This window comes from Lipophrys pholis (assembly GCF_963383615.2).
Source record: "Lipophrys pholis genome assembly, chromosome: 13".
In the NCBI taxonomy this organism is placed as follows: Eukaryota; Metazoa; Chordata; class Actinopteri; order Blenniiformes; family Blenniidae; genus Lipophrys; species Lipophrys pholis.
In genome coordinates, this window is record NC_137632.1 from 1,908,262 (window position 1) to 2,196,619 (window position 288,358).

General features: G+C 42.2%; 6 protein-coding genes across 10 annotated transcripts; 3 read left to right on the forward strand and 3 right to left on the reverse strand.

Moving 5' to 3' along the window:
* Window positions 1-75,006: 75,006 nt before the first annotated feature.
* On the reverse strand, window positions 75,007-78,488 carry tsn (translin). The gene is made up of 6 exons (XM_080478137.1): window positions 78,314-78,488; window positions 77,468-77,561; window positions 77,302-77,398; window positions 76,537-76,652; window positions 76,366-76,445; window positions 75,007-76,282 (listed from the first exon to the last, which is right to left on the reverse strand). Exons 1-6 carry the CDS (start codon window positions 78,377-78,379, stop codon window positions 76,052-76,054), a joined length of 684 nt encoding a protein of 227 aa, XP_080334263.1. The 5' UTR covers window positions 78,380-78,488; the 3' UTR covers window positions 75,007-76,051.
* A 2,439-nt stretch (window positions 78,489-80,927) lies between these two features.
* On the forward strand, window positions 80,928-120,954 carry fam124a (family with sequence similarity 124 member A). The gene is made up of 4 exons (XM_080478908.1): window positions 80,928-81,108; window positions 86,367-86,398; window positions 113,739-114,505; window positions 119,446-120,954. Exons 1-4 carry the CDS (start codon window positions 81,053-81,055, stop codon window positions 120,253-120,255), a joined length of 1,665 nt encoding a protein of 554 aa, XP_080335034.1. The 5' UTR covers window positions 80,928-81,052; the 3' UTR covers window positions 120,256-120,954.
* Window positions 120,955-132,483: 11,529 nt separating this feature from the next.
* serpine3 (serpin peptidase inhibitor, clade E (nexin, plasminogen activator inhibitor type 1), member 3) lies at window positions 132,484-140,922 on the forward strand. Its single transcript, XM_080479146.1, has 9 exons — window positions 132,484-132,703; window positions 134,017-134,291; window positions 136,186-136,398; window positions 136,955-137,197; window positions 137,886-138,084; window positions 138,157-138,257; window positions 138,334-138,417; window positions 138,492-138,575; window positions 140,737-140,922. The coding sequence occupies exons 2-9, from the start codon at window positions 134,027-134,029 to the stop codon at window positions 140,787-140,789; spliced, it is 1,242 nt and encodes a 413-aa protein (XP_080335272.1). The 5' UTR covers window positions 132,484-132,703; window positions 134,017-134,026; the 3' UTR covers window positions 140,790-140,922.
* A 943-nt stretch (window positions 140,923-141,865) lies between these two features.
* On the reverse strand, window positions 141,866-177,824 carry ints6 (integrator complex subunit 6). 2 transcript variants are annotated; one of them, XM_080479144.1, is made up of 18 exons: window positions 177,374-177,824; window positions 177,173-177,250; window positions 175,754-175,903; window positions 169,168-169,257; window positions 166,309-166,492; window positions 156,728-156,853; window positions 155,304-155,455; window positions 154,039-154,191; window positions 152,266-152,398; window positions 151,079-151,173; window positions 150,878-150,988; window positions 149,082-149,297; window positions 148,242-148,368; window positions 147,373-147,515; window positions 147,097-147,283; window positions 144,440-144,787; window positions 143,318-143,411; window positions 141,866-143,106 (listed from the first exon to the last, which is right to left on the reverse strand). In XM_080479144.1, the coding sequence occupies exons 1-18, from the start codon at window positions 177,482-177,484 to the stop codon at window positions 143,013-143,015; spliced, it is 2,592 nt and encodes an 863-aa protein (XP_080335270.1). In that variant the 5' UTR covers window positions 177,485-177,824; the 3' UTR covers window positions 141,866-143,012. The 2 variants fall into 2 exon arrangements, with proteins under 2 accessions (XP_080335270.1, XP_080335271.1); XM_080479145.1 differs by lacking the exons at window positions 141,866-143,106; window positions 143,318-143,411; window positions 144,440-144,787; ... (8 more) ...; window positions 155,304-155,455; window positions 156,728-156,853 and adding an exon at window positions 162,890-163,426.
* Window positions 177,825-179,977: 2,153 nt separating this feature from the next.
* On the forward strand, window positions 179,978-201,886 carry wdfy2 (WD repeat and FYVE domain containing 2). 4 transcript variants are annotated; one of them, XM_080479256.1, is made up of 12 exons: window positions 180,012-180,298; window positions 182,448-182,515; window positions 185,203-185,276; window positions 186,105-186,159; window positions 188,475-188,625; window positions 190,608-190,720; window positions 193,802-193,928; window positions 194,510-194,615; window positions 195,572-195,673; window positions 197,667-197,797; window positions 197,892-198,000; window positions 199,031-201,886. In XM_080479256.1, the coding sequence occupies exons 1-12, from the start codon at window positions 180,162-180,164 to the stop codon at window positions 199,058-199,060; spliced, it is 1,203 nt and encodes a 400-aa protein (XP_080335382.1). In that variant the 5' UTR covers window positions 180,012-180,161; the 3' UTR covers window positions 199,061-201,886. The 4 variants fall into 4 exon arrangements, with proteins under 4 accessions (XP_080335385.1, XP_080335382.1, XP_080335384.1 ...); XM_080479259.1 differs by lacking the exon at window positions 182,448-182,515 and having other exon boundaries at window positions 179,978-180,298; XM_080479257.1 differs by lacking the exons at window positions 180,012-180,298; window positions 182,448-182,515 and adding an exon at window positions 182,922-183,033.
* A 634-nt stretch (window positions 201,887-202,520) lies between these two features.
* Window positions 202,521-214,216, reverse strand: dhrs12 (dehydrogenase/reductase (SDR family) member 12). Its single transcript, XM_080478445.1, has 10 exons — window positions 214,081-214,216; window positions 209,903-210,036; window positions 208,475-208,557; window positions 208,251-208,343; window positions 208,099-208,180; window positions 206,972-207,033; window positions 206,788-206,892; window positions 206,615-206,705; window positions 204,874-205,011; window positions 202,521-203,584 (listed from the first exon to the last, which is right to left on the reverse strand). Exons 1-10 carry the CDS (start codon window positions 214,134-214,136, stop codon window positions 203,472-203,474), a joined length of 957 nt encoding a protein of 318 aa, XP_080334571.1. The 5' UTR covers window positions 214,137-214,216; the 3' UTR covers window positions 202,521-203,471.
* Window positions 214,217-288,358: the final 74,142 nt, after the last annotated feature.

Genomic DNA, 288,358 nt, shown 5'->3' on the forward strand with positions numbered 1-288,358 from the left:
AATTGCCGAGTAAATCCAATGAGTAAGCAGTTTGAAACTGCTTGAACATGCTACTGCATATTGTTTGTGGTTGATCAGTGAAAGTACGAGTTACTTCTTGTGAAATATAAACTTTTTTCCAAAATCAAGCTCAGTTTCTCGTCTGGAGCACGTTTTTGGACAAAATGATGAAAATGACACTATTACTGTAAATCAAATGAATAAGCAGGTTGAAACTGCTTGAACATGCTACTGCATATTGTATGTGGTTGATCAGTGAAAGTACGAGTTAGTTCTTGTGAAATATAAACTGTTTTCCAAAGTCAAGCTCGGTTTCTCGTCTGGAGCACGTTTTCGGCCAAAATGATGGAAATGACAATATTACTGTAAATCCAATGAATAAACAAGTTGAAACTGCTTGAATATGCTGAATCAATATTGTATGTGATTGATCAGTGAAAGTACGAGTTTGTTCTTGGGAAATATAAACTTTTTTCCACAATCACCCACAGTATCTCGTCTGGAGCACGTGTTTGTCCACAAATGATGAAAATGAAAATTGCCGAGTAAATCCAATGAGTAAGCAGTTTGAAACTGCTTGAACATGCTACTCCATATTGTATGTTGTTGATTAGTGAAAGTAAGAGTTTGTCTTGTGAAATATAAACTTTTTTCAGAAATCATGCTCGGTTTCTCGCCTGGAGCACGTTTTTGGCCCCAAATGATGAAAATGACAATATTACTGTATATCCAATGAATAAAAAAGTTGAAACTGCTTAAATATGCTGAACTCATATTGTATGTGGTTGATCAGTGAAAGTACGAGTTTGTTCTTGGGAAATATAAACAGTTTTCCAAAATCAAACTCAGTATCTCGTCTGGAGCTCGTTTTTGGCCACAAATGATGAAAGTGACAATATTACTGTAAATCCAATGAATAAAAAAGTTGAAACTGCTTGAACATGCTACTGCATGTTGTTTGTGGTTGATTAGTGAAAGTACGAGTTAGTTCTTGTGAAATATAAACTTTTTTCCAAAATCAAGCTCGGTTTCTCGTCTGGAGCACGTGTGTGTCCACAAATGATGAAAATGACAATTGGCGAGTAAATCCAATGAGTAAGCAGTTTGAAACTGCTTGAACATGCTACTCCATATTGTATGTTGTTGATCAGTGAAAGTACGAGTTAGTTCTTGTGAAATATAAACTTTTTTCCAAAATCAAGCTCGGTTTCTCGTCTGGAGCACGTTTTTGGCCAAAATGATGAAAATGACAATATTACTGTAAATCAAATGAATAAGCAGGTTGAAACTGCTTGAACATGCTACTGCATGTTGTAATGCATGTTGTAATGTTGTTGATTAGCGAAAGTAAGAGTTTGTCTTGTGAAATATAAACTTTTTTCCAAAATCAAGCTCGGTTTCTCGTCTGGAGCACGTTTTTGGCCAAAATGATGAAAATGACACTATTACTGTAAATCAAACTAATAAGCAGGTTGAAACTGCTTGAACATGCTACTGCATATTGTATGTGGTTGATCAGTGAAAGTACGAGTTAGTTCTTGTAAAATATATACTTTTTTCCAAAATCAAGCTCAGTTTCTCGTCTGGAGCACGTTTTTGGCCAAAATGATGAAAATGACAATATTACTGTAAATCAAATGAATAAGCAGGTTGAAACTGCTTGAACATGCTACTGCATGTTGTAATGCATGTTGTAATGTGGTTGATTAGCGAAAGTAAGAGTTTGTCTTGTGAAATATAAACTTTTTTCAGAAATCAAGCTCGGTTTCTCGCCTGGAGCACGTTTTTGGCCAAAATGATGAAAATGACAATATTACTGTAAATCCAATGAATAAACAAGTTGAAACTGCTTAAATATGCTGAACTCATATTGTATGTGGTTGATCAGTGAAAGTACGAGTTTGTTCTTGGGAAATATAAACATTTTTCAGAAATCAAACTCACTATCTCGTCTGGAGCTCGTTTTTGGCCACAAATGATGAAAATGACAATATTACTGTAAATCCAATGAATAAAAAAGTTGAAACTGCTTGAACATGCTACTGCATGTTGTTTGTGGTTGATCAGTGAAAGTACGAGTTTGTTCTTGGGAAATATAAACTTTTTTCCAAAATCACCCTCAGTATCTCGTTTGGAGCACGTTTTTGTCCACAAATGATGAAAATGACAATTGCCAAGGAAATACAATGAGTAAGCAGTTTGAAACTGCTTGAACATGCTACTGCATATTGTATGTTGTTGATCAGTGAAAGTACGAGTTAGTTCTTGTGAAATATAAACTTTTTTCCAAAATCAAGCTCGGTTTCTCGTCTGGAGCACGTTTTTGGCCAAAATGATGAAAATGACAATATTACTGTAAATCAAATGAATAAGCAGGTTGAAACTGCTTGAACATGCTACTGCATGTTGTAATGCATGTTGTAATGTGGTTGATTAGCGAAAGTAAGAGTTTGTCTTGTGAAATATAAACTTTTTTCCAAAATCAAGCTCGGTTTCTCGTCTGGAGCACGTTTTTGGCCAAAATGATGAAAATGACACTATTACTGTAAATCAAATGAATAAGCAGGTTGAAACTGCTTGAACATGCTACTGCATGTTGTAATGCATGTTGTAATGTGGTTGATCAGTGAAAGTACGAGTTTGTTCTTGGGAAATATAAACTTTTTTCCAAAATCACCCTCAGTATCTCGTCTGGAGCACATTTTCGGCCAAAATGATGAAAATGACAATATTACTGTAAATCCAATGAATAAACAAGTTGAAACTGTTTGAATATGCTGAATCAATATTGTATGTGGTTGATCAGTGAAAGTACGAGTTTGTTCTTGGGAAATATAAACTTTTTTCCAAAATCACCCTCAGTATCTCGTCTGGAGCACGTTTTTGTCCACAAATGATGAAAATGACAATTGCCAAGGAAATACAATGAGTAAGCAGTTTGAAACTGCTTGAACATGCTACTGCATATTGTATGTGGTTGATCAGTGAAAGTACGAGTTAGTTCTTGTGAAATATAAACTTTTTTCCAAAATCAAGCTCGGTTTCTCGTCTGGAGCACGTTTTCGGCCAAAATGATGAAAATGACAATATTACTGTAAATCAAATGAATAAGCAGGTTGAAACTGCTTGAACATGCTACTGCATGTTGTAATGCATGTTGTAATGTGGTTGATTAGCGAAAGTAAGAGTTTGTCTTGTGAAATATAAACTTTTTTCCAAAATCAAGCTCGGTTTCTCGTCTGGAGCACGTTTTTGGCCAAAATGATGAAAATGACACTATTACTGTAAATCAAATGAATAAGCAGGTTGAAACTGCTTGAACATGCTACTGCATATTGTATGTGGTTGATCAGTGAAAGTACGAGTTAGTTCTTGTGAAATATAAACTTTTTTCCAAAATCAAGCTCAGTTTCTCGTCTGGAGCACGTTTTTGGCCAAAATGATGAAAATGACAATATTACTGTAAATCAAATGAATAAGCAGGTTGAAACTGCTTGAACATGCTACTGCATGTTGTAATGCATGTTGTAATGTGGTTGATTAGCGAAAGTAAGAGTTTGTCTTGTGAAATATAAACTTTTTTCAGAAATCAAGCTCGGTTTCTCGCCTGGAGCACGTTTTTGGCCAAAATGATGAAAATGACAATATTACTGTAAATCCAATGAATAAACAAGTTGAAACTGCTTAAATATGCTGAACTCATATTGTATGTGGTTGATCAGTGAAAGTACGAGTTTGTTCTTGGGAAATATAAACATTTTTCAGAAATCAAACTCACTATCTCGTCTGGAGCTCGTTTTTGGCCACAAATGATGAAAATGACAATATTACTGTAAATCCAATGAATAAAAAAGTTGAAACTGCTTGAACATGCTACTGCATGTTGTTTGTGGTTGATCAGTGAAAGTACGAGTTTGTTCTTGGGAAATATAAACTTTTTTCAAAAATCACCCTCAGTATCTCGTTTGGAGCACGTTTTTGTCCACAAATGATGAAAATGACAATTGCCAAGGAAATACAATGAGTAAGCAGTTTGAAACTGCTTGAACATGCTACTGCATATTGTATGTAGTTGATCAGTGAAAGTACGAGTTAGTTCTTGTGAAATATAAACTGTTTTCCAAAATCAAGCTCGGTTTCTCGTCTGTAGCACGTTTTTGGCCAAAATGATGAAAATGACAATATTACTGTAAATCCAATGAATAAACAAGTTGAAACTGCTTGAATATGCTGAATCAATATTGTATGTGGTTGATCAGTGAAAGTACGAGTTTGTTCTTGGGAAATATAAACTTTTTCCCAAAATCACCCTCAGTATCTCGTCTGGAGCTTTTATTGGCCACAAATGATGAAAATGACAATTGCCAAGGAAATACAATGAGTAAGCAGTTTGAAACTGCTTGAACATGCTACTGCATATTGTATGTGGTTGATCAGTGAAAGTACAAGTTAGTTCTTGTGAAATATAAACTTTTTTCCAAAATCAAGCTCGGTTTCTCGTCTGGAGCACGTTTTTGGCCAAAATGATGAAAATGACAATATTACTGTAAATCAAATGAATAAGCAGGTTGAAACTGCTTGAACATGCTACTGCATGTTGTAATGCATGTTGTAATGTGGTTGATTAGCGAAAGTAAGAGTTTGTCTTGTGAAATATAAACTTTTTTCAGAAATCAAGCTCGGTTTCTCGCCTGGAGCACGTTTTTGGCCAAAATGATGAAAATGACAATATTACTGTAAATCCAATGAATAAAAAAGTTGAAACTGCTTGAACATGCTACTGCATGTTGTTTGTGGTTGATCAGTGAAAGTACAAGTTAGTTCTTGTGAAATATAAACTTTTTTCCAAAATCAAGCTCGGTTTCTCGTCTGGAGCACGTTTTTGGCCAAAATGATGAAAATGACAATATTACTGTAAATCAAATGAATAAGTAGGTTGAAACTGCTTGAACATGCTACTGCATGTTGTAATGTGGTTCATTAGTGAAAGTAAGAGTTTGTCTTGTGAAATATAAACTTTTTTCAGAAATCAAGCTCGGTTTCTCGCCTGGAGCACGTTTTTGGCCAAAATGATGAAAATGACAATATTACTTTAATCCAATGAATAAACAAGTTGAAACTGCTTGAATATGATGAATCAATATTGTATGTGGTTGATCAGTGAAAGTACGAGTTTGTTCTTGGGAAATATAAACTTTTTTCCAAAATCACCCTCAGTATCTCGTCTGGAGCACGTTTTTGTTCACAAATGATGAAAGTGACAATTGCCAAGGAAATACAATGAGTAAGCAGTTTGAAACTGCTTGAACATGTACTGCATATTGTATGTGGTTGATCAGTGAAAGTACGACTTAGTTCTTGGGAAATATAAACTTTTTTCCAAAATCACCCTCAGTATCTCGTCTGGAGCACGTTTTTGGCCAAAATGATGAAAATGACAATATTACTGTAAATCCAATGAATAAAAAAGTTGAAACTGCTTGAACATGCTACAGCATGTTGTTTGTGGTTGATTAGTGAAAGTACGAGTTAGTTCTTGTGAAATATAAACTTTTTTCCAAAATCAAGCTCGGTTTCTCGTCTGGAGCACGTGTTTGTCCACAAATGATGAAAATGACAATTGCCGAGTAAATCCAATGAGTAAGCAGTTTGAAACTGCTTGAACATGCTACTCCATATTCTATGTTGTTGATCAGTGAAAGTACGAGTTAGTTCTTGTGAAATATAAACTTTTTTCCAAAATCAAGCTCGGTTTCTCGTCTGGAGAACGTGTTTGTCCACAAATGATGAAAATGACAATTGCCGAGTAAATCCAATGAGTAAGCAGTTTGAAACTGCTTGAACATGCTACGCCATATTTGTATGTTGTTGATCAGTGAAAGTACGAGTTAGTTCTTGTGAAATATAAACTTTTTTCCAAAATCAAGCTCGGTTTCTCGTCTGGAGCACGTGTTTGTCCACAAATGATGAAAATGACAATTGGCGAGTAAATCCAATGAATAAGCAGGTTGAAACTGCTTGAACATGCTACGCCATATTTGTATGTTGTTGATTAGCGAAAGTAAGAGTTTGTCTTGTGAAATATAAACTTTTTTCCAAAATCAAGCTCGGTTTCTCGTCTGGAGCACGTTTTTGGCCAAAATGATGAAAATGACAATATTACTGTAAATCAAATGACTAAGCAGGTTGAAACTGCTTGAACATGCTACTGCATGTTGTAATGCATGTTGTAATGTGGTTGATTAGCGAAAGTAAGAGTTTGTCTTGTGAAATATAAACTTTTTTCCAAAATCAAGCTCGGTTTCTCGTCTGGAGCACGTTTTTGGCCAAAATGATGAAAATGACAATATTACTGTAAATCAAATGAGTAAGCAGTTTGAAACTGCTTGAACATGCTACTGCATGTTGTAATGTGGTTGATTAGTGAAAGTAAGAGTTTGTCTTGTGAAATATAAACTTTTTTCAGAAATCAAGCTCGGTTTTTCGCCTGGAGCACGTTTTCGGCCAAAATGATGAAAATGACAATATTACTGTAAATCCAATGAATAAACAAGTTGAAACTGCTTGAATATGCTGAATCAATATTGTATGTGGTTGATCAGTGAAAGTACGAGTTAGTTCTTGGGAAATATAAACATTTTTCCAAAATCAAACTCACTATCTCGTCTGGAGCACGTTTTTGGCCAAAATGATGAAAATGACAATATTACTGTAAATCCAATGAATAAAAAAGTTGAAACTGTTTGAACATGCTACAGCATGTTGTTTGTGGTTGATTAGTGAAAGTACGAGTTAGTTCTTGTGAAATATAAACTTTTTTCCAAAATCAAGCTCGGTTTCTCGTCTGGAGCACGTGTTTGTCCACAAATGATGAAAATGACAATTGCCGAGTAAATCCAATGAGTAAGCAGTTTGAAACTGCTTGAACATGCTACTGCATGTTGTAATGTGGTTCATTAGTGAAAGTAAGAGTTAGGTCTTGTGAAATATAAACTTTTTTCAGAAATCAAGCTCGGTTTCTCGCCTGGAGCACGTTTTTGGCCAAAATGATGAAAATGACAATATTACTGTAAATCGAATGAATAAACAAGTTGAAACTGCTTAAATATGCTGAACTCATATTGTATGTGGTTGATCAGTGAAAGTACGAGTTTGTTCTTGGGAAATATAAACTTTTTTCAGAAATCAAGCTCGGTTTCTCGTCTGGAGCTCGTTTTTGGCCACAAATGATGAAAATGACAATATTACTGTAAATGCAATGAATAAAAAAGTTGAAACTGCTTGAACATGCTACTGCATGTTGTTTGTGGTTGATTAGTGAAAGTAAGAGTTTGTCTTGTGAAATATAAACTTTTTTCCAAAATCAAGTTCGGTTCATCGTCTGGAGCACGTTTTTGGCCAAAACGATGAAAATGACAATATTACTGTAAATCCAATGAATAAAAAAGTTGAAACTGCTTGAATATGATGAATCAATATTGTATGTGGTTGATCAGTGAAAGTACGAGTTTGTTCTTGGGAAATATAAACTTTTTTCCAAAATCACCCTCAGTATCTCGTCTGGAGCACGTTTTTGTTCACAAATGATGAAAGTGACAATTGCCAAGGAAATACAATGAGTAAGCAGTTTGAAACTGCTTGAACATGTACTGCATATTGTATGTGGTTGATCAGTGAAAGTACGAGTTAGTTCTTGTGAAATATAAACTGTTTTCCAAAATCAAGCTCGGTTTCTCGTCTGGAGCACGTTTTTGGCCAAAATGATGAAAATGACAATATTACTGTAAATCAAATGAATAAGCAGGTTGAAACTGCACGAACATGCTACTGCATGTTGTAATAAATGTTGTAATGTGGTTGATTAGCGAAAGTAAGAGTTTGTCTTGTGAAATATAAACAGTTTTCCAAAATCAAACTCACTTTCTCGTCTGGAGCTCGTTTTTGGCCACAAATGATGAAAATGACAATATTACTGTAAATCCAATGAATAAAAAAGTTGAAACTGCTTGAATATGATGAATCAATATTGTATGTGGTTGATCAGTGAAAGTACGAGTTTGTTCTTGGGAAATATAAACTTTTTTCCAAAATCACCCTCAGTATCTCGTCTGGAGCACGTTTTTGTCCACAAATGATGAAAATGACAATATTACTGTAAATCCAATGAATAAACAAGTTGAAACTGCTTGAATATGATAAATCAATATTGTATGTGGTTGATCAGTGAAAGTACGAGTTTGTTTTTGGGAAATATAAACTTTTTTCCAAAATCACCCTCAGTATCTCGTCTGGAGCACGTTTTTGTCCACAAATGATGAAAATGACAATTGCCAAGGAAATACAATGAGTAAGCAGTTTGAAACTGCTTGAACATGCTACTGCATATTGTATGTGGTTGATCAGTGAAAGTACGAGTTAGTTCTTGGGAAATATAAACATTTTTCCAAAATCAAACTCACTATCTCGTCTGGAGCTCGTTTTTGGCCACAAATGATGAAAATGACAATATTACTGTAAATCCAATGAATAAACAAGTTGAAACTGCTTGAATATGCTGAATCAATATTGTATGTGGTTGATCAGTGAAAGTACGAGTTAGTTCTTGGGAAATATAAACATTTTTCCAAAATCAAACTCACTATCTCGTCTGGAGCACGTTTTTGGCCAAAATGATGAAAATGACAATATTACTGTAAATCCAATGAATAAAAAAGTTGAAACTGCTTGAACATGCTACTGCATGTTGTTTGTGGTTGATTAGTGAAAGTACGAGTTAGTTCTTGTGAAATATAAACTTTTTTCCAAAATCAAGCTCGGTTTCTCGTCTGGAGCACGTGTTTGTCCACAAATGATGAAAATGACAATTGCCGAGTAAATCCAATGAGTAAGCAGTTTGAAACTGCTTGAACATGCTACTCCATATTGTATGTTGTTGATCAGTGAAAGTACGAGTTAGTTCTTGTGAAATATAAACTTTTTTCCAAAATCAAGCTCGGTTTCTCGTCTGGAGAACGTGTTTGTCCACAAATGATGAAAATGACAATTGCCGAGTAAATCCAATGAGTAAGCAGTTTGAAACTGCTTGAACATGCTACGCCATATTTGTATGTTGTTGATCAGTGAAAGTACGAGTTAGTTCTTGTGAAATATAAACTTTTTTCCAAAATCAAGCTCGGTTTCTCGTCTGGAGCACGTCTTTGTCCACAAATGATGAAAATGACAATTGGCGAGTAAATCCAATGAATAAGCAGGTTGAAACTGCTTGAACATGCTACGCCATATTTGTATGTTGTTGATTAGCGAAAGTAAGAGTTTGTCTTGTGAAATATAAACTTTTTTCCAAAATCAAGCTCGGTTTCTCGTCTGGAGCACGTTTTTGGCCAAAATGATGAAAATGACAATATTACTGTAAATCCAATGAATAAACAAGTTGAAACTGCTTGAACATGCTACTGCATGTTGTAATAAATGTTGTAATGTGGTTGATTAGCGAAAGTAAGAGTTTGTCTTGTGAAATATAAACTTTTTTCCAAAATCAAGCTCGGTTTCTCGTCTGGAGCACGTTTTTGGCCAAAATGATGAAAATGACACTATTACTGTAAATCAAATGAATAAGCAGGTTGAAACTGCTTGAACATGCTACTGCATGTTGTAATGCATGTTGTAATGTGGTTGATCAGTGAAAGTAAGAGTTTGTCTTGTGAAATATAAACTTTTTTCCAAAATCACCCTCAGTATCTCGTCTGGAGCACGTTTTTGTCCACAAATGATGAAAATGACAATTGCCAAGGAAATACAATGAGTAAGCAGTTTGAAACTGCTTGAACATGCTACTGCATGTTGTAATGTGGTTCATTAGTGAAAGTAAGAGTTTGTCTTGTGAAATATAAACTTTTTTCAGAAATCAAGCTCGGTTTCTCGCCTGGAGCACGTTTTTGGCCAAAATGATGAAAATGACAATATTACTGTAAATCCAATGAATAAAAAAGTTGAAACTGCTTGAATATGATGAATCAATATTGTATGTGGTTGATCAGTGAAAGTACGAGTTTGTTCTTGGGAAATATAAACTTTTTTCCAAAATCACCCTCAGTATCTCGTCTGGAGCACGTTTTTGTTCACAAATGATGAAAGTGACAATTGCCAAGGAAATACAATGAGTAAGCAGTTTGAAACTGCTTGAACATGTACTGCATATTGTATGTGGTTGATCAGTGAAAGTACGAGTTAGTTCTTGTGAAATATAAACTGTTTTCCAAAATCAAGCTCGGTTTCTCGTCTGGAGCACGTGTTTGTCCACAAATGATGAAAATGACAATTGCCGAGTAAATCCAATGAGTAAGCAGTTTGAAACTGCTTGAACATGCTACTGCATATTGTATGTGGTTGATCAGTGAAAGTACGAGTTTGTCTTGTAAAATATAAACTTTTTTCAGAAATCAAGCTCGGTTTTTCGCCTGGAGCACGTTTTTGGCCAAAATGATGAAAATGACAATATTACTGTAAATCCAATGAATAAACAAGTTGAAACTGCTTAAATATGCTGAATCAATATTGTATGTGGTTGATCAGTGAAAGTACGAGTTTGTTCTTGGGAAATATAAACTTTTTTCCAAAATCACCCTCAGTATCTCGTCTGGAGCACGTTTTTGTCCACAAATGATGAAAATGACAATATTACTGTAAATCCAATGAATAAACAAGTTGAAACTGCTTGAATATGATAAATCAATATTGTATGTGGTTGATCAGTGAAAGTACGAGTTTGTTTTTGGGAAATATAAACTTTTTTCCAAAATCACCCTCAGTATCTCGTCTGGAGCACGTTTTTGTCCACAAATGATGAAAATGACAATTGCCAAGGAAATACAATGAGTAAGCAGTTTGAAACTGCTTGAACATGCTACTGCATATTGTATGTGGTTGATCAGTGAAAGTACGAGTTAGTTCTTGGGAAATATAAACATTTTTCCAAAATCAAACTCACTATCTCGTCTGGAGCACGTTTTTGGCCAAAATGATGAAAATGACAATATTACTGTAAATCCAATGAATAAAAAAGTTGAAACTGCTTGAACATGCTACTGCATGTTGTTTGTGGTTGATTAGTGAAAGTACGAGTTAGTTCTTGTGAAATATAAACTTTTTTCCAAAATCAAGCTCGGTTTCTCGTCTGGAGCACGTGTTTGTCCACAAATGATGAAAATGACAATTGCCGAGTAAATCCAATGAGTAAGCAGTTTGAAACTGCTTGAACATGCTACTCCATATTGTATGTTGTTGATCAGTGAAAGTACGAGTTAGTTCTTGTGAAATATAAACTTTTTTCCAAAATCAAGCTCGGTTTCTCGTCTGGAGAACGTGTTTGTCCACAAATGATGAAAATGACAATTGCCGAGTAAATCCAATGAGTAAGCAGTTTGAAACTGCTTGAACATGCTACGCCATATTTGTATGTTGTTGATCAGTGAAAGTACGAGTTAGTTCTTGTGAAATATAAACTTTTTTCCAAAATCAAGCTCGGTTTCTCGTCTGGAGCACGTCTTTGTCCACAAATGATGAAAATGACAATTGGCGAGTAAATCCAATGAATAAGCAGGTTGAAACTGCTTGAACATGCTACGCCATATTTGTATGTTGTTGATTAGCGAAAGTAAGAGTTTGTCTTGTGAAATATAAACTTTTTTCCAAAATCAAGCTCGGTTTCTCGTCTGGAGCACGTTTTTGGCCAAAATGATGAAAATGACAATATTACTGTAAATCAAATGAATAAGCAGGTTGAAACTGCTTGAACATGCTACTGCATGTTGTAATGCATGTTGTAATGTGGATGATTAGTGAAAGTAAGAGTTTGTCTTGTGAAATATAAACTTTTTTCAGAAATCAAGCTCGGTTTCTCGCCTGGAGCACGTTTTCGGCCAAAATGATGAAAATGACAATATTACTGTAAATCCAATGAATAAACAAGTTGAAACTGCTTGAACATGCTACTGCATGTTGTAATAAATGTTGTAATGTGGTTGATTAGCGAAAGTAAGAGTTTGTCTTGTGAAATATAAACTTTTTTCCAAAATCAAGCTCGGTTTCTCGTCTGGAGCATGTGTTTGTCCACAAATGATGAAAATGACAATTGCCGAGTAAATCCAATGAGTAAGCAGTTTGAAACTGCTTGAACATGCTACTGCATGTTGTAATGTGGTTGATTAGTGAAAGTAAGAGTTTGTCTTGTGAAATATAAACTTTTTTCAGAAATCAAAATCGGTTTCTCGCCTGGAGCACGTTTTTGGCCAAAATGATGAAAATGACAATATTACTGTAAATCCAATGAATAAACAAGTTGAAACTGCTTGAACATGCTACTGCATGTTGTAATAAATGTTGTAATGTGGTTGATTAGCGAAAGTAAGAGTTTGTCTTGTGAAATATAAACTTTTTTCCAAAATCAAGCTCGGTTTCTCGTCTGGAGCACGTGTTTGTCCACAAATGATGAAAATGACAATTGCCGAGTAAATCCAATGAGTAAGCAGTTTGAAACTGCTTGAACATGCTACTGCATGTTGTAATGTGGTTGATTAGTGAAAGTAAGAGTTTGTCTTGTGAAATATAAACTTTTTTCAGAAATCAAGCTCGGTTTCTCGCCTGGAGCACGTTTTCGGCCAAAATGATAAAAATGACAATATTACTGTAAATCCAATGAATAAACAAGTTGAAACTGCTTGAATATGCTGAATCAATATTGTATGTGGTTGATCAGTGAAAGTACGAGTTAGTTCTTGTGAAATATAAACTGTTTTCCAAAATCAAGCTCGGTTTCTCGTCTGGAGCACGTTTTTGGCCAAAATGATGAAAATGACAATATTACTGTAAATCAAATGAATAAACAGGTTGAAACTGCTTGAACATGCTACTGCATGTTGTAATGTGGTTGATTAGTGAAAGTAAGAGTTTGTCTTGTGAAATATAAACTTTTTTCAGAAATCAAGCTCGGTTTCTCGCCTGGAGCACGTTTTCGGCCAAAATGATGAAAATGACAATATTACTGTAAATCCAGTGAATAAACAAGTTGAAACTGCTTGAATATGCTGAATCAATATTGTATGTGGTTGATCAGTGAAAGTACGAGTTTGTTCATTGGAAATATAAACTTTTTTCCAAAATCACCCTCAGTATCTCGTCTGGAGCACGTGTTTCTCCACAAATGATGAAAATGACAATTGGCGAGTAAATCCAATGAGTAAGCAGTTTGAAACTGCTTGAACATGCTACTCCATATTGTATGTTGTTGATCAGTGAAAGTACGAGTTAGTTCTTGTGAAATATAAACTTTTTTCCAAAATCAAGCTCGGTTTCTCGTCTGGAGCACGTTTTTGGCCAAAATGATGAAAATGACAATATTACTGTAAATCAAATGAATAAGCAGGTTGAAACTGCTACTGCATGTTGTAATGCATGTTGTAATGTGGTTGATTAGCGAAAGTAAGAGTTTGTCTTGTGAAATATAAACTTTTTTCCAAAATCAAGCTCAGTTTCTCGTCTGGAGCACGTTTTTGGACAAAATGATGAAAATGACACTATTACTGTAAATCAAATGAATAAGCAGGTTGAAACTGCTTGAACATGCTACTGCATATTGTATGTGGTTGATCAGTGAAAGTACGAGTTAGTTCTTGTGAAATATAAACTGTTTTCCAAAGTCAAGCTCGGTTTCTCGTCTGGAGCACATTTTCGGCCAAAATGATGAAAATGACAATATTACTGTAAATCCAATGAATAAACAAGTTGAAACTGTTTGAATATGCCGAATCAATATTGTATGTGGTTGATCAGTGAAAGTACGAGTTTGTTCTTGGGAAATATAAACTTTTTTCCAAAATCACCCTCAGTATCTCGTCTGGAGCACGTTTTTGTCCACAAATGATGAAAATGACAATTGCCAAGGAAATACAATGAGTAAGCAGTTTGAAACTGCTTGAACATGCTACTGCATATTGTATGTGGTTGATCAGTGAAAGTAAGAGTTTGTCTTGTGAAATATAAACTTTTTTCAGAAATCAAGCTCGGTTTCTCGCCTGGAGCACGTTTTCGGCCAAAATGATGAAAATGACAATATTACTGTAAATCCAGTGAATAAACAAGTTGAAACTGCTTGAATATGCTGAATCAATATTTTATGTGGTTGATCAGTGAAAGTACGAGTTTTTTCTTGGGAAATATAAACTTTTTTCCAAAATCACCCTCAGTATCTCGTCTGGAGCACGTGTTTGTCCACAAATGATGAAAATGACAATTGGCGAGTAAATCCAATGAGTAAGCAGTTTGAAACTGCTTGAACATGCTACTCCATATTGTATGTTGTTGATCAGTGAAAGTACGAGTTAGTTCTTGTGAAATATAAACTTTTTTCCAAAATCAAGCTCGGTTTCTCGTCTGGAGCACGTTTTTGGCCAAAATGATGAAAATGACAATATTACTGTAAATCAAATGAATAAACAAGTTGAAACTGCTTGAACATGCTACTGCATGTTGTAATGCATGTTGTAATGTGGTTGATTAGCGAAAGTAAGAGTTTGTCTTGTGAAATATAAACTTTTTTCCAAAATCAAGCTCGGTTTCTCGTCTGGAGCACGTGTTTGTCCACAAATGATGAAAATGACAATTGCCGAGTAAATCCAATGAGTAAGCAGTTTGAAACTGCTTGAACATGCTACTGCATATTGTTTGTGGTTGATCAGTGAAAGTACGAGTTACTTCTTGTGAAATATAAACTTTTTTCCAAAATCAAGCTCAGTTTCTCGTCTGGAGCACGTTTTTGGACAAAATGATGAAAATGACACTATTACTGTAAATCAAATGAATAAGCAGGTTGAAACTGCTTGAACATGCTACTGCATATTGTATGTGGTTGATCAGTGAAAGTACGAGTTAGTTCTTGTGAAATATAAACTGTTTTCCAAAGTCAAGCTCGGTTTCTCGTCTGGAGCACGTTTTCGGCCAAAATGATGGAAATGACAATATTACTGTAAATCCAATGAATAAACAAGTTGAAACTGCTTGAATATGCTGAATCAATATTGTATGTGATTGATCAGTGAAAGTACGAGTTTGTTCTTGGGAAATATAAACTTTTTTCCACAATCACCCTCAGTATCTCGTCTGGAGCACGTGTTTGTCCACAAATGATGAAAATGAAAATTGCCGAGTAAATCCAATGAGTAAGCAGTTTGAAACTGCTTGAACATGCTACTCCATATTGTATGTTGTTGATTAGTGAAAGTAAGAGTTTGTCTTGTGAAATATAAACTTTTTTCAGAAATCATGCTCGGTTTCTCGCCTGGAGCACGTTTTTGGCCACAAATGATGAAAATGACAATATTACTGTATATCCAATGAATAAAAAAGTTGAAACTGCTTAAATATGCTGAACTCATATTGTATGTGGTTGATCAGTGAAAGTACGAGTTTGTTCTTGGGAAATATAAACAGTTTTCCAAAATCAAACTCAGTATCTCGTCTGGAGCTCGTTTTTGGCCACAAATGATGAAAATGACAATATTACTGTAAATCCAATGAATAAAAAAGTTGAAACTGCTTGAACATGCTACTGCATGTTGTTTGTGGTTGATTAGTGAAAGTACGAGTTAGTTCTTGTGAAATATAAACTTTTTTCCAAAATCAAGCTCGGTTTCTCGTCTGGAGCACGTGTTTGTCCACAAATGATGAAAATGACAATTGGCGAGTAAATCCAATGAGTAAGCAGTTTGAAACTGCTTGAACATGCTACTCCATATTGTATGTTGTTGATCAGTGAAAGTACGAGTTAGTTCTTGTGAAATATAAACTTTTTTCCAAAATCAAGCTCAGTTTCTCGTCTGGAGCACGTTTTTGGCCAAAATGATGAAAATGACAATATTACTGTAAATCAAATGAATAAGCAGGTTGAAACTGCTACTGCATGTTGTAATGCATGTTGTAATGTGGTTGATTAGCGAAAGTAAGAGTTTGTCTTGTGAAATATAAACTTTTTTCCAAAATCAAGCTCGGTTTCTCGCCTGGATCACGTTTTTGGCCACAAATGATGAAAATGACAATATTACTGTATATCCAATGAATAAACAAGTTGAAACTGCTTAAATATGCTGAACTCATATTGTATGTGGTTGATCAGTGAAAGTACGAGTTTGTTCTTGGGAAATATAAACATTTTTCCAAAATCAAACTCACTATTTCGTCTGGAGCTCGTTTTTGGCCAAAAATTATGAAAATGACAATATTAATGTAAATCCAATGAATAAAAAAGTTGAAACTGCTTGAACATGCTACTGCATGTTGTTTGTGGTTGATTAGTGAAAGTAAGAGTTTGTCTTGTGAAATATAAACTTTTTTCCAAAATCAAGCTCGGTTTCTCGTCTGGAGCACGTTTTTGGCCAAAATGATGAAAATGACAATATTACTGTAAATCAAATGAATAAGCAGGTTGAAACTGCTTGAACATGCTGAATCAATATTGTATGTGGTTGATCAGTGAAAGTACGAGTTTGTTCTTGGGAAATATAAACGTTTTTCCAAAATCACCCTCAGTATCTCGTATGGAGCACGTGTTTATCCACAAATGATGAAAATGACAATTGGCGAGTAAATCCAATGAGTAAGCAGTTTGAAACTGCTTGAACATGCTACTCCATATTGTATGTAGTTGATCAGTGAAAGTACGAGTTAGTTCTTGTGAAATATAAACTGTTTTCCAAAGTCAAGCTCGGTTTCTCGTCTGGAGCACGTTTTTGGCCAAAATCATGAAAATGACAATATTACTGTAAATCCAATGAATAAGCAGGTTGAAACTGCTTGAACATGCTACTGCATATTGTATGTGGTTGATCAGTGAAAGTACGAGTTAGTTCTTGTGAAATATAAACTGTTTTCCAAAGTCAAGCTCGGTTTCTCGTCTGGAGCACGTTTTTGGCCACAAATGATGAAAATGACAATTGCCGAATAAATCCAATGAGTAAGCAGTTTGAAACTGCTTGAACATGCTACTCCATATTGTATGTTGTTGATTAGTGAAAGTAAGAGTTTGTCTTGTGAAATATAAACTTTTTACAGAAATCAAGCTCGGTTTCTCGCCTGGAGCACGTTTTCGGCCAAAACGATGAAAATGACAATATTACTGTAAATCCAATGAATAAACAAGTTGAAACTGTTTGAATATGCTGAACTCATATTGTATGTTGTTGATCAGTGAAAGTACGAGTTTGTTCTTTGGAAATATAAACATTTTTCCAAAATCAAACTCACTATCTCGTCTGGAGCTGTTTTTGGCCAAAAATGATTAAAATGACAATTGGCGAGTAAATCCAATGAGTAAGCAGTTTGAAACTGCTTGAACATGCTACTCCATATTGTATGTTGTTGATCAGTGAAAGTACGAGTTAGTTCTTGTGAAATATAAACTTTTTTCCAAAATCAAGCTCGGTTTCTCGTCTGGAGCACGTTTTTGGCCAAAATGATGAAAATGACAATATTACTGTAAATCAATTGAATAAACAAGTTGAAACTGCTTGAACATGCTACTGCATGTTGTAATGCATGTTGTAATGTGGTTGATTAGCGAAAGTAAGAGTTTGTCTTGTGAAATATAAACTTTTTTCCAAAATCAAGCTCGGTTTCTCGTCTGGAGCACGTGTTTGTCCACAAATGATGAAAATGACAATTGCCGAGTAAATCCAATGAGTAAGCAGTTTGAAACTGCTTGAACGTGCTACTGCATATTGTTTGTGGTTGATCAGTGAAAGTACGAGTTAGTTCTTGTGAAATATAAACTTTTTTCCAAAATCAAGCTCAGTTTCTCGTCTGGAGCACGTTTTTGGACAAAATGATGAAAATGACACTATTACTGTAAATCAAATGAATAAGCAGGTTGAAACTGCTTGAACATGCTACTGCATATTGTATGTGGTTGATCAGTGAAAGTACGAGTTAGTTCTTGTGAAATATAAACTGTTTTCCAAAGTCAAGCTCGGTTTCTCGTCTGGAGCACGTTTTCGGCCAAAATGATGGAAATGACAATATTACTGTAAATCCAATGAATAAACAAGTTGAAACTGCTTGAATATGCTGAATCAATATTGTATGTGATTGATCAGTGAAAGTACGAGTTTGTTCTTGGGAAATATAAACTTTTTTCCACAATCACCCTCAGTATCTCGTCTGGAGCACGTGTTTGTCCACAAATGATGAAAATGAAAATTGCCGAGTAAATCCAATGAGTAAGCAGTTTGAAACTGCTTGAACATGCTACTCCATATTGTATGTTGTTGATTAGTGAAAGTAAGAGTTTGTCTTGTGAAATATAAACTTTTTTCAGAAATCATGCTCGGTTTCTCGCCTGGAGCACGTTTTTGGCCACAAATGATGAAAATGACAATATTACTGTATATCCAATGAATAAAAAAGTTGAAACTGCTTAAATATGCTGAACTCATATTGTATGTGGTTGATCAGTGAAAGTACGAGTTTGTTCTTGGGAAATATAAACAGTTTTCCAAAATCAAACTCAGTATCTCGTCTGGAGCTCGTTTTTGGCCACAAATGATGAAAATGACAATATTACTGTAAATCCAATGAATAAAAAAGTTGAAACTGCTTGAACATGCTACTGCATGTTGTTTGTGGTTGATTAGTGAAAGTACGAGTTAGTTCTTGTGAAATATAAACTTTTTTCCAAAATCAAGCTCGGTTTCTCGTCTGGAGCACGTGTTTGTCCACAAATGATGAAAATGACAATTGGCGAGTAAATCCAATTAGTAAGCAGTTTGAAACTGCTTGAACATGCTACTCCATATTGTATGTTGTTGATCAGTGAAAGTACGAGTTAGTTCTTGTGAAATATAAACTTTTTTCCAAAATCAAGCTCAGTTTCTCGTCTGGAGCACGTTTTTGGCCAAAATGATGAAAATGACAATATTACTGTAAATCAAATGAATAAGCAGGTTGAAACTGCTTGAACATGCTACTGCATGTTGTAATGCATGTTGTAATGTGGTTGATTAGCGAAAGTAAGAGTTTGTCTTGTGAAATATAAACTTTTTTCCAAAATCAAGCTCGGTTTCTCGTCTGGAGCACGTTTTTGGCCAAAATGATGAAAATGACACTATTACTGTAAATCAAATGAATAAGCAGGTTGAAACTGCTTGAACATGCTACTGCATGTTGTAATGCATGTTGTAATGTGGTTGATCAGTGAAAGTACGAGTTTGTTCTTGGGAAATATAAACTTTTTTCCAAAATCACCCTCAGTATCTCGTCTGGAGCACGTTTTTGTCCACAAATGATGAAAATGACAATTGCCAAGGAAATACAATGAGTAAGCAGTTTGAAACTGCTTGAACATGCTACTGCATATTGTATGTAGTTGATCAGTGAAAGTACGAGTTAGTTCTTGTGAAATATAAACTGTTTTCCAAAATCAAGCTCGGTTTCTCGTCTGGAGCACGTTTTTGGCCAAAATGATGAAAATGACAATATTACTGTAAATCCAATGAATAAACAAGTTGAAACTGCTTGAATATGCTGAATCAATATTGTATGTGGTTGATCAGTGAAAGTACGAGTTTGTTCTTGGGAAATATAAACTTTTTCCCAAAATCACCCTCAGTATCTCGTCTGGAGCTTTTATTGGCCACAAATGATGAAAATGACAATTGCCAAGGAAATACAATGAGTAAGCAGTTTGAAACTGCTTGAACATGCTACTGCATATTGTATGTGGTTGATCAGTGAAAGTACAAGTTAGTTCTTGTGAAATATAAACTTTTTTCCAAAATCAAGCTCGGTTTCTCGTCTGGAGCACGTTTTTGGCCAAAATGATGAAAATGACAATATTACTGTAAATCAAATGAATAAGCAGGTTGAAACTGCTTGAACATGCTACTGCATGTTGTAATGTGGTTCATTAGTGAAAGTAAGAGTTAGGTCTTGTGAAATATAAACTTTTTTCAGAAATCAAGCTCGGTTTCTCGCCTGGAGCACGTTTTTGGCCAAAATGATGAAAATGACAATATTACTGTAAATCCAATGAATAAACAAGTTGAAACTGCTTAAATATGCTGAACTCATATTGTATGTGGTTGATCAGTGAAAGTACGAGTTTGTTCTTGGGAAATATAAACTTTTTTCAGAAATCAAGCTCGGTTTCTCGTCTGGAGCTCGTTTTTGGCCACAAATGATGAAAATGACAATATTACTGTAAATGCAATGAATAAAAAAGTTGAAACTGCTTGAACATGCTACTACATGTTGTTTGTGGTTGATTAGTGAAAGTAAGAGTTTGTCTTGTGAAATATAAACTTTTTTCCAAAATCAAGTTCGGTTCATCGTCTGGAGCACGTTTTTGGCCAAAACGATGAAAATGACAATATTACTGTAAATCAAATGAATAAGTAGGTTGAAACTGCTTGAACATGCTACTGCATGTTGTAATGTGGTTCATTAGTGAAAGTAAGAGTTTGTCTTGTGAAATATAAACTTTTTTCAGAAATCAAGCTCGGTTTCTCGCCTGGAGCACGTTTTTGGCCAAAATGATGAAAATGACAATATTACTGTAAATCCAATGAATAAAAAAGTTGAAACTGCTTGAATATGATGAATCAATATTGTATGTGGTTGATCAGTGAAAGTACGAGTTTGTTCTTGGGAAATATAAACTTTTTTCCAAAATCAAGCTCGGTTTCTCGTCTGGAGCACGTTTTTGGCCAAAATGATGAAAATGACAATATTACTGTAAATCAAATGAATAAGCAGGTTGAAACTGCACGAACATGCTACTGCATGTTGTAATAAATGTTGTAATGTGGTTGATTAGCGAAAGTAAGAGTTTGTCTTGTGAAATATAAACTTTTTTCCAAAATCAAGCTTGGTTTCTCGTCTGGAGCACGTGTTTGTCCACAAATGATGAAAATGACAATTGCCGAGTAAATCCAATGAGTAAGCAGTTTGAAACTGCTTGAACATGCTACTGCATATTGTATGTGGTTGATCAGTGAAAGTACGAGTTTGTCTTGTAAAATATAAACTTTTTTCAGAAATCAAGCTCGGTTTTTCGCCTGGAGCACGTTTTTGGCCAAAATGATGAAAATGACAATATTACTGTAAATCCAATGAATAAACAAGTTGAAACTGCTTAAATATGCTGAACTCATATTGTATGTGGTTGATCAGTGAAAGTACGAGTTTGTTCTTGGGAAATATAAACTTTTTTCCAAAATCACCCTCAGTATCTCGTCTGGAGCACGTTTTTGTCCACAAATGATGAAAATGACAATATTACTGTAAATCCAATGAATAAACAAGTTGAAACTGCTTGAATATGATAAATCAATATTGTATGTGGTTGATCAGTGAAAGTACGAGTTTGTTTTTGGGAAATATAAACTTTTTTCCAAAATCACCCTCAGTATCTCGTCTGGAGCACGTTTTTGTCCACAAATGATGAAAATGACAATATTACTGTAAATCCAATGAATAAACAAGTTGAAACTGCTTGAATATGATAAATCAATATTGTATGTGGTTGATCAGTGAAAGTACGAGTTTGTCTTGTGAAATATAAACTTTTTTCAGAAATCAAGCTCGGTTTCTCGCCTGGAGCACGTTTTTGGCCAAAATGATGAAAATGACAATATTACTGTAAATCCAATGAATAAACAAGTTGAAACTGCTTGAATATGCTGAATCAATATTGTATGTGGTTGATCAGTGAAAGTACGAGTTAGTTCTTGTGAAATATAAACTGTTTTCCAAAATCAAGCTCGGTTTCTCGTCTGGAGCACGTTTTTGGCCAAAATGATGAAAATGACAATATTACTGTAAATCAAATGAATAAACAGGTTGAAACTGCTTGAACATGCTACTGCATGTTGTAATGTGGTTGATTAGTGAAAGTAAGAGTTTGTCTTGTGAAATATAAACTTTTTTCAGAAATCAAGCTCGGTTTCTCGCCTGGAGCACGTTTTCGGCCAAAATGATGAAAATGACAATATTACTGTAAATCCAGTGAATAAACAAGTTGAAACTGCTTGAATATGCTGAATCAATATTGTATGTGGTTGATCAGTGAAAGTACGAGTTTGTTCTTTGGAAATATAAACTTTTTTCCAAAATCACCCTCAGTATCTCGTCTGGAGCACGTGTTTCTCCACAAATGATGAAAATGACAATTGGCGAGTAAATCCAATGAGTAAGCAGTTTGAAACTGCTTGAACATGCTACTCCATATTGTATGTTGTTGATCAGTGAAAGTACGAGTTAGTTCTTGTGAAATATAAACTTTTTTCCAAAATCAAGCTCGGTTTCTCGTCTGGAGCACGTTTTTGGCCAAAATGATGAAAATGACAATATTACTGTAAATCAAATGAATAAGCAGGTTGAAACTGCTACTGCATGTTGTAATGCATGTTGTAATGTGGTTGATTAGCGAAAGTAAGAGTTTGTCTTGTGAAATATAAACTTTTTTCCAAAATCAAGCTCAGTTTCTCGTCTGGAGCACGTTTTCGGCCAAAATGATAAAAATGACAATATTACTGTAAATCCAATGAATAAACAAGTTGAAACTGTTTGAATATGCTGAATCAATATTGTATGTGGTTGATCAGTGAAAGTACGAGTTAGTTCTTGTGAAATATAAACTGTTTTCCAAAATCAAGCTCGGTTTCTCGTCAGGAGCACGTTTTTGGCCACAAATGATGAAAATGACAATATTACTGTAAATCCAATGAATAAAAAAGTTGAAACTGCTTGAACATGCTACTGCATGTTGTTTGTGGTTGATTAGTGAAAGTACGATTTAGTTCTTGTGAAATATAAACTTTTTTCCAAAATCAAGCTCGGTTTCTCTTCTGGAGCACGTGTTTGTCCACAAATGATGAAAATGACAATTGCCGAGTAAATCCAATGAGTAAGCAGTTTGAAACTGCTTGAACATGCTACTCCATATTGTATGTTGTTGATCAGTGAAAGTACGAGTTAGTTCTTGTGAAATATAAACTTTTTTCCAAAATCAAGCTCGGTTTCTCGTCTGGAGCACGTGTTTGTCCACAAATGATGAAAATGACAATTGCCGAGTAAATCCAATGAGTAAGCAGTTTGAAACTGCTTGAACATGCTACTCCATATTGTATGTTGTTGATCAGTGAAAGTACGAGTTAGTTCTTGTGAAATATAAACTTATTTCCAAAATCAAGCTCGGTTTCTCGCCTGGAGCACGTTTTTGGCCAAAATGATGAAAATGACACTATTACTGTAAATCAAATGAATAAGCAGGTTGAAACTGCTTGAACATGCTACTGCATATTGTATGTGGTTGATCAGTGAAAGTACGAGTTAGTTCTTGTGAAATATAAACTTTTTTCCAAAATCAAGCTCAGTTTCTCGTCTGGAGCACGTTTTTGGCCAAAATGATGAAATTGACAATATTACTGTAAATCAAATGAATAAGCAGGTTGAAACTGCTTGAACATGCTACTGCATGTTTTAATGTGGTTGATTAGCGAAAGTAAGAGTTTGTCTTGTGAAATAAAAACTTTTTTCAGAACTCAAGCTCGGTTTCTCGCCTGGAGCACGTTTTTGGCCAAAATGATGAAAATGACAATATTAATATAAATCCAATGAATAAACAAGTTGAAACTGCTTAAATATGCTGAACTCATATTGTATGTGGTTGATCAGTGAAAGTACGAGTTTGTTCTTGGGAAATATAAACATTTTTCCAAAATCAAACTCACTATCTCGTCTGGAGCTCGTTTTTGGCCACAAATGATGAAAATGACAATATTACTGTAAATGCAATGAATAAAAAAGTTGAAACTGCTTGAACATGCTACTGCATGTTGTTTGTGGTTGATTAGTGAAAGTAAGAGTTTGTCTTGTGAAATATAAACTTTTTTCCAAAATCAAGCTCGGTTTCTCGTCTGGAGCACGTTTTTGGCCAAAATGATGAAAATGACAATATTACTGTAAATCAAATGAATAAGCAGGTTGAAACTGCTTGAACATGCTACTGCATGTTGTAATAAATGTTGTAATGTGGTTGATTAGCGAAAGTAAGAGTTTGTCTTGTGAAATATAAACTTTTTTCAGAAATCAAGCTCGGTTTCTCGCCTGGAGCACGTTTTTGGCCACAAATGATGAAAATGACAATATTACTGTATATCCAATGAATAAAAAAGTTGAAACTGCTTAAATATGCTGAACTCATATTGTATGTGGTTGATCAGTGAAAGTACGAGTTTGTTCTTGGGAAATATAAACAGTTTTCCAAAATCAAACTCAGTATCTCGTCTGGAGCTCGTTTTTGGCCACAAATGATGAAAATGACAATATTACTGTAAATCCAATGAATAAAAAAGTTGAAACTGCTTGAACATGCTACTGCATGTTGTTTGTGGTTGATTAGTGAAAGTACGAGTTAGTTCTTGTGAAATATAAACTTTTTTCCAAAATCAAGCTCGGTTTCTCGTCTGGAGCACGTGTTTGTCCACAAATGATGAAAATGACAATTGGCGAGTAAATCCAATGAGTAAGCAGTTTGAAACTGCTTGAACATGCTACTCCATATTGTATGTTGTTGATCAGTGAAAGTACGAGTTAGTTCTTGTGAAATATAAACTTTTTTCCAAAATCAAGCTCAGTTTCTCGTCTGGAGCACGTTTTTGGCCAAAATGATGAAAATGACAATATTACTGTAAATCAAATGAATAAGCAGGTTGAAACTGCTTGAACATGCTACTGCATGTTGTAATGCATGTTGTAATGTGGTTGATTAGCGAAAGTAAGAGTTTGTCTTGTGAAATAGAAACTTTTTTCCAAAATCAAGCTCGGTTTCTCGTCTGGAGCACGTTTTTGGCCAAAATGATGAAAATGACACTATTACTGTAAATCAAATGAATAAGCAGGTTGAAACTGCTTGAACATGCTACTGCATGTTGTAATGCATGTTGTAATGTGGTTGATCAGTGAAAGTACGAGTTTGTTCTTGGGAAATATAAACTTTTTTCCAAAATCACCCTCAGTATCTCGTCTGGAGCACGTTTTTGTCCACAAATGATGAAAATGACAATTGCCAAGGAAATACAATGAGTAAGCAGTTTGAAACTGCTTGAACATGCTACTGCATATTGTATGTAGTTGATCAGTGAAAGTACGAGTTAGTTCTTGTGAAATATAAACTGTTTTCCAAAATCAAGCTCGGTTTCTCGTCTGGAGCACGTTTTTGGCCAAAATGATGAAAATGACAATATTACTGTAAATCCAATGAATAAACAAGTTGAAACTGCTTGAATATGCTGAATCAATATTGTATGTGGTTGATCAGTGAAAGTACGAGTTTGTTCTTGGGAAATATAAACTTTTTCCCAAAATCACCCTCAGTATCTCGTCTGGAGCTTTTATTGGCCACAAATGATGAAAATGACAATTGCCAAGGAAATACAATGAGTAAGCAGTTTGAAACTGCTTGAACATGCTACTGCATATTGTATGTGGTTGATCAGTGAAAGTACAAGTTAGTTCTTGTGAAATATAAACTTTTTTCCAAAATCAAGCTCGGTTTCTCGTCTGGAGCACGTTTTTGGCCAAAATGATGAAAATGACAATATTACTGTAAATCAAATGAATAAGCAGGTTGAAACTGCTTGAACATGCTACTGCATGTTGTAATGTGGTTCATTAGTGAAAGTAAGAGTTAGGTCTTGTGAAATATAAACTTTTTTCAGAAATCAAGCTCGGTTTCTCGCCTGGAGCACGTTTTTGGCCAAAATGATGAAAATGACAATATTACTGTAAATCCAATGAATAAACAAGTTGAAACTGCTTAAATATGCTGAACTCATATTGTATGTGGTTGATCAGTGAAAGTACAAGTTTGTTCTTGGGAAATATAAACTTTTTTCAGAAATCAAGCTCGGTTTCTCGTCTGGAGCTCGTTTTTGGCCACAAATGATGAAAATGACAATATTACTGTAAATGCAATGAATAAAAAAGTTGAAACTGCTTGAACATGCTACTGCATGTTGTTTGTGGTTGATTAGTGAAAGTAAGAGTTTGTCTTGTGAAATATAAACTTTTTTCCAAAATCAAGTTCGGTTCATCGTCTGGAGCACGTTTTTGGCCAAAACGATGAAAATGACAATATTACTGTAAATCAAATGAATAAGTAGGTTGAAACTGCTTGAACATGCTACTGCATGTTGTAATGTGGTTCATTAGTGAAAGTAAGAGTTTGTCTTGTGAAATATAAACTTTTTTCAGAAATCAAGCTCGGTTTCTCGCCTGGAGCACGTTTTTGGCCAAAATGATGAAAATGACAATATTACTGTAAATCCAATGAATAAAAAAGTTGAAACTGCTTGAATATGATGAATCAATATTGTATGTGGTTGATCAGTGAAAGTACGAGTTTGTTCTTGGGAAATATAAACTTTTTTCCAAAATCACCCTCAGTATCTCGTCTGGAGCACGTTTTTGTTCACAAATGATGAAAGTGACAATTGCCAAGGAAATACAATGAGTAAGCAGTTTGAAACTGCTTGAACATGTACTGCATATTGTATGTGGTTGATCAGTGAAAGTACGAGTTAGTTCTTGTGAAATATAAACTGTTTTCCAAAATCAAGCTCCGTTTCTCGTCTGGAGCACGTTTTTGGCCAAAATGATGAAAATGACAATATTACTGTAAATCAAATGAATAAGCAGGTTGAAACTGCACGAACATGCTACTGCATGTTGTAATAAATGTTGTAATGTGGTTGATTAGCGAAAGTAAGAGTTTGTCTTGTGAAATATAAACTTTTTTCCAAAATCAAGCTCGGTTTCTCGTCTGGAGCACGTGTTTGTCCACAAATGATGAAAATGACAATTGCCGAGTAAATCCAATGAGTAAGCAGTTTGAAACTGCTTGAACATGCTACTGCATATTGTATGTGGTTGATCAGTGAAAGTACGAGTTTGTCTTGTAAAATATAAACTTTTTTCAGAAATCAAGCTCGGTTTTTCGCCTGGAGCACGTTTTTGGCCAAAATTATGAAAATGACAATATTACTGTAAATCCAATGAATAAACAAGTTGAAACTGCTTAAATATGCTGAACTCATATTGTATGTGGTTGATCAGTGAAAGTACGAGTTTGTTCTTGGGAAATATAAACAGTTTTCCAAAATCAAACTCACTTTCTCGTCTGGAGCTCGTTTTTGGCCACAAATGATGAAAATGACAATATTACTGTAAATCCAATGAATAAAAAAGTTGAAAATGCTTGAATATGATGAATCAATATTGTATGTGGTTGATCAGTGAAAGTACGAGTTTGTTCTTGGGAAATATAAACTTTTTTCCAAAATCACCCTCAGTATCTCGTCTGGAGCACGTTTTTGTCCACAAATGATGAAAATGACAATATTACTGTAAATCCAATGAATAAACAAGTTGAAACTGCTTGAATATGATAAATCAATATTGTATGTGGTTGATCAGTGAAAGTACGAGTTTGTTTTTGGGAAATATAAACTTTTTTCCAAAATCACCCTCAGTATCTCGTCTGGAGCACGTTTTTGTCCACAAATGATGAAAATGACAATTGCCAAGGAAATACAATGAGTAAGCAGTTTGAAACTGCTTGAACATGCTACTGCATATTGTATGTGGTTGATCAGTGAAAGTACGAGTTAGTTCTTGGGAAATATAAACATTTTTCCAAAATCAAACTCACTATCTCGTCTGGAGCTCGTTTTTGGCCACAAATGATGAAAATGACAATATTACTGTAAATCCAATGAATAAACAAGTTGAAACTGCTTGAACATTCTACTGCATGTTGTATGTAGTTGATCAGTGAAAGTACGAGTTAGTTCTTGTGAAATATAAACTGTTTTCCAAAATCAAGCTCGGTTTCTCGTCTGGAGCACGTTTTTGGCCAAAATGATGAAAATGACAATATTACTGTAAATCAAATGAATAAGCAGGTTGAAACTGCTTGAACATGCTACTGCATGTTGTAATGTGGTTCATTAGTGAAAGTAAGAGTTTGTCTTGTGAAATATAAACTTTTTTCAGAAATCAAGCTCGGTTTCTCGCCTGGAGCACGTTTTCGGCCAAAATGATGAAAATGACAATATTACTGTAAATCCAATGAATAAACAAGTTGAAACTGTTTGAATATGCTGAATCAATATTGTATGTGGTTGATCAGTGAAAGTACGAGTTTGTTCTTGGGAAATATAAACTTTTTTCCAAAATCACCCTCAGTATCTCGTCTGGAGCACGTTTTTGTCCACAAATGATGAAAATGACAATTGCCAAGGAAATACAATGAGTAAGCAGTTTGAAACTGCTTGAACATGCTACTGCATATTGTATGTGGTTGATCAGTGAAAGTACCAGTTAGTTCTTGTGAAATATAAACTGTTTTCCAAAGTCAAGCTCGGTTTCTCGCCTGGAGCACGTTTTTGGCCAAAATGATGAAAATGACAATATTACTGTAAATCCCATGAATAAACAAGTTGAAACTGCTTGAATATGCTGAATCAATATTGTATGTGGTTGATCAGTGAAAGTACGAGTTTGTTCTTGGGAAATATAAACTTTTTCCCAAAATCACCCTCAGTATCTCGTCTGGAGCTTTTATTGGCCACAAATGATGAAAATGACAATTGCCAAGGAAATACAATGAGTAAGCAGTTTGAAACTGCTTGAACATGCTACTCCATATTGTATGTTGTTGATTAGTGAAAGTAAGAGTTTGTCTTGTGAAATATAAACTTTTTTCAGAAATCATGCTCGGTTTCTCGCCTGGCGCACGTTTTTGGCCACAAATGATGAAAATGACAATATTACTGTAAATGCAATGAATAAAAAAGTTGAAACTGCTTGAACATTCTACTGCATGTTGTTTGTGGTTGATTAGTGAAAGTAAGAGTTTGTCTTGTGAAATATAAACTTTTTTCCAAAATCAAGTTCGGTTCATCGTCTGGAGCACGTTTTTGGCCAAAATGATGAAAATGACAATATTACTGTAAATCAAATGAATAAGTAGGTTGAAACTGCTTGAACATGCTACTGCATGTTGTAATGTGGTTCATTAGTGAAAGTAAGAGTTTGTCTTGTGAAATATAAACTTTTTTCAGAAATCAAGCTCGGTTTCTCGCCTGGAGCACGTTTTTGGCCAAAATGATGAAAATGACAATATTACTTTAATCCAATGAATAAACAAGTTGAAACTGCTTGAATATGATGAATCAATATTGTATGTGGTTGATCAGTGAAAGTACGAGTTTGTTCTTGGGAAATATAAACTTTTTTCCAAAATCACCCTCAGTATCTCGTCTGGAGCACGTTTTTGTTCACAAATGATGAAAGTGACAATTGCCAAGGAAATACAATGAGTAAGCAGTTTGAAACTGCTTGAACATGTACTGCATATTGTATGTGGTTGATCAGTGAAAGTACGAGTTAGTTCTTGTGAAATATAAACTGTTTTCCAAAATCAAGCTCGGTTTCTCGTCTGGAGCACGTTTTTGGCCAAAATGATGAAAATGACAATATTACTGTAAATCAAATGAATAAGCAGGTTGAAACTGCTTGAACATGCTACTGCATGTTGTAATGTGGTTCATTAGTGAAAGTAAGAGTTAGGTCTTGTGAAATATAAACTTTTTTCAGAAATCAAGCTCGGTTTCTCGCCTGGATCACGTTTTTGGCCAAAATGATGAAAATGACAATATTACTGTAAATCCAATGAATAAACAAGTTGAAACTGCTTAAATATGCTGAACTCATATTGTATGTGGTTGATCAGTGAAAGTACGAGTTTGTTCTTGGGAAATATAAACTTTTTTCAGAAATCAAGCTCGGTTTCTCGTCTGGAGCTCGTTTTTGGCCACAAATGATGAAAATGACAATATTACTGTAAATGCAATGAATAAAAAAGTTGAAACTGCTTGAACATGCTACTGCATGTTGTTTGTGGTTGATTAGTGAAAGTAAGAGTTTGTCTTGTGAAATATAAACTTTTTTCCAAAATCAAGTTCGGTTCATCGTCTGGAGCACGTTTTTGGCCAAAACGATGAAAATGACAATATTACTGTAAATCAAATGAATAAGTAGGTTGAAACTGCTTGAACATGCTACTGCATGTTGTAATGTGGTTCATTAGTGAAAGTAAGAGTTTGTCTTGTGAAATATAAACTTTTTTCAGAAATCAAGCTCGGTTTCTCGCCTGGAGCACGTTTTTGGCCAAAATGATGAAAATGACAATATTACTGTAAATCCAATGAATAAAAAAGTTGAAACTGCTTGAATATGATGAATCAATATTGTATGTGGTTGATCAGTGAAAGTACGAGTTTGTTCTTGGGAAATATAAACTTTTTTCCAAAATCAAGCTCGGTTTCTCGTCTGGAGCACGTTTTTGGCCAAAATGATGAAAATGACAATATTACTGTAAATCAAATGAATAAGCAGGTTGAAACTGCACGAACATGCTACTGCATGTTGTAATAAATGTTGTAATGTGGTTGATTAGCGAAAGTAAGAGTTTGTCTTGTGAAATATAAACTTTTTTCCAAAATCAAGCTCGGTTTCTCGTCTGGAGCACGTGTTTGTCCACAAATGATGAAAATGACAATTGCCGAGTAAATCCAATGAGTAAGCAGTTTGAAACTGCTTGAACATGCTACTGCATATTGTATGTGGTTGATCAGTGAAAGTACGAGTTTGTCTTGTAAAATATAAACTTTTTTCAGAAATCAAGCTCGGTTTTTCGCCTGGAGCACGTTTTTGGCCAAAATGATGAAAATGACAATATTACTGTAAATCCAATGAATAAACAAGTTGAAACTGCTTAAATATGCTGAACTCATATTGTATGTGGTTGATCAGTGAAAGTACGAGTTTGTTCTTGGGAAATATAAACTTTTTTCCAAAATCACCCTCAGTATCTCGTCTGGAGCACGTTTTTGTCCACAAATGATGAAAATGACAATATTACTGTAAATCCAATGAATAAATAAGTTGAAACTGCTTGAATATGATAAATCAATATTGTATGTGGTTGATCAGTGAAAGTACGAGTTTGTTTTTGGGAAATATAAACTTTTTTCCAAAATCACCCTCAGTATCTCGTCTGGAGCACGTTTTTGTCCACAAATGATGAAAATGACAATATTACTGTAAATCCAATGAATAAACAAGTTGAAACTGCTTGAATATGATAAATCAATATTGTATGTGGTTGATCAGTGAAAGTACGAGTTTGTCTTGTGAAATATAAACTTTTTTCAGAAATCAAGCTCGGTTTCTCGCCTGGAGCACGTTTTTGGCCAAAATGATGAAAATGACAATATTACTGTAAATCCAATGAATAAACAAGTTGAAACTGCTTGAATATGCTGAATCAATATTGTATGTGGTTGATCAGTGAAAGTACGAGTTAGTTCTTGGGAAATATAAACATTTTTCCAAAATCAAACTCACTATCTCGTCTGGAGCACGTTTTTGGCCAAAATGATGAAAATGACAATATTACTGTAAATCCAATGAATAAAAAAGTTGAAACTGCTTGAACATGCTACTGCATGTTGTTTGTGGTTGATTAGTGAAAGTACGAGTTAGTTCTTGTGAAATATAAACTTTTTTCCAAAATCAAGCTCGGTTTCTCGTCTGGAGCACGTGTTTGTCCACAAATGATGAAAATGACAATTGCCGAGTAAATCCAATGAGTAAGCAGTTTGAAACTGCTTGAACATGCTACTCCATATTGTATGTTGTTGATCAGTGAAAGTACGAGTTAGTTCTTGTGAAATATAAACTTTTTTCCAAAATCAAGCTCGGTTTCTCGTCTGGAGAACGTGTTTGTCCACAAATGATGAAAATGACAATTGCCGAGTAAATCCAATGAGTAAGCAGTTTGAAACTGCTTGAACATGCTACGCCATATTTGTATGTTGTTGATCAGTGAAAGTACGAGTTAGTTCTTGTGAAATATAAACTTTTTTCCAAAATCAAGCTCGGTTTCTCGTCTGGAGCACGTGTTTGTCCACAAATGATGAAAATGACAATTGGCGAGTAAATCCAATGAATAAGCAGGTTGAAACTGCTTGAACATGCTACGCCATATTTGTATGTTGTTGATTAGCGAAAGTAAGAGTTTGTCTTGTGAAATATAAACTTTTTTCCAAAATCAAGCTCGGTTTCTCGTCTGGAGCACGTTTTTGGCCAAAATGATGAAAATGACAATATTACTGTAAATCAAATGAATAAGCAGGTTGAAACTGCTTGAACATGCTACTGCATGTTGTAATGCATGTTGTAATGTGGTTGATTAGCGAAAGTAAGAGTTTGTCTTGTGAAATATAAACTTTTTTCCAAAATCAAGCTCGGTTTCTCGTCTGGAGCACGTTTTTGGCCAAAATGATGAAAATGACAATATTACTGTAAATCAAATGAATAAGCAGGTTGAAACTGCTTGAACATGCTACTGCATGTTGTAATGCATGTTGTAATGTGGTTGATTAGCGAAAGTAAGAGTTTGTCTTGTGAAATATAAACTTTTTTCCAAAATCAAGCTCGGTTTCTCGTCTGGAGCATGTGTTTGTCCACAAATGATGAAAATGACAATTGCCGAGTAAATCCAATGAGTAAGCAGTTTGAAACTGCTTGAACATGCTACTGCATGTTGTAATGTGGTTGATTAGTGAAAGTAAGAGTTTGTCTTGTGAAATATAAACTTTTTTCAGAAATCAAGCTCGGTTTCTCGCCTGGAGCACGTTTTCGGCCAAAATGATGAAAATGACAATATTACTGTAAATCAAATGAATAAGCAGGTTGAAACTGCTTGAACATGCTACTGCATGTTGTAATGCATGTTGTAATGTGGTTGATTAGCGAAAGTAAGAGTTTGTCTTGTGAAATATAAACTTTTTTCCAAAATCAAGCTCGGTTTCTCGTCTGGAGCATGTGTTTGTCCACAAATGATAAAAATGACAATTGCCGAGTAAATCCAATGAGTAAGCAGTTTGAAACTGCTTGAACATGCTACTGCATGTTGTAATGTGGTTGATTAGTGAAAGTAAGAGTTTGTCTTGTGAAATATAAACTTTTTTCAGAAATCAAGCTCGGTTTCTCGCCTGGAGCACGTTTTCGGCCAAAATGATAAAAATGACAATATTACTGTAAATCCAATGAATAAACAAGTTGAAACTGCTTGAATATGCTGAATCAATATTGTATGTGGTTGATCAGTGAAAGTACGAGTTAGTTCTTGTGAAATATAAACTGTTTTCCAAAATCAAGCTCGGTTTCTCGTCTGGAGCACGTTTTTGGCCAAAATGATGAAAATGACAATATTACTGTAAATCAAATGAATAAACAGGTTGAAACTGCTTGAACATGCTACTGCATGTTGTAATGTGGTTGATTAGTGAAAGTAAGAGTTTGTCTTGTGAAATATAAACTTTTTTCAGAAATCAAGCTCGGTTTCTCGCCTGGAGCACGTTTTCGGCCAAAATGATGAAAATGACAATATTACTGTAAATCCAGTGAATAAACAAGTTGAAACTGCTTGAATATGCTGAATCAATATTGTATGTGGTTGATCAGTGAAAGTACGAGTTTGTTCTTTGGAAATATAAACTTTTTTCCAAAATCACCCTCAGTATCTCGTCTGGAGCACGTGTTTCTCCACAAATGATGAAAATGACAATTGGCGAGTAAATCCAATGAGTAAGCAGTTTGAAACTGCTTGAACATGCTACTCCATATTGTATGTTGTTGATCAGTGAAAGTACGAGTTAGTTCTTGTGAAATATAAACTTTTTTCCAAAATCAAGCTCGGTTTCTCGTCTGGATCACGTTTTTGGCCAAAATGATGAAAATGACAATATTACTGTAAATCAAATGAATAAGCAGGTTGAAACTGCTACTGCATGTTGTAATGCATGTTGTAATGTGGTTGATTAGCGAAAGTAAGAGTTTGTCTTGTGAAATATAAACTTTTTTCCAAAATCAAGCTCAGTTTCTCGTCTGGAGCACGTTTTCGGCCAAAATGATAAAAATGACAATATTACTGTAAATCCAATGAATAAACAAGTTGAAACTGCTTGAATATGCTGAATCAATATTGTATGTGGTTGATCAGTGAAAGTACGAGTTAGTTCTTGTGAAATATAAACTGTTTTCCAAAATCAAGCTCGGTTTCTCGTCTGGAGCACGTTTTTGGCCACAAATGATGAAAATGACAATATTACTGTAAATCCAATGAATAAAAAAGTTGAAACTGCTTGAACATGCTACTGCATGTTGTTTGTGGTTGATTAGTGAAAGTACGAGTTAGTTCTTGTGAAATATAAACTTTTTTCCAAAATCAAGCTCGGTTTCTCGTCTGGAGCACGTGTTTGTCCACAAATGATGAAAATGACAATTGCCGAGTAAATCCAATGAGTAAGCAGTTTGAAACTGCTTGAACATGCTACTCCATATTGTATGTTGTTTATCAGTGAAAGTACGAGTTAGTTCTTGTGAAATATAAACTTTTTTCCAAAATCAAGCTCGGTTTCTCGTCTGGAGCACGTGTTTGTCCACAAATGATGAAAATGACAATTGCCGAGTAAATCCAATGAGTAAGCAGTTTGAAACTGCTTGAACATGCTACTCCATATTGTATGTTGTTGATCAGTGAAAGTACGAGTTAGTTCTTGTGAAATATAAACTTATTTCCAAAATCAAGCTCGGTTTCTCGCCTGGAGCACGTTTTTGGCCAAAATGATGAAATTGACAATATTACTGTAAATCAAATGAATAAGCAGGTTGAAACTGCTTGAACATGCTACTGCATGTTTTAATGTGGTTGATTAGCGAAAGTAAGAGTTTGTCTTGTGAAATAAAAACTTTTTTCAGAACTCAAGCTCGGTTTCTCGCCTGGAGCACGTTTTTGGCCAAAATGATGAAAATGACAATATTAATATAAATCCAATGAATAAACAAGTTGAAACTGCATAAATATGCTGAACTCATATTGTATGTGGTTGATCAGTGAAAGTACGAGTTTGTTCTTGGGAAATATAAACATTTTTCCAAAATCAAACTCACTATCTCGTCTGGAGCTCGTTTTTGGCCACAAATGATGAAAATGACAATATTACTGTAAATGCAATGAATAAAAAAGTTGAAACTGCTTGAACATGCTACTGCATGTTGTTTGTGGTTGATTAGTGAAAGTAAGAGTTTGTCTTGTGAAATATAAACTTTTTTCCAAAATCAAGCTCGGTTTCTCGTCTGGAGCACGTTTTTGGCCAAAATGATGAAAATGACAATATTACTGTAAATCAAATGAATAAGCAGGTTGAAACTGCTTGAACATGCTACTGCATGTTGTAATAAATGTTGTAATGTGGTTGATTAGCGAAAGTAAGAGTTTGTCTTGTGAAATATAAACTTTTTTCCAAAATCAAGCTCAGTTTCTCGTCTGGAGCACGTTTTTGGCCAAAATGATGAAATTGACAATATTACTGTAAATCAAATGAATAAGCAGGTTGAAACTGCTTGAACATGCTGAATCAATATTGTATGTGGTTGATCAGTGAAAGTACGAGTTTGTTCTTGGGAAATATAAACGTTTTTCCAAAATCACCCTCAGTATCTCGTATGGAGCACGTGTTTGTCCACAAATGATGAAAATGACAATTGGCGAGTAAATCCAATGAGTAAGCAGTTTGAAACTGCTTGAACATGCTACTCCATATTGTATGTAGTTGATCAGTGAAAGTACGAGTTAGTTCTTGTGAAATATAAACTTTTTTCCAAAATCAAGCTCGGTTTCTCGTCTGGAGCACGTTTTTGGCCAAAATGATGAAAATGACAATATTACTGTAAATCAAATGAATAAGCAGGTTGAAACTGCTTGAACATGCTACTGCATATTGTTTGTGGTTGATCAGTGAAAGTACGACTTAGTTCTTGTGAAATATAAACTGTTTTCCAAAGTCAAGCTCGGTTTCTCGTCTGGAGCACGTTTTTGGCCAAAATGATGAAAATGACAATATTACTGTAAATCCAATGAATAAGCAGGTTTAAACTGCTTGAACATGCTACTGCATATTGTATGTGGTTGATCAGTGAAAGTACAAGTTAGTTCTTGTGAAATATAAACTTTTTTCCAAAATCAAGCTCGGTTTCTCGTCTGGAGCACGTTTTTGGCCAAAATGATGAAAATGACAATATTACTGTAAATCAAATGAATAAGCAGGTTGAAACTGCTTGAACATGCTACTGCATGTTGTAATGTGGTTCATTAGTGAAAGTAAGAGTTAGGTCTTGTGAAATATAAACTTTTTTCAGAAATCAAGCTCGGTTTCTCGCCTGGAGCACGTTTTTGGCCACAAATGATGAAAATGACAATATTACTGTAAATCCAATGAATAAACAAGTTGAAACTGCTTCAATATGCTGAACTCATATTGTATGTGGTTGATCAGTGAAAGTACGAGTTAGTTCTTGTGAAATATAAACTGTTTTCCAAAGTCAAGCTCGGTTTCTCGTCTGGAGCACGTTTTTGGCCACAAATGATGAAAATGACAATTGCCGAATAAATCCAATGAGTAAGCAGTTTGAAACTGCTTGAACATGCTACTGCATGTTGTTTGTGGTTTATTAGTGAAAGTAAGAGTTTGTCTTGTGAAATATAAACTTTTTTCCAAAATCAAGTTCGGTTCATCGTCTGGAGCACGTTTTTGGCCAAAATGATGAAAATGACAATATTACTGTAAATCAAATGAATAAGTAGGTTGAAACTGCTTGAACATGCTACTGCATGTTGTAATGTGGTTCATTAGTGAAAGTAAGAGTTTGTCTTGTGAAATATAAACTTTTTTCAGAAATCAAGCTCGGTTTCTCGCCTGGAGCACGTTTTTGGCCAAAATGATGAAAATGACAATATTACTGTAAATCCAATGAATAAACAAGTTGAAACTGCTTGAATATGATGAATCAATATTGTATGTGGTTGATCAGTGAAAGTACGAGTTTGTTCTTGGGAAATATAAACTTTTTTTCCAAAATCACCCTCAGTATCTCGTCTGGAGCACGTTTTTGTTCACAAATGATGAAAGTGACAATTGCCAAGGAAATACAATGAGTAAGCAGTTTGAAACTGCTTGAACATGTACTGCATATTGTATGTGGTTGATCAGTGAAAGTACGAGTTAGTTCTTGTGAAATATAAACTGTTTTCCAAAATCAAGCTCGGTTTCTCGTCTGGAGCACGTTTTTGGCCAAAATGATGAAAATGACAATATTACTGTAAATCAAATGAATAAGCAGGTTGAAACTGCTTGAACATGCTACTGCATGTTGTAATGTGGTTCATTAGTGAAAGTAAGAGTTAGGTCTTGTGAAATATAAACTTTTTTCAGAAATCAAGCTCGGTTTCTCGCCTGGAGCACGTTTTTGGCCAAAATGATGAAAATGACAATATTACTGTAAATCCAATGAATAAACAAGTTGAAACTGCTTAAATATGCTGAACTCATATTGTATGTGGTTGATCAGTGAAAGTACGAGTTTGTTCTTGGGAAATATAAACTTTTTTCAGAAATCAAGCTCGGTTTCTCGTCTGGAGCTCGTTTTTGGCCACAAATGATGAAAATGACAATATTACTGTAAATGCAATGAATAAAAAAGTTGAAACTGCTTGAACATGCTACTGCATGTTGTTTGTGGTTGATTAGTGAAAGTAAGAGTTTGTCTTGTGAAATATAAACTTTTTTCCAAAATCAAGTTCGGTTCATCGTCTGGAGCACGTTTTTGGCCAAAACGATGAAAATGACAATATTACTGTAAATCAAATGAATAAGTAGGTTGAAACTGCTTGAACATGCTACTGCATGTTGTAATGTGGTTCATTAGTGAAAGTAAGAGTTTGTCTTGTGAAATATAAACTTTTTTCAGAAATCAAGCTCGGTTTCTCGCCTGGAGCACGTTTTTGGCCAAAATGATGAAAATGACAATATTACTGTAAATCCAATGAATAAACAAGTTGAAACTGCTTGAATATGATGAATCAATATTGTATGTGGTTGATCAGTGAAAGTACGAGTTTGTTCTTGGGAAATATAAACTTTTTTCCAAAATCACCCTAAGTATCTCGTCTGGAGCACGTTTTTGTTCACAAATGATGAAAGTGACAATTGCCAAGGAAATACAATGAGTAAGCAGTTTGAAACTGCTTGAACATGTACTGCATATTGTATGTGGTTGATCAGTGAAAGTACGAGTTAGTTCTTGTGAAATATAAACTGTTTTCCAAAATCAAGCTCGGTTTCTCGTCTGGAGCACGTTTTTGGCCAAAATGATGAAAATGACAATATTACTGTAAATCCAATGAATAAACAAGTTGAAACTGCTTGAATATGCTGAATCAATATTGTATGTGGTTGATCAGTGAAAGTACGAGTTAGTTCTTGGGAAATATAAACATTTTTCCAAAATCAAACTCACTATCTCGTCTGGAGCACGTTTTTGGCCAAAATGATGAAAATGACAATATTACTGTAAATCCAATGAATAAAAAAGTTGAAACTGCTTGAACATGCTACTGCATGTTGTTTGTGGTTGATTAGTGAAAGTACGAGTTAGTTCTTGTGAAATATAAACTTTTTTCCAAAATCAAGCTCGGTTTCTCGTCTGGAGCACGTTTTTGTCCACAAATGATGAAAATGACAATTGCCGAGTAAATCCAATGAGTAAGCAGTTTGAAACTGCTTGAACATGCTACTCCATATTGTATGTTGTTGATCAGTGAAAGTACGAGTTAGTTCTTGTGAAATATAAACTTTTTTCCAAAATCAAGCTCGGTTTCTCGTCTGGAGAACGTGTTTGTCCACAAATGATGAAAATGACAATTGCCGAGTAAATCCAATGAGTAAGCAGTTTGAAACTGCTTGAACATGCTACGCCATATTTGTATGTTGTTGATCAGTGAAAGTACGAGTTAGTTCTTGTGAAATATAAACTTTTTTCCAAAATCAAGCTCGGTTTCTCGTCTGGAGCACGTGTTTGTCCACAAATGATGAAAATGACAATTGGCGAGTAAATCCAATGAGTAAGCAGTTTGAAACTGCTTGAACATGCTACTCCATATTGTATGTTGTTGATCAGTGAAAGTACGAGTTAGTTCTTGTGAAATATAAACTTATTTCCAAAATCAAGCTCGGTTTCTCGTCTGGAGAACGTTTTTGGCCAAAATGATGAAAATGACAATATTACTGTAAATCAAATGAATAAGCAGGTTGAAACTGCTTGAACATGCTACTGCATGTTGTAATGCATGTTGTAATGTGGTTGATTAGCGAAAGTAAGAGTTTGTCTTGTGAAATATAAACTTTTTTCCAAAATCAAGCTCGGTTTCTCGTCTGGAGCACGTTTTTGGCCAAAATGATGAAAATGACAATATTACTGTAAATCAAATGAATAAGCAGGTTGAAACTGCTTGAACATGCTACTGCATGTTGTAATAAATGTTGTAATGTGGTTGATTAGCGAAAGTAAGAGTTTGTCTTGTGAAATATAAACTTTTTTCCAAAATCAAACTCGGTTTCTCGTCTGGAGCACGTGTTTGTCAACAAATGATGAAAATGACAATTGCCGAGTAAATCCAATGAGTAAGCAGTTTGAAACTGCTTGAACATGCTACTGCATGTTGTAATGTGGTTGATTAGTGAAAGTAAGAGTTTGTCTTGTGAAATATAAACTTTTTTCAGAAATCAAGCTCGGTTTCTCGCCTGGAGCACGTTTTCGGCCAAAATGATAAAAATGACAATATTACTGTAAATCCAATGAATAAACAAGTTGAAACTGCTTGAATATGCTGAATCAATATTGTATGTGGTTGATCAGTGAAAGTACGAGTTAGTTCTTGTGAAATATAAACTGTTTTCCAAAATCAAGCTCGGTTTCTCGTCTGGAGCACGTTTTTGGCCATTAGATGAAAATGACAATATTACTGTAAATCAAATGAATAAGCAGGTTGAAACTGCTTGAACATGCTACTGCATGTTGTAATGTGGTTGATTAGTGAAAGTAAGAGTTTGTCTTGTGAAATATAAACTTTTTTCAGAAATCAAGCTCGGTTTCTCGCCTGGAGCACGTTTTCGGCCAAAATGATGAAAATGACAATATTACTGTAAATCCAGTGAATAAACAAGTTGAAACTGCTTGAATATGCTGAATCAATATTGTATGTGGTTGATCAGTGAAAGTACGAGTTTGTTCTTTGGAAATATAAACTTTTTTCCAAAATCACCCTCAGTATCTCGTCTGGAGCACGTGTTTCTCCACAAATGATGAAAATGACAATTGGCGAGTAAATCCAATGAGTAAGCAGTTTGAAACTGCTTGAACATGCTACTCCATATTGTATGTTGTTGATCAGTGAAAGTACGAGTTAGTTCTTGTGAAATATAAACTTTTTTCCAAAATCAAGCTCGGTTTCTCGTCTGGAGCACGTTTTTGGCCAAAATGATGAAAATGACAATATTACTGTAAATCAAATGAATAAGCAGGTTGAAACTGCTACTGCATGTTGTAATGCATGTTGTAATGTGGTTGATTAGCGAAAGTAAGAGTTTGTCTTGTGAAATATAAACTGTTTTCCAAAGTCAAGCTCGGTTTCTCGTCTGGAGCACATTTTCGGCCAAAATGATGAAAATGACAATATTACTGTAAATCCAATGAATAAACAAGTTGAAACTGTTTGAATATGCTGAATCAATATTGTATGTGGTTGATCAGTGAAAGTACGAGTTTGTTCTTGGGAAATATAAACTTTTTTCCAAAATCACCCTCAGTATCTCGTCTGGAGCACGTTTTTGTCCACAAATGATGAAAATGACAATTGCCAAGGAAATACAATGAGTAAGCAGTTTGAAACTGCTTGAACATGCTACTGCATATTGTATGTGGTTGATCAGTGAAAGTAAGAGTTTGTCTTGTGAAATATAAACTTTTTTCAGAAATCAAGCTCGGTTTCTCGCCTGGAGCACGTTTTCGGCCAAAATGATGAAAATGACAATATTACTGTAAATCCAGTGAATAAACAAGTTGAAACTGCTTAAATATGCTACTGCATGTTGTAATGCATGTTGTAATGTGGTTGATTAGCGAAAGTAAGAGTTTGTCTTGTGAAATATAAACTTTTTTCCAAAATCAAGCTCAGTTTCTCGTCTGGAGCACGTTTTTGGACAAAATGATGAAAATGACACTATTACTGTAAATCAAATGAATAAGCAGGTTGAAACTGCTTGAACATGCTACTGCATATTGTATGTGGTTGATCAGTGAAAGTACGAGTTAGTTCTTGTGAAATATAAACTGTTTTCCAAAGTCAAGCTCGGTTTCTCGTCTGGAGCACGTTTTCGGCCAAAATGATGGAAATGACAATATTACTGTAAATCCAATGAATAAACAAGTTGAAACTGCTTGAATATGCTGAATCAATATTGTATGTGATTGATCAGTGAAAGTACGAGTTTGTTCTTGGGAAATATAAACTTTTTTCCACAATCACCCTCAGTATCTCGTCTGGAGCACGTGTTTGTCCACAAATGATGAAAATGAAAATTGCCGAGTAAATCCAATGAGTAAGCAGTTTGAAACTGCTTGAACATGCTACTCCATATTGTATGTTGTTGATTAGTGAAAGTAAGAGTTTGTCTTGTGAAATATAAACTTTTTTCAGAAATCATGCTCGGTTTCTCGCCTGGAGCACGTTTTTGGCCACAAATGATGAAAATGACAATATTACTGTATATCCAATGAATAAAAAAGTTGAAACTGCTTAAATATGCTGAACTCATATTGTATGTGGTTGATCAGTGAAAGTACGAGTTTGTTCTTGGGAAATATAAACAGTTTTCCAAAATCAAACTCAGTATCTCGTCTGGAGCTCGTTTTTGGCCACAAATGATGAAAATGACAATATTACTGTAAATCCAATGAATAAAAAAGTTGAAACTGCTTGAACATGCTACTGCATGTTGTTTGTGGTTGATTAGTGAAAGTACGAGTTAGTTCTTGTGAAATATAAACTTTTTTCCAAAATCAAGCTCGGTTTCTCGTCTGGAGCACGTGTTTGTCCACAAATGATGAAAATGACAATTGCCGAGTAAATCCAATGAGTAAGCAGTTTGAAACTGCTTGAACATGCTACTCCATATTGTATGTTGTTGATCAGTGAAAGTACGAGTTAGTTCTTGTGAAATATAAACTTTTTTCCAAAATCAAGCTCGGTTTCTCGTCTGGAGCACGTTTTTGGCCAAAATGATGAAAATGACAATATTACTGTAAATCAAATGAATAAGCAGGTTGAAACTGCTTGAACATGCTACTGCATGTTGTAATGCATGTTGTAATGTGGTTGATTAGCGAAAGTAAGAGTTTGTCTTGTGAAATATAAACTTTTTTCCAAAATCAAGCTCGGTTTCTCGTCTGGAGCACGTTTTTGGCCAAAATGATGAAAATGACAATATTACTGTAAATCAAATGAATAAGCAGGTTGAAACTGCTTGAACATGCTACTGCATGTTGTAATGCATGTTGTAATGTGGTTGATTAGCGAAAGTAAGAGTTTGTCTTTTGAAATATAAACTTTTTTCAGAAATCAAGCTCGGTTTCTCGTCTGGAGCACGTGTTTGTCCACAAATGATGAAAATGACAATTGCCGAGTAAATCCAATGAGTAAGCAGTTTGAAACTGCTTGAACATGCTACTGCATATTGTTTGTGGTTGATCAGTGAAAGTACGAGTTAGTTCTTGTGAAATATAAACTGTTTTCCAAAGTCAAGCTCGGTTTCTCGTCTGGAGCACGTTTTTGGCCAAAATGATGAAAATGACAATATTACTGTAAATCCAATGAATAAGCAGGTTGAAACTGCTTGAACATGCTACTGCATATTGTATGTGGTTGATCAGTGAAAGTACGAGTTAGTTCTTGTGAAATATAAACTGTTTTCCAAAGTCAAGCTCGGTTTCTCGTCTGGAGCTCGTTTTTGGCCAAAAATGATTAAAATGACAATTGCCGAGTAAATCCAATGAGTAAGCAGTTTGAAACTGCTTGAACATGCTACTCCATATTGTATGTTGTTGATTAGTGAAAGTAAGAGTTTGTCTTGTGAAATATAAACTTTTTTCAGAAATCAAGCTCGGTTTCTCGTCTGGAGCACGTTTTTGGCCAAAATGATGAAAATGACAATATTACTGTAAATCAAATGAATAAGCAGGTTGAAACTGCTTGAACATGCTACTGCATGTTGTAATGCATGTTGTAATGTGGTTGATTAGCGAAAGTAAGAGTTTGTCTTGTGAAATATAAACTTTTTTCCAAAATCAAGCTCGGTTTCTCGTCTGGAGCACGTGTTTGTCCACAAATGATGAAAATGAAAATTGCCGATTAAATCCAATGAGTAAGCAGTTTGAAACTGCTTGAACATGCTACTCCATATTGTATGTTTTTGATCAGTGAAAGTACGAGTTAGTTCTTGTGAAATATAAACTTTTTTCCAAAATCAAGCTCGGTTTCTCGTCTGGAGCACGTTTTTGGCCAAAATGATGAAAATGACAATATTACTGTAAATCAAATGAATAAGCAGGTTGAAACTGCTTGAACATGCTACTGCATGTTGTAATGCATGTTGTAATGTGGTTGATTAGCGAAAGTAAGAGTTTGTCTTGTGAAATATAAACTTTTTTCAGAAATCAAGCTCGGTTTCTCGCCTGGAGCACGTTTTTGGCCAAAATGATGAAAATGACAATATTACTGTAAATCCAATGAATAAACAAGTTGAAACTGCTTAAATATGCTGAACTCATATTGTATGTGGTTGATCAGTGAAAGTACGAGTTTGTTCTTGGGAAATATAAACATTTTTCAGAAATCAAACTCACTATCTCGTCTGGAGCTCGTTTTTGGCCACAAATGATGAAAATGACAATATTACTGTAAATCCAATGAATAAAAAAGTTGAAACTGCTTGAACATGCTACTGCATGTTGTTTGTGGTTGATCAGTGAAAGTACGAGTTTGTTCTTGGGAAATATAAACTTTTTTCCAAAATCACCCTCAGTATCTCGTCTGGAGCACGTTTTTGTCCACAAATGATGAAAATGACAATTGCCAAGGAAATACAATGAGTAAGCAGTTTGAAACTGCTTGAACATGCTACTGCATATTGTATGTAGTTGATCAGTGAAAGTACGAGTTAGTTCTTGTGAAATATAAACTGTTTTCCAAAATCAAGCTCGGTTTCTCGTCTGGAGCACGTTTTTGGCCAAAATGATGAAAATGACAATATTACTGTAAATCAAATGAATAAGCAGGTTGAAACTGCTTGAACATGCTACTGCATGTTGTAATGTGGTTCATTAGTGAAAGTAAGAGTTTGTCTTGTGAAATATAAACTTTTTTCAGAAATCAAGCTCGGTTTCTCGCCTGGAGCACGTTTTCGGCCAAAATGATGAAAATGACAATATTACTGTAAATCCAATGAATAAACAAGTTGAAACTGTTTGAATATGCTGAATCAATATTGTATGTGGTTGATCAGTGAAAGTACGAGTTTGTTCTTGGGAAATATAAACTTTTTTCCAAAATCACCCTCAGTATCTCGTCTGGAGCACGTTTTTGTCCACAAATGATGAAAATGACAATTGCCAAGGAAATACAATGAGTAAGCAGTTTGAAACTGCTTGAACATGCTACTGCATATTGTATGTGGTTGATCAGTGAAAGTACCAGTTAGTTCTTGTGAAATATAAACTGTTTTCCAAAGTCAAGCTCGGTTTCTCGCCTGGAGCACGTTTTTGGCCAAAATGATGAAAATGACAATATTACTGTAAATCCAATGAATAAACAAGTTGAAACTGCTTGAATATGCTGAATCAATATTGTATGTGGTTGATCAGTGAAAGTACGAGTTTGTTCTTGGGAAATATAAACTTTTTCCCAAAATCACCCTCAGTATCTCGTCTGGAGCTTTTATTGGCCACAAATGATGAAAATGACAATTGCCAAGGAAATACAATTAGTAAGCAGTTTGAAACTGCTTGAACATGCTACTGCATATTGTATGTGGTTGATCAGTGAAAGTACAAGTTAGTTCTTGTGAAATATAAACTTTTTTCCAAAATCAAGCTCGGTTTCTCGTCTGGAGCACGTTTTTGGCCAAAATGATGAAAATGACAATATTACTGTAAATCAAATGAATAAGCAGGTTGAAACTGCTTGAACATGCTACTGCATGTTGTAATGCATGTTGTAATGTGGTTGATTAGCGAAAGTAAGAGTTTGTCTTGTGAAATATAAACTTTTTTCCAAAATCAAGCTCGGTTTCTCGTCTGGAGCACGTTTTTGGCCAAAATGATGAAAATGACAATATTACTGTAAATCAAATGAATAAGCAGGTTGAAACTGCTTGAACATGCTACTGCATGTTGTAATGCATGTTGTAATGTGGTTGATTAGCGAAAGTAAGAGTTTGTCTTTTGAAATATAAACTTTTTTCAGAAATCAAGCTCGGTTTCTCGTCTGGAGCACGTGTTTGTCCACAAATGATGAAAATGACAATTGCCGAGTAAATCCAATGAGTAAGCAGTTTGAAACTGCTTGAACATGCTACTGCATATTGTTTGTGGTTGATCAGTGAAAGTACGAGTTAGTTCTTGTGAAATATAAACTGTTTTCCAAAGTCAAGCTCGGTTTCTCGTCTGGAGCACGTTTTTGGCCAAAATGATGAAAATGACAATATTACTGTAAATCCAATGAATAAGCAGGTTGAAACTGCTTGAACATGCTACTGCATATTGTATGTGGTTGATCAGTGAAAGTACGAGTTAGTTCTTGTGAAATATAAACTGTTTTCCAAAGTCAAGCTCGGTTTCTCGTCTGGAGCTCGTTTTTGGCCAAAAATGATTAAAATGACAATTGCCGAGTAAATCCAATGAGTAAGCAGTTTGAAACTGCTTGAACATGCTACTCCATATTGTATGTTGTTGATTAGTGAAAGTAAGAGTTTGTCTTGTGAAATATAAACTTTTTTCAGAAATCAAGCTCGGTTTCTCGTCTGGAGCACGTTTTTGGCCAAAATGATGAAAATGACAATATTACTGTAAATCAAATGAATAAGCAGGTTGAAACTGCTTGAACATGCTACTGCATGTTGTAATGCATGTTGTAATGTGGTTGATTAGCGAAAGTAAGAGTTTGTCTTGTGAAATATAAACTTTTTTCCAAAATCAAGCTCGGTTTCTCGTCTGGAGCACGTGTTTGTCCACAAATGATGAAAATGAAAATTGCCGATTAAATCCAATGAGTAAGCAGTTTGAAACTGCTTGAACATGCTACTCCATATTGTATGTTTTTGATCAGTGAAAGTACGAGTTAGTTCTTGTGAAATATAAACTTTTTTCCAAAATCAAGCTCGGTTTCTCGTCTGGAGCACGTTTTTGGCCAAAATGATGAAAATGACAATATTACTGTAAATCAAATGAATAAGCAGGTTGAAACTGCTTGAACATGCTACTGCATGTTGTAATGCATGTTGTAATGTGGTTGATTAGCGAAAGTAAGAGTTTGTCTTGTGAAATATAAACTTTTTTCAGAAATCAAGCTCGGTTTCTCGCCTGGAGCACGTTTTTGGCCAAAATGATGAAAATGACAATATTACTGTAAATCCAATGAATAAACAAGTTGAAACTGCTTAAATATGCTGAACTCATATTGTATGTGGTTGATCAGTGAAAGTACGAGTTTGTTCTTGGGAAATATAAACATTTTTCAGAAATCAAACTCACTATCTCGTCTGGAGCTCGTTTTTGGCCACAAATGATGAAAATGACAATATTACTGTAAATCCAATGAATAAAAAAGTTGAAACTGCTTGAACATGCTACTGCATGTTGTTTGTGGTTGATCAGTGAAAGTACGAGTTTGTTCTTGGGAAATATAAACTTTTTTCCAAAATCACCCTCAGTATCTCGTCTGGAGCACGTTTTTGTCCACAAATGATGAAAATGACAATTGCCAAGGAAATACAATGAGTAAGCAGTTTGAAACTGCTTGAACATGCTACTGCATATTGTATGTAGTTGATCAGTGAAAGTACGAGTTAGTTCTTGTGAAATATAAACTGTTTTCCAAAATCAAGCTCGGTTTCTCGTCTGGAGCACGTTTTTGGCCAAAATGATGAAAATGACAATATTACTGTAAATCAAATGAATAAGCAGGTTGAAACTGCTTGAACATGCTACTGCATGTTGTAATGTGGTTCATTAGTGAAAGTAAGAGTTTGTCTTGTGAAATATAAACTTTTTTCAGAAATCAAGCTCGGTTTCTCGCCTGGAGCACGTTTTCGGCCAAAATGATGAAAATGACAATATTACTGTAAATCCAATGAATAAACAAGTTGAAACTGTTTGAATATGCTGAATCAATATTGTATGTGGTTGATCAGTGAAAGTACGAGTTTGTTCTTGGGAAATATAAACTTTTTTCCAAAATCACCCTCAGTATCTCGTCTGGAGCACGTTTTTGTCCACAAATGATGAAAATGACAATTGCCAAGGAAATACAATGAGTAAGCAGTTTGAAACTGCTTGAACATGCTACTGCATATTGTATGTGGTTGATCAGTGAAAGTACCAGTTAGTTCTTGTGAAATATAAACTGTTTTCCAAAGTCAAGCTCGGTTTCTCGCCTGGAGCACGTTTTTGGCCAAAATGATGAAAATGACAATATTACTGTAAATCCAATGAATAAACAAGTTGAAACTGCTTGAATATGCTGAATCAATATTGTATGTGGTTGATCAGTGAAAGTACGAGTTTGTTCTTGGGAAATATAAACTTTTTCCCAAAATCACCCTCAGTATCTCGTCTGGAGCTTTTATTGGCCACAAATGATGAAAATGACAATTGCCAAGGAAATACAATTAGTAAGCAGTTTGAAACTGCTTGAACATGCTACTGCATATTGTATGTGGTTGATCAGTGAAAGTACAAGTTAGTTCTTGTGAAATATAAACTTTTTTCCAAGATCAAGCTCGGTTTCTCGTCTGGAGCACGTTTTTGGCCAAAATGATGAAAATGACAACATTACTGTAAATCCAATGAATAAACAAGTTGAAACTGCTTGAATATGTTGAATCAATATTGTATGTTGTTAATCAGTGAAAGTACGAGTGAGTTCTTGTGAAATAAACTTTTTTCCAAAATCAAGCTCGGTTTCTCGTCTGGAGCACGTTTTTTGCCACAAATGATGAAAATGACAATCGCAGAGTAAATCCAATGAGTAAGCAGTTTGAAACTGCTTGAACATGCTACTCCATATTGTATGTTGTTGATTAGTGAAAGTAAGAGTTTGTCTTGTGAAATATAAACTTTTTTCAGAAATCAAGCTCGGTTTCTCGTCTGGAGCACGTTTTTGGCCAAAATGATGAAAATGACAATATTACTGTAAATCAAATGAATAAGCAGGTTGAAACTGCTTGAACATGCTACTGCATGTTGTAATGCATGTTGTAATGTGGTTGATTAGCGAAAGTAAGAGTTTGTCTTGTGAAATATAAACTTTTTTCCAAAATCAAGCTCGGTTTCTCGTCTGGAGCACGTGTTTGTCCACAAATGATGAAAATGAAAATTGCCGATTAAATCCAATGAGTAAGCAGTTTGAAACTGCTTGAACATGCTACTCCATATTGTATGTTTTTGATCAGTGAAAGTACGAGTTAGTTCTTGTGAAATATAAACTTTTTTCCAAAATCAAGCTCGGTTTCTCGTCTGGAGCACGTTTTTGGCCAAAATGATGAAAATGACAATATTACTGTAAATCAAATGAATAAGCAGGTTGAAACTGCTTGAACATGCTACTGCATGTTGTAATGCATGTTGTAATGTGGTTGATTAGCGAAAGTAAGAGTTTGTCTTGTGAAATATAAACTTTTTTCAGAAATCAAGCTCGGTTTCTCGCCTGGAGCACGTTTTTGGCCAAAATGATGAAAATGACAATATTACTGTAAATCCAATGAATAAACAAGTTGAAACTGCTTAAATATGCTGAACTCATATTGTATGTGGTTGATCAGTGAAAGTACGAGTTTGTTCTTGGGAAATATAAACATTTTTCAGAAATCAAACTCACTATCTCGTCTGGAGCTCGTTTTTGGCCACAAATGATGAAAATGACAATATTACTGTAAATCCAATGAATAAAAAAGTTGAAACTGCTTGAACATGCTACTGCATGTTGTTTGTGGTTGATCAGTGAAAGTACGAGTTTGTTCTTGGGAAATATAAACTTTTTTCCAAAATCACCCTCAGTATCTCGTCTGGAGCACGTTTTTGTCCACAAATGATGAAAATGACAATTGCCAAGGAAATACAATGAGTAAGCAGTTTGAAACTGCTTGAACATGCTACTGCATATTGTATGTAGTTGATCAGTGAAAGTACGAGTTAGTTCTTGTGAAATATAAACTGTTTTCCAAAATCAAGCTCGGTTTCTCGTCTGGAGCACGTTTTTGGCCAAAATGATGAAAATGACAATATTACTGTAAATCAAATGAATAAGCAGGTTGAAACTGCTTGAACATGCTACTGCATGTTGTAATGTGGTTCATTAGTGAAAGTAAGAGTTTGTCTTGTGAAATATAAACTTTTTTCAGAAATCAAGCTCGGTTTCTCGCCTGGAGCACGTTTTCGGCCAAAATGATGAAAATGACAATATTACTGTAAATCCAATGAATAAACAAGTTGAAACTGTTTGAATATGCTGAATCAATATTGTATGTGGTTGATCAGTGAAAGTACGAGTTTGTTCTTGGGAAATATAAACTTTTTTCCAAAATCACCCTCAGTATCTCGTCTGGAGCACGTTTTTGTCCACAAATGATGAAAATGACAATTGCCAAGGAAATACAATGAGTAAGCAGTTTGAAACTGCTTGAACATGCTACTGCATATTGTATGTGGTTGATCAGTGAAAGTACCAGTTAGTTCTTGTGAAATATAAACTGTTTTCCAAAGTCAAGCTCGGTTTCTCGCCTGGAGCACGTTTTTGGCCAAAATGATGAAAATGACAATATTACTGTAAATCCAATGAATAAACAAGTTGAAACTGCTTGAATATGCTGAATCAATATTGTATGTGGTTGATCAGTGAAAGTACGAGTTTGTTCTTGGGAAATATAAACTTTTTCCCAAAATCACCCTCAGTATCTCGTCTGGAGCTTTTATTGGCCACAAATGATGAAAATGACAATTGCCAAGGAAATACAATTAGTAAGCAGTTTGAAACTGCTTGAACATGCTACTGCATATTGTATGTGGTTGATCAGTGAAAGTACAAGTTAGTTCTTGTGAAATATAAACTTTTTTCCAAGATCAAGCTCGGTTTCTCGTCTGGAGCACGTTTTTGGCCAAAATGATGAAAATGACAACATTACTGTAAATCCAATGAATAAACAAGTTGAAACTGCTTGAATATGTTGAATCAATATTGTATGTTGTTAATCAGTGAAAGTACGAGTGAGTTCTTGTGAAATAAACTTTTTTCCAAAATCAAGCTCGGTTTCTCGTCTGGAGCACGTTTTTTGCCACAAATGATGAAAATGACAATCGCAGAGTAAATCCAATGAATAAAGCAGGTTGAAACTGCTTGAACATGCTGCTGCATGTTGTATGTGGTTGATCAGGGAAAGTACGAGTTAGTTCTTGTGAAATATAAACTTTTTTCCAAAATCATCTCTTACTCCTCATACAAGACCAAAAGGGAAAAAATAAAGGAGAAAGAACTGGAAGATAAAATCAGAACCATGGAGACAGCTCATGCTGCCTGCAAAGACGACCGCCTATTGATAGAACTAAGTAAATTAAAAATAGAGTTGAATAAAATAAAAAACACAATTTCAACTACAGAGACTACGCTGGGAGAACTATGAACATGGTCATAAATCCAGCAAACCAATCAGTGAAAACGAAATAAAGAAAACTGTACAGTCCCCTCAGTCCAAACTCAAAATGGTAAAATCACTTTTAACCCTCAAGAAATAAACAATACCTTCAGAATTTTACAAAAAACTTTACTCTTCACAATTCGAAATAGACTTTCTGAGCACAGTTGACCTCCCAAAATTAAAAGAACAGCCTAGAAACTTCCATCTCAGTCGAAGAACTGCAGGAAGCTCTCCAGCACATGTCTGATGGTAAAGCTCCAGGACCTGATGGATACCCCACTGAATTGTACAAAGAATTATGGTCTTTACTCTCACCTATTTTGTTTAGAATAATTGAGGAAATTAAAGAATCGTCAACTCTCCCCCAACATATGAACTTTGCAAATATCAGTCTTCTTCTGAAACCGGATTAAGATCCCACACTCCCATCTAGCTATCGCCCAATATCACTAATCAATGTAAATCTTAAAATAATTAGTAAAACATTTTTAGCAAGCAGACTGGAAAAAATCACACCCCACATCACACACCCAGATCAAACTGGGTTCATTAAAGGATGACACTCCACTAACAATGGCTTGGTTGGTTGGAGGCTCTGCGGGCTCGGGGCGGTGCCGGCGTCTATGCTGGGGGGCTTGCGGCCTGCCCTGGGGAGTCCTGGGGGATGTGTGTGGGGGGGGCTCTTCTTTGGGCTGGGGGTGCGCCCGCTGGGGTCGGGGGGTGGGGGGGCTGGGCGTAGGGCCCCGGCTGGGGGAGGTCGGGGGTGGGGTGTCGGGGTCCTGGGGGTGCTGGGCCTCCCCCTTTCCGGTGGGGGTGCCCGCCCCGGCCCGGTTGAGTGCGGCTGGAATGCGGGGGGCGCGCTCCTTCGGGCGTGGCGCTCGTGGGGGGGGCTGGGGTGCGGTGCTCCTTCCCCATTCGCTGTTGGATTGGTGGAGGGTAGGATATCGCGGTGGCCCTGGGAGGGGTGAGAGGCATCACCAACCCCCCAAGTGTGTGAGTGTGTGAGTGTGTGAGCGTATGTCTGTGAATGTGTAAATATCTGTGTGAGTCTCTGTGAGTGTCTGTCTGTGTCTGAGTCTGTGTCTGTGTTTGTGTCGGGGTGGCGGTGGGTGTGGGGGTGGGTGACTGTGGGGGGGGTAGGTGGGGGTGTGGGTGTATCTCTCAAGATCGGGGGGAGAATCATGGGGTGGGAAAGTGGGGGGTAGAATATGAGGCTCCTGGGGGTGGAGAGTTGACTGTCCTTCGACCGGGGCCTGTTCTGGCCTTCGCTTTTCCTGGTCTGGGGGCGGGGCTGGTCCGGGGCGCGGCGACTGGGGCCATCTCTGCCTTGCCGGGTTGGAGGGCTCTCGGCCCGCTCGGCCCGGGAGCCCTGCTCCGGCCTTCTCTCGGCTTGGCGGCTTGGGTCGGGGCCTCGGGCCCTGTGCCCTTTATCCTTCTCCCATGGGCTCCTCTTGCCTGGGGGGGAATTCCTTAAACATCTACACAACCTAGACATTATTCTAACTTATGGTTTGAGTATAGAGCATCTGACTATCTCTCCTCACAGTCTGACAGATAAGCTAAAAACAAAGCTTGACGACATAGCGCCTCAAAAACTGAAAATGAAAAAACAGGAAAAGTCATCCCCATGGTTTAACTCATCAACCCGCCAGCTTAAACAACGCTCCCGTAGATTAGAAAGAACTTGGAGTTCAACAAAAACAGACCTAGATTATATAGCCTGGAAGGATAGCTTCAAAACTTATAAGAAAGCTCTGAGTAGAAGTAGAACTAATTACTACTCATCTTTAATAGAGGAAAACAAAAACAAGCCTCGCTTTCTTTTCAGTACTGTAGCCAAACTGACCAAGAACCAAAATAGCGTTGAGCCCACCATTCCTATCAATATATGTAGTGAGGACTTCATGAAGTTCTTTCAAAATAAATTTACAAGGCTTAGGGATAACATCCATCAAACCTTACCGTCCGTTAGCCCCATAACAGAGGAACTGGTTAAACCTAACAGTCATCTGGAATGCTTTCAGCAAATACAACTAGCCCAACTAAATTCCATTATTTCTTCTGCTAAACCAACCTGTTGGACCCAATTCCTACTAGAATTCTGAAAGAGGTACTGCCACTAATCAATAATTCTATACTCGCAATTATTAACCTTCCTCTTTGATAGAGCTTATCATTAGGAATAAAAAAGGAGCACTAAGTTGAGCTTCTCTAGGCCTAGACTGCTGAGGGGATTTTCTCTCTCCCGTTAAAGGGAATAACTCTACATTTGGAGCTTCTGTTTCTTGTCTTTCTTTCTTTCTCTCTGTGTAACAACATTACTGGAGCCACCAGATACTCCCGCCGTCTGTTTTTCTCCCTGACAGGAGGGTAGCAGGATCCAGGGGATCAGACCCAAGACTCCCAGAGTGGAGTTACCACGGTCCTACTACCCGACCCCACCACAGCACCGGGACCCCACCGCATCGGCACGGCCCTTAAACTCCAGACTGAAATTGGTTCATCATCAGACCAACGCTCATCATAGACGTTTCTTAGTGTAGCAGAATAGTCCTGTCTGGGACAGGACTATTTAAGGTGGTTTAAGTCTCTGGCTAAGAGGGAGGCGTAAACCAATCAGGGCAGTCCACCCTACTATAAAGCGGGGGGCTGGTCTCCTTGTGCGCCCTCTCTCTCCAAGGCTGAGGGCACGCCCCTGTCAGTCGCTCCGCTCCGCACTTCCGGAAACATCGTGACTCTCAGAGCTGGTTGAACCCGCATCACGTTGTGGATTGCTACTGGTAGGTTGCGCTTTTTGTCCAGTTATAGCCTCTCAAGGCACGGAGGTGACCCGTATATTAAAGCTCGCAAATGTTATAGGAAGCTACGGGTGGCTACAACGCTCAGACGTGCTTTCCCTCCCAGGTGTGGCACACCGCGTCCCTGAGGTATGTAGCCTAAATGGTGCCAGTCAGTAAATGAGGTGTTTGGCTCTCGATGTGAGCTTCCCCTGTGATCCCTGTTTACATTTAGTGGCTGCATTGAAGAGCTGCGGCTGCTACTGGGCCGGTGCACCTCGCCGCTGCTTTGCCTCCCGGCTAATTTGCCTACCAGCTGTTCTGCCTCACTACTGCCTCACCGGACTTCCAGCCCCGCTCCTAGCCGTGTAAACTCCAGCCTCATCTCGGCTGCCGGGCCGGCCACGGCTGGGCCGGGTTCTGCCCGTTCTGGTTTTAACCTTTCGTGTCAAGCCCAGGGCCAAGAGTAAGTGCCCCAGCATGAAAGGCCACGCCGAGGCCTTCAGACCTGGCAATTTCATATTTAGGGACCGAGCCTACCGGCAAGGTCCCTATTGTGTTTCGTATTTTTTTTTTTCCCGCTTTGGCCCATATTTGACCCCCTAAACACGCTCAAAAACTCACCAAATTTGGCAAGCTCATGGAAATTTCTTGTCTTCAGAAGTCAATGTAAAAAAACCCCCCCAAAAGTTCAAAAATGGCTCTCTAGCGCCACCTAGAAAACTGGAAACAGCCACCACGGCCCATAGGAATGTCATAGAGAGATCAAACGAAAACCCATTTGTTCGTCTCATCAAGACCTACAAGTCACGTGCTCTAACTTTTGAGCTAAATCCAAATTTCACGTCAAAAACTGCCGTGACAGAACAGTCTGAACTACTATCAAATGTGGCCAAACCGAGCACATCACAATCACCAGAAGAACCTTACGAACACGATGATGTAGAAATGTTGGGCAAAATTCCATAAGAAATTTTTTTTCACCCACGATTTAACATTAAGCCTGATGGAGGAAAATCCCGCGTTTGCGTCAAACGCCGACTCCTACAGTCTAAAGTTTACGCGGGACTGATTCCAAACCCACACAGACTGAAAGAGGACAAAAATTCCTCTCAAGAAATGATCTTTTTATCCACATAGCTGCCCGACAAGTATGGATTCGGAGGACTTCTTTCCAAAATATTTTGGGAAAATCATTCGCCTCTCACTCTGATCACATACACTGATTGCCTGCCGCACCTGGCCAGGCCTCGCTGTGTAATCTAACACCAAGGATGATGTCACAGCTTCCGGCATGTTCCGTCAGGGTCCCCCAGCATTGTCTATGAGCTGACCTGCTATCAATGGCTATATAATGGAGCGACCATTAGTGTACTAATGTGTGCTTTGTGGAGGAGCTATCATGCTAGTGTGCACTGTGACATAATGCTAATGCTTTCTAATGCTTTCTAATGCTAGTGCTAGGCCTGTTAGCTTAGCTGGTTAGCATTTCAGATTACACCTGATTTTGGGTGAAGAACACCTGGCGTGGTATCGTGTGTGCTTTTCAGGTACATCACAGGTCTAAGCATGCTACTTAGCATGCTAACAAAGTTTTGTTCGATTGAGCTGAAATTTGGGGGGTGTAACAATGGGGGCGCTACGATTACGGTACACTAGCTAATTAGCTGGATCCCGCCAACTTTTGACCACGCCTTAGGGTTAGCATCCTAACAAACTTTGTCCGACTGACCTGAAATTTTGTGTGTGGCCTTATGGGGGCGCTACGGTTACGGATCACTAGCTAATTAGCTGCTTTCCGCCAACTTTTGACCACGCCTTAGGGTTAGCATCCTAACAAAGTTTGTCCCATTCAGCTGATTTTTGGGGTTTGGCTTTATGTGGTCGCTAGGATCACCAATCACTAGCTTACGGGTCAGGAATGTCCGACGGGCCGGCGTCCGGCAACGGTCGAGGTCCCGACCAACGCTGCTTGCAGCTTTAATATTTAGGGACCGAGCCTACCGGCAAGGTCCCTATTGTGTTTCGAACGCAACCGAGAAACAAAGGCTGGGCCCCCTGTGGGGGCCCAGCCAAGCCCAGGGCCTAGAGTAAGTGCCCCAGCATGAAAGGCCTCGCCCCCTGCGGGGGCGAGGCCTTCAGACCTGGCGATTTCATATTGTTTTTGTAATGTTTCTTCTTCTTATTTTTTTGCAAAACAAATTCGTCGATCGGCTCAATTTTGACCCCCTAAACACGCTCAAAAACTCACCAAATTTGGCACGCTCGTCAAGACTGGCGAAAATGCGAAGTTGATGTTAAAAATAACCCAAAAAGTGCCAAAATGGCTCTCTAGCGCCACCTACAAAAATATAATTGGCCCGTAGGAATGTCGTACAGAGATCAAACAAAAAGGCCATTTGTTCGTCTCATCAAGACCTACGACTCACGCGCTCTAACTTTTGAGCTAAATCCAACAGGAAGTCCGCAATTTGCCTTTCAAAATAAGATTTTCGCCCAAAAAGCCCTTTACGCAAACGCTATCTCCTCCTAGGGCGAAAGTCGCATCGGCTTGAAAACAGTATCAAAAAAATGAGGAGATTGTCCTCTTCAAAAATTTAGAACAGATTGTTATTTAATGCTCCGGTTTTCTTTTTATGAGCCGTCAAAGTTTTCTCCGCAGAATCACGCCTCCTCCCTGCTCTCATCCAGATACATGGGAAAAACGACATTTCACGTCAAAAACTGCCGTGACAGAACAGTCCGAACAACTGTCAAATGTGGCTAAACCGTGCCTCGCAGACACAAACCGAGCACATCACAATCACCAGAAGAACCTTACGAACACGATGATGTAAGAATTGTGGGGAAAATTCCATAAGAAAGGGCCTTTTTGACGAGTAAGAACCATGCTGTCTGATTTTATTTTACCTAAGATTTTACATTGACTCTGATGGGGCGAAATCCCGCGTTTGCGTCAAACAGCGACTCCTACAGTCTAAGGTTTACGCGTGACTGATTCCAAACCCACACAGACTGAAAGAGGACAAAAATTCCTCTCAAGAAATGATATTTTTATCCACATAGCTGCCCGACAAGTATCAATTCAGAGGAGTTGTTTCCAAAAGATTTTCGGAAAATCATTCGGCTCTCACTCTGATCACATGCACTCATTTAGCTGCGGGCCACGCCCTGCGGTGTGAACACAGACCAAGATGATGTCACACCTTCCGGAATGTTCCGTCAGTCTCCCCAAGGATTGTCTATGAGCTGACCTGTATAATGGGGTTAGGAGCTAACATGCTAGTGTGCACTGTGACATAATGCTAATGCTTTCTAATGCTAATGCTAGGCCTGTTAGCTTAACTGGTTAGCATTTGAGATTACATCAGATTTCGGGTCAAGAACACCTGGCGGGGTATCGTGTGTGATTTTCAGGTACATCACAGGTCCAAGCATGCTAGTTAGCATGTTAACAAAGTTTTGTTCAAATGAGCTGAAATTTGGGGGGTGTAACAATGGGGGCGCTAGGAGTACGTATCACTAGCTAACTAGCTGGTTCCCGCCAACTTTTGACCACGCCATACAGGTCTTCATTAAATATGACCCCACACAATGCTGACTTTATAATGGAAACTGTTTAGCTAGGCTAAGGGTGAGCTGGTTTTCAAACTAAAAGCCACCAATTCCTTTCACAATAAAAGTTTCTCATGACATTGAAAATATTAAAAACTGATGTTAAAATGGAGCTTTCAGCAAACATTCTAGGGTGTGCTATATCCCAACATGCTAATGTGAGCCATGAGCTAATATGTGGTATGAGCTAACATGCTGTGTCCCATATATGCTAACATAACAGGTTCAGGTACATGTCAACATGCTGAGTCTCAACATAGTGTGAGGCGAGTTAAGGTGCACTATATAAGCAAACATGCCAATGTCAGCCATGAGCAAACATGCTAACAAGGTAAATGTGTGAACATATTTTATGAGCTAGTATGCCAACATGTGCTACGAGCTAACCTGCTAATGTGTGCTATATGAGGTCCTACTCAGTCCTCCATCCCAGCCTTCCTCCACCTACCATGACCACTCACCATGAAACAGGAAGTGAACCACAGCGATGAGTCTCCCTGCAGAAGTCACCTGACACACCTTGAAGCTTCATTTCCACTTTGACTGAATGAAGAAGCTGAAGGCTCGGCGACATCAACACACCAGGGTAGAAATACGTCAAAGTGTAGAGAAGAACCTCCCTGTTGATCAGTTCACATGTCTCCGTATGGCTGTTCATGTTGTTCAAACATTCTACAGTGAAGCTGGACCTCCATCAATACACTTATTTACACTAAAACATTCTACACTTTAGTTTCCACATGAATCTTTACTTTGACTTTAATAACGTCCATTCTATTCTAAACTCAGGAAAAACAGGAAGCTAAATGTTCAGAAACATTAACAGTTTATTTACAACTTGGAATGTGAAGAAAACAATAAATCCATTCAACTTAAAAGACAGAGGTGAGAGGACAGAGGAGAGAAAAGGAGGACAGTCGTGGCCGTGTCCTCTCCTCATCAGCATCACGGGGAGGTTCAGAGGCAGAGACGCTTTGAGACGCTGCAGCACCTTCACCTCCACCAGCTTCACCTCGGAGAGAACAAACACACACACCTGGAATAAACTGCAAACACAGGAACACACATAATCACATTACAGACACACACATAGAGACAGAGGGAGAGACAGAGACAGAGGGACAGAGAGAGAGAGGGAGAGACAGAGGGAGACAGACAGACAGGGGGAGAGAGAGATACAGAGACAGAGGGAGAGACAGACAGAGACAGAGGGAGAGAGAGACACAGAGAGATAGACAGAGACAGGGAGAAAGAGAGAGAGAGAGACAGAGCGAGACAACCTTCCTGTTCAGCAGCAAAGACCTGCTGAAGGAGAGTTTAAAAACAATAAAAGACACCTCAGTTTCACTTCTCCATCTCATCCAGACCTCAGAGGATCTCAGAGAATCAGTGAACATTATCATCATTGGTGCCTTTTGTTTTTAAACTGGGACGACCGGGGACGGAGGGGGAGAGAGAGGGGGAGAGAGAGAGGGAGAGAGAGAGGGGGGGGGGGGGAGAGAGAGGGAGGGGGAGAGAGAGAGAGAGAGAGAGAGAGAGAGAGGGAGGGGGGGAGGGGGGGGAGAGGGGGAGGGAGGGGGAGAGAGAGAGGGGGGGAGAGAGGGAGGGAGGGAGGGGGAGAGAGAGAGAGAGGGAGACACACACAGCAACAGAGTAACACACTAACACTGTAACACAGTAACACAGTAACACAGTAACACAGTAACAGAGTAACATTACCCACTAACAGCAGGTGAACATGATAACTTTATACATTGCAGGCCAGTCACAAAGTACTGTAAGTATTTACAGCTCAGTTGTTCAAGTCTTCCCACTGTGTTCATACATAACATGTTGGTGCTGAACATCAGCTGCTATTACAAGTTACTGCTTCCAAATTCTTTACCAACACACCTCTTAATGTTTGACATCAATAAATACCTAACAGCCACGTATGAACACATTAGGAAGAACTGAGGAAGCATGAAGAGAGGCTGGATCGGACAGCCTCTGCTGGGACACGTGATTACACTGTCCAAACCGTCCACACGACCCTACTGTCCTGTCCACACGACCCTACCGTCCACACGACCCAACCGTCCACACGACCCAACCGTTCACACTACCGTCCACACGACCCTACCGTTCAAACTACCCTACCGTCCACACTACTGTCCACACAACTCTACCATCCACATGACTCTACCGTCCACACGACCCTACCGTCCACACTACCCTACCGTCCACACTACTGTCCACATGACTCTACCGTCCACATGACCCTACCGTTCACACTACCGTCCACACGACCCTACCGTCCACACGACTGTACCGTTCACACTACCGTCCACACGACCCTACCGTTCACACTACCGTCCACACGACCCTACCGTCCACACGACTGTACCGTTCACACTACCGTCCACACGACCCTACCGTTCACACGACCCTACCGTCCACACTACCCTACCGTTCACACGACCCTACCGTCCACACTACCATCCACACGACCCGGGCGTCCACACGACCCGACCGTACACACCGTCCACACGATTACACTGACAATAAACCCTAAATCCTGCAGGTTGAACCTGGACACAATAAATAGCTACAAAATACTGAGATACACAATTCATATAAATAAGTAAAATTCTGTAAAAAATGGAATACATACAAGCCTCACAATAAATATTATAAAAAATTCTGATAGACACTCATAATTCATATAAATAAAAGCGGAGACATAAGATCTGCCTCCTTTGTCAAAGTCTCATGATTCAACAATAAATATCTTAAAACATACTGATAGACACTCATAATTCATATAAATAAAAGCGGAGACATAAGATCTGCCTCCTTTGTCAAAGTCTCATGATTCAACAATAAATATCTTAAAGCATACTGATAGACACTCATAATTCATATAAATAAAAGCGGAGACATAAGATCTGCCTCCTTTGTCAAAGTCTCATGATTCAACAATAAATATTTAAAACATACTGATAGACACTCATAATTCATAAATAAAAGCGGAGACATAAGATCTGCCTCCTTTGTCAAAGTCTCAAGATTCAACAATAATTAAAGCTGCAAGCAGCGTTGGTCGGGACCTCGACCCTTGCCGGACGCCGGCCCGTCGGACTTGCCCCTATTATGGCCTCTGTAACCCCGGTGCCCCCATAAGGCTACACACCAAATTTCAGTTCAATCGAACAAACTTTGTTAGGATGCTAACCCTAAGGCGTGGTCAAAAGTTGGTGGGAAACAGCTAATTAGCTAGTGATCCGTAACCGTAGCGCCCCCATTAGGCCACACGCCACATTTCAGGTCACTCGGACAAAGTTTGTTAGGATGCTAACCCTAAGGCGTGGTCAAAAGTTGGCGGGAACCAGCTAATTAGCTAGTGATACGTACTCGTAGCGCCCCCATTAGGCCACACACCAAATTTCAGCTCAATGGAACAAAACTTTGCTAGCATGCTAAGTAGCATGCTTAGACCTGTGATGTACCTGAAAATAACACACGATAACCCCCCAGGTGTTCTTGACCCGGAATCTGGTGTAATCTCACATGCTAACCAGTGAAGCTAACAGGCCTAGCATTAGCATTAGAAAGCATTAGAAAGCATTAGCATTATGTCACAATGCCCACTAGCATGTTAGCTCCTCCACAAAGCACACATTAGTACACTAATGGTAGCTCCATTATATAGCCATTGATAGCAGGTCAGCTCATAGACAATGCTGGGGGAGACTGACGGAACATGCCGGAAGCTGTGACATCATCCTTGGTGTTAGATTACACAGCGAGGCCTGGCCAGGTGCGGCAGGCAATCAGTGCATGTGATCAGAGTGAGAGCCGAATGATTTTCCGAAAATATTTTGGAAACAACTCCCCTGAATCCATACTTGTCGGGCAGCTATGTGGATAAAAAGATCATTTCTTGAGAGGAATTTTTGTCGTCTTTCAGTCTGTGTGGGTTTGGAATCAGTCACGCGTAAACTTTAGACTGTGGGAGTCCTAGTTTGACGCAAACGCGGGATTTTGCTCCATCAGACTCAATGTTAAATCGTGGGTGAAAAAAAATCAGACAGCATGTATCTTTCTCGTCAAAAAGCCCCTTTCTTATGGAATTATCCCCACAATTTCTACATCATCGTGTTCGTAAGGTTCTTCTGGTGATTGTGATGTGCTCGGTTTGTGTCTGCGAGCCACGGTTTGGCCACATTTGATAGTAGTTCGGACTGTTCTGTCAGGGCAGTTTTGGAGGTGAAATTTCCTTTTTCCCATGTATCTGGATGGGAGGAGGGAGGAGGCGTGATTCTGCGTAAAAAACTTTGAGCGCTCATAAAAACAAAACCGGAGCACTAATGAAAAATCTGTTCTAAAAATCTGTTTTGAAGAGGACAATCTCTTCTTTTTTTTGATACTGTTTTCAAGCCGATGCGACATTCGCCCTAGGAGGAGATAGCGTTTGCGTAAAGGCCTTTTTGGGCGAAAATCTTATTCCATCCATCCATTTTCTTCCGCTTATCCGGGGCCGGGTCGCGGGGGCAGCAGTCTAAGCAAGGAAGCCCAGACTTCCCTCGCCCCAGACACGTCCTCCAGCTCCTCCGGTGGGACCCCGAGGCGTTCCCAGGCCAGCCGAAAGACATAGTCTCTCCAGCGTGTCCTAGGTCTGCCCCGAGGCCTCCTACCGGAGGGACATGCCCGGAACACCTCCCGAGGGAGGCGTCCATGGGGCATCCGAAACAGATGCCCGAGCCACCTCAGCTGGCTCCTCTCGATGCGGAGGAGCAGCGGCTCTACTCCGAGCTCCTCCCTGGTGACTGAGCTCCTCACCCTATCTCTAAGGGTGCGCCCAGCCACTCTACGGAGGAAACTCATTTCAGCCGCTTGTATCCGGGATCTCGTTCTTTCGGTCATGACCCAAAGCTCATGACCATAGGTGAGGGTAGGAACGAAGATCGACTGGTAAATCGAGAGCCTCGCCTTTTGGCTTAGCTCCTTCTTCACCACGACGGACCGATACAGCGACCGCATAACTGCAGACGCTGCACCGATCCGCCTGTCGATCTCACGCTCCATCTTCCCCCCACTCGTGAACAAGACCCCGAGATACTTGAACTCCTCCACTTGGGACAAGGGCTCTCCACCGACCTGAAGGGGGCAAGCCACCTTTTTCCGGTCGAGAACCATGGCCTCGGATTTAGAGGTGCTGATCCTCATCCCAGTTGCGTCACACTCGGCTGCGAACCGCGCCAGTGCACGCTGAAGGTCCAGGTTTGATGAAGCCACCAGGACCACATCATCTGCAAAAAGCAGAGACGAGATCCTGTGGTCCCCAAACCAGACCCCCTCCGGTCCCTGGCTGTGCCTAGAAATTCTGTCCATAAAAGTTATGAACAGAACCGGTGACAAAGGACAGCCCTGCCGGAGGCCAACGTGCACTGGGAACAGGTCCGACTTACTGCCGGCAATGCGAACCAAACTCCTGCTCCGGGCGTACAGGGACCGGACAGCCCTTAGCAAAGGGTCCCGGACTCCATACTCCCGGAGCACCCCCCACAGGACGTCCCGAGGGACACAGTCGAACGCCTTCTCCAGGTCCACAAAACACATGTGGACTGATTGGGCGAACTCCCATGAACCCTCGAGTAGCCGGTGGAGGGTATAGAGCTGGTCCAGTGTTCCACGACCTGGACGAAAACCGCATTGTTCCTCTTGGATCCGAGGTTCGACTAACGGCCGGATCCTCCTCTCCAGTACCCTGGAATAAACTTTCCCAGGGAGGCTGAGGAGTGTGATCCCCCTGTAGTTGGAACACACCCTCCGATCCCCCTTCTTAAAAAGAGGGACCACCACCCCGGTCTGCCACTCCAGAGGCACTGTCCCCGACCGCCACGCAATGTTGCAGAGACGTGTCAGCCACGACAGTCCCTGCACATCCAGAGACTTAAGGAACTCAGGGCGAATCTCATCCACTCCCGGTGCCTTGCCACCGAGGAGCTTAGCCACTACCTCGGTGACTTCAGCCCGGGTAATGGACGAGTCTACCTCTGAGAACCCAGCCTCTGCTTCCTCAGCGGAAGACGTGATGGTGGGATTGAGGAGGTCCTCGAAGTATTCCTTCCACCGCCCGACGACATCTCCAGTTGAGGTCAACAGCTCCCCACCTCCACTGTAAACGGTGTTGGTGAAAAAGTGCTTCCCCCTCCTGAGGCGCCGGACGGTTTGCCAGAATTTCCTCGGGGCCGACCGATAGTCCTCCTCCATGGCCTCCCCGAACTCCTCCCAGGCCCGAGTTTTTGCCTCCACCACGGCCCGGGCTGCGGCCCGCCTGGCCTGCCGGTACCCGTCAGCTGCCTCAGGAGTCCTATGAGCTAACAGCGCCCGATAGGACTCCTTCTTCAGCTTGACGACATCCCTTACTTCCGGTGTCCACCACCGGGTTCGGGGGTTGCCGCCACGACAGGCACCAGAGACCCTGCGACCACAGCTCAAAGTAGCAGCTTCAACAATGGAGGTGGAGAACATAGTCCACTCGGACTCAATGTCTCCAACCTCCCCCGGAATCCGTGAGAAGCTCTCCCGGAGGCGGGAGTTGAAGACTGCGCGGACAGAGGGCGAAAATCTTATTTTGAAAGGCAAATTGCGGACTTCCTGTTGGATTTAGCTCAAAAGTTAGAGCGCGTGAGTCGTAGGTCTTGATGAGACGAACAAATGGCCTTTTTGTTTGATCTCTGTACGACATTCCTACGGGCCGTGGTGGCCAATTATATTTTTGTAGGTGGCGCTAGGGAGCCATTTTGGCACTTTTTGGGTTATTTTTAACATCTCCTTCGCATTTTCGCCAGTCTTGACGAGCGTGCCAAATTTGGTGAGTTTTTGAGCGTGTTTAGGGGGTCAAAATTGAGCCGATCGACGAATTTTTTTTGCAAAAAAATAATAATAAGAAACATTACAAAAACAATATGAAATCGCCAGGTCTGAAGGCCTCGCCCCCTGCGGGGGCGAGGCCTTTCATGCTGGGGCACTTACTGTAGGCCCTGGGCTTGGCTGGGCCCCCTGTGGGGGCCCAGCCTTTGTTTCTCGGTTGCGTTCGAAACACAATAGGGACCTTGCCGGTAGGCTCGGTCCCTAAATATTTAAAACACACTGATAGACACTCATAATTCATAAATAAAAGCGGAGACATAAGATCTGCCTCCTTTGTCAAAGTCTCAAGATTCAACAATAAATATTTAAAACATACTGATATACACTCATAATTCATATAAATAAAAGCGGAGACATAAGATCTGCCTCCTTTGTCAAAGTCTCATGATTCAACAATAAATCAAAACTCCTGATCAAACAAACCCTCCAGATCTAAGTCCAGCTCACTACCCACAGAGAGTCCGTCTACGTCCTCCACCTGCCCCTGATCATCTCGGTCACTGAAACTACACAGAATTCCTTCGTGGTCACTGAAGTACGTGGGCATCACTGCACATTCCACATCAAAGCGTCTCGTCTTCACATAAACGTGATCGATCAGAGTTCCCTTCTCTGTCGTCTCTTGTGTCACATGCTGCTCAAATCCTTTGCTTCCCATGAATTTGCTGATTGAAGACTTCTTTAAGATGTTTTCATTAAAATCTCCCATTATTACAATTGTGTTACTGATGGCGTGGAGCCAATCCAGTAACCCGCCCAGGTTTTGGAGCAATAAAGACTTTGGATAACATGGTGGACGATAAATGACGGCTATCAATATGTCCCATTTGTTACACAGGCACACCAAACACTCCAGATTCAAATCGGGTGCCTGCAGAATGTCCCAGTCCAGATGCTCTAGGGTGTACAAACCCACTCCACCATGTTCTAGACCCTGTAGCTCTAACAATTTGGGGTTGCTGCTGTTGTAACACAAGGCTCGAGGGCGGCTGTGGAAATCATAGCCATCAATCTGGACGGCGTCTGATGAGGACTGTGCAGTGAGCCACGATTCTGTGACAGCAATACAGGTAGGCTGTAAATGCTGTGTGCAAGACACCAAGTCTACCAGGTGGCGACTTAAATTATGAACGTTCATTAAATACACAGAGAAACTTTGTGTATCTAATGAAGGCTTTGGCTGCTCATTTAAAAATGGAGGCATGCTGTCCACAGCCTCCTTTATGGCGTCTTTACAATAAATGACCTTCTCTTTAAAATCTCTGATGATCAGTCCAGACAGAGCCCTGACACGACTAAGCGCTACATACGCCTGCCCGGGTGCAAAGACCTTCTTTAAACTCACCACAGCCTGGTCCACCGTCAGCCCCTGGACCTTGTGAACCGTACACGCCCAGGCTAACTTGAGAGGGAACTGACGACGCAGCCCTCCACGCTTGGTGGCCTTCTCCTCCTCCGGATCAATGGCAGTAGAATGTCTGCACTCTACTGATGCGTGTGCACGTTGTTTCCTCCTCCGTGAGCCAATTCTCTCGTCATCAAATCTGACATAAACTGTCTGAGGAAACGTTTCTCTCTCTCTAAACTCAATATGAGTGACCGTGCCACACGCTCCATTGACCAGGCCATCTTCCACGTCCACGTTCTTACATAGCATGACGCGCGCGTTCCTCGCCAAACACAAACTCTCAAGTAGGGACGTGTCCGACGCCCGGCTGTGGTGGCCTAATATCAGCTCTAACTTCCCCGTTGTCCTGCTGTTCATGAAGTCCTGGGCTTCAATGGTGATGTAATCAGGACAAGTGTCAAACAGCTGCTGGAGGTTGTGCTCACTTACTTGTGCGTTTGTCGGGAAAATATGCAAGGCAGAGCTCTCCTCGCCGGTCTCGTGCGCCTTTAACAGTCTAACGTCGCTCTCTAGCATTGGGGTGGCCTTGGAACGCACTGTTGAGTAACTGTTGAGTAACTCGGCGAACACGCTGTCCGTCTGCCTGACTACGGTCTGCAGCTCTACCACACTGAAGTTAATCCACAGGTCCACACCAGGCTGACTGCTATACAGAGGCTTCCCTTTAACGGGAGGCAACTGATAGAAGTCTCCTACAGCGATGACGCTAACGTTACCAAACGGGGAAAAGTCTCCAGTCTGCTTGAGCTGCCTCAAGCGCCCATGGACGTATGTCAACATATTGTGATCAACCATACTGATTTCGTCGAGGATTATAATTTGGAGGTGACTCAATTTAGCTCTCAGAGAGTTCACTCTCTCTTCACCCAAAGGGATGTAAGGTAAAGTAGAGTGTATGCCAATACTCAGAGTATGATGGATTGTGGCTGCATTTAAATTGTATGCAGCGATGCCCGTAGGGGCGGCTAACAAAACACAAACATCGTCTGGTTGAGGACAAAGTGTGGACAACAGTCTCCCTGCCTCGTACTGAATAGCTCTGATTAAGTGACTTTTCCCCGTCCCAGCGCCACCCGTCACAAATACCTGCAAAGGCTTTGGGTTCTGACCCATCACCTTCTGCAGACACCACTGCCTAACCTGGTAGAACACGGCCATCTGTGTCTCGTTCAAAGACCTAATCAGAGACAAACCCTCACTGCGAGACAACAAGATGCTCCGGTTCCTCTCCAACTGTGCGACCTGTTTCCCCCCCACGACCAAATCGGGAACGTTCTCCAACGCTTCCACTAGCTGCTCGTCCGCTACCTCCCCCGCCTGCTGCTGCCTTCCCTCCTCTAAACATTCTAGGCGTTCCACTTCCTGTTCAGGACAAAGCGCACCCCAAGCGTCCTCCTCAACCCCCTGGAGGTTCTCAGCTATCTCCTGTGCCTGCTGTAGATCCTCACAGTCAACCTCGAACCTGGCCCTATTCTCATCTACCACCGCCTTAACAGAATGAACGGAGCCGTCGCGAAACCTGACCTCGCCGTCGTTATAGAACTGTTGAAAGAGCTCAAACCCTTCAGGTCTGAGCTCTGACTCAGTTCTATAAGGAAGGAATAACTGCAGCAGACTCTGGAAATGAGCCTCCTCCCGCTTCTCCAGGTTGAAGCGAACATAGCGAACGACCGCAAACTGAGATCGTGTTCTCCTCAAGATGAAGCCCAAATTATTCCTCAACTGGATTCTCTTTTCAGATTTTTCGTTCTTGGAGAGAACACGATACTCCGACGCAAATGTGGCGATGCACATGTCTTGGAAAACGTCGCCACCAGGCCTGCTCCTATACCTGTCGACTATGCTGGTCATCCACATGTCGTCTGAGCTCAGATCATGTGACGACGCCCTCTGTTTTAACACGCTGAGGGGCAAACTCATCTTCACTATATTGGAACCGGTCGGGATAAAAACTACCTTCCTGGAACACTCCTTCAGATGCATGTTCGTTAGCCTATACACCGCCTCCTGGGCACAAACGTCCCTGTTGTGTAAATATACACTGCCCAGCTTCTTAAGAGCTTCTCTAGCAGAGAGATTTCCTTGTTTGGTTGATTCTTTTTGTGCGTTGCTCAATAAAAGGCCAATTTCTCTCTCTGCTTTCGTAATGTACGATATTATATAGATTATTACGGCGTAGGCGTCGGTGACAAAGCTAAGGTCCATGTTGGCGTTCCAGCACTTTAACAACTTCTTACTATATTGATTAACCCAGACCTCGTCCAGCCCTCTCCTATAGACGACCGTCGTCTTCTTCTCGAGCTTCCTGTAGGCCATTTCCATTATGTCTTGGTTTATCTCCAAAGTCTTGAAAAAGTCCTCAGTGCTAGCGTAATGCTCGTCCTCTTCTACTGCCTTCTTAAGGGCTTTCTTAACCTCCTCCATAACCCTCTGAGCTGTGTCTTTAGGCATGCTATTGCCATCCTCAAAACACCTGCAGACTGGCTTGTCTTTTGAATCAGGATCCTTCATGGCCTCCTTCTTCTCTTTGTCACACTTGCATTCCTTTTTCTTACAAAGGAATGTCCTCGCAGAAACAGGTTTGGGGAAATTGAAACGACACGTCGTGTTGTTCTTTTTGCAAGACTTTGAGTGTCGTTTGGAATGAGTTTGAACCGTTGACGCAATGTCCCATAATGTGTCATCGTCTGAGGGTAACTCACATGTGACGTATTGATCTATGAACCGAATTACCTCCTCGTCTGTGTTCTTATGAATTTGGGGAGCACCCTCGATCCAAAACAAACAGTGAATGTGAGGAGACCCGCGCTGCTGAAACTCCACGCGGTAGAAATAATCAATGATTTTGCCAATGGGTTGAGCAGGAGACATGAGAACCTCTTTCAAAAAACAATGCCATCTGTAATCGAACATCCTGGCGGCTGTGACCGGATTACGACGCAGCAACTCGCACCTCTCCGCCCACTCCAAATCCTCCGCCGTCTGCGATCTGCCCTCCTGTTTCAGGATGCTGAGCAGGAGGTTAGACCAGCGCATATCGGCAGGCGAAAAGGAACAAAACCACGACGGAATCCCACACTGACGAAGAGTCGCAAAGACATCTTTCTTAACAGACTGCCAAAACGCTGGCGTTCCTCTAATAGGACGCAGAAACCTATAACCCTCGTCGAATTCTAGGAGCTGCTTCAGAGACCCCTCGTCCTTCAGCATACTCTGAGTAATCTGACGTGACGCCTGACCTCCTTTCCCCTTACGCAACGCAACGGACACACTGGACACCACCTGCTCGAGCTCAGACATGTACTGACCAAAGAAAATGTACTCGATGTTACGGGCAAAACGACCGTCGGCGCTCATGATTCTGTTGTTTAAATAACGCGACAATGTTAACCGATACAAGCGATCGTCGTGGAAGGTCTTCGTACCTAAAGGGAACAACACGGGGAAACATTTAGCTTCGTTTGTCTGGTCAGAAAGCAACCTAACTGGACTGTTCCCCTCTGCAGGTGCAATATTAACTATGTCCTCAAAATACTGATCTAATGCTTCCTGACCAATATCAACAGGCATAAGACAAGTGTCCTGAAACATGCAGTGAGTCTGTCTGTCATGTAACATTTCATCTTGTAGTATGTCTGCTGATTCTTCCTCAACCTGATCATCTTCCTGATGGGTCAACTCTGCCTTGACATCAACCTGCTCTTCCTCACTGCCACACTCTGCCTCTTCCTCATCCTGCTGCCTACAAAACTCGTTGACCCATTCTTCATTGAACTCAATATCCTGATAATGGACATTAGTTCTCTTTAAATACGCTAGCGCCTGTCTTACACGTAGAGTATCAACATACTGATACTCGTAATGTCCCTTGTACGTTAACCTCCGCTTCAATTTAACTTGTAACAGAGACCCTTCCATACTGGACCTCGGCAACACGTTAGTGGTCTGAACGATGTTGGCTGGTACACAGGTGACCGGCCCGTGCACCCCGTTCTGACCCCCCTTAGGCAAAGCCAACAGTTTCATAAAGGGGATGTGTAACGCGACCAGGTGCTGCTCTATGCTGTTTAAACATCCCAGTTCAGGTGGAATGGGATCGACCCTAAGGTTATTGATCCAGCATTCCGCTGGCATCTCACCTTTACCAACCTTACCATGGCATGTGTAACAGATCCACAGCTGGCCTCTAGATGGAGCCAGCTGGCAGGGCACAGCACACTCCTCATTACAGGCGTGTAAATAGTCCTCGCTGATGCACCGCTCTGCTACACTAGCCGACGCCTCACGACTACTATAACCCTGCCTGTCACAAATCAGCACCTGGTACCTGAAAAACAGCCTATGGCAACAACAACACACAAAATCTGGTCCGTCTCTAACCTTCTCTAAAAACTGCTCCATCACAAAACTAAAGTCCTTTGACCGGTCCAGCTTCTCCTTCCTACTCAACCCCACACGACGCTTAACCCTCTGCCTATGGTCTACACTGTCATGATATTTTGTGCTGCTCCTGTCTTTAATCCTCTGCCTATGGTCTACACTGTCATGATATTTTGTTCTGCTCCTGTCTTTAATCCTCTGCCTATGGTCTACACTGTCATATTTTGTTCTGCTTCTGTCTTTAATCCTCTGCCTATGGTCTACACTGTCATGATATTTTGTTCTGCTCCTGTCTTTAATCCTCTGCCTATGGTCTACACTGTCATGATATTTTGTGCTGCTCCTGTCTTTAATCCTCTGCCTATGGTCTACACTGTCATGATATTTTGTTCTGCTCAGATCTTTAAGTCTCTGCTTGTACTCTAAACTACCATGATACTTCCGGTTACTTATTGCTCTCCATTTCTGTACATTATCTCTATGCTGCATGCTTTGTTTATATCTAGCTAAACTCCTCTCTTTAACCTTCTCTCTATGCTGTACATTTTCTTTATATCTAGCTAAACTCCTCTCTTTAATCTTCTCTCTATGCTGTACACTTTTATATCTAGCTGAACTTCTATCTTTAACCTTCTCTCTGTGCTGCACGTTCTCTTTATATTTAGCTAAACTGCTCTCTTTAACCTTCTGTCTGTACTGCACGTTTTCTTGGTATCTACTGTAACTCGTCTCAACACTACATTTTAAACCCTCATCACTAACCTCGACCCTTCTATCTGAAGCTACAGTCTCATCCTCACATCCCTCATCTGTCCCTCTGGACCTGAAGCTGTACCCTGTCACTTCACTAACTTTGCAGTAACCGTAACAACTCTGCAAACCAGGCTCACAAACACACACTACATTCTCAAAATGGCTTCCCTGGATGTTCTCTAAGTAAACGCACTGTCCTGACAAAGTGTGACTGGCGCAGCTGTACTTCAGCCACCCTCCATCTTTAAAAGTAAAAATACTAACGCCTAACCAGTCTGCCGCTACCTGAATCTCCACCTCTGTGGCCCAAGTGCCCACGGATCTCATCCTGGACTGCTGGACGTATTCAGGCACGGAGGAATACTGGGTCCTCAGAATGCCCTGGTACCTAGGAGCATTCCTCTCCAACTCCTTGCACACTGCCAGCCTAATGCTCCGATGGTGCTTCTGTGAGCCACTTACAGCCCATATTTGTTCATGATACTGCACATTTTCATATACTTTACGTTGTAGATCTGTGTCTAGCTGAAAAGTGAATCTGTTATTAATTTAAAATTTCTCCACTATCAATTTAGTAATCAATCTTTATTTGAATAGGCCAACGCAACAGGCCTTATCTCGGGACACTTTACATGAACATTAACAGGTCTAGGACCTGTTAAGATTAATAAAATATTTTTTTTTATGGAGAAACTAAACATCAAGACGAGATGAGAAGTCTTATCCCATCTTAACCCACCATGAGTACAGCACTTTGCAGCAGTTAACAAGTTCAGTGTTTTTGCTGGGCCTCTATCCTCATTGGGAGTTACTGAAGTGACATTAATATAACAGGTTGACTGATGAGCATTATCAGCTGACAGATGTGACCACAGAGCCAGTAACTTACAGTCAGGCATTTCTATCACAGGGTTTCTGAAAATAACTGTTGAAACGTACAAATAGGGTGCTGAGTGTGTGTTCATTTACAACTTGAATTTAATGAAAATGCTTGGCTCAAGATCCTTGTTTCATTATTTTGACATATTAGATTGAAATATCTTAGAAAGGAATTTTGTAGATACATTTGAAAAACACCATACATTAAAAGTTACAAAAGTCTTAAAAAAGTCATTCTGTTTAGATAAGGTTGTGAATTATATTTGAAAAGAAAAAATATATATGGTGTTGCTGTTTTTTATTCACTGGACAATAACTACAATATTTCCTTTCTACCAGGTGATTCACAGATCTTCACAAGTACACTGGATGGAGGTACGTTCAAACACTATATAGATTATAGTGGCAAAGTGGGCAATAGTTTGATTTAATCAGTTAGCTCATAAAGCAGACAACGTTTGAAATTATGATGATTATGTTTTTTTGCCTTGTGTCAATTCATTATGCATTATACATTAAAATCTTGAAATAGTTCATTTTTTTCTTTGTAATATTTACCAGTAACTTGATTTCTTCTCTTTCCCCTCCTAGACAGACTCAATATGTCTGCCAGACTTTGTGTCATGCTGAAAGAAGAGGTTCCCTGCCATCTGGAATCCTTGTGGAACCAGAGATCATCTTAACCATTGAGGATTCTCTGAGTGTTAAAGGAGTCCGAGCAGCTTTGGGAGCAGTTGTGTTGATTCATCAGAGGATGCAGGTTCATGTTCTGCATCCTCTGACATTATTCTGCGTTCTCCAGGAAGCACTGCTTCCCTTCATTCTCAGTTTTGTTTGATCTACTTAATAAAATCAAGTTGGATTTACTTAAAAATTTAATTTACTACATTGAAAAAATTTAGTAATTAATACAAAGTTTAGTTTTGCTTAATCTACTTGAAGAAATTATGTTCATTTTACTTGGATTTTATTTTTCATGTAAGAAAATAAGTAGTTTAAACAAAGAACAATCTTGCTTGATCAACATAAATAAATTCTGCAAAAAGTTGCCTTAATTTTTTTAAGTAGATTGAGCAGAATATTTTTATCAGTGCGGTGGGTTATTAATAATTACAGCACAACTTACCTCCTGTTCTGGAAGGAGCGCTCCTGCCCCCCCCCCCCCCCCCCCCTCACGCTGACTGAGTATCGACCGGAGCAGCGTGGGAGTATTTCAGTCCCCCGTCTCCCTTCACGGTGACTGAGTACCGACCAGAGCAGCGTGTAGTAAACCGGTCCGTCGTCCGCCAGACTGCTGTTTCACTCACCTGGAGACAATGTCTGCGTTTTTCAGAAACCAAAAACTCCTCTGTCTCCGCGTGTCCAGCCGAGCCGAAAGCTGTTGTAAACAAACGTCACGTCCGGACACGTTCGCTTTGGCATTACGCAACATCCTGTTACAGCACACGGCACTGCAGACGCCATCTTGGGAGGGTCAAACCTCAAGTCCGATACATGGAATTGTAATGTGGAAGGTGGATTCCGCCTGGAATAATCATTACTCCCTGACTTTTCAGACAAAAAACGCTCAAATGCTTTGTATTAAGTTATTTTTACAGAGACTTGATAAATCATATGGCAAATTAATAAATGTCTACATTTAGAGAGAGAGAGAGAGAGAGAGAGAGAGAAAAAAAGAGAGAGAGATTTTTTTTTTGATTTTTTAAAACACTTTTATTTACACCAGTTCATCAGAAAACAGTTTTACAATGTGTGTCAGTTCCTTATAAAATCTTTCATGTTAAAAAATGTGCAAATTGCAGTGTGGCTGTCTCATAGATTGCTTGTCTTTTTCTCAGATCTCTGGCTCCGTTCACATTTAAAATACCCAGTTTAAAAACATCTATGATAAAAGACAGGTTTAAAACTAGGATAAAAACAAATACATTAATTAAAACAAACTTGGCTGTCAGCATCATCGTCTAACAGTTGTTTGGCTTTCAGCACAAGTTTCCTTAGTCTGTTCCTCCTGTTCTGTGAGGACAGACTCCTGTTCTGTGAGGACAGACTCCTGTCTGCTGCTCAGATGGAGTCTGGCCCAAACAATAAAAAGACTGAGGTCTGGGAAGTGGTCCTCTACTTTTACCCTGTGTTGGTTTTTTGTTTGTTGTAAAAACATCTTAAATTTTTCTGCACTGTACGGTACTTTGGTTTTTTGAGAACTGTTAAAAGAAATGTCACTGTTATCTGATGCATATTCGTTTCCACTGTCTTCTGACAGTGGGGGACGGTCAGGGGTAAACGTAGCAGCAAAAAGTCTACCGGACACCCCCGCTACACCCCGCAGGCCTCCGTCAGTGTCTCCAATAAGTTTGCCCCACTCAGCAGCACGCTGTCTGAGAAGGACACGCTGGTTATTGGCTCCTCTATAGTGAGACACGTTAACCTAGGACAACCAGCGGCCACAGTTAGCTGCCTGCCTGGGGCCAGAGCAGGCGACATAGAGTCCAAGCTAAAGCTAATGACCAAGAGTAAACGGAGATTTAAATGGATTGTAATCCACTGCGGTGGAAATGACGTTCGCCTGAAGAAATCTGAGGTCCTCAAAGCTAACGTAGAGTCAGTGTGCACATACGCGCGGACCATTTCAGACGAAGTAGTTTTCTCTGACCCCCTCCCAAACCTCATCAGTGACCAGATGTTTAGCCGCACGTCATCTTTTAACCGCCGGCTGTCAGGGTGGTGTCCCAGTAACTCGGTAGGCTTCATTAATAAATGGAAGTCCTTCTGGGGCAAGCCTGGTCTCAGTAGGAGGGACGGCATCCATCCCACGTTGGATGGAGCGTACCTCTTATCTAGAAACATAGTTAAAAGCTTAGCTCCTCCATCCTGACGTAGCAGAGTGGGGACCAGGCAACAGAGTCCTACACGCCTCTCTGAGTTTCCCTCTCGGCAGTCAGGGTTAGGGTTAGAGGGTTAGGTATAAGGATGAAATGCAGTACGACTCTGGCTTCTATGACTCATTTGCATATGGGCAGCTCACAGTTGAGCCAGCAGAGGGAGCCATAGAGGCAGACCTGTTTGACAGATTGGAGCAATTCTGGAGCCGTCATTGCAAATAGATGATTAAAACATTTTGTGTGAGTGAGTGTCTTTTGTGAGTGTGTGTGTGTGTGTGTTTGAGTCTGTGAGTGTGAGTGTGAGTGTGAGTGTGTGTGTGCGGGGGGGGGGGGGGTAGGGTTACCAGGGAGCTTCAGATTATAAATGCTCTTCATAATAGATTTAATGAATGTAGTTTGATTTTAAGGCTGAAGAATAGAAAAGCACTCCGGGCCACATTCTGTCCAGGAGGGATCCAAATAAAACGTTAGAATGAAAAACAAGACGGAGATGAAGGTCAAATCTTTTTTGCTTTGAAAATACAGCTTCACTGCAACAATCACCAACTAATATCTGCTCAGCAAAAAACTAAATCTTCAAGACATGTCTTAAATGAATAAACATTAAACATGCAACACATCTACTTTTCTCTCCACCCAACAACCAAAACACAAAATGGCTCAGCAGACATGTGTTGGCACTTTCCTGTTTCGGTTCATCGCTGCTGGAAAACGAAGAATTCAGCTGGTCACTGGCGCTTTTCCTCTCGCTCCTCCAGCCTCATTTAGAAATGTGATCCAACTTTGTTGATTTTTAAAAAAGTTGATTCTGGATTTAATTGCCTGCCTTTTCTTCAAAATGAGGCTCTTGCAGAAGTTTGGATGCAACATTTACAAAAGTAACACCACCAGGCAGCGACGGGTCTGGTAAACAACACGACATTGTTTTTACATTTGTGAAAAAAAACAAACCACAGAAAGAAAACTATGCACAATCTGCCCTCGTGAACAAGTCAACAAATTACACACCAACAGAGGGGAAGGCCATTTTTAAAAAAACAGCGAAAGAAGCATTGAACATTTTGAAAACCGGCAAAGAAATCGAACCGTCGATCTTAAGGATCTGAGCGACACACACACACACACACACACACACACACACACACACACACACACACACACACACACACACACACACACACACACACACACACACACACACACACACACACACACACACACACACACACACACACACACACACACACACACACACACACACACACACACACACACAGAGCTGGGTCCTCAGGCTGATCCTGGGTCTTTCCTTCCAGGCATGGTTCAGGTCCCAGCTCAGAGCTCAGAGCTGCCAGCGCGATGATGATGATGATGATGCTCCTCCTCCTCCTCCTCCTCCTACTACTACTACTTGTCCCCTCCAGACTCCGGCTCCTTGGCCAGGCCGCGGATGGACAGGTCGTACACCACCTCCTCGATCTTCTTCACGTCGTACTTGAGGCCGTCGTAGCGCTTCCTCAGCGGGTCGTTCTTCAGGTTGAGCAGGCGGAAGCCCGAGTCCAGCTCGTTGATGAAGTTGGAGATGCGCAGCGGCCGGTTGTAGTCTCCCGCTGTGACGCTGTTCACCGCCAGCCGAGACTACAGGAAAAAAGTGCCCTTATTTCATCTGGATTCTACATACGACATATTGAGCTGCAGTGGTTCTATGTTCTGGGACTCACTAGTTCACTGGCCATGATCAGCACACCTGCCAGGTAGTCCTCCACATCCAGGTGGAAGCCTTTCTCTCGCATCACCTCAACTGCATCACAAACAAGCAGAGTTAGGAAGCTACTAAAATAAATTTTTTTTAAAAAAAGCGTTTAATAATCAAAATGTAAGCCGACACGTACTCCCGAGTATCTGAGCCACCTCCTCACGAGTCACCAGAGCTTCACTCTCCAGGTAAACCACGAAAGCTGCTAGAAAGGCCAGACGCTGCAGGACGAACCTCCAATGTTCATGAAACCTGAAGAGAAATCAGATAAAACACATTTAACCAAGAGAATTTACCTTTCATATTTTCTTTTTTTTTTTTTTAATATGTAAAGCAGGTGACGGACGATAGAAGATATTTACTATTCAGTATAAACCATCAACTCTGGCCTTCAAAGAAACTAAAATATGAACAAAAGTGATTATCGAATAACCAGATAAAGTGTCATTTAAGAAAGAAATCCCCAAAGGAGTAGAATCAGAGAGTTAATATGCTCTGTAATATCAGCTTATGTTGTTGTCAGTCCTAAACCTTTGAAACTGTCTGAAGCAGGGGTATCCCACCTCCGTCCTCCAGGTCCCCTGTCCTGCAGGTTCAGCTCCTCCCAGGTCCAACACACCTGATAGCAAAGAACGGCTCGCTATTGGGCTTTTTCACAACCTTGGTGATGACATCATCATTAGAGTCAGGTCTGCTGATGCAGGGAGGAGATAAAACCTGCAGGACAGGGGTCCTGCAGGACAGGGGTCCTCCAGGACCGGGGTCCTCCAGGACCGGGGTTGGGCACTCCTGGTCTAAACTGTCACTCAGTGAGGAAATCGTGTTTTGTAGATTCTTTCTTTGGCAAAACGATGCTTCTCGGCTATGAATGTGATACTGATGGAAAGCCTCACATTCTTACCTATAATACTGTTCCACTGGAAACTTGGTCTTGAGATCTGCAATTTGAGTCCTGACTGTGCAGAACAGCTCCCGCGCCTTCGCACATTTCCCAGGAACTGAAGCGAGAATGTTCAAGTTAAAATAGGAAACAAATCAGGACGGCTGGCGCTGTGTCAAACACTCACTTTCTTTGAATCCAGACGGCTGGTGCACGCTTTGAAGAACTGTCAGGATTTCCCTGGCTGTCTGCTCCAGGAGCTGAACCACCTTACGGATATCCTGCATGTCAACATGGAAACAAAACAGTGTTCAGGTTCAGCATTCAAGCGGATTGCTGGGAGTGAAGTTCAATAATGGAGTGTAACTGTCCTGGACCAGGATGAGCTTCAGATAATGAGAATACGCCAGTAAATAAATAGGTTGTAGTCATTTAAAAAGACTGGAAACAGCAGATTCCAGATTCTGTGATGTCAGATTTAATCTCAATGTTGGCCTTGATCCTTAAATCTTCCCATGATCGATGAAGTTCTTAAATATTTTACTTCTTAATGTTAAAGATGTGTCACAAAGCATGCTTTAGTACAGAAAGACACTAATTGTAATGCAATTAAGTACATTATCTAGTTTAAAAAATACATATTGTACAGATACAGATTTAGTTTTAACCAGCATCTTAAACCAAGTTTTATAGATTATCTCAAAGGGATAATACTTAAACAAGTATGTCGAGTTAGAATCTAAGAAACACTGAACAAGCTGAGCTTCGTTAGGAAATCAATAGTTTGAAATTGAGACAATTTTCCATTGAGTTTGGTAGAAACAGACTAGAAAACACGACTGAACTGCATTTCTATCGACTTGGGGGGAATAAGGCTCGTGGTAATCGCTGGATGTTGTCAGTTCAAATGGCTTTTGTAGAGAAATAATCTGCAGTTTGAGACAAAGCGGAGCGTTAGCTGCGATGCTAGCGGTCTGAGGGAGCTCGTGCTGCCCGGCGCGGGGCAGCCGCGGGGCGGACTCACGGCTCCTACCTCTCGGATGTCCTGGTCGGCGCTCAGGAAGCCCTGGATGTAGCTGAACATCTCGGTGACGGACATTTCTGAGGAAAAACAAACTAAAGTTTGCGACTAATTCACTCAAACGTCAACGTACACAGGAGCTCCGCTTCTTCCGCGAAGTGGAGGCGCACGTAGACTTCGTCGCTGTGACGTCATCACTCGGCCGCCGGCCTCAATAATCTTTTATAACTATTAAAACGTTCTGATTGAAATGATCATAACTGGGAACCAATTATTGTTGGTGACCAAGAATTCCCGAACAACGCTGCTCATCTGTAAAGTAGATCCTTTATAAAAATCCAAATGAATCTATAAAGTCATTCTTTTCTGAAAATAAATGCTCTCTTAAGCCTCAACTGCAAAATAATTAAATCCTCAAAGTAAATACTCTTCACATAGCCCCAAGTTAATCCTGAAACTTAAAATCTTAATTTCATTGTTGGTCAACACACATTAACTACATCTTTTTACACCAAAGATTTTTACTGATGAGAGTTCAGTGTGAACCCTATGATTTTAAAGATATACTTCTAAAAGTTGTGGTTAAAGCAGCTGAGCTATGCCATCCATCCATCTTCTAACCCGCTTATCCTGTCCAGGGTGGCGGGGCGCTGGAGCCGATGCCAGCTCACTATGGGCCAGGGCAGGACTCACCCTGGACTCTCCAGTCCATCACAGAGCCTGGGCTGTACCACAGTTTGGCATTTAGCAGGTTACACTGATCAGGTGTGGTTTAGGGCAATCCTATATGGTTTGCATGTTCTGTCTCTGCATGTTTTCTCCTCCAACAGTCCAACAACATGTGTTTATGGTTATGTATGTGACTAAATTGGTCAGGAGTGTGAATGTGAGTGTGTCTCTCTGTGTTTGCCTTGTCATGGACTGGCAGTGTGAACTGAGGTAATCCTGGCGTGTGCTGCTCTACAGGGTTTATTTGTATTGCCAAGTTTAGTGTGTAAGTAGTTGCACTGTTTTGGTCTGAGTAATTAGCTTTAATAAGGTCTACGGCTGCTTGACTGTGTATTCAGAAGGGTTTCTCTGTCTGTAGACAGCCACAAGGTTCATCTTACCACTCAATGTGAATCTAATAAAGGCCGATGAGTGGGGAGGCAGATTTAGTATTTTAGTTGGTTTGCAGTCTGATGCAGGAGGACAGAACTCTGACCCTCCCAACATAAAGCGGTTTGTTGCATTTCTTCATTCCCTCTGTTGATGGAGCCAAAGCAGCACTCTTGCATATGTTATGTTCAGGTACTGCTCGAACATAAGCAATATGCAAAGGAAAACAGTTTTAACTTCGTTAATACGAGTTCAAAAAGTATTATTAGAGATAACATTTTTGATGGTTACTTCCAGTTTGTCTGCTTGGCCCTCGAGTTTTTCAAAGCTTCTTCTGATCAGATCAGCCTTGCTTGTTTAAGTAGAAACAAACAAATAAAGAAACAAGTAAAATAGCTTATGAAGATTGTTGTAGTTCTAATGGATATATTCTGTGTAAAGTAAGTATATTGATGATGAAGCAGGAAATGGAAATACTGAGGTAATAAACTACTAAGTTGTATGTGACCTAATTATATACCTGGAGTAGAATAGAATATACTTAATTAATCCCTGGGGGAAAGTCTTGACTATGAGGTGGAAAACGGTACTGAAAATCTGTACTCAAAAACTACTGACGTATTAGCTATTTTTAAACCACATTCATAGTCAATGGCAGGTATTTTATTGAATTTGCCTGTATAAAATATCAACTTTCAAACCACATTTTTGTCAGAGAAAGTATAAATACACAGAAAGACATACAAGTGCAGATTTGCACCTGAATTTGTCTTTTTAAAGAAACAACTTGATGGCTACAAAAAGTTTTGAATATTAATGTGAAAGGTGGTTAAATGCAATAGCAACTTTTTAAAGTAGAGGAAGATTCAATTGTGTAAATATTACCAAACTATGAGTGAAATTATATGATAAAAATAAGTAAAATTTCAAGTAATATCCCAAAATAATACTTTAAAACTGTGATTGTTTTTGATTCTTTCCCCCACCCTTTCTGGATCATTTAATTGGTGATTGTGACGCCATAGTTGTTTCATTGCATCTGCACTTTTGTTATATTCCGGGATTTTTGTTGTATTTGTCTGCAGCCATTTCTGGGATGTGGGAATATCATCTGTGCATATAAATAAGTGCACTGATCACTTGAACGCTAATTGAATGCTTTGGGTTATTTGTTTAGGACTCTCTCACTTGTAGTGTTCAGATATCCTATAGTCCATGAAGGCAGCAGGCGAGTCTCTCTCTCTCTCTCTCTCTCTCTCTCTCTCTCTCTCTCTCTCTCTCTCTCTCTCTCTCTCTCTCTCTCTCTCTCTCCCTCTCTCTCTCTCCTCTCTCCCTCTCTCTCCCCCTCCCTCTTTCTCTCTCTCTCTTTCCCTCTCCCTCTCCCTCCCCCCCCTCTCTCTCTCCCTCTCTCTCTCTGTCTGTCTCTCCCTCCCTCTCTCTCCCTCTCTCTCTCTCTCCCTCTCCCTCCCTCTGTCTCTCCCCCCCCCCCCCTCTCTCTCCCTCTCCCTCTCCCTCTCTCTCCCACTCCCTCTCTCTCTCTCTCTCCTACATTCGAAGCACATTTCCTCGCGGTGCACCTGAACGCTGTTTGTATCCGGCTGAAGTGGGACTTTAACATAATGCCGCAGACTGTTGCGCAGCAGAGGCGCTGAGATGGAGAAAAGCTGTGCGGAAGATGACTGCGTGGATTCGGGAGCGGAGACTGGAGGGTGAGTGACAAACACACGCAAACATCCACGAGCTGGGATTTCTACTAGTCTGACTGGTCGCAGCGTCTCACCCGCAGTTACTGCGCGTAATTTGTCTCTGTGCAACTTTTGATCCGGGATTGAAGTTTGGACGTGTCTAAAAGTGAGGGACCGTTTTACCCGTACTTTAGCTTTATTTGATTACAATTGTGACATCAACACTGATTTCATGCATTTGAACACATAAATTCCTTCTTTTGCCCATTAATTTCCATGAAACATGGCACATTTAAAATTATTATTTCCCTCCGATGGATGAAGTGTAATCCTAGTAGTTGTGTAGAAAGTTAAGACTTAATCACCTCCTTCCCAGTTTTAATTACCTAATGCAGGAACAATGAGAGTCAGAGCGGGCAACAGGATTAGATGTACACAAACTTCTGTTTAAAAGGTTGAACACAAATTATTTGAGTAAAAGTTAAACTCAAGTACACAAATACAAGTTGTAAATGTCCTAAAATACATGATAAAAAGTAGTACTTGTTTGTCATCATGTTCAGATGAGAATGATCCATTTTGCAGCCAGTAAACAAAGATTGTTTAACTTGTTTGTCCTGTGGTATAGTAGGGAATGTTTAAATCCTTAAATTTTTTATGACCCACCAAAATCAGCACGTTATGCAATTTTCCACAGCTTGTTTGGTCTTGCAATACAAGTTTGCACCACAAGATGGTGTAATGAGTCTTAAAAAAATGAAATGCGAGAAGTTCTTGGCTGTACTTGTGAGTGTCGTCTACATAACAAACAAGTACATGTAAGTTATCCTCTGAAGAATTGCTTCTTCCAACCAAATTAAAGCCAGTGCTTTGAAAGCCTCCTCGTGTACAACATAGATAGATGGATAGATAGACGGTAGATACTTTATTAATCCCGGGGGAAATATGAGTTTTCAGCAGCCTGCAAACAATAACAAAAGAGCAAAAATAAAGGGACAGAAAAAACCCCAGCAGGTTAGCAGCCAGATTGACATTAAAAACAGGCTTTAAGGAAAGGAAAACTGTCTCCCAGACTGTAATAACATGGAAAAAAGACCACCTATATTGGTTGTTTATCCATGTCTTCACACCCGTATTGAGAGTGTGAAAACTGGGAAAGTGATCGGAGCTCACTCCATCAATGTCCTTGTTGTCTGAGGGAGCCGGGACGTGAAGTGGAACCAATCAGAATCTGTGTGAGAGAAAGCATCTTTTTCATCCTAGGAAAGTTCACCTACCCCCCATGAAAATTTGGACGTGAGAGAAAAAGCTGCTGGCTGCAGAGTCTTCGTCTCCACCAGATCTCAACCCAACGATTGGACTTTATCCCCCAACAGGACAATTCACGCCTGTTTTCAATGTTTTCAAGTGAAACTGCGAAACCTTTGGAGCATTTTGGGGGTCTCTTATACAACAACGGTGTTCGAAGCTTCTGTAAAGTGCTTCCAAGGTGGAACTTTTTGAAAAATGCTCTGTCTGTGTAAATGGTGGAATCACTACTACTGCCACGGCTGTAGTAACTAGTTCTTCTGCTCATGCTCAGTAGAGACTATCAGAACAGAGTTTCCTCCAGAGTGTCATGACTCCCAGTCCATATTCTCCTGGGAATTGGTACTTTTATAATGATAGTCATTGTAATAACAATCCAACTAGGTGGTTTATTTTGACAGTCATCGTAACAATCCAACTTGGTTTTATTTTGACAGTCACCATATTAACAATCCAACTTGGTGGTTTTATTTTGAAGGTCACCATAATAATAATCCAATTTGGTGGTTTTATTTTGACAGTCACCATAATAATAATCCAACTTGGTGGTCTGTCCACTAGAATGTCTGTATTCTTCCAGTGTTAATGTTTAGAGCTCCTTGTTCTCGCTGCATGTGTGTGTGTGTGTGTGTGTGTGTGTGGTTTCATTACAAAAACAAACAACAGCTACCACTAGTGGCCCGACATGCTTACTACATTGTTTCAGAGTTTTTGCCGTGTCTATCTAAACTGTTTTCAAACCGTTGCCTTGTAAACACAAAACTTTTCTAGAGTAAAAACGCTGTCGTAAACGGGGTCGAAGTCTCAAATTCTGAGACAGAAATTGACCTCAATGGCATGTTTTTGGAGAAAAGCCCAGATATACAGGAACAACTAGCAAACTTCACTCAGCAAGGCCCCCGATCAGACTCAAACTGGGAATATTGTTATTGCAAGGAGAGCGTGCCGATCACTACAGCTGTCAGTTTCTACTATAGCAAGAATGGAAAGCTACTACTCAAATGAACAACAATAATATTATTAGATTAGATATTCCACTATTCATCCCATGGCAGGACAATTACTGATGCTGCAGCAGGAAAGGATGGATAGAAGAGACAACAGAGTACTGAATGTGCACAGTAAAAGCTGTATTCATGCAGTAAAAGGTAATAAATGTAACAATAAGAACATTATTGGTGGTACTGGAAGGAAACGGATTACAAAGTGACTCCTGATTCCAGAGGTTTCCTGACTGAATGGGGACCTTCCTTGTTCCAGATGAATAAAAGTGTTGGAGTCTCATGGAAAATCAAGGAGCTTGAGTAGCAGGTTGTGATTTAAACATAGGAAATGGCAGTTGACTGTCTGTCATTAGTCAGCGCTGGCTTCTTTAAACCGTAGCGGTAAAGTTGACCCGAAGCCTGGCTGTGGAGGTGACGGGCCATATAGTGCTCCCATGAGTCACTGTTTGGAACAGTTGTAGGCGACTTCTAGCTCTTTGTTCTCCCCGCGAGCGCCACTGTCCAAATCAGACTGAACACCTCAGTTCCAACGCGTCTCGCAGACTCATCGCCGTGGGTCAATCAGCAGTCAGACTGCATGTGCATGACAGGGCTGTCTGTCTGTCTGTCTGTCTGTCTGTCTCTGTCTTCGCTTCATATTTATTGTCTTTGGACGGGGATGAAGCCAGGCGCTGCGGCCAGACTGGGAACGACAGGCGAGACGCTGAGCGGCACTGCTGACGGAGTCCTGCCAAATTCACACCCGGGGGAGTCGTTGCGGCGGAGCTCGCTGCTGCACCCCCCCCCCCCCCCCCAACCCCCTCCAGGAGATTTTCTCCTGCTTTGTTATTTCTGCTCTCCTCTGTGCAGCAGGACGAGTACATGACTCTCTGTGTCCTTTAGCTCCAGTGGTTAAAAATCTCCTGGTCTTCTCTGCTTCTGACTGCAGCATTGCCCCTTCAGCCCACCTCGCTCCACAGCTAATGCCCCTCAGTTAGATTAATACCCTCCTGCTGCAGGAAGCAGACGTGCTCCTGTGTCCTGCAGCTTCCAGGGGCCTTATTAGTTTAGAGACGGAGTCACGGGGAGTGAGTGTGTTCTCTGCTGGTCAGCTGACTCCACTGGGACTGGTACTGTCCGGTTGTGTCCTTCACTCAGGAGCTCGGGTTCCTCTGGGTTCCACGGAGGATTGTCGTCTCACTCAGCGTGTGGACGAACATGCATGTCCAGCATGTGAACATTTGTAATGTATGAATGGCAACAAGTTGTCACCAGTCCATGGAGATCCGATCGGAGGAAATCAAACTCTGCTTCTCTTCTCGATCAGAGATGAGGGTTTCAGATTGGCGGGGCAGGATCCTTCCTCTTCCTCTGTGAAGACGAGAAGAATGGAAACCTTTGTTTTGTCACAAACAGTGAAATGTGTTTAGTTCTTGTTCCAGGCCCAAACAATGTTGATAACAAAATTAAAAGAATAAAAATTCAAATACAACAATAAAGTTGATAGGAGGGAAGAAGCTCCTCCGTCCTCGCTGCGTTTCCCTCCACGCAGCAGTGGCGCCGCCCTGATGGTAGCAGAGAGAACTGTCTGCTCCCTGGCTCGCCAATGTGAATACCTTTAGTGGAAAAATTCAAAAAGCTGCATGCTGAGCGGGACCGAGCAGGACCGAGCAGGACTGAACAGGACTGAGGGAGCGTGAGTGCGGCTGCACACTGTGATGGAATGGTGGCAATGCCTCTGTCCTACGTCGCTGTCCTACGTCGCTGTCCTACGTCGCTGTCCTACGTCGCTGTGAGACCGGTTCTAGGACAGACCTCGTCATGGTCTTGCAACCAAAGACAACCTGTTGTTAAAATTCAGACGGAGCCACAAAGTCAGTCTGACGCTTACGCTGCTGTCGACTTACGTCAATTAACGAACCAATAGAAATGCAGTGTGAGATGATGACTGATCAGGGCAGCAGATGCATCAATGAAATGCTTGAGCTGTGAAGCGAAATGCTTCGGGGAGTTTTCTCCAAACACATAAACGCCACCAGGGCTCTGTTCACATTCCACTAGCTTCTTCTTATTTCTGACATTTTATTTCTGCGTGATGCCGCTGACTGGCGTACATCGAAGGCTGCGATTCAGCTTGTTTTCATCGTGAAATCTGCAGACGGCAAACCATGTCGTACTCGCTGTGATAAAATCACAGTTTGCAGTGGACATAGAGCACAAACGCCTTTCTTTAGCATCAGAGTGAAGTACTCTAAACCTTTTTAAACCCCCAGAGAAGAACAAACCTGACTGATGAATCATTTGGTTGATACTGTCAGAAATACACACAAAACACATTTGTTGTTACTGTAGTTTTGACTTTGATCCAGGAAAGTTGTAATAGTTTCATGGATATCCAGATTATAGGATTTGTCAGTGACACTGGTACACACACACACACACACACACACACACACACACACACACACACACACACACACACACACACACACACACACACACACACACACACACACACACACACACACACAAAGAGCAGGAGCCTTTAGAAAACAAGTATTGGACCGTTTCCGCGATCACTTGATGATTTATAGACAAATCTACAACTTCTGATGAGAAATCTCTTTAACATGCAGCGAGGTGAGATAGAACTGTGGCATCATAGAAATACTTCAGTGAAACTACCTCAGCGCTGTATTGTGGTGGTGATAGTAGTAGTAGTAGTGGTGGTAGTAATTGAGTAAATTTCCTTGTGCTTCATCCCTTCAGCTAGAAACGGCTGTGAAATGTCTTGGAGCGTTTTGTGGGGACGTTTCCAGCTGGACCTGTCCCTCTGTTCAGCCAGATGTCAGATCTTTATTTGAACTCGCAGTGTGTCGTCCTGTAAATCCTGCAGTTTGCACTTTCTGCTGTAAGGTAAACTCCTGTCTCCTCTTTCTCTCCACCACTTCATCTGACTGTTCCCGTCTCCTTCTCTGTCGTCCTCTGCAGGTCTGATTACAGTCCTCTGTCCTCAACCAGCAGTAAGTAAAACCAGCAATGGGCACACACACACACACACACACATACACACTTTATCGGACTAACTTGTGCCGCACGGTGGAGCAGTGGTTAGCTTCACAGCGAGAAAGTCTTGGGTTCAAATCCAGCCCTGGGACTTGGTGTGTGTGGGTTCTCCGGTTTCCTCCCATACTCCCAACAACCTGGGCCGGGCTCCCTGAGCTCCCCCCTCGGCCCCCCCAGCTCCCCCCGATGCTGCTCTGTGTGGCTGCTACCGATCGGTCAGGGGATTAATGAAGTATGATTCTTCTTCGATTCTAACACACAATTGGTGGCTGACTAAATACTGTTTTGCCCCACTGTAGTAAAATGTTGGAGATCAAACCAAAAAACGATGCATTTATTCTACAAAAAGCAAACACAATTTAGTTCATTTGAACATTGCCATAAGTTGCACTTGATCAAATTGTATATGGTAAAGTGTTGGCCATCAAACACAAAATGAACAACGTCATTAATCATGTATATCTCTAAAAACTGAACTTTCTACAGTTTTAAAGTTTTCTAACTGTGATTGGATAAAGACAATCTACAGTTGCTCCTTGTAGTTTGCGCACCATTTGTTGAGCTAAACAATTAAAATCAATACGCGACAGCGCCCAGTATGTTGAGTTTGGTTCAGAAGCTTAACAATGTTATTCAACATAAGAAATCATCGCAAACGTAAAAGTCAATCACAACCACTTGCCCGGGCTTCAGTAACTATATTTACACCACCGTAGTGATTGAGAACACACTGTGCACTATGACATATTTTAAAGACATTTGCTTGTATTTTTCCATGAAAAATTTATTAAATATTTAAAGAATGTCAAATAGAATATGAAAATGGAAATTAGCTTTACAGTCAATGTGCTTCCTTCTTTAAGAGGCAAGGTACAAATGTTACTCTCCTCGGTGCCTGCTCTTTAAAATCTTTATCACCCCGATTTTCGATGGTAACTAGTCCCACACCGGAACACCGACACAAAAAGCACTTGAGCAAAATTTGGGAATATTGTGCTTTGACCTTTGTCAAACCGTTTACGCAAAAAATTCAAAAAACTGAAAAGTTTTCCAGTCAAAACAGAAGTTTAGTGAGAATGAGAGCACGCACACAGAAAGCACCTCAAAACTGGAAAAATTCAGGAATAGTGTCTCTATCTTTTAAGGTTTCTGCAAAAAACTGAGATTAAGTGGCCAGTCCAAGCTGAAGGGATGTTGGTGAAAAACACAATTGAGGGGATACTAGTCAGCCGGCACACAACAGTTCATCTGGAACCTTCTAGTTTGGAATTATAATTACAGCTTCAGCTCAGAGAAATCAAGTTTTCATTTGATGTGTTTGAAATCATTTATCTGTTTTCAAAGGGAATCAACTCCAACAGAGCAAACCAGCCCCTTTTAGCCCAAACATGCTGGTTTCCTTCTCATAGACCTGCTGGTGTATCACTAAATATGAAATGACTTGCACACATGTACTACATTGGTCGACTCAACACACAATAGCAATCATAACCACACTGCTGAATATAGTTTGATGGCTGGTAATTCTGTCCTGTGTGCGACTGTGAAGATGTGCAGAGGTCATGACTCCCCTCAGGCCTGTTTGCCAGCTCTCCAGCCACAATAGGGGGATTATATCCAATATTAGCCCATTAATCTGATCTACAGGAAGCTGCGTTATCCCAGCCTCACCACACCCGCAGGCCAGGAAGCACAGCAACACACACACACACACACACACACACACACACACACACACACACACACACACACACACACACACACACACACACACACCCACCAAGTGTCTGGATGGGTTTTCCCTTCATGTTTCCTGTGTCATCGCTGTATCAGATGAGCTCCTGACCACTATTGTCAAAGCGGGAACAAACTGTGCAGTAATTCATTGTGAGCAGAGTCCAGAGCTTTAAAGGCACAGTGCAGGACACGGCTTCCAACCTGGAGGCTCCACCACGTGTTCAAAACACGTCAGGGAAAACCAGAGTGAGGCACTCTCTTCAACCTAAGGCCCTCGTTTACACCACGACGGTTCACCTGTTTTTCCATTTGTGTTTTTAGAAAAGTTTCGCTTTTCCACAGCAACGTTTTGAAAAGGATGTCCGTTCTGTGTGGAAAGGACAGAAATGCTCAAATCAGTGGAGTTGGCATGCTTCATGTCGTCTTCAATTAGGTTTCTAGTTCTACTGTTTTGTTTTGTATTTCTTTGCGTGTCAGTTTCAGGAATTGGATTTGGAGCAGAAGTTGTGGTTTGCCTCTTCAGGGAACAAAAAACGTCCACAAATACTTTAAAGTTAAACTCTTTGTTTTCATAAAGTGATACGAAGAACTTCTATCTATGTGATGCATTGGGTCTTAAAGGTGTGTGTGTGTGTGTGTGTGTGTGTGTGTGTGTGTGTGTGTGTGTGTGTGTGTGTGTGTGTGTGTGTGTGTGTGTGTGTGTGTGTGTGTGTGTGTGTGTGTGTGTGTGTGTGTGTGTGTGTGTGTGTGTGTGTGTGTGTGTGTGTGTGTGTGTGTGTGGCCCTGACCTCTGACCTGGACTCAGACCCGTCATAAACCCCCCACAGAGCGATGCGTATCCAGTTAAACCACCAACATCAATCTAATATAATAGGACCTGCAGGCTCCCTGCTGGTGTCTTAAGAAAGCTTTTAAAGGCACATTTAGATTTAAGGTTCATTGCAACGCCATGTTTTGTCATTAATTCAAAGCTTTTACACGCCTATAGAAACTCAAAGTACTGTATAATTTATTGGAAAATGTATGTGGCAACTCGGAATATGCCAGTGGGACCCACAAATAACTTCACACAAATTTAACACGGTATTATGGAGAGAATAATAGCTGCAGTTAAATGAAAAGCATATTTGATATATTTCCTCCTGCCAGTAAATCACATGAATAGCGGCCATGAAAGCCAAAAACAACATCATGTTGGTTAATCCCTCCAAACGTTTTGCCCTCTCTACTCTGTAGGTGGCTCAATTTCTTCAATTCATCATAAATTAGTTTAATTTGGTTTAAAAAAGTATTTAAGTTTCTGTGACATTTGAAATGAGTGCATATGATAAATATTATTTGAGAAAATAGAAAATTTGTTCAGAACCACGGAAGATTAACTCACATTTAGTGTTTAAGGGAAACTTTCAGAATGGTCAGATTGTGATGGATTGAGATTAAAGTGTGTGTGGTCGTATTCATGAAGGAATGTGTGATGGTGACGCACCGTCCTGGTTGTTTTTACCGTTTTGGGGCATCAGGTGGAGGTCTGTGGCTCACGCTAGAAAGAAGAGATGATGTCTGGATTCCCAGATTAGTCCTGGCTGAATCAAACACACTGAGCTGAAGATTAAATAACCGTATATCTTTTAATTTCAGTTTGGCGGAGCGTTGTTAAATCCCAAATCTGTTTCCATATTAAAGAGTGTGATGGGCAGCTGAGACAAACCTCTGTTATATTTATCTTTTATACCTGTTTGCACTGTAATAAATATGGTATCAGCTGCATAGCAACTGATGTGAATGACCTTGTTTAATTTCCACTAAGATGATTTAAACTGTTCATCAAACACGGGAAACAATTTAATTATGAACACGAGATATGGACGGGCAGCGTCGCACTGTACTGTGAACGTAAGGGTACAAACTCAGTCGACTTCCACAAACTGCCTCGGAGGCCCAACAGGTATTAACTAAAATACATGTAAATAAAATAAACTTGAGGTTACACTGATTTTGTGTAATTATAATAATAATGTACTCAACATTTTACACACTAACGACCCCGTTACATATGTTCAGTAGCAGCGTTCCAAAAAAGTACTTTTTTCCTCTGCTTCCACTTTCAATAAGTTGCACCTTGGCAGTGGTGTTTTCAGTGGCTCTGAGCATCGTGGTGTCGGCGAGACCTTCAGTCATCACCCGGCCCTGCTGGTGGAGTAACAAAGTCTTGGTCTGTGTGTTTTATTCTCTCATGGTGTTTGGTGGGATTGTGTTGGGCACTGAAACAAGTGACTATTCCCAAATATTACTGCAGTAATTTCACTACTTTGGCATTTGGAAAGTATCTAAAATCTCTGTGGAGTCTTGAAGTTAATTGGTTTCATGAATGCCGGGCTTGTCGGGGAAACCAGGAGTAGGAATGATGTGTGTGAAAGGAAAGTGGCGTCTTTTCTGCTCCTGCAGCTGCAACATCTTTGAACAATCAATTCAAAGTAAAGACTTTTTGATTCAAGAGGCTTCAAGTCCACAGTCCCTCCCTCAAACACTTAATCACACACCTTCACTCACTGTTGTTCGTGAGTGTCCGTCCAGCCTGAATGACCTCTGACCCCTGACCCCAACGGGTTTCTCCCACTTGTGAGACAAAGACGGGGGTGCTGTCAGAGGAATGGATGTTTTCAGTCAGAAACTGTAACAACAAAGACTCCAAGTAAACTCGCACATACCGACATACTACTGGAGGTGAAAACGGCGAGGAAGGAGTTCACCATTTCACTTTTAACACACTGACGATGTATTAATTATGAGCAGATGTTGAGTCATGAAAAGTACACCAAGGCTCTCGTCCAAAAAGGAGAAACTTTTGATCAACGATGAAAAGGAAACATGAGACGGAGTCATGATGTCCAACATTCACAGTTTCGAGCAAGCAAAGCAAACGGCGGTGGAAACACTTCTGGCTCTGAAAGAAATCAGGAATGAAACAAAGAGTCACGAAAAGAGGATCAGCATATTGAAGATACACTTTGATTGTATCATGGATTTTGGAATCTACCGTCTGCCTCGTGCTCAAAAGACGATCTTAAGACCAGAGTTTATGGTTTTCAGAGATCTCTCCTTCACCAGCAGATGTTAAATATCAAACATCACAATATGTAAACGTTGCAGACGAGAATAGAAGTCCATTATTCACAGAACAAATAACTCACTAGTAGTCAAGTTTCAGGCTGTTTTCATGTGTGGTTTCTGAAAAGTTTGTGTTCTTAATGGAAACATCAGTGCAAAAGTAGATAAAACATTTACTGGACAGCTGTTGTCATGATATTCCTACAGTATGGAGTGAACGTTTCACACAATGACGGAGCTCGGAGCCACTGGCAACGCAACTTTTTTAAAATGGCTTAAGGTCAGTGGCGTAGTCTACGTGATACGCAGGTATACGCTGTATACCCACGAGAAAAGGTCCAGAATTCCGTATACCCACTGAAAAATGTGCAAAGATACGTATCAGCATGGTTTTGTGACATGTCTTTCACTCTCCCATTCATAAATTTGCCTTTTCTGCATTACGAAGCGGCAATTTTGGACCATCGGGGCTTCCGTCAAGCGTGACGTCACCCGACGTAAGTGCTTAAAGGAGACATATCATGCTTTTAAATCCTTCCTTTTTACATATAAATCATACAGTTGTGGTCTATATAAAGCGGAACTGCAATGCTTGGGTCTGAATTCCTCATTATTAGAGCTCCACAGGCCCCTTTTCAACCCCTTTTCTGATGTGCTGCTGAGAGCAACTCGTTTTGGGGCGTTCTCTTAAAATGCAAATGAGACACTTCATACCCTGCCTCCTCTCCAGGTTGCAGAGGTGACACTCGGTTCAACTCCACCCTGTTCGGCCATCTTTGTAGTTTGATAGAACAGATACAATTATCTAGGGGCGCAGAAACTTTATATTCACACATTATTTACAAAATGTCAACAACGGAAGATTTGTCCATCCAGCCATACATGTTGGAGCCAGAGTCGGACCCGGCGGAGCGAGATGAAAATGACAATGATGCACCTGCAGAACAACGTCTTCATATGGATGTAACGCAATGGTGTGTTACTATATTTACACTAACTTCTCCATCCATGCCCACTACTACAATACTGCCTGTATTACAACGACTATTTAACACAGAAGTTACATTATAATCTAAAACGAGCACACAGCGCTAACATATGAAGACGGTGCAACTGCTAATGCTAAAAAAAAAATGACAGGGACGTCTTATCATCACACTTTTTAGCGTTATATACAGCTTACCGAAGTGCTCTGTTCGTCGTCTCCATAGATAGAAGGAACTGACCGCTCAATCAGACGAAGTCTTTCGGCAAATCCTTCTTTATACTGGCGGAGGTTGCTGAAGCAGTCATCCTTTAAGTGCTTCGCGCACACAAAAATGACCTTACCCACAGATGTGGGTACATTTCTGTGAAAAATAAAACTCAACCAGGCACTTCGAAAAGTTTCTGATGCTGGGAGACGGTGTAACGAAGCTTGTGGGTTACTACATCCAACAACCGAACATTTCGACTTATCCTCTCGTAACTTCGGTTGGACTACAAAATCGCAGCGAGAAACAAAAATGGCGGATTGCTCGAAGTGTCGATGTCCTAATTTGGCAGTTCCGCTGAGAATACTGTGACGTCATTGTTCAAAAAACGTAATAGAGAATAGAAAAATCGAAACCGATCACAAAATATGACCAAAACAGAATATAAAGATATCAACGGAGCACCTGAAGAGACTACTTTGAACTTTTCTGTACTTCTAAACACTCTAAATATACAACAAAATGCATTTAAGGGCTAAAAAAGTGGATTTAGCATGATATGCCCCCTTTAAATGGGCCGGTACGCAGTACCAGAACTTTTAAATTTGAGCCCTCAGCATACCGGGGCTTTTTTCTAGCGTACGGCGCATAGCAGAACTTTTCCTAATGTCCAGACTGTCAGCCGCCACTTTTTTCACACTTTGAACCCAGCAGTTTAAACAATGAGGCTGATTTATGGATTTTTACTGGTAAACCAGCTTCATGTCAACAATACATGGTGATGCGTTCAGGTGCATCACGTAACTCTGCCCTCCATGGCTGACCAGTCGTCCTCAGATGAAAATCTCCTTTCCTTACAATCATAATCAGCAAATACTTTATGACCAGAGATAATACACTGGGATTGAAATAATCTGAGTATACCCACTAGCATAAACTAGACTACACCACTGCTTAAGGTGGAACTTTTTGAAAAGGCTTTACCTCCATCTCTGTGGAAACGGACTGAAACACAACTTTTAGAAGGTGGAAACGCTGCTACTGGTCATGAGCACCACGGCCGTAGTAACTAGTTCTTCTGCTCATGGTCAGTAGAGCCAATCAGAACAAAGTTTCCTCCAGAGTGTCATGACTCCCAGTCCATAATCTCCTGGGACTTGGTACTTTTATTTTGACAGTCATCGTATTAACAATCCAACTTGGTACTTTTATTTTGACAGTCACCATAATAACAATCCAACTAGGTGGTTTTATTTTGACAGTCATCGCAATATCAATCCAACTTGGTGGTTTTATTTTGACAGTCATCGTAATAACAATCCAACTTGGTACTTTTATTTTGACAGTCATCGTAATAACAATCCAACTTGGTGGTTTTATTTTGACAGTCACCGTAATAACAATCCAACTTGGTGGTTTTATTTTGACAGTCACCGTAATAACAATCCAACTTGGTGGTTTTATTTTGACAGTCACCGTGATAACAATCCAACTTGGTAGTTTTATTTTGACAGTCAGCGTGATAACAATCCAACTTGGTGGTTTTATTTTGACAGTCATCGTAATAACAATCCAACTTGGTGGTTTTATTTTGACAGTCACCGTAATAACAATCCAACTTGGTGGTTTTATTTTGACAGTCACCATAAATCAATTCAACTTGGTAGTTTTATTTTGACAGTCAGCGTGATAACAATCCAACTTGGTGGTTTTATTTTGACAGTCACCGCAATAACAATCCAACTTGGTGGTTTTATTTTGACAGTCACCGTGATAACAATCCAACTTGGTAGTTTTATTTTGACAGTCACCGTGATAACAATCCATGTAAACAGGGCCTCCATCTATTTGGTGACTTTGAATTTGGCGCCACTGTGAAGGACAGTGTGTTCTGAGTGTGTGATTTCATTAAATGGCCCTGAGGTTGTTTATCTCACCGTTTGCTGGGATCAACAGTAACGTCGGTGCTTCCCCACCCATCCTCATCCCTTAATGACAAGTTGAAGAACAAAAGAGCTTTAGAAAATGATTCCACATCCCAGACGCTTCACTTCAGCCTTTTCTTAACAGACATTTTGTTTGTACACATGTTGAAGTAAAATTTCTCAATTGAAAAATGTCATTTCAAACACCTTTTCAGTTTTCATTGCGTCATCCTTTCACCTTTCTTCACACAACAAACCACCATGACAACCAATCCAGCTGCCGTGAGCCTGACAGGCTCTAGAGAACCTTCACCGGCAGAACCACTTACTCTAATGGCAGAAAACCTCCACAGAGCTTTAATAAAAGCACTTTTTGAAACGACTGCAGGATCTGGCTGGTGCAGACGGCCTGTGTGTTCATAATGCCTGAGGAGCAGCTCGGGATGTTTTGGCTCAGACGAGCAGCGGATTAAAAGAAGCAGAAACACATGTGCTTGACTCCATCCAGCTCCACCCCTCAGTCTGCTGCATGCCCTGCGATGGATGTCAGCTTTTCCTTTCAGATAATAGTATTTAGTCTGACTTCACTGTCCTGTTAAACCTGCTGAACATCGGTGACACTGCTTCAGGAGTTTTCAATGACTTCCAATTTTTGTAATTCACATTAATGCAAACCACTGAACTATTGCAAATTAAAAGTCGAGGCAATTTTATTCATGAAGCAGATTCTATTAAATTTACATACACAAAACCATAGAACAATAACCACCAACAACCACAATCACCGTCGCACTAACCCACACATCAGGTAATGATTCTCCTCCAGATGTTTTTATGGAGGAAGAATCTTTCTAGTTTCCTCTTGACCTTAAACCTGCAGTCGTTCCTGACTTTGACCAATGTAGAGCTGCTTTGTTGACTCTATTTAGACTTACAGGAGCCTTTTGATAGTGCAGGTCTTTCTACTTACTATACCAAAGCAAACCAAAACGTTAAGTGCAGTGTAACCACATCATGTTTGTCCGCTCGTCCTCACGGCGCCGCGTCTGAGGAGCCTGAAGAAACGTCTTCCAGGGTGGAGAGATGAGAAAACCCTTGGCGTTGACGTGTGGACGGACAAGATGTACATTTGCTGAAAACAATGTCATGGCCCCGCCTCCCTCCCCACGGCGTCACTCAACACCAACATGGCGGACTACCTCCAGGTGGCGCTGCTGATGCTCGTCGCTTTACTAAGGCCAGATGTTCGATGTCTTATCTTCTTCTGTTTTTGGTGTATTTCTGTATTTGAGCGGCACCTGGTGGCTGAAGGACCACCCAGAACGGACCAGCACCACCCTCTCAAACGGTTGTGGTGTTTTCCCACTGCTTCATTGGGACCTATGAAATCCATGCCGGGCTATAAAGCCGCTCGGATTAAGTGCTACCAAATTTGAGCCGCGAGGCAGAGACTGAAGCTAAATCCGCCGCAGCGGGCTGTTTAGCGCTGTAATTGCCGCGGTTCTGTCTGTCGGCTGTGTTGTGGCTGGTTGTGGTCAGGAGTGATTGAGTGTTTACTCACTGAGAGCCACCAGATGATTATCAGCCTGAAGTTCAGTGGGACCGTTTCTGTGGTCCGGCGGCGTTCTGAAGGTTTGAGTGTGCTGCTACACGTTTGTGGTTAAGTTTGTTTATTCCAACTTGGCACAACATCTAGTTAAAACACCTTTTTCATCTTTTCAATGCCGACCACTGCTTTCCCCTCACCTTTGGGTCTTCTCAGTTTGACTCATTCTCCTCAACTCTTTTCAAAACTCAGAAAAGTTGCACAATTTTTAAACCTTTTTCCCCCCATGAATTCACGTTGAATGAAGTCCAAACGTTTGAACTCCCAAAGACCCGGAGTTAACACAGCGACGCTCGCTTTCAGTCCGACATGCAGCAGAATCTACACATCAAAGACGACGAAGAGCGTCTGAGGGAAAGCAGCATACGTTTGTGAATCCGTAAAGACGCCTATAAAAGTTCATAGAAAGACGTAACTGGAGCCACATGTCAGATTCAGAGTTCAGTTAGATAAAGCCTGAAACAGGAAAACACTTGACAAATTAAAGTGGTTTGCACATGAAGCTTTACAAATTGTTTTACTCAAAGGACGTTTTACATTTTTTAGCTCGGTAACAAAGAAACTTTGGCAAAATCAGTAAATTGTAAATCTTATTGTGAAGTGTGGGAGTAAATGAACGTCTTGCATCAACAACGGCCGAGTGCCAAAGAGAGTTTTCTTCCCCAAGCGTCTCCGGCTCCGGTCTGTAGACGGAGTCTGTGTTCCTGTGGTGCTTGGCGACCCTGCCGACGTCCAGCCCGCTGGGCTCTGCCGCAGCATCCTGCAGTTGGATGAACTTTTTAGATGAAAGTGTGAAATAAACCAATTCAGCACAGAATTTTAAATGGAGTGAGACATCCTCTTATTTTATTTCCCAAAACGTCTTTATCTCTTGTCACTGGGATTCGATCGTTTGAGATAAACCACCTCCTTTTGTGGCACAAACATTCTGCTCCTCTTTGGTCTGCTGCTGGTAGATTGTCTATCAACTTAATAAATAATATAACACAGCGGTCTGCAACCTGCAGCTCCTCTGTAGTGGCTCTCTGAAGCTTTGAGAATTTTCTATATAAATAAACAATTTGCTTTCAGTCTTATTTCATGTGCTTTCCACACAAACTTTTTCCATTTTTCGAAAATGGTCTGATCTCCTGACTAAAAACGGCAAAAGAAGGCAAAACCACTAAAACAGCCAGAATGTCTATAGAAATGGATCAAATGGCTCAAACTCGTGGAAAATAAACTAAACGAATAACAAAAATGGCGAGAATAGCCAAGATGCGTAAAATTACTAAATAATCCGTGAAAAAAGTGAAAACTGCTCAAATTGGCTACAAAAGCATACAGAAAAAAAATATATATATATCTAAATTACTGCTATGAAACATCATGAATGCAAGGTTAGTTGTTAGTATGTAAACAACTTCAGATAACCAACATGTTTTGTGGCTCCAGACAAATTTCATTTGGTGGAAAATCACCAAAGTGTCTGTTTTGGGCTTAAAGGTTGCAGATCTCTGCCCTGATGCTCCTGCATCCTCCCTTTATGAACCCATAAAAACAAGAAGAAAGTTCTGCAGTGATGTCAGCCAGCTGCTGAAAAAAAAGCTTTTTCTGCAGGACTGTTCATACTCCAATAAGAAGCTGCCGAACTCGCAGCAGGCCACGCCCCCTCGCAGCAGCCACACGTCTGTGATGTGGCGTTTATACTTTTCAACTGCACAGTTTATTTCTGTCCTCCAGTGCTTTGAGAAACACATTTCTCTGAACTGTTTCAGTAATAAGAGTTTTAGTCAGAGCGCCATGTTGGTCCGGTTCTAACTCCAGGAGCTGACAGCTGTTCGTGATGCGTTCAGGTGCATCACGTCAGCCTGCACTCCGACATTTTAACGAGCTGCGGCGCTCGTACAGTAGTGATGTTACAAGCTAAATATGATTAAAATATGACTGATAGTCATGAGCGAACTGAAACACGCATGAGCAGTAGAAGGTTCAGCAGAGCAGCTCCTACACCGTTCAGCCAGGGTGGTTGGTACAGCCCAAACAAATTTCTTCAGCCAGAGGGAGCTGGACGAAGGAAATGATGTCATTTTGTTCGGCCGGACCTGCACTGCCCAACTTTCGTCTTGTTCTTATGGAGGATGAAGAGGCCTTTACACACTGAATCAACAAAACTGCACACCAACTCAAGAATGAACAGAAAGTGAAAGCAGACTCTCTCTGACAAGCGTACCTGTTGTCGTGTAAAGGTGTAAAGGTGTATTGGTGTAAAAGTGTAATGGTGTAAAGGTACCTAGAAACATGAGCTTTGTTTCTGTGTTGAAGATTGTTTGTGTCTTGACATGATTGACATTCAGAATCCTTGTTTAAATGACATCAGATCAACCCAGCTGGGACAGTTCAGCCACCACCATGCATGAATCCCTGCAGTTCAATATTTCTTCCCGCTGTTATTCACACACCCAGATTGTTGTAATCTTTCCTGCTGCGCGGCGTCGTCTGAGCGTGACGGTCACGTGACGTCCATGAACTTGGACTGGCTGCGACTGGCTTTGGCCTCGCTAAGCTTCCCCTCCTAATCTTTCCCCACAGCAGTCTGTCGTAACCTATCTAATCTATCTGCTTCTTAAGTTTGAAACTAACTGCACTTTTAAGCCCAGAATAGTGGCTCTGCATGTCAGTCTGATTGCTTTTATCCTATGAGACTTCGGGGTTGGTGGCGTTTGCATACAGGGTCCTTTGTGTACGTTTCTCTGGGAAAGGAAGTCTGTAATTCCTTTTATTTTCAGTTCCTGCTTATGTTGCTCTTTAGAAGTCGCATGAAGCACAAACACAGTACAGTTGTGTCTTCTAGGTGACCAAGTAAGCATCCTTTACTCGTCGTTTCAACCTCCGCAGGGTAGAGTACATTAAAAGTGCTGACTTGCAGTTTTTCCTCACATAAGTTGAATTGAAGTATGAACTCCAGCTCCAGATTCTCCTGGACTTGGTACTTTTATTTTGACATTCACCATGATAACAATCCAACTTGGTCTGTCCACCAAGTGTTGTCACATTGTTAATGCTTATAGCCTGTAGTTCTCTGTATGCATGTGTGTGTGGTTTCATTACAAAAACAATCAACAGCACCCACTAGTGGCCCAACGTGCAACAAAACCTGCATTGTTTTCAGTGTTTCTGCGGTTCCCATGGAAACAGACATCATTTTTTAAACATTGTCATGTAAACGTGAAACTTTTCTGAAACAAAAACAATGCGTTTTCACTTGAAACAATGTCGTGTAAACGGCCTTATTTTCAGATACTAAACACAAGTTTTAAGTATTTCTTTATATATAGCCAATGTGTTTGCTAAATGCGCAAGTGCAAAAATACAAACGCTGGTAATACAGGTCGAGTTTAATGCTATTATTGGTGTATTATTATTTTAATAATATTTTATTTGTCCCATGTTCCTAATCAGTACTCCCTTGAAGATTAAGAAAACATTGAGCCTTTTGAAAAATGAATAAAACCGTCAAATATCAGGAGGAATGTGAAACAAGGCATTCACAATGATATTCCCCTTGGTGAAAATATTCCCGTCCCATTTGTGGCCTGGATAAATTCACATGTCACACAATCAAAACCCTCTAATGTTTGATTTATATTCCAATAAATACCATAAAATTATCTCGCAGCACTTCATACTAAAACAGTTCAATATCTCACATGCGCCATATTAAGTGACAATGCAAAATTACTTTATTTAACAGGGAGAGAAATAAAGTTTTGGGAAAATAAAAAGCGCAATGGACCGGGACAACAATCAATAAAATAATGATTAATACCAGTTGATGTGAACCACAGATGAATAACGTTTAACTTCCAGCGTGAAAGTAAGAGAGCAGAGAGCACAGACTACAGCAGAGAGATGGTTTAGTCATGGAGGAAGGATCCAGCTCTGTGCTTTAATAAAGGCTGATTCATCCTCCATGAGAAGAAGAAGAAAGTTCAGCAGTGCAGGTCCCGCTGGCTGACGTCACTGCCGAATTTTCTTCTTGTTCTTATGGGTTCCAAAAAGGAGAATGCAGGGGCCTTCAGGCTTCCAGCAGTCTAAACCTGCAGCAGCACACTGAGAAAATGTTCAAGGTGACTTGAACCAGGCAGAAATATTAGCCTATATCAGGGGTGTCAAACTCATTTTGGTCTTGGGGCCGCATACAACTTAATCGGATCTCAAGGGGGCCGGACCAGTAAACTCATTCCAAAATTACATAGAACTAACAATAAGTCCACTTTTTTTCTTTGTATTAGTGCAAAGAAGAAGAAGTAAATTATAAAAATCTTTATATGAAATGAATTGTCCCTTTTACTAAATATATACACACTTAAAGTGAGTAAAAGTGTTTATATTAACATTTATTCAAGTGCATTATGCATAAAAACTGATCAGTGATTGTACAATGTTGCAAAACATTTATTCACAGTTTTGTGGAACATAAACCCACTGTCCTGCATGTTAAAATACATCAAACACATACAAATTTAGTGCCATGCTGAAAGCAGCATTCCATACGATTTAGTCTTGCTCAGTATTTGCCCCTGAAACTTGGCATCTTTTAGCCTGCACAAGTGCATCAATATCAGGCATCATGTCCTGAGAAGCAGCCAGTTTCAGAATCTCATTTATGTGCTTATGTGTGAGCTTTGAGCGAAGCTTTGTTTTATTAATGTTCATTACTGAGAAGACCTGCTCACAAAGGTAGGTAGTCCCAAACATGGACAACATTTTTGCAGCCAGTGCTGTCAATTTAGGATAGCCTGGTAGGAGATACTTGTAAAATGTGTCCAAGCCCACAGAAGCAAATTTGTCCTTCAATTCTACATCACACTGCAAATCAATGATTTCAAGTTGCATGTCAACGGGCCAATCAGAAGCTCTGACTGTGAATGGTGAGCGAAAAACTGCAAATTCTGTCTCAAGTTCGCTAAAGACCTGAAATCGCTTCTCAAACTCCCTCAGCAACCCTGAAATCTTGTCTTTGTACTGTGTCACGTCAGGATTAACGCTTGCGGCGCGCACATCTCTGAGACAGGGAAAATGAGCAGGGTCACCGCTTGCCATCTGCGTCTCCCATAACGTGAGCTTTAACTTGAATGCACGTATGCTGTCATAATACTGTGTTACAATTTTTTTGCGTCCTTGCAACATTTTGTTCAGATTATTCAAGTGCTCTGTAATATCAACCATAAATGCAAGGTCCTGCAGCCAAAGTGGGCACTGTAATTCCTTAACAGGTTTTCCTTTTTTCTCCATGAATTGTCCGATTTCCCCACGTAGATCAAAGAAGCGCTTCAGCACAGCACCTCTGCTTAACCATCTTACTTCAGTGTGGTATGGCAGACCATGGGTAATGTTACAGTCACTGAGAAAGCTGTCAAACTGACGATGATTGAGACCTCTGGCTCGGATGAAATTAACAGTTCGGACAACCACCTCCATGACGTGATCCATTTTTAGCGACTTGCAACATAATGCCTCCTGATGCAAAATGCAATGAAATGTCCAAAAATCACCTCCTCCATTTGCGGCTTGTACTTTCTCTCTGAACTTTGTCACAACACCTGCCTTTTTCCCGATCATTGACGGCGCACCATCAGTAGCCAGGCTTACGGCGCGGGACCAGTCCGCCCCGACTCTGTCCAGCGCTCCAACAACGGAGCGGAAAATGTCCTCAGCTGTTGTGGTGTCGGTCATAGGCACCAACTCGACAAACTCTTCTGTGACAGTCAAAGTCTCGTCAACTCCACGAATGAATATGGCCAGTTGAGCGACGTCCGTAATATCGGTACTCTCATCAATTGCAATAGAAAATGCCAGAAATGACTCCCCTTTGCGTTTCAGTTGGCGGTCCAAATCTGCCGATAGTTCCGAAATCCTGTCTGCCACGGTATTTCTCGTCAAGCTAATATTGGCAAAAGCTTGTCGCTTCTCAGGACACACAATTTCGGCAGCCTTCAGCATACAGTTTTTGACGAACTCCCCGTCACAGTACGGCTTTGACGCTAATGCTATATGGCTAGCAGTTACGTAGCTGGCTTTCACCGCAGCATCACTGACCTCTCGGCTCCGGGTGAAAACAGATTGCTGTTTCCTCAGACCCACCAGCATTTCATTTACCTTCTGTTTTCTCACTTCTCCGTGCAAGCTGTTGTATTTTTCACCATGCTGAGATTCATAGTGGCGCCGAATATTGTATTCCTTAAGCACCGAAACTTGCTGCATGCACACCAGGCACACGGGTTTACCATTCACCTCCGTGAACAGATAGGAAGACGTCCATTTTTCTTGAAAAATCCGACACTCTGTGTCCACTTTTCTCTTTTGACAAAGACATTTCACTGAAGAGGGTGCCAGAGTCAACAGAAAAAGCAGGTAAAGCGCGCAGTGCGCCCTATGTGTGTGTGTTGTTGTTGTAAAGCGGACGTAGTAGAGAACACCATGAGAACGTTAAAGGGGGAAGTGTGGGCGTGGATTGTATATAAATGAACGGGTATGTGCGTTATGCAGAACATCGTTGTTTTAACAACCCTGAAAATGGCGAAGAGACACGCTTATGAAGCACAGTTTAACTTTAAACTGAAGGCCATCAGCGGAGGAACATGGAAATCGAGCAGCCGCGAGAGAACTTGGTTCGCAAGTGGAGGAAGCTGGAAAACGAGCTCCGACAGGTGAAGAAGACGCAGCTGAGTTTCCGCGGACATAAGGCGAGGTGGCCCGAGTTGGAGGAAAGACTCGAGCAGTGGATCATCGCACAAAGAACGAGTGGGAGAAGCGTTTCGACGGTCACCATTCGACTAAAAGCAGTAACGCTAGCAGAAGAAATGAAAATTGAACATTTCCGCTGGACATCGGTGTGAACTGGCCGTTCAAAGTAAGGCTGCGAGCGGCGTGGGAGCGATGGATGACCGATGGAGACCACAGTTTCACTAAGAGTGGAAGGCAGCGCCGGGCGAGTTACGCCACAATTTGCAAAAGCCGGCATCATTTCCAAGGAGCCGCACGGCACGGAAAGTGACTCCGACAGTGAAGAAAATGAACCTGGTATGTTTGTTAGTACTTTGTAATCAATACTTAAATAAAGCACAACCAAACTCAGTTTTGCTCCCGCTCTATTTTTAAATACGCACACTTGTGTGTGTGTGTGTTGTTGTAATGCGGACACTATGAGAACGTTAAGGGGGAAGTGTGGGCATGGAACCCGCGCCCTATGAGCAGGTGCGCCTTATGTGTGTGTTAAATGCAGTAATGGCACACATAACTGAGACTGCGCCTTTTAGTACGGTGCACCTTTTGGTCGTGAAAATACGGTTATTCATTTATTTATTCTTAAAAAATATATATTTTCTTTAATAATGCATATTTATCCCGCGGGCCGGACTGAACCCACTGGCGGGCCGGTTTCGGCCCGCGGGCCGTACGTTTGACACCCCTGGCCTATATATATAAGCAGTTTTTAGCTTCCTGGTCTGAAATATTACCTACTGCTTTAGAAACCAAAGCATTTTTTAGAATGAAGTGGTGCTTATATGATGTTGTGGTATTAACTCTTTAGGGCAGGGGTGTCAAACGTCAGGCCGTGAGCCAAAACCAGCTGGCAAGAGCCTCTAATCCAGCCAAACCACCAAGAAAATGGTAAAAAAAACAAAAAAAAAAACTTGAAGAAAACATTGATTAAAACAAGAAAACCTGCATTTCTTCAGAACAGCAAACACAACACTGAGAGCCGAGCTGAGATCTCGGTGATGCTGCTGAAATCGATCAAATTAGCATTGGCCTGAAAGCCACACTGTCAGGGTGAGATGGTAAAAACACCCAGAATGCAACAGCTGCAGGAGGAGGTTCTGGACATTTCACTGGATTTTTGCACCAGAAGGTTTCATTAGAATTGGCTTCATGTTTACGTTCAAGTCATTTTCAGGGCTCGACAGTAAGGCTTGGCCGGGGCGAGTAAAAGCTTTGCTCAGACAAGTGAATCACCCCATTTTCATCACATACTCTGCACAACAGGAATAAAACTGTTAAAATTTTTATTATTATGGCACTATTTTACCGATTGGGCTGAACTGAATGTGTTTGACGCCTCTGCTTTAGGATATCATGTGGCTGTGTAGTTAGGAGACCAAATATACTGGGGAGTTTACAGGAAATGTATGTATTTGTAAATTAAACCTAAAGCACTGTATCTCACTGTTTTCACACCTATAACGTTGGAATATTAATATTCTGTGTGATCGTCCATGTTCTTTTATACAACAATACTCTTACATTGCAGAACCCTTGACCCGACCAATAAACCTTTTCACCATCTATGTATAAAGTATCGCACTCATTTCACAAAGTGAGTCAGTGGCAGTGAGTCCAACACTGAGATGAAAACAGTTTATAATCTCATAGTTTTACGTAAAAATCTGTTTTTCTCGGTTGCATGATAGACGTATTTCTAAGTAATAAAGACAAAAATCTCTTTAAAAGTGCAGGAGTGGAGGAGGTTGTATTGTTTACTGTATTGTTTATCATTGAAAAGCAAGCCGGTGAACGATACCAGGCGGAACAAATAAGGACATAAATACTATTAAATAACAACAAAATAAGGACACAGGTAGAAATGTGATTTGTTGTTGTTACCTGAGTACGTTGTTGGCTCAGGTTTGCACACAGCTGCCGATCCTCTAATCCAGGGGTGTCAAACTCAGATCCTCGTGGGCCGCAGCCCTGCACGTTTTCAATGTCTCCCTCCCCTGAATGTCCTGATGGTTCATCATCACATTCAGCACAAAGCCAGATAACGAGCTGCTCATTGCAATCAGCTGTGTTGAAGCTGGGAGACATGCAAAATGTGCAGGGCTGCGGCCCTCGAGGCCTGGAGTTCGACACGTGTGTTCTAATCCAAATGTTGGCGGTTCTATCTCAGGGTTCAGTGTCTTGCTTAAGGACACTTTGGCACATAAACCAAAGTTTGATGCTCGGCAGCTTGTGCAGCAGCACAGAATCCGTCTGTGTGAATGTTAATGTGTGAATGTAAGTAAAGTCTATTTGACCAGACTTTATCTTCTCCAGCATCGTGTTCTACACATGAGCAGCTGCTGTTGGAGCTTCAGAGAGTTAATCTGAATCAGACACCATGACAGTCAGTCAGGAGAAGTTCATGTTCTAGTTTAGACTTAATTTCTTTGGCACCGTTCGGTCAAAATGATGTATTAGTGTTGGACGCCTCATCTCTTTTTTTTTTTTTTTTCACTACACGACAAAACGAGGCCCCGTCTTGAATTTCCTCCTTTGGTTGTTTTGACCTACACCAAGGGCCAAGCGAGCTGAAGCTGCGACTACACACACACACACACACACACACACACACACACACACACACACACACACACACACACACACACACACACACACACACACACACACACACAGAGTTTTCACTGTTAATCACTCTCGTATGTCGAAGGGGCCACTGGAAGGCGTGTTGTTGTATCTCGCCTCGTCATCTGTGGGAGACTTTCCGCATGTGTTGCCGGTTAACACTCAAACAATCGAGGCGAGGTGAACGTCTGCGAGAGGAGTGAAAGACAAACCCGTTCCACAGACGAGTGCGTTTTCAGTCAGTCGGGTCAGAACATCAGTTTTAACTTGAAGATTCAAGTGGATTAAGGGCTTAGAGGCACACTCCTCCAGAGCTTTGCACACAAACCCCCTTCATTCCCTCAGCAGGATTGGGGTGACTTAATCTCTAATAGTGTTGTCACGATACCAACATTTTGGTATCGATACCGATACCACCATGCAGTTCGATACTTTTCCAAATAAAAAGAGAACACAATAAAAGTCATTAGATCAGCCTGTCTTAAGTAGGACCAGTGTCTTTAAGTGGTTTGTTACTATGCAGTAATCTGTATAACATTAAATGGCTAAAATAAAACATTTTCATATTATATTCTTTTATATTATTTATTATATTATATTTATAATACTAATATTTATAATAGCTTACATTTTTTTCCAGAGCTATAAGTTATTAGCTGTGGTTCTTTGAACTCCTTCTGCAGGTCTGGGTGTTTGTCCTTCGGGAGTTTAGCAGGTTAGTAGTGCAGCAGGTTAGTAGTGTAGCAGGTTAGTAGTGTAGCAGGTTAGTAGTGTTTCCACTAGGGATGTCCCGAACCGATCGGTAGATATCGGATCGGGGCCAATTTTAGTTATTTGTGAGTCATCAGGAATCGGCAAATCCAGCCGATCACCGATCTAAAACAAAAAAAAAAAGCGGTCCACAACGTCCCCTAATAACCAGAACAATCAGGGACTAGAAGCTCCGGTGGAGCTGCAGAAGCTAGAAGCAGGCGGAGCGGGGCCATAGACCTATAAAACTAGAGTTATATATAGTGGTTTATGTGCAGAAGTCTACTTCTGAATTTCTATGTGGTCTGTCTTCTTCTGCGTTTTTATTGTGTTTGGTGAGTCACAGCGTCCCAAAGGCCTGCCATGTGTACTACATGTCCTGAAGCCTCGTGTTGAGTCGTGTTCATAGTGAGGTGTTCTCTAACACTGTTTACACAGTGAAGCTTCAGTGTTGATGGAGACACCGTGCTCTTTTGTTTTGAAGCCAAAGTACTTCATATAGTACTTCTAGTACCTGTTTCTTCTACAAGTTATGGCCAAGTGGATGTATCAGTGTCTCTCTCTCCCTCTCTCTCTCTCAGTGATGCACTCTATTTCTTTTTACGGAGTTTCCACGGGTCGTTTGAGTCAGCTACGCATGCTCACTCTCACATTGAGGCAAACGACATGTCATTTACGCAGGCGTTCTTTTCAAAGTACAAGCTCGGTTGGGAGAAGATTGTTTTGAAAATACGTTGTTTTCACTTTTATTTTGAAGTTGTGTAGGTTGAGTATGACGCGCTTATTCAGTTGCGGATCTCGGGTTGGAGCGCGGGAGTGCTCGCGCACCCCGTCTCGAAGAAACCGGAGTGCAAAAAAATGTTGAAAAAAAAAAAGTAAAAGAAAGCGGAGCGCTGCTTTCCACACTATCGATTGTCTTAAACATCCAAAACTAGTCAGAAAGAAGAGCAGCTGGCCGACGCTCCCCCCACAGAGAGACTGATGACTCTCCTCTGTGCAAATTACAACAGTGACGCTCCGCGGTTCCAGCTGGGCCCAGTATAGTATCGTTTTAAAGGCGTCAGTACCGCGATACCAATACAGTACCGGTATACCGAACAACCCTAAGCTCTAATTTCTTCCCCTCCGTGCCAGCTCTGCATTTCCCTTATTGGCAGAGCAGAGCTCCACTTTCACAGTACAAATGTACTGAATGGCATATTCCATTTGAATGACATTTTCTCAGGCGCATCTGTATCTATTACTGCAGTATCTTGAGCTTCATGTGGATTATTTATACATGCATGAATCAAGCAGTTTATTTCCCTCGAGGCACAAACAGATTAATTCCTGCTAAAATGTCTGGAAAACATCAAACTTCTTGCTGATGAATTATGACGGAAAAAATGAGAAACTCCGAGGCCAAAATGAAAATGTATCTTTTAAGAAAAGTTTTGTGTTTTAAAAATGATGTCTGTTTACATGGAAATGGCAGAAACACTGAAAACTATGTAGTTGGCATGTTGGTCCTCAAGTGCGCAGTGTTGGTTGGTATTGTAATGAAAGCACACACACACACACGCAGCAGAGAACATTCAACATAAACGCTGGGAGAACATGGACATCAAGTTAGATTGTTATTACAGTGACTATCAAAATAAAACTACCAAGTTGGATGTTACTGGGGAAGCAGGGTTGGGGTTGGGGTGGAGGGGGGGTTATGGGATGTTTTGGACAATCAAAAGTGTGGAAAACAGCGCTCCGGTTTCTTTTTTTCTTTTTCTTTTTTCTTTTCTTTTTTTGCGCTCCGGTTTCCAAGGTGTGAAAAAAACGGCCGAGACGGGGAGCGCACACGCCCCAGCGCTCCAACCCGAGATCCGCAACTGAATAGTGCTTCATACTCAACCTTATTTACCAACAACTCTCCTGGACACAACTTCAAAATAAAAATAAAAACAATGTATTTTCAAAACAATCTAATCCCAACCGAGCTTGTACTTTGAAAAGAATACCGGATGCGCATGCGTAAATGACATGGCGTTTGCATCCATGTGAGAGTGAGCATGCATAACTGACTCAAACGACCCGTGGAAACTTTGTAAAAAGAAATGGAGTGCATCACTAACGGGGGGGGGGGACAATGACTGCTGCTACTTCCACTTTTTATTTGGAAAAGTATCTAAAAGTATCGAAATACTTGGTGGTATCGGTACCGATACCAAAATGTTGGTATCGTGACAACACTAGTACAAAGTATTTTTGTTCCATGTGGACAATGTGGGGGTCTGCATGACGCCATCATCTCATAATAAACTAGTTCTATCTTTAGAACCTCAGAATGAATTTATTAATCCCTGGGGAAATTCTTTAGCAAGGCAGCAGCAACACAATGTTTCCAGCTCTAACGCAGCTCCAACCATTGGGACTATTTTCAGGGAGTTTAGCGTGGAGTAGGACGTAGCTTCACGGAGGTGTGAATCGCCTGCTGACAGCCTGGAGGAGCTGCTGGTCATTGTTTTGATGTCAGTGCTGTTCTCCAAGAGCTGGAGTTTGAAAATGCTGACGTCTGGCTGCAGAGCGGTGCCTCGCTGTGCTGCGGCTTTGCTAACATCCACGTTGCTGTGTTGCTTTGCAAACATTGCTACGTTGCTGTGTTGCTTTGTGGTGTTTTGAGTGTAAAATCCGTCCAAACAGCAACATGTTGTCATAAAAAGTTGGATAGCACAGTGCCACTTCCCTAGCCTGCTCGCTGGCTGCAAAAATGTGGAATGGATTTCCTGACTCATTCCTCCTGGTCTCATTGAGACCCGCCTCCCTTCAGGAAATCCAGTCCACAGTTTGCAGCCAGCGAGCAGAGCAGCAGCAGGGAAAGTCATGACACCATGGAGAAAACTTTGTTCTTACTGTCCATCTGCTGAGCATGAGCAGAAAAACTATTTCCTATGGCCGTGGTGTGCAGTAGCGGCGTTTCCGGAGACGGAGCTCGAGCATTTTTGAAAAGTTTTGTCTTCAGTTGCTTAGAGCACCTGAAGTTGACATGTAAACGGAAACCCAAAACTCTACGAAAGTTTTACGTTTTCACTTAAAAACGTTGTGTAAGCGGGGCCATGGTTGTCTGTCTGAGGCCCCGTTTCCACGACAACGTTTCCCGTGACAACACCTAATCCGTTAAAAAAAAGGAGTGTGTTTCCTCTGCAGCAGCAGACACAGAGACAACGATGTAGTTAGTCTGCCGGGCCACAGGAGGGCGGTGTTGCTTGATTTTGTAATGAAACTACACAGACGTGTGTGCAGAGAACAAAACACTATAAACCTGAAGAAAATGGAGAGAACCTGACATCCGTATGGACTGATGAGGCTTCAGATGCTATCAGGGAGAGTCTCAACTATTAAACTACTGATCTGGACGATAAAACTAGAATATGACCGCGAGTCAAACCACTACGGGTCGTACCACTACGGGTCGGCCATGTTTTTTTACAACTGGATGAGCAGGAGGGAGGGGAGGGAGGGAGAGAGGCCCAGTAAGGGGGCTTTTCCAATGGAAAGAACCAGGTGCTAGTTCGGAGCCAGGGCCAGACTGAGCTCCAGTTCTTTGTCTTTAAACTACCAAAGCCCCGGCCAAGCAGGGGCTAAACTGGTGCTAAGCTGGCCCCACTTCATTGCTGGACCAGAGAGGAGCCAGACTGGGGCCCGACGCGTCATCAGTTGGGGGCGGAGTTATCTCTGGAGGTATCACTACCTACAAGGCGGAAGCGAGGCTGAACCGGCTTTCTGAAATCCACAGCGAACACGGAGCCCCAGAGTGGTTATAGAGAAAAATAAAAAATACGCATGGGAACAATAATAAGTCGTTCCCTGAAGTTAATAATACGAGGGAACGGGATTATTTAATTTGTGTTCGCGGAGCCGCGGCTCTCGAGAGCTCTGCCGCGCTCCACCTGTCACTCACCTATCATATAATTTAGAAGCAGTTTTCCATTGTCGTTTATTTTCCACACTTTTCATGGTGACATTATTATAACTAACGTCACGTCCAGGTCTTGTTTCACGTTCTGACCGCCGGCTGAGGAGCTGCAGCCGCTGAGCAAGGCAGTGGGAGGCAGCAGGGGGCGCTCCGCTATGAGACGCTCCACTGAACTTCTTTATAATGAAGCCAGACTTTTGGTTCATCAGCAACTAAAAAACAAACTACTGTAAATGAAAGCTTGGAGTTTATAGGCATAAAATGAGTCTTTTAACGGCTTCATGTGAAAGAGCTTTAATCAGTGTGTTTACCTAGGTTACCATGGAAACAGCTTTCAGAGCAGCGTTCTATCATTCTACACCTCCATTCCTCCATGTTGAAGCTTTTGATTCAGACACGTCCAGAAATAAAGTGAAAGCAGCAGAAAGTCACACTGTAACGCCCAAATGTTGAAAAATAAGCCCCAAACTCATCCACACGTTATTATTCCCCTCTATGTCCACTCTGGGGCTCCGGACTAGAGGAAGACGGACGTGAACAAACACCAATAGAGACAAAAAGAGACGTAATGTCTTCTGGCTCTTTGGTGCATCAGAGGTTCAGGTCAGACTAGATGGAGCGACCCAGACTAAACCAATGAATCCAGTCCATCTCCTGGTTCCTGGATGAGGCTGTCAGCGCCAAATTGTTAAAAAAAAAGTGACGTATCACGTTTTGGAGTGACGCAGTGATGTAGCTCTCACTTGGCTCTGCTAACGTTGGAAAAAGAACCGGTTCTTTGGTGGTGCTCATTTAAGAACGGGCTCTGGCACCGGCCCGGAACTAGAACCAGGTTCTTTTTGGTGGAAAAGCCCTATAAAAGAGGCTCTGTAGCCTCCATCAGTCTCTGCAGGAGGGAACAGTGACCATGAAAGAATCTTTCCTCCTTGAGAGCCGAGATAAAAACTTCAGGGATACAGTGGATCAGAACACCGGTGTCGTGTAAACAGAACCCCCAAAAGGGAAGGAAGTTTTGCGGATACACTCATATTCGTTGTCATGGAAACGGGGCCTGTTAAGGACAATAAATCCTCTCGTCTTCGGGTTAATGTTGCTTTTCTTAGGATTTACAGCAACAATATCGTATTCTGTCATTTCAGTTTTTCTGCTCAACTTGTTCATAACAGCTATAGAGGAAAAAACTGGCAATGTTTTTCTTAAAATGTGAACAGTTATATAGTGAATATAGAGAACTAGACAAGCGGTACTTGTAGTGTGGAAGGATAAAAATACAACCTTCAAAGTGTGTGCAACTTGATCTGTTAGCGTATTTATGTTAATAACATTATATTTAAGTTTGTGCAAAATCTGCAAAATGTCTGTGCCTGTCTGAGTCTTTTTAGTCCATGTCCTCAAACCCAAACATATCTATCTCTAATCCCTGCTTCATTTCAGTTGCATTGATAGAGACACAATATGTAAATGTAGACGCAATATGGGAACAAGAAATGGAGACATTTCAATGGAGAGACAAAGATTTTCTTTAACTGAGGCATGAAGTGTATTTAGTCATCAGTTTAGACAAAGTTCTGCTGCAGTCCTAATGGGTTGATTTAGCATCCTGAGTCCAGTACATTGTAGAACAGAGCAGAATGTTGTTCAGGAAATACTCTTAAAGATGCAGATCATCCCTTTGTTTAGTGTCCTGATGACTGCAGCATGTTGGACAGACATGGAGGCTAATTGGATAAGGCAGATCAGTGTGTCTCTCTCTCTCTCTCTCTCGCTCTCGCTCTCTCTCTCTCTCTCTCTCTCTCTCTCTCTCTCTCCATCACCAGGCATTTAATTTGAGTAACAAATCTAAAATCCAATGAACCGTTGTCGTGTAGACGGGCTTTAGACTCATTAGACACAGTCACACATCCAGTAACACACGATGACAAATGCAGTTAAATTATTAGTACTTTGTTTTGAACACATTATGTATTTTAAAATCTTTTATCACAGATAAAAGATAAAATCAGGTTGTTTTTCCCTCTGTTTTCCTCACTACATTGTTTTCATCCAAAGCGATGGCGTCCTTGCACGTCGGAAGCCTTTCTCGCCATGTTTCATTGTAACCTGAACTTAACATTTGGGAAATGTCATGTGTTTGGTCAAGTAGAAAGTGATCTTTTCAGCAAAGGCCAGTGGGCCTCGTGAGACTCGGCCTGTCCCTCTTTGGCCTCTCTGTTTCATAGAGGGACTCTGGCATCTGCCAAACAGTCGCTGGTGCCAGCGACAAGAAGACTGTGCGTCCTTTCCCCCCCAAAGTACAGACGAAATAGGTCAAGTCCTCCGAGAGGTCGGATAGCAAATGTAGAGATAGAGGAGAGAGAACGGGAGATGGTGTGTAATGGAACGGCGTAGCTTGAGTTTTTGCTTCACCTGTGTCGCGGTGCAGTGGTTTTCCAGGTCAGGAAGGGGGCTGCACCTGAATGTATCCCCCCTGCTGTGCTCTGGAACATTCCTGAGGGCTTCAGTAATGACTCCTAATGGCACTAATGAGCCTCCACAGAGGAGCGCTGCTCCACATTGGTCCTATCGACAGGAGGGAGGGTGGAGGGTGAGAGAGGGGCGAGGGGAAAGGCAAACATCAAAACTGGAAGAAAGATGGAGTCGTGTGTGGGTGAGTGAAATTGAGACAGTTGGGAGATCTGTGGGAAGAAGGAAGAAAGAAAGTAGTGGAAAACAAACGGCTCTATTCTCCTGAGGAATCAAACTAATAGAATCTGGACGGAGTCCCGCTGCAGAGCATCAGGTGATCAATGACCTGCACTGGTGTAGTTGTCTGACCTCAATCGTAGTCTGACTGAGTGCTGAACACAACCTGGGACATATCCAGCTTCCATGTACACAGCACAGATGTTCCTGGCAGGGAGTTCCCCGTCCAGGATATAAACATTCAAATCAGGGTGTCAAACGTGAGGCCAAAGCCGGCCCACAAAACACTCCAATCCGGCCAAACCACCAAGCAAAATGTAAAGAAAACATTGATTTATTTGTGAGAGTAGCAGACATGAAACAACAGCAGAGCGGCACAGAGAGGAGAGAGCACAGACTCCAGCAGAGAGATGGTTTACAACAGTGATGGAGGAAGGATCCAGCTCTGTGCTTTAATAAGGCTTCCAGCAGTCTAAACCTGCAGCAGCACAACCACTGAACTATTAGCCTTATCAAATGGGGACATTTTAACCTGAAAGTAAAATCCGTCCACAAGAGGCTCCAAGTCACCAAGCAGATGGTAAATATTTCAGAGAAAACTTTATTTTTTTCAAAAAGCATTTTCGTCGGCGTAGCAAACAGAACCCAACACTGAGAGCTGAGATCTGTGATGCTGCTATGAAAGAGCAAACTAGCATTAGCAGGGGAGATGATAAAAACACCCAGAATGCAACAGCAACAGAAGGTTCTGGACATTTCACTGGATTTTGCACCAGAAGGTTTCATTACAATTGGCTTTACGTTGAGATTGGAGTCATTTTCAATGAGTGTAGTTTGCTGCTTCATTTATAGATAAAAACCTAAAACTGAATTTTGATTCTGATTGTAATTTCCTCTGCTCTCCCTCTCAACCCATGCTTTCCCTCCTCCTTCTCACCTTTTCCCTGTGTGCTGGTGGAGGTGAGCTATCGATGGGCGAGCTCCAGGATCCCTTCCTCGTCAGTGTCCACCTCATCGCTGACCCCAGCCAGGGCAAGTTCATGCAGCGAGCCGCCGACGGCGCTCTGGCCTGGGTTCACCCCGAGCTGCAGCTCTTCAGAGTGTCCGAGCGGGCCTCCGTGTCCCAGCGGACCCGACCGAAGCGCCTCCAGAACGGCAGCCCGGCCGCGGCCTGCCAGCCGGCGCTGGCAGTCATCCTCTTCCTCCAGGAGGCGTACGGCGGCGAGGAGCAGATCCTGATGCTGCACCGGGCGCTGCAGAAGCCGCCTTGGCGCTACCACCACACTGAGAAAGTCAGCAATGGCCGGAGGATGCTTCCTCTGACGCCGTGCAGTCAGGACTTCTTCACTCTGTCTCCCGGCACGCCGCTCTGGGCCGTGAGGCAGGTCCACTACGGGAAAGAGATCGTGAGATTCACGGTTTACTGCCGCCATGAAAACTACATGGACATGGTGCGATTGTACAAGCTGCTGCTTCAGCGGAAGGTGGCGCAGAAGAAAGAGGACTTTTGCTTCTTTGTGGTGTACTCCAACCATGACATAGAGATCCAGCTGTCGTTCAAGAGGCTCCCGCGGGGTCAGAGTCCCGTGGTGCTGGAGTCCGCCGTCATGGAGGTGAGGGTGCGAGACGTTGGAGTGCTGGTGCCCCTCCTGCCACATCCCTGCAGCCCCATCAGCGAGGTGCGCTGGCAGACGGAGGACTACGACGGGAATAAACTCCTGCTGCAAGTAAGACTGTTTACAGTCAGGTCTATCTTGTTTTGACAATAACTCTTAATTTTAAAGCAAATCTCTGTCTTATCCACATCTAACTCATAGTAATCACTAGTGTTGCACAACCACCAGGGTTTCAGGGTTTCAGGGTGTCATGACCGTTCAGAGTTCAAGTTCTGAGAAATACCCTAAATACTGAAGTACCTGGTCAGTTACTTTGAATCTGCACTAGATCTGTTTACATGACAGAGTTTTCAGGTGAAAAGCCCTTTTGGATCTCTTTTTCCACGACAACGGATCTCGGAGCTCTTGGAAATTTTTGGTAAACAGCCCCCAAGGGGGAACTTTTTGAAAACACTATGGCTCCATCTCCATGTAGACGGCGGAAACACTGCTACTGCGTATGCTGTAACTAGTTCTTCTGCTCATGCTCAGTAGAAACAATCAGAACAAAGTTTCCTCCAGAGTGTCATGACTCCCAGTCCTTATTCTCCTGGACTTGGTAGTCACTGTAATAACAATCCAACTTGGTAGTTTTATTTTGACAGTCATCGTAATAACAATCCAACTTGGTAGTTTTATTTTGACAGTCATCGTAATAACAATCCCACTTGGTCTGTCTACTAGAATGCCGATGTTCTCAGTGTTCATGTTTATAGTGAATTATTCTCTCCTGCATGTCTGTGTGGTTTTATGACAAAAGCCAACAGCACCCACTAGTGGCCCTACTTGCTAACCACATAATTTTCAGCATTTCTGCCGTTGCCATGGAAATGGAAAACTTTTCTGAAAGGAAAATACAGTGTTTTTACTTGAAATAGATGCTAATTAAACTTGTATCATCGTTTTGAGTCAGAAATTAAATGATTTTGTAAATACACAAACAAGATCAAATTGATATGAATCATTATGAAGCTTGTTGCCATTCAGCCACTGATGATATAACTTAGTCAGCTTCAGTGTGCAGCACACATATTTGTTCATAAAAATGAATACTCAAGGACAGATTCCTAAAAAAAATAACAAAAATCTGTACAGTAACCAAGTACAACTGCAGACGAGAACTGTGACCACTGCCAGAAAAACTTGTGTGTGAGCGAGTTAACACACTCCAGTGACGACAGACACAAAACAGCCGTTGTTAAGAGGGTATCCGTTTCACAGGGAATATGTGTCCAGGCCGTGGGCGATAAGGAGTTTCTGAAAGTTCAAGCCGATTAAGCTGCAGTCCATTACCGGGATTGAAACCACACTGAGGGAAACAAAAGACTAATCTGGCGTGACAATAGACCATATGCACGACGCTTAACGGGCACCTGGACGCAAATCATGTGGCCGTCCACCAAGTCACACCTTCACTGTGACGGACGACATCGGACAGCTTGAAGGTTTCAGTGAAGCCTCGGACTTAATCTTTAAAAAAATAAAAATAAAAAAAGGTTTATTATGTCTGAGACGCCCCGGCTAGCTCAGTTGGTAGAGCATGAGACTCTCAGTCTCAAGGTAGAGGGTTCATGTCCCACGCCGGGCGCCACCTTCCTGTGGGCTCTCCACCTGCAGGAAGGTTGTTAATGGGTTCTATGTGATCTGGGTGACGGTGCTCAGACTGACACCCTCCACCACCCGGGAACGAATAAGTGGGAGAAGATGGATGGATGGACGAATGGATGGACAGATGGATGGATGGATGGATGGACGTCTATGAGAAGCTCCAGTTGTATTAATATGTATGTAATAATGTATCCAGTATTACTATCTTTTATTCTCCATAGATACACTGATCAGTAGTAAGATGCAGCAGCTAAAACTAAAGAGTTTGTACTTTTTCTTATGATTAAAGTAACTGCAGAAAAAGTATTATACTGGTCTGTTTGGATCAGAGAATTTGAAAGCGCACTCCAGCTGCCACTAAATCCCTGAACAGAGACGGAATCATAGTTTCGTGTCTTTGAGATGTTGTGTGATGAAGGATTAGCCTGCACTTGTTGTGTTTGCAGAGGTCAGAGCTCCGGTTGACCTGGCTAATCTTCCGATATCTTTGAGGCTGTCAGGGTCAGATCATCGCCCTGTCAACACCCTCATTACCCAGCAGCCCCTGCTGCTGCCACCGCGGGACCTCACTCACATCAGAGCATGTTGTCATCGCAGAAAACTGGATGCTTCCTGTTAGCAGATGGAGGCAGCACCGAACCGTCCAAACAGTTGTTTATGTCAGTAACGACTGTATGCAGACGATCAGCAGCATCTGTGGAGTAATACTCGTCCATGTTTGACCGCCTTCAAGAATTGTCAGGGTTTGACAGCAGTGAGTGACGACACCTACTGCTTCTGCCTCTGGTGAGATGATGGTGTAGTGTGAAGGAGTGACGGAGAAGCAGGACGACAACTTTCAATCCAATTTCAGCCTAAATGATTCTGGACTTCCTTGGTATTTTGAAGATGACGGAACGCCTGTGTAATTATCCTGCAGAGAAGTGCTCACTTACACTTTTACACAAATAATTGAACGATATTTGGGATAAATGGGTCTTTTAACAGACATTTGAGTTCAGTTCATAAAGAATTAGAGGAAAGTGCCCCGTTTATGTTTTCTGTTATTGTAAAATTGAACATGAAGGCCAATGCAAACCTGAAACAGTGAAAGAAAACAGCCAATGGAAGTTTGGGAAAATGATAAGAAACCAATAAAATCAAATTAAAGGAAGCTCAAAACGTATATCGATAAGTACATATAGAAATACAGAAAATATAATGAGATGTTGTTTTTGAAATAATAAATGTCAAAAGTCGGACTTTATATATCCAGAAGTGCGACGTTGCATTATCTTGAAGTAGACCACTATATAAGCTTCTCCAGGCAGAGTTTGCATGTTCTCACTTTCCTCCGTGTCGTCCTAAAACACTGAGGTTATTTGACTATAAAGGGCCCATAAATATGAATGTGAGTGTCTCGGGGTGTCCCCTGCCTTCGCCCCCCTGCCACTTTAAATTGTGAGTGTCGGTGTGGAAGATCAATGACGGAAGGTGAGGTTATGTCATCTGCTGATCTGTTTTGTCTGAGAAGACAATTGACAAGGATCAATGTAATTAGGATGCAGCCGATGTGATTCATGCCTCCTTAAATAATCAATCAACAATATTTCACAAACATTTCTTTGAGCACTTCAGGAAGTTCAGCTTGAAACGCTTATTTATACACACTGTGCTGAAGTCTATTTTTAGATTATACAAACTCAAGTATTTCCTGCACTCACTTTACCTGTGTGGCGAGGAAAACGATAAATCAGCTCTTCTGTAGTTCACAAAACGTTAACATTCGCCGCTGTGACGTTTATTGTTGCTGAATTTGAACATATGGAAATCTACAAACTCCCCCTCGTTCCTTGCGCTCTTGGAAATGATGGTCTTGATTCAGCTGCGTGGAAAGTTATTGCTCCTGCCTTCATCGTCTGGCCGGATGACATGAGAGCAGAAACATGGAGAAGCCATCAGCAGCCAGAGCAGGATGGACCTGCGTTTGAAAACACAAAGAGAAAGGAAACCGAGCAATGAAACCGATACAGCAGCCGCTGCTTTACATGTTTGAAACAATAAGACTTCCATATTTCTGTCGGAGCAGAGGACTGGAGCTTCATCTGCTCCTGAACCCGCTGCTCTCAACAGATAATGGACTGTAGACTGAGCTCAGGTCCTCTCTGCTGTTTAGAGTTTCTTTGGTCCATAAATGGAGGTGTGATACACATGGGGCTTGTATTGATGCTGATGACTTCTCCAGCTGCGGGGGGTTTTTCATCAAGTGGCCATGCTGAGAACAGAGGCTGCTGTGTGGGTGGGGGGCGCTGTGGCCAGCTCACGTGAAGAGCTCTTGATTGCATGAAAAATGGAGGTTAATGATGTTGAATCTGCAACCGCTTTCATTTGTATCCCATGTGGGTGCAGATTTCCCCGCTTGTAACGAGCTTCAGCAATCAGTGGCGTCACTGAAGAGAGAAGATTTTCATCAAGCTGTTGTTAGAAAGGTCAAGAGTGAATAAAAACATCAGTAATTCTTAGAAAATTTCCAGTAAGCTTGAAACTGCGGAGGGAGAAATCTGGTGAGGCCACCTGATGTCAAAACCAGCTCAAAAATTTGTAGTGTGGTGGGGGTCTATTGACACAGAAACACAACTTTTTGAAAACGACTTCCAAGGTGGAGCTTTTAGAAAAAAGTTTGTCTTCATGGCAAATAATTATTCTGCACATGCACAAGTAAGAACAAAGTTTCCTCCAGTATCTTGACTACCAGTCTGTATTCTCCTTGGATTTAGTACCTTTATTTTGACAGTCACCGTAATAACAATCCAACTTGGTAGTTTTATTTTGATAATCACCGTAATAACAATTCTACTTCTTGGTACTTTTATTTTGACAGTCACCATAATAACAATCCAACTTGGTACTTTTATTTTGACAGTCTCCGTAATAACGATCCAACTTGGTCTGTCCACTAGTGTGTGTGTGTGTGTGTGTGTGTGTGTGTGTGTGTGTGTGTGTGTGTGTGTGTGTGTGTGTGTGTGTGTGTGTGTGTGTGTGTGTGTGTGTGTGTGTGTGTGTGTGTGTGTGTGTGTGTGTGTGTGTGTGTGTGTGTGTGTGTGTGTGGTTTCATTACAAAAACAAACAGCACCCACTACTGGCCCTGGCTCTGCCGTTTCCATGGAAACGGACATTGTTTTCAAGAAGTTTCAGTGGAAATGCAAAACTTTTCTGAAATGACAAAACGATGTTTTCACCTGAAACGCTGTCGTGTAAACGGGGTGTTGTGAGAGTCGCCAGAGTTTCTGAGGTCAGAGCGAAGGCAGATGATGAATCATTTTATGATTACGCAGCCTAATTCTTCTGATCCGTCTGTTTCCTGTTGTTTTATCTGCGTCCATCCCACAGATTTTGATGACATTGTTTATCTTCCTCCTGCTCAGGTCCAAGGCGCCCACTTCAAGCACATAGTAGATCCCCGCTACTTGTCGTCCTCCATCGCCGAACCCGCCTCGGCTCCATCCGCCTACGTCAGCCACGCCACCTCTCACAAGAATCGCCGTTATCAACAGCGGGCCCCGTCCTGCCCCAGAGCCCAGCAGGCCTCCCACAGCTCCCTCCCCCTGGCCTGCGAGGAGCTGGAGGAGCAGCAGCACCCAGAGAGCTGGAGGTCCCAGTGGAGGAGCCAGCGGTCCGGATCCATCTTCTCTCTACCCAACCTGGGCTCCGGCAGCTCCCGCTCCGCCTGCTCCTCGCCCGGGCGTTCTCCCGGCCCCCATCACAGGAGCCACTCCCTTCAGCGGAGCTCTTCCCTGATTCCTCCCTTCCGGCTCAACGTGGACGCTCTGATCGGAGCCGAGGAGACCGACGTGGACACGGGGGACAAGATGAACTCAGGCGGCGGCGTGGATCTGACCGTGGTGTCTGCCTACCTCAGCTGCAGCATGCCGCAGACTTCTCGGCCGGTGTCGGCCCCACCCGAAGACATCGGACATTCTTTTTCCCCCATCAGCCCACAGACGGTCTACAGGTCAGCGACGCTGGGCCGGACTCAGACCCAGACCAGCTTCTCCGTCAGAAGCACTCCCTCCACCTTGCTGGGGTCGCGACCCCACAGCGCTAACACCAGTGCCGCGGCGTCCTTAAGCGACGTTTCCATAAACCAGTCGGACAGCTGCAGCATCATCAGCGTGCCGGTGGAAGAGGTGGACAAAGAGCTCGAAGAGGAGGAAGACCAAGAGTTCTACATTTGATACACAGCGAGGTCTGACCGGACGCAGCTCTACTCTGCCCCCTGGTGTTCTGACTGTAACACTACAGAGATCAGAGCTCAGCACAAAGTTTATGTACTTGTGTATTTGTGGATGTTTGTGTATTCTTGCATGTAGATTTAAGCTCTGTAAATATCAAGTCACTTGTTACACGTTGAATAGACCAATCACAAGACTGTACAGAAACACTCAATAAAGTTCCTTCACTTTGAACTGTGTTACGGCCTCAAGCGGATTCTACCAGAGGTGTCGTGTTTTAACTGAGGGCCCACATGCAGGAAGAGAAAGTTCAGTATTATTTTGTTCAAGCTCTATAGTGCAGTCAAGTTATATTTGTGAATTATATTCCATGATATTTTCAGCACTACATGACGATTACAAATTAAAATTGGGCCATGGGGTGTAGTTTGGACCCCTTTGGATTTTACCAATGTTTATTTCCAGATATCACCATGGGCCTTATTTTTGAACGCCTGCTACTGGAATACTATTACTACTACAATAATATGTAAATGGTCGCAGTACAATGTTGTAATTGAAATGTTGACTCCCAAATGAGTTTTCATCTTATCAAAGGGAAATAGTGTTTACTTTTGAAATGGGACCAAAGTGAAGTTTTACATGCATTACAATGCTGCCCTCTTGTGTCGAAGAATAAAGGTGTTGCTCAAACAAGTCTTTACACAATGGGGGTACGTCCGAATAGTCCCTCCTAACTCCTTCTCTATTGACTTTACCTTAACCCCGTGGATGATGTCTGCCTTTGTGGGGAAAGAACTACAAGTTTCCAAAAATAGACTACATTTCCCTCACTTCCCCCCGAGGTTCTAACCTCTGATATAAACTCAAATATCTCAAGGTTTGAATGGAAATCAAAGGAAAAGAGGAAACTAAAGGTAAACGGCTGCCAGGTGAATAAAGAACCTATCAGAGAATAGACTGCACAAAAACTGGACTTTACTGTGTTGGTTCTACAACATCCAGAACATTCCTAGTTGGGATCTGGGTTCTAGAGGATTTCAGGTTGTTCTAGGCAGATTATTGCTTTGGTAACTTACATGATCTGCTCCTTTTTCAGTCATCCTGAGTTCCCCTGAACGCTCCGATGAGCGGGTTCCTTTAAATGTTGTCGCCGCAAGGAATTGTGGGGGAACATGAGCTGGTCTCCTTTGGTAAAGGATGCATCAGTGGCTCCTAGGCTAAAGGAGGTTCTAAAGGAAGCATCAGTGGTTCCTAGGCTAAAGGAGGTTCTAAAGGAAGCATCAGTGGTTCTTAGGGTAAAGGAGGTTCTAAAGGAAGCATCAGTGGTTCCTAAGCTAAAGGAGGTTCTAAAGGAAGCATCAGTGTTTCCTAGGCTAAAGGAGGTTCTAAAGGAAGCATCAGTGGTTCCTAGGGTAAAGGAGGTTCTAAAGGAAGCATCAGTGGTTCCTAGGCTAAAGGAGGTTCTAAAGGAAGCATCAGTGGTTCCCAGGGTAAAGGAGGTTCTTAAGGAAGCATCAGTTGTTCCTAAGCTAAAGGAGGTTCTAAAGGGAGCATCAGTGGTTCCTAGGCTAAAGGAGGTTCTAAAGGAAGCATTGAGCCTCCTTTCCTTTGCTGAGTGAGAATTCAGACGGTCCTTATCATGGCTGCCACACTAAACACTTCCAAGGTGAAGGAGAAGTGGATAGAGAAGGAGACAGGAGGGACCATTCAGACGTACTTTAGGTCATTTTACTTCCATAAAATACATTTACTTGAATTTTTAACTGAATTCCACTTAAATGAATTCAGACAAGACCTTAAAGTTGTGTAAAACATGTTGAAAGAGTAACCATGGGCAGTGTTGTGCCTGAACGAGTTCAATGAACGCTCGTTCATGTACTCGTTCATATTTTGGGCGAACATGAACTGAACGTTCTGTATTTCTGTCTGATGAACGTCACTATGAGCGGCGCTCATTCTGCTGTTAGTGAACGGCGCTTTCAGGTCAACGTTATTCAAGAGGGTGCCAGATTTTCGAGCCTTCCAGTCGAATTCCCGGATAAAGCTCACCGTAAACGCGCATTAACATGTTGGGGGAATTCAGCCAATCTGGCAACCACAGAGTCGCACTGCCGAACGTCATCAAAATGCGAAGCAGCGCTTCAAAAACAAATGGAAGACAGCAGCTCTACCTCGGACTCTGCCTCCACGATTAGTATGATCTTGGTATGATCGCCGTACTTTCCGGATGATAAGCCGCTGCTATTTTTTTTTTTTAACATGCTTTGAACCCTGCGGCGGTTTGTTATAATAATTCCTCATTCATAAAGAACATTCAAGCAGCAGGTTTGTCCTCATGGTTTCAGAATAAAGTGTCGGGGAAGGGAGCTGCAGCTCCTACTAGTGAGGACTGACTGGGTGGGAACAATGGAGACATGCCAGTATTCTGAGGGAAACAGCTCACAGCAACATAGTGAACTATGAACTAGTTAATTTTTGGAACTGTGACTTTAGAACTCTGAACTGAACTAGTTCATTTAAAAATTTGTGAACTGAACTTTGAACTGGTTCATGCAGAACCTGAACTTTCCCAACACTGTGCGTGGGTCTCAGAGCTGCTTCCCGTGGGTCTGTAACTCCCCGGAGGAAGCTTTTATGAGCTGGGCTCAGGTGGGCCGGAGGAACACTCCTCTCTGGATGGTTCCAGCGTTTAAACAGGTGTGAGTCTGCCTGTGTGGTCCGAGGAGGTAAAACTCACCAACAATAAGCACTTTGGCTGTGAAGGAAGTTTCCTTACTGCCACGATGAGCTGCTGTCATCAGCAGCCATCCAGCAGGGACAGAGAGGGTAATATATTACTTATTACACATTGAGTATGCTGCAAAACAGATCAGAAATCCTTGACAGATTTAATGATATTGGGCTCAAAAGTTCTGTGCCTTTTAAACAGTAAATGTTCACATGGGTGGGCTCAATATAATCTTTAAACATGACATAAAATACACTGTAAGACCAACAGTGGAGCTTTAAAGATACAGTGTGGGATCTTTTTTTTTTTACTTGATATTTAGCAAATAAGCAGAAACACAATAATGATGTGGTTCAGATGAACCATCATCATTTCAGACGAAGGCTGTATTTAAAGATCAGATGGCGTCCTTCAGGGTGAACCAGGACACACGTGTCTCCAACACAATGACAGACACATCTCAGCTTCACACATCTCAGGACTCACGGCAATAAACCAAATAAACCGGATCCAAGTCAGAGGTCAATGTACTACATCTTTCAACTTCATCAAATTAACGAGAAAATGAGTTAGGTTCATTTCTCAGGGTGCATGATATTAGTGTTGGTCGACGTTCTTCACCAACTAGAAAGTTTGAGCTTTTTTTCAAAGTCCTGGAGGATTTGTAAAGCAGGAGTTTCAACCATGAGGCTCGCCAGAGGCGCCGATGTGTTCAAACCACCAAGCAAATGGTCAAAATTTCAAACAAAACACATTTTTTTTCAAACGATGTCCTTAAGAGTAGTGGACACAAGTTAACACGGAGACCTGAGCTGAGATATCAGTGATGCTGCCATGAAAGATTGAAAAGTAACTTTAGCCTTGAAGCCGTGCTTCCAGGAGGAGTTTGTACAAACACCCAGAATGCAACAGGAGAAGTTTCTGGGACATTTCACTGGATTTTGTACCATTATGTTTCATTAAAATTGGCTTTATGTTGAGATTTTTGCCATTTTTGGTAGTAATTGTTTGGTTTTGTAAGACATTTTAATCTGGGATACTCTGCACCACAACAAAGAAAATCTTCAAAGTTTAATTTCAACGGTTATTATGGAACTATTTTACCAGTCTGGCCCGCTCATGGTGAAACTGGACTTCATATGGCCCTGAAATGTGTTGGACACCCCCGTCATAAAGCAGCTTTACCCTGCAGACGTCTGAGAATTTCTCTTCTTCTGCAGGATTCAGCCTCAGAATTGAGTTTTGTTATTCCGTGGCTGCTGAGGTCAACCTGCCCTGCTGGCCACGGCCTGGCATGCTTTGGAATAGTGAACACAACATGAGATGGAGCTTTTTGTAATCGCTTACTGAAATAAATCAAACTTCAAAATCATAAAAGAGCGAGACTGGAACTAGTTGGGACCATCAGTGGAGTAGTGGTTAGCACTCCAGCATCACAGTGAGAACTCCCTGGTTTGAGTCCAGACCTTCTGTGTGGGGTGTGCATGTTCTCCCTGCTTGTGCACACATTTTCTCTGGTCACTGTATTTTCCTCAACACTCCAAAAAACATGCATGTGAGGTTAAGTGGTGTGTGTGTCTGTGATGGAGCGGTGTGTATCCTGCCTATCAGGCAGCTGGGATCAGCTCCGGCCAACACAACTATCAAGTTGAATAATTCTGTAAAGAAAATGGTTGGAAGATAACACACTCATGCCAACTAATGCGGGAAAGGAGCACATCTGAGTTTCACATACTATAACTGGAGGCAGGACTGTGCTGCACTTCAGTGGCATGAGGCAGTAGATGGCGCTGTAGAGCTGCAGAGTCCAGGAATAAGGTCCTGGAGGGAGGCAGTCCTGCTTCAACACCCCTGACTGGAATGAAACGTCATTATTTTATGCATATATATTTATATGTAATATTTCCGAAACATTTCCACACCTTTCATATAATTTATATCATTGGCAGGTTTTCATATTCTTTACTTAAGTAAAGGTACAGATTCCTGGAACTTTGGTAAAAGTCATATTATTCGGCTTATTTAGGTAATCAAAAGTGTTGTTTTTTTTAAAGGGCAGGTTATTTGTTCATGTATCAAATATTTTTGGAGTCACCGAAACAATGTATGATGCACATGTGTACATATAATTACCATTATGGAAAAATGGTGATAAATACAGCAATTTAACCATTAATTTGAATTATTCTCTAAATTAAATAACGGTTTAAAATCTGCCTGGAATTTATTGGGCCATTATATTATACTCATAACGTCTTTATAATATATTCAGTCGATATCAGTATACTTTGTTTTTGTCATTTGATTTCACTGTGATTGAATCTGCTCAGAGATGTTGAAAGAAGGAAGGAGTAGAAAGTACAGAGGTTTATCTTCACATTTAGGCTGGGAAAGCTAAAAGTTATGAGTAAAATAAATATCAAATCAATCAAACTTGATTGATAAGCACTTCCCATAAAAATAAGCGTGCAGCACAAAGTGGTTTGCATGTTTAAAGCTGAGCATTCCTCCCTCAGGTTCTCCAGTAAAGACATTCTAAAGAGAGATACTCCATTACTTACTCCTGCCTGTGTTCCCATGGCTGTGCCGCCGTGCTCATGTCCCTGTGAGGTGATGCGGAGGAGGGACGCGTCCCCTCACGTCGCCCCTCTCCCAGTGCCAGCACTGCAGGCTCTAATCCGCCAGGGCGTACCTGGCAGATCGTTCTGGCGACACCGGCGGTGTAGCAGCCTGGTCCGGCCCCGCACACCAGCATCCCCGCTAATCCTCCCCGTCTCAACTGCCCAAAGGCCCCGGGGCTGCTGGAGGGGGAAGTAGGGCATCGGAGGTGAAGCGGAGAGTCAGTCTGCCTCCAGGCCCTAGAAGGCATCTCTGCACCTTTTACACACACGGACTTGTTGATTTATTATCTGTTTTCGACACATGACCTGGTTTCTGTTTTGTTCTTGACTTCTTTTCAAATTGTTGAAGCAAATATTTTGTAATCTTGCCATTCTTTTTTCTTCAGCGTCAAGACATCAAAAGAGAGATTTTAGCAAACAACACAACCTGGTATACAGATGCAGGCCTGCATATACTTATTCAGGGGTGTTAACCATTTGGCCCAGCGTGCAGAGGGACAAACGTCCAAGTGTTAAATTCACTAAAGCGCCTCAGGCCTAGTTTACACAACAACGGGAAAATACATCATTTTTTTCGTTTTCATTTCAGAAAAGTTTCGTGTTTACCCTGCAACATTTTGAAAATGATGTTGGTTTACAAAGAAATAAAAGAAATCCTGAAAACGATGGAGTTTTCATGTTGGACCACTAGTGGGCGCTGTTGGTGTTTTTTAATGAAAGCACACACTCATACACAAAGAGAACATTACACTATAAACGTTAACAATGACAGTACACGGACCCGAACACCGAATAATCTCTCTCCGGATATACTGTACATCCACCTCCATACATACATACTTATATACATAATACACACAAATAACACATTTATCTTGTAGCAAATCTTAAACAGGATAGGAAGAAGTCAAACTTATGTACTTACTTAATGTTTAAGCCTACCCTTCTCCAATATTCAATTTATTTATATATATATATATATATATATATATATATATATATATATATATGCCACCTGCAGCCTAAAAGTTGTTGTTTTGTTTTTTAAGTAAAATGTTGCTTCACATACAATTGAAATCTCTTTTCTTCTCCAAGACTTTTCCCTTTTGGATTTATTCATATTTCCTCAGTGAGTGGGGTCAGTAACATAACATTAATGTGGTGTTACTGTCAGGATGTTATTTAGAATCATACATTTCATCTTGTGTGAAACTTGTTTCTCGGTGTCGTTAACCCCATCCAGGCTGATCCCCCACGTACAGCTCTGTCGCCTCATGTTGCAGACAACATCCCTCCGCTCACTTTCATTTCCTCGTGAAGTCAGAGGTCATACGACGGCGAGGGGAGCAGGCGAGGGGTCTAACTGGAGAGCCTGGGGATAGTCTCCATAGTTAAGGATTAAGTTGCTGCCATGTGGAGAAAGGCGGAGGCGTCGCAGGGTCACACAGACACTCATCGCCGTAACGTTTGGTTACGGGAGGAAAAACACTGGAGAAATCAAGATAAGCTCTTGAAAACACTGGCTGACATTCACATGCACGTTCGGTTTCAAGACCACCGGACATTTCACTGACAGGGATCCTTTACTGAGTGTTGTTTTTGATGTAATCTGACCTTCTCATGTGACTCACAATGCCGCATGTGCAGATTTACGAGTTTTAGTCTTTCGGTGTCACATTTTTTTCTTGTTCTCATTGTTCATTTTCTCATGTTTCCTGTTTTGTTTCTGTAATCTTCATTCCCCTCTCGCAGTGCCATCAGCTAAAACCAGCAGACGGAAGCCTTGATGACTGGATCATGCAGCTATAACAGAGAGCTCCAGAATAAACCTGTGTATGTGTCAAGATTAATTCTAACGGAAACCTAAAAGCATCGGCTGATTTGTCGCCTCAAACTTGATGTGACATCGTTATTTGTTTGCTATCTATGAAATGAACTAAACATTTCTGGTTTCTCATGATGGTTCTTCACTGCAGACCATCTGTGTTCTGGGAGTATTTACGCTGGAGCGTGGAGGTAGAACTGGTCCTCACTGCCAAAGGTTTGACCATACAACGATCAGGATTCTATCTGGGGGCAGCACAGTGTCCCAGTTGTCGCCTCTGCCTCACGGTGAGACCAGTTTTTACTAATTGTTTGATATAAACTGCTAATTTAATTCAAGATATCAAATAAATCCATTAAAAGACCATCAACAGTGAAATTATTACAATTTCTTTATCGTAACATTTCATTTCCCTTCACTTCTCTCCAGACATGAAAGGGTTTTAGTTAGGCTAACACAGGCTGTACTTTACTTGATAAGCTCAGGCTGGCTCGCCCTCATTTTCTGTGAAGCTGCTTTAGGTTTATGCTCGAGCGTAACGTCATTCAGTGTACTGACTTCAAAGTTTGAAAACTTCTGGTGCAAAATACAGTGAAATGTCCGAAACCTTCTACAGCTGTTGCATTCTGGGTGTTTTTACAAACTCCCCCTGACAGCACGGATTTAATGCTAATGCTAGTTTGCTATCTTTCAAGGCAGCATCACTGCTATCTCAGCTCGAGTCTCAGTGTCATCTTGTGTCCACTGCTCCTAAGAAAACTGTTAAAAACTCAGTTTTCTTTGAAATTTTCAGAATTGTTTGCTTCTTGCTGGCTGGTTTTGGCCCTGGAGCCTTCCGCCTGACCCCCTGCTCTATATACATATATCATGGCAATGGTGTACTTTCTTACATTGTACTTTTCCAAAGTCTTGTCAGGCTGAAGTCTTCGATGTCACGCTCCAGAGTGACCCTGTGGAGGAAACTGACCTCGGTTGGGACCTCTCCGGACGCCGGCAGCCCTCTCTGCTGCGCGTCCTGGCATCTGAAGCAGAGAGCGCCAATCATTATTTCTTCTTCACAAATATTTGAGCCCCACAAACACCAGGATGAAAGCTGCTGTTTGTTGGAGGCATCTTCACAAAACGATTGTCCTCGGTCATCTACCGTGACGTCTCATCTCCTCCGACAAAGTCCTCAAAATTGCAGATTCCTGCCTTCAGAGTGCGAGTGTTGGCTTTTAAAGAATGTGGCGACTTTGTTTAATGAAGCCGAGCCACGGCTTCACTCATTAGTCAAAGCCAGTAATGGCTGGAATCCCCCGTTAGACAAAGCAGCCAAATACCTGATTGCTACCAATCATGCTCGGTGCTTCATGGGAAAAAATACCCACAATTTATTTTGCTGACTGTCCCCAATTAAGGGGGCCTTCGAGGGGCAGACCACTCCAATAAGGGACATACCACAGTCATCTGCTGGAAGGACTTTGGATTTGATGTCCCATCATTACGTACCATTTGCTTTAAGTTCAACTGAAACTGGCTAAAAAAAACAATCCATTAAAAATTCATTCCGTCGCAGAATTTTGTTCCTTTAGGAATTAATGGGCTCCAGTTATTACCTACGTTCATTTAATTTCACATATTTGACGAGCGGGGGAGACGTTTCTGTTTGAATTGAGATGCCACATTATTCGATGACGCTTCCTCACCCCTTTGCCACTCTTATATATAAACTTAATTTGAAATTCACCTCTTTGTGTGGGTTTAGATCAGGCCATGAGTTTGTCGTGTTGCCAAATTGTGTATTTATTTTTGATTATTAGGGGTATGTTTTGTTTATTCATTGTGGCATGTAGTTTAAATTTTGAATAAAGAATCATTCATGGCTCATTGTGGCACATTTTGAGTTAGATTTAGGCAATAATTATGCTTGTAATGTATTCCAATGTAACAACATTGAGAGACAGTAATGTAGTCAGGGTTAAGGTTATTTATCTATTTCAGTTTTGAGAATTGTCTATTCAGCTGCACAATTTGTAATGTTTTACCAGAATCACGCTTTATAATGAACTTGGATAGTCTTTACATTTCCTGATGAAAACTGGGATTGGAGCCAAGATCGGTCACACTCGAGGTCAAGATTTAACCACTAAGAAAGAGAAATATCACGTTGTTTTTTTTTCAAATACCCAGGTATGTGTGAACGTGGCCTGAGACAGACGTCTTTGGTTTCTTGTCTTGACATCTTTTTGATAAGTAGGATTGATTCTAAAGTTTGAGAAGTTTCGAACAAAGCATGCTGCAGAAACAACAGAAGGTAAAGACAAATCTTCTTTTATAATCAGATAACGCTCATGCCTTACACCGGGGCAATGAGGAATGGTTGCCATGATACCGGATAATCTAGGAAGGAAATGTAGAAGTGGAGATCTTCATGAGGCGCAGGTGGAAATATTCCAGTGCCGATCACAAGAGAAGCGGGAGTGAAAACCCAGTGCAGACATGCAATGGAAAAGCAACTACTTCATACGTATCAAAGCGTAAATAATCTGTATATTTAGAACAAGAGACATGAATATTAAACCAGAGAATACAATATAAGATTACATGAATGGGAACACGGGTAACAAACCAGGCTCAAGGTGAATAATGAACCCGAAACCTGTAAAACAGCTCGTCAGTCCTCGAGGCTTCCGAAGTTCTATTTGAAAGAATGACGTGATATTTCTAGACGGTTGTTCTCAGTATACAGGATGTAGAGACAGGAGGTTTGAGTTTTTATTTTTATAGGAATCAAATGAAAAATCTATCCAAGAAAAACTGTGGGTTATATATTGGAAAATATCTGTGTCAGTTTCCATCAAATCGTTTCATCTTTGTCCCTTTTTTTTTTTTTTTATGAGCAAGCTGTCAGTCTAACTCAGGGTGTCAAACATGAGGCCTGTGGGCCGAAACCGGCCTCCAACCCGGCCAAACCACAGCATTAAGCTCAACGCCAGGCTGTCACGGTGGGTTGGTAGAAACATGCATAATACAGCAGCTGGAGGAGAAGGTTTCTTGACATTTCACTGTATTTTGCACCAAAAGGTTTCATTAAAATTGTCAAGATTTTCTGTTGTATTTGTTTTTTTTGTGAATATATAGACATTTTCATCATGTATACAAACAAACTTCAAAGTTTAAATTTAAAGGTTTTGATGCCACTTTTTCACTGGTCGGGCCCACTCAACGTGAAATTGTGCTGAATGTAGATCCTGAACTGAATTGTGTTTGACACTTACAACATAGCTGATCGGCCATTTGATTTGATTTGATTTGATTTGATTTGATTTGATTTGTAATTATTTACTCTTCAAAAAAGTAGTTTGCACTATTACTAATATACTAATATAAAATGTCCTCCGTCTGAAGCTGGGGAGTCTCTGTTGTGTGGAGTTTGCATGTTCCTACCGTGAGTAATCATCTGGAAATGGCTGCATGGATCATATGCTCTCAATAGGTTTACATTTGAGATGCTTTATTATAAAACTTTATTAACATTAGATTTTTCTTCAAGAATCAACCATCCTCATAATCAACATTTAACATGTCCATTTGATGAATCTTGGTTAACTACCTACATTTATATAAGTGTAATTCTTTTACCATTACATTTCCCAAGAAATCCCATTTATCATGTTTTTATTTGTGTGTTTTGTGTGATTTTTCACTCCACATTATATGTGTGCAAACATTTCAGATAAGAATCCTTCTTCCAAGCTACATAATGAGTTAATGCACATTCCTCAGAGTCACACCAATTAAAGATGCTGACGCAGCAGTGCTAGAGCACAACGCACAGATTACCTATTTAACAGACTGGACATCTAAACATTACAGTTATCTTAAAAAGATTGCAATCACTTGAAATAGTTATGCATAAGGTATGCAAAACAACACATGGAATTGTCCCACCTTCTGCCAAATTGCAAATAAAAAAAGGATGCTTCACACATGTTAATGAGCAAAAATAAACTATTTATCTTTGCATTTAAATTACTCAGTCTATTTAAGTACATTTTATGAGGTGAAACAATGAATTAATCATTAAATATAATTCTGCACTTATTCCTGTACATGTTGAGGTCGCTTCATCATAAATAACCCACAAAATCTACCATATTAGAGTTGGCACAACTATTGAAAATCATTGCGATTTTCCACCAAATCTTATTTACCTGGAGCAACAAAACACATTTAACCTTGAGAATGATTCTGAACAAGTTTCATACATACAGAGGTTTTGAAACAAAAACTGTAACTTATGTTGAATTTATGAAGTTTCAACTACAATTTATGATGGTAAACATTGCAATACATTTTTAAATGTTTTTGTACCTGATTTATAAGGTTTCATCCTTCTTTTCCAGCATTTTAAGACAATTTTGACATTTCAGAATGGAAGAGAAAGGAGAAATACTTTTAACCCCAGAGGGAAATCCCTTCGAGCATTGCTCCTCCCAGAATAAATAGAAAAGAGAAAGGAATATCAAATAACACATGAAACAAACAAACAAACAAAATGTAAATATTGATATGTACAAGGCTTAACTCTGACTAAAATAAGCACAGCAAGGTTCAAATTAAGTCAAATACAGCAAACACAGGGAGGAGTTATAGAATCTTGAAGCCTCGGAACATTTTACACATTTTATCTCTATAATCTCTATAATAATTTCAAAATGACTGGCGTGTAATTAACACTCAACTCGGGCTCGAACCCGCAACTCTCCGTTCATGAGCTGATTTATCATCGGAAGTGCGCATCTTTTTGTTTTAGTGAATAATGACGCCCCCCCCACCATTCTTGATATGATGAAGCATAGAAAAACGTTTTGTGGATCTGACGTGTTATAATAATTATTCCCGTTGAGGGAATAATTTGACGTCAAGGGAACATGCGGCTCTGTGCTGTGCGCGCGCGCGGTGCGGGGGGTGTTTTCTCTCTTCTGGCAGGTTCGGGATTTGCTGGCCGCTGACATGCCTCCCTCCGCCTGGCTCCTTATAGTCCCGGGGAGGCAGGAGTCCCGGACGAGTGGTACGGACATCGCCGGTGGAGACCGGCGGAGCATTCCCCTTTAAACAGTCTTATGACCGCAGCTCCGGAGAGAGAGACACCCGCAGAGCCCCGCACTGCCCCGCACAGCCACGAACCCGGCCTCCACGCAGCGGGTCACACAGACACACCAGTGCCCCGCACAGGCTGGATGGTTGGAGGTTAGACACAGAACAGGACACTACCTCACCTGGACACAGGTAAGATTCACGGCTGCAACACTTTCTACCTAAACACATAAACAACTAGTTCATCCTCTGGGAAGTCATTTGAAATATTTTCATTTAAGGAAAATATGCAACACTCAATATGCTTCAGTGCAAGAATAATTGAGAAAGTGTCACTTTGAAGGAGTGTGAAGTAAAATGTGAGTAATGCCTGTGTTGTACACCAGGGGCAGTGTTGAGTCACTTTAAACCAATATGGCCTTTGCCTCGAGTTCAGAGCTGCAGCCAGTCTTGGTTTGTAGCTGCAGTGGTAAACTAAGGTTTATAACTAACCTTTATATTTTGGGAGTCTGTTTACACAATATTGGTGCTCTGAGCCTCTGAAAACACAACTTTTTGAAAATGGTCCAGCTTCTCCATGTAAATGGGGAAAATCCTACTTTTTATACGTGCTCAGGCTCCTTCTCTGCTGAGAGGCCGGAAGCGCTGCTACGGCACGGGTAAATAGTTTCTGCACACGCCCCACTAGATTGGCAATAACAACAATGACAACTTGCAGTGTCTTGATTCCATATTCTGTTTATTACGAGAATCATCATAATAACAAATCAACTTGGTGGTTTTATTTTGGCAGTCATCATAATAACAATCCAACTTGGTAGTTTTATTTTGACAATTATCATAATAACAATCCAACTTGGTAGTTTTATTTTGACAATTATCATAATAACAATCCAACTTGGTAATTTTATTTTGACAATCGTCATAATAACATTCCAACTTGGTGGTTTTATTTTGACAGTCATCATAATAACAAACCAACTTGGTGGTTTTATTTTGACAGTCATCGTAATAACGATCCAACTTGGTGGTTTTATTTTGACAGTCACTGTAATGACATTCCAACTTGGTCGTCTGTCTTTACGAATGTCTGTTTTCGTCATGAAACCACACAAAGAACAATACGTTCTAAACATTAACAAAGGAGAACACAAACAGCAGCACCCACTAGTGGCCTGGCATGCTCACTACATGGTCTTCAGTGTGGAAACAGACGTCGTTTTCAAAAAGTTGTTGTGTAAGCAGGAAACCTTCCTGAAACGAAACATAAAAACGATGCCTTTTCACTCTTGCAGGATGTTTTTTTTTTTTTTCATGTTTGAGAACCGAACTTAATATGAAAAGATTAAGCTCCGTGTGAGTTCATCTCTGTGATTTTCCCAGGATTCAGTGTCTCAGCCACCTCCTGCACCCTGACCCGCCCTTCTTCTTCTTCTTCTTCTTCTTCTTCTTCTTCTTCTTCTTCTTCTTCTTCTTCTTCTTCTTCTTCTTCTTCTTCTTCACAGCACCGAGGCGATGTGTCGTGTGCCGGTGACGTCGCTCTTGGTCTGCCTGTGGTTGGCGGAGAGGAGCCACTGCAACAGCAGCCTGCAGGACAGCATGCGAGAGCTGCACAACGGCTTCGCCGTGCGTCTGTACCAGACGCTCTCCGCCATGGAGAACAACTCCAACCTGATCGTGTCTCCAGTGAGCGTCTCGCTGTCTCTGGCTCTGCTGCAGCTTGGCGCCAGGGGCAACACCCTGGCCCAGCTGGAGGGGGCGCTGGGATACAACGTCAACGGTAGGGCTCATCCCTGGTAGGGTTTATCCTGGTGGAGTGCAGCTTGTGTTCAGGTAGCATTAGAGCTGGGGTGTCCAACCTCCGTCCTCCAGGACCCCTGTCCTGCAGGTTTAGCTCCTCCCAGTTCCAACACACCTGATTCCAATGAGGGGCTCGTCATTGGGCTTTTTCACAACCTTGGTGATGACATCATCATTAGATTCAGGTCTGCTGAAGCAGGGAGGAACCTAAACCTGCAGGACAGGGTCCTCCAGGACCGGGGTTGGAGACCCCTGCATTAGTGGCTCCGTGAGGCTGGAGGGCTTGTTGGTGGCCTTCAGTGCTGTTGGTACCAGGTGGCGTGGAGCGGCGCTGCTGCTGCCGCCGCTGGCCTCACAGAGCACAGTGGTGTCTGGAGCCATAATACCTGCCTGAAACACCAGCTCTAATCTCATTACCCACTCCTGCAGCTCGGCCCCCTGGGTCAGGAGGCCGCGGCGTTGAGGTACAAACAAAACCAGAGCTGCCGTTTCTCCTCTGAATGAACCAGAAGCCTCCGAAACATCAAGTTTTCATCCTGAGTTTTAAAATGGTTCTGGGTAGAATATAAAACATTGAAAGCTAAACCTTCGACTATCAGAGCAGCTCAGCTCAAACTGCTGAAACTGAAACGATGGTAGAAGGAAGTTTTTCCTGTTCATATTTACAAATGAATACGACTGATGGTGAATCAGCCCCTGTTAGAAAGACGCATGAAATCACAGCCTCAAGACTGTTTCCTCAATAGATTCCGTTTCTTCTGCTTTAATCATGCAGGATGCTTCAAATTCCAGATAAAATGGCTCCATTACCTGCAAAGAAAAGTTTGACTTTATTCAAAACTAAAACTGAAAACATTGTGTTTTCATCACGTGTTTCTGAAGTACTCATTATGAATATGCAGTAAATAGAAGCCTGGGTTCCTAACAGCCGAAGCCGCTCAGTTTACTAGGTTAAGACGGTGAATTATGAATGATTTCAGCTTCTTGGTTTTGTTTTGGAGAATGAATACGACTGATGGTGAATCAGTTCCTCTCACCTACAAAGGATCACCCTCATGGAGGAGAGCTGACGTGTTGTATTTCATATCAAATGATTTACGACACAGAAACTATGTGGGTCCTTTGGCTTTGGAAGTCAAAGAAAATTAAATTGCAACTTTGGATTTTTGTGTTTTTGTGGCCTGAAGCACTAAAACCTGAACACAAATAGAAAAACAAGAAGAAGAAACATGTACAGGGTCAAATCATGGAAGAGAAAAAGGAAACAAATGATAAACTGAAGCTTGGCAGGAAGTGGCTCTAGAATGAACTCGACTCCTGACGACTGCAGTCTGGAGCTCTTTATCACATATCTTCAGAGGAAAATATGCAAAACTCAAAATAAGTCCAATCACACCTCGTTGTTTTGTCTTCCTTCAGGGAAACAGTTTGAATTTCATTAAATTGCTTCTGGAACGAGTCAAAGTCTGCTGGGCTGAATGTAATCAATACTTCTGGAACTGGGAGGACGATATATTTTAGTTACAGCGGCGAGGATCATACACAGATCAACCTAGAGTACTGACAGAATAAAGGAATAATGCTGATTATGTATTTCTAAGACAGAAAAAATGGTCAAAACCATGAAAAAGGAATAATGATGAAACACAGGCTGATGAGAGCGTTGCCGAAACTGCAGATGTGTTTGTACCTGGGTCGGCGCGGGTTCACTAGATGTCACATCAGGTGGTCTTAATGTTATGGCTGATGGTTGTGTCTCAAAGCAGGATAAACGTCTCAGTGTGGAGAGAAGACTTTCAACACGCCTGTTCTGTCCCCTGGACAGTCCAAACCTTTGGCTCCAGCCTTGTGAACCTGTGTTCTCCCGCCTGCAGACGCCCAGGTACAGAACCTCCTGCTGCGTTGGCGAGCCGACCTGGGGAACAGCAGCCGGGCCGGTGGCTTGTGGCTGCAGCAGACCTGCTCCCTGTTCATCCAGAGCGGCGTCCACCTGCTGACCCACTTCACGCAGCACGCAGCCACCTGGGGCGACACCACCATCGTCCGGGCCAACTTCAGCCAGCCGGAGCGGGCGGCGCAGAACCACGGTAACCCAGTCAGACGGCTCGGCTGGAAGTTTACTTTTACAGGTTGCTGTTGCACCATTTCACCAGTTCGGCTCACTCAAGGTGAAATCAGAGCGTCACCTGTGGCCCCTGAAATCAGAGGTGTTTCACCCCTTCGATCTGAAGCCTTGAATTAATGAAACGAACACAATAACAGTGGATTTGTGTCCGAAGTATCTAATCAACGGTGTGGGACGCTCAGCCAGAAGGTCTTTAGAGGCTGGCGATGTCTCCGTCCTCCCACTGATGAAGAGTTCAGTTCCTCAGATTTACCTGGTTAATCTCAGTTCTCACAACAGAGTCTGAAGGTTTGGCAAGTTTCTTTCTGGAGCACCATTCAGACAAAATGTGACCCGCTGTCGTTCACTGAGCAAACAGTAATGCAGTAAGAACAAATGTGAATACATTCAGGAGAATGAATAAAGTCAAAGCTTTATTAGATTAAAAGGAATAAAAGAAGTGGAATGGTTTGTTCTGGTGTTTTAAGGGAGCTCCCAGCCGCCGGCCTTTTCAATCCTCCGTTCTCCTGGTTTCTCAGACGAGCCGTGGCCCTTCCAGGCAGGAAGCAGCAGCGGCGAGCTGTCGGGTTCTGGCGAGCTGCAGGCAGAGGCCCTGTGGTGGGGACACGGCCTGCAGGTGGCGCTCATCAACACGGTGGCCTTCAGGGGCGTCTGGCAGAAACAGTTCCAGTTCACCAACACCCAGAATCTGCCCTTCGTCCTGGCTGACGGGACGCCGGTCAAGGTGCCCATGATGTACCAGGCTGCTGAGGTCAGCTTCGGTAAGAAGCGCTTTACTCATCCACTCATTTTGTCCTTCATGATCATCCATCCATCCATCCATCCATCCATCCATCCATCCATCCATCCATCCATCCATCCATCCATCCATCCATCCATCCATCCATCCATCCATCCATCATTCAGATCTAAATCTGCAGCAGCAGCTCAAATGCCTCATGACTGTAAAAGTCTTAAAATTCTCCTTATCAATCAGGACTAAAAACAATATTTTCTGTCAGACCGTTCAATAATCAGCAGACTCATTTTCATGCAGTTTTTCTAACTCCCATTTGGAACAGTCACCCAGTGGAAAGTTGCTCCTTGTAATGAATCGCAGGCGGGTTTTTGAAGTGAAGCAGTGAAGCTGGATGAAATGGATCATTTCTCTACTGGAAGCGTCGAGCCAGTCGGTACCTGTTTGTGACGGTACCTGGAACAGCGTGACGTGTGGGGTTCTCTGACGAGAGGACGGAATATCTGTGGCTGATCAAATACCAATATGGGAAAAGCTCAAAGTTGATCCAATGAAAAGGACGAGAGTGTGAGAGGTTCTACTCTTAATCGCTTGAGATGAAGATTCTTCAATACTTGCTTTACTATATTTATTTCTTTGCCAGTCGTCTTGTGTCTGAACGGTGCTCCATCAATAGATTTGCCTTAAGTCGTGCGTGTTGCTGTTCCTGGCAGGTCAGTTCCGGACGTCGGCGGAGCAGCGCTACACCGTGCTGGAGCTGCCCTACCTGGGCCGCTCCCTGAGCCTGCAGCTGGTCCTACCCAGCGAGAGGAAGACTCCTCTGTCCTCCCTAGAGTCTCGGCTCACCGCACGCCAGCTGGCGTCCTGGGACACGGGCCTGCGCAGAACCAAGATGGACATCTTCCTCCCCAGGTGACATTAAAACACACGGTTATCTTTCTGCCTGAAGCAGAACTGAAGCTGAATCACTTCTCCTGTTTGTAGATTTAAGATGCAGGAAAAGTTCAACTTGAGGTCGGTGCTTCCAGCGATGGGCATCAGCGACGCCTTCAACCCGACAGCAGCCGACTTCACGGGAATATCAGGTCCGGTCATCAGTTAGTGAGACATTCAGTCATTCCTCAATGCAGCTGACCTCTTTCTTTTTCTGTCCCTCACCAGAGGACGGTCTCTACGTGTCTGATGCTTTCCACCAAGTCAGAATGGAAGTGACAGAAGACGGGACGAAGGCTGCAGCTGCTACTGGTGAGTTCTGTCTGTCCAGAGTCAGAGGAAGAGTTCCAGCTTAAAGTTTAGAAATTACTTCTTCTCCCTTGTAGCTATGGTGCTTCTCAAACGGTCCAGAGCACCTGTCTTCAAGGCGGACCGGCCGTTTTTATTCCTGCTTCGACACGTAAACACAGGTACTGCTTTCAGCTGTTGATACCTTCAAAATGTATTATCAAACTGTATTTCCAGCTCTGGCATGAACATTTATTTATGTTTTTCTAATACTGTGAAATCGCCATTGGGTTTATAATAATCTAACATTTAGGTTAACAAAATGCAATAATGACTGAACTCTACCAACTGGAGTAGATATGTGCTAATTCACTCCTGGAAATATGACAGGTTCAGAAATATGACAAGAATCTACAAGAAAACTGGGAAACTCGACAAAACTCAAAAAGCTGAGAAATAATATTTCTTACTGTCGCACTTTTTAGCCAAAGCAAGTTAAATTAAAACCTGGGAGACCTCAACACCTTATTCCACTTTGGTAACGACCAAAGAAAAACCGACAGAATTTCCATCGATGCGTAACTCTGACTTGAGGAGCACGACTTCATCCACGTTCTGGTGATAGGGCTTATGTTTTTTCCAGATCCATGTGGCGCTGACCTATTGACCGCTTCTCGTCATAAATAACTTTAAACTGGGAATTGCGTTTCAGGTTCCCACCTGCAGGCGTCGACAGCGTGTGGCTCAGGAGCCACATCCGGCTCTTTGGCTCATTCTGAGCAGCTCCCTGAAGCTTTCCTGAAATTAGGTTTAAATAAACCTAAAAAAAAACTAAACACTGAACAGCAAAAGTACAGTTATCTCATAAAAAAGGGTAAGAAAAGTGAAAAGTGGCTAAAATAGCTAGAAACTAAAATAGAAAAAAGATAAAAGTAAAACATTTAAAATAACAAAACAAAACAACGTAATTCTAAAAGTGACTAAAAAGCCTAAAACCAGGATAAAATGTGAAACGGAAAAATGGTCAAAATGTTTAAAAGCGGCAAAATGGCTTAAACAGCTGAAATAAAAAAAATAGCTGACATTCCTCAAAAACTGCAAAAAGAGCCAAACTGAACGAGCTTAAACAGCAAAGGTCAAAGGTCACAACAGAAAAATGTCAAACACACATATGATGACGAGACTTTAGACTTTAAACTTTAGACTTTATTAATCCCTCAGGACGACTTCGTCAGGGACATTTGATTTCCAGCAGCTTAATAGAAGAGGAGCAGCACCCAGAGGATAACAGAGATGAGTTACAGAAAAAAAGGTCTTTCACCTTAACTTAACTAGATATAGAAGATGCACAAAGAGTAAGACTCCTAACAGAATGTAGTACAACAAATATAAAATAATATAGACTCTTAACTAACCTTAACTTAACTAGATATAGAAATGGCACAAAGAATAAGACTGTAAGTCTGGACGTGTCCTTGGATGTGCTGTCCCCAGCACACCACGGTGTAAAAGAGGACACTGGTCACAAACAGCTAAAAGATAAAATAGCTAAAAGATAAAACCACTAAAATAACTAAAACATGAAAAAAAAAAAGTAAAACCTTTAAAAAGAGTACAACAAAACGAGTTTCAGATTATAGTTATGAACCTTCTGTGTATTTAACTTCATGAGCTGTAAAGGTTCAACATGTTTTGCGGCTCCAGATGAATTTTCTCTGGTTGATTGTGGCACAAAGTCTTTCAGTCGTTCAGGCCGCAGAACCCTGAACAAGACAATCCTATTAACGCCACGGTCAAAGAACTGGAAACCTTTTGAAATGTTCCATTCTGGAAATTGCTGTTTTTGGGTGGGAGTGTTCACATCAGCCACGAAATACTGCAGAAACACGACAAATATTTGTTTATCGAGTCACATATGGATGAGATGATGCTTTTAAAGTGAAGGTTTTGGACTCAGCCAAGATAATGCAATTTGGCTATTTTCATGTACATTTTGTCTATGAAAAGGTTGGTTTGTTAGAGAGTGCGTTATTAACAAACATTACTTCTGAATGCAGTTGTGGGACATAAATTACTTCCATAAGGATTGCAACAACTTCCTGGTTGCTTCTTAGCAAATTAAAAAAGAAATTTACAGGCATGGGAAGAAATCTTTTAGTTTGAAAAGGTAAATGAATCAATAGGTTTTGCATTAGGAAGGCTCAGGACAGCCACACTACTGCTTGTCTTCCACATCATAATTTAGGATTTGTCACCCCCTAGTGGACAAATCAATGTAGTCCATTTTAAAAAGTCAGTATGAATTATGACGAAGATAACGTTGAAATGTTTGCCTCTTGTCAGGATCGATCTTGTTCATGGGCCGAGTAATGAACCCTGCAGCCCAAGCACCCTGAGGATCACACACACTTCAAACTAATTTCACTACTGGTATTTATTTGTGGACCAAAAGGAGGCTCTGCGGACATTTCAGGAAGAGGGACATTATTTTTGTACATAACTGTAAATAAAATTTTAATATGTTTTTACAAAGTCTGTGTCTTCATCCTTTCTTCTGCAGAAGATTTAAAGTCACCAGTTACCGTCAAACCCAATTGTGAGGAAACCAGTTACCTTTAAAGGTAAACCTGGCCTCGGCCCTGAACTCCAGCCAGTCCAGACGTCCCTCTTCTGAACACGTTGGTCCCGTCTGATTGGACTGTTGGTGTGGAGCCTGTAGCTGCTTCCTTTTTGATTTGATTTAGTGCAGTTGTGTGCTTGTGATGCAATAGTTTGATGGTTTTAACACGAGTTTCTACAGAGGCTGAAACTTGTGCTGGTTATTATTGAGGTGGTTTGGTTTTATGTTGTGTTTGAGCTGGAAACTGTGAGGCAGATCTGGCAGCCCGGGGGAAGACTCTACTTTCTGGTACCATGCGCTAACGTTGCAGAGTTTACATTATGAACGGTTGAAAGCAGTTTGAACCAGAATCCAATCCAGAAGAAGAGACTGCTGAAGATGCAGAGTTAAAAGTATTGTGCGTCTCAATACATTACTTAGTTTGATCGTATGTTTTGTTACGGTTACTATCAAGTAGTAAATCTTTTCATATTCTACTGAATTTATTGAGAATATCAGTAATCTTTGTAAGTTTTTATCGACCTGTGGGAGGGTCAAAGTGAGTTCCACTACTAGAGGGAGGGGTTATTTCCCCTCATGATGTCATGAAGGGAAATGTGTGCTTGGCCTGTATGAGTACATGATCACTAACAAGTGGAGCGAGTGAGAGAGAGGACCTACTTTCTTCACTTCTGGGGCGTCATACAGAGGCCATGGGGACACAGATTATTGTTAGAAAACCATGATACAGTGGATTTAGCATATAATGGGACCTTACACACAAACAACAACAAAAAAAACACCCAACATAGAACCGGTGTGAAGCAACCCCGAGCTGTTTACCGTCTCGCTGGCATAACACAGACAAGAGTCACAGTTTTAACAAACACTTTATTTACATGGCCCTTCACAGTGTAAAATAGAAATTTTATTCATGGAAATACTTACAAAAAGGCCATTTTCAATTCATTGTTCTCTTTAAATAGTACTCTAGGGTTATTTACATCTTTACAGTGTATTCAAAATACTCTTTTGGTAGCGGCCTCTTCACAGAACAAAGACAAGTATGGCAGATTTTTGGTCCCTGTCCAAGGAGAGAGGGAACGGAAGAGGGCTGCCCTCCGAATCAGGAACCAACTCTCGACCTCTGGACCGTGCTGTGACTTTATTTGTGTATATTTGAGAATGTTTGACAAGCCTACTGGAGAACAATTCTTTAAAAAAAGAAGAAAAAAAAAATGCAACAACAGGTAGAGTCTTCTCTTTTAAATAACATTAAATAAGATTTTCTCAAATGAACACAAGTGCATTCATGGTGCAGCGACAAGAAGTTGGTTTGAGATTCACGGCAGAATAAACAGGGGGAGTTGGGGGTGGGGTGGGGTAGGGTATGGTGTGTGTCTGTCTGTGTGTGCAAAGTTATTTGGCAGCAACCAGCGCGTTGGGACAAGCTGGCATCCAAGACTTCAGTTCATCAACACTCCAACAAACAAATGGTGGTTTGTGTTGCATATCAGATGATTCAGGCCGAAATAAGGAGGGCGGGGGGAACGAGTGGGGGCGGGGCTCTAGTCTTATTGCTGATTAAGATGCAATAATGTCGATTCCTGAGCTTTTATGTCCCTGTATTTCCACATATTTAACCGGATCCATTTCCCTTGTATCGATCGCTCCTAAAACAGTTCCCCCCCCTTCTGATCGGTTTTCCTCCATGGAGGGAAACACTTTGTTAAACAAGTGGCTTCTGGATTAGGCAGACGACAGGTAGAAGTATTGGGTGTTGGAGCCCAGCAGTGGAGTGCTCCTGTTAGTGGAGTGTAGAAAGTTCATTTAGACCGATTCTCATCCTCCCACAAATCAAAGATTAAGACTCAACATGAAGGGCAAAGTGAATTAAAGAGAAGGTGTGAGGGGAAAGTGTGTCATCGTCAGCCTCTCCTCCGGATCCCATTCGACCCTGAGTTGTATGAAAGCGCCGACACGAGCCAAACACTTCGTACGTGGTCACCGGGGGGCGCTCTCAGAGCGAGTCCACATGGTTCATGATATTGGCTCGATTGTGGATCTCCTCCAGGAAGTTCTCCAGCTGCTCGATCAGAACACGCTTCTTGAACCTTCACAGGAAAGAAACAGCAACAAAAAAATCAGACAGTTTTTTCCCTGTGGATAAGAGCAGACGCTCCCAGCCTTTGGATGCAGAATTGTGTGCTAATAGAACAATAGTGGCAGAGCGAGTTCAGCATGAGACAAACTAAATGTGATTTGCAGGCGAAGCGCAGCCGCGGGTGGTTTTGTTTACAGCTCGTATGAGGATGACGTCTGTACCTGGCCGCCTCCTTGATGATGTTCTGGAGGAAGATGAGCCGCGTCTCCAAAGTGCCCTGGATTTGCTTCAGGAGGAGGAAGATCTTCTCGTAGTCTGAAACAGACGAGTTCTCCATGACTTCATCATCGTGTTTCTGAGGTTTAGAATTAATTTCTGTCAACAATGAACAAGAGTCTGATTTATAGCAGAGCGGCAGGCACAGACTGGAGCTTCTCATCCTGCTCCGGTCTGACTGACTGATGAATCCCTTATATTTGCACCAAAATCCCTAATTATGCTTTTCACAGTTGTATTGAAATTTCAGATTCAATTCTCTGTCGTGCAAGAGGCTCTGCTCCACCAAGAAAACGGTAAAATAAATTCAAAGAAAACCGATTTTTTTCAAACAAATTTCTTAAAAGTAGCAACAGAAAAGATATGGGTGATGCTGCCATGATGGCGAGCTCCCTTGTTGCTGCAAGTTCGCCTCAACGCCACGCTGTCAGGGGGAGTTTGTACAAACACCCAGAATGCAGCAGCCACAGGAGAAGTTTCTGTGTGCAGGATTGTATTTTTGTAAGCTTTCATACATTCATGGATATGTATATATATTTGTAGTTTGTCACTGGAAAAAAAATGCAAATCAAAAAAAAAAAGACTTGAGATTGTAGTTATTTTCTCTATTAATTGTTTGGTTCTGTGAAAATAGACATTTTCATCATGTATACTCATGTATACTCTGCGCCACAGCAAAGAAAACATTACAGTTTATTACACTATTTCACTGCTGTGGGAGACTCGGGATGAAACTGGACTGCATGTGGCCCCTGAACTGAAACGTGTTTGTCCGAAGCCTTTCTGAAGTTCACACGGCCAGAACCCACTAATCTGAAGTTCTGCTGGAGAGGAGTGAATGAGAGCAGGCGTCACCTTCTGGAGTCCATCGTCTAATACATCAATTCAATGTGAGACAATCTCAGCCAAAACCAGGAAGTGAGTGTTGGGAGTTGAGATAAAATCCAGTAAAAGATTAGAACTTCTCCTCATGGACGTGTTGACAGACTCCAGTGTTTTCAAAAACGGACTTCTCAGGTCAGATTGAGTGAAGTGGGCGTAGTGGAGCGAGCCGGCGGGATACGTACGTCTGCCGGGTTTCCTTATCTCCTTGGTGATGAGCGCCCTCAGCTCGTTGTTGACCTTCGTCGTCTCTGCGTGAATGTGCTTCTTCAGCGCTGTGGGTGACAGGAAGCGCGGCGGCTGGTCCTCTATCAGCACCATCTCGGCCCCTCCCTCGCTGCCCGGCGGGGGCGGCCCGTTCTCCTCGTCCCCGAGCCGGAGGATCTGCGTGTCCGCCGCTGTGTGGTTCTCCTGGAGCTCGACGGGAAGATCCACGTCCGAGTCGCTGTCCGAGCCGCAGTGGTTCTGGTCCAGGTCCAGGTGGTTGATGATGAGGTCGTCTGGTTCTGGAGCTCCGTCGCTCACGTCTGCGTCTGGACGGCGGGAGATACTGGTTAGTTTGTTAATCCGATACGCAATTCTACCATCCTCAATTAATCTTACACAATCTCTTTACTTTTCACCAATAGTACATCAGTGAAACACAGCATGTCTTTGGACTGTGGAATAAACCCGAGACACTGGTGCTGAAATCATTTTACTTGGAGGAGAAATGAGCTCAAATGAGCTGGATATCTTTTATATATAAGTGACTGACTCTAAACTCTAAAAGTCTTTGTTTTAGTGTAACAAAGTATGAACAAGTTCATTATTCAACAATGTTCTGCCTCAGGTCACTGTGCTTTACCACTGACAGGTCACAGCGGATGTTTATTCCACTATTTACATTCAAAGTATAAAACATTTAGTCACATGTAGCTGGAACTCCAAAATGCCATAAACTAGTTCATGTTATGATCAGAATGATCTGATGTGCTCTGGGAGAACATGAAAACTTCAGAAAGAAATACTAAAATGATTCAACCATGGAATTGAACTTGAGTACTGTCATCATGAGGCAAGAATGCAAACAACTATTCCACTGAACAGCTTCATGGTATTTGAACCCACAACGGCCTCATTGTGAGGCGGGAACACTAACCACTATGCCACCATAAAGCCCCCGTCACAAAAGGAATACAAATGTCAGCTATGGCTTCACATATAGCCGGTTCTGATCTGCTGCTTCAGTCTGGAAGTTCGCATGTGTGAGATTATTCCGAGTGCTCCAGGTTCCTCCCGAAATCTAAAGAATGTCTGATGGGTTCAATTTTGCCTCTAAAAGTGATGATGTGTCTCCCCTTTGTGGCAAACAGGGTGAAGTGCAAACACTGAGTGAGGGGATGTGGGATTAAGTCCCAGTTGCGGAGGAAGGATGTAAAAGTTACGTAATTAGTGTGAAATCTTGAAAAATCTACGGTGCAATTTGCTAAAGGGCTGCAGCTGAATTGTCTTTAATCCCAGTGCAAAGTGGTGCGCGTTGAGTTAACTCAGTGGTGCGTGTTGAGTTAACTCAGTGGTGCCTGTTGAGTTAACTCAGTGGTGCGTGTTGAGTTAACTCAGTGGTGCGCGTTGAGTTAACTCAGTGGTGCGTGTTAAGTTAACTCAGTGGTGCGTGTTGAGTTAACTCAGTGGTGCCTGTTGAGTTAACTCAGTGGTGCGTGTTGAGTTAACTCAGTGGTCCCTGTTGAGTTAACTCAGTGGTGCCTGTTGAGTTAACTCAGTGGTGCGTGTCGAGTTAACTCAGTGGTGCGTGTTGAGTTAACTCAGGGCTCTGCGACCTTTGTGACCAAAGGAGCCGTCTTCACGATTTTGCCAAATTTGTCCTGAGCTGAAAAAATGTGAATTATATGAAATTAAGGGGAAAAAAATTTAACAATTACTATAAATACAATAAATAAGTTTGCATTAATGAACTATCACTGGTACAATTTTTAGCTGTTAAGGTTTTTTCAATGGATTTTCCCATTTTATACATTTGAGCTATTGTAGCCTCTCCAATGTGTTTACTAACGGCTACAGCTGCTCTACAAAGAGGAGCAATTTTATTTACATTTTTATTTTTCACCTTTGATTTCATTTTCCCCTTTTTTCAATATTTGGTTTTAGTTTGTTTCTTCTTTCCCCTCATTCCTTTCTTTTCCTCAAAGCGACGCCTGCTTCACTGTTCTCGTGTCTTTAGCAGTTTTCAGTCTGGAGATGAGGTCATTTTTGAAAGTCGGTGTGAAATAAAAGAAAAAAAGAAACAGATGTTTCTTTGCATGACGCTGTGAAAGCTCCAGGGAGCTGCTGCAGAGGAGCTGAAGAGCCACATGTGGCTCCAGAGCCCAGGGTTAACTGGTGTTCATCAAGAGTTGCATTATGTCTCTCTGAACCACGTCAGCTGAATCGGCTCCATTCACGACTCCACCGAGGCCCGAAGGCGGATGAAGCAGGTGGAGAAGGCGGATAAATTTCTTCTTTCAGGATTTGCACCAAAACAAATAACAGAAAAACATTCATTCATCACAACTTGTGATTTAGATGGTCTGAGTTCCTCTCAGGTTAAGGAAGAGGAGTCCTCTTACTCTTCAGTACAAGCCATCATTATGAGGCCCAGAAGCTGGTTTCACACTCTGCATGCTGCTGTGAGGAGTTTCATCCTCAGTGATTCAGAAGAACCGCGTCAGCAGAACTGGTAGGCCGCGGCAAAAGTCGCTGAACGCAATCACTAATAAACAGACTGAGAAGTGACGAGCTCAACAGTTTTCAAACAATGGGTAGAGACGAAGAGGAGTTATTCCCCCGTGGCGGTGAGGCTGACCTGCAGAGGGGTGGGGGCTCGCGGGGGGGGATACGGGAGGCGTGTAGGCCCGGCCCAGACGCAGCAGAGGAGACATGCAGCGCCGCCTCTTGGGGCCGCCTCCCGGCATGTTGTTACCGTCTCCGGGTCGCTTGCCCTGTTTCTGAGGGCCGGTCACAAACTCGTCCGCCTCGTCGATCATCATGCCCTGCAGGGGAAAGTCCGGAGAGCCGAGGTCAGCCTGCCTCTCCCACGCAGCAGTTGTGTTATTATTCCTAAAAAACTTGTGTTTTTTACCTTCTTGTCCAGTTTGAAAGGGTTACCGAATGTGTGCAGACGTTTGGGTTGTTCGGGGTCGGCGTCCCGGAGAGGTTGGGGAGCAGCTTTCAGGAAGTCCTGGTAGTTTCCCATCTGGGCGATCGGCACACTGTGGAGCTGATCTGAAGAACGGAAGCACACGCTCATCAAATCAGGGGGAGAAAAGCTCAAATTCAGCTTCAAATACAATTAGAAAGGTTTTGGATTCTGGTACGCCAGAATTCTGGATTTATGGATTTAAAGTTGGATTTATAGGTTTTCTCCTCGTACCAGACTCAAATTAGTACACCGCCCACGTTTCAGCCATACTGCATGGTATAAACACACACCTCTTATTTTCTTCTCACCACCTAGATTACTGTGTTACTTACTGATTTATTCCGTTCAGGAATGAAGCTGAAATGACAAAAATCTGGAAAAACCGAAGCTGTGAAAACTTCCCTGATGCATCGTAGCTTCTAATATGAACCATTCAGAATGTTTCAGTGAATCCTTTGACAGAAATGCAGCATGTCTGACTTTATTCTGAATTTTTGAAAAAGTCTCTACCTTTAAAACTATAATGGCTTTTTTGTCTTTTTAAATGAACCTTTACTGGTTGGTTGCTGGTAACATATGAAGATTCACTGACTCATAACAGTCCAGTCATTTTAACTGAAGGAACACTGGATTGTTTTAAATCTTTCCTTTGTCTTCATGTTTTACCACCTTCTAACCAGATTTCAATGTAGTACATCAGAAATGGAAGACTCATTGAGCGATACAACATATATACAACATTATTAATAAGTGAAAGTCTGGAGCCCACCCTAAATAAATGTGTGTGAGTGATTAGTGCAGTGTGTTACCAGAGTCCTGGCCTCTGAGTGTGCACACGCCGGTGTTGAGCAGGTTCCTCCTCATTCGACTGAGCTGGTCCAGCAGGTGGCTCCGGGGGATGTCGTACGGATTCCTGAAGCTTTGAGGTTTCAGGCCCTGAAGACAAATGGGATTGTAACTCAAGTTTAAAGTTGGCCTCCTTTTCACGTCAAGGTTTTTTTTAGTTCTTCGGGGCGGAATATAAGATTTTTTGTGGGGGGAGAGGAGGCGTTCAGATACAGTGAAGTGGGGGGGGGGGGGGGGGGGGGGGGGTATTTAGACCATTTCAAGTTAAAACACAAAACGTTTGGCACTCGGAACCACTGAAACGCAACTTTTACAAAAAAGTTATGACTCCATCTTTACATGAACACCACAGTAATAAACTGTTGTTCTGCACATGCTCAGTAGAGACAATAAGAACAAAGTTTCCTCCGAAGTGTCGTGAGTCCCAGTCCATATTCTCCTGGGACCTGGTACTTTTATTTTGACAGTCACTGTAACAACAATGCAACTGTGTTCTCTTCAGTAGAATGTGTCTGTTCTCCTGTTGATAATGTTTGTTCTCTCCTGCCTGTGTGTGTGTGTGTGTGGTTTCATTACAAAAACAAACAACAGCGCCAACTCGTGACCCTAAATGCAAACTACATCGTTTTCAGCTTTTGTCGTTGCCGTGGAAACGCAATACTTTTCTGAAACAGAAATGCAAAAACAGTGCATTTGTGGTTGAAACACTGAAGTGTAACAACACTGAAGGGTTGAAACATCCCTCACCACTGGATGTTTAACTGGAATAGCTGGAGGGAATAAGAAAACCACCTGGACCTCACCTTGTTGAGCAGCGCCAGGTGAAAGCCTTGAAACTCTTTGGGGTTGAGCTCCAGGGGCAGAGCCGGCGCCTCTCCGCTGAGGCTCTGCAGCTGCTGGATGAAGTCTCGTCGCTGGGCCAGTGAGATCCCGCCGCCTCGCCACCGCACCTTGATACCGGCTTCCTGCGACAGCTTCTTACCGATGGAGCCGATCAGACGGTCGTACTCGATTTTTGTCTGGAAATACAATTTGGAAGTTTGGTTGCTATGAAAGGATTTTCTGTGACTCAGCTTCACGTCACTGTAACTTAATGTGATTGATTATTGATGAATCGACATAAATCGGGTGAACTTGCTTCACAGAAGGGAAACAAACACTCAACGGACACATACACAGGTATAACATGTGCAAATGCTCAGAGTAAAACATTTAATGAGGTTTAAAATCTAAGGAACAATCATCAAGGACAGATTACTTGTATACACTTATTATTGTACTAGGAATTTAATGTCTGTAATACAAAATACAATAAACAGCTGAATTAACACGGCATACTGTACATGCCATATTTGCCAGCAGTTGCTATGTGCTCGCTTTAGTTCATCTGCATATCCAGAAAGTTCTTCATGGCACTTTGTGTATTATTGTGATGTTTACCTGTGTACCAGAGTTTTGTATTTGTGTAACAGCTTTACTCTGTTTGACTGTCAGTGACTGATGGTGCTTTTGCACTTGTTCCTCCTCAGCCTGACTCCACTTGGCTCTACTTCCTGTTGATGCTTTTCCACCATGTGTTAGTCCCACTACCAGGTACTTTCATGGTACTCACTACCAGGTACTGTCATGGTACTCACTACCAGGTACTTTCATGGTGCCCACTACCAGGTACTTTCATTGTACCCACTACCAGGTATTTTCATGGTGCCCACTACCAGGTACTGTCATGGTACTCACTACCAGGTACTTTCATGGTGCCCACGACCAGGTACTGTTATGGTACCCACTACCAGGTCCTTTCATGGTGCCCACTACCAGCTACTGTCATGGTGCCCACTACCAGGTACTGTCATGGTACTCACTACCAGGTACTTTCGTGGTGCCCACTACCAGGTACTTTCATGGTACTCACTACCAGGTACTTTCGTGGTGCCCACTACCAGGTACTTTCATGGTACCCACTACCAGGTACTTTCGTGATGCCCACTACCAGGTACTTTCATGGTGCCCACTACCTGGTACTTTCATGGTGCCCACTACCAGGTACTTTCATGGTACCCACTACCAGGTACTTTCGTGATGCCCACTACCAGGTACTTTCATGGTACCCACTACCAGGTACTTTCGTGGTGCCCACTACCAGGTACTTTCATGGTACCCACTACCAGGTACTTTCGTGATGCCCACTACCAGGTACTCTTGTGGTACCTGCTTTGCTCTGGTACATGCTAATTCCTAGAAATTATCTTTAATGTCGACACAGTTCTACACCTGTCAATAATACTGATCACATGAACTGACTCAACATATATATACAGACTAAAGTGCGCCCCTGGTGGTCAAATAAATATATTGCAGTTAATGTCATAACTTCTCAAAGCTGGAAAATGTCTGGTGGAGCTGTACATTTGACACCCCCGGTTTACAAACGGCTTTTTTTTTTTTCATATGTTTGATTAAAAAAACAAAAAACTGTCATCAAACAAAATGCAAACAAGACAAAAATAATAAGCGGCACACAGATGCTCGGTGATACAAACAGAGGTAAGAAGAAATGATTTATAGTAAATAAGCTAAATGTGAATGGTCCAGAACAAACCTGCTGGCTGAGCTTCTTTAGGTAGGAGACCACGCTGTAGCTCAGACCATACTCCATGTTGTCTGCCAGCAGGTTTGGCGCTCCCATGATTCTCAGAGCCTTTCTCAGAGACTGTGGGAAGAACACAGAGCGAGCTCTAACAACCGCACATCTTTGTATTTTATCACAAATCACTGAAGTGATGGAAAATGATGCACTGACCCCGATATAATACGGAGGCATGGTCTTCAAGTAGTTCTCAAAGGACTGCCTCCATTTCAGCGTGGGCTTGAACTTGTGCACTTTAATCAAGTCGTCTGTGGTGAAGAAGGAAAACACAGTTACACAATGAAAGTGTGTGTGTGTTTGCCATCTGAGGTCCTCAGGGTGCTCGATCTGCTTGGCTTTTAGCTTATTGATTCATCTTTTCATTGACCCCTTCAACATTATTTTCTAGTTTGAATTTGTATTCTGCCTCCAGGTCTTCCCTCTTATGACAGCATTTCCTCACTTCCTGGTTTTTATGCCCGGTAATCTACATTAATTGGCAGAGTTTTGTCTGTGCGTGCGTGCGTATGGATCGGTGGAATTACTTTTTTGGTTTCACTGTAATTATTGGCTTCATTACATTTAAAATTACTAAAATTATGACATTGGCTCTAATAAATTCAAAATGGTCAAAAATATTACAGTTTAGGCTTTAACACATTTAATATTGACAGTTTCGACTATACAACATTTAAAATGACTAAAATGATTACATTTCTGCTTCTGGAACAAAATTCATATTAGTTTCATATTTCAATCAGATTGCAGATTTAGAATTTTATGATTTTAAAATGAGTCGAGGAATTATGGAGTTTTTTTGGAACAGTTAGTATAAAATATAATCAGTTTTACAATCAAGTGCAAATTAGTTTTTGTCTATTACATATGATCCCAATAAAATATATGAGAGTTTTTTGGGTGTAATATGACAAAATGTAGAAAAGTTCAAGAGGCCATTGTACGTTTTGAAGCACTTGTGTCCTTGAAGCCACTTCATAAAAATGTATGGAACCATAATTGGTTTAACAGGTAATTTGGGTACCAGTATGTTGGGGCTATTTTAAGCCTATTTGAACCTGCATCGATTGATTACATCTACTAAAGTCTACTTAGTCTATTTTAAAGAAAAAATTCTTCAAATGTTGATTAAATCAGAAAAGTGACTTTTTATATATATTCCCTTTGTGAAGCTGTTTCTTATATATTAACCAAGTCAAATGAAAATATGAGCAGTGATAGTTCTCAGCCACAGTTTAGCCCTCTGATCGTTGTGAGAACTGCAGAATTCCCGTTTTACTGGAAATAGACTGCCTGTCGAGTTGCATCAGAATCACATGCTACAAGATTCAACTGGTCTTTACCCAGAAGTGGCAGGAGCACGGGGTAGTTGTAGGGCATCACAAACAGGTTGACACAGTTGAGAGCCGTGCTGGCCTTCAGGTAGCCGAAAGGTTGCCCAAGGTCGCTGTACTTGGCACTGTTACACATAAACACCTGAAAAACAACAAAAAGAAAATCGATCATCGAGGGAGTGACGCTTGAACTCCTCGATCAGCAAACAGGAGCGCAGCCTGCGGAGATCGGGGTGAATGTGTTCTGTTGATGGGATCAATCGGCTTCGGTTCAGTTGTAGGATCAACAGACGCTCCGCTTTAGATGTTTACAGTCATTCTAATAAATGACTGGAGTGGGATTCAGTTATTTCCAGAACTGATGAGGGCACAGGAAATGGACTGTTTCAGTGACTCGTGCACTAAGCGCTGCCTCAGCATTTCATGCAGAAAGGAAAAGTGATGGTGGTGTTGAGGACGGAGCCACTGTGATCAGGAAGGTGGAGGAGGTAAAGATCATATATCAAACCTGTGCTGAACTTTTCTCTTCTCTGCTGGTTTGGTTACTTTAACATCAGGGCAAAGAATAGGGACGCACCGACACAGATACCAGTATCGGGGGCCATACTGCACTGAGTACATGTACTTGTCCTAGTGAAGGCTTCCCGATACAAGCAGGCAAGTATCACAGTGGGTGACGTTGATACGCAAGAGTGTATGAGCGATCTCTGTGGTTGGGAGATTCTTTAATATTAATGGGAATGATAAACATAAGACAGACTGTAAACTGTTCTGCCATAATATCAAGAGGAGGAGAAAGACAGTTCATACAACAGCAGCAACTTACTCAGCAGAGACATTTGGACCAGCAGAGTTCAACTGATGACGCTCAGTAGTTTAACTGCTCAGCACGCAACTCAAACCCGTGCTACATGCTACATGCTAAAGAGTTTGTGGGCTCACACACCAGCGATGCTACACGCTAAACATGATTAAAGACCGATACGCTCACGACCAGTGAGCTCGGTCCCTTGGTCAACAGTCTGCAGTCCACACAGGACAGTGTGTAGATAGACTCTGGTCTACGTGCACAGGCTGTACGGCTGTAGGAGGTACGTGGAGCATCGACACAGAGACTGAGCGGAGGATGTTCGCAGCAGCGAATAGCCTTCGCATATCATTTGTATATGAAGTATGAATTAGCCTAAGTACTCCTATCGATACCAGCAAGTAGCTAAAGGTCAGTACTCCTCCTTCAAAAAGTGGCATTGGTGCGTCCCGGTCATAAAATGCACTGAGCAGTGTTATGAAGACATAAAGAGTAGTAAGACTGTGGGAGGGTATATCGCAGATCTACACAACAGGTAAATAATCAGGAAGGCTAATATCGTCCTTCCCAACATACCGAGTTCCAGGTTTTACCTTCGGGCCTTCGGCTCAGACTTGCTCGTATAAAGGGCCACAGGCACAAGCACTCCCTCGTTCCTCAAGCATTTCCCTTCTGAATTCAGGACAGGGTGGAGGAGTCGCACCTGATTGATATGTGGCGTCTCACAGGTAGTCAGGAAGTCATAATATTCACCTTACTGATGTTGCGTTCCATAGCTGATAGGCTGTTGGAGCCTGATTTAGTTTATTTTACAATTGTACTTATTCAGAGATACTGATGTTTCAGCACACTGTATCATCTCCTCACTTGGCAAGTAGAAAGCCAGAGGAGGACCTGAGAAGTACGGTGGTAGTGTTGATTCACAGAGGCTGGTTTTCCGTTGTTATCTGATGCGTGTAAAACCATGACTGTACCTGCCAGCAGGTGTGCGGCGATTTCCTCTCCAAAATGTACTGTGTGAGAGGCGAAGGCTCCAGCTCGTACTTGTCGAATGGCACCTTGTCTATCACCATGGGCTCAGCGTCCAGGCAGGAGAAGCGGACGTGTGGGTGGGCGGAGCGGGGCGGCTGGGTGGGTGGAGGGGCAGAGGGGCACACTGTTCATCACATTCACACAATATATTTGATCCCAATATGTAATGTTGTTTATTCTAGTTGCATTTAATTTATGTCTAACAAACACTGTTGTAATGGTTTCACACCATAGCTTTTCTTTTTACATGTTTTCAAGTGAAAAACATCAAACTTCTGTTGCGTTTGGGGTGTCGCAACTTTTCGAAAACACTCCATCTCCATCTGCACTGCGGCTGTGCATTCGCACCACGGTCGTAATAAATAGTAATTACTCTGCGAGTAAATGGACAACAACAACGTTTCCTCTGTGGTGTCATGACTCCCAGTCCATATTCTCCTGGGACTTGGTGGTTTTATTTTGACAGTCACCGTAATAAAAATCCAACTTGGTGGTTTTATTTTGACAGTCACCGTAATAACAATCCAACTTGGTGGTTTTATTTTGACAGTCCCCGTAATAACAATCCAACTTGGTGGTTTTATTTTGACAGTCACCGTAATAACAATCCAACTTGGTAGATTTATTTTGACAGTCACCGTAATAACAATCCAACTTGGTGGTTTTATTTTGACAGTCACCGTAATAACAATCCAACTTGGTGGTTTTATTTTGACAGTCACCGTAATAACAATCCAACTTGGTGGTCTGTCCACCAGAATGTCTGTGTTCTCTTTGTTAATGTTTAGAGCGTATTGTTCTCTGCATGTGTGTGTGTGTGTGTGTGGTATCATTCCGTTATATTGGCCTAAGAAGTAACTGACATCGTTTTCACATGGTCACTGTGTAAATGCAAAACGATGCATTTTCACATTAAACTTGTGGCGTTAAGGTGTTCGTCACAATTTAATGCCACGTTTCCCTTCTTCACCCCCATTAAAGTAAGTAAAAGTGTGTTGTGATGTAAACAAAGCTTTTAGCGTTATATCTATTAGGTTTTTTCCATTTATTTTCACATTTCATTTTAAAGTATTTGCAATTTAATACAACAATAACAAGAATAGTAATCAATAATAAATCTTGTAAGTAAAACCTATACAGCAGCCAGGCAATCTATACAGGTTGAATGTCCTGCATCAAGCGACTTGCTTGTAAACAAGTTCCTTACCAGTGTGGGGGAGTTCTGGTCTGGCCAGAAGGCCTCGGGGATGGGCCAGTGACCGATGGGGACGCCAGTTTTGGGGTTGGGTCGCACATAAATCAGCTTGTGACAGCAGTGCCAAGGCTGCAGTCCAGCCTTCACTGTCTCAGGTGGAGTATCTGTGAAGGAAGACAAAGAGAGCAACTTGAGTTCACAAGACAAACGACACCCATCCATCCATCCATCCATCCATCCATCCATCCATCCACCCACCCACCCACCCTTATCCCAGAGCTGATTCCAGCTGACTGTGGGCGGAGGCAGGTCACATCCTGAACGGGCCACCAGAGCATCACAACAAGCAGCTAAGACTGATTTAGAACCAATTGACCTCAAATCATGTTTATGGACCGGGGAAAACCCACATACACACTGGGAGCTCATGCAAACGCCTCATAGGAAAGAACTGTTGCAACCAATTATGTAATAATTGTGGCCTTTCTGAATGTAATATAGTCAGTAATATATTAAAATAGTATCTTCAATGAAAAGAGCAATTTTTTTCATATGCAAATGGCACAAACTCAAAATTTCCCCAAAATGCAGTCCTATATAAGTATTATTACAATACTGGCTTCATCAATACTGTCGCTTATGCTTGCTCATGTGGAATTGTTGGGTTTTTCTCTATAAAAGTGCCTTGAAATGATTGTGTTGTATTTGGCGCTACATAAATAAAATGGAATTCAATTGGCTGGTCAAACATCTTATTACTCTATTGGAATGTTACGGCATTCTGGACTTTATTACATTGAAAAAGAACAAAAATAATACATTATTGGCCATTGTCACAGTTCTCAAACTCCGACTCCAACCAGCTAAAGCACTACAATGTGTGGCCTTATAACTGAGACAATTCGATGATCAATAAATAAGAAACATGATTAAAATGTTTTGATAGACTGTGAAAAATATTTGCAAAAAATCTCATGAAGCAAGAAGTTCATGATCCTGTGCTTTAAAATACCCTATAGAAGATGGAGCGTGATTCCTTAATGAAAACTAAAGAAGTTTCTTGAAACAGAATGCATATGTTTGGTGGTGGTGGGGTCATATTTAAATATGTAACCATATGCTCTGATCATTTCATTGTAAATCTGCATCATCCTCACAGAGGATAAAACTAATGAATGAGCTAGTTTGAAGAATGTAAGGAAGACAAAGTGCAAATAGGAGTTGTAGAATTAGTCCACAATACCAGAGAAATCTACTGAAAGACACTAAACCTTGTATAATACCGTCACAATTTCTGCATCATTGAAGAGTCACAACAAGCAGCTGTTAAAGACGGAAGCTCAAAGGAATAATATATGTGTGGGGGAGAGAAAAGGAAATCCACTGCTAATCAAACATACGTAGTGAGACACACGACACAAAGGTTTCTCTCTCACCCTCGAGCGGAGGAGGATCAGGCCCCGTCTTCTCGAAGTTTATCACAACTCCACTTTGGATTTTCTGAACCAGAGACTCGAGACACTGATTCAACATTCGCTGTGAGAACACGCTGTAGGAACGACCTGCAACGCAAAAGACAATCATATTATTTGGGTATATACAGGGTATATGCAGGAATCCTGAGGTTAATTTCAATACCTTTTTATGACTTTTTTAAAAACCTTTCAAAAGAAATGAAGACCTCCTCGCCACTTTAAGTTGTTGTTAGCAACACATCTTTAACAGTTGTAGTTTACAATTTAACAGAAATGAGGTCAGCTGAGAAGGAATAAAACTCAAAAGAGTGAATTAAACTAAAGGCAGGTTTATTGACGTTCCCCTCAGTCACAACAAGTATTAAGTTATTCAACGCCAACTGGCGGAAAACAAGAACTTATTACAAGACTCGTCCAACATCATCACAAAGGGGCCAGCTTTGTTAATGCTGTCAACAAGCCGCTGCTTAAAGTACAGTGCTAACAACAATCTTATGACCTATCCAGTTTGGTCCTTGCCACAGGTGGACGTCCTTGCCACAGGTGGACGTCTGAGCTACAGGTGGACGTCTGAGCCACAGGTGGACGTCTGAGCCACAGGTGGACGTCTGAGCAATGTCCCAATCTGGAAACATCGACTTAAAAATATCCGCAATACGTTTGTTTGAGTTCAATGAGTGGTGATTTGCTGCTGTGCTGAGACACCAGATAACCTCTGCACACAGCGTTGGTGTGCCGCCCATAGTCACCCTCATGTCAGCAGAGGATGAAGCAGAGGTCGCGGTCGTAGCTGTGTTACCAGGTGGTGGTGTTGGTGCTGGACCACAGAAAGACGCTGCCAACAGCAGTCTTGTGACTAGTACTTTCCATATGGGACTTCAGGCAGGTGCTTCCAATTTTTTTCTTCCCCAAAGTTTAATTGTAAATCTATAAGCTTGGGTAAAGTATGAATTCGGCCAATAAAAACATTGTAATAGGTTTCTGTAATTGTTTTTTAAATAAACTTGAGGTATATTTGACTCCAATAAAAAATGACTAGACAAACATAATATGATTTCACAAATTATTTTTTTACAATTTCACTTCTTTCCATGAGAGTATCCATACAGATTCTGACATAGTACTGAAACATTTAGCCTATCAGAGTTCATTTACATATTTAATTTATTTACACATTAACACAGTCATTTCAATTACCTTAGAATAGTTGAAAACACCGTCTGTATTATATACAACTACCGCATTAATGATTTGAAGGGAAGAATTAAATTCTTGTGCATACTAGAGAATTAATGACTAGTTTTAGAAAAATAGAAATAGTATCATACATGAAATGATATTATTCAGTGACTAGAGTACACCAATAAAAATACACAAACTGATGCATGACAGAGTGCAGTACTGTAGAACACAAACTGACAAAATGTGGATCCAGTTTGTCACTAAAACATTTTGAAAACAAGAATTGAAGCACAATTCATGAACATTGAAATGTTCTTATTTCAGGAGTCTGATGGAGGGACAGCTTCAGGAACTTGCTCATCTACACTGCAGTAGGGAAGCACCGAGCCACGTTTTCACTTCTGATCTGATCCTGATCCTGAATTTGATATCTGCCGATACGATTCTGATAGCAGAGCTCTGTTTGCTTTAACATTCTTATTATCATTATTGTTTATTATTATGTAATAAACTCCTCTCTACAGTAAAGTATGAAATGTACTAATGTATACATGTACTCTCTCAAGAGACAACTTCAGGTTAGTATCAGGACAGAAAAGGAAGCAGCACAGAGTATTTTTGTTCCATGTGGACAATGTGGGGGTCTGCGTGACGTCATCATCTCATAATAAATTAGTTCTATCTTTAAAAGCTCAGAATGACTTTATTAATCCCTGGGAAAATTCTTTAGCAAGGCAGCAGCAACACAATGTTTCCAGCTCTAACGCAGCTCCAACCATTGGGACTATTTTCAGGGAGTTTAGCGTGGAGTAGGACGCAGCTTCATGGAGGTGTGAATCGCCTGCTGACAGCCTGGAGGAGCTGCTGGTCATTGTTTTGATGTCCGTGCTGTTCTCCTCCGAGAGCTGGAGTTTGAAAACGCTGACATCTGCAGAGCAGCAGAGCGCCGCCTCGCTGTGCTGCGGCTTTGCTAACATCCACGTTGCTGTGTTGCTTTGCTAACATCCACATTGCTGCGTTGCTTTGCTAACATCCACGTTGCTGCGTTGCTTTGCTACCGTCCACGTTGCTGTGTTGCTTTGTGGTGTTTTGAGTGTAAAATCCGTCCAAACAGCAACATGTTGCCATGAAAAGTTGGATAGCACAGTGCTACTTCCCTCGCCTGCTCGCTGGCTGCAAACTGTGGAATGGATTTCCTGACTCATTCCTCCTGGTCTCATTGAGACCCGCCTCCCTTCAGGAAATCCAGTCCACAGTTTGCAGCCAGTGAGCAGAGCAGCAGCAGGGAAACACTGTGGATCATTTCAGCACCATGAAGCAGACCAGGATCATGGATCAGAAATCTCTGCAGGTTGGAGTGGAAATTTCTTCTCGTCTGTTTTTGCGCTTGACGTCACGACGTCGCACCCGTACGCGTGCGGCCCCGAGGCGATCTAGCTCCGAGAACGCAACCGAGTTAAAGCGTGTAAAATCTAATACCTGATAGAATCACGATTAAGACTTTTTTGATACTTTTAAGGGCCTTAATTTTCCCCCAATTGATTGATCAACTTTTAATACTTTTTAAGACCCTGCGGACACCCTTTTAGAAGACATGCACAGATATGAATCCTTTCAAATAGTTTGTTTTTCAAGAAAGTTCTGTGTTTTCACTTGAAAAAGCTTCATGAAACTGCTAAAGTGGTAAAACAAAAGTCAAATTTATTTAATACCTTGTGAGCATTCCTTTACTTTAATCATTAACCTTTTCATGAATAAAAAAGGTCCATTGATGCAGAATGCAAAGCAAGACACATATGTGCACACTGAGGCCCCGTTTACACGACAACGATTTCGAGTGTATCCGCAAAACTTTCTTCACTTTTGGGGGGTTCTGTTTACACGACATCAGTGTTCTGATCCACTGTATCCACAAAGTTTTTAATCCGGTTCCCAAGGTGGAAAGATTCTTTCACGGCTCAAATCCCTCCTGCAGAGACTGATGGAGGCTACAGAGCCTGTTACTGCACATGCACAACTCCCCCCCTCCCTCCTGCTCATCCAGTTGTAAACAAACACAGTGGTACGACCCGCAGTGGTACGACCCGCAGTGGTACGACCCGCGGTCCATATTCTAGTTTTATCCTCCAGATCAGTAGTTTAATAGTTGAGACTCTCCCTGATATCATTCGGTTCCTCATCAGTCCATACGGATGTCAGGTTCTCTCCATTTTCTTCACCTTTATAGTGTTTTGTTCTCTGCACACACGTCTGTGTAGTTTCATTACAAAATCAAGCAACAGCTCCCTCCAGTGGCCCGGCAGACTAACTACATCGTTGTCTCTGTGTCCGCTGCTGCAGTGGAAACACTCCTTTTTTTAACGGATTAGGTGTTGTCACGGGAAACGTTGTCGTGTAAACAGGACCTGAGTTAGTTGCATGTAGAAGAATTGAGTTTAACATGAAGCTCAGCTCTGCAGCAGTCCCAGTTTTTCATGTGGGCCCGTGGGAACTTTAGCCGTCCACCTCTTTTCTAGAGAAAGTGTCATTAACTCTGAATTGTGCAGCTCCATTTAAATCTCCACCAACACGGAGAAAAAAGGAACCATTTTTAAAAGGTTCCCCCTTCTTCGTGACAAAGTCTTTTGTTGGCAAATATTGGATTTAACGGAGAAAGTTTTATGATCCCTGCCGCAAGAATGTGGCTTATGAAGCAAATGAGCCATAAAACCACAAAAACACCTGCTTTGAATGTGATGAGGCCAAATGAACTCTAAAACAGTTTTTATTGTAACAGCATTAAAATAAATCCTGAGAGATTCTATTCTGACCTTAAGATCACTTAATCAAAGCTAAAAGGATTTTATTTTCCACAGATAAACACTCAACCAAAAACAACTGAGCATAAATCATAATCATTGACACGGTAAAACTAAACGAAATATAGTATAGAAATTGAGAAGTATGAGATAATACAGAGACTCTTATACCAAGTTTTTAATATGTGACAAAAGCAAGTTTTCTTTTCTTGGGACATTAAGACGTAAATCCAATAAAATCCATGCAAGTCCAAGTTTTTTCTGCATTTATTGGCTTGTTTGCTGCCATCGACCAGCACTTTATGGATTTAACTTGCCTATGTGACGTCATCACAATGCATGAATGAATCAATAAAAAATACATGCTTTTAATAACCTATGGCACATGTTATTTGATGACAATAAGAACTCAGACATGTAGAGGATGTGCTATCAGGAGGTTGGAAGCCTTTACTGAAATCTAGTGTCAAATTTGAGTTAATTCCTGGAAAATGTCTGATTTTGCTCAGTTTGGTAATTTCATTGTAATGAATGATACGATATATATATGATGTGATATGATATATTGTGGTGTTAATAGCCTTACAACCTTGTTTCTATTTATTCCTTCAAATCAAATTTTACGAGTCAAAAAAGTATAAAAGGATAAACTATTGAAAATAAATTTCTATTAAACTGTTAATTATCTATATTTAATTTGACTTTCTTGGAGAAAATCCGAAGATTTTATTTCACCAGCGTAAAAAAAAAAAAAAACCTTTTTGTGAATGCAAAGAAATTAGATCACTTAGTATGTATGTGCAGCTTGAAACTAATTTGGATTTTCTTGTATGGAATAGTAATTACACTATTTATATGTACAGTTGTAGTAGAAGCACAATAGTGGAAATAAAAGCTACTTTTGCATAAGATCCTCACGCTGTGACATAGAACCTCAAAGTGGTTCAATGTTTTGAACAGCAATCCAGTCAAACTGTCCTTCAAAGGAGGGTCTGACTTGTCTAAGTTACCCCTCGGACCATTTTCTGCCTCCAACTTCACCTCTCGTGACCTCGTCATGCACCCATTCACTTGCTCACTTCAATAGCCGGTGGCTTTGTGTCAGGTCTGCCATCAGCAGTAATGGACAGGCAGCTCGTGCTGTAGACCGTCACTGACAATGGAGCTGCGTCATGTTCTGCATTCAGCACCTCTGACTGCCACATCCAGCTTTGGCCATGCTCGCTTTTCTATGCAGTTCATCTTAGCCCGCCGCCCGCACCTTTCCAGTTGCTTCCTCCGGCCTGCTGATTCAGGCGGTTGTTGGGAGTAGTACATTGAAAAGCAAAACCACTTTTTCTTTCAAATCATGTAGCACAGTTAGACCTCTATCCCATCATATTAGTCAAAGGTTTCGAAGAACCTACGGCCAAACAAATCATGAGGATTTAGCTCAGCTGTTCAGGTGATTGTTCAGAGCGATGGTTGCCAATCGGACAGTCCGGAAACCACCGGTAGTGGTAAATCAGGGGTATCAAACACATTTGAGTTCAGGGGCCACATACAGGCCAATTTGAATCCCGAGTAGTGCCATAATAAGCTTTAAATTTTATCTTTGCGTATGCTTGATGAAAATGTCTATATTTTCAAAAAACCAAACGATTACTGAGAAAAATTACTACAATCTCAACATAAAGCCAATTTCAATGAAATCTTCTGGTGAAAAATACAGTGAAATGTCCCAAAAAATGTCCCCTACAGCTGTCGCATTGTGGGTGTTTTTACAAACTCCCCCCGACAGCATGGCTGTGAGCAGTGACATAGCGAGCCGTCATGCCAATATCTCAGCTCATGTCGTGTTTTGTCCACGACTTTTAAGAAATTGAAAAAGCTGAAGCAAAAAAACTGTTTTCTTTGAAGTTTTTACAATTTGCTTGGCGGCTTGGTTAGAATGGAGCCTCTTGCAGGCCGGTTCTGTCCCACTGTCCTTATGTTTGGTGTGAGAGGTCAAACGGGGCTTCAGGCTTTAACTGCTTTTTTTGAACAGTTTGTACAAAAAAAACCATAAGACACTTACAAAAATGCATCAAAGATTAGCAAAGAGCTCTGCAGTACTTCTTTAAGAAGCAATCTAGTAAAAAGAAAAACATAGACAGACTCATTTGCTTCAACAATGACGATTTAACATAGAGAGAAATTAACAAACAACCAAAGTAACTTTAAAAATCAAAAAAATGTGTTTGGAAAAAAAAGGGCTGAAACACCTGAAACGACAATAAAATCGAACAAATAAATCAGTTCAGGAAAGAAATAATCTGTGAAAAACTTCTTTGAAGGGCTAAAACAATTTAAAAAGTGTTCAATCTTCATTGTTAAAAGCCTACATAACGTCCTGATCTGGTATGAAAAGCAAAACCACATATTTGAGGAAAAAGGGTATGTAAGTTTGGGGTATATCGATTTTGTGGCTCCAGACAAACTATTTAGAGCAAAAATGGTTCTTTTGGTGGCAATTGTTGCAGACCCCTGACCTAGACTGTGGAGACCTCGACAATCCTGTTCATATACAGGTGAAAGGGGTTGATTTTGATATGTTGGGACTAGGGATGTCCGGATCCGATCAGTAGATATCGGATCGGGGCTGATATTGGTGATTTGTGAGTGATCAGGATCGGCAAATCCAGCCGATCACCCCGCCGATCTAAAAAAAAAAAGAAAAGTAAAAAATTCATGCCAGCTGCCGTAAAGCGAGCCCCGTGTGCGACCTGCCTTAAACTGAGGTGAGCAGCCTGAAGCCATTGAGAGGATCAACCAGCAGTCTGGAGGGAGTTTAAGGTTGATAACCAAACCAGTCCTGAGGCCAGTTGTACTATTTGCTTCTCCACAGTCCCGAGAGGTGGAGCACCAGAGCTTCACCACAGTCCTGAGAGGTGGAGCACCAGAGCTTCACCACAGTCCCGAGAGGTGGAGCACCAGAGCTTCGTTTAACACAACTAATCTGATAAGACATCTAAAAAGTAAACATGTGGTGGAGTACGCTCAGCAAAGACCATCATCCGTGGACAAAAGATGACGTAATCTCCCCCCTCCTCCCCCCACCGCGGTCCGCTACGTCACCTAATAACCACAACAATCAGGGACTAGAAGCTCCGGTGGAGCTGCAGAAGCTAGAAGCAGGTGGAGCGGGGCCATAGAGCTATAAAACTAGAGTTATATACTAGGTTTATGTGTTTATGTGTGGGAGTCTACTTCTAAATTTCTATGTGGTCTGTCTTCTTCTGCGTTTTTGTTGTTTTTGGTGAGTCACAGCGCCCCTAAAGGCCTGGCATGTGTACTACATACCCTGAAGCCTCGTGTTGAGCCGTGTTTATAGTGAGGTGTGGACGGAGGTTTTTGAGAACAGGCCAGGGAGGACAAAGATCATTTTTTCATCATGTGGATGTACCCTCAGTTTACAACAACAACTAAAGAAAAAGCCGCACTGAAGCAGCAAACTCTCCACTTCAAAATAAAGGATTTTAAAATAAAGGATTTTAAAATAAAGGATCAGTCCCCACAGGGGAGCGATATGGTGAAAAAAAGAACCCAGAAAGTTCCTCTAGTTTGAAGGGAGACTGGGAAATTCTGAATAAGTTTTTGAAAGTACTATGTTCAGAGTACTTTAGTCAAACAGGTTTTACCACTTTGAAGTGGAATTAAGTGTTTATACTTCACATTGAAATGTAAATGTTTAGTGACATTCAGGTCAAACCTCTCATACTGCTTTAAGGTAAACTGGAATTTAATACACAAAGAAGTTACATTGGAGCCACAGAGCTTTTATGTTTAAGATTTATTTATTTATTTTTATTCTTGTTTTTGCACTTTTTTAGGACTTATTTTCAACCGAACCAGCCAAAGTTTTTTAATTAAATTTTTTTTTATTTGCCACAAAATGCAGGTGAAGTAGTTTAAGTTAAGATAAATAAGAGAAACAAGACTGCAGAGTGTAACTGGGTTTTTGTTGTTCTGACTGAATAAAGTTTAAATAAGTTCTTAAGTCGTTCTGAGAAGAATTTTGATTCAATAAGTGAGTTTTACAATAATTTCTAGGTTAACAAAGCTTCTGCCAATAGTGCTTTTAGCTTCAGACGTCTTAGTTGCTCCAAAAATACACTATTGAGTATATTTGCAATAGTAATGTGAGTATCGGATCGGGAAAGTATCGGTATCGGTCGATACTCAATTCTGAAAAATCGGATTGGTATCGGGGGCAAAAAGTGTGATCGGGACGTCCCTGGTTGAAACTTGTGATAACCGTTTTTTCCAATGATATAGATTTGGTTTTGTGTCATGAATAAAGTCGCTAACAAAACCAGGCAGTCTGGTTGACACTATTCTATGAAAGTGAGAAGCTTGGACTTCCTCTAATGCCGAGGGAATTACAGATCTATACTACTAGCAGGAGAGTATATTGATGGGACACCAATCCTGAGCAGTTGAGAAAACCCTGCCTTTCAAACATCAATGAGCAATTTCTACTTGCAAAGCCCTTGACCCTTCCACAACAGCTCCAGCAGTTACCCGGTGGCTAAAACAAGAGCACACTGTATCTGCCCTGCATTGTTTGGGGTCCCTGTGGCCAGCACTGTACAACACAACTCCGATTGTTGAGCGAGACGCTGCTGAGACGGAGCTGCAGGGCTGCTTGTCGTCAGCTGCCAAGACAACCTTTATCTCCAAAAAGAGCTCACAACAGATCCCTTACTCTGCTCTTTCTTTGGATTGACAAGAGATGATTCATCGGTGGTGCTGGGGAATGCGTTTAACAAATAGCTATTTTGATCTGGCGTTATAAATACTTTGAGCTTGTCCAAGCATGTTGCACAGGGCTGTGCTGGAGAACACAGGCTAGGTTCTCGCACAGGGGGAGGATGACTCGGAACATGACTTGGATCTTGGGACACTTCAGGCCCCGTTAACGCGACAATGTTTTCAAATGAAAACGCAAGTTGCATTTTGTATGTTTGGAGCCAATGAGAAGCAACATTTAGGAAATGGCTCTCGAGGTGCAACTTTTTGGAAAAACGCCCTGTCTCTGTGCAATCGGGTTGAAAATGTGACTTTTGGAAAATGCTCAGACTATGTTTTCTGTGTGCATGCACACCAGGACTGTAGAAAAGTTCTTCTGCACATGCTCAGTAGAGCCAATCAGAACAGTATTAGGAGTGAGACAGGCTAGTTTTACTCTATGTGTGTTGTTGCAATAGTAATCCTGCTGCGGAGTGTCATGACGCCCAGTCAATATTCGCCTGGACTTAGTACTTTTATTTTGACAGTCACCGTAATAACAATCCAACTTGGTACTTTTATTTTGACAGTCACCATAATAACAAACCAACTTGGTAGTTTTATTTTGACAGTCAACATAATAACAATCCAACTTGGTAGTTATAGTGTTCTCCCATTGTTCATGTCATCCAGAGGACATTTTTCCAACTGCTCAGTATTCTCAGGCAGCAAACCCTCCTCAAAACCACTCATCTGATCTCTACAATCAGCAGATATTTAGCAGTGCAGATATATTGTACTCTGTCCACCTACCTCCTGTGACCTCACACATGGGGGTGATGGGGGAATCGTCGGATGGGACGCCGCCGAGGGGTTCGGGCTCCACTGAGGCATTGCCTGAAATGCGCAGCACCAGAGCGAACAGACGTTGATCCCAGCGAAAGGGCTCCTTGGTCAATTCGCTCCCGGGCAGCGGCGTGGTCAGAGGCAGATGGAGCTGGACGAGGAAACAGAGGCACAACAAGTCTTAGATGAGACGAGGGCTTAAGACGTTTTACTGAGACATCTTCCCTTGGATCTGACCGATGGTGTATAAATATGATAAACTTGCCTAAGCAACTTAAAGTCATTAGGCAGAAGTTTTACAGGAATATTGATGAATTTGGGAATTTCACATTTACAACATAATGTTAATTAAAAAAAACATGGGAAAAACTGCCCCATGAGTCAAGCAGATCATCACTTTTCTCAGAAGTGACATGGATGATGATTTGAACATGTCAAAAAAACCCACAAGAAAACACTTTCTAGAATCTGGAGTCGACCTCAGAGACTCTCCGCTTCACTTCATGGCAACAATTTAGCAAATCAGTGATTGATGATGGGGTCTGTGGCCTTTTGGAGAGGCAATCTGAGGTAGCGCCATGGTAAAAAAAAATGTTGGAAGCTACATGTGTACTGCTAAATAAGAAATATGAATGAATCCAATGATTGATTATTAAAGAAAAATAACCTATTTAACCCCATATAGGGCACATATAAAAATTGGGAATTACAACAAGAGATGTGTCGACAAAGCAAAACAATAGTCCTGTAAAAAATAAGAAATGTAAAGGACGAATGTCAGATATCAGGTATGTCAAACACAAGGCCCGTGGGCCAAAACCCGGCCGGAAAAGGCTCCAATCCGGCCAAACCACCAGGCAATTTGAAAAAATGCAAATTCAATTCAATGTTATTTGTAAAGCGCTAAATCACATCAACAAACATCTCAAAGCGCTCTTACAATGATAGAGTACAACAGAACCCAACTAAACCTTTCCAAAGCAAGCAGGTGTAACAAGCAACAGTGGCCAGGAAAAACTCCCTCGCATGGAGAGAAGTTCAAGAAACCATCGACTTTAACAGTTTTCTGCAGATGCACGTGCATGCAAAAGGCTGCTCAATGCAGCAGTTACAGGAGTTTTTTGGACATTTCACTCAATTTTGATAACATTTTGTAAAAAAAAAAAAAAAAAAAAGAAGAGAAAAACTAACTTTAAAGGTTATTATGGTACTATTTTACCGGTCTGGCCCACTAAAGTTTCACTGGGCAGAACTAAAATAAGTTTGACACCCAAACTGTTATGAGTTCTTAAATAATTCTTCACTCCCGACACAAAGGCCACATTCAGCCGAACTAATTATTCACGTGTTTGGAGATTGATTTATTAAAGTTAGATCTGAATGAACACGAAGTCACTTGCTCGACAAAGACCAAAAGATTGTAGCGCCAAATCATCAATTTTCACAATTTTCCTTTTTTGACATTTCCTCAGCAGATCAAATCTTTCAGCACGGACACAATGCAATTAGAAGAGCTCCATTTAAAGTCAAACATCTACCACTTCATGTGGTAACTTGTGCCCTGTGTCAACAGGCACAGACCTGAAATGACCTCAGGAGCTGTAAATTATCGTGTAGCTGCAGAGTTACAGTTATTTATTTAATTGTGTGTTTTGCTGAAACTGACAACACGGCTGAACAGATATGTCTGTTTCACTGGGAGGAGCAGCACAAATACCGACCGCGAGTAATAATGAGAGGCATGGCAGGTGGCAAGTTGGAGCATTAAAAGACATACGAAGTAAACTCAGATGAAATGAGTCACTTTGAAGATAAGTACACAGCTTGGGAGGGTCGCTCTGAAAATGAAGACGTATGTGATGAAATAAAAACCATCTGCAGCCACGAGGATGGTACATTTGTTGGGAATTTAATAAACAGTTTGTGCCAGCTATTCAAAAGCTCAAAAGATGAATTAAATGATTAAAGACGCTGCAATAAAAATGTCTGACTGTGGCTTCACAAATGTGACTATTTGCTAGTATTTAGTGTTTTTTATAAACCTACATGTTTTAACACAAAGCAAAGGAACAAGATGAGTTATTTTAGGCTAAAGAAAGGAGGTTTGGTATTTTCAGTTTTTCTTTGAGGCCATTCGTTTGTCCTCACAAAATGCAAACGCAAATCACTGCAACTTGCATCTTACTGCTTAGCTGGATTTTAATGTTTTTCTCAACACTGTGGGGATGTAAACACAAGTTCCTTTTTTTAAGTTTTAAAACATTTAGGAGAGAAATCGGTTGGTTGTAATTTATGGTAAGAGGAGGAGCTTCAACAGTCTCCTCCATGTTTGTAGTCCTGTAGCTCCATACTGCCTCCTCCATGTTTGTAGTCCTGTAGCTCCATACTATCTCCTCCATGTTTGTAGTTCTGTAGCTCTATACTATCTCCTCCATGTTTGTAGTCCTGTAGCTCCATACTATCTTCTCCATGTTTGTAGTCCTGTAGCTCTATACTATCTCCTCCATGTTTGTAGTCCTGTAGCGCTATACTATCTCCTCCATGTTTGTAGTCCTGTAGCTCTATACTATAGCCTCCATGTTTGTAGTCCTGTAGCTCTATACTATAGCCTCCATGTTTGTAGTCCTGTAGCTGCGTGCCATTTGCTTCATGTTTGTATGGTGCCAGATGAGGAGAGAATCTCCCTCCATTCAACATACATAGAAAACCTCCAAACTGAAATTCTTCTCTGGGAAACTTTAAACAGGAAAGCTTATTTAAAAAAAGGTTTTTATCATAACACAAAAATGTTGCAGACCTTGTTTCTCTGTGTACAACGTGGCTTACCTCTTCTTGGACGCCGCCTGTGCCAGTCAACTTGTTGCCATCTGTGATTGCAATTATGATGGCTGGTTCAAGGAAAAATGGATTTCTTCCCTGCAGAGATGAAAAAAACAACAACGGGCATTCGTTAATTTTGAAGCCATGTCACAATTAGTTTCAAAAATACTCATTAGAAGAAACAAGGAAGCGTTGAATGTGTGTCTATATGGCACTTAATTATGTGATTAATAAATAAGCACAGACAATGCATCGTTATATAGAAAACGTACAAGGGACCTATTTAGGTGAGTCGGTGAGTAAAATAGAGATATTTGGCTCAGGAGACTAATAAATGGAAACAGTAAGAGTGCAGTCTTTAGTATAGCCTGTGTGGCTTCATCCTCTTCTCACGCCTCCATTTCTCTCCTTATGCGACTGTGATCGGTGTCAGGATTACCCACGGGCCGTCTCGACCTCTAACTCCATACCCTTCTTCATCTCTCTGGGGAGACTCATCTCAGAAGCCTGGCAACCTGGAAGGCTCTTTTTTACTGTAGACTACTGTACCCCCCCCCACCCCACACACAGGCCTGCTCCACATTTGTCTCTCTCTGCGTTTTACACCCCTGAACATCTTAAACGCTCTGCGCTTAGGTAACATGAATCAGATTCCACTTTTCTCAATGGTCATTTGCATATCAAGTTAGAAAACTGCCAATGAAACGTACGCTGTGGCTTAACTTGGCTTTGGTTTATAGTTGACACAAACAAAGACTGAAAAACACCACAATGAGCCAATAAATCCTTCGCCAAGTTTGAAAAACCTCCAGCATGACATGGTCTCTGCTCGTACAATTTCAAAAAGACAAGACTTATAGATTATTTAGACCCGAATGAAACCAGAATCTCTTAAAACCTCCGCCACACGCCCAGCTTTGAGCACGTGATAAAACGTCCTTGTGTAAAGAAAGCACGCGGAAGTTCCATATATTGTCCTCCAGTCTGTCACCACACACTTTGTCTATAAACAACTTGTTTTTAATGCAGAAGCGCTCGGGTTATCTTCTCTTGACAAACGCTGGACAAGCTTCATCAGAAGAGAAACTAAATAAAAGATAGCTCCAGGAAAAACTCAATTTAGTGCCACAGCTTTACCCAAATTATTACTTTGTCAGCATATCAAAAGTATTAGACAATACATTTGATAATTTTATAAGATGAAGACTTTCTTAAAATCTACAAGAGATAGAATTCACCAATATACTGCCAAAGTATTAACCCCAATAATTAGTCTGCGGTTAAATGTATCAGACAAAAATGTGCTAATTAATAGGTTATCTTGTTCCAACATTTTTTATTTTCTAACAGAGGCTGAAGAACTTGTGCTGTCAGGTGAGGAGTGTGAGACAGTCGCAGGGAAACCAGTGATTCCATTTCACAGAAACAACAACTCGTGATTAAATATAGAGTAAATAAAAGAGACCTACCTCACAAGATACTAAAACACCAATACTGTGTCAAAACGTTAACTTAATCATTTGTCCGAAAATCTTGATGGATCAACATTTGTTTTTCCCTTTAAGTTTGTTGAGTTTCTCAAATATAAAGATTTGTTGCTTTTGTAAGATTGTGAGCTGACTATCATAAAATAAGCTGGAAATAGTGGAGCTTCATGTCAAAGGTAACAAGTAACTACCATAAATCAATGAGGGCTACAGTAAAAGCTGATAGGCGATAGAAATGCACTCATTTAGTTTTAAAGCCTTTTTTCAATAACAATGTAAGCTGAATATCATTTTACTGTCAGATATGATAAGAAGTATGACTTGTATACAATAATAAATAAGAAGTATGATAGGACTGTGCCTGATGGGTTAGGGAAGAAAATTGTGTTTAAGCTTCACAGAGAGTAAAACAAGGACAAAGTAAGTAAATAAAAGAAAATCAGGTGAAATAAAGTTTGTAGTTTTAGCGTTTTCATTTCAAGAAAGTTTCATGTTTGTGCAGAAACATTTTAAAAACGATGTAGCTTTCCTGTAGTGCCACTAGGTGGTGCAGTGGGTGTTCTGAGCACTGCCGCCATGCAGACCGACACAAAACAGACCAAAAGTTTGACATTTTACATAAACGGGGCCTCAGGGCATTTAAACAAATTTATAGATTGTAAAATTGTAAGCTGAATATTTTGTATCCTAAATGTAAAGGGAAGTACGACACAGCCTTTTTAAAGTATGAGGAAAACGGTTTAACCTTCACAATAAAGACTACTAAAATGTAAAGAGTAAAAAATAACTAAACAAAACAGTAAAAGTAGATTGTTGGATTCCGTGACTAAATTGCCCAGATTTGAGTTTGACTTGTTTCTCAAACATATTGATCAGTTACTTTTGTAAGTTGAGTAACAGTAGCGTCTGGTATGGTAAGGAGTACCACATGTTTTAGTACACAAGCTTAGTTCTGGGAAAAAACACTGATCAAGCTTCATTGAAAGAGTAACTGAACAAAAGCAAAGAATAACTAAATGAAAGATTATATAAATGTGATAAATTCACACATGTGGAGACCAATTATAGGAGACTAAAAGTACAAATATGCTTAAATTTGAAAAAGGATTTGTAAGTTGAATATCCTGAGAGTGTGTGTCTATATCGATCAAAAACACTACAGCATTCCTCACAGTAAAAAGGCAATCCTATCCACAGCCCTTTCTATGTGGCCAATGCAACACTTTGTTGTGACGGCCATAAACGCAAACTGCTCTTGTTGTGAGTAATTACACCTGTGTGCCATCTGTTCTGTAACACACCTCCTCTGGTTGTACGACTGAACAAGAAGAAAAAAACCCCAAGGTGACGATATAAGTATAATTATGTTTAAATTTCCTTGTCATTACAGGTGGAGTGGTGCAGGACACAGTAACGTCGACCGGCGTGTGTTCGGGGGCACGAGAGTTTGCATTGGAACAGCCGGCTGGTATTTGATATTCAAACTCCCTGAGAGTGTTTGACATGCATTATGCATGTTGTATGTATACATTACCCCAGGAGGTGGGGAGCTTCCATTTATTACCCAGGAAATGCTGGTTAAACATTCATTACCTCTTCACTTCCCTCCACACAAGCAGATTTTATATCAACCCACTCGCCAGTCAGACCAGGTATGAACTAGGCGTAGTGATATGTATTCAATTCACTTGCCAGACGACGGCGCGCCCACATAAGCATGAGAATTCTCCTGGGGAGAGGCACCGCGACTCCGCCGAGCTGCTTTCTGTGGTTTGCTATTTCTAACGAGACTAAAACTAAATCTAGATCTTTGCATAGTAGTTGAAAAGCCACTGTGTGGAAGGCTGTATGCAAAGTTTAATGAAGGAGGAGACTGACAAGTCATTAGGCCGTTCCAAAGAGTTGCACTCTAAAACAGTGAACGGAATCTATTTATTACACTCCACGTCACAACTTTCAGCCACTACAACAAGACTTAAATTAGTGATGTCATGAGGCACCACCGGCTGGAAGACATCCAGCAACACCGTATTGACTTAGACTGCAGTCTCAACAAATACATTTTAAGTGAACGTCGGCTCACGGCTGTGATTCAGGACGACTCTGCTGCAGCAGAAACTGGAATCAGATTCAATTCAAACTTAACTGTGTGACACAACTGATAAAAGGTTAAAAGAAGAGTCCAGCTTAAAGACTATTTGAAGAGCTTTATCTAAATATGTGTACCACCATTTCTCAATGTTGCAAGCAAAGCGTTTAAAAGCTTTTCACTGAAGAAGGTTATGCACCGACAGCTCGTATTCGGATAAAGAATATGGCACAATACAAGCCAATGGAGAGAATAAGATATATTCTAAAAGACAAATTGGAAGTTTACAGGGACATTTGGAAACCATTTGTTGCGTTCATAAGGAGTGTTGACATAAAAGAGCTTCTCAAAGAGGAAACTCAGACAGTGGGAGTTAAAGCCCAAAGTGATGGTGACCACAAGAAAAGGCATGTTTACTACTACTACTATTTGTTTACTGTCACTTGTTATTATGATGTTATCTCTGTAATTTTATTCACTTTTCATCGCGCTGTCATTGTTACACACCTCGCTTCGCCTACCAGGGGCTCAAAACACCGGTCCTCATTTCCTCAGTGATCCCAAAACTCCAACAGTTTGCCTTATGCAAAAACACAGGGCAACACATGTATGTCACAGTTTAATTTAACAAGTTTCTGTGACATCTTTTGGGATTACATACGGATTATGTTTTATAGCAGTCGCTCCTTGCGCGCTGCTGTCAAGGCCCGGCAGTCTAGGTGTGCGTCAACTGTCAAAACCCGTGTGTGACGTCACAATTTGTAGGCAAGTTACACCCCGGAAACATGAATAGTCGGCGGGGTGAACCCCAGAACATGAATGAGAACAAAACAAAAACAATACTGTAAGTGGCCACTTACAACTATTTTTCGTTTGTACTCTTTATGGTGCCAGCGAGCAATGTATTACTATGTACTTGAGGCAATGACATGTGGTACATTTATACTATATTCAAACCAAAGAGATGCTGAGAGAGAACTTGGCTTTGTGTGTGGGAGGGGTGGGTTGTGTTTGTTAAAGAAATAAAGAAAAATGTAACACATAGCAAATGCTAATCTCTGTATTCTCTGTATGAATGCTAAAAACTATTAAAAAAAACAACCAAACAAACACTGGGGATAAAACACCATTTGTGATCTAGTAAATGTGGAGTTTTAACCATTTGACAGATCGCTTGTTTTTCTAAGAATAGAAAGTGAAACTATTGTTCTAGCAGAACGTTCAGTTTCAATGGTGTGAAAACAAAGGAACTTAAATAATCATAGCAGCTAATTTACTTACAGATGCATCGTTAAAAAAATCATAAAAAAACAATGATAGTTTTAAAAATAATTTAAACATTCAGATCATTTAGATTTATTAAACAAACTGAAAAAATGTCAAGTCTTTTTTTAATGTATTCTTGATAACTCAATATTACTAATATAACTAAATATTTAAAACAGTATTTCAGTACCCCTTTGCCATTTTTATTACCATAGGCCATAATTATCATAATCACAATTTAAGAAATGTATGGAGCTTTAACGTTTTTATGTGTGTATAAAAAACTGAAAACGTAAATTTTTTGTAAATGATATTCTCTTTTCTTCTGGTTTCTTGTTCTGGCTGACCTTTGAGAAAGATGCCATTGTGGCAGCATAACGTAACGTCTATTTATGGAACAGAAGACGTTAAGGGACATAAATAAATAAATAAATTTTATAAAGCACAAACAGCTTGAGAATGTGTTCATTCGTAGTTAATATAATATTTAGTTTTATTAAACAGGGGACATTAGGATCACAATTAAAATATAGTTATGGTATTAGTGTAGGAACAACTGAAAAACAAATGTTCTATTATGTTCTTATTTTTAGATGCACCTGTCTATTTGCCCATGTGGCGGCTATGCTGCCGATCTAGGACACGGCTCTGCAGCCTTTATGACAAAAAGAGCCGGTCTTGTAATTTTCCACCACATCAAATTAAACTGGAGCCACAAAACACGTTTAACTTTTAAAATGAGGCTGACGGAGCTTCTAAAGTTTCACATCTACAGTAGTTTTGAATCACATCCAAACACTGGGTCTTATGTTGCATTTATGACGTTTCAACTACGATTCAGATTGAATTCAGATTAGTGAACGTTTCATCACATTTGACCTGATTTTAGCGGTTTCACTCCACTTTTTCAGCATTTCTAGACAATTTAGCTTCATTGACCCGTTTTGGTTCTTTTTAAGCAGTTTTGCATGTTTCTTTTCCCATTATCAATTCTTTTCTTTTAGTTTTTTTTAAAGCCATTTACCCCCCCCCCCCCCCCCCCCCCCCCCCCGCCCACACACTGTAGTTTTAGCCATTTTTACCCAAGAGTTAATAGTCCAATGACTCAGGTGTGTAAATATAATCAAAATTAGTTTCAAGTTTTTTCCAGTACAATGTTGTGAATGCTTTATGAAGCTACAGGGGGCCAAAGAGCCACATCTGGCTCCGGTCCGGCAGGTTGCGGACTCCTGATCTAAGAAGTTAAAATATTCATTAAGACATAAAAAACATCCTCTCACTGGCCAGAAAATACACTTTACCAATCTGTTCCTGGTTAAAACTGATCAAACAGCTTTGACATTAGACCTGAATTGACTATCATTACGCAAAGTTTAGTTTAAACTACCATGACGAAAAATTCATTTGACGTTATAGTTCATTTGACAGTTGTTAAAAACTGTCCAGACCATTTTCGCCCACCCTGATGGCCTAAATAATAGAAATACCGCTTTAGAATAATTCAGCACAACAAAGCAGCACCTTGAAAGTGGCTATTAAGCTTAAATGACAGCGCTCCTAAGCAGTAACAACACCATGTTATATGTTTGTGCCGTATGACTGAAGATGTGTGGGGTCACAGTATGTGGTTGATGCTTGTAAGACTGGGGAGAGTGTGTAAAAGGGGGAGTAATACGGGGTGGGAGGGGGGGGGGGGGGACTGTGACGGGGCACTTGATGAACCTGACTGCCTCTCTTCAGAGCTACATACCTGTCCATAGTTGTCTATCCCAGTCACTAATCTATTGAGATTGAGTAAATCAAAAGCGGTCCTCAAGGACTGGCCAATAGTTGTGAGTCCGGTTGCTTGGAGGTTCCTCAGCTCGGTCATGAACGTGGCATGGCTCTCTTTCCATCCGGCCTGCAGAAACACAACCAAAGAAAAGAGCTGACTGCTGAGGAAATGCTGAAGAGATGCTGGAAGGAATCCACTGGACTTGAGGACAATGCAGAGAGTTTATTACAGGTGAAATTAAGATGTATATCTTGGAGAATTCGGAGAGCGTAGTACTACACAGAGGTCTTGGTATCCCAATTCTGAGGAGCCGATGTATTCATGAAAAGACCCAAAAGATACAAAATATGCAGAATCTAAATAAGGATGTGTATGTACTGTGTGCAGATGCTTTCTCAGTTAGGATATGATTACATGTTTTGAGGGAAAGAGATTATGACCTTCAGACTGTATGATTCCAGTCAATGTCACAGAGAAGTAAATAGTAAATGGATTGGGGGTTTCGAACTTGCAACCTTCTGAGTGAGCGATGGCCACTCTACCAACCGAGCCACAGATGCCTGCAAGACAAGCAAACTTGTCTTTCATGTAATAAACTAGTTGAAGGACCTGAAAGTAAATGATGTGACCAAGTTGCATTGGAATCTATGTAAAAGTGAGTGGTCAGTTCTCCTCATCACATGTATGGAGTGAAGATAACCACATACACATAACTTATGTTCTAATTAATGTTTGACTACTTTCTATTATGATGTGATTTCCCCTGGGAAATCACAGAGTGGTCTTGCTCTGAGCTCACAGCAAGAAGGTCAGGCTGCAAATACTGGCTGGGGCCTTTCTGTGTGGAGTTTGCATCATCTCACTCTGTGTGTGTGTGTCCAAAAAATATGCATGTGAGGTGAGTTGGTGACCCTAAATTGCCCGCTCGGTGTGAAAGTGAGTGTGTGTGGTTGTCTGTGATGGACGGGTGACCTGTCCAGGGTGCATCCTGCCCTCACCCAGCCAACTGGGAAGAAGCAGTATAGAAGATGGATTTCCTCTCTATGAAGGAGTTTGACAGCACTGCAGCCAACTCCTTGATCCCTTTTCAACCAGGCCACTAAGCCAGGGTCAGATGACAAAAGTCACAATATGTGCAGAGAATGAAGTGACAATTTAAGTCTAAACAAGTAAAGTAGACCCCCCCCCCAGATATCACCTCGCTGTATAAATAACACCCAGAGTTCCTTGCTGCTCACATTGAAACAAAATGTCGGCCATGTTTTAAAAGGGGTATGAAAGCTCCTCCTGAAGATTTCCTCTCTACACAATCGATGTAGTGATCGCAACGTGGCGGAGCGACGGGAGAGGACAAGTCAATCTGCGCAATATAAAGCCGGACAAAACAAACTCTACCTTTATCCCGTACGGAACGTCTTCATAATTTACCAACATGTACCGGTCCCCTCGGCTCGCCGGATCTCTCCCTCTGAGCTGTGGGGGGAAAATAGTAGAGAATTATTTATCGGTTTTGACAAGAACGATGATCTGAGCTGCGGGATCCCCCCCCCCCCCCCCCACACACAATATGTGAGCGTGTCCCGTGGTTTACAGTACCTTCATAAAAGTCTCAACAGCGCCTTTTGCTATGTCCAGATAGGTAGTGCCCAGATGGGTGCGCTGGTTCATTGAAGCGGACGTGTCTATCAGAAAAAGTAAAACGGGCATTGTGATGGTAATGACACGTTCTGCATGGACTTGGTGTCAGTACAACCGGCCAAAACGCGAAAAAAAAAATCTTTTGTCTCTCCTGCCGCCTGTATCACCTCTCAGCTAGCTAGCTTAGCCGGCTGGCTAACTGTCTGTCTCACACATTCTTTCAAAAAAAGTGTAAGAATAGTGAGTGTAGAAGCCCTTTCCGGGCAAACTAAACCTAAAACCTCAACTCCTGGGGGCAGGTTGTGGATTCACGAGGGAGTTTGGTAATTTTTACGATATTTTGTAAATATTCCTAAGTTTCATAGTAACAAAGTTCCCCTCACAGTGAGTCCCTGCTTCTCCCTACACTGAATGCGCTGTGTCTTGCCCACTGCTTTTAACCTAAGCCTCGCGCCTGACCCCGCCTCCCAAGCGGTCCTCCGCTGTCACATGCGCGCCACGCTCGCCTCTGATAGGTCGTCCGAAGACACTCATTAACATATCCAAACAAGGCAAAAGCCGAAAGTCTACTGCGCATGCGCGGTCGCTCGAGAAGCAGGAACGCGAGGAAAATATTCTGTACTTATATACACACACAGTGTGTGCGTGTCCAAAAAAAAAGCAACATATACGGCGATGCGCAGATTTTTCTGAGCCCAACCGCAGTGAGTTCCGGGGATATTAGTCATTAGTGTGTCTGTCTTGGGAGCATATTACATAATAAACATTCATTCTATAAAACGGGCCCGAGCAACTGTGAAATACAAGCCCTTGGAGACTATTGTCTTCAACTGAGGATAACATCCGGCAAATCAGCAGTGGGCATAAACTACTGGCACCGTGACACTTGTTTATCATGAGATGACCAAATAAAGGCACCCCCAGGTTTAGCTGAAGAGGATCGACATGCGCGCGCACGCACGCACGCACACACACACACACACCCTGCAGCTCGAAGATGGCTATACTTTGTTTTTCTCTGCCATACCACATACACCTAGGGATGAAACACTTCCTAAACAATCTTTCTGGAAGGAGATTTGTTGATTGTGCACTTCTGTTATTGCTCCCCATCAGGTTTGGCCTGGTCACAAACATGATCTGTAGTTATGATCGACTAATATCCTGCAAACGATCATTTCATTGCCTCACACATCATCCCGCATGGTGAGAGTATACCCGTGGTGACACATGACACTCATCCCAGTCGTGCACGATTGTGCAACAACAATTTACATAATGTAGCTGCTTGGAAAACAGCATCACTTCCGCAGAAATGAGGAGAGACCACCGGTGGATCTCAACAGCAGGGCGGAGGAAGGTCTACTGCCTGCCCTTTGTTTGATGGACCTCTTAGTGACACACACATGCACTTCATTTTCCGGGGTGTCACTAACAGCTTTTTCACAGTAAAACCATGCACGTAGTTACACCTGTGTTTACGTTTTCTCCTCATGGCTTAAACAACCCGCAGGCTAGCGTGTATGTTTCACACAAATGTGCAAATTTTGACCATGTACACATCAGACATGGCATTCTTCCACCATCGTGAAAATATGTTGCAATCTAATATATGTGGAGAATAACTTTTTTCCACAATGATACTTGGTTTTACCTATTTTGGAAAGGTAAAAATGAATTTTACTGAAACACATTAGTCTGGAATTCAGCTAAGATATAATATTTCTTTCTTTGTGGCCTTTAAACTTTGCTCAGAGTTGCATCGGTTTTATGTTTATTTAATTTTTATATGTTGTAATCTTTTGTAGGTTTGTAGTCTTATTTTAAATATAAAGAAACGTTTTAAAAGTATAGTGCCAGTCATTGTGTCTACAAATGTTCACAGAGCTGCTACATGTATATGTTTTCCTCTTACCATAGGCATGAATCCTGATTTGGCAAATACATATAAGGGGAATGATTTAACTGTGAAAGTCATAACAGGAAATAACCTTTGAGTGTACAGTAAACTGATTACTTTCCGTTATAAGAATGAAATTTGTGAAGTTGCCTAAAATATTCAAATACAAACGTCAAGAGGTTGTGCAGAATGTATATTACTACAATACAGAGGCAATAAAATGCAATAATGAAACACTGTGCAACGACAAGACTAATACATGTTATCATGATAGATAACAGGTTTTGTCTGTGCAGGTGAATAAGAAGACGTTCTGATTTTTGATTTTACCTCATGATTATCCTCATGGTAGTAACAGATCTTTTTGGATAGCCAGTCTGATATTAATTAATTAATGATTTTTTCCTCACTCAAAATCTGTACTCTCTACCACACAAAATTGCACTGTTTAACATAAAACATGAAGGCATAGTTGATTGTCAAATCTGAGCTCAATAGCAATAAAATGTACTTAATTTTACGGACTCTGGTTGAAGAGATAGGAGTCAATCCTGACCATGAACAGCTTCTGTGGACAACCAACTTATTTACAATGCAAAATTATTTGTACTCATGTTCACTTCTGGTGCCGCTCTTATTTTGGTCAGCGGAAGTGTGCGTGTAGGTGTCAGCTGACTGGCAGCAGCTCGCGCCGTCACAACAACACACGGGAGCGCGCGCGTCTGCCTGACAGCCAGCTAGCAGCCCGCTAGTAGCCCCCGTTAGCCCCCCGTGTTACCGAGGCGCCGCCGCCGGACCGCGGTGGGTTATGCTTCCCGGAGCCGGAGCCTTGTGCACCAGCAGCTCATGGCGGCTGAGGTCCAGGCACAGCCGCAGGCTCGGAAGCCGTGTCTGCTGAGCCGAATCGAGGCTTTCCAGGAGGTGGTGAGCACCGCGGTTATCATCCCCAAAGAGGACGGCGTCATCAGCCTGTCCGAGGACAGGTGAGCCGCGAGCAGCTCCACCATGGGCGCTAATTAAACACAATGACGAGAGAAATGAGGATTAAAATTCACCAGCTGTAGCCAGAAAATGATTTAAAGAGTCCAGGCTGCTTTCCAACGTGTTTTTATTAAAGTGTCAGCTGATAGTCACACCACGAACCTGCAGGAGAACAACCGCAACCAGGGCTCTTGATTTTATTATGAACTAGTTTAAAAATGACATGATAATGCCATTACACTTTTATATTTAATGTCAGACTGATAACACCATTTCAAATAAACCCTAAAACAAACCCATTCAGAAAATAGTAATACTTATATATATATATTTGTATGTTTCGTTCCACTTATTGGTATTTTGTTGCATGAAAAGCAGCTTTCTTTCAATTCTAGTATCTGCTGTAGTTTCTCCTTTCAGGCTGTGTGTGTGTGTGTGTGTGTGTGTGTGTGTGTGTGTGTGTGTGTGTGTGTGTGTGTGTGTGTGTGTGTGTGTGTGTGTGTGTGTGTGTGTGTGTGTGTGTGTGTGTGTGTGTGTGTGTGTGTACACTCCCAGTTTAACTTGTTATACATCGTGTTTTGCGACTTGGATTTCTAGGCAGTTATTTTTAGGCTAAAAGGAATTTTGATATCTTGAAAATGTTTTCAGGTGGTGTGAGCACAACATGTTTACTCAATGAGACGGTGGGTAAATAATCAACAGTAACACGAGGTGGGAGAATGCCAATAATACCTGTGAGTAACCTCACTGTGCTGTACTCCTGTCCTTGGTAACTGGAATTCAGTTATATTGCTATTTTCCAATGGTTTAACTGCCTCCAAAGCACTTTACCTTGTTGATCACATTCACCCACCAATAAGGACAGTTTCCATGCCAGGAGCTCATTCTATCTGTTGGGAGCAGTTTGGGGTTCATTGTCTTGCTCAAAGACATATAGACAGATATGGGATCGTACCTACAACATTCAGAGAAGCTTCTTTTGTTTTATGAACGAGGCCTTCAGAGTTTTCTTTTGACACTTGTTTTATTTTAGCGGTCTCATACAGTCCAAGTTGATATCATTTGAGAACCTTTATAGTTGTTCCCACAGTAACTAGTACAAACGAAGTTATATTGTGTTTCACCAATGCAAAGAAATAAATCTCCTAAATGGAGATACGATATGTTAAAAGTATGAAATACAGTGTGCAAGTGAATTAGTTGCCAAATGTTTTTGCTCAGCTGTCCAAATCATTGCATTTGGGTTTTACCATCTCTTCTATGGCCACAGGTGTGTAAAATCAAGCACCGGGGCATGCAGACTAAAGACTGTGTGGCTCTCGGGAGCTCAGGGAATTCCAGCCTGGTACAGTCATAGGATTCCACCTGTGCAAAAAGGTCTAGCCGGAGAGTTTCCTAAGTGCAAAGCGTTGGAAGCAGAGGTGTAAAGCACACCGCCCCTGGACTCAAGAGTCCTTCTCTGGAGTGACCGATGCTTCTCCGTCTGATGGTCGAGTCTGGATTTGGCAGTTTGGTGGAGGGTGGGGGTGGGGGGGTTAAATGGTGCTCATTTCATTGTTTTCATACATCTTTAGCAATTTGTTATTTTGTTCCTTAAAACATTTGAGTCTATTGAGTTGTTCCATCCATGTTCTGCTGGTAGTTCTTGATATTCGGATGGTGTCGTAGTTTTACTGTAAAATTACTGAGGTTCCAAATCACTCCTGCTAATCCTACCGATTATTTCATGGTCTGACAAACCCAGAATACAGGCTTGAAGCGACTTTAAGGGTCCAGCTGCTCATTTCAGCAGGCCGTCCCCACAGAGGACACGTCTCTCTTCCAAACACTTGTCGAGCTGCTGTTGACTTCAATCTGTACAACCGTGGTACATTTCAATCATCCACCACTGCACCTTCTTCAGTCCTTCTCCTTTTAGACTAACAGTCCTTCTCCACTTGCAAACAGAATTTTGAAAATGCTTGTGAAAGTTTGATTGGTAGTATGAGTCGTCTTTCTCGTGGAGTTTATCAGAGTGGATTTTAATTTCTATGAAGCTGGGAAGTGTGCAGTGTGTTACTTGTGGATTGAAGGGGCTTTGAAACCCCCCGCATGGAGAATTTAGCTCATTTCAGATGGAAACAAAGCAAATTTTCTGTTTCATCCCCACAGAACGATTCGAGTGTGGTTGAAGAGAGACAGCGGTCAGTACTGGCCCAGTGTGTACCAGACAATGACATGTAAGTCTCCTTTATCAAGTTTAAAAGTTAATCCATATCCTGCTGCTTGTATGTCCTAAGAATCTGTGTCTGTTAACAGAAAGAATGGCTTTACCAGCGTAATTGGATGAGTCAGGAATTCATATGAATTTGTGACGTCTGTCAGCAAAACAATCCAGACAGCGATTCACTTCTCGGAACAGGATTTAGTTCATTCCTCTTTTTGGGTGCTCTTCGTGGGTGTGACCCTCTGTCCATGGTGACTGTAGAAACAATGAATCACTCAGACTTGTTGGATTGACACACACCTTTACATGTCTTTACGCTGAGTGTTTGAGCTCTTGTAGCTCTGCTGCATGTCTTTGGCAGTTTGTCTATATTTCCTTCCAGCTGTGCAACAGAAGGAAATCCCATGCTGGAATCAGCAAGATCTGTAACGAGCAGCAGTTGAACCTGAAGCTGCATATGATTGACATTACAAGTCACTGATACTGAAATGTGTGTCACTATGTCGGAGTTTTGCACTTGGAAGAAGATCGGTGAGTGTTCATGTCAAATTTTGACAGAATTGGGCCCCTTTTAGAATACAATAGAATAGAAGTTCTTTATTGTCACTCTAGCAATGTTAAAACAGTGTTTGCAGTGAAATGTCGTGACGGCTACCTCACTAAAAAGAAATAAACTAAAAATGGTTCTCACAGCCTGTGGGGAGAAGCTGTGCTTGAGGCGGTTTGTTTTGGTTTGTAGTACCTGGTATATTTTACCGGGGGTGGGGGGGGGGGGGGGGGATCACTGGAGATGGAGGTGGCTTCTTCTGGAGTCGGCCACTGTAAATGTGTTCAAGGAGAGGTAGTGTGGTCCCAATGATCTTCTCAGCCGCCCTCACAACCTGCTGCAGGTTCCTCTGGTTCTCTGCAGTGCAGCAGGTGAACCACACTGCAGCAGGAGTCAGGAGGCTCTGACATGACAATGGTGGTCAGAGCCACTGAAAGCGCAACTTTTTGAAAACATCTCCGTGTCTGTGGAACCGGGTGTAAAATGCAACTTCCTGAAAACATTGAGCCCGTGCATGTTGCACAGGGCTGGGCTGGGCCGGGCTGTGTTCACACACAGGCTCTTTTCTCGCACAGGTAGAGGATGACTATGATGGTTTTTCAAAAAAAAAAAAAGAAGAAGCTCAGATGACATTCATTTACTCACTAGTAACATGATATGAAGAATCTGAAATCACTAAACCCTCCGAAATATTTCCACCGAGCGCAACCTAAAGAAAAATATAGAGGTTCACTTTCTGTACTCTGAAAGGGATCTTGGGACACTTCAGGCCCTGTTTACGAGACAATGTTTTCAAGTGAAAACGCAAGCTGCATTTTGTATGTTTGGAGCCAATGAGAAGCAACATTTAGGCCCCGTTTACACGACAACAAATTCTAGTGTATCCGCAAAACTTTCTTCAATTTTAGGGGGTTCGTTTACACGACACCGGTGTTCTGATCCACTGTATCCGCAATGTTTTTAATCCGGCTCCCAAGGAGGAAGATTCTTTCATGGTCACTGTTCCCTCCTGCAGAGACTGATGGAGGCTACAGAGCCTCTTACTGAGCCTCTCTCCCTCCCTCCTGCTCATTCAGTTGTAAACAAACATGGCCGACCCGTAGTGGTTTGACTCGCGGTCCATATTCTAGTTTTATCTTCCAGATCAGTAGTTTAATAGTTGAGACTCTCCCTGATATCATCCGATACCTCATCAGTCCATACGGATGTCAGGTTCTCTCCATTTACTTCACCTTTATAGTGTTTTGTTCTCTGCACACGTCTGTGTAGTTTCATTACAAAATCAAGCAACAGCGCCCTCCAGTGGCCCGGCAGACTAACTACACCATTGTCTTTGTGTCCGCTGCTGCAGTGGAAACGCTCTCCTTTTTTTAACGGATTAGGTGTTGTCACGGGAAACGTTGTCGTGTAAACAGGGTCTGAGAAAGCGGCTCCCGAGGTGAAACTTTTTGAAAAACACTCCGTCTCTGTGGAAACGGGTTGAAAATGCAACCTTTGGAAAATGCTCAGGCTACGTCTCCGGTGTAGTCAGCGGAAACTCTGCTACTGTGCACACCACGACTGTAGTAAATAGCTTTTCTGCACATGCTCAGTAGATGGACAATCAGGACAATGTGTCATAACTCTCAGTCCAAATTCTCCTGGGAACTTGGTAGTTGTATTTTGACAGTCACCGTAATAACAATCCAACTTGGTAGTTTTATTTTGACAGTCACCGTAATGACAAGCCAACTTGGTGGTCTGACCACTAGAATGTCTGTGTTCTCCCATTGTTCTATTTATAGTGTATTGTTCTCTGTGCGCATGTGTGGTTCCATTACAACATCAGACAACAGCTCCCACTAATGGCCCAACATGAAAACTACAGTCAGGTGTAAATCTTTATAGAGGGCAGCAGGAACAACCGGTGAGGTCCAGGATGCATGGAGTCTTTAAAAAGTCTCCGAGGGGAAGGAGTCATCTGCTCTGGTCCAAACTCATGAAGCTGCTAATGAAGCATATTTTGATGTGTAACGACATACACGCGTGGCTCAATTTTGGATTTGTTGCATGTTGGTCACGACAGAGACTTGGGTTTCAAAATGTGTCATTGATTGAAGGAACCTGGGAGAGAGTTCACTATTATGTATTTATGTAGTTGTCTTTGTTTGCAGCGTCATGCTCCTGTATGTCCTTTAACCCAGAGACCAGGAGGCTGTCTGTGGGGATGGACACTGGAAGTATCTGTGTAAGTCCAACCACCGACCTGCTTCCTCTTTGCGTGAACACCCCGTGGCCTTTCTTTCCTCCCTCAGCTGAGAACTCGCTCAGCTCTTTACTTTTCTTGCTGGTTCGGGAGTTTTCAGGTCACAGGTTTGCCTGGAAATTCCAAATTTTGCCTAATTTTGGATTGCATACACTTCTTACCAAGATGATGGATAACAGTAAACTTTGGATTTCAAATGTCTGTTAATCCAGATTATCCTTTCATCCAGATATCTTCATGTCTATCTTTCAAAACCAAACAATTACTACAGAAAAAACTCAACATAAAGCCAATTTGAATTAAACATTTTGCAACAAAATACAGTGAAATGTCCACGTCTCCTATCGCTGTATAATAACGCATGCACTGGGAGCCGTTTGTTTTGGAACCAATCAACCAATCAGCCAAACTTCTATACAACGGAATGTTTTCAAAGATTTTATTTTTTCAATCTTTGCCCGACCTGAAAACAGCCGATTTTAATCTGGTGACTTGCCCAAATGTTATAACAGAAACTGCTGATACATTAACTGACCTGCATTGTACTCAGATCATTTGCATATTTTACCTTAACATAAATAAGTAATATGTTTCTTTGGGAATTGTCATTTTAAAGAGTTTTTCATCTTGTGCGACCTCATACACTGCACACAAATGTCACATTACTGGCACTGGACTTTCCCACATACTTGAAATCCTACTCTTCTCTCAAAGCTTTTTTAGTTTAATTAACTCTTTTCATTTATACATTTTAGTGGAAGCCTTCAGTCAGTGTGTTGATAACAATTATCAAATGTTCTTGTCCTGTAGGAATTCATCCTGTCAGAAGATTACAACAAAATGAGTCCAGCACTCACCTACCAAGGTGAGTTTGAATGTTTTAGTTTCTTTCAACCTCATCTTATCAATAAATGCTGCATACTTAATGAACTATGGTAAATATGATCCTATATAATTGATGAAAAAGAGTGTAAGTTCTTAAAAATATAAAAAAATGACTGGAATTACATAGATTTATGTGAAATTACATAGGAAAAGCAAGTCTTAATATAAATCCTTGTGAAACCTCAAACCTTCTGACTGATGTTACTTTTAATCATTAAGTTAGTTTATTTAGTCAGATAATGTAGTAAATCCATATATATATATTGCAGATTACAATTCATGGATAACATGTTAAAATGAAAACATTCCTCCATTGTGGTCCAGTCAACATTTTGATGTAAATAAAGATTGAGTCTCTGTAAAAACACATTTTGCAGCTGTTGGCTTAAACATTTCAACCAAAAGTTGGTTGTTTGGTATTAGATTGGTTCATACTCAAGAAACATGAAACCTCAAACCTACCATTAATAAGTTTGTTGAATATGTCTGATATCACAAGAGCCAAGAGAGTGAATGTCAAACACAGGGCTTTACAAGACAAACCGTGAAAAGTACATCGTTATCAGCATTTCTGTGTGAATCGTTTTCACAGCAATGCCATGTTCTGAAAGTTTTCTGAAACAAAATCACAAAAACAAAGCATTTTCACTTGAATTGTTGGACTATTTGTACCTATTAATAGGTAGATTTTGAACTTTGAGAGATCACGTTGCATTAACGATGCCTGAATGCCAAAACGTCCATTTTCAAGAAGAAGAAAAAAAAATTGCTTCATATGGGATTTGTAGTGGTTTATTTTATGTTGTTACTTTTTTAATAAAATATTGAAATTTCTAACTCAAAACTACCATACTGACCAACTTAGCATACCTATTGTTAAAGGAGTCATATCACACAACCTTTCAACTGTTTCACATGGTTCTTGTTGGTCCCAAAACATTTTATTCAAAGTTTTTTGCCCCAAATTCAGCTCGTCCTTGATTTTCAGCCAGTTGAATATTAGATCATTCGAGCCACATTCAGAATCTGCTGTGTCTGTGTGAGCTGGACTGGCTCCGCCCACATGCCCATCTTGGGAAGAGGAGGAAGTACTTCTTCTCATGGTGCTACATGCTATTGTTTACCTTCTAGCTGTCGCTTTGTCACGGAGAAACGCCTTCTTTACAAAGAAATGTGCTGTTTTAACAGCAGATAAATGACTATTCAGACCATTGAATTATAGAATTAAATTAAAAAATCACCTCACAATTATCAAGCCCATTCACACACCTCAGACTCTGCAAAGCCTCCATTTGATCTACAGTCTCTATCAGCACAACTTTGCAGACATGAACAATACAGACAATACAATACCTCACAATAAACAACAACAACAACAAAAACTGGCCTCAGCTGTTGCAAATTAACCAGCCTGGTGCTTCGAAAAGAAATATGAAGGCATAGAAATCTGAATATTTTACTTGCAGTCCTCACATTTGCAGTAGAATAACAGATAGTTGGTACAGTCCATGCTTTATTAGACGTTTTGCAGCGAATCCAGTGTTGTACTGGCCAATGCGATGAAAACACTACTCAGTGAAGTGCTGGGAGCGACATACAAAACTTTGGGAGGTCTTGTTGGTGGATTCCAATTAAAAATAAATGAATCCACTGGGTCCTCACAGGCTCAGACGAAGGCAGTAAAAATCCACTCCTCTGCTCATTGATCCAATTTATAATGGTGCATCTGGCGTGTTTTGCTCGCCACGTTTGTTTACCTGCAGCGATAGAGAGCGGAAAAGAACAGCGCTCTTGCTGAACGGCCTGGTTGTGGGCGGGTCAAAGGGAGGGTCTACCTGGATTGGGATTGGCTAAAAAACCCTGGTGACGCAACACAGGGCTTGCTTTCTGATTTGCTCGTTGGAGCAACACTTTAGAAAAAATGAAAGAAGCCAGAGAAAGAGAGGACAGACTTTCTTCACTTCTGGAGTGTCATTCCAGGTATGAAGGCGGTTAGTACTGTAGGAAAACCTTTAGAAAGTTAATTTTGCATGATATGTCTCCTTTAATGGAATAGTGTGCACATGTATGTACTTAAACACACAAAAAGTAGAATTTGCCACAAAAATGGCAGTGTGTGTCAAAAGAATTGAAAGCTGATGTTTACTTTTAATCAACTTCTGTACATGAATTCAGAGGCTGCACGTTCATACTTGATAAGAATCCTTGTGTTTATTTTAAATGGTGCCAAAGGCCTGCTCAGATTCCTGCACTGTGAGTCAGTTCGACTGAAAATGTTTGTTTGTATGTGTGCAGCCCACCAGGGCAGAGTGACAGTGGTGCTGTTTGTGCTGGAGATGGAGTGGCTTCTCAGCACCGGCCAGGACAAAAACTTCACCTGGCACTGCTCGGAGAGCGGCCAGCAGCTGGGGACGTACCGCACCGCTGCCTGGGTGTCAGGACTACAGTATCCATCCCCGCTGATGCACCTCCGCGGTGAGGAGGCCCATCTTTGGTGCTTTGCAAAAATCTGTCTATTTATCGTGAATCCACAGGCTAATTTAAGAACGCTGCTGTGTAAGAAAAGGCCAAGAGAGATTAGCCTTCAGTCAGTTTGCTCTAATGGGAAGGGCTAACAACAGGCATCAGTCATGCTGTAGTCAAGGAAATGGACTCAGTGGTTTTCTGTAATGGTTACATGAAAGGCTGCGAGTGCTCAGCAGCGATGGTGATCCATCCCAGTGAGCCTGCCGTGACACCGTCAGACTGATGGTGTCCTGCTACGCTCAGCATGCTAACCCTCATTCAGTCTATTGTGTATACTTTATACACAAAACAAGAATTATTGTTGTGGAAATTACTTCATGTACACAAAAAATATCTACTGTTTGATAAATTTCACACGTATAAACTTTTTATTTGATTTAAAGGGGACATATCATGCTAAATCCACTTTTTTAGCCCTTAAATGCATTTTGTTGTATATTTAGAGTGTTTAGAAGTACAGAAAAGTTCAAAGTAGTCTCTTCAGGTGCTCCGTTGATATCTTTATATTCTGTTTTGGTCATATTTTGCGATCGGTTTCGATTTTTCTATTCTCTATTACGTTTTTTGAACAATGACGTCACAGTGTTCTCAGCGGAACTGCCAAATTAGGACATCGACATTTCGAGCAATCCGCCATTTTTGTTTCTCGCTGCGATTTTGTAGTCCAACCGAAGTTACGAGAGGATAAGTCGAAATGTTCGGTTGTTGGATGTAGTAACCCACAAGCTTCGTTACACCGTCTCCCAGCATCAGAACCTTTTCGAAGTGCCTGGTTGAGTTTTATTTTTCACAGAAATGTACCCACATCTGTGGGTAAGGTCATTTTTGTGTGCGCGAATCACTTTAAGGACGACTGCTTCAACAACCTCCGCCAGTATAAAGAAGGATTTGCCGAAAGACTTCGTCTGATTGAGCGGTCAGTTCCTTCTATCTATGGAAACGACGAACAGAGCACTTCGGTAAGCTGTATATAACGCTAAAAAGTGTGATGATAAGACGTCCCTGTCATTGTTTTGTTAGCATTAGCAGTTGCACCGTCTTCATATGTTAGCGCTGTGTGCTCGTTTTAGATTATAATGTAACTTCTGTGTTAAATAGTCGTTGTAATACAGGCAGTATTGTAGTAGTGGGCATGGATGGAGAAGTTAGTGTAAATATAGTAACACACCATTGCGTTACATCCATATGAAGACGTTGTTCTGTAGGTGCATCATCGTCATTTTCATCTCGCTCCGCCGGGTCCGACTCTGGCTCCAACATGTATGGCTGGATGGACAAATCTTCCGTTGTTGACATTTTGTAAATAATGTGTGAATATAAAGTTTCTGCGCCACTAGATAATTGTATCTGTTCTATCAAACTACAAAGATGGCCGAACAGGGTGGAGTTGAACCGAGTGTCACCTCTGCAACCTGGAGAGGAGGAGGGGTATGAAGTGTCTCATTTGCATTTGAAGAGACCGCCCCAAAACGAGTTGCTCTCAGAAGCGCATCAGAAAAGGGGTAGAAAAGGGGCCTGTGGAGCTCTAATAATGAGGAATTCAGACCCAAGCATTGCAGTTTCGCGTTGTATAGACCACAACTGTATGATTTATATGTAAAAAGGAAGGATTTAAAAGCATGATATGTCTCCTTTAAGAACATTTAAGTGCACTTCTTGGTACGAATCGAATCAGAAAGTATCAGTGTACATTAACTTGTCATTGTCACAGTATCAAAAAGTAAAATCATCCTGAAGGGAGAAAGATTTTAAAATCTTTCATCATGAATCTGAAGATTATACATGTCAATGCAAGGAATTGCTAAAGATAAATGGAAAATGGACTTCACTTATGTAGCGTGAGTAGCTCTGCGGCCGCTTCTTCTTCTTCTTCTTCTTCTTTGAACCTTAATGCTGAACCAGGTTCGATGTGGAGACCAGGCACGCCTTCGTAGGAGACCAGTCTGGTCAGGTGACCATCCTGAAGCTGGAGCAGGACAGCTGCAGCCTAGTGACCACATTCAAAGGACATACTGGTATGAGAGAGACGCACACACACACACACACACACACACACACACACACACACACACACACACACACACACACACACACACACACACACACACACACACACACTAATGCTGCCACACCAGGTGGTCGATCTGAAGTGGGTGAGATGAGGAATTGAACTACCAACCACAGTGTGGGAAGATGATCTACTCCATTAACTGAGCCAGAGTCTTTGAAAGAAATAATCTTTATTATTTATTAGATAAGACTTAAAATAGATCTCTGTATTTTACTTTAGTGATGTGGTCGCAATAGATGCCATACAATTTTTATTTATAAAGCACTTTCACACAACCACAGTTGAAACAAGTGTACAATGAGGAGTAATGATTTTAAAATGTGAGATATAAAACAAAATAAGAAATACAACTGTAAAAGTAAAACAGGAATAAAAAGACTACCCCTCCAAAGAAACCCTAATAAAATCAGATCAACATCTCATGCTAGGACAAAACAGTGATTAAAAGTAGAAATAAAGTTTTTACATCTTTTGGATCAAAGTTAGTGTGGATGCAAAGTAAGGCCAAGTTTTGCTCATTTGAAGAAAAAAAAGCTTTGCTGCAGACTGTGAAGGGCACAACAGGTGTGAAATAGCTAATGATCTTGATTGCTGAAAATAGTCTTAATGGCAGCTCCTATAAAGTGAAAACTAATATATTATTATATACTTATATAAGTGAAAAAAGTTAAGAAACATTCAGTACAAGAGAGAAATGGCAGCCACTAACCAAGCCTCCACAGCAGGGTGTGAAACTTGAGGCCCGTGGGCCAAAAGCGGCCAGCAAGAGGCTCCAATCTGGCCAAACCACCAAGGAAAGTGTAAGAATTTAAAGCAAACACTGATTTTTTTAAAACAATAATCTTAAGAAAAGTGGACACAACTGTTTGGATTCATGGTTGGTTATTAGCATTAAATTACTATAAATAATTGATTAGTGAAAGTAATATATCACTGGAAGTAATTTTATGAAAAAGTGAAATTATTCATGGGTGTAAACTGTCATTTACTCATTAACAACTCCTAAAGCAATTTATTAATTACTTAAAGTTAATAATTTATCAAAAATAATTTATGAATGAAAACTAATTAATTTTAATAAAATCATTATTTATTCATTAATGATAAAAGGGGCACCACCAGAGAATCACAGAGCCAAAGTGGAGGTCGTATTTTACCGACGCAGAGCTGTTGCTGTTGCAACGGAAAGATGCTTCCCAAGTTCACGTGACGACCGAACGACTTTGTTGGCCCGGTTCTGAACGCTGGAGTTTTAACTGGATGTGGGAACATGCAGTTAGAACTCTTGTGGCCGTACGGAGGTACGATGGCAAAATGTAGCAGTTTGGTTGCTCCTTGTCTGTGTGTATGAGCGTTTATCTAATCGCCATCGCTGAGGGTGACGAGTGTGTGCGTGCGGCGCGACGTTGGTAAAAGAGAGGAAAAGAGAGTTCTGATGAGAAAGTTCGGTTCTGATTCCCGGTTCCTTCACACAGAGATTGGAGTGGCTTTTGGGAGTTCACCTGGATCTCTGGTGTCTGAGGTGAAGAAACTGAGTTTCGTACTCGCGGTGGTGCAGGTGAACAAAGTTGACGTGCACGTGGGTCCACGTTGTGCTCTCTCTCCTCCGATGCGGCGGAGACGAGTGTCTCTCTCGACGGTTCAGGGAAAGAGGCCCGGAGTGATAGCTAGAAGGGGGTTTCATCCAACTTTGAATTTCGGACAACTGTGGTGTCCGGGTCAGTTCGACCAATGAGTGGCTGGGTGCAAGAAACTCTGCCTTCACTGCTGCGTTTCTATTGGTTCCAAACTTGGGGTTGCGGCCCTCCTTAGGGTCGCAGCCTTCCTCCCTGCTGTTTTATGGCCTGTTCCATTGTTCCTGGTGTTTCTCTTCTTAGGCCCCGTTTACACGACAAAGAATACGAGTGTATCCACAAAACTTCCTTCCCTTTTGGGGGGTCTGTTTACACGACACCGGTGTTCTGATCCACTGTATCCCTGAAGTTTTTATCTCGGCTCCCAAGGAGGAAGATTCTTTCATGCTACAGAGCCTCTTACTGAGCCTCTCTCTCCCCCCCCCCCCCTCCCTCCTGCTCATCCAGTTGTAAACAAACATGGCCGACCCGTAGTGGTACGACCCGTAGTGGTACGACCCGTAGTGGTATGACCCGTAGTGGTTTGACTCGTAGTCGTATTCTAGTTTTATGGTCCAGATCAGTAGTTTAATAGTTGAAACTCTCCCTGATATCATCCGATGCCTCATCAGTCCATACGGATGTCAGGTTCTCTCCATTTTCTTCACCTTTATAGTGTTTTGTTCTCTGCACACACGTCTGTGTAGTTTCATAACAAAATCAAACAGCGCCCTCCTGTGGCCCGGCAGACTAACTACATCGTTGTCTCTGTGTCCGCTGCTGCAGTGGAAACACTCCTTTTTTTAACGGATTAGGTGTTGTCACGGGAAACGTTGTCGTGTAAACAGGGCCTTAGTGTCTATCCCTCTGAGGGAGCGGAACTGCATGAAGGTGTTCAGTGGAATCTTGGGCCCAACACAACACTGAGACCTGAGCTGTGATATCGGTGATGCTGAAATGAACGCTAGCAAACTATCATTAACCTCCCAAACCACGCTGTCAGGGCGAGTTTGTAAAAACAGCCAGAATGCACCAGCTATTGCAGCTATTTCATTATATTTTGCTCCACAAGGATTCATTAAAATTTTGAAACTTTATGTTGAGATTGTACTCATTTTCTCTGTAAAAGTGCCTTGAAATGTGTTGTGTTTGGCACGATATAAATAAAGTTGAATTGAATTTAATAAAGGACTTGGTATGTGTAGCATAAACAGTAAATAATATGTAGGAATACAATAGCAGACGTTCTAATTAGGGAGAAAAACATGTCCCTAAGCTACACACTCCCACTGTATTCTCCTGAGAAAGACGCTCCCTGCTGTAGTGCAGTACCTCCTGACAGATGTGTGTCCATGCTACTTTGGTCTGTCGAGGGTTGTTTCATTCACGTTGGTGCCCGTGCTCTGCCTCAGGTAACGTGACGGCGCTGTGCTGGGACCCCGGCCAGAGGGTGCTCTTCTCCGGCAGCTCGGATCACTCCATCATCATGTGGGACATCGGAGGACGCAAAGGCACCGCTATCGAACTGCAGGGACACAAGTAAGAGTCACCAGGTTTATTTAGCTGGATAGACATGATGACATACATATTGTTTATAGAAGACTAGTTTAGTATTTGTGTCTGTTGCCAACACAGTTGTGTTTAAGGGAATAATAAAGTACCTCCATCCGTCATGCGCTCCCCTAATGACCCTGTAAAGTATCCGTTATTTTTCAGCAGTTACAATACAATCTAGTTACTTCAGGGAATATATGGAGAAGAGAATACATGTGGTTTAACGACTGTGCAGAGAAATAAGTTGCAGTTTAATATCAAAGTACATAAAATACTGTAAAACCGCCCTTTCAGAGCTGTGATTAGAATCCGCTCTTTTCTCTTCCTGCAGGCCTTCAGCGTCTCAGTTTTAAAACTTCTTTTGCTGTTGATGAATTCAGCTGCTTTAACTCTTCATTAAGAAAGCATGCATGCAATCATTTCTGTCATTCTTTGTTCAATGGGAAAAATCAGCGGGAAGATTTGGTGCTTTTGAGCCAAAACCAAGTACAGCTACTGATGATTCCCTGACAGAGGAAATGTTCTGTTTTCACTGAGGCTCATTTCCTGGTTTGTTCTCCTCGCAGTGACAAGGTCCAGGGCTTGTGCTACGCCTCGCATACCCGACAGCTCATCTCCTGCAGCTCGGACGGCAACATCGTCATCTGGAACATGGACGTAACACGACAAGAGGTGGGGGTGGGAGGGTAGTGTATCCTCATCATGTGTTGCTGTGGGTTGTCATGCCTTTCATGGTTATTGAGGAGCACATGCAATGATAGAGAGCGGTGTGGAGGGTGAAGCCTGGAGGTTTTCATCTGCAGCAAAGGTCACCTGATGAGCGGTTCTCTCTATGATTTTCTGTCTGGGAAACAGCTTCGCCTCATCCTGTACGTCTGTATTCCGTTAATCTGCACACTGATACTCCAACTTCAAATCTGCTGCAGTGTCTTTCTGTTCAGCTTCAAATAATTCATCACTTAATCATTCAACAATTTAGAATATGGATTGTTTGTTTCCTGTTCTTTTTGACTAGAAGTGTCTGATTCCAGCTTTACTGTGTTATTGTCGAAGTCCTACATGATAAAATACTGGGAAGCTTTGAGTTGGCGACGGCTTCGGCTAAGATTTTTGAATTATTTTGTAATATTTTGTCTTTTTAAAGATCTAACAATCCAATAGATTACAAATATAGCTAATAGGTGCAATGTTTTCCTTTCTGTGCAAGAGAAAAACATGAATACAAGCAGCTGGGTAATTAAGACAGTATACGAGAGATTGTTTCTGACTTTTTCCAGTTTTCCTTTGTTGATCAAATGCTCCTTTAGGTTGTTTTTGATTTGTGTCAAATAGTGTTTAAGCTTTTTCATCTAAAACGCGTAGAAGTAAGATCTGCCAGGCTTTAGTTAGCTGCTGCCATCCAATTCAAAATGAGCTCAGATCTTCCATGAAATGCTAAAGTGACAAATTTTCACCATCTGATGTGTTTTATGTGTTATTAGCAGGAAAACAAATCTGGGTTTATGACATTTCTCAAATCATCTCAATCTGTTTTTCTTGACATTTAACACAGAATCCCACCTCGTTTAGGAGATGAGGTTATAAGTACATTGTCATAACCTCATGATTGTTCATCTGAACTCACACAGACTCCAGAGTGGCTGGACAGTGACTCCTGTCAGAAGTGTGAGCAGCCTTTCTTCTGGAACTTCAAACAGATGTGGGACAGTAAGAAGATCGGCCTGCGGCAGGTACGACACGCCCTGAAACACATTTCACTCCTTCACAGAGACGTCAGAATTTGTTATCAGCCGCAAGAAAGAAGTTGTATCCGTCTCTCAGCTGCAGCAGATCCAGTAAACAGTCGACCTTTACCCTGAAACAACTGAACAGCTTTCCAGCTCCTCACTTCTGACATGGCTTCTTCCACAGAAACGGCTTTGTGTTGTGGTTACTTCCTTCATGGCCGCGATTACACCACACGCTTTCAAGTGAAACCGTAAATCTTTCATTTCGTTTCCAATGACAACTGTACTGGAAGCCTCTGGAAACAGAAATGGACAATAATAATATTTTCCTCAAGAGTGTCATGACTCCCAGTCCATATTCTCCTGGGACTTGGTACTTTTATTTTGACAGTCACCATAATAACAACCTAACTTGGTAGTTTTATTTTGACAGTCACCGTAATAATAATCCAACTTGGTAGTTTTATTTTGACAGTCACAGTAATAACAATCCAACTTGGTAGCTTTATTTTGACAGTCACCGTAATAATAATCCAACTTGGTAGTTTGGTCGTATGTCTGTGTTCTCTTCATTAATGTTTTTTGTGTGTGTGTGTGTGTGTGTGTGTGTGTGTGTGTGTGTGTGTGTGTGTGTGTGTGTGTGTGTGTGTGTGTGTGTGTGTGTGTGTGTGTGTGTGTGTGTGTGTGTGTGTGTGTGTGTGTGTGTGTGTGTGTGTGTGTGTGTGTGTGTGTGTGTGTGTGTGTGTGTGTGTGTGTGTGTGTGTGTGTGTGTGTGTGTGTGTCATAGTTTGTAGTTAGTCGCGGTTCCTTTGACTGCACAGTAAACATTGTGGAGTCTCTGTGACATTGACTTAATAAGATCCCAAATAAAAACTGTTAAGTTGTGTTGCACTTTTGATCTGCAGATGATCGATTAAGATCAAAGACATAGTCTACAGAAATATAGAAAATCAAATAACAGCCGGGAACAAATTGGTTTTTTTTTTTACGTCTTCCTCTTTTCTTTTTACCATTTTTTTTAAGTATTTTCATGGACACTGGATCTATTTTAAACACATATTTAACATTTTATCAGTTGTTTAGATTTCCCAAATCATTCTCTTACAGCATAGATTCTCCTTTATCCTTCATCAGGACATCTCAGACACTATTTCCATAAAATGATAGATTATTCATGACCACTGACTCTCAACTGCAGCGATTTGCAACCCGCAGGTTCATCTGTAGACAATCAGAATGTGAACCGATGAATAATGTGCCTCGACTTTCCCTTTTAGACTCAAAACAGCTTTGCAGTGCAGCACATTTACACTTTATTTTCAGAAAAAAAACAAAGAAAGAGGGGAGTCAACACAAGAACTCAGTGCTTCTTTTACAAATATGTTAAATATATTGAACATTTAATCAGTAACACATGCCTCAAGGTGTGAAGCAGCAAAATCAAGGTAAGAGACAGTGTAAAGAACTTCAGGAGAAGAAAGGAGTCGATTTGCCTTCAAATGTTGAGAAAAGACAAAAATCAACAGAAAATGAATCCTCAAGTATCGAGTATCAGTACATCAGAAAATATGTTTCCCTCCACAATAAAACTCTTTCTCTGCTGTTAACAGAGAATGCCAACATTTAAAATATCATATAAAGAAAGTGTGTGAAAGATAACGGTGCAATTTAAAAAAAAAAAACTATATACAATATGTGAACAGTCGTGCATCATTATGTAAAGAAGTGTTTAAATACAAACGGGACAACTGGAGGAATCAGGGCAGTTGAATAGTGTCTATCAGTTGTGTCCCGATGTGTTTATTAGCGAGGTAGTTTGTGAGCGTCGGCTGTTCAGGAGCCTGATAGCAGTGGGGAAGTGTAGTAATGAAGTGCAAATACTTTCCTCCTGGACTTCATCTGCTTCACTGTGTTTGCGCCTCTGCTCCTGCACATGACACAAATGAGCCTGCTGCTAATGACAACTGACATGTTGAAGTGGCGCCGCGTTCCTCAGCACCACTGCAGGAAGTGCGGCCAGGCGGTGTGCGGCAAGTGTTCCTCCAAACGCTCCACCATCCCCCTCATGGGCTTCGAGTTCGAGGTGCGCGTGTGTGACAGCTGCCACGAGTCCATCACCGACGACGAGTAAGTCACAATCGGGCTCTTGTGGCCGCCGCACACTGCGTACTCTGTGCTCTCCACTTTGTCAGCGGCGCTGCTCTTCCTCTGTGTCTTCCAGCCGGGCGCCGACAGCCACGTTCCACGACAGCAAGCACAGCATTGTTTACATGCACTACGAGCCCACCACCGGGAATCTGCTCACCTCCGGCTCCGACAAGGTTGTCAAGGTCTGGACAGGAACAGCAAGTATCTGTTGTATTGAGGAGCCACACAGCGACGCTCCCCAGAGGAGTCGGGCTTTTTAGCTGTAAAATACATTTCATTTTTCTGTCCTGCATTAGAATCAGGGGAGTCACACACTCCGTTTTCATCTGGATCACCTTTAAAGCTTTCATAACCTTTACATTTACACTTTAAAGTTTTTCTTTGAAGCGGCGCAGAGTATACATATTGAAAATGTTGATATTTTCACAAAAGCAAACAATTATTTCTATAATTGACAAAAATCTCAACATAAAGGCATTTTTAATGAAACCTTCTGCTTCAAAATGCATTGAAATGTCCTGGAAACGTCTACAGCTGTTTCATTATGTATATTTCCTGCACATGTTCTGACAGGCGACCGCGACCAGGCATGGGAATTGATAAAATTTTTATGAGTCCGATTTCATTTTCGAGTCCGCTTAAAGATTTGGTTCTTTATTGATTTTCTTACCTGTTCTCATTTGGGAAAAGGATCTAGTTACCTGCAGCATTAACGGCAGTGGACATGCTCGCACATTGCCGATGCTGCTGAGTTGAGATTCACTCAGGAACGGATCAAAAATGCCACATTCATTCAAAGTTCTTGCTGCTGTGTGAACTGTTTCTGTATGTTGGTCATATTTCCTCCCTTTGATGAAATATCCACTTTGCAAATATTGCAAGTTGCCCTGTTTCATCCTTTCTCCTGAAAAGGAACCAGACTTTCTCAGTGTTTGTGGCGTCTGGGCGCCATGCGTCCTGCTGGCTGCACTGGTGAATGACAGGGTGACGTCATTCTCGCTCACTGGAATCGTACTCAACTTGAACCGGTCCCTAACAGCGACCATGCAAATGTGCTCAGGATATATTTTGACTCATGGACGGGGAGAAATTGGGACTTGGGAGACGACCTGCTCTATCAAATGAGCCGCAACACAGATTTCAACACTCGTTCCACTTCTGATCAAAGTTCAAGAACGAACCAAACTGACGGTGTCTCTTGTGTGTCTGCAGCTGTGGGACATGACTCCAGTGGTGTCCTGAGACGGTCAGCCGGAACTTCTGTGGGGGCGAGAAAGAGGGAAAGATTTCCAACAGCATGAGTGTCATCTGGATAATATTTAACCGTCATGGTCGCAGCGGTTGTTGCACATTCACAGCGAGGGCGCTGCTGGCCGGTGAGGCCTGACGTCAGGCGCAGCCTTGGTTGAAACAAGGTGACAGACGGTGACGGCACAGGGGCAGATGGTGTGAAGAGCATTGATTCTAATTCCTTTTTTACCTGTGTGTGTGAAGCATTCGTAGATTTGACTTTTGAGTGATTATTTGCTTAAATTTTCTTGCATTCCTTAAAGATTCCGTACTGGAAACTCACAAAAAAGCCTTCAAATCATCTCTGCGTCATGGTCAAGGGGCTGTTTGAAATGGGCCTGGACTTCACTGATTCGCTCACACATTCCCCATCAAGAGATTTACACCTGCCAGCTCAGACCAGCAGCAGCTCACTGCTGCAGATGGTCATGTCACCCTCTGCAGGCAAAGAACACAACGACACATTTCATTTGCTCTTTTCAATACTTCTTGATAGTTTCAAATATATAATGGAAACAACAATAATATATAATTGTTTTCTACTCTAACATTTCACATTATCATCCATGTGACCCTCAGAGCGCCAAGTTTTAGGGGTCTGAACAAATATTTATAGATAAAATTGTCTATCAGAAATAAGACTTTCCAACAAATTGTTTCCTGTTCTCTTTATCACCCAAACTTATGTTTTCTTTAACATTTCATTTCAAAGGTACATCTGTCTTCATATGGGAAGATAACTATCTTATGTAACAGTTACACACCCCAAGTGTCTCCAAGTAGAAAATATGATCATTATATGAACTTAAATGTAATATCTATTGTAAAATACCTCAAATAATCAATCCAATGAGACTAAACGACAGTCCTGAAGTCGCTTTAAGCCTCTTTAGTCACATTCTGCTGGTAGATGTATTCAACGTTGACTTTGCCCAACCTGGTTAGACTTGCAGTATTAGTTTGCTCCACAAGGTGGTGTGTTGAGTCAAAGTAGCAATAGTTGACGTATTGTGACTCAACTGTGCCACATGAATTAAATGTTAAAGAATTGTTCAAAACCATGGATTTATTGTTGAACTTTAGAAAACATGTTTACAAAACTCTTATCAACATAGCAACAGAAGTCGTGCACATGTCAAAATAAATGTTTGTAAAGAGTGATGAATGCAGTCAGTGAACGGTGTGATCACACCTGGAACATTACATGAATGCATTGTATTGTATATCGACATTATAGAGGAAAGGCTTGATTTTCCTGCATGTTTGAGATGAAGGTCATGAGAGCAGTTCCCAGTGAGCTGCTTCATCACTCAGAGAAATCATCTGCTTTCTATTCCAACCAGTTTCATGTTTCTCCTAAAGTGGAACCTGATCTCTTCACCTTGTTCCCGCATCACGGCTCCTCCACCACGATCACGTAGCTCAGCTCATCAGATTCTGCCCCACAAGGGTTAGAACTTCTAGTTTCATTTCACATACGGAAAAATTTACCTGCTTTTTCAATATTTTGTGTTTTTATTTTGTATTTTAGATCAGTTTCAGGATCATTCAGCCTTGGTGAATGTATTCAAGTGTATTTACTGAAAAGAAAAGCAATGCAAGATGCAGGTTTTTTCAGGTCAGCACTGTGGAGGTTGTTTCAGTCTTTGCCTGCAGGAGGAGCTCATGAGCACATCAGGTGTTTCTTGGTTACCATGTCCAAGATGCTGAGACGACATCATCTTTCTAGAAACCTCAGTTTGATGTGTGCAGCAGCGTGACCCTGGGGACGCCGTTTGGCACTCATCCAGCACCGCGGGGGACAATGAGTCTTTAGAGAGACCCTGGAAACCAGGTCCATCTAAATTTAGGTCTAGCATGTGAATGTGGACGTCTCCTAACTGCATGTTTGATTTAAATTCCTTCAGATCCTCAGTAGATTTCCTACTCTGGGATTAAATGTGTGTAAATGGAAGCAACAGGGTTGAGTCCTGACATCATCAGCCTGGCTTTTATTGTCGGTGCAGCAGCTTGATAAAGAGGAGCTGAATGAAAAGCTCCAGAGGTTTACTGACGTTACTACATCTTTACATTAAACCCGGTCACTGCTCTAATTGTTTTGTCCGCCCGTCATCAGTGAGATTATTTATTATTGTAAGGGAGCTTTCAGTGTTTCAGACATTCATTTAAAAAACATATCAAGCTCATCGGTAGAATCGGGACTGAAATGAGTTCTCATTGTTTCGTTTTTTTTAATGTTTCAATACTGTATACTGACGTCATTGTCGATGCACTGGAACTGAGAAGCAGAAATGTTTCCTTCATCACTACTGTGAAAAACAGTCTTATCCTCACGTTTGTGCTTTAATGATCAGATAAAGAAGTTTAATGCTCATATAGTTCAAACCTGCTACGTCCTTTCCAAAGATGTTCGATAATGTTCAAATGTTTAATCACAAAGAGTCCAAATTAAACTCTGTAGTCAACTGTTCTGGGTTTAAAACCTATAAAGGTCCATTAGTAGCTGCTGTTCACTCTTCGTACTAAAACCTTCCAGTTAATACGAATCGCTCAGTTATTGTCACTGTGACTGAAAGACGCCTGAAGTCGTCCACTGAAGCAGAGACACAAACATCACTTATCTGAGCATTCAGAAACTTCTTGTTAGCGTGAACCATTAAATCTTCTGTGGCCAGTTTTTTCTTTTCTACTTTAGTTTCAGGTAAAAAAAGTTATTGTGTTCCAGAGTTTCTATCAGTGTTTGTGAAATGATGTAATAAAGAGGAGCTGTGAAGGGGTTGTTGGGTTGTCATTAGTGTCAACGTGAAACAAGATCTCATCCGATTATCAATACTGGTTGTGAAAGGTTTGCTGGGTCACACCTGAGGACTGCTCAGTCAGCAGTTTGCATGTTTCCCCTGATGCTCTGAGCATACACACATAAACAGTGCTACTCAGGTCGCTTTCTTTTTAGCTAAGGAATTATTCCAGATTTAAGTATTTAATACCTGATCTTGTACGCGTGGTTTTTCCCCTCATATCATCTTTTGGCAACGCAGTTTTATTCATGGAGCACCGTTCAGACTCGAGGCAATTCAGTGTTACAAAGAAATACACAAAACATTGTGTTTCTGAGTGTATTTGTCTGGTGATGAACCAATCACCTGCTATGTTTCATTATTTAAATGGCCAATTATGTATAATTAAAACCAAATCTCTTCATGTTAGGTACATTCATGGAACAAATAAACAGGAAGAAAAAAGATTAAATCTTGAGAGATTTTCATTAGGATCGACTTTTAAACAATAAATGAAAACTCGACAAGCACCACTGGAAAAAAAACAATTTTTCTTTTTTATTCAAACAAACATAAATTAATATACAATTTATAATAAAGTAATCATGTGGCTACATATATAAATATACAGTATGCAGCATGACAAACGGTCACTTTGTTGTCTGAGGTATCGCCTGAAAATAAAAGCTAAGATTCTGTAAACATTGGCAGTGATTAGGAAGTAGGGAGTGTTGGATTAGGAAGTGGGAGGTAGGGAGTGTTGGATTAGGAAGTAGGGAGTGTTGGATTAGGAAATGGGAGGTAGGGAGTGTTGGGTTAGGAAGTAGGGAGTGTTGCATTAGGAAATGGGAGGTAGGGAGTGTTGGGTTAGGAAGTAGGGAGTGTTGGATTAGGAAATGGGAGGTAGGGAGTGTTGGATTAGGAAATGGGAGGTAGGGAGTGTTGGGTTAGGAAGTAGGGAGTGTTGGATTAGGAAGTGGGAGTGTTGGGTTAGGAAGTAGGGAGTGTTGGATTAGGAAGTGGGAGGTAGGGAGTGTTGGATTAGGAAGTGGGAAGTAGGGAGTGTTGGATTAGGAAGTGGGAGGTAGGGAGTGTTGGGTTAGGAAGTAGGGAGTGTTGGATTAGGAAGTGGGAGGTAGGGAGTGTTAGATTAGGAAGTGGGAAGTAGGGAGTGTTGGATTAGGAAGTAGGGAGTGTTGGATTGGGAAATGGGATGTTGGGAGTGTTTGATTAGGAAGTAGGGAGTGTTGGATTAGGAAGTGGGAGGTAGGGAGTGTTGGGTTAGGAAGTAGGGAGTGTTGGATTAGGAAGTGGGAAGTAGGGAGTGTTGGATTAGGAAGTGGGAGGTAGGGAGTGTTGGGTTAGGAAGTAGGGAGTGTTTGATTAGGAAGTAGGGAGTGTTGGATTGGGAAATGGGAGGTTGGGAGTGTTGGATTAGGAAGTAGGGAGTGTTGGATTAGGAAGTAGGGAGTGTTGGATTAGGTAATGGGAGGTAGGGAGTGTTGGATTAGGAAGTGGGAGGCTAGGGAGTGTAGGATTAGGAAGTGGGAGGTAGGGAGTGTTGGGCCTGGAGGAGAGACACCATGTTAAGGTTTGAACTTGAGGGTGAGCTCCTCCAGCGTGTTCATGAGTTTGTCCTCGTCCTGGCGGGTGGAGCGTGACGAGGCGAGCGGGAGGTGCGTCGCCACGGCTTTACGATCTGAGAAGAAGAGTGTGGAGATGTGTTGAACTGCAGGAGAGACCAGAACCATTCAGCAAACTACAGGAATCATCAGTCATAGAAACATGAACAGTGGCTGACAGCAGGTAAGGCCAGGTTGCCAGGTTGGGTTTCTGTGTTTGCATGTTCTCCCTGTTTCACCTGCAGGTTCCTTCCACCGTCACAAAACATACCGAGTTGGATAAAGACGTGTGGATGCAGGTGATAAAACATTTTAGTTCAGGTTCCATATACCAGTAAACTAGTGCCACAATAAACTTTAAAGTTTGTCTTTGTCATGGCGCAGAGTAACGTGATGATATTTTCACAAAAAACTATTAGTGGAGAAAATGACTTTAATCTCAACATAATACCAATTTTAATGAAACCTTCTGGAGCGGTGGAGCTGAAATGAAATGAAATGAAACCTTCTGGAGCAAAATAAATTCTGGGTGTTTTTACAAACTCCCCCGAGCTGACAGCCAGGCGAGGAGGCTCATGCTCGTTTGCTCTCTTTCATGGCAGCGTCATCGAGCTCGGGTCTGTGTCGCGTCGCTACTCTGAAGAAATTGGTTAAAAAAAAAAAGTTTTCTTCTTGGTGGTTTGGCTGGACTGGACCTCCGGCGGGCCGAATTTGGCCCATGGGTCTCATGTTTGAGACGCCTGCTTTAAACTTTTCCCAAAGAAATCCTGTGGCGGGATGGCAGCGTCTCTTGGTAAACGATGTTAAGTGCACCTGAACGTGGCTGACTGGCACGCTGAGCATTTCCCTGCAGGTCTTCCTATTGCGGGCCGGGTTCTGACCGCCGGCCTTATGTTGGACAGTCCTGCTCTAAGTATTGGAGCTTTGCTTCCACTTGAGCGCATCAATAAATACAGATTATGGTCTTTGTATCAACTAAAAACTATATGTTAGAGAAATCTTGTCTAGTCTCGTAAAGAATGATGTGTAATGTTCAGTCTGTTCCAGGATGACCTGTGTCGGTACTGTAGGCACCTCTGTGCTGCTCTTGGTGTCCTTCAATGCAGACTCAAAACAGTTCAGCCTCTAGGAGGCGCTGTCTGACTTCATAGACAAACTCCTGGGCCATCATGCAGAGGTTGGACTGTGACTTTGTCTCTTCTTACAAGAAGAATGTAATAAAAATGTCTTCTGTCAGTCTGATTCCTGTGGTTATGGTCCCCCTGAGGCTTCTTACTAGAATATTCTGATGACACTATCAACCATCTACGGTTTGGTGTTATCCTGAACCCCCCCCCCCCTTCGTCCCCCCTCGGCGGTCTCTGACCCTGGAAGAAGAGTCCGCTGGGCTGCTGGGCGGCGGCTGCAGAGACGGCGAGCCACACCGCCGTGTCCGAGCCCATGGCCTCTGTCCTCAGCCTGGACTGCATCTTGGCGTGGAACGACGGCATGGACAACTGGACGGCTGCACAGGAAACACAACTGTATCTCACACTGAGCAGGATTCAACACGAGCAGCAGCTTTTCAGACGGTTTCAAAAAAATAAAAATCTTTGTCTTTGAGGTTAAAATCAAAGCAAAGTGAGGAATGTTTCACCATCAGGGTCACTGGACTTTGAAATCAGGGGATCACAACATTTCAGACCCAGACTCACGGTGGTAAATCAATTTAAAATGTTGAAGTGTCATGCTTCCGTGCTCCTCGTCTTACTTTTGACATTACTTCAGTTTATTCCTGTTTACATGTATAATTACTAGAACATTGTAATGTAATGTATTTCTTCATGTATTCCAGGCAAAGTTTTCCACAGTGTAGCACAAGGGAGACAAAGTCATCATGGTTTGTGACATACTGTATCTACATACATTTAACACAACAAAACACAAACTCCAATTACTCTCATCCATCCAACTTCTTGCTTGTCATTTTGCGTTTTTAACTAAATTGTCTCGTCTTCACTTGCCTGCTCTGATGCATTATATCTGGATTGTACTTCTCTTTATAAAGCAGGTGTTAGTGCTGGTCCAGCTGCTGGAGGTTTCTACAGCTGGGAGAGCGACACTGAGCTTCCTTCCTTTCTCACTCCCCAGGTCCAACTTCTCCATGTCACTAACATTTGTCTCCTGATCGATGTCTCTTGAAGAAGCTACCCGAACCAGAGTTTGAATCCCGACTAACAATCTGGTAGTTTTCTCTCTTTCTATCCTCTAACCTCGAACCACAACAGCAGAAATTCTCCTCCTGTGAGCCTGGTTCTGCAGGTTTCTCGTCCTCTGAGCCTGCTTCTGCAGGTTCCTCGTCCTCTGAGGGTCTGGTTCTTCGGGTTCCTCCTCCTGTGAGTCTGGTTCTGCAGGTTTCTCCTCTGAGTCGGGTTCTGCAGGTTTCTCCTCTGAGCCTGGTTCTGCAGGTCCCTCCTCCTCTGAGCCTGGTTCTTCAAGTTCCTCCTCCTCTGACGGTCTAGTTCTGCAGGTTTCTCCTCCACTGAGCCTGGTTCTGCAGGTTCCTCGTCCTCTGAGGGTCTGGTTCTGCAGGTTCCTCCTCCTGTGAGTCTGGTTCTGCAGGTTTCTCGTCCTCTGAGGGTCTGGTTCATCAGGTTCCTCCTCCTGTGAGTCTGGTTCTGCAGGTTTCTCCTCTGAGTCTGGTTCTGCAGGTTTCTCCTGCCCTGAGTCTGGTTCTGCATGTTTCTCCTGCTCTGAGTCTGGTTCTGCAGGTTTCTCCTCCTCTGAGTCTGGTTCTGCATGTTCCTCCTCCTCTGAGGGTCTGGTTCATCAGGTTTCTGTTCCTCTGCTTGGGATTGTTGGCTTCTCTCTGTAAAGGTGCTTTGAATTGACTGTGTTGAATTCAGATTTATAGAAATGAAGTTGGATTAAATTGCAGCTCCTGTTGCAAAATGAAGATTGAAGTCATGGATTAGAGCTGAATTCATCTCTGACTGAGAACAACTGGTTTGAAAGTTGAAGCGGCACCAGAACCACCAAACACCAGAGTTAGTGATCCAGAACATTTGGTAGACATTAGGTTCCCTGCAGAGCACCGTTTGGAGTGTCTGGTTCTGCATGGAGCTCACCGGGTGTGTCAGCCCAGCCCGGGTGCATGGAGGAGAAGTGGATGTCGTTGTGCAGAGCGGCCCAGCGCTCCGTCAGAATCACCTGCTGCCTCTGCCGCACAGAGGAAAGACAGGAGAAGACAGGTCAGTGACGGGTCGTCTCACACCAAAGCGGCGTGGCTCTGCCTCCTCACTTTGTTCTGAGCGTAGGCCATGGTGCCGTCGAACGCGCCCTTCTCAAACTGGAGGTCGTCTACGTTCAGCTTCTGCGTTAGCATTCCGCCGGACGACACGGTGACCTGCGGGGAGAACAGGCTGCCGTCTAAATCTCTATTCATGCAGGATCAGCGTTTGACGTGACGTAGAAGTTGAACTCGCCACTCGAGGGTCTTCGGCCTTCTTCAGAGCCGGAATCAGAGCGGTGGTGAGGATGAACGTACCTGGACAAGAAGAGCAACGTGAGGTGATGCACACAGATTTATAATACCACCCCCGCCGCTCTGCAGGATTTAAAATGATCTTCATCCAAAGTATTTCACCTGCAGACTGGACATCGACTATATGTGGTACAGAGTAGAACAGAAATACTTTATTACTCCCAGAGGGAAACGCTTTGCTCTACACAGAATAGATAGAATAAAGTTACATATCAATTAAACAGAATAAAAATTAAATAAGTAATATTAAATATTAAGATATACAAGGCTAGATGTGTGTGTATTTCGATATAGACAATCTATTTTGTGTGTATGTATTTTTATTCAAAAGAAATATATGTACAATGTATAACCATCCACAAGTTTCTGGTTGGATCTTTGACTCCTCGTCTTGCGGTTCAGCTAAATCTGTTGGCTTTCTGACACGGACTTCTTTCTTCAGCACCGTCCTCGTGTTCTCAACGGGCTTGAATCAGGACTTTAGGAAGGCCCGTCTAGAACCGCCATTCTAGCCTGATTGAGCCGTTTCATTACCACCTTGGATGTGTTTGGGGTCATTGTCCTGCTGGAACACCCACTGCGCCCAAGAACCCGACCTTCAGGATGATTTTAGTTTATCCTGAAGAACTTGAAGGTAATCCTCCTCCTTCATGATCACAAGTACTCTCTGTAAAGCACCAGAGCACAATACTACCACCGCCATGCTTGATGGCAAACTTTTGACCACAACTGTGTGTGTGTATATATATATATGTTTTTTTTTACATGTCTGGAATGAATTAATAATTAAAAAAAACGAGTGAAAGTCATTCAGTTACTTAATAGTTTACAAAACAGTTTGTATTTCCAAATAGGAGACATCACTGAGAGCTGAGCCACAGGAAGTAGATAAATGTTGCTGGTCATTTATAAAGTAAATGTAAAACATCAGGAACATTCCTTCATGAGGTTGTTTAATAAGATTTATTAGTTTTTCACCACATTTATTGAATTTTGTCCTGCGTATATTTTTCTATTCCTGCTGACGAGGTGTGAGGAGCTGAATCCAAAGAGAACTATGTTTCCTACCGAGTGTGTTGGTGGCAAAGTTCTTCTCCAAGCCCTCGTCGGTCAGCTCCCTCTGGTTGACCATGCAGCCGGCGTTGTTAATCTGTGGGAGAGACGGCGTGGGGTTGATAAGAGACGGGCTGAGCGGCGGTCGCTGCTCTGCAGACACCCACCAGCACGTGCAGGACGTTGTTCTGCGAGAAGCTCTGAGCGAAGTCCCACACCTGCCTGGCGCTGGACAGGTCCAGGATGTGGACGTGAACATCCTGGGAGGAGATGGATCACCAAATCACCACCGGTTAGAAATCCACACGCCGAGCAGTCAGAATAACAGAGACCTAAGATATGTAAGGAGGCTGCCATTGATGGTGACTAATCCCTTAAAGAAACAGCTCACCTGGTTTTTACTCTGCTCTACAATGTCGCCTTTGGCTGCTTCGGCTCGGTCTTTGTTTCGACACACCAAGTGAACAGTTCCTCCTTCACAGTAGAACAGAATAGAAACGAGTAGAACACAATAGAATAGCTTTACTCAGTCCTGAGAGGAAAGTCTTGATCACTCATCAGTTAAGCCTTGAACATATTCATCTTTCATATTACTTTTCTACTTTTTATTCTCTCTTATTGATCTTTTTAATTCTCTATTCTATTTCTATTGATTTTGCTTCTGTGTGGAGTAACACTGCAGAAAACTTCCTAACAAAGTACTTCTATTCTAATCTATTCTGATAGTGTTGCTCCACACAGAGCAATAAATGCACCTTTACAGTTGAAACACAAACGTTTAGTTTATTCTATTGATTCCAGGGGCCACATGAAGCCAGTTTCATTAAAAATATTCCAGACCTGCAAAACAATAGAAATATTAGTTAAAAAGAACAAAACCAAACCGATCTGATTTCATTTGGTGAAACTTGGGTCTTTTGTTAACATTCCTGTTCTTGCGTGAGAGAATGTGTTGGTAAGAGCACCGCCCAGTTATTTTGTTTTCTTATTGTGAAACTCGTAATATTGTTTAATATGTAAAAATAAAAAAAAACCCAGAGAAGGGCAGTATGGACAGAATCACCTGAATTTAACTATAACCATCCTCTTCTATATTTTTGAGTAATTGTTGCTGTGAATAATGTTTGTGACAGAAATCTGACTTTCTAAATAAAAAGAGAATAAAAAAAAAAAAGAATTCCTCAATTTCTTTGTTGGAAAATGTTCCTATCTATTCCATTATTTGCACCACGGATCATAAACAAGCCACTGGCTTCAGCCTTTTAATGGGAATTCAAAATAAAGAGTATTTTGGTGGCATGCTATGAACGTGGGGGTGAATGGAGCCTCTCGGCCCGCGGCCCTCATGACCAACACCTTTTCTTTGTTCTCAGCTCAAATGACAAGCTTCACTTAATAACGTGTGAATATCTGAAGTAACGTGTGAATATCTGAAGTAACGTCTGAAGTAACGTGTGAATATCTGAAGTAACGTGTGGATATCTGAAGTAACGTGTGAATATCTGAAGTAACGTGTGACTATCTGAAGTAACGTGTGGGAATGAGTTCAGTGGGAATCAGAACACGTTTTACTTTAGAACTGAACTACTGACTTTAAGGAAAGGTGTAATCTAATTACATCCAATCTCAATGGATAAATATGCAAAATATTTAGATCAAACTGAAAACAAGGGACGAGCAGCCAGGGGTCCGGATTCTAACAGAACCTTGAGACCGGAAGACGAGCTGCTCCAGAAGAACCCATTTCCCCCTGAAGAACTAAGAAGGGGTCAGTCCTGCAGTCGGGTCCAGGTCCAGGTCTGCTCAGGATAGCGCTCACCTCTGTTGGCGATTTCCTGCGCCGTGGCTTTACCGATCCCGCTGTTGGCGCCGGTGATCATGAAGGACCTTCCACTGAGGTTCTGATCCAGGTCAGCCGGGGCGAAATGCTTGGCTGCAGCTTCATAACCGCTCCTGTTCAACACAGAGCCGCACCCCGAATGAAACAGGAAGTCCTGTCATCATCATCAGGCGTCAGCACGCTCTCTGGATGTGCTGCTGCTGCTGTGGGCAGGACGGATCTTCACTTCGGTTTGATTTGGATTATGTTCGATCAGGGGTTTGACTGTTAATACAGTTTTTATGGTATTTAATGGGTTAAAATGGATTAAATAGAATTAGAGCATCATAATACAAGAACCCCTGAATGATTAAAAGTCCAGCTTCTTTTTTATTTTAGAAGAGAAAATACTTTTCATTAGTGTGGCACTAAATCATTAATTAGGGAAGATCCCAGCCCTCTTCACGTTTCCCCCCTGATTATTATGACTTTTTTCAATTTAAATCATTAAAAGCACTAATTTTAAATATGAGAAATAATGTGGATTTTTGTCACTTCTCAACGGCTGAAGACCCTTAATGTAGATTTATCTAGAAAAACATGACGAGAACTGCAACCAATAAAAAAACCGACTTCATTATTTATGCCCTTTTGAAAATCAAATCAATTGAAATTATTCCGAGTTACTAAGTATACAACTCGGTGGACAATTTTAAATAAATGTGAACTGATTGAATTTAGACACATAACCCACGTAAATACTTGTGGTAATCAGTTACAATTTGACCTCCTGGGAGTGAGGATGAACTGTAGTGGCCCCGCCGTGCCCATCCCCGCCGTGCCCATCCCCCGCCATCTCCGCCGTGCCCATCCCCATCCCCGCCGTGCCCATCCCCCGCCATCTCCGCCATGCCCATCCCCATCCCCGCCGTGCCCATCCCCCCGCCATCTCCGCCGTGCCCATCCACATCCCCGCCGTGCCCATCCCCCGCCATGCCCATCCCCGCCCTGCCGTGCCCATCCCCGCCCCGCCGTGCCCATCCCCGCTGTGCCCATCCCCGCCGTGCCCATCCCCCGCCATCTCCGCCGCGTGCCCATCCCCGCCCCGCCGTGCCCATCCCCCGCCATGCCCATCCCCGCCCCGCCCATCCCATCCCCGCCGTGCCCATCCCCCGCCATGCCCATCCCATCCCCGCCGTGCCCATCCCCATCCCCGCTGTGCCCATCCCCGCCGTGCCCATCACCATCCCCGCTGTGCCCATCCCCGCCGGGCCCATCCCCCGCCGTGCCCATCCCCATCCCCGCTGTGCCCATCCCATCCCCGCCGGGCCCATCCCCCGCCGTGCCCATCCCCCGCCGTGCCCATCCCCGCCGTGCCCATCCCCGCCGTGCCCATCCCCCGCCATCTCCGCCGTGCCCATCCCCATCCCCGCCGTGCCCATCCCCCGCCATCTCCGCCATGCCCATCCCCATCCCCGCCGTGCCCATCCCCCCGCCATCTCCGCCGTGCCCATCCACATCCCCGCCGTGCCCATCCCCCGCCATGCCCATCCCCGCCCTGCCGTGCCCATCCCCGCCCCGCCGTGCCCATCCCCGCTGTGCCCATCCCCGCCGTGCCCATCCCCCGCCATCTCCGCCGCGTGCCCATCCCCGCCCCGCCGTGCCCATCCCCCGCCATGCCCATCCCCGCCCCGCCCATCCCATCCCCGCCGTGCCCATCCCCCGCCATGCCCATCCCATCCCCGCCGTGCCCATCCCCATCCCCGCTGTGCCCATCCCCGCCGTGCCCATCACCATCCCCGCTGTGCCCATCCCCGCCGGGCCCATCCCCCGCCGTGCCCATCCCCATCCCCGCTGTGCCCATCCCATCCCCGCCGGGCCCATCCCCCGCCGTGCCCATCCCCCGCCGTGCCCATCCCCGCCGTGCCCATCCCCGCCGTGCCCATCCCCCGCCATCTCCGCCGTGCCCATCCCCATCCCCGCCGTGCCCATCCCCCGCCATCTCCGCCATGCCCATCCCCATCCCCGCCGTGCCCATCCCCCCGCCATCTCCGCCGTGCCCATCCACATCCCCGCCGTGCCCATCCCCCGCCATGCCCATCCCCGCCCTGCCGTGCCCATCCCCGCCCCGCCGTGCCCATCCCCGCTGTGCCCATCCCCGCCGTGCCCATCCCCCGCCATCTCCGCCGCGTGCCCATCCCCGCCCCGCCGTGCCCATCCCCCGCCATGCCCATCCCCGCCCCGCCCATCCCATCCCCGCCGTGCCCATCCCCCGCCATGCCCATCCCATCCCCGCCGTGCCCATCCCCATCCCCGCTGTGCCCATCCCCGCCGTGCCCATCACCATCCCCGCTGTGCCCATCCCCGCCGGGCCCATCCCCCGCCGTGCCCATCCCCATCCCCGCTGTGCCCATCCCATCCCCGCCGGGCCCATCCCCCGCCGTGCCCATCCCCCGCCGTGCCCATCCCCGCCGTGCCCATCGCCGCCGTGCACATCCCCCGCTGTGCCCATCCCATCCCTGCCATCCCCATCCCCAACGTGCCCATCCCCATCCCCGCCGTGCCCATCCCCGTCCTGCCGTGCCCATCCCCGCCATGCCCATCCCCGTCCTGCCGTGCCCATCCCCGCCGTGCCCATCCCCATCCCCGCCGTGCCCATCCCCCGTGTGCCCATCCCATCCCTGCCATCCCCATCCCCGCCGTGCCCATCCCCGCCGTGCCCATCCCTGCCCTGCCCATCCCTGCCCTGCCAATCCCCCGCCGTGCCCATCCCCGCCGTGCCCATCCCTGCCCTGCCAATCCCCCGCCGTGCCCATCCCCGCCGTGCCCATCCCCGCCCCGCCGTGCCCATCCCCCGCCATGCCCATCCCCGCCCCGCCCATCCCATCCCCGCCGTGCCCATCCCCCGCCATGCCCATCCCATCCCCGCCGTGCCCATCCCCATCCCCGCTGTGCCCATCCCCGCCGTGCCCATCACCATCCCCGCTGTGCCCATCCCCGCCGGGCCCATCCCCCGCCGTGCCCATCCCCATCCCCGCTGTGCCCATCCCATCCCCGCCGGGCCCATCCCCCGCCGTGCCCATCCCCCGCCGTGCCCATCCCCGCCGTGCCCATCGCCGCCGTGCACATCACCCGCTGTGCCCATCCCATCCCTGCCATCACCATCCCCACCGTGCCCATCCCCATCCCCGCCGTGCCCATCCCCGTCCTGCCGTGCCCATCCCCGCCATGCCCATCCCCGTCCTGCCGTGCCCATCCCCGCCGTGCCCATCCCCATCCCCGCCGTGCCCATCCCCCGTGTGCCCATCCCATCCCTGCCATCCCCATCCCCGCCGTGCCCATCCCCGCCGTGCCATCCCCGCCCCGCCACCTTTTTTTATTCAGATTATTATGATCTTCTGCTTTACCTTGAAAATGTTTATTCAAATAACATAAAGAAGAGCACAATACAATTAAACCTGGACAAGGTGAAATAGTTTTATATATACACTTCCTTGATCTTTTTAAATCTTAAATAAAACATACTTTCTTTTTCACAAATGATCAGTAAAGTTGGACATAATCTAATTAGATTGAATAGAACTTTACTGGTCAGGAAAGTTCTATACAGTCTAATCAGACTTTTATTTTTACATGATTTACTTTGTATGTTTCAAACTATTTGAGAACTTTCCAGTTACAACAGATGAAAGATGAACTGGTTAGAGTTAATTGTAGCTTATTAAAAGTTGTTTGTAATGGTTGGGAACTGATCATATCATATAAATACATAAAGCATAATGGTTAAGTATAAAACACACAGAATCCGGAAGTAAAAAAAACCAACTAGAATAAGACTTTTTTTTTTTAACCAACTTTCATGTTAGTTTGTTCATTGTACACCAGGATACCTTTTCCTATCTGGACGGAAGTGTGTTATAACTGTTTAAAACTGTCACTTTTATTCAGATTAACAGGGTGTAAACATTCCATCATGTATGGATTTAATGAAGAATGTTTTCGGGCTACATCACAAGAATGTTCTTTAGAAAAACGAATATAAAACCCAAAACTTTTAGTTAAATAACCACGTGCTGTTTAAAGGCAGTTACTATTACACAAGAAGGATTATGTGAAAACTGCGTAATGAAAAACGGATGATTTCTGCACAAAATGAAGAAAGAGTCATGCTCTCTTACTTTGTGTACTCCTGCAGTCCCTTCATGAACCAAACGGCGTTTCTGTAAATGGACATTTCCACAGATTTGACGACGAAATGAGGAGATCTGAAGTAAACACGAACACGGTCCACAAATGGGTTTCATAAGGTTGACCATAGACATAGTATAGAGTAGAAGCCTCGTTACCGCTGCCGCCCACTAGAGCGGCGCTTTACAGGGCGGCCATCTTGGACCGGTAGCAGTCGCTCCTGCAGCGCAGTACTTCTATAGAGGAATGATGTGAGTACACTATTAAAGTTGTCATGAATCACGCAATTCTCAAGCAATTTTCACGGAGTTTGTTTATAACAAGAGTCAGACATGATATGATACAATACAGCGATTCTGCTCCGAACATCGCTTGAAATTTCATCCACGATACATTACGATATCTGTCTCGCTGAAGAAATTCAGAATTTATTGACTGAACCCATTTCACAGGAATTACAAAACATTGTCAATCAATTCCACATGAATGACAGCCCAGTAAAACACATTAACACACTAAACAAAGTGTGTACTGCACATTAACACACTAAACAAAGTGTAAACAAAGTGTATACTGTACATTAACACACACTAAACAAAGTGTATACTGCCCATTAACACACTAAACAAAGTAGCTACATGTATGACGTTTTAAAAAATCAAACAGTTTGGAAATCGTTTTAAAATTCAACTTATAATTCTACTAAGAGATTGAGGAGTACCTCTTTCCATCGTCGATGTTCATTCACCCCTGCCGCCACCACCGGTCCAAGATGGCGGCGCTGTTGACGTGTCCCACCTCATTCAATGAGGCGTCTACTCTTCGTTATGTCTATGAGGGTGACAGGAGGAGTCACGTGTTTCACCCCGGAAGTAAAACGGAAGCAGCCTCACAGCGCCCCTGCTGATCAGCACTGTTCATTACAGCCAGCGTGCATTAACAGCGACAGGAGGCGGAGTGGTTTTTATAAAGCCCAGCTTTATGTGTTTTGAGCGAGGTTGATATTTCGAATAGATAAAAATGTGATAATGACGTATATATCGAATGCAACGCATGAAAACCCACGACTGTCTTCATGTTTATTTATGTATTGTCGTTTCAGGACTTTGGCGCTATATGTCAGGATGGCCGAGTGGTCTAAGGCGCCAGACTCAAGGTAGAACCTTCCTGTGATGCGGGACTTCTGGTCTCCGAATGGAGGCGTGGGTTCGAATCCCACTTCTGACAAAGTTTTTTTTTATATTGTTAAAGGATTGACTACTAACTACTCTGCTTCCTGTGTGATCTTCATTTTATACGTGGAAAAAATGACACCTTTTGAGTTTATTAATGAAATATTGATAAAGACAGAGAGGCCTTTCACTCATTCATGCAGTGGCTGTGTTATTATAAGTTATTTATATATCCATGGATTAATACCATCCGATGACTTCAGAATGTGTTCTTCTTCAGTTTCTTTTTCTAGAATTAATTATTAAGCCTAATAAAGGCAGCATAATGTCCACGGTCTGTGGTCCAGGACTGATTAACTTCCACGTTACGTCTGGCCACGCCACGAAAGACGAATAACCTCAGAATGATCGGCTCCTATTCATTGACCCATCTCATACATAGTTTAAACGTGACTTTCGTAATATTTCCGCTTTTAATGCCCGGACACCAGGCACAGGAGTAAGAATGCAGAGGCTTTAACACGGATTGTGGCAACACATGAAGCTGTCGTCAACTCGAAGATATAAAAGCAAATAGAGAAGTTCAGTGTCGGAAGCGCGTTCCTTCCTAAATCCACTACAATCAGCCGCTTCGCGCAGGAATAACGAGCAACAGTCAAAGTGTGTGTGGCGGCGCCTCGCTGCCGTGTTGTCAGGATGGCCGAGCGGTCTAAGGCGCCAGACTCAAGGTGGAAAACCTTCCTCACCACGGGGCTTCTGGTCTCCGAATGGAGGCGTGGGTTCGAATCCCACTTCTGACAATATGTTTTTTAAGAATAGAGCCAGGCATCGTTTACGTGATTTCAGGTGACACTGCGAAATATTTCTTTGGGTTTTTTGGTGTCTGTTTACATAACAGCCGTGCTCGAAAGCTCCGACTCTGTTTCCATGGAAACGGGAAAACTTGACTTGCTAGAAATTGCATTTATCACTATTCCAATCAGAAGTTTGTCCATCCACGATTGAATGGAAAATACTGTGATTAATAAGAACGATTACAGTAAATGCTTACTCTGCTGTTGTATTTAAAAGATATTGTAATTTGCAGTCATTATTTTTGTTTACAGTGCTCATGTTCAAGCACAGTTCTGACAATATCTTAACAACAACAACAACAACAACAATATTAATCTAGTGACTAGGCAAAGGGGCCAAGATCGTTACGTTTATACAATAATATAATAAATTGCAGTGTTCCCTTCGATTTACAATTGCTTTAAAGAAAACACAGAAGATACACTTGTCCCAGAATGATGAGGTCACACGGCAGATAAAGGTTTACACATTCCTGGCTGGTGAGATGACTTCACTTAATAAAACAAAATAGACAAAAGCAGAAGATAAGTGGAAAAGAGAACTTAAAGTGACAGGAAATCAAGGTTGCACTGTCTTTGATAAAGTTCAAGTCATGTACTTAGTGTTATTATTTTTTTATACAATAATCTATCTGATAGGCACACGCCTCACTGATGTAAGGGTTAAGGCTGTTGAAAATACCTCCTGAGTAAGTGAATACTGTACAGATGAGGTATCTAGAGTACAGAGCAGGTATTCACACAGTAAGTGAATGTTATATAACGTTATATAATATAATTTTGATCTGACAAATATAGTATAGTAGTCGAAGTAGTAGAGGTCGCACCAGTAGTGGCAATAGTAGTAGCAGTAATAGTATAGTAGTAGAAGTCATAGCAGCTGTAGCAGTAGTGGCAGTAGAAGTAGAAATTGTTTAAGTAGTGGCAGTTGTAGTAGTTGTAGCAGTGGTGCTTGTAGTAGTGAAGTAGCATGAGTTTAGTAGTAAAAGTACAAATAGTAGAAGCAGTAGCAGCAGTAGTTGCAGCAGCAATAGTAGTCACAGTATCAGAAGTTGTTACAGTAGTGGCCATAGTAGTAATAGCAGTAGTCGTAGTAATATAAGTACATCTAAAGTTATATATTACCACTGTTTTCTTGTGAAAATAAACGTTTGCAGTATCTTATGAAGTTAAAAGTAAAATATCTTATCCGACAGCTGAACCTCCTGACATCACGCCGGCTTGCTTTGTTGTGGCTTCATATCAACCGCTCAGTCAGATGTCACCCTGCAGAGTGTGTGTGAGTGTGAGAGGCAGTGTGAGAGGCAGTGTGAGAGGCAGTGTGAGATAATGTGAGTGTGAGAGAGTGTGAGAGTGTGAGAGTGTGAGCGTGTGAGAGAGTGTGAGTGTGTGAGAGAGTGTGAGAGTGTGTGAGTGTGTGAGAGAGTGTGAGAGTGTGTGAGAGTGTGAGAGTGTGAGAGAGTGTGATGGCTTCCTGGTGCCACAGTCACACTCAGTGTGTGAGCTCATAAGCCCCGTCCCTGCGCTGCCCTGCACTGTGGAGCTGATGGCTGGACGGTCCATGGCGCCCGGCCTCATGTGCCTCATGTGCCTCTGGGTCTTTCTGCAGCTCAGCTGCATGTCGGGACAGGCGGTCGGAGCGGCGGAGCCGCAGGAGCTCATGTTCGATGCCGTCTGGACCAACGGAAGTTTACCTGCCAGCATCTGGAGCTTCATTCATAGTGAGTTTGTTCTGATTAAAAAAGCTTCACTTTGCTCATTTCCCATCACGATGCTTGTGATAAAAAAGAAGAAGAAAAACCCACTGCGTGCATCCAGTAATCAAACTACTCCTTACTTCATCTTGGGAGTTTTTATATGAAAGCTCACTTTTCTTATTGATTATTATTTCTTATTTATTCACATAGTTTTTGAATCTCCTAAAACACATCAGTCACTGATTACTAATTGGCTCAAATTATATATATTTTTTATTGTTACAGTGTTTAGAATGAAATAGTTTGGTTGAGTATGAAGACCCATCCCAAATGTTGTGAAAATTAATATGACATAAAGCATAATATTCATTTAATAACAGCAGTTTGTGTAGAACTTATTTGTCTTTGAATAGAGGAAGTTTTCTTTTATATAGTGTGCTATATCAAAGAGTTAGAAAGCATAGTGACAGCTACTGTTATTAACTTGTATTATTTCAGATTAGTAAGTTTTAAAACAAGATATGAGTCAGACAGGATGATCATTCGGCCCATGTTCATCTTGAACGGGCCGGACTGGTAAACTAGAGCCATAATAACCTTTCAATTTAAACTTTAAAGTTTTTCTTCGTTGTGACTCAGAGTAGACGTGATGAAAATGTTTATATTTTCACAAAGCCAAACAATTACTATGGGAAATGACTACAATCTCAACATAAAACCTTCTAGTGCAAAATACTGTGAAATATCCCAAAAACTTCTCCTGAATTATGTATATTTTACAAACTCCTCCTGACAGCATGACTTTGAGGCCAATGCTTGTTAACCAGCCTCCACAGTGATATCTGTGGTGGAGTGGTTGGGGGAGCGAGGCTGTTGGAATAAAACATGCAAACCATTCTAAGTAGGCCTGCACGATGTCCAGCAAACAGACCCACACAATTCAGCTTTACTGCACGATGCGTCCAGTCAGAGGAAGCCCCGTCTGGAGGCCAGTGGCTGCCCTCCCTGATGTGAGTGGCTGAGGCTCCAGGGTCTAGGCTCCAGGCTCCAGGCTCCAGGCTCCAGGCTCCAGGCTCCAGGCTCCAGGCTCCAGGCTCCAGGCTCCAGGCTCCAGGCTCCCAGTCACCGTCCGTGTAGTTGCAAGAGGACAAGCAGAGTAAAAAGCGGTGGCAACATTTCCCATTTTAATGTTTCCTTTCTGACTCTAGTTGGTGAAAAAAGTCCAGAGAAATCCTCCACTGACCAGCCGTTGTATCGGTGTAGTAATGGAACGGTTTTCCTGCGTTTTCCACTCATCAGATACTCCCATCTGACCCTGGAAGGTACGTTTCGCCCGTCTACACAGTTCTGCTTTAAAGGTAATGGGAGATGACAGAAGGGCGGCGTTTTGCTTGAACCTTCCCCACAGGTGGGACGTCGTTGCCGACGCTGCTGCACCGCGGTCACGGTTCAGTTCACGTGGACAGAGGGTGGCTGTTGGTGAAACTTCAACCCGCCGGGTTCCACACGCAGGTAACCTCAGGATAAACCCTGCTTATTCAGCTCAGTGCTACAGGTGTTATATCTGGAAGATTTGAGGAAATTAAAACAAATGTTTTAACATGAATACAAAAGGTTCAGTCTTTCCAAGCAAAGATTGAGGCGGCAAAACTATTCACAAGTAAATGTAAAGATACTTTTGTAAAAACAAAACAAAAAAACAATCCAAATACTGCAGTAAAATCAAGAAGGTGCATGCTGTGAGATGTACTTACATGAAAATGTAAAAAATGAATCTCTCATCAGAAATGACTTGGATCATAATTTAACTTTATGATAACTTTGAGTTTGTGATGAACGATTGTAATAAAATAAAGTGACAGGTGTTGTGTTTTAGGTTTAGTTTGTTTTAATCGCAAAAGTGGAAAAAAAAAAGAGCTTTGGATGACACACGAGAGAATGATATTATAGCATATATACCTAAAAACACGATTTAATAGTGTAAGATAATGTAAACCATCATTATAACAGGCAACATTTCTGAGTCGTTTCTAATAATTACTACATGACCTTGCAGCCTAACCATAAATTAGAAACATGTTAAACTCTTTTTTTTAATCGCAAAAGCAAAAGCAAAATATTAAATATAAAAAAAACATGTACAAATGCAAAGCTATGAAAATAGACTATGAAGTGCAATGTTCATACAAGAAACTTTGTATTAGCAATAAACTCAAACACCTTGAGATCACCACACCCAGATTTAATCAATCAATCAAGTAATCAATTAACCAATCAATCAATTAATAAATTAATAAATTAATAAATCAACCAATCAATCAATTAATTAATTAATCATCACTGTAAAGGTTAAAACAAGAAGCAATGAGCCTCATTTAGGAAGGTTGAGAACAGGAGACATGAGAAGGAGAAAGTCCAGACATTTAGATAAAGGTGGAGTAAACCACACGTCCATGGAAGAAAATCTGCTACAACCAAAGTAGGGACTTTAAATATTTGATTTATAGCATAACTATTGTGTACAGCTCAAGTATTAAACATATAATAAAGCTCCTCTCTTGCCTTTGGTGTTTGACATCCTCAAAACTCACTTCATGTAAGATAGTGAGCGAAGCTGTAATCTGACATATCATTGTTCAACGTTCTAGTGGCGTCATGAGGTTTATCTTGTCCTGCAAGTCAGCGAATCGATAAGACTAGAAGTTGTGCTGTTGTGTAGCAGCTCAGATACGAGGCCAACCTGACGTTTCTATGTGACTCAGCCTATCTCTGGAAAGTGGGCGAAGATGGAGGATTTCACTTTGCTTCCACAGCTATTCAACCAAATACGTGTTGATGAGTACTATAGCGCAAATACTTGTTTTATTTAAATTTACTATTTTATAGCTAGTCAGTGACCAGTGTTGCCAAAATTACCTTGAAAAAGTAATCTGATTACTGATTCCAAGTTACTCCTTCAAAAGTAACATAGTTACTTTACTGATTACTTGTTTTTAAAAGGAACTAAGATTGCAAGTAATTTTTTAGTTACTTTCAGCCACTGCAGACCACACCCCTCCCCCGATCTCAACATAAAAATAACAACTGGCTTTACCAAAAACTCAGTTCTGATCCCCGCCTGACCTCCTGCTGGTACATGTTTAACCTTTGACCTCCTGCTGGTACATGTTTAACCTTTGACCTCCTGCTGGTACATGTTTACCTTTAACCTCCTGTTGGTACATATTTAACCTTTAACCTCCTGCTGGTACATGTTTACCTTTAACCCCCTGCTGGTACATATTTAACCTTTGACCTCCTGCTGGTACATGTTTAACCTTTGACCTCCTGCTGGTACATGTTTAACCGTTAACCTCCTGCTGGTACATGTTTAACCTTTGACCTCCTGCTGGTACATGTTTACCTTTAACCTCCTGTTGGTACATATTTAACCTTTAACCTCCTGCTGGTACATGTTTACCTTTAACCCCCTGCTGGTACATATTTAACCTTTGACCTCCTGCTGGTACATGTTTAACCTTTGACCTCCTGCTGGTACATGTTTAACCGTTAACCTCCTGCTGGTACATGTTGAACCTTTGACCTCCTGCTGGTACATGTTTAACCTTTGACCTCCTGCTCGTACATGTTTACCTTTAACCTCCTGCTGGTACATCTTCAACCTCCTGCTGGTACATGTTTAACCTTTAACCTCCTGCTGGTACATGTTTAACCTTTGACCTCCTGCTGGTACATGTTTACCTTTAACCTCCTGTTGGTACATATTTAACCTTTAACCTCCTGCTGGTACATGTTTACCTTTAACCCCCTGCTGGTACATATTTAACCTTTAACCTCCTGCTGGTACATGTTTAACCTTTGACCTCCTGCTGGTACATGTTTACCTTTAACCTCCTGCTGGTACATGTTTAACCTTTAACCTCCTGCTGGTACATGTTTAACCTTTGACCTCCTGCTGGTACATGTTTAACCTTTAACCTCCTGCTGGTACATGTTGAACCTTTGACCTCCTGCTGGTACATGTTTAACCGTTAACCTCCTGCTGGTACATGTTGAACCTTTGACCTCCAGCTGGTACATGTTTAACCTTTGACCTCCTGCTCGTACATGTTTACCTTTAACCTCCTGCTGGTACATCTTCAACCTCCTGCTGGTACATGTTTAACCTTTGACCTCCTGCTGGTACATCTTTAACCTCCTGCTGGTACATGTTTAACCTTTGACCTCCTGCTTGCTGGTACATGTTTAACCTTTAACCTCCTGCTTCCTGGTACATGTTTAACCTTTGACCTCCTGCTGGTACATGTTTAACCTTTAACCTCCTGATTGCTGATACATGTTTAACCTTTGACCTCCTGCTGGTACATGTTTAACCTCCTGCTGGTACATGTCTACCTTTAACCTCCTGCTTCCTGGTACATGTTTAACCTTTAACCTCCTGCTGGTACATGTCTACCTTTAACCTCCTGCTTCCTGGTACATGTTTAACCTTTAACCTCCTGCTGGTACATGTCTACCTTTAACCTCCTGCTGGTACATGTTTAACCTTTAACCTCCTGCTGGTACATGTTTAACCTTTGACCTCCTGCTGGTACATCTTTAACCTCCTGCTGGTACATCTTTAACCTTTAACCTCCTGCTGGTACATGTCTACCTTTAACCTCCTGCTGGTACATGTTTAACCTTTGACCTCCTGCTGGTACATCTTTAACCTCCTGCTGGTACATGTTTAACCTTTGACCTCCTGCTGGTACATGTTTAACCTTTAATCTCCTGCTGGTACACGTTTAACCTTTGACCTCCTGCTGGTACATGTTCAACCTTTGACCTTCTGCTTGCTGGTACATATTTAACCTTTGACCTCTTGCTGGTACATATTTAACCTTTGACCTCCTGCTGGTACATGTTTACCTTTAACCTCCTGCTGGTACATGTTTAACCTTTAACCTCCTGCTGGTACATATTTAACCTTTAACCTCCTGCTGGTACATCTTTAACCTTTAACCTCCTGCTGGTACATATTTAACCTTTAACCTCCTGCTGGTACATCTTTAACTTTTAACCTCCTGCTGGTACATGTTTAACCTTTGACCTTCTGCTTGCTGGTACATCTTTAACCTTTAACCTCCTGCTGGTACATATTTAACCTTTGACCTCCTGCTGGTACATGTTTAACCTTTAATCTCCTGCTGGTACATGTTTAACCTTTGACCTCCTGCTGGTACATGTTGAACCTTTGACTTCCTGCTGGTACATGTTTAACCTTTAACCTCCTGCTGATACATGTTTAACCTTTGACCTCCTGCTGATGCATATTTAACCTCGGTTGGTAGCGTGCTCGTCTCTAAATTGGAAGGTTGCCGGTTCGATTCCCATCTCTGCCTGCCTACATGCCGAAGTGTCCTTGGGCAAGACACTGAACGCCAAACTGCCCCCATGGAGTGACAGCGCCTTGCACAGCTGCAGCCTCCAATGGTGTGTGAATGTGATGAGCTCTGTAAAGCACTTTGGGGCTGCTGTCAGTGAAAAGGAGCTTTATAAGTTAGTCCATTTATTTATTTTGACCTTCATTCTTTGTTGTATTTATATCTGACTCGTGGTTTTATTATCAGATTTTTACAATTACTGGTATTTATATCACTGGAAATGCAGTTATAGTCTGTTGTTGCACTATTTATCGATATATTTATTTGCACTACCTGCTCTATGCAACCTTTTAATTGCCCCTCTTGGGGGGAACAAATCAATAAAGTCTTTCACTGATCGATTGACTTAAAGGAGGGCTGATTGCAATGACAAGGTTTATTGATGACGTTAGTTTGTTCCCATTCTTTTGTGTCACCTGAACGCACCATTAGAGCTAGTTGGCCTGTGATTGGCTGAGAGTGGAGAAGGGGGCGGGTCAGGTGAGTGTGCAGACTGCATGCATGTGCTCTGTGTGTGTGTGTGTGTGTGTGTGTGTGTGTGTGTGTGTGTGTGTGTGTGTGTGTGTGTGTGTGTGTGTGTGTGTGTGTGTGTGTGTGTGTGTGTGTGTGTGTTCTCTTTATTAATAAAGAGGCTTTACAGACAAGAAACTCATCCTGCTGGACGTTACAATAGTAAGGCTCAGTGACTTGGAGAAGTAATTTTAATCTGATTACTGGTTTGGAAATAGAAACGTGTTCGATTAGTCGTTCCTGAAAAAGTGGTGATATGAGAGTAATGCTTTACTAATTAACGTGTTACCGGCATCACTGTCTGTGACAAATGTTTTTCATTTAAATCTTTATTTAGAATATGGACAAAATCAAATAAACAGTTCACACCAAAAGATATCTCACCAAACAGACAGTGACTACACAACAGTTCATCTGATTGCATGTCCGAAAAAAAAGTTGGAAGAAGTACAGTTAAACCTGCAATGTAGAGACGCCCTACAATCCAAGGGCAAGTGTCCCCTGAAGACAAGTGTCCTCTCTTTGGAGGGACAGGTCACAAGGACAAATTGTAGGACCAGATGATATTGAAGGAACCAAACCCCAAATATGTTATGGTGATTTAAAAGCACATAACTGAACCAATACAAGATGTATACAATATAATACATATACATACATGTATATAAGTTGTATAGAAAATAATTATTAAATAAGATTTAGTTTACTTCAGGGGCCACATGCAGTCCAGTTTCATCTTGAGTGGACCAGACTGGTAAAATATTACTATAATAACCTTTAAATTTACACTTCAAAGTTTTTCTTTGTTGTGGTCACAGTGTGTGTAATGAAATTATCTATAATAAAACAGTTAGTATTGAAAATGATTACAATCTCAACATAAAGTTCATTTTAATGGAACATTCTGGTGCGAAATACAATGAAATGTCAAAATAAACCTTGTATTAATCCTTTATAACCTCCTTGCTTGGTGGGACCAGACTGGAGCCTCTTAGTGGGTTTTGGCCCTCGGGCCTTATGTCCTCTGCTGGAAAGAGAAAGTCAAACTTTCCTGTGTGTTCAGAGTATGTGCTGTCAAGATCATCATCTACCCTGTGCGCTAGGCTCCGCCCCTCTGAGGTCGACAGCACGACCTGCAGGCGCCGACTGCTCATGCTTCGCTACTGGGTTCTAGTGTGAGGAGATCCTCCGTCTCCCGTCTGAACAATCACAATTTAAATAAAATAAAGATCCAGAGGCTCAGAACTATATAAATATCTATATCTCCATCCATTTTCTCCCGCTTATCCGTTTCTGGGTCGCAGGGGTGGCACACTGAGCACTGTCACCCAGATCACATTGCACCAATTTTATATATTTATATATATATATATATATATATGTGTGTGTGTGTGTGTGTGTGTGTGTGTGTGTGTGTGTGTGTGTGTGTGTGTGTAGCAGCTCACAGAGTTGGAGGAAGTTTGCCTGAAAAAGCCTGATAAGAGACTGTATTACACCCCATTAGGAAGGGAACTCTGCCGCCTGCTGGAGAATTTGTGGAAATACAAAAACGAATCATGATGTTTTTTGGGGGGTTGGGGTTGTTATTACTATTACTATAACTAGCTGGAAGGGAATATAGTTGATTTTTTTTTTTTAAATCAAGACAAAAAGATAACTGAAGAACTATTTGTTTCAGTTTGGAAGAAAAGGATAAACTATATAAAACCACACAGACTGGACTTTCTGTGTGAGTGTGTGTGTGTGTGTGTGTGTGTGTGTGTGTGTGTGTGTGTGTGTGTGTGTGTGTGTGTGTGTGTGTGTGTGTGTGTGTGTGTGTGTGTGTGTGTGTGTGTGTGTGTGTGTGTACAGCAGTAACTGAATCTCTCTCCTTGTGTTAATGTTCTGATGGTTTTCATGATTCGTGTTCTTTAAAAAAACAAAAAAAACAAATGTAATGGGACCTTCAGGTTGATATGCTGTTAGTAAATATTTATATTAATGCACATACTACATTTGTCAATGGATGTCACACACAAAAAAGTAAATTCTATTAATATAATTGCTGCAGACCAACGTTTGAGCAATCAGACTCATACAGTGGCTCCCTGCTGGTGTTAAGTGATGCAGAAGTAGCATTAAATGCACATTTTTGTGCAGTTTTGGATATGTATTTTTCAGTGTTTTACTTTCTGACATACTTTTATTGTCATATTTATTGCCACGCTGTCTTCAAAAATAGAAAAAACATTTACTTAATGTTTATTAGATCAACTAACAATATTTTCTCTGGAAATGAATGTGGTCTGACTATTGTAGTTGATGACTGGTGTTTCCCTGCAGGCTGGCCATGGAGAGGCTTCACTCAGGCTGAAACTGCATTATTATGACCATCTGCTGCAAAGGAACACCACAGGGTTTGCTGTCTGTGATGATGAAGGTGCAGCAACACAAACGACTTCACCGACGGTCACCTGTGGGAGAAACCACTTCATTGTGAAGATGCCTCAAAATGCCAAACTAAAGGAGGTGACTCAGCTCGGTAAGAACCAGGCAGATGGAATCATGCATGGACCGATGGGTCTCAGTACCAATACCTCGGGAACAGGAAATAATGATTTCTTGCATTTTCTATATTGGTAAACATTCTGCAGGTTGAAATTCATCCAATGCTTCTCCCAGATAATATCTCATATTCTGTATCGAAAGTAATCACATTATCATGCAATGAAGGGCCAGAAAAGAATATATAATATTTAATACACCTTTGAGTTATAATTATTTTAATTATTGTTGATGAATGTTAATAAATAATGTGGGCTTATAAAATATTGTAGCGCCGCAGTGCGCATACAGGGACCAGGAGACTCAGGAATGCACGGGAAGGTCTTTATTGAATTCACACATATATGCACCACTCAGAGGGGGGCGCTCAGCCACAACCTCACTCCGGCTCAGGGTGTCACATATAATGCACATGAATCGTTTAAGACAACAGGAATGCCCAACTGATCACTGGACAATAACTTGACAATAACAGAACAACTCAGACATGGAACCATAACACGTATCCAGGGCAACACATAAACAAAGTTACGAGGAGCACATCCCATGATCCTTTGTGCCACCCCCCCTCACTACACAGCGGCTGCTACACAGCCCCTCCTGAGGAGTCAGCCGTCCCGGCAACACCCACAGTCATAGCGAAATCGTCCAAGTGACAGTCGCCCGTGACCCTCTGTGGCGGGTTGGGACTGGCCCTCATGCTCGGGGGTGGGTTCACTGTCCGCAGCCTGCCGGGCGAGGTGGTGATATGGCGCCAGCCGGTCCCGGTGCAGCACCACTGCTCGTTGGCATCCAGGCGTGAGCACCCGGTACACCACATCTCAGATTTTGTCTCGCACCTCGCCCGGTCCCTGCCAATGGCTGCTCAGTTTAGGGCAAATACCCTTTTTCCGAACTGGACATTAAATCCACACCTTGTCCCCAGGCTTAAACACCTGTCCCCGGCACTGTGTGTCATTAGCCCATTTCTGTCTCACCCCAGCGCCGACCTGCACTTGGCGAGTGAACTCAAGGACGGCATGCACATGGTCCTTCAGTCTGCGACAATAGTCCATTTCCAGTCCCTCAGCGATCCACCGGTGTCCGGGGCTCCCGTCTGAACATGAGGGCTGCAGGTGTGCACTGGCTGGACTCCTGCACAGAACCAGGGGCAGATGGCGGTCCCAGTCCCGCTGGTGTTGGCTGGTCAGGATGGCCAGCTGGGTGGCCAGGGTGCTGTTGAACCGCTCCACCAGTCCATTGCTCTGGGGGTGAAGCGTTGGGGTCCGGGTCTTGTGCACCCCTAGCCTCCGGAAGACCTCGCATAACTCCTTGAGTTTGAGTTTATTTATTTAAAGCAGGGACAACACATATTAATGAACATATACATGTAAATATGCAAGATTATAGCCAACGGCTAATTTCCATCTTTAGTCCCTTCGCCAGGTTGATGTCAACAACACAAGATAATAAAATCAATAAAACAACAGCAACAACAAATAGAACAGTTTGGATTCATGGCCAGTATGATCAGGATGTACTGTATGTATGTACTCAGTAGAAATTGCGGATGGTACCCCAACAATTAGCTAACATTAAACAAATATACAAGTTCAGACACGGTTGTGACAACAGTGTTGTTCTTCTAATAGCCAAGCTTTAAGATGTTTGGTAAAAGTACATGCAGTCCAGCCATCAGTGAATTTATATTTAGCCAGGACTCAGACAAACATAAAAAAGTCCAGGTTCGGTGACCTTGATCACTCGAGGGCAAAATGCTTCTAATATTTAAATGTCCACCAAGTAGACCTCTTGGCTTATATTGTGGGTCCCGGATTACCTTGGCTTGGTTAAGGGTGCTGTATAGATTTGCAGATCGTTGTTTTTTGAACACAGGGTTTCTGGGGCATAACCCACTCCTGGACACACCCACTGCTAATGGAGTCTGAGTGAGCTGCTGGCATTGGTGGAGGGCCTTCCAGCAGCGATGTCAGCCCAGCCAGTGGTGTTGGAGGTCCAACTAGCTGAAATGGAAGCCAAGGCAGCAGAGGTGCCTCAAAGTTTCTGCGGGGACCCCTGAAGGGTGAAAACATCTCCTCCACCAGCTTCTCCGCTGTGGTGGCTGCACTTTGACCTGTCACCGCATACGCCTCAGGCCACTTCGTAAAATAATCCACAGCCACGAGGACGTAGCGGTGTCCGGCGTCCGTCACTGGAAACGACCCGAGGACGTGCACCCGCCTTTCTGAGCAGTGCTGTCATCGCAGCAGTGGACGTGGAGCTCCCTGTCACCAGGCAGCCAAGCTAGTAGGACCGCCCCCGGAGATGGCGAAGAGTCTTTGCGTTCCCATAGTGGACCGCCACTGCCGAGCTGTGTGACATCTGCAGGACTAGAGAGCGGAGTGCACGAGGAACCAGCAGCTAGAAGATATAATTCCGGCGCCCCGGTGCTTGCTATTGCCAATACAGCGACCCGTTGTGGAGCTCAATACTGTCCAGCTGGGAGTGGTACGATTTCAGCTCCCGGCTCTGAGCTGACACCTCTGTCAACTCCGGCCGCCGTTCTGCCACCAACCAACTCTTTACTTGCACCAGGGTCAGGTCGGCCTCCTGCTGCTGTCTCAGCTCCCCCGGGGACAGCGGCAGCGGCAGCGGCAGCGGCAGCGGCAGCTACTGATGGCAGGTGGTCTCGCTCCTCCTGGCGGTGGCAGTAGCGGCACTCCACCGTCACACAGGGGCGCCGGCAGAGGGCGTCTGTGTTGCCATGGAGACGCCCGGCCCGATGCTGGAGATCAAAGCCATAGCTCTGCAGCATCTCTAACCACCGCACCACCTGCTTGAAGCTTAGCAGCCAGGTGAGGGAGGCGTGATCAGTCCGGAGGATGAAACGGCTGCCCTGCAGATATGGCCTGAAGTGCTGCACAGCTGCGACCAAAGCCAGCAGCTCCCGCCACGCCATGCGCGGCTTTGTATGCCACTGCACAGTCCCCCTCCTCTCCCTGCTGCACCAGCACCGTTAAAACGTATGTGTTGCTGGCATCCGTGTCCAGGATGAAGGGTCGGTGAGGGTTTGGAAAGGCCAGGACTGGAGCTTCTGTCAGGGCCGTCCAGAGCTGCTGGAATGCGGCGGTACAGACGTAGTCCCACCAGTATGGTTGCCCTTTATCTGTCAGGCGGTGGTAGCAGGCTGCCTGATGAAGCGCCTGTAGTAAGATGCGAGTCCCAGGAAACTCCGCAGCTCGCTGGCGTTTGTGGGGGAGGGTCAGTCTTTAACCGTGGCCACCTTGGCTGGGTCCGTGGCCACGTGACCTAGAAACTCGGTCTCCCTGGTCAGGAGGCTGCACTTAGCCGGGTTAAGTTTCAGCCTGGCCCGGCGGATGGCGGTGAAGACCTCCCTCAGGTTGGCCAGGGCCCCCTCGTACCTATCCGCATGCACCAGCAGGTCGTCCAGGAACGACGATGCAGCGGCTCCGGGGAACATCAGCCAGGACTCTCTCCATCAGCCGTTCGAATGTGCGCCGCTCAAAGGGGTGCGCTAAGCCGCAACCTCACATCGGCTCAGGGTGTCGCATATAATGCGCATGAATCATGTATGGAGAATGACCCTGGTGCTCGTCAGGGTACATGGATATTTATTTAAGACATTCCGGCTTGCCCGGTCACGCCCCACAGGATACCTATAAAGCACCTGTGTGGGCATGAATTCAGTGATAGTTTGATCTCCACTCAGTCTACGCAGTGTGTCAATCCGTTCTACTCAGAAAGAAAATCTGTGTGTGGGTTACAGCATTTATCCGCTTACCTATTATGGTTTAGACGTCTGTCTGTGGGCAGCCTCCCTGGATTGCTGTTTCCTATCCATTAGACTTGTTTCTTCCAGTTTCTGTGGCTGTGATCCCCGATCCCGGCGTCTTGCTGACTTGTCTGGTGGACTTCCTGTTGAGCTCGGCTCCGCGCGGCCATACAGTGGGCGAGGAAGCTCCCTGAGGCCGTATCGGCGTCTCACTGCCGGCGACCCTGAAGTGTAATGCTGCAGTGCGGCTGACGCACTCAGAGGTTGTCTGTGTTGTGTGCAAACCATTTTCCTTTCTCAGTCTCACACCAAGTCCCGATTTGTCCCTCTGTGACGCAAGTGCTGTTTTACTAGCATAAGCTAACGGGGTGCTGCGGGCCCGTAGTAAACAAGGAAGTGTGTCGCTCCACATCACACTTAGGCCACGTTCCTCAAACAAACAAACAAACAAACAAACAAACAAACAAACAAACAAACAAACAAACAAACAAACAAACAAACAAACACACAAACAAACAAACAAACAAACAAACACACAAACAAACACACAAACAAACAAACAAAACAAGCTGCATTGTAATGGCAGCTATGGCTGGCCACCAGGGACATCTTTGTGTGGGTTGTGGCATTTCTATGCATTTGGAGGATGGACATGTCATGTGTGTTATGCTGAGGTCACCAAACATGCAAAGTTATCAAAGAAGAGTCCACAGTTCTGTATGGACTGCTTTATCATGCATGCACGCACAAGAGAGGCTGTAAAACGTGCAGTTTCCCCTCTTCCTGAGGTTCCAAGTGCGAAACTAAAAGAAGTGCGGAGCCTATGAGAGGTAGGGGGGAGTGTTCAAGTTGGAGGGACACTGACATATGAGTCTCCTGCCTGGTTTTAAGGAGCAAGTGTGCAAACAATTCAGTGCACCGGTTACACACAGGTGGTCTGCATGATGTCGGATACTGTCTAACATGTAGGACAGCAGCAAATTGCCTGTGGGCCGCTGTCACACCACTGGTTTCTCCCTCCAGCTCTGTGCCAGGTAGGGCTTCCTGCTCTAGCAAGAACTGCAGGATCATGGATGGTCTGTTAGCGAAAATGCACAGGGCTATGGCTACACAGACCAGACTGGCAGTGGAGCCATTATGTCCCTTTACCTCCATCACCTGTCTCTCCAGCTACAAGATCAGTGATCCTGCTTAGTGGATGAGTTCCAGTCTGCTTCTCCATGCCTCTCCTCCATTAAGAAGGAGCAGGGAGTGGCTTCAGGCAGAGCTTTGGCTTCATTTTGGGTCACCAGTTGTGGCTGTCTCAGTCTCAGCTCCAGCAGGGGGATCGAGACAGTTTTCTGAAGCTGCCAGTGGATCCTTCAGCTGTATTCGGAGTGGACGCAGCTAAAATGTTGCAGCAAGCTGAAGGAAGTCGCCACTGTGCACAAGCAGTCTCTGGTGACCTATGGAGGAGGAGGTTCAAGGCAACCAAGAGCCTTAGTACCCAGGTCAAACACCACATGTCCCACAATGGGGACCACGGCCTCTCGCTGTCGCGGTACTCCCCATCAGGGGAGAGGGGGACGTCCCACTACTAGACCTCGGGGGTCCTCAAAGCACCGCCCTCCTTCCTGACAGTTCACGAAAGCTAGCCAGCCAGTCTCTACTGTTAGCCCAATGCAGCACGGCATGGCTAGCTCTGGCTGTGGACCTCTGGGTGTTGATAACTATATCCCATGGCCACCGCCTACAGTTTCTCCACAAACCGCCTGTAACAACGTCAGCCAAATTCACCGCAGTACACGGCCCTCAGCATGCTCGTATATTATGAAAGGAGCTGTCCACCCTCTTGGAGAAAAAGGCCATAAGAGAAGTGAGGCACAAGGATCACAGGGCTGGGTTCTACTCCCACTCTTTCCTTGTCCCAAAGTGGGATGGGGGCCTTCGCCCTATCCTGGACCTCAGAAGGCTAAACAAATATCTTCGTCCCCTGAGGTGTAGAATACTGACGATCCCCAGGGTCAGGCAAGCCATCTCTATAGGAGATTAGTTTGCAACAATAGACCTCAGGGATGCTTACTTCCAGATTCCCATCTGGCAGGGGCACTGGCAGTTCCTGAGGTTCGGCTTTGAAGGCAGGATATTCAAATTTCAGGTGCGGGAGACGTGGCTCCCCCCAGCACCTCCCGCTGGGGTCCCGCCCCGGCCCGGGGTGAGTGCGGCTGGGATGCGGGGGGCGCGCTCCCTCGGGCATGGCGCTCGTGGGGGGGCTGGGGCGCGGTGCTCCTTCTCCATTTGCTGTTGGATTAGTGGAGGTTGGGACACCGCGGTGGCCGGGTGGGGGCCCGGCCGGCGGCCTGGGGGGGCGAAAGTCATCACTCCCCCACCGTCCCGAGTGTGTGTGTGTGTGTGTGTGTGTGTGTGTGTGTGTGTGTGTGTGTGTGTGTGTGTGTGTGTGTGTGTGTGCGTCTGCATCTGCGTCAGGGGTGGGTGTCTGTGGGGGGTGGGTCAGGGGTTGGGTATTTCAATTAAAACCGGGGGGGAGGGTCATGGGGCGGGTGGGATATGAGGCTCCTGGGGGTGTAGAGTTGACTGTCCTCCGACCGGGGCCTGCGCCGGCCTTCGCTTTCCTGGGTCTGGGGGCGGGGCGGGGCTGGTCCGGGGCGCGGCGGCTGGGGCCGTCTCTGCCTTGCCGGGTTGGGGGGGGGCGGTGGGTGGGCCTGTTCCCGGGGGTGCGGCGGGACTCGCCGCCGGGGTTGGGGGGGCTCTCGACCCGCTCGGCCCGGGGGCCCTGCTCCGGCCTTTTCTCGGCTTGGCGGCTTGGGTCGGGGCCTGGGGCCCTGTGCCCTTTATCCTTCTCTTGTGGGCCCCTCTTGCCTGGGGGGGATTCCTCTCTGCATTCTCCGTCGGGTGCTTTTTGGGCGGGGACGTGGCTCTCTGGGGTGGTTCGCTGGGGTCCCCCCGGGCCTGGGGGGCTTCCGTCTGCCGGAGTGGCGGTGTCCGGGCCCGATGGCCTCGGACCCTGGGGTCTTGCCACGGGTCCCCCCACAGCAGTTCCGGTCCCACCCAGTGGACAAACCACACGCATACACACACACACACACACACACACACACACACACACACACACACACACACACACACACACACACACACACACACACACACACACACACACACACACTTCCACTCCTCACGAAAGGTGCTTCTAAAGTTGCTTGTTCTCTATCATCATTTGCTCAAACTTTGGAGGTCATGTTCCTCTTTTGTTGTCGCCTCTTTGTTAATTCATGTTCCTGCTTCACGTTGCTGTCTAGATAGAGCTGCTCAGGCTGGTTTAATCCAAAAACAGTTGGAAAATATTTGGATCAGTGTGATAACTGCAAATAATATATGTAGCACAACAAGGATATTGTATGTTATCCCCCTACCCCCTCCCCCCTCCTCCCTCCTCCCTCAACCTTTTTCTCTCTTTTCTCTTCTCTCTCTCTTTGAGCGTTCCCCCCCGGTCGTGTACGGCAGCCATGCCATCTTCTGACGGAGAAGGCAACAGGAGGAGACTCCAGGTCTCTCCCTGTTGCAAGACCAAAATCTGTTCTGACTCCGAAGGCTCTCAATCACATCATATTGTTGGCCCAAGCTGCCGAACAGGAAAAGGGCAAAAAAAAAATAAAAATTTAAAAAATAAAAAAAATAAAAATTTCAGGTGCTGCCATTCGGTATATCTCTGGCTCCCCGCACATTCACCCGGTGCATGGATGCAGTACTTGCACCCATGAGACAGCAAGGGCTCAGGATCCTATCTGGACTATCTGGACGACTGGCTGATATGTGCGAGCTCAGAGGAACAATGATGCCATCATGTGGTCCTCCTCTTGGAGCACATCCATGGGCTGGGCCTACAGCTCAACAGCGAAAAGAGCAAGCCTTCCCAGGGAACAGTATTCCTGGGCATGGTCCTGGACTCCAGGAGGGGGACCGTGGTATTGACTCCAGAAAGGCAACAGGCCTTCAAAGCCTGCCTCAACCATTTCCGGCTACACTCCCTTCTCAATTGGGGCCTTTGTCTTCGCCTCATGGCCGCCATGGTGCAAGTAGTCCCTCTCGCACTCCTACATATGCGGCCTGTCCAAAGGTGCCTGTCGAGAACAGGTCTTCGTCCACAGAAGTCCCACCGGACCCCAGTGGTGATTTCTCAGGGACTCCACATTGCCCTTCACTGGTGAAGGGACTCAGCCAATATAGCAAAAGGGAGTACTCTAGGAGCCGTGATCTATTGCCAGCTAGTCTTCACCGATGCGTCCCTAATAAACTGGGGTGCTGTGCACGAAGGCTGCAGGGCCAAAGGGCTCTGGACTGGCCATTGGGTAACCAAGCACATAAATATACTGGAAATGAGAGCTGTCTTTCTCTCACTTCGGCAGTTCACTCCAAGGTTGAGAGGCTACCACATCATTGTCAGGACAGACAGTACCGTGACTGCAGTGTACATCAACAGGCAGGGAGGCCTAGGTTCCCCTGACCTTTGCAAGCTGGCAACCCAACTGTGGCAGTGGGCTCACCCACTATTTGCTCACTCAGAGCTGTACATGTACCAGGACTGTCAAACACAGCAGCAGACATCATGTCGAGAGCGGGCACATATCCAGGGGAGTGGTGGCTCAATCCTCAGGTAGTCCAGGAGATCTGGCGTCGCTTCGGCAGGGCAGTGGTCAACCTGTTTGCTTTGAGAGAGTCCTCATAGTGCCGACTCTTGTTGTGGAAACAGTCCAGCAGGAGTATGTGCGCTCGGGGATGCCTGTCCCATCCAGGGTTCGGGCACAGTCGTGGCATGGCTACCTCTTGGGCTTTATGGCGAGGTGCTTCGCTGGCTGCCAGTTCTGCGGCCACCACATGGTCATCTGAGTCCACCTTTGTTAAGTTCTTCCGTCTAAATGTAGCCGCCAGTCCCATCGGTAGATGACTGGACAGACATCAGGCCTCTGCCAATGTGTAGGGTCTCTTTTGTGATTACTCATCGACCTTAGTCTCCTTGATGGTGTTGGCCTTTGCGTCTTGCAGAGACTTATCGAGGTTCCTTGGGTCTTTCTGGCGTCTTGCGGTCCAACCTAAGCAGTCCCTCTACCTTTCAGGCTTGGCCCTTGTGTCTTGCCGGGCCTCATCTGACTGGCATGTAAATGTTGTACATTTATAAATAGTTCATCTGTCACATTTCGGTGTATTGGGTTATGGGCTGCACCCCCTCCTCACGGGGTGTCTTAAAGAGTTAACCCATACATCTGAAATATGTAACTGGGTGGAGAGATAGTCTCGAGATAATAGAGAAGGTATGGTTACATTGTAACCGTGGTTCTCTGAGTGAGAGACTATCTGTCCAGCTCTCTTGGCTGCTCGGAGACACGCGTCGATCAAAACTATCACTGAATTCACGGCCACACAGGTGCTTTATAGGTAAGCCGGAGAGTCTTTAAGAAATATCCATGTACCCTGACGAGCAGGGGATCATTCCCCATACATATGAAATATGTATTTGGGTGGAGGGATAGTCTCACTCAGAGAACCACGGTTACAATGTTACCATACATTCCTGAGCATTAAGTTGAATGCAGACAGCAAATCATGTATAAGAGAGAAATAAAGGATAATTTTCTAATATTTTGTGCACACACTCAAAGTACCATTGTAAGATGTTATTTTCCTCTTCCAGATTATTTCACGAAGGAGCGATATTCAGTGAAACAAAGGCAAACTCACAGTACTTCACTGAAAATACTCAAGTCACCAGAAAAGGTAAGTGAAGTGAAAAACACAATAGCCCACCTTTAAGAAATCAAAGTGAAAAATTAATAACTTCCTTTTCTACAGGATTCAGGACTTGAGCTGGTTTATGTAGACTCCAGTGGAAAACTGTGCACCGTACTCGCAGCTTGTTCACCCGTGGTGCAGAGAAAATACAGGAGGCGTCCTGTTAGAAGAGCTTCAGAGGAAGCACATTTCTTTCGCTTTGATGAACGAAACAATCCAGAAAACACAGAAGCCAACAAAATCTGTGCTGTTGGTGTACCCATGATTAACCAACCAAATAATGATTTGTGGGGTTTTGATGAAATTCCCAATAAGCCATTCACTGGTATAGATGATGAGGAGGCAGAAATAGATGAAAATCCATCTGGCACAGGATTTGGTAATTTAGGGCCGACTGATGAAATTCCTAAAAATCAATTCTTTGGTATAGATGATGAAGAGACAGACACAGAAGAAAACTCATCTGATAAAGGATTTTACAATCTGTGGGGATTTGATGAAATTCCTCAAGGACCATTCAGTGAATTAGATGAGGACAAGAATATAGCTCCTGCTACTTTAACCACCTCTATTCATCCTCACGCTGAAACAAAAACTGCTGAAACAAAACCCATTAAAACTGGCAAACACTTATCTCATACCACAACAAAGCCCTGCAAATTAGCAGAAAAGACCCACTCTGCCAAAACAGCTCCCGCAGCAAAAATTAAACTCTGTTCAATTGTCACGACAACCAACTGCAAAACAACAGGATCATCAATTTATGACAAATCAATGCTTGCTCCAAAGCAGCCAGGCCAACCCCTCACATCAACCACCACCCAAGCATTTTCTCCATCAGTTACTACACCGATTGTTGATACTACAACACTCAGTCAGAGCAGTACTACCCTGGTTTCAAAGACAACTTCAAGTTCTACATCAAAGATACATGTCACGACAACAATGAAGGAAAACTCTACAATCACAGGACCTGCAACAACCTTTTCATCTAGTACCACAAGACCCGTCACATCAGTCACCACAGGATTGACTGAAACAACACAGACAATGGAAACAACAGAAACAACACCAGCGGTTACAGTCTCAGAGGCGTCTTCAGCTCCAGCTGGTTCTGATACTTCCTCGTTTACAACAACAAGTTCTGAACCAACTCCTTCTACATCAGTTACAATAGAGGTTTCTGACACAACAAATACTCTTCCGTCTTTGACCACGCAAGTAACAGCGGTTCCCACATCATCTGATGCAGTGGAAACTACTGGCAGCTCTTCCACATCAATGATCACTACAACAGATACTGAGACAGAAGCATTTTCTCCATCAGTTACTACTCCGATTTTTGATACTACAACACTCAGTAGGAGCAGTACTACCCTGGTTTCAAAGACAACTTCAAGTTCTACATCAAAGATACATGTCACGACAACAATGAAGGAAAACTCTACAATCACAGGAACTGCAACAACCTTTTCATCTAGTACCACAAGACCCGTCACATCGGTCACCACAGGATTGACTGAAACAACACAGACAATGGAAACAACAGAAACAACACCAACGGTTACAGTCTCAGAGGCGTCTTCAGATCCAACTGGTTCTCATACTTCCTCGTTTACAACAACAAGTTTTGAACCAACTCCTTCTACATCAGTTACAATAGACGTTTCTGACACAATAAATACTGATTCGTCTTTGACCACGCAAGTAACAGAGGTTCCCACATCATCTGATGCAGTGGAAACTACTGGCAGCTCTTCGACATCAATGATCACTACAACCGATACTGAGACAGAAGCATTTTCTCCATCAGTTACTACTCCGATTTTTGATACTACAACACTCAGTAAGAGCATTACTACCCTGGTTTCAAAGACAACTTCAAGTTCTACATCAAAGATACATGTAACGACAACAATGAAGGAAAACTCTACAATCACAGGACCTGCAACAACCTTTTCATCTAGTACCACAAGACCCGTCACATCAGCAACAGCAGCTGTGTCATTACTGACAACGCCAATAACCCCTGTTTTAATGACATTGAATGAAATGGAAACCACTGCCACCTTCTCCACTTCAATACCGTCATTCACGACCATCACTACCACATCCAGAACTGAAACATCATCTCCATCAGCAACCTCTTCATCCCCTGATGCTACAACCATTGCCGAGGACAGTACCACCATTGCTTCAAGCTCCACGTTTCCTGTTGTGCACACAACTGCAAGTTCATCATCAACATTGCCTGTCAAAACAATCATGACAGAAAAATCTTCAATGACAAGCGCTGGAACAACACTTTCATCTGCTACCACAACACCCATCACATTATTCACCGACAGCTCTTCAAAAACAACAAGTTCGACAGAAAATTGGAAGAAAAAGTTCACACTATCAACCACAGAGAGATTTTCCGATCCACCAAGTGCTCCGATATCCCTGTTCACAACTAGCTTCAAAAAAGTTCCCTCTATTACTACAGACTCTTCTGAAACAGGTGGCACCATGTCATCATGGACCAAAACAGCAGTAGGGTTTACAATGATGTCGGATACAGGACAAACCACTGGGACCTCTTCATCAATAATGCCAATGACAATATCCATTCCAGCAATGGCTGCAAGGACAAAACCGGAGACACTTTCATCTAGTACCACAAGACCCATCCCATCAGTCACGACAGGATTGACTGAAACAACACAGACAATGGAAACAACAGAAACAACACCAACGGTTACAGTCTCAGAGACGTCTTCAGATCCAACTGGTTCTCATACTTCCTCGTTTACAACAACAAGTTATGAACCAACTCCTTCTACATCAGTTACAATAGACGTTTCTGAAACAACAAATACTCTTTCGTCTTTGACCACGCAAGTAACAGAGGTTCCCACATCATCTGATGCAGTGGAAACTACTGGCAGCTCTTCGACATCAATGATCACTACAACCGATACTGAAACAGAAGCATTTTCTCCATCAGTTACTACTCCGATTTTTGATACTACAACACTCAGTAAGAGCATTACTACCCTGGTTTCAAAGACAACTTCAAGTTCTACATCAAAGATACATGTAACGACAACAATGAAGGAAAACTCTACAATCACAGGACCTGCAACAACCTTTTGGTCTAGTACCACAAGACCCGTCACATCAGCAACAGCAGCTGTGTCATTACTGACAACGCCAATAACCCCTGTTTTAATGACATTGAATGAAATGGAAACCACTGCCACCTTCTCCACTTCAATACCGTCATTCACGACCATCACTACCACATCCAGAACTGAAACATCATCTCCATCAGCTACCTCTTCATCCCCTGATGCTACAACCATTGTTGAGGACAGTACCACCATTGCTTCGAGCTCCACGTTTCCTGTTGTGCACACAACTGCAAGTTCATCATCAACATTGCCTGTCAAAACAATCATGACAGAAAAATCTTCAATGACAAGCGCTGGAACAACACTTTCATCTGCTACCACAACACCCATCACATTATTCACCGACAGCTCTTCAAAAACAACAAGTTCGACAGAAAATTGGAAGAAAACATTCACACTATCAACCACAGAGAGATTTTCCGATCCACCAAGTGCTCCGATATCCCTGTTCACAACTAGCTTCAAAAAAGTTCCCTCTATTACTACAGACTCTTCTGAAACAGGTGGCACCATGTCATCATGGACCAAAACAGCAGTAGGGTTTACAATGATGTCGGATACAGGACAAACCACTGGGACCTCTTCATCAATAATGCCAATGACAATATCCATTCCAGCAATGGCTGCAAGGACAAAACCGGAGACACTTTCATCTAGTACCACAAGACCCGTCACATCAGTCACCACAGGATTGACTGAAACAACACAGACAATGGAAACAACAGAAACAACACCAACGGTTACAGTCTCAGAGGCGTCTTCAGATCCAACTGGTTCTCATACTTCCTCATTTACAACAACAAGTTATGAACCAACTCCTTCTACATCAGTTACAATAGACGTTTCTGAAACAACAAATACTCTTTCTTCTTTGACCACGCAAGTAACAGAGGTTCCCACATCATCTGATGCAGTGGAAACTACTGGCAGCTCTTCGACATCAATGATCACTACAACCGATACTGAGACAGAAGCATTTTCTCCATCAGTTACTACTCCGATTTTTGATACTACAACACTCAGTAAGAGCATTACTACCCTGGTTTCAAAGACAACTTCAAGTTCTACATCAAAGATACATGTAACGACAACAATGAAGGAAAACTCTACAATCACAGGACCTGCAACAACCTTTTCATCTAGTACCACAAGACCCATCACATCAGTCACCACAGGATTGACTGAAACAACACAGACAATGGAAAAAACAGAAACAACACCAACGGTTACAGTCTCAGAGGCGTCTTCAGATCCAACTGGTTCTCATACTTCCTCGTTTACAACAACAAGTTATGAACCAACTCCTTCTACATCAGTTACAATAGACGTTTCTGACACAACAAATACTCTTTCGTCTTTGACCACGCAAGTAACAGCGGTTCCCACATCATCTGATGCAGTGGAAACTACTGGCAGCTCTTCCACATCAATGATCACTTCAACCGATACTGAAACAGAAGCATTTTCTCCATCAGTTACTACTCCAATTGTTGATACTACAACACTCAGTAAGAGCAGTACTACCCTGGTTTCAAAGACAACTTCAAGTTCTACATCAAAGATACATGTCACGACAACAATGATGGAAAACTCTACAATTACAGGACCTGAAACAACCTTTTCATCTCGTACCACAGCACCAACTGTCACATCAGCAACAGCAGCTGTGTCATTACTGACAACGCCAATAACCCCTGTTTTAATGATATTGAATGAAATGGAAACCACTGCCACCTTCTCCACTTCAATACCGTCATTCATGACCATCACTACCACATCCAGAACTGAAACATCATCTCCATCAGCAACCTCTTCATCCCCTGATGCTACAACCATTGCTGAGGACAGTACCACCATTGCTTCGAGCTCCACGTTTCCTGTTGTGCACACAACTGCAAGTTCATCATCAACATTGCCTGTCAAAACAATCATGACAGAAAAATCTTCAATGACAAGCGCTGGAACAACACTTTCATCTGCTACCACAACACCCATCACATTATTCACCGACAGCTCTTCAAAAACAACAAGTTCGACAGAAAATTGGAAGAAAACAGTCACACTATCAACCACAGAGAGATTTTCTGATCCACCAAGTGCTCCGATATCCCTGTTCACAACTAGCTTCAAAAAAGTTCCCTCTATTACTACAGACTCTTCTGAAACAGGTGGCACCATGTCATCATGGACCAAAACAGCAGTAGGGTTTACAATGATGTCGGATACAGGACAAACCACTGGGACCTCTTCATCAATAATGCCAATGACAATATCCATTCCAGCAATGGCTGCAAGGACAAAACCGGAGACACTTTCATCTAGTACCACAAGACCCATCCCATCAGTCACCACAGGATTGACTGAAACAACACAGACAATGGAAACAACAGAAACAACACCAACGGTTACAGTCTCAGAGGCGTCTTCAGATCCAACTGGTTCTCATACTTCCTCGTTTACAACAACAAGTTATGAACCAACTCCTTCTACATCAGTTACAATAGACGTTTCTGACACAACAAATACTTTTTCGTATTTGACCACGCAAGTAACAGCGGTTCCCACATCATCTGATGCAGTGGAAACTACTGGCAGCTCTTCCACATCAATGATCACTACAACCGATACTGAGACAGAAGCATTTTCTCCATCAGTTACTACTTCGATTGTTGATACTACAACACTCAGTAAGAGCAGTACTACCCTGGTTTCAAAGACAACTTCAAGTTCCACATCAAAGATACATGTCAAGACAACAATGAAGGAAAACTCTACAATTACAGGACCTGCAACAACCTTTTCATCTAGTACCACAACACCCATCACATCAGTCACCACAGGATTGACTGAAACAACACAGACAATGGAAACAACAGAAACAACACCAATGGTTACAGTCTCAGAGGCATCTTCAGATCCAATTGGTTCTCATACTTCCTCGTTTACAACAACAAGTTATGAACCAACTCCTTCTACATCAGTTACAATAGACGTTTCTGACACAACAAATACTTTTTCGTCTTTGACCACGCAAGTAACAGCGGTTCCCACATCTTCTGATGCAGTGGAAACTACTGGCAGCTCTTCCACATCAATGATCACAACAATCGATACTGAAACAGAAGCATTTTCTCCATCAGTTACTACTCCAATTGTTGATACTACAACACTCAGTAAGAGCAGTACTACCCTGGTTTCAAAGACAACTTCAAGTTCTACATCAAAGATACATGTCACGACAACAATGATGGAAAACTCTACAATTACAGGACCTGAAACAACCTTTTCATCTCGTACCACAGCACCAACTGTCACATCGGAAACCACAGAATCTACTGACACAGCACAGATAAAGGAAACATCAGCAACAACACCGATGGTAACAACATCAGCGTTATCTGCTGATTCCCTCAGTTCCACTAAGTACCCTTATACAGCAACTGTCTTGACAACAATTCCGTCTATATCCGCAAGGTTTTTTGACACAACAGCAGCTGTGTCATTACTGACAACGCCAATAACCCCTGTTTTAATGACATTGAATGAAATGGAAACCACTGCCACCTTCTCCACTTCAATACCGTCATTCATGACCATCACTACCACATCCAGAACTGAAACATCATCTCCATCAGCAACCTCTTCATCCCCTGATGCTACAACCATTGCTGAGGACAGTACCACCATTGCTTCGAGCTCCACGTTTCCTGTTGTGCACACAACTGCAAGTTCATCATCAACATTGCCTGTCAAAACAATCATGACAGAAAAATCTTCAATGACAAGCGCTGGAACAACACTTTCATCTGCTACCACAACACCCATCACATTATTCACCGACAGCTCTTCAAAAACAACAAGTTCGACAGAAAATTGGAAGAAAACATTCACACTATCAACCACAGAGAGATTTTCCGATCCACCAAGTGCTCCGATATCCCTGTTCACAACTAGCTTCAAAAAAGTTCCCTCTATTACTACAGACTCTTCTGAAACAGGTGGCACCATGTCATCATGGACCAAAACAGCAGTAGGGTTTACAATGATGTCGGATACAGGACAAACCACTGGGACCTCTTCATCAATAATGCCAATGACAATATCCATTCCAGCAATGGCTGCAAGGACAAAACCGGAGACACTTTCATCTAGTACCACAAGACCCATCCCATCAGTCACGACAGGATTGACAGAAACAACACAGACAATGGAAACAACAGAAACAACACCAACGGTTACAGTCTCAGAGGCGTCTTCAGATCCAATTGGTTCTCATACTTCCTCGTTTACAACAACAAGTTATGAACCAACTCCTTCTACATCAGTTACAATAGACGTTTCTGACACAGCAAATACTTTTTCGTCTTTGACCACGCAAGTAACAGCGGTTCCCACATCATCTGATGCAGTGGAAACTACTGGCAGCTCTTCCACATCAATGATCACTACAACCGATACTGAGACAGAAGCCTTTTCTCCATCAGTTACTACTTCGATTGTTGATACTACAACACTCAGTAAGAGCAGTACTACCCTGGTTTCAAAGACAACTTCAAGTTCCACATCAAAGATACATGTCAAGACAACAATGAAAGAAAACTCTACAATTACAGGACCTGCAACAACTTTTTCATCTAGTACCACAAGACCCGTCACATCAGCAACAGCAGCTGTGTCATTACTGACAACGCCAATAACCCCTGTTTTAATGACATTGAATGAAATGGAAACCACTGCCACCTTCTCCACTTCAATACCGTCATTCATGACCATCACTACCACATCCAGAACTGAAACATCATCTCCATCAGCAACCTCTTCATCCCCTGATGCTACAACCATTGCCGAGGACAGTACCACCATTGCTTCAAGCTCCACGTTTCCTGTTGTGCACACAACTGCAAGTTCATCATCAACATTGCCTGTCAAAACAATCATGACAGAAAAATCTTCAATGACAAGCGCTGGAACAACACTTTCATCTGCTACCACAACACCCATCACATTATTCACCGACAGCTCTTCAAAAACAACAAGTTCGACAGAAAATTGGAAGAAAACATTCACACTATCAACCACAGAGAGATTTTCCGATCCACCAAGTGCTCCGATATCCCTGTTCACAACTAGCTTCAAAAAAGTTCCCTCTATTACTACAGACTCTTCTGAAACAGGTGGCACCATGTCATCATGGACCAAAACAGCAGTAGGGTTTACAATGATGTCGGATACAGGACAAACCACTGGGACCTCTTCATCAATAATGCCAATGACAATATCCATTCCAGCAATGGCTGCAAGGACAAAACCGGAGACACTTTCATCTAGTACCACAAGACCCATCCCATCAGTCACGACAGGATTGACAGAAACAACACAGACAATGGAAACAACAGAAACAACACCAACGGTTACAGTCTCAGAGGCGTCTTCAGATCCAATTGGTTCTCATACTTCCTCGTTTACAACAACAAGTTATGAACCAACTCCTTCTACATCAGTTACAATAGACGTTTCTGACACAGCAAATACTTTTTCGTCTTTGACCACGCAAGTAACAGCGGTTCCCACATCATCTGATGCAGTGGAAACTACTGGCAGCTCTTCCACATCAATGATCACTACAACCGATACTGAGACAGAAGCCTTTTCTCCATCAGTTACTACTTCGATTGTTGATACTACAACACTCAGTAAGAGCAGTACTACCCTGGTTTCAAAGACAACTTCAAGTTCCACATCAAAGATACATGTCAAGACAACAATGAAAGAAAACTCTACAATTACAGGACCTGCAACAACTTTTTCATCTGGTACCACGACACCCGTCACATCAGTCACCACAGGATTGACTGAAACAACACAGACAATGGAAACAACAGAAACAACACCAACGGTTACAGTCTCAGAGGCGTCTTCAGATCCAGCTGGTTCTCATACTTCCTCGTTTACAACAAGTTTTGAACCAACTCCTTCTACATCAGTTACAATAGACGTTTCTGACACAACAAATACTCTTTCGTCTTTGACCACGCAAGTAACAGCGGTTGCCACATCATCTGATGCAGTGGAAACTACTGGCAGCTCTTCAACATCAATGATCACTACAACCGATACTGAAACAGAAGCATTTTCTCCATCAGTTACTACTCCGATTTTTGATACTACAACACTCAGTAAGAGCAGTACTACCCTGGTTTCAAAGACAACTTCAAGTTCCACATCAAAGATACATGTCAAGACAACAATGAAAGAAAACTCTACAATTACAGGACCTGCAACAACTTTTTCATCTAGTACCACAAGACCCGTCACATCAGCAACAGCAGCTGTGTCATTACTGACAACGCCAATAACCCCTGTTTTAATGACATTGAATGAAATGGAAACCACTGCCACCTTCTCCACTTCAATACCGTCATTCATGACCATCACTACCACATCCAGAACTGAAACATCATCTCCATCAGCAACCTCTTCATCCCCTGATGCTACAACCATTGCCGAGGACAGTACCACCATTGCTTCGAGCTCCACGTTTCCTGTTGTGCACACAACTGCAAGTTCATCATCAACATTGCCTGTCAAAACAATCATGACAGAAAAATCTTCAATGACAAGCGCTGGAACAACACTTTCATCTGCTACCACAACACCCATCACATTATTCACCGACAGCTCTTCAAAAACAACAAGTTCGACAGAAAATTGGAAGAAAACATTCACACTATCAACCACAGAGAGATTTTCCGATCCACCAAGTGCTCCGATATCCCTGTTCACAACTAGCTTCAAAAAAGTTCCCTCTATTACTACAGACTCTTCTGAAACAGGTGGCACCATGTCATCATGGACCAAAACAGCAGTAGGGTTTACAATGATGTCGGATACAGGACAAACCACTGGGACCTCTTCATCAATAATGCCAATGACAATATCCATTCCAGCAATGGCTGCAAGGACAAAACCGGAGACACTTTCATCTAGTACCACAAGACCCATCCCATCAGTCACGACAGGATTGACTGAAACAACACAGACAATGGAAACAACAGAAACAACACCAACGGTTACAGTCTCAGAGGCGTCTTCAGATCCAATTGGTTCTCATACTTCCTCGTTTACAACAACAAGTTATGAACCAACTCCTTCTACATCAGTTACAATAGACGTTTCTGACACAGCAAATACTTTTTCGTCTTTGACCACGCAAGTAACAGCGGTTCCCACATCATCTGATGCAGTGGAAACTACTGGCAGCTCTTCCACATCAATGATCACTACAACCGATACTGAGACAGAAGCCTTTTCTCCATCAGTTACTACTTCGATTGTTGATACTACAACACTCAGTAAGAGCAGTACTACCCTGGTTTCAAAGACAACTTCAAGTTCCACATCAAAGATACATGTCAAGACAACAATGAAAGAAAACTCTACAATTACAGGACCTGCAACAACTTTTTCATCTGGTACCACGACACCCGTCACATCAGTCACCACAGGATTGACTGAAACAACACAGACAATGGAAACAACAGAAACAACACCAACGGTTACAGTCTCAGAGGCGTCTTCAGATCCAGCTGGTTCACATACTTCCTCGTTTACAACAAGTTTTGAACCAACTCCTTCTACATCAGTTACAATAGACGTTTCTGACACAACAAATACTCTTTCGTCTTTGACCACGCAAGTAACAGCGGTTGCCACATCATCTGATGCAGTGGAAACTACTGGCAGCTCTTCAACATCAATGATCACTACAACCGATACTGAAACAGAAGCATTTTCTCCATCAGTTACTACTCCGATTTTTGATACTACAACACTCAGTAAGAGCAGTACTACCCTGGTTTCAAAGACAACTTCAAGTTCCACATCAAAGATACATGTCAAGACAACAATGAAAGAAAACTCTACAATTACAGGACCTGCAACAACTTTTTCATCTAGTACCACAAGACCCATCCCATCAGTCACCACAGGATTGACTGAAACAACACAGACAATGGAAAAAACAGAAACAACACCAACGGTTACAGTCTCAGAGGCGTCTTCAGATCCAACTGGTTCTCATACTTCCTCGTTTACAACAACAAGTTATGAACCAACTCCTTCTACATCAGTTACAATAGACGTTTCTGACACAACAAATACTCTTTCGTCTTTGACCACGCAAGTAACAGCGGTTGCCACATCATCTGATGCAGTGGAAACTACTGGCAGCTCTTCAACATCAATGATCACTACAACCGATACTGAAACAGAAACTATTTCTCCATCAGTTACTACTCCAATTGTTGATACTACAACACTCAGTAAGAGCAGTACTACCCTGGTTTCAAGGACAACTTCAAGTTCTACATCAAAGATACATGTCACGACAACAATGAAGGAAAACTCTACAATTACAGGACCTGCAACAACCTTTTCATCTCGTACCACAAGACCCGTCACATCAGTCACCACAGGATTGACTGAAACAACACAGACAATGGAAACAACAGAAACAACACCAACGGTTACAGTCTCAGAGGCGTCTTCAGATCCAGCTGGTTCTCATACTTCCTCGTTTACAACAACAAGTTATGAACCAACTCCTTCTACATCAGTTACAATAGACGTTTCTGACACAACAACTACTTTTTCGTCTTTGACCACGCAAGTAACAGCGGTTCCCACATCATCTGATGCAGTGGAAACTACTGGCAGTTCTTCAACATCAATGATCACAATAACCGATACTGAAACAGAAGCATTTTTTCCATCAGTTACTACTCCAATTGTTGATACTACAACACTCAGTAAGACCAGTACTACCCTGGTTTCAAATACAACTTCAAGTTCTATTTTGAAATTGCTTGTTATAAGAACCAACACAGAAATGTCTTCAACAACAGGACCTGCAACAACCTTTTCATCTCGTACCACAAGACCCGTCACATCAGTCACCACAGGATTGACTGAAACAACACAGACAATGGAAACAACAGAAACAACACCAATGGTTACAGTCTCAGATCCAACTGGTTCTCATACTTCCTCGTTTACAACAACAAGTTATGAACCAACTCCTTCTACATCAGTTACAATAGACGTTTCTGACACAACAATTACTGATTCGTCTTTGACCACGCAAGTAACAGCGGTTCTCACATCATCTGATGTAGTGGAAACTACTGGCAACTCTTCCACATCAATGCCATTGTCGATGTTTTTCACGAACACAAATCCTATATCCAAAACTCAAACATCATCTCCATCAGTTAACTTTTTGTATCCTAAAGCAACAAATCCTTTATCCTTGTTTTCAACTACTGAATCTTTTGACACAGATACACCCTCTTTGTTAGTTGTTATAAGATCTCCAGTATTTTCTTTAACAGACAGCACTTCAGCCTCTTTTACATTATTGTCCACTGCAACAACTACCACAATCAGTCCTCAGACAGACGGATCAGTCACCATTCCCTTCTCTGATAAAACTTTTTCTGTCACATTTGCTGACTCATCTTCTGCAGCAGACGCACCTTTCCACAAACACACCACTCACAACCTTGCATTAACAGAATTATCCCTCACTCCCACCCCATTTTTATCAGGGACAACTTCACCCCCTTTAACTTTTACCAAGTTGTCCTTAGCCACCACTGCGCCGACATCTTCCAGAACAGACATCACTGCAACTTCTCTCACATCAGAGTCCTCTTCTATTGCCTCTTCAGCCACAGCCTGGACAGACAGTCCTTCTGAAATAGTTGTCACTCCATCATTTATTCCTACAGCTCTCATTAACAGTGATACCACTTCCTCTTTGGGTACAACTGTGCCTGTCACCACCACCACTCATCCCTCTGAGACAATACCTCTCAAGTCACCTTTGCTCTTAGGTATTAGAGCATCTTCTGGTAGAGGACATTTTTCTGGAGTAAATGCCACTAGATTAGTTTCTCCAGAAAGACTGTTTGCGTCTTTTGTCAGAAGTAACCGGATTACAACACCAACCATTCCATCATCCACCACAACACCACCTTTTACATCAATTGAAAGAACATCTTTTTGGGCAGCTCCTTCTCAAACATCCACTTCTCCTCTCCTTTCTCAACCAACAATGCCTGAAAGAACCAACACACCATCTGTTAGTAAGACACTGAGCATTGACAAAGAGGTGACTCCAACATTTGCATCGACACCCATTTATGCAACAACAACAACAACAACAACAACAGCAACGTCATCTTACTTGAATAGATTTACCCAAGTAGTGTCTCCTGAACTTTTGACAACAAATATGCCTCTAACATCATTGCCAAGCATAGCTTCTGCCACAACAGAATCTGGCACAGCCACAACCATCTCTCCTACAATCAACCCATCTTTGATGTCCACTAAAGAATTTAATAGCACAACAAGCACTAAAGATAGTTTTCTGAGTAACACACCTTCTGCAACACCTCTCATCACACATTTTTCCACAAAGACTCCCTCCTCAGTGTCCACCAGAACACATTCCAATGCAGGAGTATATAGTACAGCAACAGCCTTCATATCTGTTCCCAGGGCGCCATTGACCTCTGTCTGGATCACCAACATTGTACTTTCTCCCAAAACTCTTTCTGCATCCCCTCTCACTAAAAAGGCCAGTGCGTTAAGACCCTCCTTAATATTCAGTGGAAAACCTTCATTCACAAACCCACTGTCTTATACAAACACCCCAGCAATTTCTGGCCCAACAAAGCTTTTTGAAATGACTGACAGTTTTATCTCACCAGAAATTCTTACTGTTGACTCCTCTGATACAACCCCGTCCTCTGTGGCCGCAAGGGCTTCTTCTACCTCCAATCCTACTTCCTCAACACTGACCACCCCATTTTCTAGCATATCTTCCGTCACAGAGAGCTCACAGCATATCTCTGCACAACGTTTTCTGTCACAACGTCCATCACCGCGGCTTACACAGCACCCAAGACAGTTTTTCATACCCCAATTACGGCATTCGCAAAAACTACGCTTGCATCTTCTGCATCAACGCCTTGTGTACCAACCACTACTGCGTCTTCTGCATCAGCATCATTTTGGGCAACATGGCCAACAGCAGACTAACAGCCACCTTTTGTCACAAATGCGCCGACTGAAAAGGCCGTCACAGTATCACCCTTCACAACACCCATTAGAGATTTTAAAAAAAGGATGGCACCTAAAATGGTCAAGGGGCCTCCTCACACAGTACTTTAATCAGAAATTACAAACACGTGATTTCCACCGAGCCAGTCCTCACCAACCATGACATCTTTCCGGGCAAAATTGACCTCAGCAAAAGATCCAAACTTGTCTTCTTCCACAAGAAGGAGTCACCAGGACTGTAAAAATATAGAGACCCCTACCTTTTCCACCCAATGCCACTCACCTGAGTGTGAACCTGAACAACCTGAACTCCCCTGTGCAAAGTCTAAAATGACATCCACAGCACCCTCTGGCATCATGTCCTCCACTGACACTTTAGCATCTCTTTCACCACAGCTTCTGCTGCACAGCTAGAAGCATTCAAAAATATCTGGCAGACTTGCCTACCACAACAAATTCACAATGACAACCACCAGGATAAGTGTTGCTAGTTCAACGTGAATGGTGTTTGTAAAGGCAGAGTGGTCAGGAACAGCGGGGCCCCTCAGGAGACCACCCTCTCTCGTTTCTCTTCACCCTCTTCACCACAGACTTCAGCTGCTGCACTGCCAGCTGCCAGCTCCAGAATTTCTCCACCACTGCAGTAGTTGGACGTATCAGCAGTGGTAATAAGACTGAGTACAGGCGATAGTGGATAGCTTTTTCACTTGATCTGAGCGGAACCATCTGCAGCTTAATTTGACAAAGACCAAGGAGCTGGCGGAGGATCTGAGGAGGAACAGGGTGTCCATGTCTCTATCCTGTGATGACGCTCTGGAGGAGAACAAATACAGGCTATACATAGACAATAAACTAGACAGGGTGAGGAACATGGAAGACGGGAGAAAACTGTCTCTATTTTAATTTTTTTGTGAGACAGCTGAGGTCCTTCAACATCTATCGCACAACGTCTATCATTCTGGTGGCGAGTGCTTTTCTTGATGCTGTTGTAACACCAAAAGGCTCAACAATCTCATCAGAAAGGCTCCTCCATGATATCCTGGAGGTCCATCCTGAACAATGTCTCTCAGTCCTCCATGATATCCTGGAGGTCCATCCTGAACAATGTCTCTCAGTCCTCCATGATGTCCTGGAGGTCCATCCTAAACAATGTCTCTCAGTCCTCCATGATATCCTGGAGGTCCATCCGGAACAATGTCTCTCAGTCCTCCATGATGTCCTGGCAGTCCATCCAGAACAATGTCTCTCAGTCCTCCATGATGTCCTGGAGGTCCATCCTGAACAATCTCTCTCAGTCCTCCATGATGTCCTGGCAGTCCATCCAGAACAATGTCTCTCAGTCCTCCATGATGTCCTGGAGGTCCATCCTGAACAATATCTCTCAGTCCTCCATGATGTCCTGGCAGTCCATCCAGAACAATGTCTCTCAGTCCTCCATTATGTCTTGGAGGTCCATCCAGAACAATGTCTCTCAGTCCTCCATTATGTCTTGGAGGTCCATCCAGAACAATGTCTCTCAGTCCTCCATGGTGTCCTGGCAGTCCATCCAGAACAATGTCTCTCAGTCCTCCATGGTGTCCTGGAGGTCCATCCAGAACAATGTCTCTCAGTCCTCCATGGTGTCCTGGAGGCCCATCCAGAACAATGTCTCTCAGTCCTCCATGATGTCCTGGACAGACTCATCCCACCAAAGTAAACTACCAACTCACAGGAGATCCTTCCTTCCTGTAACCATCAGATTACATAAATCTTCTTTCTAAATAGTTCTGTTTTTAGTCACCATCAAGCTTTATATATATGTATCAATATTTAATATTCTTTCATTTTAAATTTGAATTAATTGATATTTTAACATTCTATTGTATTTATTATGTTCTATTCTGTGTGAAACAATGTTAAAGAATATTCCCTTTGAGATTAACAAACTATTCTATTCTATTCTTATGGTATTTTTTTCAAAACATTTTATTAGCTTTGTGAAGAACTCTGAGCTGTTGTTTTGTGTGTGTAGTATAAATGAAATAAAGCTTTTATAATTGACAGAATTGTTCAGAGACCGAGAAGAAGATTGAGATAGCGCTGTTGTGTTGTTTTAAAGAAATAAGAAAACGTTCAGAGTGAAAATACATTTCTGACTTTGCTGTCTGAGCTGAAACTGTAGCACTAAACTCAATTTAACACATAAACTTTCACTTTTTAGACTCATGTTCTAAAAGTAAGCACTAGATGGCAGTCTGTAAGCATTAAAGGGTAAAGTGAAAGCCTTCCATTATCATTAGTTATATCAGGATACCTAAGGATTAAGAAAATCCCCCAAAATTATAAATTATAAATTGATAATCTGAAATAACATTTATTATTTAAAATGCAACCATGAATTGTATCTTTAATCTTCTATACAGGAAGTACACACATATTTATATCAACCCTACTAAACACGCTTGTATCTGTATCTGTATAATATTTATATTGTTAGGAATAACTTTGGGTATTCCTCCTGCATGTCTTAATCTGTGGTGGACTGAGAATCAGACCAGAGATGGTTGTGGTTTAGGCGAGGCTTTATTATTGAAAGACAGTCACCAGGCGGTTAGTACAAGGTCCATGTGGGCTCCCTCAACACTTATGGTGATGGAAAAAGATTAAGTCAATGTATGTATATGATCCTGTGACTCTTGAACCAATTCCGCCCTCTCCTGAGTCAATCACAGTCCACGATTCTTGATCAGATGGTATTCTCCTCACCACAAGGGACGCTCCGTCTGATCGGTCAGTCTTTAGGTGCAAAGCACTCACTGGGTCCATGGTTACACTCCAAAACCTGTAGATGTTACTCTGAATCCCTGATGTTAAAATGGCGGAGAAATAAATGGGAGAACATTCAAGGCAGAATAGTTTAACAATATGTACATTCTTAGATTTGCAAGGAGACATGATCCTTTCTTTAAAGGCCACATCACTGTTCATAAAACCAATATGAGATGTAGCAAAATTTTCCATGTTTTTAATCCACAAACTGGTCTTGAGGAGGCCTGAGGCCTGTAGTACGAACCCTGATCAACATGTCCAGGATCTCTGTTTCCTGGTTGACTGATCCAGACACTGGATCCTGATCACCGTTACTACCAAGCAGGTAATCAACTCACTGGTTCAACCCAGACCTACGTGTGCGTGTTCACATGAAAGGGGCGGAGCTTGCAGCGTCTGACCAATCAGACGCACAGAGAAATCCTGCAGAGCAGTTTACAGATTACTGAAGGAGCAGTTATTCTCAGAGATTATGAAGAATTCAAACACCTCCACCAGGATAAAAGCAACACTGCTGCTGCAGCCGAAGCCAGAACCTTCCTGACTTGTTGAGATTATACGATTTTAACTCATCAGCAAAATAAACAGACGGCACTGTGATCACTCAGTTTCATTACAGCAGAAACGTTTCAGGCTGAACTTCCTCACTGATCTTCTTTTAGTTTAGATTCTCCATCCACTTGTTCTGAGGCTGAGTTTCTTATGTGTTTTGTGTTGGAATATTAATTCATCACCATGACGACAGGAGTAGTTCTGCGTTCCATAAATTCATGGTTCTGCAGTTCTGTCAGGTGTGATCATGAACCTCATTATTCCAGATCAACCCTTGTGGAGATAAACAGACCTGGAACAAGTCAAGAACAAGAACAAGAACAAGAACCTCCTTCAGAGCCTCAGAGACCAGGATTTATTTTATTATGTCAAAAAGATTGTTCTGAATTATTTCTCCTCTCCGCTGCAGCTCAGTGCTGAACCAGCGCAAAAATCATCATCATTTAGCAATGGGCGGGTCATTTTCCAAGAGATCTGATTGGTCAGGAGGCGGAGCTCTGACCTCTGATTGAAAACATAAGCTGCTTGGGAGCAGGTTAGATATTCAGAGTAAGTTATCTAGGTCATAAGGTGAACAATGAAAAAGTGCCTAGAAAATGATTTTTGTTCCCATGTCTGGGAACTACTTTTTAAATGTGTTTTTGCGTAGCCTATACCCTTATGAACTTTAGGTTAAAAGTTCTCTGCAATAGGGGGGAGTCACGTGAGGAGGACCTGGGGATGGCTGTGCCTTAGACACGCTCCTGTTCTCCATCTACAATTAATACGGGTTAAACTATATAAACTCCCCACAAAAGCTCAATTGATGCCTTAGGTATTTCTACACACAACTCGCACGATGAACCAAGGAAAACGGAATGTGCAATCTCGCTTGAAGACTTCAGCTACCATGGAGGCTAACCCCACTAGCAGTGAAGCTAACCGCAGCAGTAACATGCAGGAAGTCGTCGCAAAAATCGCCAAAATTAACGCGGCACTGAACCAGGTGGCGAGTGATGTGTCGACAATTAAATCGGACACAACCAAGCTTAAAAACACAGTTAGTACGCTCCAAACTCGGCTCTAAGAGGCGGAAATGGTTAATGAGCACAAAGCGATATCGCAGAAAATCGAGCAACTATGGAGCCGGGTTGATGACCAGGAAAACAGAGGAAAACGTTAAAACATCAAGCTGATTGGACTCAAAGAAGGAAAAGAAACGTGGAATGCAATGAATGACTACATAAGGAAGATACTGAAGGAAGGATTGGGACGAGGGTCGCCAACCGTCGCTTGAAAAACGGAATCGGTCCGTATTCGCAAACAAAAGTATGCATCCCATAGTGATGATCAAGTTTGAACGAATCATTTAAAACCCGCGAGTCACTTTACTGAACAGTGACTCACGAGTCATCATGTTCATTAACTCGTTCACAGAGTCATTCTTGCTCCAGCCATCCAGCTGCAGAGAGGAACACATAAATATCACTGTTGTGCTGCTGCTAGTTTAACTGCAAATATATAAATATATCACATTACTCACTTTAGTCGCCCCGTGGGAAAAGCATCTGTGTTGCTACAGCTAATAGCTGCTAAAAGTAGCTAATAGAGCAGTGACGTGCGGTGAGGTTCATGGCTGGTGAGGCACTGACTTCATCACAGTCAGATTTACAAACATATGAACCCTAAAGAGTATCTTATTCACCATTTGATTGGCAGCAGTTAACGGGTTCTGTTTAAAAGCTCATACCAGCATTCTTTACACATACAAACTGGAGCACACAAAAAAGCACATTTAATAAAAAAAAAACGTTATTATGGTCTTACCTTTACTTATAAATGAAGTCGAGAGGAAAAAATAAACGATCGCTGCCGCTGCACTTGACTTGCTAACTGTCGCTTGTTGTCACTTATTCTGCAGCCGAGTTGTCGCAAGAAGGATCCCTGGGATCACTAGCGCCCTCTACCATGAGGCAGGAGAACTGCGTGCCTCACCCAGTGCGTCTTCGCAGCCGTTTTATGATTGCTCAGCACAAGAAACACGTTACACACATACAGTTGTTGACAAATTACACTGTACATTATATACCTCAGTTAACTAAACTATGGAAATTTATAATATAATTCATATAGCAAAAGTGTTTGAACATTTTAATAGCGACATACAGAGAGATAGCAATACGGTCTCACTGCACAGCAGGCCAGCAATTAGCCGAGTCATTGCGCAATCCATGGTGAGGCTCAGCTGGCTGCTGCCTCACCGCAAGTCTCTTCTCAGTATTTGAACGGTAATGTGAAAATTCAGTGATTTTGAATAAAAATAATCTAAAACTGGTGAAGTTAAATGGAAAATAACTTTATAGTATAATCACTGTGTACATATAACAATTTAATCATTTTTTTTTCTTTTTACATTTTTTTTCTTTCCATGATGGCAGGTGAGGCACTGCCTCACCTGCCATCATGGAAAATTACAATATATACAATTACAAAATATACAATTAAATACATCATCATAAACTTACTTTACAGTATACACACAAATATGCAAACAATTGATGCATTTATTCAACATTTTACAAATTCAAACCATTCATATACTTAATATATGGATGGATAGATAAATAAAAAAATAAAGTACACTATACAGGTAGTCAAAATACTATACAAAATTACAAATATAACCAATAGGATATTTTTCCTTTTATTCACCACTTTAAAAGACTCAGGTCAACTTCTGATCTCTATTGGCAGAATAAACCTCTATGGGCGAGCTTCATGAGGAGTGTGTGACTGCAAACAGCCTTCTGGAGGACCTCACTATAATACCTCACTGCAGTACCTCACTACAGAACCTCACTGCAGTACTTCACTGCAGTACCTCACCGCAGTACCTCACTACAGAACCTCACTGCAGAACATATTTTTATTTAGAGGTTCTCCCGGAAGTGTTTCTATATGGCTCACTCCCAGAAAGTTTGAACCAGGCCATTATATCACTTATACCAAAAAAAGATAAGGATTCAACTGACCCAGCTAATTATAGGCCCAGAAGTCTAATAAATGTTGATTGCAAGACATTATCCAAGACATTAGCACTGAGATTGGACCATGTTTTACCTAAAATTACCCATAAAGACCAAGTAGGATTTATAAAACATAGATCTTCAGCCGATAACATGAGGAGATTGTTACATTTAATGTGGATGAATAGAACTAACCCTCACCCTGTCTCAGCGATGTCACTCGATGCTCATAAAGCATTTGATAGGGTGGAATGGGCCTTTTGATATGCAACTCTTTAAAAATGTGGATTTGGTGATGGTCTCTGCAGATGGATAAAAGTCTTATATTGGAACCCTAAAGCTGCAGTCTTTACCAACGGGATGATGTCTCAATGTTTTTATATAACCAGGTCAACCAGACAGGGGTGTAGTTTAAGCCCATTATTATTCACAATTGTTTTGGAACCATTGGCCACATTGATTAGAGCAGAGTCAGAAATGACAGGGCTCATTGGAGGTGGCAGAGAACAAAAATTATTTCTTTATGCAGACGATATTTTAGTACTGAGTCTGGACCCAGCCAGCTCTGTGCTAGCTCTACTAAAAACTATTGAAACATATTCTAAAGTATCTGGTTATTGCATCAGTTGGCACAAAGTACATCTAACATTATGGGGTAAAGTAAATGCAATAAAAATGGTTGTGGCACCACAAATAAATTATCTATCCGGAATGATATCCACAACCATTCCAGAACAATTATTAGTGAGGTATGATAAAATGATGAAACAATTTCTTTGGGACGGGAAAAAACCTCGAAATCGTTTGGACAAATTATGTGAGCCCAAAAAAAAGAGGGGGTCTATCTTGGCAAACATAAAATATCACAGTGCTGAATTTGAGATGTCCAAGCTTACAGGACACTGGGATGAAGCTGGTGCTGAGCTGGACTGGGTCCTGAGGGAGCAGCAGCTCACCTCCACCTTTAAACCTATTGAGCTTCTTTTGCAAATGGTTAAAAATGGAGAAAATAAAACGAGCCATCCTATTCTAGAGCGGTCAAAAATAGTTTGGCAGGAGGTACATAAGAGATGTAAAATTTCTCAATATACTCAAATATATGGATCCATATGGCATAACGCAAAAATAAAGCTCGACAGACACCCTGTCTACTGGGCTCAGTGGCTTAGAAAAGACATCAGGATGGAAGATGATTTATTGGAAAATGGCAATTTTCTTTCATATATCAGACTCAAGAAATAATTTCAATTACAGGACAAAGGCCACTTTTGAAAATACTTAGAAATCAGACACTGTTTTAAAGAGGATGTTCCTGTTGTCAGGAGAGAAGTCCAGTGGAATGTTATCATAAGGTGTGGAGATGGTATGAGATGTGTCCCTGGACAAATAATATTTGTTGTCGTAGTGTCAAGAGGATATTGGAGAAAGATCTGTCTTGTACTCTGGATAAAAAAATATGGGAGGGGATTCTTTCCAACACTGAGAAATACATAAGAGAAACCAGAGGCAAATATAGCATATTGTTGATGGATTTTTGAAGGTTTTTGTCATGTTTTCCTCCTCTGAACTACTGTAAGATCAATACAGGTCACTGCCATCTTGGATGTTTTACGCCCTCCCATTGGACCAGCAGGGTACATGTGACTAAAATGCAGCACGCGTGACAACAAAATCATTGCGCTAGTAAAGGAAGCAGTACCGACTTTAAACACTGATTAAGAAAAAAACTGCGGGATTACAAATGGAGAACTTTTGACATCTAGCTCAGGACTAATATATCTTTGTAATGGTGTAAATAGATTGGAGTGCCCCGATGTCGGAACGAGATGACGGGCTTCACCTTATGGCTTAACCAGGGTGATTTATCCCAGTGAGAAGTGAGCGAGTGTCGTAGTGCGGAAAAGCAGGGTTAATCCTGAAGTTACCTCCATAAGAGAAAATCCAGTGTCGTAGTACAGGCTAGTCCATGCGAATGTCCATTGACTCCTATTATTAGTGTTCATAGCGTATTCTTCCTTGCACACGTGTGTGCGGTTTTATTATAAAAACAAACAACAGCACCCACTTGTGGCCCAACATGGTAACTACATCATTTTCAAAATGTTGCTGTGTGAACTGGAATCTTTTCTGAAAGGAAAATGCAAAAACTGCGTTTTCACTTGAAACATTGTAAACTGACTTTAATTTTATTAGTCACTCTAAAAGATGCAGTCCAATGAGTATGCACTTATTTTCTTTTGTGCATACTGTTTACGTTTGTGTCTTGTCCTGCAATGTCATCACTTTTCAGTTTTCAGGTTGTATTACCGTTGTGGAAATACTCACTGTTTTTCTGAAAAATGTCTAAAGGACAGAGGTTAAAATTAATGACATTTATGATCCTGAAACCTCAGTTGAGGTTGTTGAAAACGTTCGATGTTCCTCAACCTAAGATATCTGAGTTTTACTCTGATCAGAACTTTCTTTTTTTTTTTTCTTTTCCCAGGAGCTGTGCTTGCTGAAGGGGGCATTCTCCACTGTCTTCAAGCCCTCTCCAGCAGACCAGCAGAGCTAGACAAACAAGACCTGGGGTCCAGTCAATTTGTCTGGACAAATGTGGGGATTTGGGGGCAGAGGCAAGCTATGCAGGAACGAGTGCTAATTGTTTGTGTGCCAAGTAACTCCCCTCAATCCCCTGGTCTCTCGAGTCACCCTATTCACCCCGGCCTTTGTCTGGTTTGTCTTGAACCTGACACATTTTCCATGTAAAGTGGAATTCAGGTCACTTCTTCTCCTCATTTACAAGTAAATTCTCTCCTTTGAGGAATCTTTCCATTCTCCAACAAAATTATTGTTTTTCTAAATGTAGAGCTTCGCCATCGTTTTCTTTGCATGTTGTCAGAGGAAGGGTTCACAGTTGGAGGATGGATCGGCAGCTCATGGGGATAGAGTCCCCCCCCCCCCCCCCCACCCCAAGGCAACAATAAGCCGACATTGCACAGCATTGGTATGAGTGGCTGAGACAATCTGATAAAGTGGCTGGAACCAGGCGTCACCTCAGGCCCCTGTCCTCCACTGGCGGCCCCGCCAGGCCCCTCTGTGCTCTCCCGGCATGCTGATCAGCGGATTAGTCTCCTGAGTGTCAGCGTCAAGTCAAGAGCAGGTCGGAGAGAAGGGAGAGGCATGCAGGGAACATGAGGTGCACACCAGTTTCACACGCACCCACACCCACACAAGAAGGCCAGCAGACATAAATCGTGAGGCCCACACACTTACCTGCACCAGTCGTGGCCCACCTCCAGAGGGTGCTAATGAGCTGCATGCAAACTTTGCTCACCACATTGGGGAAACGCTTCTTCAAGGGCTTGTAGATGAATTTTAAGTTTATCTTAAAATTTTTAAATGAAATAAGGACGTATTATGACACATAAATAAATGATTTAAAACTGAGAGGAGGGAACTACAAACGTATTCAGTCCCACCTTTTCTATTAAATCAAATCAATAATTTTTCTTTCAATGTTGTTATGCAAAGCTGTGTGTCTATATATATATATATATATATATATACCCCCTGTACTGGACAGGTCACTATGCACTGACACATATTTACCTGTTAACTCACCTTAATGAGGACAACCTGCCTGACGAGGATAACAGACAGGTTTTCCTGCTAAATTTTAAGATGAGTGACACTGAAACGGACAAAATACCTGGACTGGACCTAATTATTGCAATATTGAGATCACGGATGATACACAACTGCATCCATACTACACTCTGGGCTCACTTCCGTAACGTAACGTAATGATCCATAATGTTCCATAATGTAACGTAACGATCCTGAAACTTTCTCCACTTCTGCTGCCCGGCGTTCTCCACCTTTCCTCGAGTAGTTTATGTTTCACTTCAGGAGTTCTGAGCCTCTGGATCTTTATTTTATTTAAATTGTGATTGTTCAGCCGGGAGACGGAGGATCTCCTCACACTAGAACCCAGTAGCGAAGCATGAGCAGTCGGCGAGCACAGATCGCACCGTCACTAAATTTGGACTACTTGTTCAACCTCAGAGGGGCGGAGCCGAGCACACAAGGTAGATTATGATCTTGACAGCACATACTCTGAACACACAGGAAAGTTTGACTTTCTCTTTCCAGCAGAGGACATAAGGCCCGAGGGCCAAAACCCACTAAGAGGCTCCAGTCTGGTCCCACCAAGCAAGGAGGTTATAAAGGATTAATACAAGGTTTATTTGACATTTCATTGTATTTCGCACCAGAATGTTCCATTAAAATTGACTTTATGTTGAGATTGTAATCATTTTCAATACTAACTGTTTTATTATAGATAATTTCATTACACACACTGTGACCACAACAAAGAAAAACTTTGAAGTGTAAATTTAAAGGTTATTATAGTAATATTTTACCAGTCTGGTCCACTCAAGATGAAACTGGACTGCATGTGGCCCCTGAAGTAAACTAAATCTTATTTAATAATTATTTTCTATACAACTTACATACATGTATGTATATGTATTATATTGTATACATCTTGTATTGGTTCAGTTATGTGCTTTTAAATCACCATAACATATTTGGTGTTTGGTTCCTTCAATATCATCTGGTCCTACACTTTGTCTTTGTGACCTGTCCCTCCAAAGAGAGGACACTTGTCTTCAGGGGACACTTGCCCTTGGATATATATATATAAAACGTTCCATAAAAATCCATTATATATATATATATATATATATATATATATATATATATATATATATATATATATATATATATTATAAATTCAAATAGCAATAGCTCTGTCATTTTGTATATCAATTTGTCTAGGACAGTAAAAACAAAGTAGTTAAAAACTGTCAATACAGTTCCAGCCGCCTGCAGCTCTTCTGTGGAGGCTTCCTGAGGCGTTCACTAAATTATACTGAAACATTTTTTCAGAGTTTTGTTTTATTTACACACCAGAGTCATTTTCAAAATGAATTTTACCTAAAAAGAAAAAAAAAAGGCTTAAAAAAAGACCCAATGATGACATTGAGAACAAAATTCTAAAATGACTGAAATTTAAAAAAAATAAAACAATATTTCATAAAGAAGCAAAACTGCTTAGACAAGAGATAAAATGGCTAAAATATATTTCCTGTGGCCATTAGACTCAAAACCTCCTCCCTGTAAATAGTGTTTGATGTGTTTTGGTTAATGTCATTCTTTCTGTGCTTTTATTAGTTACTGTTAAACCATTTACCTATTAATATTTAACATACTCATATAATTTTTATCCAGTCTTATTTATTATTGAACTTTCTTATATTTTATAAAAGTGTTTCTCTTCTCTTCTCTTCAAAAATCTCAAAATTGTCTTAAAAATACTATAGAAGAAGTATGAAACCACAAAAAAAGCTGAAATGTAATGAAATGTTTACCATCATATTTTGGAATTGAAACTTCATAAATGCAACATAAGATAGCTTTTGTATGTGTTTCAAAACTACTGTATATATGAAAGTTTAGAAGCTGAGCTATTACATTTTAAATGTTGAGGTTTTGAGGCTCCAGGTAAATTTGTTCCGGTGGAAAATCACTAAAATGAAGGTTGTAAAGCCCTAGAAAGATGAGCAAAGTCCAGATTGGCCCACTTGAAAATCATGACTCTGCCATCACTGATATCTCTAATGTCAACATTTCAAATAGAACACTGACTTTTTAACAAATCCCTTAAGAGCAGTGGACACAACACTGAGACCTGAGCTGAGATATCAGTGATACTACGGTGAAATATAGTAAACTAGCATTAGCCTCAGAGCCATGCTGTCAGGGGGAGTTTGTAAAAATAAACATAATGCAATTGACATTTCACTGCATCTTGCGCCAAAAGGTTTCATTGAAATTGGCTTCAAGTTGAGATTGTAGTCATTTTGTAGTTATTTTGTGAAAATATTAGTGCTGTCAATCGATTAAAAAAATATTGACTAATTAATTGCACAATTGTCTGTAATTAATTGTGATTAATCACATTGTTTTTTTACTGACGACTAGGGGCGACTGGTCCACACCTGGACTGCATGCAAAGTATACTATTAATTCTTTAAGATTATCTACAATATTTTCTTGTCTGTGAATAAAACTTCCTCCTATATAGCACATAATTACTGTGTGAGGACTGTCCTCCCTGGTTATTGGTCTCCTCATGCGGTTCCAGGTTGTGTTTCCTCCTGATCTACTCTACATCTAGTGATGGTGCATTAGTGTAGCTCGCCCCTCTCTCACCATGCAGTGTGTATTGGATGCAGTAAAATGAAAGTGTTCATGCTCAGGCTGTGGCTCCATTCATTCAGTTCACGTGATTTTGATGCCTCTGGGGCTTGAAGCCCAAAGCCCCACTAACAACATCATTAGAAGCTCAGAGCTGATTGGCTGGTGCTGACTGAGGCGGAGCTTCATAGAACCGGAGGAGCCGAACAAATACCAGCTTATTAGCAGCTAAAGCTAACAAACAGTTAAGGATAAAAATGTATTAAATTGATTATTTACGAGTTTGAAACACTTAGTTTTGCCGAGAAAATTAAAGTAAGTAGTTGTACACTGTGTGACACGGTGATGAATGCTTCTTCAATCTCGTCAATTTGCATCTTTACCGTTGGTTGAGTGGCTGAGTTGCCTCATTTGAAACGTTATGACCTGGTTTGAACCCCATCACTGATATTTATTTTTTTAGATAAATTTTTTTTGGGATCGGCTATTTCCAAGGCTCAACATTTTTATGGGATCAACGCCTATATGGTCGTTATAATGTTGTGGCTTAAAGGTTGTGCACACACTTTACTTTGGAATTCAGTGGAGTCACTAAACCTGAAATAAAATCTTGCCCCACCAAGTGTTTACATCTAGAAATGCCACTTCTGAAGACTAAAGCTTGTAATAGATATTTATTGAGGAAAAACCACAGAATAAATGTCGACTCAACACACAGAGACTATATTTAAAATCAAAGACTATTTTTATAACGTCCTTTTAGCTTTGCGTGAAAGTGTGCCTCTCCCAGATCAGCAAAATAATAAAAACACAAATAAATTCATTAATAAACATCTAACATCAGTCTGGGATTTGTTAGAGTGCAGCTCCATCACTTTGAGGATTTAATATTTCTAGAAACAAAGTGGTAAATTTATTACATGAAAAGAGTGGCAATAATATACTGTAATACACACACACACACACACACACACACACACACACACACACACACACACACACACACACACACACACACACACACACACACACACACACACACACGCACACAGTATAGAGGAGAGCCAGGGAAAGAGAGAAAGAGGAGAAATTAATATTTTACCAGTCTTTCCTCCAGCTTTAGCAGTTTGGAGGCTCTGGTCAGCCAACATGGCAACCTGCTGTTTTGCTGCAGAATTACTTCTGTGGTCATTAAATTCAGCTTTTCAAAGTAAAGTAATGACTTTCACTTTTTCAGTCAGCCATCAGGTAACTTTTTAACGTGAATCTTTCTGCCTTAATATTATTCCACTGTGTATTGTGCTGCTCTGTAGTCACGGTGCTGCGCCCAGAGACGCTGCTCTTGCTGCTGCTCTTGCTGCTGCTCTTGCTGCTGCTCATGCTGCTGCTCCAGTAAGGGAGAAAAACAAATTTATAAAAAAAAACCAGAAGTAAACAAAACTGCATTCATTACCTACATTTTTTAACGAGTTAAACGTTTGAAATGAATTAATTAAATTTACACGTAATTTATGCTTTATTGAAGTCTGTTTCTCACTCATTTTGGGAGATGTGTTTTCCACTGGGAAACTAACTTCAAGGAAAAAAGAAAGTTACGGATACAACTACGGTTCTATTTCATCCTTCCAGAACACTAGAGGTGGTACTTTAAGCACTGGGTGTTTGATCTCGCGCGGGTCGAGCAATTATATCAACAAAGTCACCCGTGACCCCTGGATGACCCGGAGAGTCTATATCTACCGGCGTCATCAGGTGATCTGTTCCTGTCAAAATCTTCTCACGAGGACACTGAGTGACTGGATGTGCTGGCGATCATCCAGGATTCATGGAACCATAGTTACATATGTAACTTTGTTCTCTTTCATCCTTCCAGATCGCCAGAGGGGGTGCTTTAAGCACTGGATGACTTGTACCAGAAAGGTCATGAAGAATCCTCACCTACTCAAGAGCCTGAAGCTGTGGACGGTACAGCCACTGCCACAGGCTAGACACCAGCAACAAGTCCAAAATAATTATTACTATAACAATATCGTAAACATCGTGTACATTAATGATGTAGTATTAATTAGCTTCGCTTTAATATAGGTTGTTCATGATGTTTACTAATGTTGCTGTTAAATACTTACCTGGACCTGTGTAAACCTGTGATGTGTGTGTGTTAGAGTGGTTATACTCAGTTTGTGAGGATCATCAGTAGAGCCAGGGGGGTGACGGCGGGGTCTCGGAACAGCTGGCCTTTGACATAGAGCCTGTCCACTGTGATGACGGCTCGGGATCCCTCAGCGATGAGCTTATGCCTCACAGGAGAAAGCAGGCGGCGGCGGTCCAGGATCTCCTTCAGGAACTGGTCGTTGACGCTGAAATCCGTCCCTCACAGTTCCCTCCCGCGACTCTTCACCATTCTTTCTGTTTGAAATGTTCAAACTTGGTGACGATTGGCGCTGGTTGTCCTGTCGTCTTGCTCCCAGGCGGTGGACGCTGGCGAAGGTAAGAGTAAGATTAAGTAAGATCTACTCACAGTGTCGGCGGGCAGTTTCAGGCTCACCTGCATGAAGTCCTGCAGCGATGTCTCGGCGTCCTCCTCCGCCCACTCGGGCTGTCCCGCGAAGACGAGGTTGTCCCTGTGACGGAGCAACTCCGTCGGTAACGGGGCAGCGGCACACACACGCATGCACACGTACACATCACACACAGTTCATCACTCCCTGCAGTATTGCGCACCAGGTCATTCATTTAGTTCACTCCTCTCTTCCCCTACTGTTAGCATAGTCGGCCAGGACTGCTCTCTGTTTCACCTGCACAAACACACACACACACACACACACACACACACACACACACACACAACTCACCGGTGACATGACGCCGGGGGTTACAGATCATGTGACCAGGAGATATTTTGAGTTATTAATAATTTACATTTTTGAATGGGATTATTTTCAGATTTGCTTTGTAAAATTCTTTCATTTCACCACAAGATATACATACGCATCAATTCACGCTTTCATTGGCCTTCCATGTACACAGACATCCAACAATATTGTGCTACATGCCACAAATGCGAAAAAACATGCCCTGCCCGGAAGTCCAACCGAGCTTTCTTGAAACCTCTCCCTGTTATCTCTTCTCCATTCTGCAGGATTGTCATGGACATTGTGGGGCCTCTGGTGATAAGCCTAACCCTAACCAGTGCAGGACACCAGTACATCCTGGTAGTGTGGGATTATGCTATCCGGTTTCCAGAGGCTTTTCCCTTGCCCCTGCTGTCCTGCGAGCATTGGTACAACTCTTTTCCAGGGTCGGAATCCCTGACGAGATCCTGACAGACCAAGGTACAAACTTCACCTCCAGGCTCATGCAGCTGTTTCATAAACAGCTGGACGTTTCTGCCATCAGGACCACACCATACCATCCACAGACAGACGGCCTTGTTGAAAGATTCAGCTAAACACTAAAACGCATGCTGCAGAAATTTGTGGATGACACAGGCAAGGACTGGGATCGTTGGTTGCCGTTTTTGCTCTTTGCCTACAGGGAAGTACCACAGGCTTCAACAGGTTCTCCTCATTTGAACTTCTGTATGGCTGGGATGTTCAAGGGCCGTTGGATCTGCTGCAGAAAGGTTGGGAGGAGGCTCCTTCTACCAGGCAGACTGACAGAGGTGTGGTGCAGTTCGTGTTGGAGGTGAGGGAGCGACTGGCAAGGTATCGGGAGGAAGCAGAGGTCAACCTACGTGAGGCCCAGAGAAACCAGAAAACCTGGTATGACCAATAGGACCGTAGTCGTGAGTTTCAGCCAGGCCAAAAGGTGCTTCTTCGTCTTCCTTCATCCACCAACAAACTCCTCGCGATGTGGCTAGGTCCGTTTGTCATCATTCGCACAATGGGTCCAGAATGGGTCCAGTCACATACAAGGTATAGCACCCAGACAGAAAGAAACAGAAGCAGACGTATGTGAACCTTCTGAAGGAGTGTAAGGAACGTCCTCGCCAGGCACCAAAGGTGGTTCTCCTGGCCCAGGAGGTGGACAGCAATGAAGAGCTGGAGACAGGACCATAGACCTTCAGGGATGCGACAGCTAGGCCTGTGCTGGCCCACCTTCACCTGGAACAAGAAGTCCAGCTCCTTCAGGTCTTCAATGAAGCGCCATCGTTGTTCCATGCTCAACCTGGTAAGGCTACATTCTTCGAGCATGTCATACACCTGAAAGACACCCAACCCATCTGCCAGCGGCTGTACCGGGTCCCACAGCAGCTGGTCGGGAGACTGAAGCAGGATGTGGAGGAGATGCTTCACCTTGGGGTAATTGAGCCTTCTAACTCTGAGTGGTGCAGCCCGGTGGTCATCGTTTTCGAGAAAGATGGTTCACTTCGAATATGCATAGACTTTAGAAAACTCAATGCTGTCTCAGAGTTTGACGCCTACCCCATGCCAAGAATTGAGGACTTGTTGGAGAAGATCAGGGCAGCCAAGTTCATCACCACCCTTGACCTATGTAAGGGATACTGGCAGGTGCCATTGGCAAAAGAAAGTCGGCAATACACAGCGTTCCGGAACCCAGCAGGATTGTTTCATTTCACCATGATGCCTTTTGGCCTGCACGGGGCCCCAGCCAAGTTCCAGAGGATGATGGACAGAGTGCTCCAGGGGTGTGACCACTGTACTGCTGCTTACCTGGACGATGTGGTGATCTTCAGCGGCACATGGGAAGAGCACCTGCAACACCGGACCCTGATACTAGGGACAATTCAGAAGGCTGGATTGACATTCAATCCCGCGAAGTGTGAGTGGGCACAGCAGGAGGCTATCAACTGGGACGGGAAGAGGTGAGGTCCCAATTGGATAAGATGGAAGCTATCCAGAACTGCCCTCACCCCCGCACCAAGAAAGAGGTCCGCTCCTTCCTGGGTTTGGTGGGCTGGTATCGGAGACTCACTTTGCTCGCATCGCTACCCCACTCACAGCTCTGACCTGTAAGGACCAGAGGAACCCCGTCACCTGGACTGACCACTGTGAGAGAGCCTTCAGGGCCCTTAAAGCCCTTCTCCTGTCCTCATGAGCCCAGATTTTACTAAAAAGTTTGTAGTGCAGGTTGATGCATCAGAGGTCGGACTGGGAGCTGTGTGATCTCCTGATACTATCTACACAATGTGATCTCCTGATACTATCTACACTCTGTGATCTCCCTGATACTATCTACACACTGTGATCTCCTGATACTATCTACACAATGTGATCTCCTGATACTATCTACACACTGTGATCTCCCTGATACTATCTACACACTGTGATCTCCTGATACTATCTACACATTGTGATCTCCTTGATACTATCTACACATTGTGATCTCCCTGTTACTATCTACACACACGTTGGCTGTGTACACCAGTCCAAACGTTCTGGCAAAAGATCTGTGAAGATTAATCATTATGCCTGGGCTACCCTATTCCAGTCTCACCTGCACTTTGCTTGTCAGGAGATCGCACAGAAATTAAAAGAGAATAAAATGAGTCCTGATGCTCCTGGTTTCCCTAAGCGTCGCAAAAAAGGCTCATGAACTGAAAATCCCAAAGTAATCTGAATATAAAGTTATTTAAAAACTTACTTCTAGACCACATCACATTGGTGAGAATGTCTGCTGGTAGGAAAAATCATTTGACACAATTTGAGTCGACATGGTCCCCAATAATTAAATACACCATGTAGCCCTGTGGGGGGGCAGTGGCTCTGCCCTGGGGCTCTGGGGACCGTCAGTGGCTAGGGCAACGCGGCTTGGGTGGTTGGTGGCTCCGCAGCCTAGGGAGTGCTGGGGGATGTGTGTGTGTGTGTGAGGGGGGGGTCTGCTCTGGGCCAGGGGTGGTCCTGCTGGAGTGCGGCTGGAATACGGAGGGCACGCTCGCTCAGGCATGGCGCTCGCAGGGGGGCTGGGGTGCAGTACTCCCTCCCCATTCGCCGTTGGATTAGTGGAGGATGGGATCTGGTGAGGGCCCGGCTGGCGTCCTGGGGGGCCGGAGGCATCAAGCTCCCCCCAAGTGTGTGAGTGTGGGAGTGTGGGAGTGTGTGAGAGTGTGATCGCGTCTGTGTCTTTGTCTGTGTCTGTGTGGGGGTGGGTGTGTCCATCAAGATCAGGGTCCTGGGTGGTGGTTACGGGGGGTTCCTGGGGATGGTGGGTTGGCTGTCCTCCGACTGGGCCCGTCCAAGCCTTCGCTCTTCCTGGTCCGGGGCGCGGCAGCTTGGGGCCTTCTCTGCCCTGCCGGGTTGGGGGGGGGTGAGGGCTGTGGGCAGCTCTGGGGATTGGGGGGGCTCCCGGCCCGCTTGGCCCCATCTGGGGCTTTCTGGGTGGGGGCATGGCTCTCTGGGGTGGTTCTCTGGGGCCTCCCCAGGTCTGGGGGCTGCCACCCGTTTAGGTGGTGGCATTCGGGCCTGATGACCTCGGGCCCCGTGGTGTCGCAACAGGCCCCCCCACAACAGTTCCAACTACACCCAGTGGACAAACTACACATGCACACACACACACACACACACACACACACACACACACACACACACACACACACTGTCTTTGTACATAGTGTTTGCTGTGTAGTGTTTGATTACTGTTAAAGTAATCTAATATCTAATAAAGTAAGACTCCTGCAGCTGAAAGGAGGAGAGGAGACGCTGGCTCGAGTCTCCAGAATCCCCCCAGAAAAAGGGAAAAAGGAAAGAGAAGTAGTCCAAACTGTGTCCTGCTCGTCCAGCGGGCTAGCGCTGGTTTGGTCCCTTGGACCTACTTGGTGCTCTCTTTACCGTCCCGAGGCAGCAGAGACGTGTGTCCCTCTCGGTGGTCGGATTGAGAAGCCAAGACAGTTGGGAGGAAAAGCTTCACCAAGCTTGAATTTCGGACCCCTGTGGTGTTCGGGTCGGGTTCGACCATTATCATTGGTTGCCAACATGGGGGTTGGAAATTTCTTGGGGTCTTTGGCCTCTTTCCTGCTGTTTTATGGCCTGTTCATTGTTGCTGGTGTTTCTCCTCAGTCAGAGAAAACTGCTTAGAGGAATTGAATGGATCTTCAGCCCAACAATTGTAATTTATACAGGTCAGACATAAAGGTGGAGAGTTGGATGCATTGCTTTTGAAAAGTTTGACAACTACTTATTTAGGCCATTATTTCAGAAAGGTATCAACATTTATCTGAAGATTTCTAATTTTAAACCTTTATGCTTTTAGAAAATGTGCAATTTTTCCTGGTTATTGATGCGACCAAATATATGTTAAGTATGGAAATCCAGAATTTACTGGAAAACATTAATGATAATACCAGTGGTGGCTGGATAATAGAAGCAGCCTATTGTTTGATTGTTACCTCTGTCACTTATCTTCTAATTCACTGTTTGATTATTCTGTTCTGTTTTTAGGACAAGGTGAAACAATCCCGATTAAACAACATTCCTGAGATATCAGTGGTGTCAATGAGTTGGGATGGTTTTGACGCTGTTCCGGTAGTTGGTCTAATTGAGTGGAGGGGGAAGGGGGGGGGGGGGGTTGTCAGCATTATTGGGGTCATCAGGTGGGCACCCTCTTTCACTGGTGTGAAAGAAACGACACCTCCAGAGGGCTCATCAGCAACACCCGGCGTCCCAGGTGTGGCCCCCTCTGCTTTCAATCCTTACGTGCTGCGGGTGTTGGTGGCAGTCCACGTAGTGTCTCGCCTCTTCATCCACAGCCATCGACTTGCTTCTTCTGCTGCACCTGAGAGGGCTTTGATGGTTTGGCGTAGGGTTTGGCCTTGGATTCCCAAATCCTTAAGCAGTCTGATGGTTGACTTCCCAATGAAGCCTCTGCAGCCAACTTCCACTAGACAAAGCTTGGCTTTCCATCCGCGTTGTTCAGCATCGGCTGCCAGCTCCTTGGTTGTGGTGAGGATGGTCATATCATCCATGAAGGCCCTGATGGGAGGAAGACGAAAACCAGGTTTGAGCCTCTGCCCTCCTACTACCCACCGAGAGGCCAGGATGATGACCTCCATAGCCATTGTGAAAGCTAGAGGTGAGATGGTACATCCTGCCATTATCCCTAGTTCTAGTCGTTGCCACGCTGTGGTACACTCGTCATATATATCGAGAAACTTCTAGAAGTGTATCACCCTCCACGAGCCCTTGGCTCTGAGGATGCAGGACTGTTGGTAATCCCTAAAGTCCATCAAAGTAAAACAGGAGGCAGGAGTTTCAGCCATATGGCTCCTTTACTCTGGAATCAACTAGCAGCCTCGGTCCGAAGGGCCGACACCATTAGTTTATTTAAGAGTAGACTAAAAAGCTTCCTCTTTGATAAAGCTTATCATTAGGAATAAAATAGGAGGACTAAGTTGAGCTGCTCTAGGCCTAGACTGCTGAGGGGATTTCCTCTCTCCCGTTAAAGGGAGGAACTCTACATTTGGAGCTTCTGTTTCTTGTCTTTCTTTCTCTCTCTCTGTGTAACAACATTACTGGAGCCACCAGATACTGACAGGAGGGGAGCAGGATCCAGGGGATCAGACCCAAGACTCACAGAGTGGAGTTACCACGGTCCTACTACCCGACCCCACCACAGCACCGGGACCCCCACACAGTACCGGGACCCCACCGCAACGGTACGGCCCTTAAACTCCAGACTGAGATTGGTTCATCATCAGACCAACGCTCATCATAGACTTTTCTTAGTATTTGTACTTATCTGGCCTGTCTACCACTCTCTCTCTCCCTCTTCTATTCCTCTCTCTCTCCCTCTTCTATTCCTCTCTCTCCCTGTCCTATCCCATGTACTTCTCCCCCCAACCGGTCAAGACGGATGGCCCCCCTTCCAGAGTCTAGGGTCCGCCCCACGCTTTCTTCCTGAAGTGGGAGTTCTTATGAACTTCTCTCCATGCGAGGGAGTTTTTCCTGGTTTCCACTGTTGCTTGTTACATGTGCTTGCTCTGGAAGGTTTAGTTGGGTTCTGTTGTACTCTATCATTGTAAGAGCGCTTTGAGATGTCTGTTGATGTCATTTAGCGCTTTACAAATAAAATTGAATTGAATTAATTCAGTTTGATTATTAACTCTGTCACTTCTCTCACTATTTATTAATGGTCAGATATGATCATATTTATTAATGACTGAAAATCTAAAAGCTTAAAAAAAGAGTTTAGTTTGCTCTTCTCTTTTTCAGGTTTCTTTCAAAGCATTCTAAAATACATTGATGTGTTGTTTGAAAATATACCTGATATACCTTTTGTTTTTCCTAAACTCAGATTAACTGTCATTTCCTGTAAACCAGCAACAAAACATTCATTTTCTTGAAGGTATTAATGAAACTTCTGCTTGTATTTGCTTACTAATATGTTAACAAAAGAGTCTTAATAAGTGTTTCTATTCACTCGCTGTTTAAAAGATGTATAATGTTTCATCACTGGGGGCCTCTCAGTCTAAAAAAGACAAGATTGTTAGAATGTGGTTTACAAACACACTTTTTTTAAACAAAGTTAACATGGGCTGAAAATGAAGAATAACGAAGAGCCAACCTAACAAATCGATCACCAGCCGCCACTGGATAATACATGATTATCTTGGTGGTCTGTGCTGATTATTCAAATAAATATAGATGAAATTAGTGACATTTGTGTGTTTCTGCTTGTAGATTATTTGAAGAAAAACAAGCTACCTCATGAGACGCTTAACTTTTCTTGTTCATTAATGTGCTGCGTGACCAAAAATATGGTAATGATCGCTGACCACTCAGGGTGTGTGTGTGTGTGTGTGTGTGTGTGTGTGTGTGTGTGTGTGTGTGTGTGTGTGTGTGTGTGTGTGTGTGTGTGTGTGTGGAGTTGCAGGTTGGGTATGCACGGCACAATATGGGCTTTAATTCAGACCAGCAGCCGCTCGGTCAGAAAGGAGGGGACGAAGCAATTAGCCCCCCAAAGGAGAGACGGGGAAGAAAAAACGGAGGGAATTGTGATTTTGACACATTAAATGGTGGCGGTCATTAGCATGTGGCTGTGTGGAGTCGGGGTGTATTCACTGGAGTCTTGAATGCATATTGCTTCTCTGCCGCAGCCATACCCTCGCCTCTCTCCTCAGTCTGTCCATCATTCCCCACGGCCACTTTTCATTTGTAATCACCCTGTTTGGCCTCTTTCTTCATTCAGCTTTTCTGTTGTGGGTTTTTTTTTTCTAATGTCGTCATGCTGCCTGAATCAGTCCCTGGAATCCCCTCATCAAGACGAATTAATCCAGATAATTAGACGTCGGAACAAATGAGATGTCAGATAGTAGTTGGTCGTCTCAACGCCGGTAACAGCGTGAGCTTGAGCTTTTCAGTGTCACAATATAAATTTGATTCTGTTTGTAGACAACTAACCTAAAACTCTGTTAAGTCAGCACTTCCTGCAGTGTTTGCTAGGACACATTAAAAACTCATTGGGACTCAAATGAAGTCTTTCATTTTGCTGGAGACCTGACACGGCTTCTGTTCCGGCTGACTTTCACTCAGCTTGCTGTCTCCGCTATGTGAGCCTGGAAAAGAGCAAAGTAGCGGGCCCAGTGTGGCGCCTTTTCCTCCATTGTGCAGAGATCACCTCACGCCAGCTTTCCCCTGTCACATTAGCGCTCATCAACACAGAGAGCAACACACAGCAACCAGCTCGTCCTCTGGCTTCCTCTTCATCCACAGTCTGTGGGATTGACAGGATCATTGGCTTTACCTCTGTACCCCCCCTCAAATGTCAGCAGCCTTGAAATTACTACTATGCAATTGGTGCCTGTATATTAAAACATAATTTAAGTGACCTAAAATTAAAGAATGACATCAAATGGCTGAAATAACTTGCGTTGTGATTTTTAACAGTCTACATAGATTACACTGATTGTTTCATGTATTTTCTTTGATTCAGTACTGCTCAGCTTTTGACGTATCAGCAGGGTGCAAATTGCAATGATACAAGTGTTTAGGATGTAAATGGCGATACTTTAATTTTATAGTTGTGGGATATCATCTAAACAGCATGAACTTGACATCGTTCTAACAGTGAGACAAATTGTCTGCACATATATCGAACCGGCCTGCAAGAGGCTCCAGTCAATCAAACCACCAAGCAAATTGTAAAAATCTCAAAGGAAACATTGATTTTTAAAACACATATTTTACAAGTGGTGGGCACGACACTGAGGCCCCGTTTACATGACAACGAATTCGAGTGTATCCGCAAAACTTTCTTCACTTTTGGGGGGTCCGTTTACACGACATCAGTGTTCTGATCCACTGTATCCACAAAGTTTTTAATCCGGTTCCCAAGGTGGAAAGATTCTTTCATGGCTCAAATCCCTCCTGCAGAGACTGATGGAGGCTACAGAGCCTGTTACTGCTCATCTCTCCCCCTCCCTCCTGCTCATCCAGTTGTAAACAAACATGGCCGACCTGTAGTGGTACGACCCGTAGTGTAGTGGTACTACCCGTAGTGGTACGACCCGTAGTGGTACTACCCGCGGTCCATATTCTAGTTTTATCCTCCAGATCAGTAGTTTAATAGTTGAGACTCTCCCTGATATCTGATGCCTCATCAGTCCATACGGATGTCAGGTTCTCTCCATTTTCTTCACCTTTATAGTGTTTTGTTCTCTGCACACGTCTGTGTAGTTTCATTACAAAATCAAGCAACAGCGCCCTCCTGTGACCCGGCATACTAACTACATCGTTGTCTCTGTGTCCGCTGCTGCAGTGGAAACACTCTCCTTTTTTTAACGGATTAGGTGTTGTCATGTGAAACGTTGTTGTGTAAACAGGGTCTGAGACCTGAGCTGAGGTATCAGCATATCGGTGATGCTGTCATGAAAGACAGCGACCTGGTTACTATCAAACTAGCCTCAAAGCCGTGCTGTCAGAGGAAGTCTGTTAGAAGATGCATAATGCAACAGCTCCAGGAGAAGATTTTAGGACTTTTCACTTCATGTTGAGATTGTAGTCATTTTCGATTGTAATGGTTTGGTTTTTGCAAAACATGTAGACATTGTATACTGTGCACCACAACAAAGTAAACTTTAGTTAAAATTCGGGGGTTATTATGCCACTATTTTACCGGTCTGACCTGCTCGAGATGAAAACTGGCCCCTGAACTAAAATGTGTTTGCTGCCGTGGCTCTAAACTCTTTCTTCTGCTCGGCTTTCATTTTCTGTTGCATGTTCAATAACTTTTTGCTTGAATTGTAGTGTGTAGCTTTTCTTTACTTTCTGCTCATTCTGTCAGTGAAATCCAGTAGTAAAAGAGGTTTCGCTTTGGTACTGTAGCAGCACTCTGATGCCATACAGTGACATCTGGTGGTCCTGGGTGGTATGTACCACTTTAAGTCACTTCATCATATATATATGTTGCATAACCTGCAAAACAAGTTAAAAGAGCATCACTTATAGTTTGGAAAATACAGTACTATCATGTATTCAATTGTGCTCCTGTGACCTGAAAATTTACCTTATGTGAGATTAATAAAGTTAATCCTATTTTATCTTCAAAACATTAGTCATGCTTTATGTGTATGTTTTGCCTCAGTGAAAAGTAAAATAAGGTTTAATTAGTTGACAAATGTGTATTTATCCTTTATTTTTCTCAATAAGTATCATCAAGTTATTTGCTGAATGTTGTTTCATCTGAATGCATGTGCAGTTATGGATGAGTTACTTCGCTTTAAGGAGACAAAGCTGGACTTTGTTGGTCCCTGCTTCATGTATAATACAATAAAAAGCTAGTTTTTGCTCACTCTACCTCATCTGCATCTGAACCTAAGGTGATAATGGTGATAATTCATAACACGAGACGTCTTACAGCTAGAAAGTGCTCGTCTTTTCCCTCTATATACAATTTCAGTGCGATTGTTCAGTATCCTCTGTGATCTGTTAAATATCAATAATTGGCTCATATATTCTAAGTATTACACTGTTAAAGCAGTCAAACCAATTTTAGTTCTCCCCTCCTCACTTTATCCTCTTGTTGTCTGGAAATCTCCCCGTGTGGCCCTTGATGCCCTTTTTCCCACTTGGCCTCCCTCTCGCTCGCCCCTCCCTCTCCTTTAGCTCCTGTTATGGCCGTGCAGCCCGAGCTGTCAGAGCAGCAACAATCCCGCTCCATTAGTATGGTAATGAGGCTGCAGGCCGACAGGTGGCCTGGTAGACAGCTCAATTAAACCGCTCATTAAAGAGGAAAGTTAACGAAGCTGCAGCCTGGTGCCAGTGCGGCTTTAACACACAATGTGATGTCACAGGCAACAAATTGCTGGTGAGGAGAAAAGTGTGTCAGTCAACCGGTTGTGTGTGTGTGTGTGTGTGTGTTTCTTTCTTGGTTTCCTTAGCGTGCACGTGCATGTATGTGTAAGAGTGCGCAGTTGGAGGGAGTTAGATGGACGTTGTTAATAAGGCAGCGATGCGGCGCAGTGATGATACAAGATGAGAAGATTGGATGGAGACGATTTAAGTCACTCAAACTTGGCCTTTCTACGTCCCGCCAGTGAGCTCGTCACATCATTAACTGGACAAGAACAGAGTAAAGCTGCAATTAGGATGTGAAAATAAACAAAAACTAAGAAAGACCCCAGATATTGTCCTTTTGATATTCTTCATAAATCTGCAATGCTGAAAGAAATTATTTCTATATTTGTATGATGTTGGTCATATATATATATATATATATATATATATATATATATATATATATATATATATATATATATATATATATATATATATATATATATAAATATTAATTTATTTCTTTTTTCTTTTTTTTTTTTTTTCTTCTTTTTTTTTTCGCCCTTGTCCTGTTCGGCAGCTTGGGCCAACAATATGATGTGATTGAGAGCCTTCGGAGTCAGAACAGATTTTGGTCTTGCAACAGGGAGAGACCTGGAGTCTCCTCCTGTTGCCTTCTCCGTCAGAAGTTGGCATGGCTGCCGTACACGACCGGGGGGGAACGCTCAAAGAGAGAGAGAAGAGAAAAGAAAGAAAAAGGTTGAGGGAGGAGGGGGGAGGGGGGAGGGGGTAGGGGGATAACATACAATATCCTTGTTGTGCTACATATATTATTTGCAGTTATCACACTGATCCAAATATTTTCCAACTGTTTTTGGATTAAACCAGCCTGAGCTGCCCTATCTAGACAGTAAAATGATTTCTTAGATTAAACCAGCCTGAGCAGCTCTATCTAGACAGTAAAATGATTTCTTAGATTAACCAGCCTGAGCAGCTCTATCTAGACAGGAACGTGAAGCAGGAACATGAATTAACAATGAGGTGACAACAAAAGAGGAACATGATTTTTAAAGTTTGAACAAATGATGATAGCGAACAAGCAACTTCAGAAGCACCTTTCGTGAAGAGTGGAAGTGTGTGTGTGTGTGTGTGTGTGTGTGTGTGTGTGTGTGTGTGTGTGTGTGTGTGTGTGTGTGTGTGTGTGTGTGTGTGTGGTTTGTCCACTGGGTGTGACCGGAACTGCTGTGGGGGGACCCGTGGCGACACCCCGGGGTCCGAGGCCATCGGGCCCGGACACCGCCACCCCGGCAGACGGAAGCCCCCCAGGCCCGGGGAGACCCCAGCGAACCACCCCAGAGAGCCACGTCCCCGCCCAAAAAGCACCCGACGGAGAATGCAGAGAGGAATCCCCCCCAGGCAAGAGGGGCCCACAAGAGAAGGATAAAGGGCACAGGGCCCCAGGCCCCGACCCAAGCCGCCAAGCCGAGAAAAGGCCGGAGCAGGGCCCCCGGGCCGAGAGCCCCCCCAACCCCGGCGGCAAGTCCCGCCGCACCCCCGGGAACAGGCCCACCCACCGCCCCCCCCCAACACGGCAAGGCAGAGACGGCCCCAGCCGCCGCTCCCCGGACCAGCCCCGCCCCCAGACCCAGGAAAGCGAAGGCCGGCGCAGGCCCCGGTCGGAGGGCAGTCAACTCTACACCCCCAGGAGCCTCATATCCCACCCGCCCCATGATCCTCCCCCCGGTTTTAATTGAAATACCCAACCCCTGACCCACCCCCCACAGACACCCACCCCTGACGCAGACGCAGACGGGCACACACACACACACACACACTCGGGACGGGGGGGGAGTGATGACTCTCGCCCCCCCAGGCCGCCGGCCGGGCCCCCACCCGGCCACCGCGGTGTCCCAACCTCCACCAATCCAACAGCAAATGGAGAAGGAGCACCGCGCCCCAGCCCCCCCATGAGCGCCACGCCCGAGGGAGCGCGCCCCCCGCATCCCAGCCGCACTCACCCCGGCCGGGGCGGGACCCCAGCGGGGTAAATTTATTTATTTATTAACTCTTTTTTATTTCTTCGGTCAGTGGTCAACAAAATGAAATAAGCAAGAGCAATTTTTCATCTATAGGTTGACATATATACAGAGCGAAAGGGTTTAGGCTGAAGTTAAACACTTATTTCACCTAACCCAGTTAACAGATCAAATACAAGATGTAGCAGAACTGCAAGACATCAGACTCTGAACTCGAGCTTCATAGATAAAGAGAAAACATAATAATACATTTCATTTATACAAGTATACACAACATATTACAAATACACATGTATACACAGCATATTATAGCTGTACAAGTATATACACAGTATACGCAGTACACCAACAATTATCCAGTATACATGTACAGTCATACTTGTAGGTTAAACATTTGCACATTTGTACGTTTGTACCAATAATATAATATATGCGAACACAAATATTTCCCGTTAGTATTTATATACTATATTTAGTTTTTGTTATTATTGCTATCATTGATCATATTATTAATATTCCTGGTGTTTATTCTACAGCAATATATTTTTCTATGACATTGATCTTAAAGGGCCCCCGGCTAGCTCAGTAGGTAGAGCATGAGACTCTCAGTCTCAAGGTTGAGGGTTCATGTCCCACGCTGGGCGCCACCTTCCTGTGGGCTCTCCACCTTCCTGTGGGCTCTCCACCTTCCTGTGGGCTCTCCACCTTCCTGTGGGCTCTCCACCTTCCTGTGGGCTCTCCACCTGCAGGAAGGTTCCTAATCAGTGCAATGTGATCTGCGTGACAGTGCTCAGACTGACACCCCCACCACCCGGAAATGGATAAGAGGGAGGGAGGAAGGGATGGATGGATGGATCTTAAAGGTTTTTTTTCAATGTGTGAACTGAACAGGAACATCCAGAACGTTCCAAAACTGAACCCCCCTGACAGAAACACATCTACTTTTGTTTTCTGAAAGCCAGCTGAACCTCTGAGGTCATAGGGCCTCTCCCTGGGTTTGAACCTCTCCTGGATGTGCTGAGGCAGCATGTGATTATGTGCTTTATACATCACAACTGCAGTGTTGAAGTCAACAAGGTCGTGTAATTTTAACGTTTTTGATTTAATGAGAAGAGCATTGGTATGAGCATAATAGTCTGTATAATGAACTATTCTAATATCTTTCTTGTGAAGTAGGAAGATTGAATTGATGTTTGATTTATAATTATCACTCCATATTTCAACACAATAATTGAGATATGGAAGTATGACAGAATTATATAATATGTTAGGAGCATTTTGATTTACTGAATTTTTGATTTTATATAAGATAACAATAATTCTTACCATCTTTGTCTTAAGTATATTTATATGCAATTTCCAATTTAGTTTGTCATCTATAATGATTCCCAAAAGTTTTGTCAAATACACTTTCTATTTCCATTTCACCAATTTTTAAATTATGTGGTCTGTTAATTTTCTTATTTCCAAAAATTATATATTTTGTTTTATGTAAATGTATTGACAGTTTATTGGCATCAAATTAATATAGACAATTTTGGTCCCAATACTGAGCCTTGGGGAACTCCATGTGTAATGCTCCTTTTATCTGAATCTACGTTGTTCATATGCACATACTGTTCTCTGGCACCAAGAAAACTTCTCAGCCAATCATAAGCAAGACCTCTGACACCGTACCTCTGCCTTTTGTTTAAAAGTACTGAGTGATCTATGGTGTCAAGGGCCTTACTGAGGTCTATGAAAACACCAACAGTAAACTCCTTTAAAATCGGTTGCAGTAGTTCCCAGCAGAGAACAATGAGCTCTAAACACTGGGAGAACACGGACATTCTACTGGACAGACCACCAAGTTGATTGTTATTACATTGACTGTCAAAATAAAACTACCAGGTTGGATTGTTATTAGATTGACTGTCAAAATAAAACTACCAAGTGTCAGGAAGGGTTGAATGGTCAGCCCGTGATTCGGCCAAATCAGCAGTGTGGTGATGGACAGGGAAGAGAGTGTAGACGGGGGAGAGGGGGCAGGGGCATGGAAGAGACAAGAGGGTCAGGCCAGTCTATTGGACAGATGGACGTGGTACTTGGGTGGATCACAGAGGCCGAGCAAGAGCAGTGAGGGGGAGAGGGCGATTTGACTAGGAGGGAGTTTTAGAGAAGTAAAAACAAGCTAGAAGCTAATGCCTGCTTAGCTTATAAGGTTTAGAGTTAAAAAGCATTATTAAGCAATAGATTTTAAGTTTTAAATGTGTGAAATAATAAGGTTTAAGTGTGTGGTGTGTAATAGGAATAACGTCCTCACGCTGGAGGCGGAGTCTGGGTGAAGCTGGGCCGCATCAGGGGTTCCACAAAAAAAGTACCAAAAAATCCTCAAATGTCATTATTAAGAGTTTTAATGATTTATTCTGAACATGAAGTTTCCTGAACATGAATGGAACATTGAGTGAAGATCATGAACGGCTCTTCTGAACATGGGTTCTCTTGCCTGCACTTCTTCTCACATATCTGAGCCACATTTGTCTTGAGAGAAGAAGCAGCTGAGACCCTCAGGAGGTCTAGAACAGGGGCCGGGAACTCGCGGCTCTTTGGTTCCTCTGCTGCGGCTCCTTGAGCCTCGGTCCCACTGCAGTACATCTCTGAGCACGGTGGTGGACGGTACGGTACGGTACGGTACGGTACGGTACGGTACGGTAAGGCAAAGCACACCCAGACCAACTGTGTTGCGCGGTCCCGCGACAGAGAGTACGGCAAAATGTAGGCGGGTTGTGAACGACGCAGGGATGTAACATCATTACACAACAATAGTGGGCGGATCTGCAGCTCTGCAGCCGTCCGGAGCTGTGAGCGCCACATTTCAATAAATCCAGTCAACAAAACCTGCAGCGAGTGCAAAGCGGCGAATATGACCAATAGGGATGGTCACTACGTGAGGAGGACCGAGGCTTCATGCTGACGCTCACAGCCACAGAGGCTCATGCTCTCTCATCTCTAAACAATAGTGACTCACACAAGAGCTAAAAGACATTGAAAGCCCCCCCGCTCACACTCATGGTTCTAAAAACCCCATCTCCCGCATATATCCACTGTTTTAATAATATGTAGCGTCACGGAGCTGATCACTATCATTATGGGAGTTTGGTTCATCATGTTTTAGATGTAATTATTGGGGTAATATTAGGTTTGTAGTGTTGGTAATGGTTGTGTTGTGTTTTTGTTGCTGAGTTCATGTAGTTTGTTCATCTAGTTGCCTTTCGCACTAATATTATACTTTCATATACTTTCATTATACTTATCATATCAAGGTGGGGGCCACAAAATATCATCGTCCGCGAGTTTGAGGTCCCTGGTTTAACGGAGACAGAGCTTTCTTTGGAAAGTTGGGTTTTCTCCCGTTTCCATGGAGATGAAGTGTCTCAGCAAAGTTGTGATTTCCCCCCGTTTCCATGGAGACTGAGCAATGCAGAAAAGTTGCTTTTTGTGTAAACGAACACCTGGAACGCAATAGAAGTTTTGCGTTTCTCCTTGAAAACGTGCAAAATGAGCAAAACTGTGGGACAGTCAAACCACTACCACGGCGCAAACTGCTATAAAACACTCAAGTGTTCAGTTGTTCATAAATTAAAACTTCACTAATTAATAAGTTGGTACACAAGTAAAAAACCAGAGTATTCAGCCTGACTCACAGTAGAAACGATATCAAATGAGTTAGTTGTAGAATAATCAAGTTAAGTTCAGATATGTACAAATAAAAGAGTAAAAAGATTGTTACTGGAGAAGGCACTTCTTCATCGACTGAAACTTTTAATTTCATTATCAATGGCTTCCACACGTAAAGGAAATATTGAATGTTAATTTAATATTCCAACTGTTAATATGAATGATTTAGCATTTATTAAAGTATTCCTCAACTGTTTTTGGACGAAACATGCAGTCATCTGCAGAAGAGATTTTATAAAATGATGAAACCAAGTAAAAGTAAAAGTAAATGGTTCGACTCGACTATTAATTAGGAACTTAAAGGGGACATATCATGCTAAATCCACTTTTTTAGCCCTTAAATGCATTTTGGTGTATATTTAGAGTGTATAGAAGTACAGAAAAGTTCAAAGTAGTCTCTTCAGGTGCTCCGTTGATATCTTAATATTCTGTTTTGGTCATATTTTGCGATCGGTTTCGATTTTTCTATTCTCTATTACGTTTTTTGAACAATGACGTCACAGTATTCTCAGCGGAACTGCCAAATTAGGACATCGACGTTTCGAGCAATCCGCCATTTTTGTTTCTCGCTGCGATTTTGTAGTCCAACCGAAGTTACGAGAGGATAAGTCGAAATGTTCGGTTGTTGGATGTAGTAACCCACAAGCTTCGTTACACCGTCTCCCAGCATCAGAACCTTTTCCAAGTGCCTGGTTGAGTTTTATTTTTCACAGAAATGTACCCACATCTGTGGGTAAGGTCATTTTTGTGTGCGCGAATCACTTTAAGGACGACTGCTTCAGCAACCTCCGCCAGTATAAAGAAGGATTTGCCGAAAGACTTCGTCTGATTGAGCGGACAGTTCCTTCTATCTATGGAGACGACGAACAGAGCACTTCGGTAAGCTGTATATAACGCTAAAAAGTGTGATGATAAGACGTCCCTGTCATTGTTTAGTTAGCATTAGCAGTTGCACCGTCTTCATATGTTAGCGCTGTGTGCTCGTTTTAGATTATAATGTAACTTCTGTGTTAAATAGTCGTTGTAATACAGGCAGTATTGTAGTAGTGGGCATGGATGGAGAAGTTAGTGTAAATATAGTAACACACCATTGCGTTACATCCATATGAAGACGTTGTTCTGTAGGTGCATCATCGTCATTTTCATCTCGCTCCGCCGGGTCCGACTCTGGCTCCAACATGTATGGCTGGATGGACAAATCTTCCGTTGTTGACATTTTGTAAATAATGTGTGAATATAAAGTTTCTGCGCCGCTAGATAATTGTATCTGTTCTATCAAACTACAAAGATGGCCGAACAGGGTGACGTTGAACCGAGTGTGACCTCTGCAACCTGGAGAGGAGGAGGGGTATGAAGTGTCTCATTTGCATTTGAAGAGACCGCCCCAAAACGAGTTGCTCTCAGAAGCGCATCAGAAAAGGGGTTGAAAAGGGGCCTGTGGAGCTCTAATAATGAGGAATTCAGACCCAAGCATTGCAGTTTCGCGTTGTATAGACCACAACTGTATGATTTATATGTAAAAAGGAAGGATTTAAAAGCATGATATGTCTCCTTTAAATAAAAAAAAAAAAACACTGAATCCTAACATGCAATTAATAGTATTTACCAGTAAAAACATGTTGGATTTAAGAACCGTCATTATTTGATTTGCTGGGCTTTTTATTAGGTTATATTATTTATTATTAGGTTTTATTAGGTAAAATCAGGTTGATGCAGATCGTGGTTACATTTTTCTTCTTCGTTCTAATTTGATATGCCTGGTGGGGATTGGGGGTGTTGGTGTTGGTGTTGGGGGTGGTGGTGGGGGGGGGGGCACCGAGTGCAACATGTTTTAATAGTCGCTCATTGTTTATTATGCATCTGAGTAAAGATGTAACACGACATGGTAATCAGTTTGTAACCCGGACCAATTTAGTCTGTAATCCAGCGGGCGTGCTCTCTCAAGTGTGAAAACGGGGCCGTGCGTCTTCTCTCTCTCTCTCTCTCTCACACTCTCTCTCTCTCTCTCTCTCTCTCTCTCCCTCGCTCTCTCGCTTCGTTCCGACATGGAGGATCATGGGAGTTAATGGGGTAGGACTCTGGTCAACAAATGGGGTTATGTATGGGCACAAACAAGAACACAGTGAGGAAACAGACCCGCCAGATTCGCTCAAAGCTGTCTGAAAGATGTCTGCCCTTATGAATATGCTAATCCCAGTTTAGCATGAACAAAAAAATGCTCATTAATTAATCGCAACAGTGGCCTCCTTTTAATGACACACTAGCTGCCGTTAGAGACCCGACTAGTGTGTGAAACGGCCTAATATAAAACACTTTATGAAATATTATCAGGTGTGTTTATTTCACAGGAAACCTTTTCCCAAAAGAAAGTGCAAATGCAACATGAAACTCGACAAGTCAGCTGAAAAAAGACCGTCGATATTACAAGACAGCAAACAGATCTGGGGCCAGACACTCAGTGTGCGGTGTGTTTGTTTGAATAAGTGCTTTTCAATGCGTGGGTTATTAACCTACATTAAACAGATCTCCTCAGATCAGTGGCGATGGGAACTGGACTAAATGTGTACAGGACATTTAGATAATAAAACCAAGAAAACGGTGAACAGTCGCTCTATGCTGATGAGTCGGGATGCAAGGTCGCGTTACTATTTTAACCAATCATATGTCCTCGTTCTGTCCTCAATTGATAAATCATATAATCACTTGGAACAGAAACAAACTTACGAGGCCTACCTGTAACCAGTTTATCTGTAAAAAAAGGGGTGGGGAAATTGTTCTCTCTCAAGGATTTGATAGATATGATATATGCAAAGTTAGAGTAAAGATTTGGATTTGAATTAACAAGTATAACATTTTACTAACATCAAGGAAAAGTAAAGAATAAACTCAGTCTCTAAAACATCTCATACCAAAAAAAACAAATTACATATCAACACCGTATCAAAAACAAAATAGTGAAATAAGATTATTTTGACAAGAAACAGGAAACAGAAATAGGTTTAAAAAAACAAACAACCCTGAATATCGCCAAACCTAAATGCAAATATACCAGTTCTGTCCAGCTTGGTTCTTAATGATGAAGTTTGAAAACTATAAAGACCCAAACATGATTATTCCCTGGCACTGCAATTCGGTTTTTTGCTGCAGAATATCTGGAAGGAATTCCAACGATTTAAGGAACATCACAACATGATGATACCACCACCTTGCTTTACAATAGGTTTAATCTGAACATAGAAGATCTTCTTAGGCAACATGGCAACAAGTGAAAACAGGAAACTTTAGTTGTGTTTTCAGGTTCAGAGTCACTGAAAATATCACTTTTTGAAAATGTCTTCCAGAGTGTTTGTGTTAACTTCATTCTTTTGAATTTAACAGTGCTTCTCCTATGAAGTGCACATTTGCTGCACCATCTGAGTCACGTTTCTGTTAGTCGATACTGATACTGGTTTTCTGCACGTATGGGTGGTTGTATTCCACTAGATTCATGACCACCTGCAACATTTACAGTGTTTCTGGTGTTTCCATGTCGACAATCATTTTGGAAACGTTGCTGTCTGAATGTTTACAGAAATGAGAAGCTGAGAAGCTGGGGGTGTCAGCACCCTGAGCACCGTCACCCAGATCACACTGACCCATTAAGAACCTTCCTGCAGGTGGAGAGCCCACAGGAAGGTGGCACCCAGCGTGGGACATGAACCCTCTACCTTGAGATTGAGAGTCTCATGCTCTACCTACTGAGCTAGCCGGGCGATTAAAACCAAGATTTACCACTAAATTATTGGAACGCAGCATTTTTGTACAAGGTTCAATTTAGGGAACAATCTGGACAAGGAAGCAAAAGAATCAAAATTACGCACAAGATTATCAGCGATGTCATGCAAGAAATCTCTTGATATGAGTGAGTCTGTGCAAACTCCTCAGACCTTTATAGTCCTGTTGTTGGTTGTTTGGTTTTAATGCACACTGTAAATTCATAGTTTGTTACAAAGGGGCTTTTGTTTTGTTTTGCATTAGTTTAGTGTTTTTTTTTTCTTTTGTTAATGAATGAATTTAAAAAAACAAAAAACTAGTTTCCTTGAGTGTTGACGTGCCATTTAAGTATCACTGTTCAAATTCTGTTCTGAATCTATAATGTCTCTCAGTGAGGTAAAGAAAAAATGGGATTAGGAACCAATTAATGGTTTTTGGGGACTAATTATTCACACCCTCTCCTCTCTCCTTTTTCCTGTTTGCTCAACTAACTCCCTACCCTTTTTCTAGTCTCTACATTGGCCCTGTGGCCCTCCAGCAGCAGTTGATCACCGAGGTCCAAGCAGTCAGCAGACCGCTGCTCTATTATGCTGCTAATTGGTGGCGTGAGTGAGATGGACGCAATATCAAAAGGCAGGAAGTAGAGGCTGGTGGGAGATGGAGAGACAGCCTGGAGAAAGGGAGAGATTTGTTCTCATTAGAGGAGGGCGTGTCCATTCTTCATGTTGGAGGCAAATTAGGTTGACGGGGGTGAGACAAGTTCCGTGCATGTGTGTGTCTGAGTGTGTGCGTATACAGCACGTCAGTCCGAAGGGGCTCTGGTTAGAAGTTGTTGTACAAGCCGGACAATGGAATTACCAGGTTTGGGGTCGATGCTTCCTGACAAGCTGCTCTCCTAACAGCAGCTTCGCTGGTGGGAAAAACTAAACTGTGGGAACGCAGAAGTAAAGCAGAAAGGTTGAACCAGGAATAGAGAACTTCAGTGAGTCATGTTCAATGAGACACAGAGTCTGTAAAAATGAGGTATGTCCCCAAAATAAAAGCTTTTTTTGACTCATCAATAATAAATTGGTCTTTGGTCAGATTTGGTTCTGTGGCATTCTGCTCCATTAAACTGCCACTTCATCAACTTTACACATGAGGATCAATTGACTTGACATGAAGGGTACTGCCCAGCCCTTGATAACACTTGTATAAAAGCTGCAGCTGCAGCCTGAAGCTGGATTCATAATAAAAGGTTTACAGGAGGCCCTCATTGGTGTAAATTCAGGCAGTATTCATACTGGTGGTGCGGTTCCTTGGTCCAGACCAAGAACTCAGAAAAAGAGGAACGTTCGGATTTCTTCAAGCTCAAATTGGGATTTTTTTTATATCATGCTGGAAGATGTAAACAAATTACATGATGATCGGCTGATGTGACGTATTTTAAAAAAACTTCTATATAAATCTCTTACAACATCTAACAACTCACCCATCGTCGATAAACTGTATGAAGGCATTGGTGTCGTGGTTACTAATGTTGCTTCACCGCACGATTATCATCAATCGAAAGCCTTGTTGACACGCCAGCGTTTCAAGTAAAACACCAACTGAAACGCAAAGTTTTTGCACTTTAGTTTTGGGAAAGTTTCACATTTACACAGCAACATTTTGAAATCAATGTCGTTTTCACCCGTTTCCATGACGAAGGAGCCTGTGAAGTGTCCAGTTCATGTTTCTCCTTGGGAGCCGTTTCAAAAAACTGTGTTGTCAGTGGCTACGAGCACTGTCGTCATGTGAACAAACACCCAAAACACAAGAAATGTTTGGTATTTTCACTTGAAAAGTTTCCGGTGTAAACAGGACTGTAGTCCATCTTTTGGTGCCTTTAGGTATGGGGATTGGGATGGGGCGACGGCGTGGAGTGGGATAACCACTCTTCCCTGCCTCCACCCAATGTTTGCTGGGATTGTCTCCAGCACACTGCAACAATGAATGGATAGAACCTAGAGGAGGTCAAAAAAACAGCTGGAATTCCTACGTAAATCTAAGGGGCCGTCCACACGAGAATGCCGGTTCACATAAACAAGCTGTTTTTGGGCCGATCATCCACACGAGGCGTTTTAGAAGCATGAAAAAATTTTTTTTGACACCGGTCCCAGAGTGGGGAAATTCTAAAACCCTGACGTGTGCTGTTCACACCCCGAGGTGTGGACGCAAAGACAATCGTCTGTGGAAACAATATGACGGAATCGCCCCCCTCCTCCCCCCACCGCTGTCCGCAATGTCACCTAATAACCACAACAATCAGGGACTACAAGCTCCGGTGGAGCTGCAGAAGCTACCGACGACAGCAGGAGGAGTGGGACCATAGACCTATAAAACTAGAGTTATAAGTTGGTTTATGATCAGGAGTCTACTTCTAAATTTCTTCTTCTGCGTTTATGGTGTATTTGGCGAATCACAGCGCCCCTAAAGGCCTGGCAAATGTACTACATGCCCTGAAGCCTCATGTTGTGCAGAGTTCGTAGTGTCTGGACGGAACTTTTTTTTGAGAACCTCGGGGAGAAACAAGATGCTTTTGGCTCGTGTGGATGTGGCCTAAAACAGCACCAGGATCCATTCACACGAGCACTGAAATCTACCTTTAAAAAAATAAATAGACTTGGTTTGCTGCTCACCAGCGTGGATGGCAGTTTTTATGCTTTCCAATCACTAGAATGTAAACCTTATTAACACGCTTGGGGAATGTCCTTTTTGTTGCATTTACCCATCTTGTTTCTCGGGTACGGTAACTTCCAAGCCTGCAAACGTCCGATCTCAAGTGCCCTTATTTAACCACTTGACTACACTGCCCCCTAACAAGCAACAGGGTTTG

Bases quoted from the DNA above. Each gene is read 5' to 3' on its own strand.
- fam124a (XM_080478908.1), top strand. From the start codon at position 81,053: ATGGAGAAAAGCTGTGCGGAAGATGACTGCGTGGATTCGGGAGCGGAG. The intron at 81,109-86,366 runs GTGAGTGACAAA...CGTCCTCTGCAG, and splicing joins TCGGGAGCGGAGACTGGAGG to GTCTGATTACAGTCCTCTGT. The intron at 114,506-119,445 runs GTAAGACTGTTT...CCTCCTGCTCAG, and splicing joins GGAATAAACTCCTGCTGCAA to GTCCAAGGCGCCCACTTCAA.
- tsn (XM_080478137.1), bottom strand. From the start codon at position 78,379: ATGTCCGTCACCGAGATGTTCAGCTACATCCAGGGCTTCCTGAGCGCC. The intron at 76,446-76,536 runs GTACGTGTCGGC...TTTGTGATGCAG, and splicing joins GGTGGCTCAGATACTCGGGA to TTGAGGTGATGCGAGAGAAA. The intron at 76,283-76,365 runs GTGAGTCCCAGA...TTTTTCCTGTAG, and splicing joins TGATCATGGCCAGTGAACTA to TCTCGGCTGGCGGTGAACAG.
- dhrs12 (XM_080478445.1), bottom strand. From the start codon at position 214,136: ATGTCCATTTACAGAAACGCCGTTTGGTTCATGAAGGGACTGCAGGAG. The intron at 206,706-206,787 runs GTGAGGAGGCAG...TCTGTGCGGCAG, and splicing joins TGGCCTACGCTCAGAACAAA to AGGCAGCAGGTGATTCTGAC. The intron at 205,012-206,614 runs GTGAGCTCCATG...TTTCCTGTGCAG, and splicing joins GGGCTGGGCTGACACACCCG to CCGTCCAGTTGTCCATGCCG.
- wdfy2 (XM_080479256.1), top strand. From the start codon at position 180,162: ATGGCGGCTGAGGTCCAGGCACAGCCGCAGGCTCGGAAGCCGTGTCTG. The intron at 190,721-193,801 runs GTATGAGAGAGA...GCTCTGCCTCAG, and splicing joins CACATTCAAAGGACATACTG to GTAACGTGACGGCGCTGTGC. The intron at 195,674-197,666 runs GTACGACACGCC...CGCGTTCCTCAG, and splicing joins AGAAGATCGGCCTGCGGCAG to CACCACTGCAGGAAGTGCGG.
- ints6 (XM_080479144.1), bottom strand. From the start codon at position 177,484: ATGCCCGTTTTACTTTTTCTGATAGACACGTCCGCTTCAATGAACCAG. The intron at 175,904-177,172 runs GTAGAGTTTGTT...GTGTTTCTGCAG, and splicing joins ACGTTCCGTACGGGATAAAG to GCCGGATGGAAAGAGAGCCA. The intron at 154,192-155,303 runs GTAAGGAACTTG...CCACCCACCCAG, and splicing joins ACCAGAACTCCCCCACACTG to CCGCCCCGCTCCGCCCACCC.
- serpine3 (XM_080479146.1), top strand. From the start codon at position 134,027: ATGTGTCGTGTGCCGGTGACGTCGCTCTTGGTCTGCCTGTGGTTGGCG. The intron at 136,399-136,954 runs GTAACCCAGTCA...CTGGTTTCTCAG, and splicing joins GCGGGCGGCGCAGAACCACG to ACGAGCCGTGGCCCTTCCAG. The intron at 138,576-140,736 runs GTACTGCTTTCA...GCCTCTTGTCAG, and splicing joins GCTTCGACACGTAAACACAG to GATCGATCTTGTTCATGGGC.